The 276067-nt window shown below is 33.1% G+C and overlaps 4 protein-coding genes and 1 long non-coding RNA gene across 8 annotated transcripts; 2 read left to right on the forward strand and 3 right to left on the reverse strand.

Moving 5' to 3' along the window:
* The first annotated feature begins 14974 nt into the window (after positions 1–14974).
* LOC118186892 (lewis-type alpha-(1,3)-fucosyltransferase-like) lies at positions 14975–32401 on the forward strand. Of its 2 annotated transcripts, none has more exons than XM_035357059.2 (2): positions 14975–15125; positions 23674–32401. In XM_035357059.2, exon 2 carries the CDS (start codon positions 23722–23724, stop codon positions 24868–24870), a length of 1149 nt encoding a protein of 382 aa, XP_035212950.1. In that variant the 5' UTR covers positions 14975–15125; positions 23674–23721; the 3' UTR covers positions 24871–32401. The 2 variants fall into 2 exon arrangements, with proteins under 2 accessions (XP_035212950.1, XP_035212949.1); XM_035357058.2 differs by lacking the exon at positions 14975–15125 and adding an exon at positions 19598–21584.
* Positions 32402–42117: 9716 nt separating this feature from the next.
* Positions 42118–178543, reverse strand: LOC118186893 (WD repeat-containing protein 47-like). 2 transcript variants are annotated; one of them, XM_035357060.2, is made up of 9 exons: positions 178367–178543; positions 97163–98932; positions 77904–78063; positions 74175–74368; positions 67820–67989; positions 64512–64682; positions 55670–55810; positions 52141–52359; positions 42118–45708 (listed from the first exon to the last, which is right to left on the reverse strand). In XM_035357060.2, exons 2-9 carry the CDS (start codon positions 98905–98907, stop codon positions 45563–45565), a joined length of 2946 nt encoding a protein of 981 aa, XP_035212951.2. In that variant the 5' UTR covers positions 98908–98932; positions 178367–178543; the 3' UTR covers positions 42118–45562. The 2 variants fall into 2 exon arrangements, with proteins under 2 accessions (XP_035212951.2, XP_035212952.2); XM_035357061.2 differs by lacking the exon at positions 178367–178543 and adding an exon at positions 109603–109742.
* Positions 178544–237940: 59397 nt separating this feature from the next.
* On the reverse strand, positions 237941–238447 carry LOC118186888 (histone-lysine N-methyltransferase SETMAR-like). The gene has a single exon (XM_035357052.2). The coding sequence runs from the start codon at positions 238445–238447 to the stop codon at positions 237941–237943; it is 507 nt and encodes a 168-aa protein (XP_035212943.2).
* A 2185-nt stretch (positions 238448–240632) lies between these two features.
* LOC118186890 (alpha-tocopherol transfer protein-like) lies at positions 240633–259548 on the reverse strand. 2 transcript variants are annotated; one of them, XM_035357054.2, is made up of 5 exons: positions 259351–259528; positions 253340–253582; positions 248458–248654; positions 242361–242471; positions 240633–241028 (listed from the first exon to the last, which is right to left on the reverse strand). In XM_035357054.2, the coding sequence occupies exons 1-5, from the start codon at positions 259505–259507 to the stop codon at positions 240831–240833; spliced, it is 906 nt and encodes a 301-aa protein (XP_035212945.1). In that variant the 5' UTR covers positions 259508–259528; the 3' UTR covers positions 240633–240830. The 2 variants fall into 2 exon arrangements, with proteins under 2 accessions (XP_035212945.1, XP_035212947.1); XM_035357056.2 differs by lacking the exon at positions 242361–242471 and having other exon boundaries at positions 259351–259548.
* LOC146998962 (uncharacterized) lies at positions 252811–253761 on the forward strand. Its single transcript, XR_015039369.1, has 2 exons — positions 252811–253111; positions 253224–253761. It is a non-coding gene; the product is annotated as an uncharacterized LOC146998962 (long non-coding RNA).
* Positions 259549–276067: the final 16519 nt, after the last annotated feature.

Consider the following 276067-nt stretch of genomic DNA (forward strand, 5'->3'; position numbering starts at 1 on the left):
CAGTTCAGGAGCAATATCGTAAAATAATTTTAAAATGAGCATATCTTTAGAATTTCCGATATACACAGTCTCGCGAGCTGGAGATAAAAGTATTTTTTTTCTATATAACGTTGCCATTTCTCGCTTTTAAAGCATTGAGTTTGTAAATCAAAAATTCGTTAAAGTTTTACAAAATATAAAATCTATAATAAAACAAATTCCAAATTTGGGATTTCAGATGCCCATATTCGCAGTAGGATTTCGTCATTCAAAATTCGATGGCTCTATGTACCATTGTTTTATCACAATGCGAGAAATAGACAATCATTTATGCAGATTTTTCATTATTTAATTTCTTCAAATATAATGCAGGACTCTAACATTTTGTGGCAACAGTTTGAAAAGTGAACCGACGTTTATGAGTCCGACGCAAAATGCCAAAACGAAAGCAATAGTTCTTCGGGACTGAAATCCCTTTGGACTAAAAAAATTTGAAAGTTTTCAGATTTTAAATTACGTCTGAAGAGGCGTTTTTTTAACGTTTTGTATGTTACCTTTATTTATTTATTATCATGCTCTTTGCACTTAAACCATAAAATGCAGTTCAACAGCAATGTCGCAAAATAATTTTAAAATGAATCTTTAGAATTTCCCATACACAGTTCCTCGCGCTAGAGATAAAAAGTTTTTTTTTCTCCGTAGAGTGTTGCCATTGCTCGCTTTTAAATTGTTGAGTTTGTTAATCAAAAATTCGTTAAAGTTTTACAAAATTTGAAATCGATAATAAAACAAATTTCAAATTCTAAATTTGGGCTTCCAGATGCCCATATTCGGATCTAGACGTACGTTATTCAAAACCGGATGGCTCTAGGTACCGTTGTTTTATCACATTGCGAGAAACATGCTTACATTTATGCACATTCTTCATTATTTAATTTCTTCAAATATAATGCAGGACTGTAACATTTGGTGGCAACAGTTTGAAATGTGAACCGACATTTATAGTGAACCAAAGCAAAATGCCAGAACGAAATTAATAGCCCTTTTATGCTAACGTCCCTTCGGGCTAAAAATTAATTTTGAGCAGATAATGTAGTCCAACTTTCAATGTAGTCTCCCGGTTTCTATACCTTTGCACCCGTTATGAAAAAATAAAACTTTAAGAAGTTTAATTTCCGAATCTCAAAAATGGACCGGGATATTTAATTCCAAAATTTGTTATTTCTGATGTCATTTTCAACATGTTTTGAGGGATCGATTGATTTAAAAAGAATAAGTTTAAATAAATTTAAATAAAGTGCAGCAAAAAATGTGTATAATTTAATAGGCCGTACAAGGAAGTCATGTGATGTCCACACCAGAATTTCTGTTGCTTTAACCGGCCGTTTAAATATTCTCGATAAAGAGTTACCAGGAAAAGCTTTTTAAGTAAAATTTTAGGAAACACATCTTTTGTCCAAAAATTTCGAATATTTCCTGCATCTTAAATGAAACTTTTCATTTGAAAAATTATTTCAAACGTAAAATCTCAAAATTATGCAAGAAAAAGAGCACTAAATTACGCCTGAAACGGCAAAAATTCCTGAATCATCTTGACTTTTTACTTAAATGTAAATGTAAAAAATTGATCCCCAATTTTATTCAAATCAAATCTAATCAAAAACCTTCGAGTCGCGTTTCAAGAATTCTGTTAAATTGCAAACTTGCCTTACTTCGGTCCGTGATAAGGGATACACGTCAACAATTGTCCAAAATTGAACATGAACTCTATAAGCTTCATCTGGAACTCGCTAAAACATATCCAAAATTCACTGCCCTTGAACAAAACTCTTGGTCTAGAACGGAGAATGCAGTTAACCGTCATAAAAACACCCTTGCAGTTAAATTCGAAAAACTTCTTTTACAGTCTTCCAGTTCAAGTAGTTCAAAAAATCTTCCCATTGTAAACATCAAGCCAATAGTTAATATTTCTAATGTTAGTCTTTCAGAAGAACAAGAGAGAATTCTAAAATATAATTTTAACTTCTCACAAACCTGTAAACCCTCGATTCCAAAGATTTTGGCTCCTATCGAAAAAGCTTTCAAGTTCAGTAAAGTTTCAGATTCACAGAAAGAAATGATTAGGCATCTTATCGCTCATAATGTGAAATTCAATAATAGACCTTTGAAACCAAATCTAACTGCGAGAGAAAGAGCTACAATGCGCGAGATTCATTCTAACCCGGATATTGTCATTTCAAAGGCCGACAAAGGTGGCCAGATAGTCGTCATGGATAAGAACTCTTACATCGATGGTGTCACTAAACTCTTAAACGAAGGACCATATAATCCGATCCCTAAAGATCCTTCACCTTCGGACTTATCCAAAATAAAAACTGCGATCAAATCTTCGCAAATCATTTCAAGCAACTTAAAACATTCGCTTATCCCATCTGTTGCGAATTGTGCCAGATTATATGCTCTTCCCAAAATTCATAAAAGTGGTATTCCTTTCCGCCCTATTGTATCAAATTTAGGTACTGCCTCGTATCCATTAGCTAAATATTTAGTTTCTAGATTTTCCAATCTATTAGACAATAACATTTACACCATAAAAAATTCAATAGAGTTTGTAAAAAAGGTTAAAAACATTTCTCCTCGTAATTTACTCATGGTTTCTTTTGATGTAAAATCATTATTCACCAATGTCCCAGTGGAGGGTGCATTAAGATGTCTAGAAACCAGACTTCGCGAATTTCATTTCTCTTGCATCGAAATTGATGAGCTAATTTCTCTCACTCAACTCTGTTTGAAACAAACACATTTTGTTTTCCAAAATAAATATTACAAGCAAACTGAGGGATTAGCCATGGGAAGCCCCCTCAGTCCCATCCTGGCTGATATCTACATGCATTATTATGAATCAAAATTGTTTGAAACTTTAAACTTCCCGGCATGGTTCCGTTACGTAGACGATACTTTTACCCTGTTTGAAGGTAATAAAGATGATTTAAATAGAGTTCTTTCAACAATGAATTCTATTGATCCTGCTATTCAGTTCACTTTTGAACTTGAGACTTGCAATTCTCTTCCTTTTCTCGACATTCTGGTCACACGTAACACATCCAACTTCAGTACTACAGTTTACTGTAAACCTTCATCGGTTTGCCTTCCACCACACTTTAAATCATGTCATCCGACTAAACAAAAGTTAGCTTCATTTTATTCCTATGTTTTCCGTGCTCTTCAAGTTTGCTCCTCCAAACTAGCCCTTGATGAAGAACTAAATTATTTAAAATCAATAGCTATTGACAGGGGCTTTTCACCCAACATTATTAATCAAGCAGTTAAAAAATTCTCATCTCAACACACTAAAAGCCACACTCTTATTTTAGGAGATTATAAAAATTCTGTTGTCATTCCCTTCTTTCCATCAATTAGCTATAAAGTTGCACATATTTTGCAGAAATTTAACTTTCGGGTTGTTTACTCTCCCATCAATAAAATTCCAACTTCTATACTCAAGGACCCCATTCCGGATATGAATTCCTGGGGTATTTATAGGATTCCTTGCCAGTGCGGTTTAATTTACATTGGCCAAACTAAGAGAGCCTTAAAATTTCGCGTCAAAGAACATGAGGCATATGTTAGAAAAAAGGAAACACAGAAGTCTTCTGTTGCTCAACATTGTTGGTCCGAAAATCACACTTTCAATTTTTCTGCTGCCAAAATTATTCAAAAAACATCTTCCATTGGAGAACTGGATTTTCTAGAGGCATTTCACATTCATAAAAATCTTTCTGTTCTAGTTAACGATCCTAATTCCAATCCAAATTTGCCTTCGGCTTTTAGAGAAATTATGTTTTAGTTCTGGTTTCGCCAACAGATGGCGCCACTTGCTTATTCTTGTCCAGGCTTTCTTATCTTATCTAAACATCATTTCCTATCTTGTTCATTTGCGGTTTTGCAGCTGAAGATGATGGTTCGGTAAAACCATCGAAACTAGTCCTGTGAAAATTTGTAAATTAACGCTGATTTTTGTTGTTTGACTTCTGAATTAGTATTTATTCGGCGTGTTATTGTGTCTTAAAAAGAGCATTATTACGAAAAGAATTCGAAGAAGTACTTAAAGATTTTAATTGGTCTGGAATCTTATTTTGTATTATTTCCATTGGCATTATAAATGAACTGACATGAAAAACGAACCAAAAAATTTACATAAAATCTACGAATGGAGCCATTTATTTACTGTGTGATATAAATCTTACTGAAGACTTTAAAGGTATGGGGTTGATTAACTTATATTCGTACTGCTTGTAAGAATTGCTCCTTCATTCAGGAATTTTTCGAAAGCTTCATTCAGGACCGAAGAACAGCTACAGTTTGTGATGAAGATAGTTTCTTGTGACTTTTCTGCAATGCTACAATCTTATGAGAACTGAAACATCATCAAGTCTCTCAAGTTGTAATAAGAAATAAAGAAGTTTATAATTATTTATATTCAAATATCTGTATTTTTCGGTATGTATCAAACAAAAAATTAAGAAATAAAAAAGAAAGAATATGTTTTCATTATTATTCTCAATTTTTGTTTCACTTGCAATGTTTTCTCTGAAATCTTCGAAAGATTTTTTTACTTTTTTTTTTTTTTAACTTTAAGTTAAAATAATTTATTTAGTGGCAGTCTGAATATTCATACTTACTGTAACCAGGGCTTAATTTTTAAAATTAGAATTGCTGGAGCCCTATGGAAGACCTTCAGCAAAGAGGAACAAGAGCAAATAAATAAATAAAATAACTATTAAACTCAGCAATAATTTTAAAATTAAATAGTTAATTTTTGCCAAATTAATTAATAGCTATTTAGTTGATGTTTATAAATTGTTATTTAATCGATAATTATTATATAATTAATTAACTATAATTTAATTGATGATTATTAGATAATTGATTATTATTTATTGAAATAATTAAAGATTAAATTAATTAAATAATTAAATTAAATGTTAAGAGATAAATTAAAATTTAATGAGCGATTTTTAATATAATTTTATTGCTAAAAATAAAATTTTCGAGATAAAATTTCTACTTAAATTGTTATTCAGTGCCGCAGCCTTCTAATTTAAGGCTCCGGTGTGCTCCGGCTAGAATATGATTTATTACACAGAATTATATTATAATACAGAATTAGGATTTATTACAAAAACTAAGAAGCCTCGGAGCCGGGATCCGGTGAGCTCCGGCCCAGTTTAATCTCTGATCATCACAAAAATTAAATATACTTAAAGTATAGCTGATGAAAATTAAGATAATGCTAAAAAAGGGGGAGCAACAGATTGAGGGCGGGAAGGTGTGAGTGGGTGGAAACAAAAAGGGAGGGGAATTTTGGTGAGATAGAACGTTCTCTTTGACCGCGGCTCTGTGTTGATATAATTATAGCCATAAACTTTGTCTGTCTGTCTGTCAAGCGGACATGTGTTAGAGGTAAAATGAGTCCTGAATCTAACTTCTAAGGATGAATGTAAAGTTGCTGGTTACACTTTTCGCCCCCTGTATTTGGTTACATTAGTGGATGCTGAGAGAAAGACGATGTATAGAACGTGCTTGAGCAGTTTATCTCATATTTCACTCTTATTGTACTCGCTGTCACTTAACGAACATTTAAGACCACAAGTTTTCCTTCCTGCGAGGCTAACTAACCATCGATAACAATACACTAGATACGATGGCATGGCGAGAAATTTACGCGTTCCTAAACAAACTCCCCCAAATTTATTGCCCTTCTTAAAGGGAAAGGTTTCTGCATGTGAGTGAGGGGTCTTTACTTGAACGTCCCATTTTCTCATGAGTTGGTATTTCTAGGGAAATAGAGCATTGCAACTTCTGCTTATTGTTAATCTAAAACGTTAGGAGTTCTAAATTTTTTTCCCTTGAAATTGGGGTTCAGTTTTATAAAAAGAAATACCGGAGCTCATCTTATTTAGGGCTCCGGTGCGTTTCGGCTAGAATTGTAATTTATCTTAAAAATTGAGAAGCACCCGTAATTTAAGCACTGGCTGTAACCGTTCTTCTATAAATACAAATGTCGGCTAGATCTAAAAGTATTTATACAGCACAGGAACAGTTACAAAGAAAATATGCACCAGAGCAGAACATACACTAAAACGAAACACTTAACATCTAGAATTAAGATTTAAAATTAACGTTAGAATTACGGAGAGGTAATAATGGATAACCTATCCTCATCGCAGCTGAGGTCGACTGACTGTAAGCAGTCTCGTTGCCATTCGATAAATTATTTCGGTTACATCTAAATACTTCTGTTACATCTTCCTCCTCTGACTTCGTGGACGTCTCGGCAAAAGTCAGAAACTGATATTTTACTTCTACTGTATGCAGTAAGTGGAGAACAAAGTTGTCGGGCTCTAGTTTGTTGAGTAGTGGGTTTAGATTCGGGAACGTCTTTTGAAATGGATACAGACTCGGTTATTACACATTTTGGGCGTCCCATTTACTTCAAGGGAGCTATTGGAGTTACACAAAGTCTGAAACTTACTTTGCTATTGATATGGTTTCAAAACTGAAACATGTATTTGCCGAGCATTTTGACTGTTTCGCTGGGGTCGGCAGTATCAAAAGTCATTGGAGATCTTGTAGTCACTATTACATAGGAACTATTTCGCTTAGGCATGAACTTACTAGTTTTCTTTAATGGGCTTTTGCTGACAGGGAGATGATTACCCTCGACTTTACCTCCAGGGGTAAATTTCAGATTTTCTTGTCGTTTCTTTTCAGCTTACCACTCGTGTTTATCTTATTGCAACTGGACTCGTTCTCGTAATTCTACAGAACTGACAAAACATTTCAAATATAGAGCGGTTTCCGGAAAATATTTATCGTTCTCTATTACGGCTTTTATATAGATGTATGTCTTACATCATCTAAAGTTCGCAATTCTCTTGAAAATTGGAGAGATGCCGCAGATTGTCCAGTTGAGTCACATTTGGCTGTGTTTAAAGCAAATTTTCTTAATGGCAGAAATTCTTCCATCTTTGATGGTCATTATCCACAAGCATTTCTAAACGAAGTTAAAATCTCTGTTCTTTCTTTCAGCTGGGTTAGATTGTGCGCGGTAGACAGGAGTAGGAATTTAATTGCTGTTAAGATGTAGCATAGTTGTTGAATGACAGCATTCGTAAACTGAGCTCGATTTCGCTTGTCATTTTTCTGGGTAATCCAAATCGAAAGGTGACTTCTTCCAAAAGAGTCGCTATAAATTCTCTGGCCGTTGTTTCCTTTAGAGCAAATAATTCTGCCACAAAAAGTCCATTTTTCACCAAATAGTATTTCAGGAAGGGGACCGAAAAGGTCTCCTTCTAGTATGCTGCACTTCTAGTATCCTTCCTAGCTCATAAATTATAATCAACAATATCAGTGAATGTATAAATCTGATTTCAGTAAGGAATTTGTATTTCTTTTAAGATGCAGTTTATAAACAAATAATCATTTTAAGAAAAATTTTAAACTCAGATTTAAAAAAAAAATTAAAAGAAACTTTACTTTGTGGCCCTTTGAGAGTTGTGGACTTTGCTTTCTATGTGCTAGCAGCATGATACCTTTTTTTTTTTTTTTTTTGTCAACATTTGGTTTCGAAAATTATTGTGACCATCTGTTTACACATGAAAGGAGATTGAACCGATCTCAGCAATCGAAACTTAAATTCGGTATTTGCAGCTTTTTCAAAGCGAAACTGAAATCCTCAACATTTAGTTTTACGCCATTTTGTAAACAGAAATTCTCAATATTTCGATGGCCGTAATTTTGTAATTCTTCTATAAACACAAACGCAGGCTAGCTCTGAAAGTAATTACTAACAGATCACATAAACAGTTACAAAGAAAATATACATCAGAACAAAACGTACACTAAAACGAAACACCTAATACTTAGGATTAACATTTAAAATTAACGTTAGAATTAAGGAAACAATAGTGGATAACCTATCATCATCGCAACTGGAGGTCGATTGACTGTGAGTGTTCTCGTTGCCATTTGATGTCGTTCGATAAACTAGTACAGTTAGATACAAATAATTCTGATATATATTAATTGTTTGAATTGCGAACTGTAAGAAATAGAAATTTCTTGCAGGTAAAAACTTTAGATTGCAGATAAATAAATATAATTTAAATATCTTCATTTTCTTTGTTATTATTATTGATTGTGTATGTTTTGATAAATAATAATTAAGTGACGTTTAAAATTCAATTTAACTTTTTCTTATACTAAAAGTTAAAGTCTTGTATTTCTTATGTCCGACAATTTAGTTATTATGCATTTGTCCGGCCTTCCGATGCAGTCTGAATTTGAAACCACTTATCTATTGAAGTAAAAATCAGAGTATGCGCTTATATATTCCTTAGCGTAAAATATGTTCTTTGAATTGTTTACTACAAGTTTAAAAAAGACAAAATGCCTTTGGAACTCCATAGAGAAACTTCGTCTGATCTCTTCAGGATTAAATAGACCTTTCAAACTCTTTTAATCATACAGATGCATTTACCAGAAGTTTTATTCTATGTACTGCCGATTTGTTTCGATAGTATATGAATATTAAATGTACGAAAATCAACGCAAACTGTGCGATTTATAAATTCCGAACAGCTATCTGGTACCGATAATTCAGCCCACTTTTGTTCTTACGTGTGCTGTATCTTCTATTTTCTTTAATATATTGTTCAGCCTACTTTCGAAAAGTCTTACGATCAAGCGGAAAAATCATTAAACATTGGTAGTTCGACCCGAGTTTCTAATGATCCCAGTGATCCCCCAGCTCTTTCTTTTTTTGTACTTATTTACTGTGTAAAAATGTAGCGCAAAAATTTCCGTTCATGAAGTAAAAATACTTTTTTAATTTATTCTTTAAAAATATTGCAAAAAACTGTCACCTTTACCTTAGCATATCTTTTTACAAATCTCTCTATTAAAAAAAAATAAGGAAAGAAATTAACTCGGTTTCGGTGATTGATACCTCGGTGCAAATTATATGTAACATTTTTCCAAAAGCATGGAGTTTATATGGGTATCAATAAATTAAGGATTATTTCTCCATCTAATTTTCTTAACATGTTTATTCCAGAATTTTCTTTTCACACTGTAGCGCTTAACTTTATGAGTTTTCTATAACCATTCAATTTGTCTAGCCATGGCAACTTTGCATACCTTCTGACAAGTAGTTATATTTTTAACCACTGTATTTTAATTCTTGTTGACTATCAGTACATTACTCACTTGTTTCACAAGTGCAACTTTTATTTATACGCAAATCTACATAAAATAGTATTAAAACTTCAGTTATGCGGAGCTCCTGATCGATTGCTTGTTTTACATTGAATGAAATTAAGCTTAATGTTACTGTTAATTAGCTTGTTATTAATTTAATTATACATTTCTAATTAATTATATGTTCAGATACTTCCAAATATATTACTCAAACGTTTGCATCCCAATTTTTAATTTTTGGTTAAAAAAATAAACTTTTATTTATTGAGAGGCCTGATTAATTATATTAATTTGCAGTATTGTTTATCTAATTCCTTTCTTCTAGATAAATTTTAGGAAAAACTTCTTAGCATAATAGTTTAAATTTATTTACAATTTATACGTCAGTGTTCCAAACGCATAGTAATGTTGTTGTAATAGATTTCATGCTAAGCTTTTTTTAAATTTAACTAAATTTAATTTCTACAAACATTTACGTGATTACTTTAATTAAAAAAAATATTTTAGCACACTTTAACACACTTTGATATGGAATAATTTTTTGCACGGTAGTGAACTCTATTAAATTTTCCAGTCTAGTTCAGACATCTTAACTATTATTGATGTAATTTATAAAAAATATAATTTATATGCTTTATAATTATTTAATTTATGATATTATTATAATAAATGAGAGATGTTTGTAATGCTAGTATGTATGTTTACCAATACCTTTTATTTTCTTTGTTAGCTCTCGCATTTATTACTGTTATTCAAGCCTGTTATTCACAAAATTTTTAAAAGCTGAATACCAGCATATGTTTAGAATTCTAGCGCAGTTATTTAGAATTCTAGTGTTAGCATACGCACATTTTTATATTCTTTTTAGTTTTTTTTTTTCCCAGTTCGTTCAGTATCCAGTTTTCTTAGTAGGATAGCTAACAATTTTTTTTTCATAATTAAGTTTTTATGTGTTAAGTTTATTTATTAAGTATTACGTTCATCTAACTTACGCCATACAAAACTCAGTTCAACAGCAAAATCACAATATACTTAAAAACAGCATATTTATATTCGCTGTATTATTTTTTTAAAACTAGCTGTTCGCACGGCAAGCCGCATAACATAGTTATCATAAAAAAGAAAAAGTGCGTAATGATTTTAATGAGTCCGCTAATATAATTTCATGAAAATATTGAATACTTCTAATTAAACATGTCATGATTTTAAACATGTTTACTTAAATTAATCACATCAGGAGGTAGTAAAACAATTTTCTCAAGAATTGTGCTTGTTGCTTTTAGAACGCTTAGTTTATTTTTCAGTAACCTTCCTGATTACGTAAGAAAGTATCTTTTAGGCTTTACTGAAAAGCAACACGCTAACGTGAGAAAAATAAAAGAACTTTACTTCTAGCATTGCTTTCATAGAGACGACTTAATTAAAATTAAAATTAATAATTAATAATTAATTAAGATAATAAAAAGATTAATTAAAATTAAAAGATAAAAAAAATCTGAAATGTTTCAGATTTTAAATTACGTCCAAAGGGGCGTTTTTTAACATTTTGTGTGTTACCTTTCTTTATTAAATATCATGTTCCTCGCACTTAAACCATAAGATCCAGTGCAACAGCAATATCGCAAAATACTCGTAGTTTTAAAACGAGCATATCTTTAGAATTTCCGATACAGAGACTCACGCGCTGGAGATAAAAATGTTTTTTCTGCACAACGTTGCCATTGCTCGCTTTGAAATCCTTGAGTTTGTTAATCAAAAATTCGTCAAAGTTTTAAAAAATAGGAAATCGATCATAAAACAAATTTCAAATTTCAAATTTGGTCTTCCACATGCTCATATTCGTTGGAGGATTACGTTATTTAAAATTCGATGACTCTATGTACCGTTGTTTTATCACAGTACGAGAAATATACATACATTTATGCAGATTTTTCATTATTTAATTTCTTCAAATATAATGCAGGACTCTAACATTTTGTGGCAACAGTTTGAAAAGTGAACCGACATTTATGAGTCCGACGCAAAATGCCAAAACGAAACTAATAGTCCTTCGGGATTCAAATCCCTTTGGACTAATAAATATGTTACGCCTTTTACGATTGGCAGCAGTCTCATGCGCTGAGATAAAAGTGTTCTGTTTCGAACAGTATTGCCACTGCTCCCTTTCAAATTCATTACAGTTTTACAAAATATGAAATAAATAATAAAACAAATTTTAAATTCAAAATTCGGGCTTCCAGGTGCACATGTTTGGGTGAAAGACAATGTTATTCAAAATTTAATGGCTCTAGGTACCTTCGTTTTTTAAAAATGCGAGAAATATACATTCATATAATCAGAATCTTCATTATTTAATTTTTTTAAAAATAATACAGGGCGATAAAATTTGACGGCAACAATTTGATGAGGGATACGCCGTTTATAGTGAACCAAAGCAATGCATATTATATTAAACTGTAAGAATCACTCATATTGATGATGTTAATTTTAAGTTTATTACTAAGGCTGATTTTTTGGAATTGGTTAATGGAAATACCAGTAACAGATTAAATATTTGAACAAAATTAAACGTTCCAAATGATACGTTTTGAATATTGAGAACTGCAAATAATATACCAAGATTTTCTCTTTTAATTTGCAAAGTTCATTCCAAATTAAGTACCAGAATCATGCCTAGTTACTTCTTTGATTTATACTTCAAAAATAAATCTATTGATTATTCGATCTTAATATCAAAATATGCATCATATGAATCATATCGAATAAGATTTTATTAGGAGTTTAAAAAATAATTAAGCAAAGAGGCTTTGATATTTTTCTCTCAAATTATATATAATAGGGGCCCTGAAAGTAATGTCGTTTCTGCGCATGTCGACAACAACATGCTAAGGGCAGAAGTGGAAGCAAATCCATGTCAAACACTCTTAACCAACCTTGGTCGACCATCCAAGAACATTTAGTCCCCCATAATCTATCCGAAAAGAACAAAGCCAACCTATCCATCACATGCAACGTATTGCTTCAACGGCACCATACAGAACTGTTTTTTGATCGTTTGATTAGTGGAGACAAAAAAAAAAGTCCTATATGATAATCCAAAATTCAGTGGCGTAGCTAGGGTGGGGCAAGAGGGGACATCTGTCCCCAGGCGCAGCATTCAGGGGGCGCCAAATTGATGTTATGAAATTTTAGAATGAAATGTTTAGCATTTTTGGCACACAGAAAGGGGCGCAAATTCTTCAGTTGTCCCTGGGCGCTGAAAACCCTAGCTACGCCTCTGCCAAAATTCAAAAGGCAGTTTTAATAGGGGTTACAAAGGGTTTACATCCCGAAAAGGCGCTTCTGGGTGTTTGATGGAGTATTTGCGGAATTGTTCTTTTTGACTTGCCCAAACCTGGACAAACTGTTAATGCAGACCTTTATTGTGAACAATTGGATGGAGTGAACCAATCTTTAATCGAAAAATATCAATTGTCAACAGCAAAGGCGTCATTCTGCAACACGACAATGCAAGACCGCACTATGCAAGACGAACACTGGAAAAAATTAATCAATTGGGGTACCCACCATACTCGGCCGATGTCACAGCATTAGATTTCCATTTATTCGGATCCCTACAACATTTTCTTAGTGGCAAAAAATTTGAAAATTTAGACGATGTCCAAAATGTCCTCTCGAGATATTTTACTCAAAAACCAATTGATTTTTATCGATCCGGAATTGAAAATCTGCACATTAGATGGCAAAAGGTTGTTGATAAGGAGGGTGATTATATTATTGATTAAAAATAAAATCTTGTTAAAAATGTATTCGTTTGATTTAAATGTAAGAAAGCGACATTACTTTCCGGTATCCCCATTATATACACAAAAACTATTGAGAGATTTTTATCTTTTTTTTTTTTTTTTTTAAATTTTCTTCCGGAATGAACCATTATCATGAGACATATGTAAATAAATTAATTGCATAACCAAGTTTTAAAACAAGAACTGGTGTGATGTCTACAATGACCTAGAAAATGTACTCATTTTTACCTGGGCCAACTGACTCTTTTCTTATACAACAAAATTTATCATGGGTCTGCAGTATAAAATCACTTCCTGAAACTGGAATTACTGAGAATTCTAATGAATTTCAGGGGGGCCTGACTTTCTGTATCTTAATTTTTGCAGCCATTGTCACGTACTCGCCTCGACGAATTCAGAACTACTACTGAGAACAAACATATAGTGAATTTGAATTTCAGAAAGAAGCGCCTCCTTTTACTCGTGTTCTAACAATAAACACAAACAACAGTCTGGCCTCGGTTATAGCTAATGACTTGAAAGGGGAATCAAAATTAAAGCATACAGCCATTTTTTTTTTTTTTTTTTTTTACATGGAATCCTGCTGTTATATCTGCTTACAAGGACCCCCTATTTGCAACATATAAATGCCGATCTGCAGGATATTCAAGGGCCCCTTAAGCCTTCGGGCCCCTATGCCACGGCATGCCTTGCATACTCTTATTCATACTCTTATTTACGCCACTGTCTGGTAGATACTATTTATTGTAAATGAACGCAGCTTCCTTCCGTTTTGACTACACTCGTGGATTCAATCGAATTTTAGGAAGTTTCTTTTCTTTCTATAGCCCTCCTTTTTGTCCTTTTTATTACTTTTAGGCTATTCATTTTAATTTTATTTTGTCCTATCTTTTCTTCCCGGCCTTTTGAATTCGTAAAATGTACAAAGTTCCTTTTTATTTTCTTTACTCTTCTCTGAAACACGAAATTATCCCTTTCTATATACCTAACTTTCCTTCGCACCTAAACTTGATTTTTTGCCCATAAGACAGAAAGACTTAACGGGTGCAAAACAAGACATTTGTCTACTTTTTCTGTCAGAAAGTACTAGAAATATCTCGGCGGCTCGCTGAAAATTATATAAGTTCGAAGAGAGACCACCTCAGCAGATTGTTTTCCTGCAATTTTCATCTCGTGTTTTGATAACACGCCACCCAGACAGTATAGTGGTTAAGGAAGCCAACTGCGATACTAAAGGGCCTGGGTTCGAATCCCAGAGAAGGCATGGTTGTAACTGTCTGTCCCTTCACAGGAGGCAAAGGTGGCCCACCTATTAGGTGTCTCCATAAAAAAATGACACATCACTTCTGGCCTCAGTGGTGCGAAGTCGGCTAAAGGCCCGCCATTGGTAAAAAAAAGTGTTTTAATAAGACATATTATTTTCGTATAAAAAATTAATTTTTATATGGCGCTTTGCGAGTATTTCTCCATTGGCCATGGAGCAAACCCAAATGTCGAAGCTCATTGTAGTTACATGCCTAAGCACCGACCAAAGGTGCACGATTCATATCTGCTGTCAGTTATTTGTTTAAAGGAGGTTAGAATAGCCTTAGGATGGAATAGAATTCTAACCTCCTTGGTTAGTTCAACGTGAAATCGGTGATATTTCCGGATAAGCTTTCGCTTTAGATTCACTTTGCATTGCGTTGTGTTTAACATGCTTAGTTGTTTGAAGCGTAACTACTGACTGTACTTTGTTTAACTGTAAAGACATGTACGAGTATTTCTGTGAAAAATTCCATAATTTTGATTTGTTTTTATTGATAAAATAAATTGTATTGATTAATCATCGGATTCATGTGCGAAGCCATAGGAGCGGAATAAGCAAGATCGTGATTGGCTTAATTCTTCTGTTTATTTTTTCCTCCTTCGGGCCAATGGACTTGGCTTTAAGATGCACTAGCGGTGTATTTTGTCTGCCGCAAATGCGGCGTTGCAATGTTTTTTCTAGAGTTGCAAGTGTTTGCAACGAAGAATCTGCCAAAGTTCTTTGCGCCAAGTGTGCTGCTGCTGTTTTTTTTGCGCATACATATCAAAATAGTAAGTGCGAATTTTTGTGGCTTAGTATTTAAATTAATTAATGAAACTCCCAAAATATCTTCAGAATCTAGCGTTTCTTTTGATTAATTGATCAGTTTATAATCAGAATCAGTTACATGCATTAAAACCAATAAATGCAGTGGCTCACAAAAGTGTTCGGACACTTGCAAGTTTCAGTGAAATAATACTTTATTCATTAACAAAAATTAGTATTTTAGAATGAAAATTTTTTAATAAATTCTAGAAATTTCTCTTAGCAAAATTACAGAACATATTAAAACATTTTTGGGGAAAATCAGTAATAATAAAGTAATAGAAAAGTTACCTCACAAAAGTCCTCCTACATTTTAAAGAAATCTGCACATATTAGTAAATATTGGAGTATTTCTATCAGTTAGTATTTTGTAGTATATCCTGCAGTATTTATGACAGCTTTCAAACATCTGGGCATAGAATTAAAACATCTTTTTTGTAATATCTGCCTCAATGATCTTCCATTCTTTGATCATTATTGTTTCGATCGTTATAGTTCTTTCTTTTAATGTTGTGTCTTTGTACTCTAACCTCTAATTTTCTTAAAGTGCAGAATCGCCTACTTATTTGATTGGCTTTTCTTTTGCACTTTTTACAAGAGTAAGAAGAATTGGATTTTTGTCAATTTTCGTTGACTTTTTAAGTGAAAATAGGTCAATGTGTACATGGATAAAGGGAGTGAGCAATGCCGTTTTTGTGCAATCATGGGATGTTTTTTTAAGCGAAAATAGATAGATGTGTACATGGATACGAATATGTGCAATTCTTAAAAACGCGCCAAGCAGTGGACGATTCTTCACTTTCTCCCAAATGTGTTCTGTTGGGTTTAAATCTAATTACTGAGGTGACATTTTCAGAATTTGTGGACAATTATAGACACCCAAAAGGAGGCAGTGTGCTTAGGAATGTTACCCTGATAAAAAGTAAAGATGATTCTAGTATCCAAATTTTGGGTAAAGAATTTTAAATTATGTTTTAAAATATTTAAATAAACAGCATGGTTCATTGTGCCATCAATAAATACTAAATTATTTAATCCTTATGCTGATATGCACCTTTTATCTAGCACATCTCCACTGCCATGCTTTACTGTTCCAACCATTCTTGAAATTAAGCTCTTCATTTTTTCTCCCTGCAATTATACACCTAGAGGAACCACAAATGTTAAATTTGCATTCATCTGCAAATAAGACAGGATTCCAATATGGTTAGGGCTTATTTACCATTGATTTTGAGAAGAAAAGCCTGAGCTCTATTTTTTGCATTTCCAAAACATTTTCTTTAAACTGAGCACCCATGTAATTCAGCTGATCTGAACATTCGTCGAACAGTTTTAAGTGAAATAAATATAAGTGGAAAAATTTTCAATAAATTCTGTAGAAATCTTTACAACTCTCAAACGTGGATTTTTCACAGATTTTCTAACAATTAATCTCTGATCATGCCGAGTCACATCGAATCCTCTTTGCCAGACAATCTTTTCCTTAATTTGGTTCCGATTTTCTTAAAGAAGATCATTTTATTTATGAAATTTTACGAAAATGTTTCAGTATACGATCACTTTTCTGGCGTGTTTTATCTATGCCTCCTTACATTTTCAATTTTAGAAAAAGATAATAAGTCACTGTTGAAGATTAAAAAGCTTGGTTTTATTCAAAATTACGTGGAGATAATATGAAAAAATATTGGATTTTATATTCAAATTCACTTCTGGGTTACAGTGCTTTTTCTGCAAATTCTTAAAGTGTCCAAACACTTTTGTGAGACACTGTATATTCTCAGTACATGAAAAATCCTCGACCTGAAGTGTAGAATATGGTGTATAATATATAACCTTATATACATCCTTAAAACTTTTGATTATATTCAATATATCCAGAGTTCTGATTATGTGTGGTGATTTTGAAAGAGAATCTTCCTTTGATGATTTCATCCTTTGATGTATTTTGTTGGTGTTTTTGAACAATATATTTATTGAACAATTTGGATTTTTACATAAAGGGAAAAAAAATCTTGCTAGCTAAATTGAAATTGTATTTAATTCCAGTATATAAAAAATTTTCGTTTAACATGTTTAATTAATCTATGTGAAATGACATATTAAATTAAATCATGTTAATTAATTATATATATAATACTGTAATTCATCCACTTGTTTCTTACAATTTCCTTTTATATTCTCTTTTAACTGCTTTTACAGAACTAAAAGGAAGTAAAAGTAAAACATGAAAAAATACATAATTAATAATGGTCTTTTTTGGGGGGGAGTGGAGGTGGGATAAAAATGTATCTAAATTGGTTAGCAGCTAAGTGCTTAGCTGGTCGTATGGTGAACTTTTTTCCAAATTTGGAATTAGTATAAACCCATGTGCATACAAGTGTTTATAATTTCTCAGTAGAGCCAATATATATATATATATATATATATGTGTAGTTCCTTTCATTTCTAGAATTTCATTCATCAGCAAATTTAAATACATGCTGTTTATCAATGTTATGCTGTCAGTGATTTATTTGATGAAGATGTGCAAAGATCAAACATACAAATCAGATGTCTGCTGTTCAATTGTAATTTAAACTTCTATAAAAACAACATATGCTTTGGTTTCAGTAAACAGTATTAATTTAAAAACATGCTAATGAGAACCATATTAAATTATCTGTATATTATTTATTTTTTTGATTTTATAGCAAGGAACTCCTTGCTATCTATTTTTCAATAAATGGTAAATGTTTCCAAATACTTTTCAGTTTTTAAATTTCCAGTCTCCATTCTTCCTTTGCAAAGTAAAGAATTTATACCCAGCATGTGGCTTCCTGTAATGTTCATGATTAATTCTGCAGCATTTTTAAGTTCAAGATGCAATACAGTGCTGTGTGTTCAGTTGTAACGAATATATACTCTTACTTTTTTAGCTTCAGAATTTATTTAAAGTTTTTCAACTTTAATAGTTTTCTATAAATGTATTCCAGAAATATTTTCTAGAAGAGGTAACTTATTTAAATTTCTTTATTTCTGGAATTATGAATTTTATATAACAGATTATTACTAGGAAAAAATAACCTAATCCAATTAATTTAATTTAAAATTTAAGTGATTAAATTTTTGAAACCTTCTAGTTCTCTAACACTTTTGGGGAGGGGAGGAGCTTGTGAGAAAAAAAAGTAAATTTTTTTATGTGCAGCTATTATTATCCTATCAACTTAAATATATATATATATATATATATACTTACTAACTCATCAACAATAATGGCACTTTTTTAGATGAATAGTGAAATCTGACGACATGTAAACTAGAGACAGGTTTTCCAGACATCTGAAACTATTTTTTTTTTTTCCTTGGTAAATTCACTTTCAGATTGTCTTAGAAGTGTTTTGTGCTATCTGATCATACTCAACAAACATAATGAATTGCAATTCCCCATTATATTTTGTCACATAGTCATTTTTTTCTCAAGAGCTTCGTTTTTTTGTTCTGGAGCAGATTAATTCTTCAATTGTTGTAACGAATATATATTTATTGTCATTTGTTAATTGTATATGACTAAAATAGATGAATTATTATTGTTTCTTGTTGTTTTATCAAATTGTCCTTGGTCTTTTACATAATCAGGCTACTTACTGACTATACCTTTCAGTATAATAAAAAAAATGATCCCAGTTCAGGAGGCTATTATGCTGACACAATACTTAATTTCACATTCATTATGGTATGCCACATTTTTCAGGTATATCAAGACTCTCTAAAGATATAATAAACTTTCAGAAAATTCATGATGCTCTTGAATTAGCTTTGAAACATTGCATATACTGCCACCACTTGCATTCTTTGTGAAGTATCATACTATGACATTTAAACAGGAATTTTAGGGTACACCATTTTCAATCTAAAGAACATCCTCTAAAAAAATGAAGCACATTTTCGTGTTTTGTATATAGGAAAGAAAAATATTTTTTCTGAAGTTATTGTCATTGCTAAACTATTAAAGTATTGATTTCATAAAATAGAGAAAGAGAGGGGGGAAGAAAATTATAATATGTACGGAAAAAATAGATAGTATACCAATTAAATAACAGAATAATATTGGAATAAAATCACAAATAGATTAAGAATAATGAATAATGTAATAATATCAATGTTATTTAAAATAACAAGTTATATTAAAAAATAATGTTAATTAAAAAAAAAACAATCACGAAGCAAATAGTAATAAAAAAAGTATTAAGGCAATTAATGAAAGGGAAGTCGAATCGAAAGCAAATTCTGCATTCGAGGCATCCAGCCGTTGTTTGCTAGAATAATCGGTCCGTTCACTATAAATGGTATGCTATCTGCCATTTGGCGAGAAAATAGAGCTAAGTCTTTTTTTTTTTTTTTTTTTTTTACCGGAATAAGCGAATCTTCTGCACAGGTAGGAGATATATTTCTTTCTAAAAGGTGAAAAGCGAAATTGAAATATATGTGCGGATTATTTGCATACGCTAGTTCGGTTCTGATAGATTTTCCTTTCGACTACTACCTGCTTCACAATCACTTTCCGGTAACATATTCTAAGAATGCTTTCATAAATTGTAACGTAAATATCAGCTGATTTTTTTGCCGTATTTTCGGTTGCTAACCGGATATGTGCCGTTAATTTGACGTGCTGTACTACTGTTTCTTCAATTGAACTAAAATATTAAAATCATGTATGTCCGATACCTATGTCGATATGTGTCCTATTATTTTCCTTAATTCCTAGTTAATGCTTTTGGAACTGAGAACTTGCTTCAGAATTGCTTTTTTTTTTGGCTGATGTCGCCGAATTACCTCTTGGCGAGCAAAAATTGAATTCCGCCAACGTGTTCTGTGTGGAAGTCAACCGTATTGTGCAATGTTTCATGTGTATGTAACTGCTTGAAGTACTTGTAATCATTCACAGATAATAAGTTCATTAAAAGATTGATTATGAACTACATTATTTGACTATGCATAATAATGTATCTTGATGACGTATTTATTGCCCACGCCATTTTCTTTGGATCTGGATTTAGGTTTATATCGTAATGTCATAGGTGTATTGTTGGAGCAAATGCACATGGAATGTACAAATGCATTGAAATGTTGCATATTTTAGAGATACATATGAGAGTTCTGACTTATTTTGTTATTGATATTAATGCAGACGAAATATAAAAATGATGTATGTGTTAGAAAAATATATGATAATTCTCTTTTCTTATTTGGTTACATGTGAAACAAAAAATGCTGAATATTGTGAAAATGTTTATAGTTCGTTGTGCTAATTATGTGACCTTATTATTTATTGGCAGTTTTCGGATAACTTGCTCTTATTATCTGTAGTGTATAAATATATTTACTGTTCAGCTGTGCTTGAACATAAAGTAAAAGAACAGCAATCACATTTCAGCCGTATTAATAAATGTTACTGAGTGAATTTTAGTTTTTTTCATGATTTTGAATTTGAATGAGAAAACACATTCCTATGTAGTTTTTCTTCTCAACAATACCAATTTGAAATGGATCTAGATAAAGTAACTAGTCATTTTCTCCATTCGTTGGAATCCCAGGGTAAGAAATATGTATTTGATTGGTGTGTGGATCAAGGTTTAATTACAAATAAGTATAAATGCCCAAAGTGTAAGAAAGCTATGAAATTGTCTGAAAGGAAAAACACTACAGATGGTTTTGAATGGCGTTGTCGTCTAGGGGGTCATAGTATTAGGCGGGGTATTAGGAAAGGCTCATGGTTTGCTGAGAGTCGTCTAAGTATAGTAAGAGTGCTACTCATTTCGTATTATTGGGTTCACAAAGTGTCAAATAGTTTTATTGAACATGAATTAAGTATGAGTAGTCAGACTGTTTCAGACTGGAAGCGCTTTTGTAGGGAGTTATGTCTGGAATTTTGTCACAGCAAAATGAATCAAGTTGGTGGTGATGGTATTATTATTGAAATTTTTGGGAATAAGTTGGAAAAGAGAAAGTATAGCAAGAGAAAAATATCAGATGGTAAATGGATTTTTGGAGGTGTTGAAAAAGGAAGCAATAAATATTTTTTAAAAGTAGTCAAAGATGGGAGTAAAGAAAGCTTTCTAGATTTTATTAAGTCTTATATTTTGCCAGGAACAACAATAGTCTCTGATTGTTTTAAAACATATTCCTGTTTGGAGGATAAAAGTTTTCAGGATCTTGCTGTTAGCAGTAATCTTTGTTTTAAATTTCAAAGTTCAAACTCTGATTTGAACAACACAAGAATGGACTTTGCAGTGAATGCATCTTCTGCGAGGAAAGAAGAACAACAAGCATTTTTTTTTGCTGAATATATTTGGAGAAAAAATGCAAAAAAGTCATTTGCATGCTTTTTAGAAAGCATAAAACAAGTTTATCCTGCCCAAGAGGAAGATTCTTCAGAAGAAGATTAAGTAAGTTTACTTCATTCACTTTATCTTCTTTACCACATGTTATAAGATTATTGTATGGTGGCTTGGTGATATTTTTTGCTGAATTTTGTGAAATTTGTCAACATATGATAAGTGACATCTTGTTACATATCAGAATGATTACTCAATTTACTCAAGTATTTTCTATCCTTTGTTTAGTGTTCAATCAGTGTGGTAAATTGCCGATTTCATAGCAATTGATCATATCTATCAAGGTCTTATCTATTATTAGAAATTGATGCAATTAATAAACAGTATTAAAAAGTTGCAAATAACTTTGAAAATCAGTAATATTATAAAATTGCAATATTTTTTAGAACTGGTTACTATTTTATCGAAATATCCATCAAGCTGATCGAAATATCGATCAGCTTGATGGATATAGTTTCATAATGACATTTAAAAAATTTCATCACAGCATGCTTTGTAATTTAATTTCTGTGTTTTGAGCTTTTGATTAAGCAATGTTGATAATAGTTTTAACTTAATACATTTGCACTAATGCATTTTAAGTTTTGATATTAAGGCAATCTGAATTATTAGATTTCTTTAAATGTTTAAAAAATGTCCTTTTATGACCTATGTATTTTTTAAGTTTCATTTAGTAAATAAATTCTGTGTAAGTATTAAAAATAAAAACTCATGAATATAAATAATTGCTCATTAATGCTACTAATTACTGGGTGAAAATTCACTCGGAAATCCTCAGAAGCACAGTTAAAACAAGTTACGATACTGGTAAACAAAAGGATTGACCTCATTCAAGAATATTATGGCTTTAGTAGGTACTGTCATGTAGTGGATATAAATTGGTCAAAAATTAATTAAGATAGCAGAATAGAATTAAAAATTGCCCGTGTTTAGTAATTGTTGCTTAAACATGTTTTTACTTGAACATTAAATTACCTGATTTGAATACTAACTAAATATAATTATTGCAATGACACAAGAGGAATTTTAGTGATATGTAGTGCCAGTGATCAGTAAGGGATTAAGAAAGACAGTGCACTTTACCTTTTGTAAATGGTATTTGAGAATTACAAGGGCACAATTACATGTGCAAATCTTTATGCCTTCTCAGAATTAATATTTCAGATCAAATGATTTTTATTTGACCTGTGTATTGAAAATTTTTTTGCTTTATGATTAGGAATAAGAAACAATCATGCATATGCAAGACTTTTTTTAAAGTAATCCATCATCAATAAAGCAGTTACACAAAATTTAAAGTCTGATACATTTAATAATAACTATCTGGGAAAGATTTTAATTATTGAAATAGTATACAAGGTAAAAATATAATTATGGGTGCCCCTTGGTGAAAATTGGCGATTTTTGGCGATACATGGATACCAACTTTGTGCAATTCTTTGATTTGTTATTTTGGCTTTTACACACCAGTTAATTAATGCACTTTTCCCCTTTTGTTCCAAATCATACAGAAACTTCAAATTAATTTTACCACATTCAACCATCTAAAATTCCAACAAAATAAGCAATGTACTTTCTAACCAACACGCACCACAAGCCTTTACAAATCTTTTTCCCGTCATACAAAAGTTACAGGAATTGTGCAACCGATTGCGTCATAATAGGGTTTCCATAATATTCAACTACTCAGGTCACCATAACTCAAACAACAACTTGGCGATAAATGAAATAACAACTTTGCGATAATACAAGGGGCAATCCTTCAGTCTACTCTAACCGTATACAACTGTAAAAATAATTTTCTATGCGAAAAGTAAAACGGTGCAGTATCGCCATATTTTTTACAAAGGATGTTTAGATTTAGTAATACAGTAAGAGATTGTTAGTGTATATTTGATAGCAATTCAAAAATATGTAAAATTTTTTATTTCTTTTGTGTTAAATATGACCAATTTATTTACACTTCTTTGTTGTGTACAAGTATTGAAGCTATCATATTCTGAAATCTAAAAATTTTGAAATATGTTTTTTTAAAGACTTAATGACAAATGAGCTCTAAAAATATATATTGTATTTTGTACAATTTTCGTTAAAATTCTTTGTTAAAAATATATTTATGATTTTCTTAATTTTCTTTCAGCTACAGTATTGAAGTTTGATCCATATTTGTAAAGCCTCCAAAATGTAAATGTTGATTTTGCCCATGAAAATTATGAGGCAGCTGAAAAAGTGTCTTCTTCTTCTCACAGTTTTTATTCTTTTGATCCTTGCCTCTCAAATAGCTTCCTTATGGAGAGAATATACCTGGTTTAAAGAAACAGAAGCTGTTACTGATGATCCTTGGCAGAAAAAACATTGGAAACATGTCAAAATTTTGACTGATAGTTTAATTCAAATGCGAGGATCTAAAACAATTCTGTTATGGACAAAATTTTTTGGTGCTCCCGATTTTATACCAAAATTATCTAGTCTTGGTTGTCCATTACCAAAGTGTTCCATTACTTCAGATCGCTCATTCTTAAATAAAACTGATGCAGTGATATTTCATTTGCGGGATATGGATTTGCATGATATGCCTGCTTTCCGAATGCCAAAACAGATATGGATACTCGTTCACCACGAGTCTCCTCCTCATACTCCTGACATACTTAAGAATCTTGATGGTGTTTTCAACTGGACTGCTACTTACAGATTTGATTCAGAAATTTTACTTACACCATTGGTCAAAAAACGAAGTCATCCAATAACAGATATGACAAATTACGCACGAAATAAAAAACGAATGGTAGTGTGGCTTGTTAGTAATTGTAAAACTCCAAGCAGGCGAGAGGAATATGTGGCAGAATTACAGAAATATATACCAGTACATATTTATGGAAGTTGTGGGCAGTATTCTTGTTTGCCAAAAATGTCTGATGAATGTTATCAAAAATTAGGTAAAGTGTACAGATATTACCTTTCATTTGAAAATTCTATTTGTAAAGATTATGTAACAGAGAAACTTTATCATGTCTTGAACACAAATATGGTACCAGTTGTTTTAGGAGGAGCTAATTATTCTGTTGTAGCACCACCACATTCTTTTATCGATGCATTATCCTTCAAAACTCCCAGAGATTTAGCTCAATATTTACTTGAGATCGCAAAAGATGACAAAAGATACAATCAGTTTTTTGCATGGAAACAAACTCATGAACTAAGTTCTGAGCATTACGCTTGTAAAATTTGTCGTATGTTAAATGAAGCCAAAATGAAAAGTTCAACTTATATAAATGTAAGTAAATGGTGGTTTCAAGAGGCCAATTGCAAATCCTGGTCGCCTCTATCAGTATCATAATAAAAGTTACCACTTGGTTTACTTTAATGTGATATTAATGTTCATAATTGAGATTATTTAATGTTATGAGCTAGATCAAAATGTCTACATATCACACTGGTATTGAAGTTCCAGTTCAAAAAAATGCTTTGATATAAATCTGTATAGCTACCCAAAAATTTTAATTGTATTGTGCTCATTTTCAAATTTTGCTATATGCTGTCCCAGAAGAAAAGAAAATTCAAGGTAATATTTAAAGTTTAATTTAAGCAATGCGTTGCATAAAGATGACTATAAATATATTTCTACAATAAAAAATGTAAAAAAAAAAAATCAATTAAAATTTATTAGATATAAATTTAGCAAATCAATAAAAATAATTTGTCTTCCACTTCATGCCAAATCCATTACCTGGAGATTATTTTACTCACAATTAGTTTGTAAATCTGCCTAAAGAGGGCAGTACATATTCAGTGACATATATAACTAGACTAGTTTATCCATGAATATGTATTTGTCTCTTAGTTTTTCAGGCAAGAAATATGAGCCTACTTATTACTACAAGGGCCAGCACAAAGCATTTCACTACCCAGTGCAGTCTTTGTGGGTCTTAAATTCTGCTGCCATGATCTTCCCTAAATTGTAAAAATTTTGTTACCTAGTGTCTGTTTTAAATTTTAAGAATTTTCTTATTCCTAAATTTTGCTGATTGTTACTTCCCTTATTTCTAAAAATGTTGCTGCCCCTAAATCCTACTGCATGATGCGACTGCACTGGTTCTGACATCAGCCCTGCCCACTTCTATCCTGCTTTACTGCTCTTAGCCAACTTATGAGTAATAACTAAAATAAAATTTTTGAAGTTCTATTTATGAATATAATTAAAGTGTCTTAAGTTTATTAAGTATTGAAGTTTTGTAACAAATACTCAAAAAAAAAAAAAAAAAAAAAAGTACAATTTGTGATATGTAGACAATAGGTAAAGATTTGCTTCTGTATTTACTGTTTTAGCAGCCAATTAAATGACTAACACGTTTTATGATTTCACCTGTAGCTGCATTAGGCAAAAAAAAAAAAAAAAGTCTTATATGTATGTGCCAAATTGTGTTATGTGGCCATCATGGAATTTTATATGCACTGTGCTTTTTACATTTTTTGCGCTAAGAATTAGGTATTGTATATGTAAGTGAAATTATGTCAAATTTATTATGTAACAGAGATTAGTTTAACTGGAGGCTTAATTAACATTTTGAAAGTTTTATTTTGAGTGTTTTAAATTTTATGAAACTCCTGTTTGGCATTCTAGGAAGTTTAACTTTTATGTGAAATATGAAACAATATTTCAAGGGTTAGCTGATTAAATAATTTCAAAGAATTTGTAGCTTTTAAGATGAGAAACAGTTCCACATTTTTACATGTATTGTTTTATATTAGCCATACATGTATGTGCTCAAAATATACAATTTGTAAGACAGTTGCAGTATCTAAGAACTTTTTTTCGTACCAAAACACATATCTCAAGATTTCAAATCTGAATGAGAAAGAAAAAGAGAACTTAAAGAAAATATAGGATTTCAGAAATTTAGATTTATGTATAAATGTGAAAGTTCTATTATGTCGAAGTCAAGTGGAATTATATTCAGTGTATTACAGATAAAGAGTATGATATGAGGTATTTTTCAGTATGTTTCCAGTCTGTGATAGGAAAGTACTCTTTATGAAAAGAGATTTAATGCTTCCAGTCCATTATAAGAAAAGTGCTTTATATGTAAGAAAAAAGGTTATGTGAATTTATGACATTTGGTCCACTGAGTATTATATACATTACAGCTTATGTAATAAAGTCAACAGTTTAGTTGAATTGCTTATTGGCAGTGACATTCAAAATTTTCTCTATTATGTATTTTTCTAAAAACGCATTTTTGGTTTGTCATTTTATATTTTTTTTCATTTATTAATGCCCCATTTAATTTATTAGATGGTTTATTTGTATCTATCACTTTGGTTTAATTTATTTCCATGTGTGTATTTTTTTACTATATTTTTACATTTTTAGATCTTAATTTGTGCTTATTAAGTGCCTGAAATTTTAAATGTTTATGGAATTGAAATATTTTTGTAAGAATAATAAAATGATAATTATTTAATATTTGATTATGTAAACTTTATTTCATATAACAAAATTATAAATTATATATGTAAAATATTATTAATTGAAGTTTTGAAAATTATAAATAAGTTGTCAATGTATTAAAAGCTAACATATGTTGCCATTCAGTAAATATGTATAATTTGAATAATCTCTTATAATATAAAAATTAGTGTGAAAGTAAGTCACCAGGGCAGAGAGGTCTTATTTTTGTATTATGATTGCTTAAGTCAAGCATTTTGTTTTATGAGATCATTTCAGAGCTATAATGTAGATTTGTAAAGTGTGGTAGGATTAAAATACATTAGGCAAAAAAATTGTAAAAATAAAAAGGAAAGTCATTTGAAATAATGTGATGCTATTTTGATTTTTTTATATTGAGCCAAAGGCATCATAATACATAGTTAATTTTATCAATGTAAATTCTCATGCAGTGAGTTAAACTAATAGAATATTAGATTTAATTGCACAGATACTCAGTTATAAGTGCTTTGCAACGATACTGTAGTTTCATGCTTTTGAATGAAATAGTAAAAGTATGGACATTCGAAATATTTTTTCATAAAGAAACCAAATATCAGTGATTAACCTGCGAGCACACGCACCGATCCGACGAACACGAGACCACGCGTTGGGTATGTCATACCCGAATAAAAAAATTGTAAATAAAAATTTGCCGAAAAAATTATTCAGTTTTTTAAAAGAAATTAAAATGTAAAACCAAGTTAATACTTCATTTTGGATAAAATAGGAAACAATAAGGAGAGGAAAAATTATTTACTTACAATTTTTTTAACATTGTTTACAAAATGGAGTCATATGTTCCATATATATACTTTTGCTACAATTTTCACAAATGAATCTAGTCTTTCTATCGTTTTTCTTGGAGCACTCTGTACACCTCTTGTAAGTCATTTCAGGTTTTTTGGAGGGCGGTCCATTGTTAACATGTTCATCGGTGGTCAGTGTTCGTCCAGAATCAGAAACCACAGATGCTCGTCGTCGTTCATTTTGAACATTTTCTATTAGCTGCATCCCTAAGGGTTTGAGAAACGTACTCATCCCGATCATGAGTGAAATTTTCTCATATTGAATCAATATAAATATTTGTATTATCAACTTCATCGATAAGCAATGACAAGGACTCTAGAGGTGTTGAGACGTCTTTAGAATACTTTGTATTTCCAGGGAGTTTAGTTATGATATTTTTGGCCTCAATTCTAACATTAGTCCGGAATTTATTTTTGTTCCATTTTACTCCCTTTTTTCCAACATAAAACTCATTGCTAAATTCCAGAGTTTCATTTTCTGTTTCTGTATTTGAATCACTACTCTATATGGATGAATCATGATTACTAATTATATTCTTCGTCATCAACATTTTCCTCTTCTTCACTAAATGAATCCTCATCAAAAGAAACTGTTTCAAGGAGATTTCTCAATCTTTTCATCTCTTCATCGTAAGGAATATACGGCCCCATGCTTACAACTCAAGAAAAACTTATACTAAAAGCTTGAAAACGAGAAGTGTGAAGTGACTCACTGAGAAACACCAGTACATGAGCAGGTGTGACATGCCCGAACAATGCTGGTCCTAAAAAACCGTTGCACTTGCTACCTCAGGAATTTCCCCCATTTAAGTATGTGACCTTGAACTCAGGTACACCAAGTTTCGTCCTTTTATGAAAGAATGGGCGAGAAATATACAAAAAGAAAAATGCACATGGGTATGACATACCCACCGCGTGTGCTCGCGGGTTAATATTGACATTCTAGATGATTCATATAAATGGAGCTGAAAAGTTTAAAACCTCTACTTTACTAAAATATATGTGCTGTATATGTATAAAACTTATTTAATATTATATAGGGTGTTCCAAACGTTGCATGTTTCAATGGTCTCAAACTCAAATTGCATGTGAGCCATAGGCATGATCTGACAGACCAGGATTTTTTTTAGCAAAATGAAAATTCTTTATCAACAAATTGAAAAATATTTTAACTAAATTTTGCTAATAAATTTATTTTAAAACATACGGAAACAACAATAATAACGCAGGTGGGAAAATTCAAATTTATGTTTATATCCATAATTCAAATTTATGTTTATATATTCAAATTTTTTATATCAAATTTATGTTTTTATGTTAGGTATCTGCAGTATTTTAGGTATATTTTTATTGCTTGAATTTCGTAATTCAAGTATACTAATATTGGGTATCTGCAGTACATTTGTATTGCTTACATTTTGTAATTTAAGAATGCTAATAGATAAATATTAATATTCAAACAATTCTAATATCTTTAATTAATCATTAAATAACTAAGTACTTTAAACTGTAAACGAGCAAATTATGAAAACTTTCTAAGTTTTCAGAAAAACTTTTGTAGTGGCACAAAACTTGGGGATAAATAGTAACTTACACAAAACTTGAGGATAAATAATAACTTAGTTCCTTTCTCTTATTTATTAGATTTTTCTTTAACACACAAATTAAAATATATGAATCTATGCAAATAATTATAAACTTCGTTGTTTCTTACTACAACTTGATGCTTAATGGCATTTTGATTCTGATATACTTTGTAGCCTTAAAGAAAATTTGACTTGATATTGTCTTCATCATGGATCGTAAATGCTCATTAATTAATTGGTACTTTTCATATTGATTTTCATCAGCGAAAATAGCTGTTCAGATATATATGTATTCCAAAAGAAAGTGATTATTCTTAGTGCAAAAATTCGTTACTCAATCTATTTTTTTAAAAGCATGAATAAAAGTTAACCAAATCTCTTAAAATCTTTGAATAAGATTTTTATATCACATTGTAAATGAGTTAATGCAATTTATAGAGTTCTTGCGCATTATTATTGTTCATTTTTAATAACAATGAAATGGATTTTTAATGATAATGATAATGAAATGTAAAATCGGACTTTAAATAATTGAATTCTTAAAATCTCTGCAGCGCACAATTGCAACAAATACATAATCGAAATGGCTGCATAAAATTGCTTTGGGCGCCAGTTTGAGACATTTGCATATTTAATATCAGCAGTTTAAAAATCTTTTAAGTTTTATAATTTTTACTATTCATATAAATAGTTTTATGCAAAGTTAAAAACTCAAACATTAGAAATAAATTTAATTTAATTAGAAAAATTGTAATGAAATAGCCCTCCATTTTTTGGCTTCACATAATTTTTTCATAGCATTCATTCTTCACAGCTGTAATAACTACCTGTAGTCCTTGAATATTTGTCACAGATGTTATTTTTGAACTACTGAATTTTCTGTGATTTATCAATCCTCAAGGTTTTTCTAAAGCAAAAAAAAAAAAAAAAGGGGGGGGGGTTGTCAAATCAAGAAAATGTCAGCAAGAGAAGTATTGATGATAAGTTGCTTGCAGTAGAAATAGCAAAAGTTACCATTTATCTTTTACTTTGGGTACATAAATCACCTTCGTATGAGATTTAAGGACATTCTAGACAGCCTCAAATATTCAAAACATTTGTGAACCTATGTTCAAGGATCAACATTGCCTCACATATATTTATGATTAATCCACAATAGGTTCTATATGCTTTCTAAACGTATTACCTAAAGCAGTTTTAAATTATTAAATTTTGCTATTTATTCAGTTGTGAACATTGTTATATGTAGTTTCTTTATATTAATGGTAATTCCAATATAGAAAAATCTGATGTATGACATTTTCGAAACTCAACTTTTGACACATCCTGTATGGCAAAACTTGTTTAAATATTATACAACACAATTTCTATTATAAAAATATAGAGTTCATTTTTGTGTTGTATGAATTTTTTTGTAATAGTTAGCTTTTTATCCTGAATTAAGTTGTCATCTTGTGTATGATGAAGCCTACCAAGTAGTGCAATGGGTAAAGATGACAGTTCTGGCAATCAGCAAAATGTTATCATTGTTGGGGGTTCGGTCTCGTAAACAAGATCCTAATTTTTAACAGTTTGGCAAGGATGGCTGGACAGTAAAACTTATGTGCAGTTTTCAGTTCTATGTTCAGACAGTTTAGGTTTTCCTAATTTTCAATCCGGTACAATGGATAGTTCTAAGCCTGACTGTGATTTTAGTTATAAGTGGATCTCCATGGATGTTTTGGAGCTGGCGTTTTATTGGAATTGAATGTTCCTTTCAATCTGTATTTGGCTACTGCATTTTTATCTTGAGAGGATGACATTATCACTATTATTTTTGAGATTTCAGGCCTCTTTTGACAGTTTATCTGTATTCTTATTACATGTGATGTTGATATGCACTGGCAACCATTGAAGATTGCAGACCTTGTGTATTGTTGGATCCCATTGGTGATCAGGGAGCTTTTATCCAAGATTGTCTGTAGAGGTGCCTTTGAGTCACAGAAGACAGCGTGTCCTTTTACTTGTTCAGAAATGGGAGCTTTACATGTCAAGTGCCTCAGCTATTGCCAGAAGCTCACAAGTGAAGTTAGATATTATGGCTCTAGTGCCGATTATGTGTTGATAAGAAGTATTACCTGGGGTATTTAGAAATATTGCTGAACAATCGTTAGTGATTGTCTCATCAGAAGAACCTTCTTATGGCTCTAGCAGGTTGAGTACTATTTTAAAAAGTTCATAGAAAGCTTGGAAGGGAACATTGGCTCTTTGAAGATGGAAAAATAATTGTAATTGAGACTGAGAATTTTCAAATATCTTTGTCAAATTACATAAAAGATGACTTTTTCTATCTAGTGCTGCCATTATAGTTTGCTAGTGATGTGATTTGGTGCATAACTTCCTACCTTATATTAAATTTTATTATATTATACTGTCTTCTTTTCTAGAGGCTTTCAAGGCCACATTCCTGAATTACTCTTAAATTATTGGTAGAAGACGCTGCACCAGTAATGATTTTGCGGCCTTTTCCTGGAGACTTTCCAATTTCTCCAAGAAAATCGTGAAAGCTTGAGTTCAAATGGGAGAAGCATACTCTATGACCAGTTTAATTAGTGAGAACTGTATTGTTCTAAGTGTCCCGGGAAAACTCCCCCAGTTTGTTCCACAAAAAATTTTAATGATTCTAAATCTTTTCAAAGTGTTGACAGCATAAGTTTCGATATGCTCAGTGAATATTAATTCTCGATCTAAGGTGATTCCCAAGTATTTTGAGCATGTCTTCATTATGAATCAGTCTTTTCAGCATTAATCTTGAGTTCTAAGCTATAACGATCCCATTCACTGTTCCAGATTCTTGAATGTCTCTTCTGGAGTGCCATAATACAATGTCATCTGTGTTGCAATCCATTTGAATATTTTTTTCAAGGTTAGGATAAATGTCGCTCACATATAACAGCAAGAGAAAGGGACTCAAAAGACAACCTTGCAGGATTTTTTTTTTTTTTTTTTTGCTTTTGGATAAACATCCACTCTAACATACTTTAATTTTCCTGCACCTCAAGAAGTCATGTATTCAGATAAGAGCATTTTCTCCAATACCATAATGATGTATATGTTTTATGAGTTTCTGTCTCCACTTTTCTATCAGATGTGGAAGACATACTAAGAAAAACAGCAATGGTCTTTTGGTAATCGTTCTTGGAAACCATTGATGATAAAAGGACTGAGATAGAATAATTGGTCTTCGGTGGAATGTTGTTTTCTGTAGGCTGTCTGAAGTTTATCTTCTTATTTTAATGAGGACCTCCACAATTCTGGAGTGGCTGATTCATTCCATCACCTTGCAAAGGATGCTGGTGAGGACAATAGGCCTATAATTCTTGCATTCCTTAGCTGATTTATTTGGTTGAGTAAAGTTACAATGATAGAAATTTTCCATGCCTTAGGCAGTGTGTCAAATTTCCATAATGTGTTAAATATGGTTGTTTTTCTTTTTCACCAAGGTTTTTAATTTTTTCTCCAAAAATAAGATCATTTATTTCCTTTAACAGTGCTGATTTTTTATTTTCTGATCTTTCTGATGCAACACTAGAGAAGTGCATTGATTACTTTTTTATTAGTATGTACTTTTGTTCCAGCTGTATGAAGGATGTTTGAAAATTGGGCAGCATCTGGAGTGAATTTGTTCAGTGATTTAGCTATTTTGTAACACACAGTATCTTTCCTTCGATTTAGGGTTTTATAAATCTCAGCCCGTTTTTGTTGTTTGTTGGGAACTATTCTTTCTTCTTATGCCTCTTACAGCAATCTTATATTTTCTTCCATGTTGTTTGCTTTAAATTGATTCAACAAGTTTCTCTCTTTAACTAAAAATTGTATTTTCTGTTTTTTCCAGTAAGGAGTCCAATTTCGTGTCCTTTTTCCACTTGGAAGGAATCTCTTAACTGCAGTGTAGAATCTGTCCAACTGTTTATGTGTGAATCTCTCCAACTGTTTCTCAAGTGTGTCCTGCTGGGAAATCAGTACTGTGGCAAAGGCTGTTGAGATAGTGTGTGAAACCTGTCCAGTCTGCCTTTCTAAAATTCCAGGATCTTTTTTCTGGGCAGGGATTTCAACTTTAAAATTGAGCTTTGTAACAATTGGTCAATGATCTTCCATGTACAGGTATTGATTATAACTCACCACAGTGAAATCAAGAGCTGATTGTGTACCTGTTGTTCTTGAAAGATAAGCGTTTTCTCCATTGTTTAGGTAGCCAGATTTAGGTCTACCAATAGATCCTTCATCTGCTTTCCCTTCTCATCCAAAGAAGCCCCAAGTGGAACTTTTAGCATTAAAATTACCACCATGACAATGAAGTCAGATTGGGAGTGTGGTATTGATACTTGAATTGTCTAGGTGATAGAATGGATGAGGGTGATAGAATGTCTAGGATGAGGATTTCCATTGGCGTGAATTTGTGTCTTCCACTTGAGCAGTCTGCCTTTCTAAAATTTCCAGTTTTGATCTCTTTGTATTTGACAATGTTATTTCTAGTAAGGGAAGCAAGTCCTCTCATTCTGTCAGTGCTACCTTTTCGTAGGATAGTATAGTTCTTAACATTAAGAATTTTAATTAGCTTACTCTCCTGAAGACAAGCAATATGAATGTCATTATTCTCTAGGAGAACCTGATGTTCTTCTTTCTTTGTATTCTGCTGTTGAAGATTGATTGCCACTTCACATCACATTCAGAGCTTGATGTGTTGGCTGCCACGTACATGGTAGCAGAATTCACAGATACTGAATCTAGACTCATCATAGAAAGGAGTGTCATTACCTGAATTAAGTACACTAAACTTAAATTTAATATTTCAAAATATGTAAAAATATGAGACATGTGTTCAGTGCAGAATGTTTGCAATAGTTATGTATTTAAATTATTTTTTGATAAATATAAGCTTGTGCAATAACTTATGGTAAACTGGTAATATAGTTTGTTTAAAAGGTTTAATGATTAGTGTTAATGAAGTGCAAATCAATTTCAAAATAGTTATATAAATAGTAATAATTATGTAGAGATTATGTGGTATCCTGTATACTGCTTGTACAGAAAAAGTATTGGCACAATTTTATATGAGATAAATTCTAAACAAATTAATGAAATTGAATGTTATTGAAATCATTCATACTTGTGTCTTGTAAAAGCAATTTTATTATGCTTTAATTAATTATATTATTAATAATTGCTAATTTAATTAAAATCTCTGTAAATATATTATTAATATATTTAATCACTAAGCATATACCTTTAATCTAAATCCTGCAATACATCTGCTATATAAAATATATCTGATGCAACTTTTTCAAAAGTTTACCTTTAACAATTATATAAATGTACATATTCTGTATATCCATGAAGTTCTTCTGTATTCAGATATTACAAAATACACTGTGAAGACAAATTCATGAAAAGAGACATGGACATACTTTAATACAGAATAATCAATAGAATTGATATGAGGGGTAAAAAAAAACAGCATTTCATGTTTTTAAGTTTTTTGATATTTATGTGAAAAAAACCATTGTAAATGCTCGTTCAGAAAATTATGTACCAAGATAAATTCTGTATTTGCAATTTTATGAAATAATAATATTAATTCAGTGTTATGTTATTAAAAAAAAGCACTAGTTTTATTGACAGAAGTGGCCTACACAAAATATAGTTTCCAATGGAAATTTATTTTTCTTCATTGTTGTAAAATATTATGGATACGTACAGGAAATAGAGTGGTTAAAACAACATTTTGGCCTAGATAGAAATTTGCTGTTCTAATTCTGGAAGGAAAAGTTTCTTAGTATTTTTTCATGTCTTAAGTCTAATAAGGACATTAGAATCATGCAATTTTCTAATGTGTATTTTTTATTTCTATATTTTTCTGTGTGAGCATTTATTTATGTCAACATTTATAAAAGAATAGATTTTTCAGTGCATATTGCTTCTAATTTTCAGACTGTTTTACAAATTCTGATTGCCAAATTTTTCATTTTTTCACAAATATAAAAATTGTACTTGCATTGTATATCTTGACAAGGCAAAAATTATCATAAACAATTTTATGTATTTCTATATTAATTATAAAATACATTCTAAAGCAATATTTTGCTTGCTTTTGATACAGTTGCTTTGTAATTTTAATTTACAGATAACACTTTTTTTAAAAAAAAAATTAGAGGAAAAAAATCAATCTTAGTTTAGAAGAGATTTTGAATAAAACTGTTAGGGGTGAGCAGACATAGGTCCTTCTTCAAAATGGGACAATTTCTCCCATTCTGAAGCCACCAGAAAGAAATTTCCCTTCCTCACAGAAAAGATAGGATAGGAGCATTTATATCAAAAGCAATGGGAGGAACAAAGTTAATAGGACCATAGTGCTGATCTGTCAAGAGCAATAATAATGAAATGTGAAAAGCTAAGAATTTTGAAGGAAGGATCATTAGGAAAGATCAAATTGAAATAAATATTAACTAAAGAAAATAAACTTTTGTGAATGTGAAAAGGAAATCCATTTCACCAACTTGAAGAAGTTTTATGGGTAATTTTTGCAGAACCATAGTCAAAATTGTGATTAAGTATTCAATTACAATTAACATTCAAAGGTTTTTTATTTTTCTTTTCCAACCATGAACCGTGTTCCTCGTTATCAAAGTTTAGTTTGGCTGATGTATGACAAACCACATTGACAAAATATGCTCTGCTACAAATTCCCCAAGAATTAAAATCAGACATGGGATTTTTAATGAATTTTACCGATAGATGAGAAAATGATTTGAAAGTGTAACTTTTGGAGAATCCAAGTGATTTTGTAACTGACAGAAGGACAAAAGTAAGTAAAAGAAGTAAAAATAAGCCAATTTTTGTTTAGCAGGATGACCTGATTTCACAAAAAGCAAACAGAAAATTATTTACTGTAAAGTAGAGATGTTTTTGTTCATGAACAGATTAAAAGAACAAATTCACATTCTGAGTGAGTGAACAGTTTGGTTTGTCAAAACAGAGCAGTAGCTCTTATAGAGTTCACTCAACCAAGAGCTCTTGTTGGAAGTGTGCTAGGAATGTTCAATTCCCATTTCAGGGAAGAAAAAATGTATCCTTCCGTGTTAAAAGAGAGTTTCATTTTATGTCCCAACTTTTCGAATTTTTTTTTTTTTACTTTTATCTCTAGAATGTTATTGGTAGTTTTATTTAGAAAGGACATCTCAAAAGTACATTTGAAAGAAATCAGGAATTCTAGGGAATTAGTGATTCAAAGGAATCAATTCATTCAATCTTTGCTCCAATTTTGCACATTGATTTTGATTAATTTCTCATCTTATTCATCAAGGTTACTATTAGCGGGCTGAGAGTCTCCCCACACCCTCAAAAAATTATTCAGTTCAGTGAATTGTCAACTTCTTCAGCAAACAGTAGCACTATAATCAAATTCATCGTGAACAATTAGAACAGCAAGGAAGAGACCTTTTTGTTCTTATTTTTAAGAATACACATTATTTAATAACTAAGTTATTGTTTTTGCTAATGTGATTTAATTTGTATTTATTACATTAAAAGAAAATGAAAATCCATGCAGGTTTTGCATTAGAAAAGGGTGCACACCATTAAGTGGCTTAACAGCTTCGTATACCACACGGAAAGAGAATTAAAAAAGTGGATGATAATCACTTAAATGCGAATTAAAGTGTTTAGAAAAATAAGATTCAAAACATCATATCTCATATGAAATTTTCTAATCTTCATTTCTCACAAAAGCTATCACTTACAATAGTTTCTTCTGCACTTCTCTGTGATTTGTGTTTATTTCAGTTAACATTAATGAAAATTTCCAACTTCGAAAATTTTCTTATGAAATACAGATAACAGAGTAATCATGGTTCATTAGAAAAGTTCCAGCTATCATATAAAGGATATACTTATGCAGTACTTGCAAATTGGACTCAGGAAAATTCCCTGAGTGGGTTGCAGGGTTGTAACCTTGTCAGGGTTACCATAATCTGGCATACATGCACTCTTCCAAGATGTCAACAAATCACCAAGGGCCGGTTACCTGAAAACTGCCTTAAATTCAATGAAAAAGGGAAAGAACTGCTAGGCTGAAAGGTTAAAAAGGTATGAATACTTCAGGACATGGAGTCTTGGATTATGGCTAGCTAAATGTTTCTTGCCAGTGGTAGCTGTAAGGCTTGGAGTGTTGCCATGAAGTTCTTTATTTTTTCATTCATGGTGTTTGTGACTATGGAACTACTTTTAAATAAGCTGCGGATTTAAATTTTGTATATGCTTTGTTTATAGATAAGAATGCAATGTGGTGAAGTGACTTTTTTAAAGTTTAATGTTCAGTTTTTACTCGTATCTGTATTTAATGAATAAACTATATATCTCATAAATTTACTATTTGCACCATCATATACAGTAAGAAAAGAATTTTGTAAATGAAATTTTTATCAAATGTTTACCGTCAGAAATGATGTTTTGCCAGTTTTTGAAAATTGCTTGAATTTTTCGTCTGTTTGACATTTATGATTTTAAAATTTCAACATCTAAAAATGCATTGATTGCAAAATTTTGAATTTTTCACAGCTTATAAAATGAACAGTTCACACTCTCCTAAGACAAGAATGATAAAGAAGTACTGATTGTGTGATTTTCTATATTAAAAAAGAATATGCTATGTGACACAAAATCATTTCTTCCTTCACCGTTGCTGTGAAATGTTCCAAGATTAGGTGCTATTGTATTATAGTGAAATCTATCATGTCGTATATAACTTTTCCATTACATAAATTTATATACATTTTTTTCAGCATTTCAGTTTTTTCTTGATTGCATTGGGACACATGCATTACATTCGTTTATTTAAAATACCCAAAGGTTATGAAAGTAGCTCTTCTAGGCATGGATATTGTTGATTTTGAACAATATCTTTATTTAGACAGAATTTTTAGGGCAAATATAATGAAACAATCTATGCACCACAACAGACGTGTTTGCTGTTCAATAAGTATATGTTTTATATATTTACATTATTATTGATGATAAAGAGAGGTGGTAAGACAAAATATGTTAACTGGACAGAGAGTAGATAAAAGAAGAGCAAGATTATGCTTACTGGTATTAGATTAATAACCGTGAAATTACTTTAAAATTCTCAACAGTCATTTTATAATTATTGGTTTAATAAAAGAATTTACTTTCATTTTTGCTGTTATGTAAATACATGCATCATTTGTATTATATAATGGAATAATTTTGAAAAGCCACATTATAAACATTTATTACAATTTTTCAGAACAGTGAAGGAGAATATCTGTATAAAAAGGGAAATTTAGGAGCTATTACATACAGGGTTTAGCACATTGAAACTAAGGACTTTTAAATACCATTAATGAGAAAAATTAAGGAATTGAATAAACTAAAGCAATTACCATATCCAAATTTCACTTATGTAATACCATTCTAAGAATAAAATAAATCTAAGTAGCACACATTATTTATTATTAAACTTAATCTAATGCTTAATATAAAACATATGTTTCATAGCAACAATACACATCAAAATATTTATGAGCCTTTTTAATTTGAAAATTTTTAAGATATTTAAGATTTAGTTATTAAGATATAGATTTTTAAGATGTAGCTAATTTATATCAATTTTCTTCTCTTTAATATCTTTTTGTTTTGATAAACTAATCAATGTTTCTACTAGTATCTGTTTCATCTCCTAAATTGTAATATACCTTTGAAGAATAATTTCTTTCTCAATAAGTTTTCTCTACATTTTAGAATTTCAGATTTAACTGAAGATTTCCTTATTCTAAGGAACTGCATGTATTTAGAAGGTATAAAAGATGCTTATTTCTTTAATAATATGGGTACTAAGAATAAATCTGAAATGATACATGATCAGGACTGGAACCGCAGCCAGTGTGGTAAAATTTTTAGATGTTAATGAAGCAATCAGCGGCAAAATTTAGGGATAGTAAAACTTAAAAAATTTAGGGCAGACACTTGGCAGCACAACTTAGGAACCATAGAAACTGCATCAGATGGTAAAATACCTTATGCTAACCCTGTGTATAGTGCAGTGAAACGTATAAAATGAATCTTTAAAATTGTCTGTTTTCAATTTCTTTATTAACAGAAAAATTCCTTTATACTGATGCCTGTCCATGTGATCAGATTAGAACTAATTTTGCTATTTTACATGCTTGTGTCTAGTGTGAAAAGATGAGAAAATAAAGACCAAAAGCAGAAAATTCAAATAACTTTGTTCCCACCGTTCTTCCAAAAGTTAAAGAAAAAATAAATTAAGAAATTCACCAGAAATTTCCTATAAAATGCATTTACGTGTTAATTAATACTATGGAAACATCTTTCATTTGATCAAATCTTTCTGGACGTATAATCATGCTTTAAAATCCTTCTAAACCTTCTCAGGTGCAAGGTCTAAAAATTATTCCAACTCAGAAACAGCAAAAAGTCACAAGATTTTTTTAATGAAATATTCAGGAAAAAATGTGTAAAGTGAATTTTTAAGATAAACATATATACATTGGAATATTCTAAAACTACGAACTCTAATGGAAAAAATATGTGGTTTAACAAAAGTTTTCCACTGAAAAATGTTCTTAATAAAGTTAGGGGGGGGAATGAAAGCAATACCTTTGTTGTGGGTAGTAATCACCACCCGAATCTATAATTTTCTGCTAATGTTTTGGTAATTTTTCGCAGCCCGAAACACGGTGGCCATGAGTCCATAAACAAATCAACCTCATTTTGGACGTCTTGTGTAGAATGGAAGATAGCACCATCAAGATGTAACTGCAGATGTGAAAAAAGTCCAAAGGAGTCATGTTGGGGCTATATGGTGGGCGTGGCAAAAGATCCCATTCAAGTCCGTACAGAGTCCAGCCAGTGAATGCAGACACATGTGGTCTTCCATTATCTTGATGGAACATTACCTTTTTGTGCCAGAATTCAGTTCAACGTTGTGTACACCTTACTGTTGACGGTTTTACTTTTTCGAGATACTCTTTGTGGATACTACATTGTGTCTGGCATTCCCACCAGATACAAAGCATGATCTTTTTGTTAGTCAAATTGCATTTTGTGACGCTGCTGACTGGCTAGCCGGGCAAAGACAAAACCCCTTTCCAGCCTGTGTTGTTGAAGTAAATCCACTTTTCATCACAAGTGATGATCCAGTCCATATCCTTGCATTGATATTCGAGCAGAATAGTGCAAGCCCGAACATGTCTGTCTTTATCTGATTGAATCAGCTCATGCAACACCCATCAATTGAAATTGTACATCAAGTTAATGCAATGCATAGTGTAACTAACGGACATAACACTAACTTCTAATTCGTTAGCAAGCTCTCAAGTGATTGCATACCGATCTTCTTTCACAAGTTCTTAGAGGCTGGCCAGAGTGCTCTACTTCTTCAATGCGATAGTCCTTATTTTTGAATTTTCTATATGAAACCTTTAGTGTCATATGATAAAACATTAGTACCTAAAGCTGTACACATGATTTGGTGACATTCTTTAGCTGACTTTTTGTAACAGTATTGGAAGTAAATGATAGTTCTAATCTGGTAGCATTGTAGTTCCATTTCAGATACCTTAATGATAACGATGGGTTTTTTTTTTTTTTATATAAATTTCATAAACAGTGTTATAAAGCAAGTCTCTTTCAAATGCCAAAATGTTTTTGACAAAATATGATTAAACACGGCAATGCGAACTGTTTGCACAGGCGATATTTGTGGTGGCGGAAAACTTTTGTTAAAACCTGATATAAAAGAAGAAAAATGAAATTAATTTAAAAATAACTACAGTAGCTTTTTTTCCTTTGCTAAGAAATACTTCAGAAACTGTGTTTCATATTATTATCTCATTTATTTTTCAGAATCAAAATATTACTAGATCACCAGAATGGAAAAGTAATGCTATTTTAAAATACGACACGAGAAAATAACAATGTTTTATTTTAATGCTATCTATTAACTACAGTTTTAACAATGTTTTATTTTAATGCTATCTATTAATTACAGTTTTAATATATTATCATTATTTTAATGATATTTATCAATTTCATTATGTTCGTTGAAAAATTCACGAATATCCCAAAAGTTTTATATACAAATTATCCTGAAGTTGCCAAATTTAGTATCGCATAATAAAAGAAATCAAATTTCAAAAAGACAAAGGACGTTTTTGATATAACATTTTATGAACTCTTCATTCTCAAAAAAGGATGAAATGTTACTGTTTCAATTGAGGCAGGGCTTTGTCCCCATTATGTCCTAAGAAGTAGGAAAGAATTTAAATGATAACCCACGAAATGCATATTGAATCGAAAAATATCCCTCCAACATGTTAATTCAAACTCAAAATGGCGGTCGAGAAAGGGAGGGGAAAAAAAAAAAAAAAAAAAAAAAAAAAAAAAAAAAGCGGGATGATTAAAATTAAGGACCTTGTGCTAATTTTGGCTGAAATTGAGAACTTTTAAGAAGCAAAAATCATTTCTAAAATGCCGAAGGGAAGGACTTTAATTACCGTATGAACCAAGTACAAATATGCAGAAGTAGTCACATACATGAAAAGTTTATAATGTAATATAAATTATTAACTCATTGTTTATTTCTTAGGCGTATAATTGATGTGTTCAGAAATTTAGAATCGAGGTAAACTTCATAATATATTTTATTTTTTTTAAACATAAAAGGGAAAATATATTAATACAAAATACTTAAAAATTGGTACAATACAATGCAGCATATAAATCTACTCATTTGAGCTGTAATGGGTACATAAATTCTGTTGCTTTTTAGAGAATAGCCCATTTTATACATATTTTTAATAAACATTGTATTGAAAAGAAATTGGCCCTCATGCAAAATTTGACAGTATTTACAAATCCACTTCATAAAAAATTTAAATATATGTAATTGCTTTTACAGAATATATGTCATGTTCAATTAAAAATATTTTAAAATATTTAAATTTAACAATACTTCATTCAAAGCTGACATAAATACCTTAAAAAGTATGTCACATTTACTGTAAACATACATATCAGAAATAATTACAATACATTGAGCAAAAGCATTATTTGTCTTTCATTTTTTGAATCAACAATGCAAAATTTCTTGAGAATTCTCCTTAAACATAAGCAGCAATGAAAGCATATCTTAAATTAAAACTTCTAAATAAATATTAAAATAGCTTAAAGCAAGCCTCTGTTTGTGACAGCTACTATGTAACATATGATGCTGGCCCCCTTTTTAAAACAAGCTAACTGATTACACTAAGTTGTACTATTTTCCATACCTCTAAACTTATTTTAACACTAGAACTACTAAATGTTAATGTCTGCTTATTTTTCCCAAGGCAGGAAAGTCATTTTGAAGGATTAGTAGTTCTAGTATTAAAATTTGAGTCATTTATTATTTGTTGAATAGCACTAACCGTTCAAGATATTAGATGAACAATATTTTTTTTTTTTTTTTTTTTCCCACAAGTAATGCAAATACATTACTGTTTTCTTATGAAATCGTCAACAATGGTAACTTTTATAACCTTTAAGGGAAGATGCCCTTCTAAGAACAGCCCAAAATAAGCTGACTATTAAATGGATCAGATACTGACAAATTTCTTAGCATTATCAAAATACTTGATAATTATGCAGAAGCGTGCTTTTAAAATGCAATTCAAATTACGAAAAGATTTCCTTTGGACAATTTCTTGTGTACAGCCAAGCAGCAGCTATTTTTAAAACCATAAATCTAAAGTTTTGCATTTCCAAGTGATTGAAAGAGACTGGCTATATGGGAGTTTGGTGTTTTCCCATTCATATTATAAAAAAGGCTAAAATTTTTAAAGAATTTTCATTTGAAAATTATGTACAAAGGCAACCTTCCTTTTGCTTAGCACAAATGCTAACAGGCTGGCTGTATGGGGTTTTCATCGTTTTTTTTCCTTCATATGGTAATGTAAATGTGGACTACTTTCCCTTAGAAAGTGCTCCACTGAGAAATTTCTCTCTTTAAGCATATAACCTTCATGTGCTTTGTTTTAATCAATTAACCAACTCTTTATGTAGGTAGATCAAATATGCTTCATCAAAATTAAACACTCCATTCTAAGAGCTAAATTTTCCATATAGATAAACTAATAATAATGACATTTTATAGGCAAATAAACAAAATGTTTTATTCTAATTACCAACATGCTTGCAATTCAATCATCACAGAAGTAAGGGAAAAAAAATCATTCACAAAATTAGTAACTTTACTTATTGTCCTTTAAAGTAATCAGGCAAAAAAATAAAATGATCATGTAATGCCAAAAATGGAACCTGCATGTGAGAATATGCTTTTTGGATTTATCATCCATTTGCATCAATATCTATTGTTTTAACATACAACTGATGCTGGATTATTTTTCAATACATTTTAAATGCTATTACTAAGATTTCATACGATTAAAACATTCACACATAATCACATATGCTAGAAATTTCGTAACATTATGATAAAGCATCTTTATGATTTGTGATTAATTTATTAATGTTTTCAAATATGTTCACAAAAATGCCTGTGACATGAGACTCTTCTTCAAGAAGCAAAATTATCTAGTAAATGTTAATTATTTCATTCAGTCGTATGCAGTGGAAATGATCACTTGAAATAAATTCATATTATAATTTAGAAAATTTCACTCATGGTGCAAGCCCCCCCTCCCCCAAGGGAAAAAAATAGCTGCCAAGAAAACTAAATTCATTAAATTACCTGGTTTTAAATGTACAGACTACTGAAAGATCACACAATTCTTTCTTTGACATATTTATTTCTTGACCATTTATAAAAATATATAATATATATAAAAGAAATCCATTCAACTTTGAAAATATTTACATTACCATAAAAATTTGCCTCCAAAAAGAAATTATTGTACCATAAAGAAATTTTGGCATGAAGATATGTGTCAAGCAGATATCATTTGATTAGAAATGCACATACTGCAACCAGAGGGCACTGAAATTCATTCTCCCTCGTGCATAAAAAAGGTATATAGAGGAATCTTGTCTGCATTTAATTTGTTGCAGAAGGATATTTTTTCATTACGGACATTGTTACACCACCATTAAAGACAATAAGATCAGCTCTCAGAATTCAAGAAGGGAAGAATGATTGATTGGGATAATGGAAGAGGATTATCAGCTCAGCAAGTTGCCTGCCACCATAGTTGCCAACCTTGAAATCTGAAAAACTAGGGATTTTTGTGAGATAACTGGGAGGTTTTTCATGCTATATGGTAACTCCCATTTCATGGGAATTCCAAGCTGACTTAAATTCACTTTATATGATTTGGGTTTTATGGAACTCTTTGTAATTAAGATTCTAAATATTATAACATTTTCTTTATGAGGGAGGGTGTTTTATTTTATTTATTTATTTATTTTTTTGAATTTAGCATATTATTTCAGAGCTGCCAACCTTGAAATAGGTAAAACCAGGAGTTTCCAGTAGGTTTTTGTGCTATAATTAAAATATGATCCTGATAAAATATATATTAATATTTAACTACATATTCAACTACATATTCATAAGTTTCATTAATTCAGTAAATTTTATTTGTAGCTAAAAAAATACTTTCCTTATTAAAGACTAAAAATTAAAAACTGGGAGTGAGGGATAGTTGGTAACTATGTTGTTTAAAAAATTTAAATGTAAAATATAAAATTATTTTAAAACATGAAGAGTTTCACTGCACAATTGTGTAGTCATTGATTATGTTACAGAGAAGAGTATATTCCATACAACTGTATAAGACTTTAGCAAACTTTTAAATGCTGACTTGACAATTATATTTCACAATTTGATGAACTGTCAGAGTGAACTTAATCAAGCATTGCTAAGATTCAGAAATGAGAATTCTCAAGAAAGAAGTTAATTATCAATCAATTTCTGGATCTAAAATGCCAGAGAAATATTTTCATTGCAACATATACATTTTAAAAAAGGTTCTTACAATAATGAGTACTTTAAGTACATTTACTTGCAATCAAACATGTAAATAACTATTTTCAGAATAGCATGAAACTCTTAAAAACAAATTAAAACAAAACTTAATGAAGAGGAAGAGCCCATAGTGTAGCAGTCTTGTCAGCACTAGTTGTGAGAAATGCAAATTCTCGAGGGTGCCATCTACCTTGGATTACTTTATCGCTATGCTCTGCAACTACAATCATGGGTAATGGTTGTGTTAAATCACCTGTAAACAAACAAATCATTTAAAAGATATAGCAAAACATAAACAAAAATTTTGGATAAATGCTGACTAAAAATTTTTAATGGTCAAGAAATTGCATTTTACATTGTTTGTATCATTACTACTAGATTCAATTGTAATGTACATTACAGCCAAAACTATATTGTTTCTACAAGATTTGGCAACAAAATGTGAGGATTGCTGCTGTTATTCTGTTAATATTAAATACAAAAGTACGTTATATGTATCAAATTATATATAGAACATATAAAAGTATGGGAATAGGAGATCTGTTGAATTCTGAAGACTAAAAAGAGAATGAAACTCTTAAATAAGACCTCCTTACTTCTATTGTGATGTACAAAACATCAAATTCTGCTTCATAAAACCATTCAGTGGAAAATCAGTAATGCAGACTTTGATCAGAATCTTAAAGTTTTCTGCAGTAATGCCCTTTTATTCCACAATCATGTATTTGGAAGATATAGTTAGTTTCAAGAATAAAAGGAAAGTGGTGGAGATGACAAGGAAAGTGTAAGAGTACCCATCAGCCATTCAAATAAAATTGTGAAATGTTTTCACTGTGCTTTCAGATTGTAAAATTCCCTATCAGCTAATGATAGATAATGATTCACTCACAGTGCGAAGCCAAACTTCCAAAAAATGTGGCATCTGGCTCCTCCTGGATGACAACAAACTGATATGTACAGCACTGACTGTATATAGTTTTCAGCCACAGGGTTCTCAGGCTCAAATAAGATATCCTGCTTCTTACTTTTCACTACCAATATTTTCTATCTGCTTCCCAGACCGAAAGAGGCATTGAAAGAGAAAGCTTCATAACATTAAGGAAACTTATATCTCCAAACCTGACAGCAATCCAATAAAAATCAAATTGACTTCAAAATCAGTTTTGAACATCTGCTGGAGAAATCAAATTCATGCATTAAGAAGAGGTGAGATTACTCTGAATAATCATGACTGTAACATTTTAATACAAGGCCTTTAATTTTTCTTTAATTTTACTTGTATTAGGTTGTCCAGAAAATAATGCAGGTTTTTAACCTATATCTTTAAAGTATCATAACTGAACTCAAAAACAATTTTATTAATCAAAATAAGCACCAGCCAAATCAATGCATTTTTGCCAAAGAGATATAAGTTTATTTATGCCAATAGAATAAAATTCTGGAGTTCTGGACACTATAAAGTTCTCAAAGGCGTTTTTGACATTGTCTTGGTTTCTGAAGTATTTCTTCTGCAGAATGTTATTTAGATGTTTGAAAACGTGGTAATCGGTCGGCGAGAGGTCAGGTCAATATGGGGGAAGAGGGAGAGTCATATCTCAATTCGTTCAATTTCTGTAGGGTCAGTTGCACAACGTGTGACCGAGCATCGTCATGGAGAAGAACTGCCCGCTTTCTGTTGACCAATGCCAAGCATATGCATTGCAATTTTTGGTGCATTTCGTTGATTTTGACAGTACTTATCTGCTGTAATCATTTTGCCCAGATTTAGGAAGCTGTGGTGGATGAGACTGGCTGCAGACCACCAAACAGTCACTATAATTTTCTTTTGGTGCAAATTTGGCTTTGGAAAGTGTTGTGGTGTCTGACCTCGGTCCAACCACTGAGCCGAATGTCGTCAGTTGTTGGAGATACTCCACTTTTCATTACACGTAACAATTCGATCAAGAAAAGGATTGTTTCTGTTACGGAAAAAGCAGATGACACTTCAAAATGGCAATTTTTAAAATTTTTGCTTCAGTTCGTAAGGCACCCACTTATCGAGCTTCTTGGACTTTCCTATACGATTAAAGTGATCAAAAATTGTTGTTTTGCTTCCTCCAAGCTCCTCTGTAAGCTCTTGAACAGTTATGCAAGGATTTGTTTCAACTTAAGTCTTCAAATCATCGTCATCAACAGCTGAAGATCAAAGCAACGTACAGGAAAGATAAACAATTGGAAAAACCTGCATTATTTTCCGGACAACCGATACCAACAACAATCCTAGATCTTTTTTGTCAAACTTTGTAAAAATTCTAAAATAAAGACAAATTATCAATCAATCAGCATTAGGATATGGAGATAAATAACAAAAAGGTACTTTAAAAATTAAACTTACAAAGTGTTTAAAAATTACTTCAAATTAAAATAGATCAAATCTTTAATTGTGCATTATCATCATAAATAAGTGCAAATTAAATATAACATGGTTAAATCTAAACTTGTCAGAAAATAATTTAAGAATAATGGAATTAAATGAAAGGTTTAGATTTAAAATCATGTTCAATGAAAGTAGAACCACTAAATAAATAAGGACTTGGAGATTTATGGATTTCTTAGTTTTGTTTATTATTTTACAATCATACTGTTACGTTTTTCTTAAGTACATACAGGGTCGTGGATTTGGAGTGAATAACGACAACACTTGATGAAGTATTGAAACACAATTTATTAGCTAGTATTATTCAAGACTGCTCCAAAAAACATTTTTACAGTCATCGGAGAACTACTATAAACATGCTGAAACAATCAGTGACACAGCCTTCAGGCTATAATGGTGAAGACAGCTTCACGGCAAAGCACCAGAGTACAGCTCCCAACTCTGCTCGGAACTCAACGTACTCTCAAGACTCTCCATGCTACAATATTGCGATGCACTCGATGATACACCATAATACAGCTCTCGACTCTATTCGCCCATTCTCGGAGCTCTTAGAAAATACTCAACGATGTACTATAAGATTCTCTCGATGCACTCGAAGACCAACATAGCACTAGACTACGAGACATTCGTTCACTGACTCTTAACTGACTTGACTAGGCACTCACTGACTCGCAATCAACTCGTTAGACGAGACATTGACTGACTATTAACTCGATGGGCTCTCTGGGACTCGATGGTTTATATAGCTTTTAGCTTGTGTTTGAGAACATTCTTTGCTAAACCGATAACCGAATTCGTTCCAGAAAGTTCTCCATCCGTTTATGGCATATTGGCAATTTTGTCGCCATATGGGCTATTTCTCGCCAAATATGGCAACCCTGCCTTCTTTTGCCATTTTCTGACAACCGGGAAGCTATCTTACCCCGGAAATTTTGTAACAATGCCTTACACATTATAAACAGTGGATAATTTTAAATAACTTGGAAAAGCAACATTTTAAGTAGAATTTTAATTTGTCATGAATTGAATGGAGAATTATGACTATTACGACAGTGAAAAAAGACAAATTAAATTTCTGGTTACAGAGTGATATACTTTTACATTCGCTTCAAAAATCACCTAAAAAATATACGCTTAGCTAAAAATTAAAATTAAAATTAAATAGGTATAGAAATCAATTTTCTACCTTTCATTTTCTTTATGAAGTGGTAGTGATAATTTATTATAAATTACTAAATTCAGGCCTTTATGAATCATTTGGTTTGGAATATTGAGATCATGACAAAGCATACTATAGCTATCTGACCGAGAAGAGGGGGCTTTATGGAGGTCTTTCTAAGGAAAACTGGCTTGTACAGTCAAAAGTCTTTAATCCAGATGTCCATAATCTGGAATGATCTAAAATCTGGACCTCAAAGCTACAAACTTTCTGCGCATGCATACGGTATGCATGACGGTATAAGCTAAGCTAAAATTATCTAATTATCTATTTCAGTCGCGTTATTTCAGATTGCGTTGTTCCTTAATCTTCGAATTGGACCTGGCTTATTATTTTTTGCAGACTGTTAGAGCAATTTTATAAAAGTAAGTTTGAACTTTCAATTATGTCAAATAGAATTTCCAATTCTGGAGCTGCCAAAGGATCTACAAAGTGAAAGCATGTTTCGATGTCTATTAAACAAAAAGTGGAATTGCTGCAAAAAATGGATAAAGGCATGAAGAAAGTGACAGAGAGGTGATTTGTTTCTCTAACCATTCCGAAATTTTTTTTTTAATTTCGCGTCGCGCAATGAACTGGAAGTTGATCTGTCAGCACTATCCTCAACTTCAGGGCTGATGTTTTTATTTTATTTGGCTTATAATTCCTTACTAAATATAGTGTTTCATCTCAATATACTCTGATATGATTTATATCAATTTCCTCGTCATTATAAATATCACAAATACGCATAAAAGAGTTTTCTGGTTGCAATTTTCTAATTTCGACTACGCGTGCATGCGTTTCTGGTTGCAATTTTCTAATTTCAACAACGCGTACATGCGTAATGTATGCTTTACGCATGCACGCGTTGAAAGAAATGTTTAATAAAGTAAACAAATAAATATTAAGCTTTTTTTGTGTAAATTTTGATACCCTTTAGATCACAATTGCTCTTTATTTCATAAATTAAGATTTTATATTTTTAATTGTATAATTTCTGCATGCCATCTTACCAGATTTAAACTGATGATTTATAATCCGGAATCGCCGAGTCCCGATGAGTCCGGATTAAAGACTTTTGACTGTATACATGTTATACACGGGGAACACAATGAAAACGTCCATGCAGCCAGCCCATTCACCTGGAATCGGACCTAGGTTAGAACTACCAGTGTTCAGCGATTTTAATACTCAGCCGCTGCTGGGCTGGCTTTTGTGAATATTATACAATACCATGTTTGAGTCATATACAAATTTTTATATTTACAGATTTGAGCCTAAAACAGTGAATCACTCAAGAATGCAGAGGCAGATTTACGAGATGTGCAAGCTGCAATTACAAATTCTACATTGTAAAAGGCCCTCAAATCACTCTCCTTATACAAAGAAAAAACAGTGTAAAGGAGATAACAATACTAAATATGTGTTATGTCTTAGATAAATGCTTCCCCAAAGTTTAGGTGATATAGATACCTACTTTATAAATCTGCCATAGCAGAAATGCAAACAAATGAAGAAAGAATATTATGAAATTATTGAACACATATCTTGTCTTGCTAAGTTTTCTTGTAATATGCTTAATTTGAAGAGATTTATGCATTAAAATAATGTATTCAATTATCCTCAGAGATATCATTTACTTTTAATTTTTGTTTACAAAAAATGTAATTCAATCAAAACAACATACATACATAATAATAGCCGATTCTTTCTTATAACCAATTATATCCATACCTCAGACTACTAAAGTAGATAGCTCTCAAATACTTTGCCATAATACATTATCTGCACAGATTTTTTGATTGAAAAATTTACTTCATTACCAAGATGTATATCAAGCCTAATAAAAAGGAATATTCATTATACAGTCAAAAGTTGTTAATTCGGACACCCATAATCCGGAATGATCTATAATCCGGACCTCAAAGCTACAAACTTTCTGCACATGCGTCACTTTGACGCATGCGCGTAAGACCTTTACCGCTGCGAATTTGCGTGTGCGCGTGCGCAAAATACGTTTACGAATGAGCATTTAATGTATAACGGACGGGATAAGCTAAGCTAAAATTATCTAATTATCTATTTCAGTTAATGTTGCAGATTGCGTTGTTCCTTAATCTTCGAATTGGATCCGGATTATTATTTTTTGCAGACTGTTAGAGCAATTTTATAAAAGTAAGCTTGAACTTTCGATTATGTCAAATAGAATTTCCGATATATATTTACTAATATGTAAAGGATATACAAAGCGAAAGTATCTTTCAGAGTCCATTAAACAAAAAGTAGAATTGCTGCAAAAAATGGATAAAGGCATATCCTTTGTTTATGTAAACTTTAACGTTTGTTTATCTAAACATTGTTTATCTTTAACACCGGGTGGCATGCAATGAATTGGAAGTTGATCCAGCACTATCCTTATCTTAAGAGCAGATGTTTTTATTTTATTTGGCTTATAATTGCTTACTCAATGTAATATTTCATCTCTATGTGTCTTTGATATGATTTAAATCAAATGCCTCGTCATTATAATTCGCTTCGGATAGCGAAGAATGTGATAGAGGTTATTGAAAACGAAAAAATTTCGATTGACAAATTAGTCGGTATTCTCGACACAGCAATTATAGGACTTGAACAGCGGAACCTTGTAACTGAACACGAAATTATGTCTGTTTATAGAATTAAAGAGAATGTATTATCACATAAAAAACGAAGCAACTTAAACAACTTACATTGAAAGAAATGTTTAATAAAGTAAACAAATAAATATTAAGCTTTTTTTTTTGTAAATTTTGATACCCTTTAGATCATAATTGTTCTTTATTTCGTAAATTACGGTTTCATATTTTTAATTTTATAATTTCTGCATGCCATCTTACCAGATTTAAACTGATGATCTATAATCCGGAAAAATCGATAATCCGGAATTGCCGAAGTCCCGACGAGTCCGGATTAACGACTTTTGACTGTATTACTTTTTAGGTAGAAAATTTTGAGTCATGTAGCATTTTCTGGTTCTCATAAGCCCCACTTCCCAACACATCTAAAATTTAAAAATATTGACTGACCTTGTAAATCTGTAAGCACCACTTTGTGATCATATGAACCTGTGAGCAGATAATATGCTTTAGGAGAAAACCTTGTTGTCCGTATGTCTGATGTATGAGGTTTAAAATACTGAATATGCCTTCCACCTCTTATGTCATAAAGCATGCATGTGGCATCTTCTTGACCTGATACAAGTAACCTTCCAGATGGATCGACACAAATAGTAGCAACAGGACTACCTGTTGATGAAAAATGAAAAATGCAACATAGATTGCCTTTAATAAATACCTTAATATCAGCCAGTATTGATGAAATTTTTAAAAACAAATATTTTATAATAATTTGATATATCACAAGAATATATAAATATATATTATGAAGATTTCGGAAATAGTTTCAAATGATAATAATAATAGATAAAATTATGCATTTGTTTATTTTTCCCCTTTTTATTTTATTCTTATCATTATTTGTCTATACACAAGGGGGGGAACTAATTTGTTACATGAGAATCATAGCATTTATAAACTTGAGCAGATAAGAAATTATACATTTATATGTGAAATGAAGCTTTAGAAAAGCATTTTTTAAGTATGCACATTATTTCATTAATTTTATATTTATAAGAACCATAATTTTTTATTACAAAATAATGCCTTTTAGTAATAAATCTAGCATTGCATATGGACTATAATTGACTATAATATTTGAAACTTGAACTTATAATTAAAATAAATATTGAATATGAAATTTACATATTTTAAAAACATGCCAGCATACGCAGGTCTATTATAGTTTTTATAAATGAAACACTGGCAAAAACTGATAGAACTGCTTAAGCTAATTTGGTTTTAATTGTTGAATTTAGTTTCCAACATTTAATAGAATAGGTAAACTATATACACAAATCAGTAGGCCTCAAAGATGCATATAACTGAAATTTACAATTGTAAGCTATAGAATGCAATCCTACAAGCTCAGTACTAATAATGACACTCGGAAAACTTATGCAGCAACAATAAACAGTCCGAAACCCAGACATCCAATATCCAGACTTTATGAAAATTAGCCCTTATCTTTAAACAAAGTCATGGTAATGGTAATATCATTGGGAGGGGGAGGGGAAGAAAGAAAAGAAAAACAGGTCTACAGTAAAAGCAATTTTCCTTCCAATGAATTGAGATTCCTATACATTACTTTAATAAAGATACATTAACCAACAAACATTTGGATATTTATATTAAAACTGGCATTCTGCTGCTAATTTTTAACAGCTCTTTCCAGCTATTTCAGTTGATTCTATGAAGAGGCTTAATGAGCTGAAAATTCCTCAGATAGTCTCCTAAGGGAATATGAAAAGGAAAAAAAAGCAGACACTTTTGTTTCTCACATACTGCATTGTGAAAAGATGATTTGGTTGATAAGAAAAGTAACTTTAGTTGGAGACAGGTGTAGACATCTGGGTTTGGAGGGCAAGGCTTCTGGAAAGTGGGCTGGGCACATAATTTCAAGAAGCAACCAGGAACCTTGTTGCTTTATAAAGCTGTAGAGACATTAGGTATTTTTTGGAAGCAGGAAAGATGAAAAATTAGCAACACTTTCGCCAGGAATCGAACCGCGAACCTCTCAATTTTACACACTGAGTGTGCAGACCACTACACCATGAAGGCTTGCTAAGAAGGTGGGAGAAATACCTTATAAAGCAGCAACACAAAATTGAGGAAAATACATAAGGCAATAAGGTGGCGAGTCCAACTTTGTAAGTGAAGTTTGGTACTAAAATAATTACACATTTACTTCCAGCACATTGAAGGTCATCAGATTTCACGGCTTATTTAGTAGCTTTGCATTTTGCTTTCCCTTCCTAAGGAATTACAATATGATTGACATTAGTGTCCACTACACTTCTGCCTTTAGGTGGTTGTGGAGGAGGCAAGGAACATATTTTTTTTTTTTTTTTTTTTTAAATCTGATCTAAACAATATGTGAAGGACCAAGATATACTTGTTTGATGAAATGGTGTTTTGCTCATACCAGATTTCTTTTCTCAGCAGCGTGGTGGTTTTAAGCGAATATTATTTCAAGATTAAGTAAACTTTACTTTGACATCGATTTTAAACACTAAAGAAAAGCTAAATTTTCCAATAAATGGAATTTGAGAAAAATTGCGGAGAAGTGATAATAAATGAAGATGATATAACAGAAGTTTTCGATTGCGACAGTGCTCAAATTAGTTATCGACTAATGGACAGCGAAATCTGTCACATGGTTTTAAATCCAGAGAATATCGCTATTGCTAGTGAAAGTGACTAAGAGGTTTTTGAAAATAAAAAGGCTTCGATTGACAGTTTAGTGGGAATTCTCGAAATGACAGTTTCAGGACTTTGTAAATGAACAAGAAATTTTGTCTATCTTTAAAATTAAAGAGAAAGTATTAATTCCCCTCCAAAAAAAGCTTAAAACACTTAAGTAAATATTCAGTTTTTTTTGCTAAATTTTGATTCACTTGAAGTCATAAATGCTTCATTATTTCATAAATAACTATTTAATATTTTTGATTTTATAACTTCTACATGTGATCTTTTAAGATTTAAACTGATGATCTGGAATCTGAAAAATTCCAAAATCTGCAATCACTGAAGTCCTGACAAGTCTGGATCTCGGATTTTGTACTGTATAGTACATTAAAAAAAGGAAATAGCCTTAATTAATAGCCTTTCATTAAACAACATTTTAAGTGCAAGACACATTCCATTTCATAACCAGTTTTATTAAATTATATAAAAAAATTATTATAAGTACTTTTTTTCCAAGTCACAAAAATTTTGTTTTTATTCATTTAAAATCACATCTCTGCTAGAATTACTTAAAATTTAAATTGAAAATCTGGACACTATTCAAAAGCTTTTTGATAAATATTTTATGTATCTCATTAAAATTTCCTGATAAATTGTATTTTTGTACTTAAAGTATAAATAAAAATTCCAATACCAAATTAAATATGAAAAGTACACTGAAACCTTTTTAGGTACAAGAGCTTCAAATATTAAATAACTTCATATAATTAAACAAAATTTATTGCAACTTTTGAAAATATTTAAAGATACATTTTAATTCTTCATATCTTATTTGGTTAAAAATTACTAATTTACAACTTTAGATTTTAATGTTTAAATTCATATACCATATAATTAATAGTTAGCTGAAAGACTACAAAAAGTTCATAACCACTTACAGAGAAACTATACATACACACAAATATTGTACTTCTTATGTCCTGGTAATTTAATTAATAAATGAAAATAAATTAAATCCAATTATAAATAGGACAATTATAGAGCTTTTATTAAAAATAATACACAGTTATATGAGAAAGCATTTCAGAAATTTTGTAGACTAACCAAATTTTCACAAGTAGTAACACAGTATAAAATTAAAAATTTAAAGTCTTAAAACAATTTTTATAAAAATTAAGTTTTTGTTTATTATTTTATAAAACATTTTTACTGTTAACTATAATGAATCTTGCAAAAATAAATATTTAATTACCTGGTCCTGAGCCAGATAAAGGAGGAGGTGTGACTAAATGGACACATCCTTTTGTTCTTAAGTCCCAAAATCTGATTGTTCGATCCTGAGACCCACTTACAAACATTGCACCACCCCATGTATACAAAGAAAGAATATGACCTGAAAAAATATGAGACATTATATCTATACTGAGATGAACTGACATAATAAAATCTTGTCATATACATTATTAAGAATAGTTTTAAATTATATATACTGTATTATAACAGTGCTTATTTTCAATGATATGGCAACAGAAGCTACTTTTCAGCCTCAAATTAGGGAGTTGCAAATTTTAGGAATCGCAGTAGTTTGCAGTACTGTATTTAAAAAATTACACCACTTTCAAGCAACTTATTTAAAAAATAATAATTGTTAGGAATTAAAATTGAAGATGTTCAAATAAGCATATTTGAAAAAATGAATTCAAAAATAAAAATTTTCAGCACAAAAATTCAGCAGTTTGGACCATAAAAAATATTTAAGATTATTTAGTAGCAAAAGCAAATATTTTTAGTTTATAAAATATTAATCTTGCTAACATAAGACCCGATTCAAAATTTATTATGCAGAATAAATTTCAAACTAAAAAGGGGAGGAAGTGAAATACAATAAAATCTGAAAGAGTTCAGATTTTATTAATTGCCCAAAAGGGCTCTTTTAAAGTTTAATATGATTTACCACTAGAGATTATCAATAGACATGGCTCAGGTGGTATAGCGAAACATTTTATATGATATTAGATGAATATGCATTTAGACTAACTAACATGGAAGTGCTACATATCTTCTGTATATTCAAAAAGTGTCAAAATATGTAATATGGTTCAATAAAAATATTTTTAATTATATAGTATATCATTAATTAAATACATATTTATTTCAATCAGTTAGATTAAAAAGTAAAAAAAAAAAAAAAAGATATGCATCTATTGCTTTTAAATAGTTTAGTTTGCTAAATAATAACAGACAAATTAAACATGAGAGAATAATACGTGTTTCCAAACGCAACAAAACGCGAATGAAAAGTGAAACCACACAAAATCTTTGAAGCTAATAGACTTTTTAAGCCAATAACAAGAATAAAAAAATTTCTTAGGCAACATAAACAGTATAAAACAATTTTAACACGGAAAAGGGAACAGTTAAAAAGTTTATTCTTACTTGAATTTAATTAAAATTCTTTTGCTAAAGAATTATATATACAGCTGCTGTTTAAACAGTTATAGATGTTCCAATTTCATTACCTACTAAAGTATTTAAAATATTATTTAGCTTATATTTTCCATGTATTATTATAGCATTGTGTGCTTAAACTTAAATTTCTAACAATTTTCAAATCCTATTTCTCACTTAGTTAGAAAATAAGAACAACATTCCCTCTCCCTAAATTCGACTTAAAATATCACAAACATTTAAAAATTTGCCTTTGAACTATCTGATGTAAAATCTCCCTCCTTATAATAAATGAGCAATACATTTTCTATCAATTTTGTGTCAAACCTATATTTTGATTTTTCATCTGGGTGCAAAACGAATTTTATTCCATCTTTAGTAATTTATTTTTTTTAATTGCCCTTTCAGACAGTATTTATTCCTCAGGTCATTTAGGAGTAAATAATACAGCAATTAAATTACTCCATTTCAAAATAACTTGTGCTAAACTATAGCTAACAACTCTTTGAAAATGTATATCACATTTGTAAATTAATTAATTCCATTTATAGATCTTCTAGTGCATTACTGCAGATAATTTTCAATAGAAATGAAAATGATGCAAATTTGGATTTCAAATAACTAAAATCTTGAAATCTTTGAAATTGACAACCTGTTTGTGACAAATACATGATTGAAATGTCTTTGCAAGTTAAATAAAACTGCTTTAGTGCTACATGTGGCCCATGGTGAGCCAAATTGAGAGGACACATATACATCATAGGAATTACAAAGAATCTGCAGATCCCTCCCAAAAGAACATTTTTATATGTTAATCTCTATTATAAAGTTAAAAAAATAGCACATATGCTTAGCAGTCATTTTACAATGATGAGTGAAAACATTATGACCATCCACACATTCTTCAATGAACTCGTCTGGATGATGTGCAGCACACATGATTAAGTGGAAATGGTATTTAGTTGCTGTAAGGAATCATTCTTGAACTTATTTTGTGAGTGATGAGAAAGGCTGCTGATCTAAGCAAATTTGATAAAAGGCAGACTGTAATGGCCCCAAGTCTCGTGATGAGAAAGGCTGCTGATCTAAGCAAATTTGATAAAAGGCAGACTGTAATGGCCCCAAGTCTCGGAATGAGTATCTGAAACTGCAAGACTGGTAGGTTGTTCACAATCTGCTGTTATTAATATTTATGGAAAGTGGATAAATGATGATAAAACCAGCAGTAGATGCCAAGGTGTTGGACGTCTACACATCATCAAAGAAAAAGGATTTTATAGACTGTCCCACTTGGTACAGCAAAATCAGAACACACAGTTTAGCTTACATTGCTCGATATGGGACTGTGCAGCAGATGTCTCACTTGCGTGCCTCTGTTGACAAAGCATCATTTTAACTATGCCTACAGTAAGCCTGGGAATATCAAGACTGGACCATGAATAAGTGGAAGACAGTTGCCTGGTCAGATGAATCACTATTTCTCATTCATCTCATCAATGGTAGAAAAAAATGCTTGGCAAAATCATGTCAGGGTACACCATCTTCCAAATGATGATGGATAGTTGCTCCCTCCTGTGTAGAAGGTCATACACAGGCTGGTGGTGGTATTATGCTTTGGAAGACGTTCGTATGGGCAGTTCTGGCAGCGTTAGTTGTGGAAATGGAATCTTCCAGCAGGACAATGTCTCATGTCATAAGGCTCGAATTGTGTTGGACTGGTTTCAGGAACATAAGGATGAATTCCACTTAATTCCTGGCCACCTAACTCATCAGATCTTAACTGAATAGAGCACATTTGGAATGTCATGCAGCTTAGAGCTCAGACATCACTAGGTCAGAATATCTCAACTTTGCGTGACTGCTGCTTAGACATTTGATATAACCTGTCTCCAGTCATCTACCAAAAACTTGTGGCATCCATGCCAAGTTCAGTTGCAATGTTTTCAGGCCAAAGGTCGTGCAATGCATTTATTGAGTAGATGGTCAAAATGTTTTGGCTCTTTAGCATATTAAGCACTCAAACCTAACAAACATATTGTTTCTCTCTGCCTACCATAATTGCTCTAATTTGTTGAGGTGACACATGTAGTATTCACAAGATTTTGGTATTGTTAATATGATCCAATTTAATATCAACATATAACTGCTATATATGGACAGCGTTTTATACAGCTATTATGTATTCAGGGAAGACAAAATTTTTAGAATCTGGAGAAGAACCAAGCGGCAAGATTAAGGCATGACAGAATTTGTATAATTTAGAGAAGCCACTGGGATCCAAAGTTTAGGGGTTACAAAAATTTAGAACTTCGTAGTAAAATTTAGGACCTGCAGAGACTGCATCATGTGGTATCTAATGCCGGTTCTAGATAAGCCTTAAGTGTACGTGGAAGTTTATTTATTCAGAACTCAGATTAGTCTTATGCATATGCAAAAAATAGACGTAGGTATAATAAATAACTACACTAATACAATTCAAGCTTAATTCAATATGTGATAGAAGCAAGACAAAGTTTAGCTGCAATCCTATGATACATAGCAAATAATGTATAGCGGACACTATTAAGCTAGGCTAAAATTATCTTTACTGATTCTAAGGAATTTCAGTTAATGTAGCAGACTGCGCTTCCTTAAACTTCTAATTTAATCCAGCATATTATTTTTTGCAGACTGTTATTATTACAACAATTTTATAAAAATTAAAGCTGGACTTTCGATTATGTCAAAAAGAGTTTCTAATTCTGGAGCTGGAAAATGATCTACAAATCGAAAGCATGTTTCGATGTCAATTAAACAAAAAGTGGAACTGTTGCAAAAAATGGATTAAGGCATATCCATCTAAAAATTATGCGAGGAGTATGTCAACTGTATATGGCATAAGAAAAAAAGAAAAAGAACCTTTTGAATTTTTTGTGGATTCCGACAGCCCACTTGCAATGAATAGCAGAAAAATTGTTCGTTTTGACAAGTGACAATCATGACAAAGTGATGACTGAACGGGTCAGACAGCATCTTAGCAAGGACGTGCAATTAAGAGGTCCAATGCTAATGGCTCAAGCCAAAATATTTCACGAAAAAATAAAATTAAAAACTGAGTGCACATATTCGACAGGTTGTTAACCAAATTTAAAAAATCGCCATAGTATAAGGCAATTAAAAATGTCAGGTGAAAGAGCTTCAGCTGATACCGAAGCTGCTGACTTATTTGCAAATTAATTCATTGAACTTATAAATAATAAAAAATTATCTCCAGAACAAATTTACAACACTGATGACACTGGTCTTTTCTGGGAATATGTACCATGAAATACCTTGGCAACTTCTACAGAAAAGACTCCAAATGGTATCAAAGATTCCAAAGCGAGACTAACAACTTTAGCATGTGCAAATGCTACAGGAATGCACAAGTGCAAATTTTTCGTAATTGGAAAATATACACGGCTTTGAGCATTTAAAGGAATGATGATTTTCCCCGTAATATATGTTGCAAATAAAACAGTGTGGATGACACAAGCATTAATGAATGATTGGTTTGAAAATCATTTTATACTCGAGGCTTGGCAACATTTGAATTCAGTTGGTTTACCTGATGATGCAAAAAAAGGTCTGATTGTAAACAACTGTTCAGCTCATACTTCTTAAAGTTTTAGTGAAAAATAATGTATCCATATTATTCTTTCCTTCAAATTGTACATTCGTCATTCAGCCCATGGATATGAGAATAGTGTGCACACTGAAATGCAAATATAAAGTAGCATTTTTTAAATCCATGTTAAATTTCTTGAATAATGGTGAGACTATTCAAGAATTTTTGAAATATTTTACCATAAAATCTGCTGTGTTTAGCATTGCAGAATCGTTGGAGGAGGTGTCTCCAGATACATTAAAAAATGCTTGGCATAAATTTATGGCCAGTTACCATATTTCATGGTAAGGATGATGAAGATGATAGCTGCGAATTTGAAGGTTTTCAGATATAGCAAACTAAAGGTAAAATTTTCCAGTTAATGGATTTTGTAAAGAAATACGGAGAAGCAGTAATAAATGAAGATAATATAACAGAAGTTTCACATTGCAATGACAATGCCCCAAGCATCAAGCAACAGACGGCAAAATTTGTAATATGGTTTCTAGATCCAGAAAATACCACTAACGATAATGAAGAAAGTGACAGAGAGGTTATTGAAAACCAAAAATTTTCTATTAACAAGTTAGTTGGAATTCTGGACACAGCAATTACAGGACTTGACCGTGGAATTGTAACTGAAAAAGAAATTATGGCTGTTTATAGAATTAAAGGGAAAATATTAGCACAAAAAGACAAAGCAACTCAAAAACTTACATTAGAAAGAAATGTTTAGTAAAGTAAACAAATAAATATTAAGCTTTTTTTTTTTTTGTAAATTTTGATATCCTTTAGATCATAAATGATTTCATAAATCACGATTTCATATTTTCAATTGTATAATTTCTGCATGCCATCTCACTAGATTTAAATTGATGATCTAATATCCAAAAAAATAACAAATCCGGAATCGACAAAGTCCTGACGAGTCTGGATCTCGGATTTTTTAAATTTAAATTTTGTATACATAAAGTTTTTCTAAAAAATAGTTACAGATGGTTTCTTAATTTATAGACACATAGTTCCCACTACAGTAAAATTATGATAAACTGTATATCTCGGGCCTAAGAGTTATGCAGATTAGGGAATTTTCCAGTGGGAGACCCTCAGACTTGTCCCCCTGGGGTGCCTTTTATCAAAATTGGGGGCAGAACTGAGCTAAACTGCAATGTCACCTGTAAGGTGCTCAAGACTGTTGCCAACAACAGGCGTAAACTTGCGTTCTTCGCCACGAGGAATTTCGTGAGCTTGGGCTGAATACAGGTCAGACAAGTGAACAATAGCAACATATAGGAAGAAGATAAAGACACAGCATGGCAAGAATGCAGTGGAGAAAAAAAGGGATAAATGAGAGAGAAATATTTTGAGAAAGTAACAAACTTTAGTAAAAATATATCAAAGCATTTTATGTTTTTTAAAAAAAGCATATTTATAAGGGAAATTACTTTCAAAGTGCCTTTTATGCTCTTAAACGAAAGAAAATTAAATACATAAATAAATATATTGCTTACTAAAATCCCTGCACTAAGTTTTCCTTAAATTTAACTCCTATGCTGATTCTGCTATTACAATCCATGATGCATAGGAAGTTAAATTACAAACACAACTAAATAGATTAAAAAAAAAAAAAAAAAAAAAAAAAAAAAAAACTGTTAGAATTGAAATTTTGGATTTATTAATGTTCTCAACCCACTTTCCTTTATCAAGCTTTCTATTTTTGACAACAGAAAAACTTCTATTAGTGCTATTTTTAAAAATCTGTTTGCATTTGAATAAATAATTCTGTACAAATTGCAGTTTTGTGTCTAAAAAAGTTGTATAGAAATAAATATTTTACATATGCTAATCACATAAATATCTATTTTAAAAGAAAGCAAAATCCAAAAAGAAAGGTGTAAAATGAAAGATTCACAGAGAATCGTGAACTCGGTTTACTGTAAAACGAGTAATGTGAGTAATGTACGTATAAAATGAGCTTTGATGCAAGCATAAAAAATGCTACACAACTTCAGTAATAAAATAAATTCAGATGATCAAGAAAAGCATGCTGGAAATACAATGTATTTTTGTTAAAAAATTTATTTGCATATTTGTATAAGAAAAAATTGTTTAATTTAGCAAGCTGAATTTTCTAAATACCAAAATTTAATTTACACCCAAAAATGACTATGAATTACAGACATTTGCAAATTATGGGAATTCAAATGCATAGAATAAAAACAATTTCAGCATTACAGATATAAGCATGCAATAAATACAAAATTTAATTCTTTTTATTATTCTCCCCAAAAGCAAAATATCCAATGAATAAAACATTAATAATGAATAAAGCTCCATATATGAAAGGGATATGCAAAGTTTATGCAACAATTTAATTATTATTCTGGTACTTACATATTATCAACTTTTATTGCGGCTTTCTAAAACGTCACAGTCGTCTATAATTGGCACTAAATTGCGCTACTTGGCTGGTCGACGGAATAATATCTAAGTAGCATTATTTACATATAATAGTTTTATGGAGCCAGATAAAAAGTTAATAACAAGCACTATTTTACCTAACATAGGACCTTTAACATAAATATTAAATATTAACATAAATTAAATAACATTATTAAATATTAACATTATTAAATATTAACATAAATATTAAATATTAAGTATTAACAAAATATTACAGAAATCACATAATAGATACTAAAAGATCATAGGATCATACAGTGATCCAAGTTAGTATATTTATTCTCAAATATATTCTCGGTTTTTGCATACAAGAAACATTTTGTATTTAATGCATTAAAGCACGATGGATATTTTTACTAACTGGACTTCTTTATCTATGTGAATTGCCTACAATGCTACCTTTATACATATCTATCTATATGTGTGTGTGTGTGCGTGCACACATGTAAATATAAATATGTGATGGAAATTTATTAACAAATTAAACATAACAAACTGACAACATATCTTTAAATTACTAATTTTCAATTAAAGTACAACCCCTTAAAGGCATCTACATTTTCCCTGCAGAAACCACATTGCAAAAATGCTTTCCTAATCACTATGTAAGATTAAAACTAAGTACTCTGAGATTATAAATATTACTGCAACTATTACAACTGTCTTTTTTTATGCTTATGCTTGCTAGATAAAGGACTCCTGCTTGACTGCATCTATTTATTAGTAAGAATGTAATGCATTACAATTAAAATTCTTGAGTGCAGATTGACCCTATTGTGCTGTGCCATGACACAGAATAATTATCAAGTAATAAAGACATGTTTGGATTATCAAGTGATTTTGTAATTTTTCAAAAGTTCCCATCATCTTTTAATATGTGATCCGATATTTCAGTGATCTTCAACTTCAACCCACTCACAACCACAAAATAGTTGGTGTTTTCTCTCGCCAAGCACTCATATCAAATTATCTTCTATGAACTAAATTTCATGACATTAAATACACACACATATATATATGACACTTTCCATTACACAAGTTAAAATTAATTTTATAAAATTCTTTACCTTATTTTGAAAAACTGTGAAACTGAAAACAAATAACCCAGAATTAATACTAAACGAAATAAAAGCCTGAGTAACAGCAAATAATGCTAATAAAACTCCATTTTGGAAATATGAAATTAAATTTGACCAGAAAAAGTACAGGAAGCAATAATTTATTAATAAAATGAAGTTTCCCTAAGATAACTTTTCACAGTTTCAGATCATATTGATGTTTTGCAGATGAAGTCACTTCAGAGAATATGGCTATTAGTGATGATCGGTGATGTTAAATTATGTTTTCAGAAGTAATGCTAATTTTCAGAGGTGATTATCTAAGGAAAGTGATAGCTGTGAGAAGTTTCACTCTAATATGAAACATAATTCTGCTGAATATATAGTTTACTCTAACCCACAGGAAGAGGATAAAAAATCTAAATACAGATAACTGAATAAAATTTCAACAGATATATTTCTAAAAACACTTTTTTCATTTAAATCACATAATATATTACCTGAATGTCCAGAAAGGGCTTGAAAGGGAGTAGCAGTTTCACAATCTGTTACATAAATTTTACAATCTCCTGCACCACCACTAATTAATAAACTTGCTCTGTTTGAAGTGTCTTCAATAAAACACATATCTCGGACAGTCCCATCATGCATTGTTAATTCTGCTTCACTGGCTATAAAAAAAGATTACAATAATAACATATACATAATTATTATTGGATATATTGAGCATTATTAATGCATATAAAGCACACACATTATACAAAATGCATGATGCCAATCAGTTGATTGGTCTCAATTAACTGACTGCTTGATTTCAAAATAATTTTTGATCAACTATGCCCGAGACGTGATATTTTTATAGGTCAGGATAAGAATGTTATCACAATGGCATTTAATTATTAATGTGAATTAATGTTTTTCAAACTCCAATTTTTATGTCTTTTTTATGTTAAAAAATATCATAAAAATAAACAATTACTCCGGTTTTCTAGTTTTAACCTCTTCGTCATCCATAATGCATCTAGTGCATTCAAGTGAAACTTCTGCAGGGTGGCCGTAACATGCTTCAAGTGTTCTTCTACATTTTAAAACTTTTAAATGTTTAAAACGCTTTCTAAATGTTTATTTGTTTGAGTTTTTATTTTTGTTTGTTCTAATACCTCCTAGAGGGCAGCAATAATCAGGCATTCTATTTCTAATTGAATTTCCCCTGGGTTTTAGGAATATTTGCGCCATTTTACATAAGATACAAGACAGTGAGAGATGGCTTCAACATCTACTCAGCAGAAAAAGAGAAAAAAATGAGGTTGTGAATTGGAAAGACAAGAAGGATATACATTTAATGAGTATAGTCCATAATAACTTGATGATTGATGTTGGAACATGGGAAATGTTGGGAAAATTGCATTTCCTTTGCATCTGCAGACGGCTGAAGAAGTGAAAATTCCATAGCTATATAACATTGCAACAGACTCCAACACTGTGTATCATATTAATGTACACTGCACAACAACAACAACAACAACAACAACAAAAAAGTGGAGGGGGGGGACAGTTCTGTATCTCCCCCATTCTACTGGGCAAATGACGAAATTCAAATTGCGTTTTTCATGTCTTAAAAGCACGACTTAGGATATATATTAGATTTATATATAGCAACTGTTCTAATACAGGTATTTTGACACAAAACTAGACTTTTCTGAAATGACATGCGAATTTTTTTCCATATTTTGATTCTACAACTCAAATTACACTTAAATTTAAAATTTTGTAAAATTTGGTGTGAAATTTACAGAGAAATTAAAAAATTTATCTTGCTGTATTTTTTTAAGTTTGCACCACAAATAATTCACTTGGCAAACTTCTTAATTTATAGCAACCTATTTTCCTTTCCTTTTTTTTTCATTGTCCATGATTTGGAAAAAACATCACGTTCATCACTTTCAAATATGTTTAACAAAGTGCGTAAACCTCATTTGACATTATTATCGCTTGTAATGAATATGCCAAATTTCAAAATGTGCCAATATGTAAATTCAAGTATATCCTAGCATATTTTCAATAAAAAACTCTTAATTTTTTTTCAGGTATGTTTAGAAATACATCTACTTTAAGACGATGGCAAAAATTTCATAGGTTACGATTCAAAATTTTTCGAAAAATTCAAAAAAATTATTTAAAAATACAAATTTAAAAAATAAATCAATAAATGGGCGAATTTATTTAAAATGAACATAAATTTCAAATTCTGGAAGAAGGAATTGAGTAAGTTTACTAAAAAAAAAAAAAAAAAAAGATTAATAAATATATATCATATTCAATTAACACTGAGGAGCTAAAATTTTGAGAGCTAATGTTTCAAAAACTACTCGTGCGATTTTTACAAAACTTGACAGTTTGATATAATATGAGTTGCAGAATTGTAATATTGAAAAATGGCATGTCATTTAAGAGAAAGTTGAATTTTGTGCCAAAATACCTATATTTGAACAATATAAGCTATATATAAATCTAATATATATCCTAAGTTGCGCTTTTAAGACATGAAAAATGCAAATTGAATTTCATCAATCGGTTTAGTGAATGGGAGATATTTCTACCATGTACCTATTCTGGGTGTGTGTAGCACTGGTTATCGACATGGCCAGCAGCTGTGATTTTCTGAAGCATGGTGCGGCAATTTGATTGATTCATGGAAACGTGTCATGCAATATAACTGTCAAAGAGTAGAAATAAGTGTCAAAGAGTAGAAATTCATCAGAGTGTCCCGGACTGCATTTACTATGAAGCAATGCGTGGAATTGTAGCCAAGCACCAGCAGACCTTATGTAATGTTAAAGTAGACTCTATTCATACAACACAGCAGTTATCATTGCAAAATTTATACTAGCCATAGCTTGTTATATATTTTATGTTTTTTCTCCAATGTCATAGGCTGACACACCCTGCTCATCTATTTCGTTAAGTTCAAGAGAAGCACTATTACACACCATTAAACTATTAACTTAATCAAATATTTCCTTAGGTGGGCTACCACACTTTCTACTAGTGGTAGCCTACCTAACCTACATACTACTTACTCTCAACAATACCAAAAAAACAAACAACACAGTGCAATTATGCTACGCTATTTTTCTCATACATCAGGAGATATCAATAGTATTGACTGTTTAGCAACTTAAGAAAAAAAATTAAATCCTGTATCCTACTAGTTTAAAAATGATGAAACATTTAATTTTTTTCATGTTGATATGCAGATAATTTAAAATTTTAAAATTAAAAAAAAATTCTAACCAAACAAAAATGTTTTCTCTTTATCACATACATAATTTTTATTTAGTTTGTTTTCACTTTATCACATGATTTTTATTCAATGTTCAAAGTTTACAAAACACAAGTTTGTCACACAGGAATATTGTAAAGCTAGACAGCTGAAAATCACCTACCTGATTTTATTCATTTTAAAACTCATTTGTCAATATTTACAATAAATGATACTGTAAACAGCATAAGTCAATAGATTACATCATATTTCAAATAATATACCACACAATTTACACAGTAAATAGTTTAAAGTCTTTTAACATTTGGCCCAAAACTTTAAAAATACTCCAACAAGCAATATAAAATTTTTGAGCCATTTTGATGAGTTTCAAATATTGCTACAAATCATACAAGATTGTTATATAATACAAATTAAGAAGATCTGATTTTGCTGTAGTTTTCTTAAAGTGTAAGGCATAGCTTAACACTGCAACAATTATAGTTTACTATGAAGGTAATAATGAACACAAAAATTTATTCTTACAATCCACATTGCATGTTTCAATGTTGAATTTCATCAGCTTCACTGTTTTATCATTAGATCCAGTAGCAAGAAGTTCTCCTGTTGGGTTCCAAGCTAAACAGTAGATGGAGCCTTTGTGATGCTTGACTTTTTTGTATAAAACTGTAGGTTGATGGGCAACATGGTCTTCTCTGAAATGATATGATGATTTCCAACAAAAATGCCACTTTGTTTGTACAATCATAGTTATTTTAGTCAAATTACACCATTTTCTTATTGTCTATCTATCTAAATCAATTATATGTAGTCAAATTCATACATTTTATTATTGTTTGTCTAAACCTATATATGCTGATCAAGTTCATACATTTTATTATCACTTGTATAAATCTATATATGCTAATCAAGCTCATACATTTTATTATTGTCTGTCTAAATATACATATGCTGATCAAGTTCATACATTTTATTACTGTTTGTTTGAATCTATATATGCTACTCAGCATGATCATCAGTCACTGCATAAAACTATCTTAGCAATTAAAACAAAATTTCTTCAGCTTAATAGCTACTAAATAGCTTAAAAGATTTAAATGTAATATCTGTTACATTCTAGAAGAAATGAACAACCACAAAATTTTTTAGAAATTCCTATATGAAATTAAAAATAGTATTGCACAAAAAATCTTCAGTTAAAAGAACAAATAATTTTTATTGAAAAATATGCATTTTCATAAAATATCAAAAATACCTTTTTTTTGGCACAAAACATACTTCCTTTTAAGAACTTATAAATATAAATTAAAATTCTATTTAAAAAGCATAAGCAAAAAATAGATGTTTGATTTCTCAGAAAAATGAGATAAATAATACACATCTTTCATTTCTTTTATTAACATTTTTCAAGCAATAATACTGAATTTAAAGCTAAATCTTAGTTTACTTAATTCATGAAAATAATTTTTGTTAATAGCACTAGTCTATAATGTGACTGCAATTCAATAATATAAATTTTTTTGCAATGTCTGTACATTTCATTCTTTCAATCTGTGGCTAGGAAGGGAAATTTGGAAACAGAAAAAGCTGAGAAATGGTAAAAAGTTTTTTTGCAGGGATTAAAATAAACAAACATTTAATAAGATAATATTTAAGGTTTACTCAAATGTGCATATATATGTGATATTCAGGATCAAACAGAAATGAAAAAAAATAATCCATTAAAAGTGTGCTGTATACTGCAAAAATAATATAAATAGTTTTTAATATTTCTGTAGCATTTATATTTAAATTACACTAATGAAATATTATTATACAGTCAAAAGTCATTAATTCGGACACCCATAATGCGGAATGATCTGTAATCTGGACCTCAAAGCTACAAACTTTCTGCGTATGCGTCGCGTTGACGCATGCACGTAAGACCTTTATGGCTGCGAATATGCGTGAGCGCATGTGCATAATATGTTTACGCATGCACATTTAATGTATAACGGATGGTATACGCTAACCTAAAATTATCTAATTCTGTTAATGTTGCAGATTGCATTGTTCCTTAATCTTCGAATTGGATCTGGCTTATTATTTTTTGCAGACTGTTAGAGCAATTTTATAAAAGTAAGCTTGAACTTTCGATAATGTCAAATAGAATTTCCAATATATATTTTCTAATATGTAAAGGATCTACAAAGCGAAAGTATGTTTCGAAGTCCATTAAACAAAAAGTGGAATTGCTGCAAAAAATGGATAAAGGCATATCCTTCGTTTCTCTAACATTTCTAATATTCCAAAATCTGTTTATCAATTCCATGCTGCTCTGGGGGGGGGAGGGGGGATGCCGCGGTGGGCTATGAATTGGAAGTTGATCGGTCAGCACTATCCTTATCTTCAGGGCAGATGTTTTTATTTTATTTGGCTTATAATTCCTTACTAAATGTAGTATTTCATCTCGATGTATTCGGCCTTTGATATGATTTAAATCAAATTCCTCGTCATTATAATTCGCTTCTGATAGGGAAGAAAGTGACGCAGAGGTTATTAAAAACGAAAATATTTCGATTGACAAATTAATTGGTATTCTCGACACAGCACTTATAGGACTTGAACAGCGGAACTTTGTAACTGAACAAGAAATTATGTCTGTTTATAGAATTAAACAGAAAGTATTAGCACATAAAACGAAGCAACTTAAACAACTTACATTGAAAGAAATAATATTTGAATACATTGAAAGAAAGAAATTTAATAAAGTAAACAAATAAATATTAAGCTTTTTTTTTTTTTTTTTTTTTTTTGTTTGTGTAAATTTTGATACACTTTAGATCATAATTGTTCTTTATTTCATAAATTACGGTTTCATATTTTTAATTTTATAATTTCTGCATGCCATCTTACCAGATTTAAACTGATGATCTATAATCCCGACGAGTCCGTATTAACGACTTTTGACTGTATTTGTATTTTTCCTATCTCCCTCATTCACCACAAGTTCTGCTCATTTCAGAATTAATGCAGATTCGAGTGGCAAGCACATTTACTATAAAGTTAGAAGAGTTTTGCATAGCTAAATGCAAGAGTTTTGGCCTTCCTGCTGATTTTGTGCTGTCATATAACATTTCACTCACTATTTACAATTATTTCAGACATGACTTTTTTGGGATGAAGAGGATTCATTACTTATTGATCCTATAATGCATAGTATATTCAAAGCAAGTGTTTATTATCTAATTTATTGGCTCAAATCCATCAAGCCATAAATATAAGATGCCATGAGATGCTCAACAAGAAATATTGGTCCTGCATGATAATAATGCTCCACAGCAGACAATGCCGATTCTTCAGATTGCTAATTAGCAATGTAAATTTAGATCCTACCCAGAGTGAACTCAAGTAATTTCTTAAAAAAAAAAAAAAAAAAAAAAAAAAAAAAAAATTGGAAAAAAAAAAAAATTGTTTTATAGTTCAACAAAGTTGCTGATTTGAAGGATAATGTTTCAGAATGGTTCAAAAACAGCATAAAATATTTTTTCCTGCTGAAATATGAAGGGTGATAGATGCTATGCATTGAAATCATGAAGAGCTATGTAGAAAACCAAGAAAATAATTTTAGACATTTACTTTATAGTACAACAACAGCACCATATTCAAAACATAATGAACATTCTTTATACATTTTATGCACTAATTATTTAAAAAAATAAATGGTGGTGGAAGACATATTATTATATAATACTGAGCTATCAAATAAAGCACTGCCATAAAAAAACACAAGCAAATTCTTGACAATAAACTGAAATGTGAATCTCATTTATCATCCTCAAATTTTCTTGTACACATACTGAGGAACCACAAATTTAACTTGAATGCAAGTTTATTATTATTACTTTTTTTTTTTTTTTTTTTTTTTTTTGTTATGCTGTTCGCAGGATGGTTTGAGACATATAAATTACACAAACAATTGTTTTACATAAAATTAAATTGCAGGATATTATGTAAATAAGGTTACATTATTTTTGGTTATTGCATAATTAGATATTATTAATTCTGATTTTAATATATAACTAAATTTCAAAGTTTTATTCTTTAAATAAAAATTAATAATGCAAAAACATTACCATTTATTTTAATAACCTGAAATTCAATAAATGAATTTTAATTTGAAATAACTACTAAAATATTAAAAAAAAATACAGATTAGGGATCACAAAATTTGTTATGATTTATTCTGTCACATTGTTGTTGAATCAAATGGACTGGATTAAAAAAAAAAACAACCAAAGGACTATCAAAATAAAAAAAAAAAGTTTCAGTCACTTTGAAAAACAAAGTAGACACCATATCCACAAACGTTCTTATGCGGCCTTTACTTTTACAACCATCGATTCTATACATACACAGTTACAAAGTATGAAATCTAGATGTCCAGTACCCGGAATGATCTAATATCCAGAACTCCAGAGTATAAACAAAAAATAAATAAATAAAACAATATAAAAAATTCCAACTCCTCTACTTATAGTCTGAGAATTCTTAAAATCATAGATACTCAATAAAAGGAAGCAGATGCACTATAAATGCTATTTTTTCCTTAACTAACTGAAATTTCTGCATGTCAATTTCAAACACCTGCTGGTTAAGGAGCTGTACCATGGCCAGTGCCAAAACATTAATTGTGTTGTATTGGTGTTGGTCAGGATCACAATTTTGGCCCTTAAGTGGTTATTGATGGGTAGCATTTTTCTATCTGGCCTAAACAATAATGAAGCCCAAGTGTTGCCATATCTACATGTCATTTTACTAAATTTAAACCGAAAATCTAAATTCCAGAAATTTCCTAAATCTGGAATCTTTGAAATCCTGATGATTCTCAGACTTTGTACTGTACTTCCAATTATAAAAACTATGAAATCTAACATTTTACATGCTTTCCCAGTTCCTATAATTATATTTAAGAGAATTTAATACTCGTTACAAACAATCTAACACAAAAAGCTTGACTTCCATATAAAGCAAGATATTTAATTTCAAAATGCAAAGTTTTCAAAATGCGAGGCCAGTTAATAAATAAATTAGAATAATTTAAAGTTTATTTTTTTTTTCTTTGCTCCTGATGATGACTGAACAAAGTTCTCCCATGTGCCTTTAAACATTTTAGTGCTAACATCACTATAAGCCCAATGGCATTTTACAGTTAAGCCTAACATGCAAAAATAAATTCGACAAAACCTGCTTTCTGTTTAAATACTTGGATTCTTGCATATGTTACTTAAACAGTATTTCTTATAATATAAACATAAAACACTAATATTCTAAAATTAAAATAAAAATTCAGGAAAAGTTAAAATGCAATATTAGTAACACTGATTACTTTCCCATATTTAAATTATTTCCGCATAGTAATGAAGTAAAAGCCTCATGACTTATTAAATAGTAGCACTAATATATCCTACTGTCATATTTGCCTATAAAAATTATACTCCGTTTGCAATGCATAAAGCATTTTAAAATTAAGAACATGTGTTGTTAATGTCACACATTTTACTTTTGTAAAATAAAATAAATAATATTCATGACAACAATCCTAACACTTTAGAGACTTTGTTTAGTAAGTTTTTGCAGCATTTTGATATAGTCTACGCACTTTTAAAATTTGGAAAAAGGGGGGTTCGATTTTAATGTATCAAATATGATACAGTGGGCCGTCGGTGACAATTTGCTCCCATGTCACATTTGATATGGTGGGAGCATGGAGAGAAGCTAAGTTGTATCATATATCATACACTGAGAGCAAGGAGGTTAAACACTAGTCAATGACCTTTTTTTTTTTTTTTGATTTAGTGGTATTTAAAAATCTTTAATTTATAACTGAGATACAACTTTAAGTTAATTAAAAAAAAAGTACTTTTTAAGCTTTCACATGTTAAAAGTACATTATTAATACTCTCATGAAGTTTCATTACTTTAAAATGTCACACAAAATAAATAAATAAATAAAAATTTTAACTCAAAATATTTAAAATTTTTAATTTAAGCAAATAATATTACGAGTTGGCTATGTACCAATACCAGACAAAGTTTTTCGAGGACTATTTCTATAAAATTTCTGCAAACAAGAACTTTTTATGAAAGCATTTATTAACATAATGTGAACATTAATGTCATGTGTGAACATTAACTTGCAGTAACATTAATGTCACGTGCGAACATTAATTGCTCGCACAGCAACATTAATAGCTTAATTTATTAACATCAAAAATACTTTTCTAAATTGGTACTTTATTTTTTAGTTATGTACAAATGTAAACATTTTGCTCTTGAATTTATGTATGAGCTGAGAATATGATCACAAACTTCAAATAGGAATTCTTCAAATATAATATGATCACAAACTTTAAATTCGTTATACAGGAGTCATACCTTTATTATATAATTATATACGGAAGTTAAATTTTGTAAATTTTACAAGATTAGTTGTTTTAAATTTTAAAATGCCTAAATATAAATATTCATGTCATTTAAAACACTACTGTAATTGGAAGTATATGTTTATGAGCAACAGTTGTGAAAATAAAGGCCAACTGAGGACTTGAGTAGGTGTTGGTGTATTTAATTATGGCAAAGCACACGAGGGCTATCTGCCTAAAGGGAGGGATGCCTTTCGTGGAGGACTTTCTAAGGGAAACTGGCTCGTATACACGTTACACATGGGGAAAACCACGAAAACGCCCATGCAGCCAGCCCGTTCGCGGGATTCGAACCTCGGACCGAACTACCAGTGTTCAGCGTCTTTACCGCTCGGCCGCTGGTGGGCCGAGGACTTGAGTAGACATTGTTAATTAAAACCTTCATGCACACAATAAAATAAAGGAAGGGTACAAACCTAAGCTCTGTAATTTTAGGATAAGCACAAATCCGCAAGGTTTTAGAGTTCGAGCCAATGGCATACAATTGTCCAGATGGATGAAACTCTGCTGCACGTATCGCTTGAGCATCTTCAAGCCGTGTTACTGTTATGAAACGTGGTTTCTTGTCACAATTCTCAGAGCTTCCTCTCACTGTCAGCAAAGTATTTTGCTATAAAAGTAATTATATATATGTAATAAACACATAATGATTGAATAAGCTAAATTTTTCATAGACAGAAAATATCCAATAATAAAATTATCATAATCCAGAAATTTTATAAAGTTGTCACTAAAATAGCCATTTTTAGCAACAATTTTAATGAAACGAAGAATTAATTCAATATTAAAAGGAAACTATTTTTATATTAAATAAGAAATTACTTTCATGAGTAGACTAATTACTTTTATAAACAACTTCATAAAATGATTTTAAAATCAAGTTTGGCTAATGATTAATTGAAGTTTTTAATTATAGTTTCCAAAAGATAAGACACATAGTTTTTAACAAAATTGATTTAAAAAGAACAAGAGGGATTTTAAAAGTACACAAAATTCAATTTTTGGTTATTATTAGTTTTATAAAAGTTTTATGCATTTTAAAAGAAACAATTTTTTTTTTTTTAATTTTCTTCAAAATAAAATTATTTTACTGTATATTAGCCATATCATGGGTGCAATTACCAGATCTGAATGAAGATGGTATTTATTAAGATGATGGCGTAGTATTAAGAAAGTACAAAGCTGTAGGTCTTCAACAGAAGTTCTTTTACTGCTAAGAGTTACACAAACAGCATAATGAAATCTCTCTCTGCCCCTAAGTTTTCCCGGCCCACCAGCGGCCGAGCGGTAAAGTCGCTGAACACTGGTAGTTTGGTCCGAGGTTCGAATCCCGCGAACGGGCTGGCTGCATGGGTATTTTTGTGGTTTTCCCCATGTGTAACGTGTATACGAGCCAGTTTCCCTTAGAAAGTCCTCCATGAAAGGCATCCCTCCTCTTAGGCAGATAGCCCTAGTGTGCTTTGCCATAATTAAATACACCAACACCTAAGTTTTCTCCCTTATTTTCATCGATAAATTATGAATATGTTTAGTGACCTCAACTAGTAAATTTTCTTCTTAAAAATAAATATATCAACACTTCTGATATGAATTCCAATGAAAATCCATAAGGTAGACTAGGCAGGAGACATAATCCCACGACACCCCACAAAATACTGAAAGCAGCTCTAATTCAAGAATAGGACTCACTGTGCTTACAACTCATGTACAACTTAAAAGAAAACAAATGAGACACGAATCACTACACATACAGAGAATATGATAAGTCACCTGTGAAAAAATCAAGTACATAAGAAAAATAATTTTCAGACTTGCTACAAGTGCTGACTACATTTTTTATATATACTTAGTTTTTTTTAATATTAAAAAAAAAAAAAAAAAAAAAAAAAAAATACTGTTTTGAACACCCTTTTTAAAAAGTAACAAAATTTCCGTTTAAAATTCTCTTCATTTTTACTTTTTTTCTTCTTGTATCTGCAGTAATTTATTACTTAACTACTGAAATTCCTTTCCATTCTAACTCCCGAGTTTCATTATTGAAATATGTTGTATGCATAATATATCTCATTTGATGCATAAAAATGCATCATATAACATGCATTACGAAAACAAGGAAAAGATGATGTTTCCGTGCTAGTTATACTCAAAGCGTTACCTGACTATAACTGTTCCACATAGCTAGATCAGATGAAACATGTAAAATGACTTCACGTTGTGAACCTGGCCTTCCAATCCAGATCCATGACTGATACATGTTTTCTCCAAGATATTGCGATTTCTCAAAGATTTACTACAGATAGCAAATGTTACGAACTTCAAAATTCTGTTCCTTTTTATAAATGGCAACACAAGTTTAATTTACTCTCCTTTCTTGCAGAAGTCTTATTTCCACCTATTTTTTTGCAGTAGTAATGAATTACAATACAGAAGATTAAAAAAGGTAATTCCTCATTTTCCTTACATTTCAAAGTCCTTATTTTCCTTACATTCCCCCATGCACATTTCTACCTTAGTTTTAATATCGAGCGGGGTTACCCTTACCCATCACAAAACGAGAACTTTGACAAAGATTATTGCAGTGCATCACACTCAGGCAACTAGAATGCACCTGATGGGAATCATTACAGCACTGATATTCATTTCGATGTATGCTAGCTAATGGTGCATGTTTAGAAAGCCTGACATAAAAAAAAAAAAAAAAAAAAAAAAAAAAAAAAAAAAAAAAAAACTTTTATTTATTCCTTATTAGGTGATGTACAATATACAATCATGTGCAAAATTAAGAAAATTTAGAAATTATATTTATTCTTGCGAAATATATTGAATCAAAGTTAGACACTAATCATGCTGCCAATTTAGAGAAATATGCATAAATGTACATGTGCATGTCTGTGCAGCTATGATTGTGGAGGGGATATAAACACATGAGGGGTTTTCAGCAATTTGTGTGATTGCACACCTTCATGGCATTTGTCAGGTTTCTCACAAAAGTGCGATAAATTTTTCAATGTATCAGGTAAAATAAGTAGCCAACATATGGTTGGAAAACATATAGCTGGAGAAATGAGATGCAAAATTGTTGGTAGATTACACTTGGAAACTAGAAATCAAAAATGGAACAAAAAGACTAACTAGAAGTTCTAACTAAACATTAGAAATGGAAGTTAAAACAGGAAATGAAGTTATTTACAACAGTACTGCTATATGCAAGATAGAAAATACTGGTTCAATATTTTTGTCACAGAAAAAATCAATATCTGTTGACGCCATGGTAATGATATCATCCAAGACATAACAACTGTAGCGTTACACATGTTCTGTTAATTGTAGTCCAGAACATTAACAAATGTGAAGTGAATTATCACTATGTCTGAAAAATTGAGAAGGTTAAAAACCTTTTTATTTAAACAGAATCTAGATCCCAAAGGCACTATCTTGGGCTTACAAAAATAAGTCACAGCTCATGGTGATGAAGCTAAGTAGAACAGTCGGATTTAAATCAAACCTTAAACAGTAGTCAAAGACTACAAAATTAAATATTACTAAAAGCTGGCTCACTACTTTACCAGAGGATCAAAATCAAAGTGTTGAGAGCGACAGATGCAAGCTGAATACCGTATTTGACGGCATATAAGACACACTTTTTTTCCTAAATTTGGTCTCAAAAAAGTTACCTGCGTCTTATACGTGAAGGTAATTGCATTCAATAATTGTATATTTGGCTTTTATGAAATGTGAGAACTAAAAGAAACCCCGCTATTGAAACTTTTTTTCCTTGTGTGTGACCGTCTAAATAAGGGTGCGTCTTATATGCCGTCAAATACGATAATTACAACTATCAGAGCTGGCAGGAAACTCACTCTTCCTTAAAATATGAAAACCTCAATGCAAATACTTGCTACTCATTTGCATTCTGGGGAGGAATACGGAAAGGAGAAGTTATAGTAAAGATTGAAATTATAATAACCTTACACAATAAAAAAAATAATTCAATAAATCATTAAGTAGAACTTGAATTTTACATATCACAGATAAATGTATTTTTGGAGGTTTTAATGTGCACTATCAGTTTAAAAAGATCACATACTAATATTAAATGTGAAATGCATTTAACTAATTAAGTGACATAACATTCATCTCCATACTTTTGCTGAAGGTGGCATCTGCATCGAAGGCACAGGCGAATGACGATACTGAGTATTGTCAGGTTCCATTGGTGATGCTGTTCTCTGTATAGGCGAATAACTAGAACCTCTACCAATAGAGCCTCCAGGACTGCTTTTCTGTGAACTTCCATGCAATGCACTGAAAATGAAAAATAAAAAAGCTAAAATAAAATGGCAGAACTTTTTTCTTGTACAGACATATAAAATCATGATGATTGCAAAAAAATAATTGCATAAACTGCAAAAAATAATTACATTTTTCCATTTAAGGTATGCAATAAGACAATATATAGTTTATTTTATGGATATTTATCATAAATATATACAGCACAATGTTCTGTGTAGTTAATATTTTCAAATCAATGGTTTGGATTCTGAGTCACCACTCTCAGTTGATTTATATTATGAGCAGGTTAGTAATTTTATCAAGCCGTGGATTTTCCCCAAAACTTGACAAGTCACCACTCTCAGTTGATTTATATTATGAGTAGGTTAGTAATTTTATCAAGCCATGGATTTTCCCCAAAACTTGACAAGTCACCAATCTCAGTTGATTTATATTATGAGTAGGTTAGTAATTTTATCAAGCCGTGGATTTTCCCCAAAACTTGACAAGTTACCACTCTCAGTTGATTTTTATTATGAGTAGGTTAGTAATTTTAACAAGCTGTAGATTTTTCCAAAAACTTTACGAGTCATCACTCTCAGTTGATTTATATTGCAAGTAGTTTAGTTATTTTATTAAGCCCTTGATTTTCCCAAAAACTTGACATGTCACCACTTTCAGTAATTTATATTATGACTAAGTAATTTTATCAAGTCGTGGATTTTTCCAAAAACTTTACGGATCACCACTCTCAGTTGTTTTATATTATAAGCCGTGGATTTTCTGAAAAACTTTACAAAATTTCTTAGGATTTCATGAATGTTGACAAATTTATGGGTTTCAAAATTTTTCAAATTACTTTTTGGTACTTATGTGTTATCCTATAAACCAAGAAAATTGATCATCAAACGATCAATGATTCTGAAAAATTTGCACCAATTATTCCTTCAGAATTCTGAGTTGCATTTCTATCTGCAGCTCTCAAATTAAGACATTACCCCTCAGTAGCCGAGTGGCTGAACATTGGTTGTTCAGGTAGAAGTCCAAATCCTGATAAATATGTTGGCTGCATTTGCTTCCCCATATATAACATGTATACAAGTCAGTTTTCCTTAAAAAGTCCTCCACAAAGACATCTCTTCCCTTAAGTAAGTGGTCCTCGAGTGCTGTGCCATAATCAAATAACAGAAAACTGCAATAAAATTCATCTTTATGCACACTCCACTATCTACTTTTGCAGAAGCTGCATCTGCATCATTCTCTCACTTCCTAAAAAAGCTTTAGTTGATTTCTGCCTAATTTTAGAAGTTTATACTCATAGTGTGCAGGTGATTGTTAAAATCTATTTCTGTTTCAGTGGTCATATTCAGCTGTTAACAGATGTTATTTCTTTCAATCAGCTTTAAATGAAGCAAGTGTAGTTACAGCCCACGAACTACTATACTTAAAACTGTAATAACAATTAATCTATATTTATATATATATATATATAACAATTAATCTATATTATTAATCTATATACATTAAAAAAAAGACAGCTTATGAAGAATCAATTGGGGTTACATCAAACAAAAACATATATGTTATGTGTATATTGTATGTCATGCTTATCTAAAACTCGCACTAAATTGTGCTACTTGGCCAAGTCGATGGAATAATACGCAAATACTCTTTTTTTTTTTTTTTTTTTTTTAATTTGGATATTTTCTTTTTTTTTTTTCTCCTAAAATTACTAACTATCTATAACATATCAATATGAACAGTATCATTTCAAAATTAGTCTGCATCATATCACCTTACATAATGCTGCAGTTTGGTACTTCTTAAACCAGTCACATTAAAGGTGTCTATTGAGAACCAAAACTTTTTGATTCTCTTTTCCACTTTTTCTTCTGAATGCATAATGCATCACTTTTCACTTCTAACCAATTCACTTCTTAGTCATGGCCAAAGTAAGTTTGCAGAAAATAGCTGTAATGGAATGGCAGACTTGCAGACAGGCTGGATTTTAATACTGGATTTAATTTTAATAACTTTAATTTAATACTAAGATAATTTTTTTAAATAATAATAATTTTAACTTTAATTTTAATACTAAGATAATTTTATTACTGGATAAAGCAGTTATGGACACACAATATCTGTTTTACACATGATCGTGGGTGCAATAGGCACCCCACAATTTTGTATACGCAGCTAGTATTTTAGATAGTAGAAAAAGAAGTATGGTGAAGTTAGAGATGTGGCTTATTCTGGCAGCAGCAGGCGGAAAAGTATTGCATATTATGCAGTTGGAGTTATTTACAATCTTGGTTACTTCGTCCGAGTCCTGGACAACGATCGGGCAAAAGTTTACAGCAATACAGAGAAATTGCAGGGAAAGAATAGCATCAACGGTGCAGTATATATGCACTGTTAGGGGGTTGGTTGCCTTAGGATTAAAACAAGACTTTGGAAGAATATTGCAATTTGTTCCAATTAAATTTCTTTGTCAGTATATTTACATTTCTTTCTGTTTTTTTTTGTTGACAATTTAGTTTTCGTAGCAATAAATGTACTCTACAAAGCATTTAAACTCATGTTTCCTTCATTTAGGCAGTTCATCTCTAGTTTTGATAACTCGGAATGGAAAATCTGCCTTAAAGTCAGTTTTCTGCATAATACTGACGATTAGTTTTAACTCTACAGCTAAATACATGAGATTATTTTTAAAGCAAACCACTTTTCCAATCTTGCTACCTTTAAGGAACGCAGGATCATTTTACATGTGAATACTTATTAATAGTGTTACGTTATTTTCTTCCTTCACGTTCGTATGGGGTTCATAGATTTGGAGTAAATAACGACGACACTTGATGAAGTATCGAAACACACTTTATTTATCAATATTAATCAGATAGCTCTGAAATCACTTTTACAGTCGTCGAACTGTTATGAACACGCTGACACGTTCAGCGACACAGCCTTCACACTGTCAGGCAATAACGGTGGAGACAGCTTCACTGCAAAGTACCAGAGTTCAGCTTCCAACATTTCGGTTCAGTCGTTCTCAGAACTCCACGTACTCTCGACACACTCCACGCGATGCACTCGATGATACACAAGAGTATAGCTTTCAATTCAATACAGTCTAAGATAAAAACTTGACGATGCACTAAAAGACTCTCGATGCACTCGAAGACCAACTCGGCGCTAGACTTCGAGACACTTGCTCAATGACTGACTATCAACTCGCTAGACGAGGCACACACACCAACTGACTGTGGACCAGCAGGGTTTATATAGCTTTTGGCTTGTGTTCGAGAACATTTCTGGGCTAAACCGGTAAGAATTCGTTCCAGAAGGTTCTCCATCTGTCCATGGTACATCGCCAATTTTGTCGCCAAATGAGCGATTTCTCGCCAAATGTGGCAACCATGCATTCCCTTGCCATTTTATGGTAGCCCTAAAACTGCTTTGGCGTAATCAAATAAACCAAACCAAAATACGAAAATTATTTACCGGGAGTTTGGTTTATTTGATTATGAAAAAGCTCACTAGGGCCCTCTGCTTAAGAGGAAGCTTTTCTAAAAGAAGCTGGCTTGTATCCACGTTATTCATGGGGAAAACCATGAAAATGCTCATGCACAATCAGTCCGCTCGCCTGGAATCGAACCCATGTCGAATTACCAATGTTTAGTAACTTTACTGCTCGACCGTTGGACGCCTGATCCAACGGGTAGATTGGCAACTGTGAAAAGCGTTCGAAACTGGTAGGAAATCATTTGCAAAGAGGAAAGCCATGGTACATGCCATTTGGAAATTTCACGAAGTCAAAGGATAGTTTCAAAGCCATTTGGAGAATCATTGTACTAATTCCCTCCTTTGCCTACAACTGCTGGAAATATGTCTGTCTAAGCAAAGTGTGAAATTCGGAAGGCAGAAATCTGAGCCATCATAAAGTTCCTGTTTTTGTGCAGAAGAAAATAATGTGATGCTGTATAGGTGCACCAGATAATAAATGACCGTCCTACTCGACTGTGAAGAAGTGGTGTGCCAACTTTCAGCGTGGAGATTTTGTGACGAAAAATGACGCAAAATCTGGCAGGACTTCGATTGTGTCAACTAGCATGAAATTGTAGATCAAGTTCACGACCTGGTTTTCAATGATCGCCGAATTCTCAGCCAAAGTCATTCATTCCTAAGAGACCACAGATATCCACGGAAAGCGTTTTACATCAAAATTCGAGCAGATGGATTATGCAATAATCCTGCGCTTAATAGCCAATAAAATGTCTCAGTAACGACGGGATATGACTAATTTCACTTTGTAGCATTTTGAACGATTTAGGTAATAAAAGGTTTTTGACTATCCATCAATACCTATCTATCTTTTGTTCCTCTTTCAGGTTAGAAAGTGGAACAAAAGCGTTCGCACATTTTTTAGACAATTTTGCTTTGCTTTGGACTAAAAAAAATTTTTGAATGACTATTGTTTTCGTTTTGCGATTTTGCGTTGAAGCACTATAAATGTCCGTTTTACTTTTCAAATTGTTGCCATCAAATGTTTTTAGTTCTGCATTACGTTTGAAGAAATTAAATAATGAAAAATCTGCATAAATGTATGTCTATTTCTCGCATTGTGATCAAACAACGGTACGTAGAGCCATCCAATTTTGAAAGACGTAATCCTCTTACGAATACGGGCATGTGGAAGATTTGAAATTTGGAATTTGTTTTATAATCCATTTCATATTTTGTAAAACATTAACAAATTTATGGGTAACAAACTCAACGATTTAAAAGCGAGCAATGGCAACAATTTACGACGGGGGGGGGGGAAACGTTTTTATCTCCAGCGGGTAAAATCACTCCAGAAATCACAAAAAAATTAGTCGAATCCATCCCAAGAAGATTAAATCACGTTTTAAATGTAAAAGGAAATCCAACAAAATATTAAAACATTTTAAGAAGTAAAATTTTTGGATAAATATTTGATGGAAAAGTAAGTGTCCCATCACTTATGTGAGACATTTTTTGCTCCGTTCTGAACAATTGTATTTTTTTTATTAAATTACTATTTTAATATTTTGAGAAAATGTATGTTAGGTAATAATTGTTACTAAATTTAAGTATGAAACACACCCACAAAAAATTGTTACATGTTTTTTTAATTTATTTTACTACAGTTTCCTTTCGTAAAGCACAAGTGTCCCATCACTTTTGTACACTATATGTAGAACCGAACATACTATATGTAGAACCGAAAAGGGAAAGAACAGCAAACGCAAGCTTTTTCAGCTGATCGTAAGAGTCAGGAATACTATTCCAAGCGTTAAAATGATCATGTCTTCCTTCTCCAGGTCATTCAAAGCAGAGCACTAAGTTGTGAACTATGATTACATTTTTTCTTCTCCAATATTTCCAATTCAACACATAGTTGTTCGAATTTAGAGCGCCATATCTCCTTGTTTTTTAAATCCAGCAATTCTATTTCAAAGTCATTCAATGTCAATTTCAAAAGGAGAAAATTTCAACTCGGTTATCGTAGCATTAAGAGGATTTCTGACAAAAGCTAAAGTTCTGCTGTTTTTAAATTTCTGAAACCTGCTGCCCTCATATTTAAAATTATTGTTTTAAAATGGTGTTTATCAATAGAGGAATTATTTTCTTGGCGATGCTTCAGCAGGCTCGGAAAGTGAAACAATGTTTCCCTTTCAAAATCCTGTGCAAAAATGGATAATTTGTTTTCGAATGTTATTACTTCTTCTAAAATTGAAAAAAAAATTAAGTTTCCTTTCCCTTGTAGTTTACGATTAAACCGATTTAGATGAGACGTAACGTCTACCATTTTAATAAAATTTTTGGATCCACTGATCGTCTGTTAGTTCTGGATAGTGAACGCCCTTCTCAAGGAGAAATGCTTTAATTTCCGAAAAAAGGGACGCGAAACGTTTTAAAACGTTCCCTCTTGATAGCCAACGTACCTTGTTATGAAGCAGAAGATCAGCGTACTCACTCTCCATTTCAAATAAGAATTCTTTGAATTGGCGATGATTAAGAGCTTTAGCTAAAATGGAGTTGATAATAGTAATCACTAATTCCATAACTTTACAAATTTCTTCCGGAAATGTTTGTGCACAAAGCGCTTCTTGGTGAATGATACAATGGTAAACAAGTATCTCGTGATTAATTTTTCTTTCAAAATAGCAACAACCTCTTTTCTTACCTCAGTCATACTTTTGGCCCCATCTGTTGAAATCGACACTTTTATCGAGGGGAATATGATGTTTATCCATACACTCAATTATACAATATTTTCTCCACGTGTCTGACCTTTGAGTGGCAATAATCCTAAAAGTTCTTCTTTAGGGCCTGAATGAAACACAAATCTTACAAAAAGTGAAACTTGCGCTGTATCATTTATGTCACAAGACTTGTCAACTGCTATTGATAAAGCCGAAACCAATTTCAGATTTCGATATGCTGCGTGGTTATATTCGAAAACATTTTAATTGTTCTATCTTTAATGGTTTTGGCAGACAATGGTAACTCTTTAATTCTTTTCAGAATATCTGCTTGTTCTTAAAATCCTGAAATAGCTCTTCGGATGTATTTATAAAACAATTTTTTATGTATTTGCCATCTGTGTACGGTTTTCCTCTCTTAGCTATCTCTTGGCTACAAACAAAACTTGTCATATTAATATTGAGGGAAGATTGCATCCAGTTATTAAACACAGAAGTTGACGGACTCTTCTGAAGTTCCTCAACTGCTTTCTTCCTTGCATCACCGGCAGGATATTTAGTGCTAAGTGACGCGTGCTTTCTTGTAAAGTGTCTCTCTAAATTTGACTTCTTGTTATGCGCTAATTTCTCCTTACAAATAAGACATGTCGGAAGTCCAAGTTTTGAAAAAACGCAAAATTCTCGGTCCTCTCAAATTTAAATTCGCGGTTTTCATCTTCCGTTTTTCTTTGCTTTTTTTTTTTTTTTTTTTTTGGTAGCCATGTTAATGTTAATTGGGGTGCCTATAAAAATATTCCAAATATATTTTTTTCTAAAGCCAGCAGTCCAAAATTATCATTATTAAATTGATGAAAATAAAAATTTTTAAAAATCTTTTTAAAAAATACAATTTTATTAATATATGTAACTGCACTAAAAAGAAAAAAAAATTTTTCCCCCATCATTAGAATAACAAAACTTTTAATATGGCCAAAAATGGAAGAAAACTTCCAACATTTAGACAAATAGAAGTTATCGAAAAATCGATTACAAATTTTGTACCGGAACCACAAACATACATTGCAGGTGTAATAAAATCGTATAAAAATACCTGTAAGATGTGCAGCTAGATTAAAAAAATACAACAACTTTTTAATAAGACAGCACAACGGCAGACACGGTAGATAAGGCAAAACTGTTCACACTGCAATTGCTGCTCTGTGATGCCAATTTGTACCTTCATTACTTTATAAAAAGCATGAACGCGCATGCCGGTAGCTTGTACATGGTTTATGTTTACCTTTATGAAAATTAATAAAATTAAACTCGATGTTAGTTGCGTATTTTTACAACAATATAATTTAAATTTATCAAAATAAGATGTAATTTTTTTCTTACCAAGTTTATATATATATATAAATGAAAATATTATTGAGCCTTCCGTGGATATTTGTACCAGAGCCGCACTTTGCTGACCAATGCACTAGGGGATTTTCTTTTAACATTAAACAACGTACCATTGCAATAGTCGAAGATGTCCGTTTTATCCTTGGATACTTGTTTGGAATTTTTGTCCCACTTGAGGTTCCAATTTGACGTTTTTTTCCTTTCTTGTTGATGATATTACCTATCGACGCTTTAGATATCATAAAGCCATGACTCTCACATCGTTTTTGGATAACGGAGTATGCATATTTCTCTTCGGAAAGAGCGTAAATGTAGCCTTCGAACCACTGCTTTGTTAACTTCGCCATTTTGAATAAAAACAAAACTTTCAAGCCACAGACGATAATTTTGACTATTAAAAACGTAGTACAATTTCAATTACTTGTTTTGCAACATACGAATTTTTATTACCGCTTACCAAAATCGTCTAAAAAATGTGCGAACAGCTTCTGTATATATATATATATATATTATCCGGCTGGGTGAGCTAGGTTTTCTATTCTTATATGGCGGTAAACTGTGCATATTTTGCTTTAAAAGAAATTAAATCATATTGTTCTTATGCTCCAGTTAAGGCTTTTGTGTCCTTAGTTAATCTACATGCAATAGTTGTAGAATTAATCAACAATTAAAAAGTTTACATGGTGCTAACCCTAACGAGGCCGCCATTTGTTTACATTTGAAACTCTTAGTTGAATAATGATAATCATTAGTGGAATAATGGATTAACAATTTTGTGCACCAACTTCAGTGTGTTTTTGACCATAAGTTAGCTTTCAATTTTGTGAACCGAAAAAGTTGTCTTCCTGCCGCTGGACCCATTGCTTGCCGCAATGTGAAAACTAAATTGATTGAATGAGAAATACAGTGGATGGACAAAAATATGGAAACACCTTGTGAAATGCATGTTTGAAAAGAAAGATTGATTTTAATGAAATATGTAGGTGGCGCTGGCGTTTTTGACTACTGACCCCACCTATACAACTTCGTAAATGTGCTAAACAGTTCAGTTGTTGTCGGAGTGCTGTTATGTGAGGTTGTTATTGCATTATGTCAGAGTTAACAGACTTCGAACGTGGGCAAATTGTTGGAGCACATGTGGTAGGTGCTTCCGTAAGCAAGGTAGCCGAGGTGTTTAGTGTTTCAAGAGGTACTGTATCGAAGATTTATTCCGCATATTTGAAAAGCGGAAAAACATCATCTGCTAAATTACAGCGCGGACGAAAGTGTGTCCTGAGTGATCGTGACAGATGATCATTAAGGGCAATTGTGACGAAAAATAAGAAGACCACAGCTTCAAAAATTACTGCTGAAATGAATGTTGTGTTACCGAACCCTGTGAGTACCAAAACAATTATAAGGGAGCTTCATAAACAGGGAATTGCTGGCCGTGCTGCAATTGAGAAGCCACTCATCAGTGATGCTAATGCCCATAACAGGAAAAGGTGGTGTTTAAGTCATAAAGCCTGGACTATAGAGCAGTGGAAGCGAGTAATATGGTCTGACGAGTCTTCTTTCATATTGTTTCCCTCTTCTGGCCGAGTTTACGTCTGGAGAATGCCATCTCAATCCTATAATACAGACTGCTTGTTGCCAAGAGTGAAACATGGCGGGGGTTCTGTTATGGTTTGGGCAGCCATATCGTGATTCTCTGCTAGCCCCATGATAACTGTGTCAGGGCACATGACTGCCAAGACTTATGTGAACATTTTGGCCGATCAAGTTCATCCCATGGTACAAACGTTGTTCCCCGATGGTGATGGTGTCTTCCAAGACGACAAAGCCCCTTTTCACACAGATCACATTGTCCAGGACTGGTTTTCTGAGCACGAGGATGAGTTGTCCCATCTCCCCTGGCCACCACAGTCACCAGACCTGAATATTATCGAACCTTTGTGGTGTACATTGGAACGGAAAGTGCGTTCTCGTTATCCACCGCCAACATCGTTATCTGAACTTGCCACCGTTTTGCAGGAAGAATGGTATAATATTCCCTTGGCAATCATACAGGAACTGTATTTATCCATTCCGAGAAGACTTCAAGCTGTTTTGGATGCCAACGGGTTTCCTACACCATATTAAGCAAAGAAACATGTTTTTTTTAAAGGTGTTTCCATATTTTTGTCCAACCCCTGTATATCTCTAATGACATTCGAGGAAATAAGTTTTAATGAAATGCAGCGCAAAATGTATTTAATAGGCCGTATAAGGAAGTCATGAGAAGGTCCACATCAGATATCTTTTTTTTGGGGGGGGGTGTTGCTGTTGCTGGTGTATTCCAAATGCCCGCGGTTAAGGAAAAATCATGATTATTTTTTTTTATCTTAAATTCCGCTTTAAAATATGTGCTTGTGGGATTAGCCTGCACTGGACAAAAGTCGGTTAAAATTTCTACAGGGATGCAATATTTTGCTGCAAAATAGCCAGAGGACTAATGTTTCGTATTTTTTCTCAAAGCGATTGTAATGAAATTTCCACCCGAACAAAAGCAATAAAAGTCGTCTTATAAAAAAAAATAATGATTGTTTTTTGGAATAAATACACAATTGCAAAATATGTATGTAATAAATATTTTATTACAACACAAAGTCGTTGTTTTTTCCCTCCGTAGAAGTCACCTAACTGCGTCAAGGTGGTTGCGCTAATACGTAAGTACCTATCAAACATGTTTCACACCGTCCAGTGATTGAGTTCTTTATAACTAGGCATAACATCGATAAAAGATTCATCTTCGCAGGATTACAGTGTATAGTGGTGACAATATATTCCTAAGCCACCGTTAAAAGGTCGGATAACATGTTTAGGTAGAACGGAACATCACTCGCAGATGATCCCAGATCAAGTCATAGTATTCGTGACTACTAAAGGAATCATTGAGCCAAATCGCACTATCACCTGTTAGGTGCTCAAAGCTGTTGCCAAAGACAGACGTAATCTAGCGCTCCTTGCCACGAAGATCTTCGGGGGCTTGGGCTGACTATGTCAGCAGACAAGTGAACATAAGCAACAACAACAAAGGAATCTTTCCCAGCAGTTGTTTATTGTGCTGGCAGGGATGTTTACTCGGCACCAGTCATGAGAAAGTCATAAATATCACCAGTCATAAAAAACACGAACTTAGCGGTTTCACATAACCTGTGGGTGTAGTGGAGTGTCTTCGTCTTCGGTTTTTGGAGGGCTCAACAGGATAAGTTGGCGTAAGGGCCGTGTAAGACAACTAGTTTGCTTCAGGTAGCCTGTGTCATACTGGAAGGAGCAAGACAGCTAGTCAAGCATTCAGGTATATAGTCCCAACCCCACTGTGGTCTCTGGTCACCAGTAGTGGTGACTCCGACTAAGTTCAGCGGTGAGAGGAGAATTTTAAGATTTGTTGAGCCGAGAAGTGTTGGGCCAAGGACGTCAGCAAATGGGAATTTTTCATCTCCAAGGTGGTTTTTGCTTGTATTCCGCCTATCACCTAATATGGAGGCTCACTACTGGGATATGGGCAGTGTAGTGTCTTACTTAACTTACAAATTGTTATCACTGAGAGAATATCTGTTAAAAGTGAAGAATACGCAATAGAAAAGAGACGAGTGACAGTTTCTAAGATGGGTGTTATGTTAAAAATGAGTGGACAAAATCCTACATGCAAAGCTAGAGATGTAATAAGGTACCCAGAATGTTGATAACAGAAATGCAGAAACATGGGGTCAAATATTTTCAAGAAATGCTCTCAATCAGAAATGACGATAAAATGTCTTATTCACCGCTGATGAGAGAGATGAAACATGACTTCGAACCTGTTACCCAGAAACGAAACAAGAGAGGAGATATAGAAACAAAATGGATGTCCGTTATCTCACAAGGTCAGAGCCCAGAAATCTGTTGGGTAGAGTTTGAGCACCTTTTTTTAAAATGAAGACAACTTCTTATTGTTTAAATAAGACATAAAACCACTATAACAGGTGTTTATTACTTCAACCTGTTGACTAAAACTTCGGCAAACCATAAAGATAAAACATCGTGCCAAACTCAGTAGAAGAGTGCTGCTTTTGCATAATGCTCCAGCACATAACGCTCAGAGCCATAAAGATAAAACATCGTGCCAAACTCAGTAGAAGAGTGCTGCTTTTGCATAATGCTCCAGCACATAACGCTCAGAGCCATAAAGATAAAACATCGTGCCAAACTCAGTAGAAGAGTGCTGCTTTTGCATAATGCTCCAGCACATAACGCTCAGAGCCATAAAGATAAAACATCGTGCCAAACTCAGTAGAAGAGTGCTGCTTTTGCATAATGCTCCAGCACATAACGCTCAGAGCCATAAAGATAAAACATCGTGCCAAACTCAGTAGAAGAGTGCTGCTTTTGCATAATGCTCCAGCACATAACGCTCAGAGCCATAAAGATAAAACATCGTGCCAAACTCAGTAGAAGAGTGCTGCTTTTGCATAATGCTCCAGCACATAACGCTCAGAGCCATAAAGATAAAACATCGTGCCAAACTCAGTAGAAGAGTGCTGCTTTTGCATAATGCTCCAGCACATAACGCTCAGAGCCATAAAGATAAAACATCGTGCCAAACTCAGTAGAAGAGTGCTGCTTTTGCATAATGCTCCAGCACATAACGCTCAGAGCCGCCCAGACAGTTTAGTGGTTAGATGAGCCTACTGCAGTACCGAAGGGCCCGGGTTCGAATCCCGGAGAAAGCATGGATGTTTGTAAAGTCTGTGCGGCATGGGGGCACTCTAAATATATGTCGAGCCGAAAGCAGGAGAGAGAAGTGGAAGATCCTCGGACCTCCCCCTCGGGGTGCTATCCCTCAAAATTGGGGTGGCAGTAGATATCCAACCTCCGTGAGGCTCTGGTGTCCATTCTTCTATGAAATACATGGACAACAACAACATAACGCTCAGATTTCCCACCATATGTCACCTTATCCAGCATATCTATCAGACCCGAATTTTTGTTTCAAAAACTGAAGCAGTATTTGCATAGTTAGTTCACTTCATAGCGACAATAATGATGTTAAAGATGCCGTTCAGGAATGATCTGAAGGGTGGGACAAAACATTTTTTCCTGCTCGAATCCGACGCGTGCTTCTGCTAAGTGCACTGAAGTCAAAAGAAAGATGTACAAAACTCAAAAAGGAAATTTAGATTTTTATCTCGTGCAAGAGTATTATCCTCAAAACGTAATTATCCTCTCGTCTTCTTGTATATTCTGTCAGTATTCCACTCACCTTCTCATGCAGTAAAAATGTCTCAAAGACAAAAGTATTAATTATATATGTTACAGCCACTATTTTTTCTTCATTCTACCATTTTCAATTATTTCCCGCGGGGTTACCGTAAATTTTTTTTTCTAAACGCTAAAAAGATAGAGGTCAAGAAATTACCCCAGGCCAGTGGTAAGTTCTAACAGGTTTATACCGCTTCGACAGGAAGTAGCTTCCTAAAATATTTTTAGTTCAGCGAACCGGCTTCTAAAGTCAAATAGAGGGTTTATTTAGGGAATATGTCACACGATTTTTGCATAAAAATGCCATATTTTGTCAACTTAACGTGGAGTTGAATGGAATGATAGAGAAAGTAAGTGCAATAGTGCCCCGCTTACAATGAAAGGTTTTACTTATTTTTCCTATTACAGTTAATCTTCATTATGAGGTCACCTCTAAGGACTTTTGATTTTATCCGCGGGATGATAAAAGTTATATAATAATACGAAGAAGAAAAGCAAATACTTGATAATAAATACTGATATTAAAGCTATAATTTTAAATATTCAATATACAATTACGGGAATTAAAATTTAAATAAATAGTGATATTCCGTTTCAAACGTATTTATATATTTTTACTGATGTGCATTGAGGCACAAATTTAAATTAAATCAAAAGCTATCTAAAATTATTATTATATGACAGTTTACCTTTCGATTTGAAAAACCGAATGACTCTTATGTATAGTACTGGAGTTCTGAAATAGTCTTCAGTAGCATAAAATGTTTAAAATCCTTGTTTACAACGACTATAACACCTGTAAAGTCAATTCTAAAATACCTTTCCTTTCCTTATTAAGATTATTACCTTCACACTCAAGATCAAAATCCTCATTACCATTCCTAATCTATGAATATATTTACGAAATATATTTATAAAGCCGTCAGAAAAGCCGGGTTGCTAAATCAAAGCATCATTATAGCTAACATATTCTAGTTGAGTCTTCTTGTCACAGCCTTACTTCCAAATATATTGCTCTAATTCAACTCAAGAGCCAAAACATTATGACCACCTGTCAATAACGAGTTGGGCTACCTTTGGCGTCCAACACAGCTTCAACCCGCCTTGGCATGGATGCCACAAGTCCTTGATAGATGGCCGGAGACAGATTGTACCAGATGTTGAAGCAACGGTCACGCAAATCCGAGATATTGCGAATTGGTGGTCTTTGACCTCTGACCTGCCGTCCCATGACATCCCAAATGTGTTCTATCGGATTGAGATCCGGTGAGTTAGGCAGCCAGGACATTAACTAGAAATCAGCATCATGTTCCTGGAACCATTCCAACACAATTGTAGTCTTGTGACACGGGGCGTTGTCCTGTTGGAACATTCCATTTCCAGCTGGAAAAACAGAAACAGAGGCCATGTAAGGGTGCAACTGGTCCGCAATGATGTTCAGATACCCTGTAGCATTCATGGTCTGCTCTACCACAACCAAGGGTTCCAGAGACGCCCAAGAGAACGTCCCCCAGAGCATAATACTGCCACCACCAGCCTGTTTATGACCTACTGTGCATTGAGGGAGCAACTGTTCGCCTGGAAGACGGCGTATCCTGACACGGCCATCGGCGTGATGAATGACAAACCGTGATTCATCTGACCAGGCAACTCTTTCCTACTGATCCATGGACCAATCGCGATGTTCCCGGGCACAGCGCAGGCGTAGTTGGCGATGACGCTTGGTCAGCAAAGGCACACGAGTAGGACGTTTGCTGCGTAGCCCCATATCCAACAGTGTTCCCATATCCAACTGAACAGTGTGCTCCGATACTTTTCTACTTGGCCCTGCATTGTATTCGGCTGTCAGCTGAGTCACTGTCTGGCTCCGGTTTTGCTTCACCATGCGAGACAGTCTCCGACGACCTTTTTCTTTGATAGCGTGTGGACGTCCAACACCATGTCGTCTACTGCTGGTTTCACCGTCATTCATCCACTTTTCATACGCACTAACAACTGTAGATCGCGAACAACCCACGTTCAGTTTCGGAAATACTTTTTCCGAGCCTTCGAGCCATTACAACCTGCCCTCTATCAAAGTCGCTTAGATCCGCAGCCTTTCCCATCACACACAGAAGTAAGTGAAAGAATGATTCTTCAGACTCTCCAGCAGCAGTTAAATACCACTTCCACCTGATCACGTGCCTTCCACGTTATCCAGGTGCGTTCATCGCAAAATGTAGGGCTGGTCATAATGTTTTGGCTCTTGAGTGTATCATGCAGTTTTCCTCCTCATCTAAACAGTCGATAACTAAAGCATTTGAACGGAAGTTCACATCAATTGGTATACGATACGCAATTATTTGCCAGCTAGTTGCAAAATCCAGATTCCAAGATAGCTTTTATAATCACGATCTATCATCACCCTTCTTTCAACGTACTCTTCTGTGAACAATGGGCCAAGCTTATGTTACAACCAAAGAGAACAATGAGTTTGAAAACATAGTAACAGTTTTAACAAAATGATAGAAATGGTTTCGTTAAGTACAATTTTTAAACGTGGTACTGAAACTCTTCACATAAATGCTTTGGATTTGCCCAAGTGAGAGCATCACATAAAAGATGCTAATATTTCCATATTCAATACTGTTTACAAGAAATTAAAAAAAATCCCCCCCCCCCCGCCAGGATTTTTACAGAATAGGCCTATGCAAAAGAAAGAAGACAAACATGAGAACCGCATGGCCAGTATACCCACTCGAGTTGTATAACCTGGAGATGATGAAGTGACGTTATCGTACAATCTGGAGGCGTTGACGTCACGTTCATGATACGAATGTCTCGAGAAGCAACATGGCCGCCCAGACGGTATAGAGGTTAGGGAAGCCGAATGCGATACCAAAAAGCCTGGGCTCGAATCCCGGAGAATGCCTCGTTGTATTTGTCCGTCCTCTCATAGGAGGCAAAGGTGGCCCACCTATTAGGTACTTCCATAACAAGACGACCACCACTTCTGGCCTTAATAGTGGCGAACGTCTGTGGACGGTTTGGACTCGCCATTGGGGGGGGGGAGAAGCAACATGGATGATGTGTTTTCACAAATGGAAGTGTTATAAATGCCTCAGATTTGGTGCACATGCTTGAAAACTATTTCAGCGGAAGCCGAAAACGTTGGACACATGTCTTGGGTAGGTTTCTCGCCCTCTAGATGTTTCTCGGAAAAGCACAACCTGCGCGATGTACCATGGTCTACATGGCATATCGCAGTACATATGCTATGGAATACACGAAATGCAGAATGTTGTTAGTTTTTTTTTAGTTTTTTTAACACGAATGTTCTTATGTTAAAAAATACGATGGCGTTGCTCTACGCGAACAGGCAACCTCTAATTAACTTTCGCAATTTCAGAATCTCCCCCTAGACCAGTACCTTCGAGAACATTCTGGCATGTTACGTAACCGCTGCTATATAAATGAAGAGTTCGCGCCATTTTTCACGAGACTGCTCCCTGCCATCGCGGCAATAAGACCTTTGCGTTGCTCTGTCGCTTCTTCTTTCCTTTGTTAAAATAATTATGGCGTCGAAAACTTAACCTTATTTTAATTTAAATCATTATTGGATATGTAGTTTTTGGAGAATCTGAAAGAATAATGATCTGTCATTTCAAGTGAAAGCTATGGAGTTTTAAAAAATGAAATTTTTCGGTGTCATCATCTTTGCTGTCAGCCACTCAGCCACTCAGCCATGTCCGGGTTTTCATGCCAAACTTCAATGATCTGCCCGACTGCCAAAGTATCACATTAAAAAATAGTCAACAGGATTCGAATTTTTAATACTGCAATAAAATACTAGAGTCCCCCACAAAAGCATTAAATGTGTGTGGAAACATATGCTGTAAATTATATATTACCTTCTGGTAATGTATTGATTTCGGAAGACCAAATAGTGTGCTTTCCCTTAATAACCATCCACCTTCACAGCAGCTAATGAAGAGACAATGAACTATTCGTATGATGGCTCAGTTCCATTAAAATTCCTCAAACAAAAGTAACAGAAGTTAAATAGGATGAACTCACGAACCGTTAAAAAGCTCAGGAATAATGGCTGTGATTCGTCAACAGGTTGGCAATAACTTTGAAACTAAAAGGACTTAAGCTGTTAGACGCAGTATTACCAAATGCAATGACAAATTCCTGTTTAAAAACCGAGGAAACAACCGTTTCATGAAATCCTACAAAAAGTTTCGCAGGATTAAATGTTTACTGACACGTGAAGTCATCAAGTTCTAACAGCTGTTTGGACTCATGCTTCTGCCATTACTGGACGAAGAAGAAAGATATATTGGAAAAATTCAGTGTAGCATTTTAAATTGTGTTTAAAATGTTTACACATTTGTTTCCAAAAATGTCGAGATAATTATATAATGGATTTAAAGTATATCATCTCCGAGATGATGGCGACGTAGAGATAAAAGTTTTTAAGAAGCTAAGTTTTAAGGAGATATTCTTATAGTATTTTACATTAAGTACTACACTCTTTATTTACAATAGATTCATCCAATTTTTTCTTGCAAAAAGACACTTTATGTTTGCCGTGAAAAAGTAATTACGTCACTGTTTTCCTCTATTTTCTTTCCTCCTTTACATACATAAACAGCTCATAACAGCTTACAGATATTCATAATAACTAGCGTAACGCATATTTCAGTCATGTAAACAATTTTCAAGAATGTAAAAAGAACACTGCAAAATATAGAAAACTAACATAACACACTGAGAAAGATTATGGTGCTACTTTGGTAGACGGTTGCACGGATTTTTGGCGATTTACATTGGCGCGGTTTTTACAGTCGTCAGCCATCTTGAAAAATGCTGTTTTTACGTATTTCACGCATAGTAAAGTATTCGAAACTTAAAAAAAATAAATATCGTTAAAAATAATGGATTAATTTTTTGTTGAAAACGTTGTTTTCATTAAGATGGCTGACAAATGTAAATAAATACATTTACTAAGAGTATAAAATGCTAAAGTAAGGTTAAATTATTACTTTCATATAATAGAATAAAAACATTGCGCCAACATTTAATTGAAATAAAATATTACTTAAATTGAATATTGAATTGAAAACATCATACCAACGTTTAAAAGAATTAAAATCTTTCAATTACTTAAATTCAAATCCTTTAAAATAAGTTTTATAGGATATAATTATTTAACATTAAAACATGTGACAATAAATATCTCAGGAAATTTTAAAAAATATGTATTAAATTTTTAATAAAAATTGAAGTATACAATAATAAAAGAAAAATATGTACTTACATTTTTTTAAGCATTTTACTATACGCATATTGATAAGCACCAGGAAAAAAAAAATCTTCATCTGTTATCCACATTTCTCGCACTTCATTGAAGAAGCAATTAGCGAGGTTTCCTTCAAATATTTTAAATAAATTTCCTCTGACCCTTGTAACAATAAATAAATCTTTGATTAGGAAATCCAGGTTGGCCAAAATAAGGTCTCAAACGGCAATTTTTTTATGCCGATACCAATAATTCTTGGTAATTACCACTAACAACATTCATCTTCGAAACAGAGATATTTGAAATCTGACGAATTCGAAGAGATGAAAAGTAAAATTTTTAAATGGCGCGGTAATGCACAAATATTCAGTAACCAATCAGGGAGCTGATTACATCACGCCTAGAATTAAAATTATTTAAATAATCATTCATAATAAAATCATATTTAAAAAATGCAAAATTAAATTGTGTTTTAATATTTAACAGCCATAAAAAATGTTTAAAACATTAGATTAAATTTATAGATATTAAAACCAATTACTTTTAAAATAATGTGACGTCATTCATTACATCACTCACAACATAAAATTCCATAAAATATCATAAACAATAAAATTTTTATTTCAAATAAAAATGCAAAATTAAATTCATTTTTATTATTTAGAAGTCATAAATAATATTTAAAACACGGAACTTATGCATAATAAAACGCATTATTTCTTAAATAAAATGACAACAAAGTATCGGTTACCATAAATAACTTGTCTAGCAATGGGTTTACCATAAGTCGTATCGCTCGCCAAAAAGAAATCGCCAAAATCCGTGCAACCGTCTACCAAAGTAGCACCAAGATTATACATATAGAGTTATTATACGTGCTTAAGTAGAGAAAATGTAGCACAAAAATCTAAATAAAAAATTATTAAAATAAAAACAAACAAACAACAACAAAAAAAAGTATTTTTTTTTTTACCTCGGTGCCATTTCATATGAAGCATTGACATTCGTCGCTTGCACCAGTTCACAAGTATTATTCATTGCCGGGCTCATATTCCTGGCTAATGAAGGTACTGACCTCAGCGAAGACCCATCCAGAGAACTGTCATCATTCCTTGACAAGATGGGTGAACCATGATTCATATTTCGATTCACTGGAGGCTTAGGCGTACTGGTGGGAAACTTGTCAACATTATGGACTTTAGCTTGATTGGAAAGAGGGCTGGGTAAAGGTGAAGCGTTAGCTGGGGGCAACTTTGCTGCAGGTGTAGATGAAATCGGATAGTCCGGAGCAATGATTGATGGTTCGATATACGATGTGTCATTCTGTGCATTTTTTGATATTAGCTGCTTCCGCTGAAATTCTTTCCACAAATCTGAAACACTATGACCATCTGATAAATACACAGATTTTCCAGGCAAGTCTTTTGGTATGTTGGTTGAATCATTCAAGACAGCCGGTTTTAAAGAATCTTCTTCTAAAGTTGTGGAATCGGGCAAATGTTTTTTGTTGACAGTATTATCGTCCGCTTTGGGACTAACATGTTCCATTATTTTGGGGGGAACTGTAAATTTATTTTTTGACGATAAATGAGTTGAATCCAGAACGGATTGGAGATCAGCACAACTTGTGCTGAAGACGTCACCACCTTCGAAAAGGCGATCCACTGAAGTGTTCATGGCTTTCTTGCCCGTGAGATGAAAGCCGGCATATGAACGCGACATATTGGAAAGATCTCCAACAGAAAAAGCCATCGAATTTCGTCCATGGCCAAGAGCATCGAGATTGGGTGTTAGGGATTTCGACATGAAATCAGATGTCCGGAGTCGGGTGAAGGGCATAGCTGAGTGAGGAAATATTTTTGGTTTGATGGGAGTGACTAGTATTTGTTCTGACCATGAAGCTTCAAGAGAAGGTTTATCTAATTGCTCAACATCTACACTCAGTGTCTTTTGTTCAAAAGGATACGAAAATGTTTCTGGTGGAATGCACTGAAGCCATGACAGCAAGCTCAGATCAGAGTCACTGAAACCGGTACCATTAAGTATGTGAGAAAAACCCATTTCTTGCATTTCAGAAGATGACGACGTAGCTCTTTGTTGACAGTATTCCACACAAGATTCGTATAAAACCCCTTTTATAATTAGTTGAATTAACCTATCACCTTTAGCTGTCTGAGATTCGACACCTTTTTTATCCAAAGGTAAAAACTTCTCTACTAGAGGGAAAACAGCTTTGAAGCAGTTGACCCTCGCATTGCTTGGGTTCCAGTTACGATAATCGAAATGATCAGATAGCCTAGGCAAAGTCACCAACAGACACAGATTATTATAGTCTTCCTTCGAAGGGCAGTATTTCTCGAGATCGGCTAGACTCTTCACCACCTCTTCGACTGCAACATCTACATTCTGGAATATACCAGTTTCTGAACGTATGCATAGCAGTTCTATATACTTGTGTTTAATCACAATGTAGTGGAACTGCTTAGAATCGAAACTCTCAATTCCTTCCAGCGGTTGCACGAATTCCAGAACATCATCCCACTGGCCATCTAGGATGAGTTGCCGGAGAAATAAAATATCATCAGAGAATGTTCCATTGATGACTCCAGTTTCCCTTTCAACAGACAATTGGGATATGCTTAGTTCTCGATTGGACAAGAATTCCAATAAAAGTTTTATCACTTCTTCTTCTTTTAGAGTCAAATGAGCTGAAGGCATTATTGGATGCCGTCGAGCTGCAAACCTGAAAGAATATGTAAAAATGGTTTCAGAGACTATTTGAAATATAAAACTATAATTTTTAAAATTTGGAACATTCTTTTTGAATATTTAATACTTAATACAGTTTTGGGTTCATTTTTATTCAATTAAGTTTCCTTCAAAGAAAATTAACTTCTGGAAATAAATCTCTTTAAACAAACAAATATTTTTTACAAATTGAAAGCAGAAGAGAAACATTAGTTTTTATAGTAAGTATAGCACCATTTTGCTTTTTAATTAAGGAACTTCTAACCACGCTTTTACATATGAAACGTGAGAAGAGATGTAATAATTAAAAAAAGTAAATGTATATACTTATGAATTCTTAGAAGAATTACATACATGTAACATTCAATCATATACATAATAGTATGACAGTATATAGTTTGATTAATATTAGCATCTGACATGCAGGTACAGTCTTAAATACGTAATTTAATTTAAGTGCATATAGAAACACATAAATAATGAGAAAAAAAAAAAAAAAGCATGAAAGAAGAGGAATCCAATCAACTCGACATAACGTCGTCAGGAGGAGGATATATCGAAATTAATAACAATTCCTCGTCCATAAGAAAATCCTTGCTTTTCTATACCTAGAATTAGTTGATGAATCATTCCAATAATATATTTTTTTGATCTTAACAGTTCACCCGAAAACTCTGGTTCTGCTCGAAGCAAGGAATAAATGGCAAAGTAAAACCATTAATAAAGATTTCCCTAGATCCCTTTCTTGATTACGATTTTTAGTTTCGCCAAAGAGCCAAACTGGCAACCCTGGCCGTCTCAACTTCTAAACGTTATCTTCATTGTTTCAAACTAGTGTCTGAAAGAAGGTTCTCGCAAAGTTATGTGTAAAAATGTTTGCTACATTGTAGTTTATTCTCAATTTTTTTTATTTATATAAGTTTATTTTCCATTTTAAGAATTTGTTCACTAAAGGTATTTTATTTTTTTTTTACGTATAATGGGTAAGTTTCCAATTTTTGGAATGGTTCATTTTAATTAGGGAAATCTTCATTAATTGTTTTACTTTAATTTTGCCATTTCCAGTTCACTTTGTTTTTGAGATGGTGACGGTGGTGTTAACCTTTTTCTGTCTGATCTAAACAATAAATGACGCCCAAATGTTGCCATGCCTATATCACATCTTGCTAGATTTAAAGATCGAAAATAAAGATATTTTAAAACACCGGAATCGCCGAAGTTCCGATGATTCCGGATCTCTGACTTTTTACCGTATATATTTAGCAAACTAAAAAATATGAAGACCAAATCTTTAACTGTGCTAAAATTTGCTACATACAAAGAGTTAAAATAATTACATTAAGATTTTTAGTAACTAATTAATTTACGAGACTCTTTCAGGGAGAACTGAAACATAGAATACCATTTGATATTTTTAATAACCGAATACATATATATGTCTGAATAAAAACAATTAGAATTTTTCTCGCAAGTGTGTTTTGTTTGTATCCCGTTTTAAAAAGTATCTGAGTTTACATTTAATATAAACTAATAAAATAATGGTGAATCTTTACATTATGGTAACTTGGCGATTTTTTGGCGAAACTTTGGCGACCAACCCTGCTACAGCAACCTGCTAGATTATTTTTTGAACGCCATTTTGTTTTCACGATGTAAAGGCATGTTCTTTCTTTCTTTCTTTTTTTTTTTTTTTTTTTTTTTTTTTCTTTTTCTTTCCAACAATCTGCTAGCCGAATTACGCTTATACTAAAACTTTTATGGAACAAAAGTGCTTAATCATGACGAAGATTAGGTACGAAATTGGGAGAAAGTGTAGAATCGCCCACTGCTTGCCGCGTTTTTAAGAATTGCACATACACGGTATCCATGTACACGTCGACCTATTTTCACTTAAAAAAACATCCCAGAATTGCAGAAAAATGGCATTGCGCACACTCTTCACTTTATCCATGTACCCATCGACCTATTTTCACTTAAAAGGTCAAAGAAAATTGACAAAAATCCAATTCTTCTTACTCTTGTAAAAAGCGCAAACAAATAAGTGGGCGATTCTGCACTTTAACTGCGAAATTGTTTCTAAGTGCTTATTAGCTAAAATCCCCATTAGAATTTTCCGGAAAATGTCACATGACATGTCTCATGATCTCTCATTTCTCTCAGACAAAATAATCTCTGATTCGAACTGTGTACTTCTCAGATTATTGCTAAAGTCCTACCTAGTAACCTTTATCGCCTTACCAAAATGTCGCCAAACTACCTGTTACCATATTCTAAAGATTAGCCAAAATAATTAATAAAAAAAGACACACACAACAAAATTTCATTCTTGCATTGTACAGGTATTATGCCATACATAAAGCACTCAAAAAATAAATTTTTCTGTGTTCAGAAGAAGTTCTAGAATAATAAAATCTCTCATCCTAATCGCTTATTAGAGTACAATTTTTTTAACTGAAAATTATTAATACAATCAAAACACTTTTCAAATGATTAATTATATTAATAATTCTTAAATAATTTTGTTCGAGAATTTTAGTCTTAAGCACGCTAATTCAAAAAACCATCAAAAAGTTTAAAACAGGAACATATTTTTAACTTGCACAATGAAATTCATATCTTTGAATCATTTAGTAGGTATTTATATTATTTAAAATATCATTTATATTTTATTTTAAATATAAATATAATAAATAAAAATAAAAATAATATATAAAAATTATCAGTTATATTTAAAATAAGGTAAGGTAAGTTAACTAAAGCATTACTGCATAATTTAATATTAAAATTCAGGCCATCATAGTTAATACACTCATAAGACAGACATGATTCTACAATACTTAATCCCTTATTAAAATTATATATTTTTTAGAAACAGCAAAAGACTACCATAGTTACCTTTATAAGGCTTAATGATTAACGTAAGAAAAATAAAAATAAAAGCCAAGACATACGTATTTCACAGGAAACATCAATTGTCAAATCTGTTTTGGTTAAGATTATTCACACTTGTTGTTGAATACTAGATTTGATGTTTTGAAAAATTACCAGATTAATAAGTAAAATTGCGGAACTACTAGTAATGAAAGTGAAGTTTCTTTAACGTACAACTTGTTTCAGCTTCGTGCTTCCAAATAAAATCGCGCGTAATTATACAAGACAGCGGTCTCAAACTGCACGCGGGCCAAATGCACAATATGAAAGTAGCTGACGGGCTTCAATTAAAAAAAAATTTTTTTTCTTTTGGTTAATGAAGCAAAATTTGTTAATTAAATAATTAAAAAAAAACTGAAAGCTTTCAGATTTTACATTGCGCCCAAAGGGGCGTTTTTTTAACGTTTTGTGTGCTACCTTTATTCCTTAAATATCATGTTCTTCCCATTTAAACCATAAAATTCAATTTCCCAGCAACATCACAAAATCATTTAAAAAGAGCATATCTTTAGTATTTCCGATATACAGTCTCTAGCACAAAGAGATAAAAATGTGTCCCCCCCGGTACAATATTGCCATTGCTCGCTTTGCAATCATTGAGTTAGTTTCTTAATCAAAAATTCGTTGAAGTGTTACAAAATATGAAAACGATAATAAAACAAATTCCAAATTCGGGGCCCACCAGCGGCCGAGCGGTAAAATCGCTGAACACTGGTAGTTCGGTCCGAGGTTCGAATCTCGCGAACGGGCTGGCTGCATGGGCGTTTTCATGGTTTTTCCCATGTGTAACGTGTATACGAGCCAGTTTCCCTTAGAAAGTCCTCCACGAAGGCATCCCTCCTCTTAGGCAGATAGCCCTAGTGTGCTTTGCCATAATTAAATACACCAAACACCAAATTCGGGCTTCCAGATGCTCATAATCAGAGAAGGATTGCGTTATTCAAAATTTGATGGCTCTAGGTACCCTTCTTTCACCACAATGCGAGAAACATACTACATTTAAGCATATTCTTCAGTATTTGATTTCTTTACCTTTAACGTTTTGTATGTTGCCTTTATTTATTAAATATCTTGTTCTTTGCACTTAAACCATTAAATTCAATTCAACAGCAATATCTCAAAATAATTTTAAACTGCGCATATCTTTAGAATTTCCGATACACAGTCTCGCGCGCTAGAGATAAAAATATTCTCCCCTCCGTATAGTGTAGCCATTGCTCGCTTTGAAATCGTTGAGTTAGTTAAAAATTCGTTAAAAGTGTTACAAAATATGAAAAAGAATAAAATAAATTCCAAATTCGGGCTTCCAAGACGTCCATATACTGTGGAAGATAACGTTATACAGAATTTGATGGCTCTAGGTAGCGTTGTTTTATTACAATGCGAGAAACACATATACATTTATGCATTCTTCATCACTTAATTTCTTTAAATATAATACAGGGCGATAATATTTGGTGGCAACAATTTGAAAAGTGAAACGGAAATTTAAAGCCTTCGACGCAAAACGAAATTAATAACTCCTCTGGGCTAACGACCCTTGGGCTAAAAATTTACTATACATTTTTCAAAACATACATGCAAATGAAGCAAAGAAAAAATTCAAATTTGTACTTATTTTCTGCCTGAAATCTAAAAGTTGGTATCCGCAAGAAATTTCTGTTGGTCACAATTTGCAATTCAAATGCACTGATTGCTAAATATTAAAATTTTTAGTCTGACATTTATTGAAATATACTGAAGTAACTGTTAAATAGCTTACTTAAACTAAAAAGAAATATGCGAAAACTTGAGAATAAATAATGACAGTCAATATGTAGTTCTTTTATTTATTAGGTTTTCCTATGACGCACACGAAAAAATACATTATTTGTGGGTAAATAATTATTAACTTCTTACTCCACCTTTCAGCTATAATATCTCTTGGCATTTCCGTTTACAGAAGGTCTGTAATCTTGGAAGAAAATTACCAGACAATATCTTTTATCACAAACTGTAGATACTCATCGGCAGTCTGGTTCAGACTTACGGAAAAAAACCGTTCACATGTGTAAATGTGCTTGCTCACAAACAACGCGATTATTATTATTTCAAAAAATTGAAACTGAAGATATTTATCTTTTGCCAAGTACTAAGAAAATTCAACCAGATTTGAATCTTCTAATCTTTGAATAAGATTCACACCACAGTTTAAATTAATTAGCTCCATTTCTAGATCTTCCGATGGGTTATTCACGTTCGAATTTGGTAATAAAACTAATGTAAAACTGGACTCCAAACTATTAAAATCTCGTCGTATTAATGCTAATTCACGGGTTATATTCAGGAGGGGGGCATGAATTTGCTTCGGGGCCAGCCAGTTTCAGACCACTGGTGCATATTAATATTTTTTTTTTTCCCAATGGCAGATTGTGAACAATTACAAATGTAACCCAGTCCATTAACCTATACAAGGCCGGATGTGGTGGTCTCTTTATTATGGAGGCACCTAATAGGTGGGCCACCATCGCCTTTCCTATGAAGGGACGGACAGTTACAACCATGCCTTCTCCGGGATTCGAACCTAGGCCCTTCGGCATCGCAGTCAGCTTCCCTGACCACTATACCGACTGGGCGGCGGTGCATACTAATATATAGAGGGTGTGGTGTATTGAGAACACGGCAAAGCACACTAGGGCTGCCTAAGGGGAGGGATGCCTTCGTGGAGGACTTTGTAAGCGGAACTGGCTCGTATACACGTTACACATGGGGAAAATCATGAAAACGTCCATGCAGTCAGCCCGTTCGCGGGATTCGAACCTCGGACCGAACTACCAGTGTTCAGAGATTTTACCGCTCGGGCGCTGGTGGGCCTTTAATATATAGAGGGAGAATCAAGTATCTGAACCAGGGGCACAGTCAACAGAGGATTTATGAAGCGACAAGTTCACTTCATACGAATTTTAAGGGTTCATAATCTTAAGATATAGATCATGATTATTACTTTTTACAAATCAATTAAGGAATCATTTTGGGGCTGCTTGCACCGTAAGGCCTCTCGCGATTGAGATTTGCGCTATTTTATAAATCCTTCTCTGATCGTAAGGCTTTGCTAGTAAGATGTTGCTAGTAAGATGTAGGCTGTCTTCTGGACAACACCGACACTGCAGAACTCTTCTTGCAAGTGACGAATGCAAGTCTCTGTATAATCATTAAATTAGTTTTAGTTGTTCATGATGCAAAACAATAGCTAGTTCACTTTGTGATGCTGGCGGAGGAAAATTAACTTTTGCCTCTGGCTTATTCCAGAGTGGCTTAGTGATGATGAGATCAAGGATTCTGCACGCTGTGGAAGATATTCAAAACCTTTTTTCATACCTTTATATTATCCCTCTGTTACCAGTTTTACAGTGAATTCGTGCGCTCTCAGCCTAAACTCTTGAAATACAGTGTTTGAACCAACAGGTACATATTATTGTCCTCTAGAATAAGTTAAATAATCCCAGGCAGCGATGTCTCTGCAAGAACAATTAGAAGTCCAACAGACTTCCTCGGTATTAGCTCTCAAACCAGAAGTCCGACAGACTTCTTCGACATTAGCTCTCAAACCGTTCCCGAAAGGACAGGCTTGGAAGAAATACTTAACTTCCAAGTGAGTATTACGCTCCAACTTTACTTGATAAGCGTGGTTTTTATATTTTTGGACACGATTCTTTTAAACATTTCAACATTCTTTTCTCTCACGTTCTCTTGAAACTGGCTATCACTCTAATATGGTATAATTCTTCTAAAGACGAACAGCGTATTTATGAAATGATAGGATCACTTCACCCGAATTTGACAATAACATTTGTATAAAGAACTAGAAATTTAACTATCTGTTTCGAAAACTTTTAAGCAATCAGATTGTCAATTCTTGCTCACTTGCTTCTCAGTGCCTCTTCATTAGCCCCACGGACAAGTAACGCTCCCTACAGCTCCTCAGCGTTCACCAGTTTGCGAGAAAACGCCCACGTTGTGAAACTATGATCTGTTTGGGACATGTTCAATATAAAAACTACTATCCCTCTTTTTAAAACGGTCGCGGAAAAATCATGTTATGTATGTGAAACCATGTAATAATTGAATTTGGCTGTTGAAGGGCACTAGTGACGTATACATGGAATAAATGCAGAAAGTTATAGTTCTGGCACTGCATAGTATCCTGTTACAGTGCAAACGAAATTACACCCGTTTTTTGATTGTTCAGCATGATGTCTCAACCTTGCTGTTATCTTAGGAACCGTACAAGGCAGGGGTTCTCAACTGGTGGTACGCAAGAGAAAAACAGGTGGTACGCGAAGAAGCAAAATATTTTTAACTATTACATTCAAAAATTGAAACCCCAACATCTTGATTGAGATTTTTCTCTAACATTCGTAAATTTATGCGATCTGAGCTTTGTTCAAGAGTGGTGGTGGTGGTAGTGGTAGTACTTTGTAGTGGTGGTACTAAAGGTTTTCCATTTTTGTTTAGGTGGTACGCGTTATTCAAAAGGTTGAGAACCGCTGGTATGACTTATTTCTGCTTTTGAAACGACGTTAAACTTCTTTCAAGCATGTAAAAATAGGTTCAACGGAAGAACTTCCGAAATAAGTTTTTAACAAGTACTTAATGATTTTTTAACTTTTGATAACATTTTACAAGGCACATTTACCCATTTGACTACTCACTTCTTTTTATCAAAATTTCTTAAAACTGCATATTTTTAATTACATATTTCAAATCGATTTTTATTACATATTTGAGTGTGAAAATATGAAGCATAGCACATTCTTGTAACCAAGACTTTAGAATACAGATTTCGTGCATAAGAACAGGCTTCATAAAAATGAAATTTAAGAGTAATCCATGTACAGACATTTTGAAAATAAATCTTGATTAAATTACGATTTACATTATAGAATACAAATTCAAAATATGTATATTAATGAAAATATCCAATACTAAAAATTACATTAGAAATTCAGTTTAGTGCGGTAAATTTCAATACAAGGATCCGGGAAAAGCTCTACATCACAATCTTTGTACCAAATTCGTATTTTTTGCAAAATTTTTCCCGCTTTTTTTTTTTTTTCCAAAATATAAATTTCCCCAGAAAGGCTATTAATTTCGTTTTGGCATTTTGCATTGGTTCACTATAAACGGAGCTTCATTTTTCAAATTGTTGCCACCAAATGTCAGAACCCTGTATAATATTTAAGAAAATTAAATAATGAAGAATCTGCTGATAAAATAACGGTACCTAGAGCCATCAAAATTCGAATAACGTAATCTTTTATAGAGTATGGGCGTGTGGAAGCCCTAATTTGAATTTGAAATTTGTTTCATTATCGATTTCAGATTTTGTAACACTTCAACGAATTTTTGATTAAAAAACTAAACAATTTCAAAATGAGCAACGGTAACACTCTACGGGAAAAAAAAAAAAAAAAAAAAATCTCCAGCGCGCGAGACTCTGTATCGGAAATTCTAAAGATATGTTCATTTTAAAATTAATTTGCGATATTGCTGTTGAACTGAATTTTTCAGTTTGAGTACGTAGAACATGATATTTAATAAATGAAGGTAACACACAAAACATAATAATAAATAAATAAAAAAAAAAACCGCTTTGGACATAATTTAAAATCTGAAAGCTTTCGAATTTATTTACTTTTTAAATAGGATTAGGGTTATATGGCTCGCAAAATGACAAGCAGTCAATTTCAAAGGATTGAGAGTAGAAGTACGTTCTTCTACATGTATCTCCATTTGAATACTTTTGGATACTTTGCAAAATTATTTGCATACGAAATTCCAAAAGCTTTAATTTTTGCAATAGGTTATTCTTTTGTAAAATACGTACACATTCCGTAGAGACTATGGAGAGCGGAACATTTTGGATGGTTACTGAATCTTTTTCAGATTCATCACATCCTGCAGATAAGTCCGTTTCGCTATTGCTGTCTTGAAAATAACTAAAATAAATCACTTTCAGTTTCAGAAATATTATCAGGAATACACGGTCTATCTCTTGCTGAACGTTTTCTGCAAGTCGTACTTTGAATGTAAAAAATTAAAACAGCCAGAGTTTGCTTGTAAACTCTTACGAAAGTCCGGACATTTAGGCGACATAATGCCATCTGTTGACCAAAACATGATACAAAGAATATTATAGAAAATACATTATTCGACGATTAAACAAGGAAAAGCAAAATGCACTTTTAAATAAAGGGGGGGAAATTACAAATTTTGCAATAAAAATAATAAACAATAAAAAATAAGCGAATTTGTTACTTCGATACAGCCTTTGGATAAGGAGATATATGATTAATCTTTTAAAATGATCTTCAGTGTCTTAGCCATAAGATGCAATTTAATAGTTAAAATTATTTCGAAACGTGGAATTTAATTTTTAGCCTAAAGGAGCAATTTGCCCAGAAGAGCTATTAATTTCGTTTTGGCATTATACGTTGATTCACTATAAACGGCGAATCACTTTTTAAATTGTTGCCACCCAATATAAGAGCCCCATATTATATTTAAAGAAATTAAATAACAAAGAATCTGCATGAATGTATGTATGTTTTTCGCACTGTGATAAAACAACGACACCTAGAGCGATCCAATTTTGAATAACGTACGTCTCCACCCAAATATAAGCATCTGGAAGCCGAAATTTGGAATTTGTTTTATTATCTGTTTCCTATTTTACGAGTTCATTTACGAATTTTTGATTAAGAAACTTAATGATTTCAAAGGAAGCAACGGCAACACTGAACAGGAAAAAAAAAAAAAAAAAAAAAAATATCTTTAGCGCGCGAGACTGTGTATCGGAAATTCTAAAGATACGCTCATTTTAAAATTATTTTGCGATATTGCTATTAAATTGAATTTTTTGGTTTAAAAGCGGTATCAGAAACCCCTATACCGATAATGTTAAATTGGCCATTTTCGATGTACCTTTTGTCAAAATCTGCTGTAGATACAAGCTTGAAATTTTTTCTGTAATTAAAGTATACCTATCTGATTATACTGAAATGAGCTTTTGAAACATTTTAAATTTTAGAGTAAATTACAGGATATTTTGTTAGGTATAATAAAATTTAGCACTTTTCTCACACAAAAAAAATTTAAAAAAAAAATTTTTTTTTCTAAGTTTATTACAAAAATCTCATTTCAGTAAATATTAGGGAACCTAATAAATAAGCCATAAAAAGTTTAGATACCTGTGAGCAGTAGTTTCTGAGAAAAGGTACATCGAGTATAAAAAAATCACGTTTGGAGAAAAACGCGTTTTTATGTAAAAATCCTCATTGATCAAAGCAATAGATGAAAAATTAAAACTAGATTTTTTTACAGTTCTAATTTTCATAGAGATTAAAGAATGGTATTTTTAGAAAGATAAAAGAGTAGAGAATTTGAACATGCAAAAATCCGAAATCACAATTTTTTAAGGATTTTGGGGTTCCAACTCCCCTGAAGTACGAAGAACCTATTTAATAAATAGAGGTAACACATAAAAAGTTAAAAAACGCCCCTTTGGCTGTAATATAAAATCTGAAGGCTTTCAGATTTAAGCCATTTTTTTAAATATTTTCTTCAATTTATAAAATATGTGAAGCATTCTTTCGACATAATTAACTAAACATTTTACAGAAAATACCTATACCGAATCAAGCAAGAATTTAAGTCGGGGAAACAAGCGAATACAAAATTCCAATTTTCACTTACCTTCATCCTCTAAGACGCAAAACGGTAACACTGTTTAAGAACTCAAGCGCAGGCAGAGAAAGCTTCAGCAACTGAGAAAATGAAACTAAATAATCGAAAGAAAAAAAAAAAAAAAAAAAAAAAAAGAGTTCGAAGACTATTGCAGCGCGTTCGAAGACTATTGCAGCGTCGTGCGCGCAGACGATCCCTCTCAAAAGGTGGGGTCATTGGCACACCCTGCGGCACGGTTGCCGCTTCCTCGTTGTAAGCATAACGGCAGAAGCTCAAGGCCGGGCATACGTCGTGCATTCGGTTTTTGCTGTCGTCGAGTTACGCAAAACACGAGGGATTTTGTTCTCCTTCTGAGGTGAAAGGGGTCACGAAACCATCGAACTTTGACTCCGTTCGTTGAAAGTGAGTTCCAGTCAAACGAAACAATGTGTTCTTGATACGGGCGACAATAATGAGAATGATAAAAATCAGCAACTGTCTAAACGGCTTGCCGGAGTCTTGCTCAAGTTTACATAAACAGGGAAAAGAATGCATGATGGACTACAACGTCTTTTTACTGGGCCAAGAGGGAAAAAGAAAAAGGTCGCAATAACTAAAATTGAAAAGCACAAAAATGATGGCGCCACCAATGGGATACCTAATTTTTCCCTCAACACACACACACAAAAAAAAAAAAAAAAAAAAAAAAAAAAAAAAAAAAATCGCTCAACTTCTTAAGGTCTTTTCTTTTCGCCATAAGACTCAAGTTTTGAATGAAACATATCACGAATTCAAACAGCATCTGAGACGACGCGCCATAACTGCCCTGATTTATTGTATTATCGACGAGAACGCTGCCTAAAAACTGTAAAATAACGCTACCTAAAAACTGTAAAATAACGCTACCTAAAAATTGCAAAATAACAATGCCTTGGATGTCTTTTATTTTTATTTGACTTGCTTTGTTAAATGATGCGTAGCTCAGATGTGTTTCAGGATAAAGCAAAAATGTTAAATGCGCCATTGCAATATAAATTTTGAAGTTAAAAAAAAAAAACGTTAACGCACACATTCGAGCAGAACAACCGTTTCGAGAGCATTTGGGATAACGCCACTTTGGACAATAAATATTTAAAAATAGCATAGCTTTAGAATTTTCCATAGACAGACAGTCTCACGCACTGAAAATATTTTTTTTTTTTTTTTTTTTTTTTTTTTTTTTTCCGTATAGTGTTGCCATTGCTCGCTTTCAAATCAAGGAGTTTGCTAATCAAAAGTTTAAGTTTTACAAAATATGAAATAGATAATAAAACAAATTCGAAATTCTAGGTGCAAATATTCGAGTGGAGAAGTATACGTTATTCAGAATGTGATGGCTCTAGGTACCGTTGTTTTGCCACGATGCGAGAAACATGCGTACATTCATGCAGACTCTTCATTATTTAATTTCTTTAAATACGACCGAGAACGATAACATTTCGTAGCAACAATTTGAAAAATTATTCAACGCTGATTCGACGGAAAATGCGGTTTCGAAAGTAATAGCCCTTCTGGGCTAAAAAAATGGGGCGAAAGAAAATCTCAAGAGGATTCAGATTTGAGCATCGCATCAGAGGATTTGTTAAGGTTTATTATGCTCTCGTTGAGGTCACAGTTTAATAAGGACTCAGCCCTACTGATACATTTCTTTTGTGTCTTTTATTATTAAGCATAGCTTTTATTGCCCTTACATCACTAAGGTTCAACAGCATTAGAGATATTTAGAGAATCTCTTATGCTCTAATTAAAAGTACACATTAAAAAAAAAAAGATAATTTTTGCATGGAAACCAAAAAATAAAAGGTTAGTTAAGGACTTAAACCAAAAACTTTTAACCATTTTTGCACCAGCGGCGCGGCTGAAAGACAAACGAAACTTCGAATCCATTTCCAAATGTATTCAGAACGACAAAAATAAAATGAATGTATTAAAAAGGATATCTGAAGCTTACACATCTGGGTTAATTAGCATACAAAAAAAGTATCAAATAATCAATTTAGCATCTGAAATAATTCAACACGAAGGCTCTTCCTGTTTTAAGTCAAAAATTAATTCAACAAATAGGCTGAATTGTGGTGTGACAAAGGAACTTCATGTATGATGCAATCGTACATCTATAAAGAACTCTACGGCGAATATAGTGTTACAAATTTTGGATAATAAACATAACATGAAATTCTGGAAAAAAGTCAAGCGCTGCCGGAAAAATATGATTACAAAGGCGAGTCTACTTAACATTGAGGTAAACCTCTATCTCGCTAAATTGGAGAGATATCGCTAAGATGGCGATTGTTTCGGCGACTAATTTTTGCTGTCGAATTTAGCAAAAGTCGCAAAACTTGGCGACCTTTTGGTCTAGTTCTTGCATAACTGTAATTAGCACGGTAATCGATTCCTATATATGACTGTAAGCGTATCCGGCCCTTATACAGTACAACTCCAATTATCCGAACTCCGACTATCCGAATCGCTTTCAGAATTTTAGAATTTTTCACAATCAACTGAAGATGAGAAGGGAAAAGAAACTCGAGAACAGGAACGGGAAGAGACAGGAGAAGATGAGAATGACGTGCTACTTGAGGAATTAAGAAACATTCTTTTGAAAATTCCTGGATGTTCAGAAGTTAGTACTGAGGATACAGCAGAATGGATGGTTTGTCATTCGTCAGACCCTGCGTTTCAAATTCTAAATGATGATGAACGTATTGAAAGTGTGAGAGAAGATAACCAACCTTAATGTCGAAGTTGAAGCAGACACGGGATGCGTAATGGCAGACCGCACATTGAGTTGAACAGTGTTAAACGAATGTCGCATACTGCGCATGCCCAGAAAACAATTTGGCGTAATTACTATGTTGGCGCGATTTGAAAAGAAGATAAACACGGTATATGGTAGATGTACCGCCATCTGATTGTAAACAAATCTGGCGTTTAAATCTTCGTAGAGTATAATGTAATAATAAATTAATTACTGTGTTAAAATACTATTTTTTGCTGTACTGCTCAAACAACTAGAAAGCTGAAATTATTGCGAAGTAATGTGAAGCAGTGTTTGCATTCAAAATGTAAAATATAATACCTATGAAATTCTGCACATTCCTTTGGAACTGTACAAATTTTCGTTCAGAAAAAGACTGAAATTTAGGATATATTAGTTGAAAATTTATTCATTATACTTTTAAGCAATAAAAACAATTCAGGATTTACCATACATTCCATTCGTACATAAATAAAGAAACACTGAGGAATATAACAAGTGCTTGCAAATAACACTGAAGAAATTTTACACTTCCTTAATGCTAGTTATTAAATTCTTTGAAATGAGAAAATAAAAGCGCGAATATACGCTAACAAACTAAGCGAGATACTCCAGTTTACAATTACTGAATTATAACATGTAAACAAATTACATTTAAATAAAAAATTATTACGAACATATGTTAACAAATATTAAATGCACTGTTATTGATAAATTACAATGAAATATATATTAGAAAAATAAGCAAGTGCAATCGGTATGGACGTTAAAATAACTAATAAGCAAAGTTCCATAACATTACAGTTGTAAACATCATTCGAACACACTCGACAGCCATGATGATCACGAATAAGCTAGCGTAGGGTTGCTTAGTCGCCAATATTTCTCCCCGCGCCAAAGGTACACCATCAAGCATGCGCAGTAAGCGAAATTTGCTTAACATTGTTCAACTCAATGTACGGTCTGCCATTACGCACACGGGACCATCAGCTAGTGAAGAGTTTGTCGGCTTTGAAACTGCGATGTGGATGGAGCGTCAGCCCGGGTGTGACCACATGCAACATCTCGTTGTCAAGGAATGCGCGACTTTGCTGCCCAAAAACAGATGAAGCCAGTCAAACAGCTCACTTTGACTGAGATGTTCAGCAAGCAGTGACTTTCAGCATTTGTAAGTACTGTACAGTACGCTATATAACATGTACGTAAAAGTGTTGCCTTTTCATTTTAATTAACTAAAACCTCTTTTATTTAAAAATAGTTTTTTCCCCTCCCATTTTCAACATATAGTATATACAGTAATTAATTAAAGTATACGCAGACTCTTTCTTCAGAAAAAAATCCGATTATCCGAATGGTGTCCGGACCCAATAGATTCGCATAATTGGAGTTCCACTGCATTTAACTTTACAATCCTCCCAGTAATTTTCAGAAATGGAAGGTACTAGAGATTTCTCAGCGAAGGGAAATACCGGAGAGAGCATCAGTTCTCAGTTTTTAGTGACTGAGTTTACTGAGTGACTTGAGCTCTTTACATTTGGTTTGCTTTGTGTTCTGTTTAACGATCTTTGTAAAGTGGAAACTACTGAACATGTTCCGTCACACTGAGAAGAGCTGTATGAATACTTTTGTGGAAAGTTCTAGAACTGTTATAAGGTATTTTCTCCTTTATTTCTGCATGCCCTCGTGGTGTAAAGGTAGCACACTCGGCGCGTATTCGAGAGGTCCAGGTTCGAGTCCCAGCAAGGGCATTGCTTATTTTTCACGTCTCCTGCTAAAAATAACCTAATGACTCTACACTGTAAAGTGTTTCTTTTCTAAAAATAAATTTTAACTGTGTGCATCCAATCCATTACGAACCCGTATTGCACGCAACAATATTTTAAGCCTCCTTGATCATTCCAATTTTCTTTCCCCTGCAAGCGCAAATACAAAACTCCAAATAGCATCCGTCTTAGTAACTATATATACTATACCTATATCGTACATCTATACGATCTGCAGATATCGTTGAATCCACTTTACAAACGGTCAATAAATGTTTATAAAGCCTTTCTCCCGTTTCTTTTTGCTACCACATATATATGTAAGATAAAAAATATATATATAAAAATTCTAATTCAAAAAGAAGAAAAAAAAAAAAAATCTGATGTGTACACCACGACTTCGTTGTACAGAATATTAAATTACACGCATTTTTTCTTGCATTGCATTTAAACTTATTGGATTGAATTAAATCTACTTCGCCGACAGCGCATAAACCAATATAGAATAAATGCACTCTTTAAAATTCACTATATTTGTTTACCATAGCGACACTCTGGCGCTAGGTTCACTTAGCAGCGTTACATTTCATTCATATTATAACACAGAATGCACAAAATTTATATCATTTGAAGAATTATCTAATCGTTGCCACATGTTCTATTCAAATACTATGATAAATCTAAAACAATGCATAAAAGAAATTAAACAAAACTAAAAATAAACAGTTTTTTCCAGACGATTCACTATTTCTCATTCAATTAATTCAGTTCTCACTTCCCGCCAAGGCAATAATACATAAAAACTCAAAATATCTATATTAAAAATTACGAAGTAAATCTTACACACTTTTTTCTCGAATAAATTCCAGAATGGATTAAGCACGATTTAATTCGCAGTAATAAAAAAAGGCATTATCTTTGTTGTTGTGAAGCTTAGTCTCTCTAGATTGGCAACAAATCTACTATTCTGCTGTTTCAAATGTAAACAAATATGTCCGCCATGTGATTTAAAAATTAGGCTTAATTCCACTTAAACAGCTTTTAAATTGTTGATAATTGTACATATTATTGTACAAATACAATTGTACAAATATTGTACAAATTGATAATTGTACAAATATTGCTTGCAGATTTACTAAAGGCACAAAACCTCAACTGGAAGACAAGAAGAACATAATTCAATCATTTTTAAAGCAAAAAAATGCACAATTTACAAACATATAAGAGTAAAGAAAACGAAATCACTTTTTTTTTTTTTTTTTGTATTTTATAATTTTTAATAAAGATGTTTTGCGTTTTTGTTTCGTCGCGAAGTGAGAATTAAATTTAAAAATGAGAAAGTTATCTCTAATGAAATTCGAGGACATAGGTTTATATGAAATGTAGCAAAAAATGTGAAGAATTTGCCGTACTAGGAACACATGTAGTGTCCATATCAGATATTTGTAATATATTGTATGCGTTTATTAATATGTTAAGCCAACAACTGCCATCATGGCAACAGAGTAGCAAACTTTGGAAACAATAATTTTATTAAAATTCTGAGTGTTTCTAAGTTATATAGTTATCAATGTAATATAAGTATAATGTCATAATCTAGGTTGAATTTTTCCAAACAACAAATTTAAATTGGCATCCCAATCCATACATTAATTATCTTTCCATACATTAAGCATCTTTCCATACATTAAGCGTTCAGTTATTCCCGCAGAGGTTCCAAAGAGCGGAAGAGTTGTTAAAATCTATATATATATATATATTTTTTAAAGGGAACGAAAAAATATGTACACCCTCCTTGCCTTGTGCTTCAAATATTCTAATTAACCTTACCATACTTTAACTACTTGGAGCTCACATGGCACAACGTGCATAAATTTCTTAATGAAAACGTGTATTCTACGACGTCTTACAAATGTTAATAAATATTAAAAGTCAGCACTTGGTAAGAAAGCACATACCTTGAAAATATAATCCTAGTGCAAAATAAAACGCACAACGCATGAAAAAGTACATGACAATAAGAGTCACATTTTTGACTGTCTGAAGTGAAGATTAAAAACCAGACGATTTTTCAACTGTATCAGACAAATACCTCCAGTGCGTCATACATTTCCAAACTTGCTGGAAACAATCGTTCGAGCAAAACGAATAAAAGGCAGTTTAACTCCGTAGAATAAAATAGACAGCTGCATTTTTAATCGGCATTTTCTGACGATCAGACAGAACAAAAAACTGCCGAAAACACTGAAATACTGTGGTATTTTTTAGATGTTTAATTATTTAAAGTTTTCAGAAACAGGACTTTATTTCGTTAAATTATTTACATCATGGAAAGAGGACAACCGATAACAAATACTGTGTAAAATATAATAAGTTTTAATTAACCTGTAGAATATTAACGGAATTAAATGAAGCTTTGGTAAACATGACGTATAGTTAAACAAAATTTGCATTACATAAAAAAGCCTGAAAAAAAAAAAAAAAAAAACTAAATAATATGCGCAATACTTATAATATTAATACTTTGTGCAGTAAATTAGTGTTAAAGTTTACTGAAGTTTTGGAGACAATGAAGTTAAAAGAATCAGCGTTAGTTGCATAAATCTGCAGGATTTCGAAGATTTAAAGAGATTCCTCTTCAGCTGCAGGAGTGAAAATGACGATTTATACAATAACATACAATAACAGTAAACCAGAAAAAACGAAGTTAAGAGCGCTATCTATTAACAACTGAAAACAACTATTATACAAATTTATTAGCTTTAATAGAGGCGTTTCACATTCAGGAAAATCCTTTAGTTCTAGTTAATGATTCCAATACAGCTTTTAACGAATATTTTTCATAGTTTTTTCCACTTTTTGTTGATAGATAGCGCCCTGCTTTTACTTCCTTGTACGAAATAAAAAGGAAGTATTGTAATCGCGAAAAGTTTCAGGCAGTATATTTCAACGAAAATATCCATTTTGGCCGCTATCGAATGCAATTTAGCGAAGTTTTTGCGTGACATCTGTACGTAAGAACAGAATAAAAGACTCTTTTCCTCCAAAAAAATTATAAAACTGCTTTAAAATGAATTCTGAAGAGAATTTTTCGTGGTGTCTGTACGTGTGTATCTCGCATAACTCAAAAATGAGCAGCCTCAGAACGTTGAAATTTTGTACATAGGGCCGCTACAACATGTAGATGTGCACCTCGTATTTTGGTTGCCATCGGGTGCACCAAACGTCTATAAATATATATATATATTCATTGTGTTACCCTGCTCAGTGAGCTCAGTTTCTTTACTTTTATATGTTTGTAAATTGTGCATTTTTTGCTTTAAAAAATGATTGAATTATGTTGTTCTTATCTTCCAGTTATGCTTTTAGGAAATCTGCAGGCAATATTTTTGCCTTGTCGTGAAGTGAGGACTAAATTAATTGAATGAGAAATACTGAATCGTCTGTGAAAAACTGTTTCTTTTTTGTTTTGTTTCCTTAATTTCTTTTGTACATCGTTCTAGATTTATTATAGTATTTGAGTAGAACATGTAGCAACGATTAGATAATTCTTCAAATGATATAAATTTTGTGCATTCTGAGTTGCAATATGAATGAAATGTAACGCTGTTAAGTGAACCTAGCGCCAGAGTGTGGCTATGGTAAACAAATATAGTGAATTTTAAAGAGTGCATTTATTCTATTGTCATTTATTCGCTATCGGTGAACTAGATTTAATTTAATCCAATAAGTTTAAATGAAATGCAAGAAAAAAATGCGCATAATTTAATATTCCGTACAAGGAAGTCATGTGGTGTACACATCAGATATATTCTTTTTATCGTTATCGCTTGAGCACAGGATTATCCTTTGTTATTTCTCTCGTAAAACTGAAGACGGAGGTTGTTTTCAAATCGTCGAAACTAATTTTGCAAATTAATGCAACTTATTCCTTCCAGTGTGTCCAAAATTTGTTCTTCGGTGTGTTATTTAGTTAATACACAAGGGCTTCTTTTCCAAGCGCAAAAAGTCATACTGATATACTAGAGTTCTCAATTCATCTAGCACACTACAGTTATCTACCCTAAAAGAAGAATAATAATAAATTTCAAAAAGCAGACTAGATCGTATTTATATTATATATGAAAAAATACAATCCTCCTCCGGATAACCAAGACATTCAAAAACTGGGAATCGATCTATAAATCTTACAGCTAGCGTACTGCGGCTTTAGCCATGCTGTCACTGCCATAGCCAAAACACTGGTAGTATGCATGTAGCAGCCCGGGGCGTTTAATGGCAAACCGCACATTGAGTTGATCAATGTTAACGAATTTCGCGTACTGCGCATGCTCAATGGGGTACGCTGGCGTGGGAGAAAATACTGGTGACTAAACATAAGCAACCCTGCACGAGCCTGTTTGTCATGTAGGTCTTAGCGACTGTTTACGATTGCAACAGTCTATTTCATTTACTTACAATAAGTTATTTAACCTTTAATTCAGTAATTTAAACTAGATTGAAACCTTAATTGTTAAAGTATATGTGAATGGAACGTATGGAAAATACTCGATTGTTTTTATTCCTCAGAAGTATAATCAGCTAATATATCTTGTGATGTTTCCTGTTTTGTAATCCTTTTTAAAAGAAAATTTGGGTAGTTTACAATCGACATTTACATTCCAAGTAATGAAGCAGCTTATAACCTGACATGTTTTAAAACCTCGAACTGTTAACGCCCAAGATAACACAATATCAACCATATACCGTATTTATCTTCTTTTAAAAGTGCGCCAAATTCTCTTTTGGGCATGCGCAGTAAGCGAAATTCGTTTAACATTGTTCAACTCAATGTGCGGTTTGCCATTACGCGCCCGGGGCAAACTTCGCAAGTCCTGTTCTATTATTCTCCAGTACCTTCCCAAAATTCTATAAATTATGACGCCTTTAAATTCTGCTGTCCAATGATACAGTAACAGTTGCGCCGATCCTGAGTAGATTCCGTTAACATTTAAAAATACTAAACCAAAATCATCACTAGAACTTCATAATCGCAGCCTACAAGAAATACTGCCGCCCAGACATACTGGATAGGGGAACCTACCCGATTTCGAATCTCGGAGAAGGCTTGGATGTTTATAAATGTATAGTGTCCTTGTAGCATGGAGGCACTCTAAATGTATATGGCAAGCCGAAAGTCGTCTCGTGTAGTTTCGTGGTAGAGAAGAGTGTTCGGAGAATTCTCTGAACATCCTCCAGGGTGCTCTCCCTCAAAATTGGTGTGGAAGTAGAAGTCCAACCTCCTTGAGGTTCTGGCTCCTTCAGCCTTTACTTTCATGTCAGCAAAGAACGTCTCCATTCGGACTTAAAAACTGACTTTATCAGTAATTACCTAACCAAGACCAATGACCGTTCCTTCAACAGTGCTAAATCGTGCGACTTTCTCTCATACTTTGGGTCGTTCCATTATGAATTACTTAATGAGGATCGTTACCAGCGACCACTGGCTGCTCACTGGTTCACGAAACTTTAAAATTTCCCGACTTAAAAGTCTCTTAAAGTCCTAAACGAGGACTTTCTACACGATTATTTTCAATTTTTCTCTGTTCTTTACAAGATAATATGATTACTTCCCCACGCAGCAATCTGACGCCTGTATTCCGTTACGGAATCCATTACTGTGACTCTGAACAAACCTTTTCCTCCAAGTGTTCACACGAGCCTTTTATGTGTATCAGCTTATTGTGGATATTTTTATGAGTATTTTTATAGCTCATATACCATATCTGTATGGAATTTCAATGCTCTGTAGCGAGTTTTGCGACTTTCACCATCTCACAACTCCTATGACATTGTGACGTCTACTGCTCGACCAATCAGAAATAAGCTGACTGCTGGATATCCCAAATTTATTTTGTTTTCACTGCATTTTACGCTCCACAGTGTCGGTTAGGCGCCTTCTGATCAGCACCTTACGAACATTTTAAGTGGTTAGTTGCCATATCCTGAACTTTTGGGCATCAGGTACACCTAACTCAAGTTTTATGCATCGGTCTCTACCTGTAAATGCGATGACGTCACGCTCTATAAGTGTACTCACTATTACCTGTATGTACTGCTGTAAATATTTTTTTATGGATTTTACACCCTTGTTATTATTTCGATAGACGACCTTTATACCTTACCTGGCCTGTAATTATCTGCGACCCTCCTTCTTCCCCTCACTACTACTCTTCGGAGATCCACGCTCACGAACACAGCACTGTTAAGTGCCCTTTGAGCCTAACTTCATGAAGCCAGAAAAACGTCACACCAACTGTGCGATATCTCCAGCATAAAGTGGAATTTGGAACTTCGCTACGCGTACAATGTTTCAAAATGGAGTTGTTTCCCGTGACATCACAATTTTGCGGCCACCGCGATTTCCCGACCTGAAAATCTAAAGTGTACACATCAGAACCACGAGATTTGAAAGAACTGAAAGATGCCATAACATGTAAAGTTATACATATTCCTGCGATGTTACATTCGTCATTATTGTCAACTGTCTCTCGTACGCAATACGATAGGTGGGCACGTTGAAAACTTGCAATTCCAATAAATACCAATAATTCAGAAGTAAAAAAAAAAAAAAAATCAGCGTTATGTTTACAAACTTTTCACAGGACTAGTTTCGATGGTTTTACCGAACCACCATCCTCAGCTGCAAAACCGCAAATGAACAAAATAGGAAATAATGATTAGATAAGATAAGAAAGCCTGGACAAGAATAAGCAAGTGGCGCCATCTGTTGGTGAAACCAGAACTAAAACATAATTTCTTTAAGGCCGAAGGCAAATTTGGATTGGAATTAGGATCTTTAAGTAGAACAGAAAGATTTTTATGAATGTGAAATGCCTCTAGAAAATCCAGTTCTCCAATGGAAGTTTTTTTTTTTTTTTTTTTTTTTTCCTGCGTTATATTTTGTAAATATAACGCTGATTTTTGTTGTTTGACTTCTGAATTAGTATTTATTCGGCGTGTTATTGTGTCTTAATTCCAATACAGTTTTTAAAGTTTCTTTCCTTCTCATTTGTGTTATCACTGGTCCTTTACAAAAAGTGGGTGTTGCCTTTAGAAAATTTCAAAATATTTTCACTGTAACCGTAGCTGTGAGAGGCCTACTGTTTTAAATAATCACAATCTTGAGCTCGTACCTTCAAATAACAATATCTGATATATTGATATCTGATATTTTATTTCGGCTGACTGAGTGGATAATTAATTCACTGGAAAAGAATGATAATTTATTACATAATCTAAAAGGAATAATAGATTAAATAATTCTATTTATAGAATTTATATACAATTTTATACTGTGAATAATAAATAACGAAATCTATTAATTTAATTGCATTCTTAAATGTATAAGGCATTATCATTTTTAATTTATCATGGGCCTCCCCCGCTTTTATTCTACGCGACATAAAATTGTAGATTAATTCTGTAAATACTCCATTCAGTGCGTCAGTTAGCATATACATTTTAAATAAAAGCTTACCGTACAGATTTTTTTTTCCTACTTTTTACTCTCAGTTACACGTTATCAATGATGACAGAATGATTTTCAGCCATTATTAAAATGCAAGAAAGAAATTATAAGGAATTAAATTACGAGGGGGGGGGAGAAGAAGCGAATGCCATTCAAAGAATGAAGAAATCGCTTTGAATATTCAGCTTCGGAAATTGGATGTAATAAGAATATTACGAACAGTATTGTTTTAATTAAAGTTAAAACAAAAAATGAATATTGCCAATTCGCCATTAATTGCGCCAAGATGGCATACTCAAAACGCCTTTTAATTCCGCCTGTTTCAGACTGGGATACATTTTTTAAGAAAATGCAGAAAACCGCTCAATTAATATTTTTTTACAAGAGAGTGAAATGTTTGCTGGCTAATCTTTGGAATATGGTAACAGGTAGTTTGGCGACATTTTGGTAAGGCGATAAAGGTTACTAGCTAGGACTTTAGCAATAATCTGAGAAGTACACAGTTCGAATCACAGATTATTTTGTCTCAGAGAAATGAGAGATCATGAGACATGTCATTGACATTTTCCGGAAAATTCCGATTGTGATTTTAGCTAATAAGCACTTAGAAAAAATTTCGCTGCTAAAGTGCTGAATCGCCCACTTATTTGTATGGCGCTTTTTACAACAGTAAAAAGAATTGGATATTTGTCAATTTTCTTTTGACTTTTTAAGTGAAAATAGGTCGATGTGTACATAGACAAAGTCAAGAGTGTGCGCAATGCCATTTTCGCGCAATTCTGGGAAGTTTAAGTGAAAATAGATCGACGTGTACATGGATACCGTGTATGTGCAATTCTTAAAAACGCGGCAAGCAGTTTGCGATTCTGCACTTTCTCCCAATTACGCACCTAATCTTCGTCATGATTAAGCATTTTTTTTCCATAAAAGTTCTAGTATAAGCGTAATTCGGCTAGCAGGTTGTTGGAAAAAATGTTGAGTAAAAAAAAAAAAAAAAAAAAAAAACATGCAAAACATAACAAAAAAACTTCGTGAAAACAAAATGGCATCCAAAACAAAACTAGCAGGTTGCTGTAGCAGGGTTGGTCGCCAAATTTTCGCCAAAAAACCGCCAAGTTACCAAAATCCGAGGATTCACCTGTTTGTTTTATAATATGTGAAATTTTAAGAATTTATATCCATTTTTAGCTGTTGAAATTTTTAAATAACATCAAATAGTCTAAATCCAGCGATTTTTAAAAATTCACCAAAAACTCCGAAATCAAGTTAGAATTTTCACACAAGTTTCGTTGAAAATATTTTTTCCCTCACGTATTCAATGATGCAAACGGAACAATTCTGAAATGTTTATTTATTTTGTAAACGAAGCTACGTGAGAAAAATCGTTTAAATATTAAATTAAAAAATCTAAACCGAATTTTGAAAAAAAAAAAAAAAAAAAAAAATCACTTCACGGCATTGCATTGTCATCAAGGAACAGTGTATGTATAAAATTTGAACTCTATAGCTCATTAGGAAATAGGTTAAAAAGCGCTGAAAAAATTTCACCCACACTGAAACATCATGAACAAAGCAAATAAAAGCTTCTAATAAAAGTGAGCAATCTAATGAAACATGCTACATGAAGTGCTCGTTTTGCTTCAGTCGCGTAGCCCGAAGCATAAGCTATAGATAGGTGCAACGCCTTCCCATAGTTGGTGTTTTGCATGCTTAGGAAATTACGTGAATTTCTGATCAGAGTGGAAAACAAACTAACATCAGTTTTTTTTCCGCTCGGCTCGTATCTCGGCTTAGCAATCGTAAATACAGTAGGTACGTCATGAATATGCGAAAGGGATACTCATGAACAACATCATTAGAAAACGAAGGACTGTGCTCTAGAAGTTGACATTACCGCGGAATTTTATCAATACTTTCTAAAGGAAAGGAATTTTCTTTCTTTGCTCCTAAAAAAGGTGGTACTACGGAGAATTTAGAACAGAAACTTGAAATTGCCTTTATTCATATATATGATGCTCGAAAATGTAGCTGAAAATTCCTTTATCTGAAATACTGAATCTATTCTCGATGCATTTCGAACTGTATTTTTTAGACTAAAGTGGGTTAAATCCAAAGGGCTCTTAGTCTCAAAACGGCATTTTGCGTCGTTTCGCTTTCTGGCTTGATTCACGTTTCAAACTGTTGCCACCAAATATGATCGCCATGTAATTATATTTAAAGAAACTAAATGATGAAGAATCTGCATGAACGATTCTCGGACTGTCAAAAAATAACGGTACCTAGAGCCACCAAATTTTGAATAATGTAGTCCTCCATCGGAACATGGGCATTTGGAAGCCCGAATTTTGAATTTCAAATTTCTTTTATTATCTACTTCATATTTTGTAAAACTTAAACGAATTTTTGATTACGAAATTCAACGATTTCAAAGCGAGGAATGGCAACACTTTACGAAAAAAAAAAAAAAAAAAAAAAAAAAAAAAAACTAATGTTTCCACAAGGTATTTCTTCCTCCTTCCAGAATGCCTTCGTGGTGTAACGATAGCACATTCGGCGTGTATCGGGAAGTCCAGGAGAAGGCATTGCACATTTTTCAAGTCTCCAGCATGAAAAACCCTAATGACTATAAAAATATGTATAATTTATTATTATCGCACTTAAAAGGGAAAACTCAAATAAATGTTATTTGGAAGGATTTCTTTATCTACTTACTAAGGAGGTACAAGATACAATTATTATTATTATTATTTTAATCGCTGGTGATTTTGCTTGGGTTAAATCGGAACGTTTACCTGTTGTAAGTATGTTAAAATAGTTCCTATTTCCGAAAAATAAAATAATTTACTAGGCATATTAAATCCGACGCTTTTTTTGCACATCCTATAGTACTTCAAACCAGCCCATCTCAAGTAAGCAAAAAGATAAGAATACACAAAACACTCAGCGAGTGGCCAAACGACTATTTTTATAGAGCTTTCAAAACGTTAACAAAGCTGAACGAGGGAAACTGCGCCAACAAAGAAACGTCTTACCATTCATTCTCAGTATAAAATATTCCATGAACAAGGTCGCAAGTAGGCAGAAATACATTTTTCCAAATTGAATAAGCGCAAAAATGATGCAAGTGGGAGACGCATGCATGCCTAGCATTAAATGAGAAAAAAATGAGAAAATTAAACATAGTTATATTTAAGGAAGATAACGACCAGCAACACGTTTGAAAGAAGAGGCGAAAGAGATGGTATTTCAAAAGAAGAGCGTAACAAACTACGCCTAAATTATTTAAATACACTCTTCCCTATTGTAGATAACAAGCTAACTCAAGGCTACCGAAAAGCTGCACACGTTAATATCCAATAAATTTACTTCTTCAGTCCAAAAGGAATACCACAGAAACGATTAAAATACGGCTCAAGAGTTCTATTATTCATTAATTATTTGTAGCACGAATATACTTCCCAAAATTTTTAAGCTATCGCATTTCACTGAAATTTTTTTAAATACTTTTTTAATATATGTAACCGGCGCTAATTTTTACTTCCTTGTACGAAGTAAAAGAAGTATTGTTATCGTGAACAATTTTGGTGTAATACACTCATGTCCATAAATTAAGGATAATACAGAATCAGGCAAAGGAAGAGTTAGAAGCAAAACAAATTTAACTTATTTGTAAATCTTAATTATTAAACAAAAGGTAAAGAGCAAAAAAAGATGCCATATGTTCGATATTATTAAAAAAAAATTAGCGATTTTTTCTCCCTGGAGCAAATTACACACACACACACACACACACACACACACACACACACACAAAAAAAAAAAAAAAAAAAAAAAAACTATTTACAAAAAACCAATATTACATGGTTGGTATGATTGTTAATACATTGTATGACTCCCAGACGATGCAATACAGTCCGTACAACGCCTAGGCATGCTGAGTATCAAATTATCGATCTGATCTTGGGGGATTTTACATCACTCAAAAAGGCAATGCTTTCCGAAGTTCCGGTAGACATGTAGGAGGAGGTTGACGGGCTGCGACTCGTCGGCCAAGCATGTCCCACACGTGCTCTACTGGATTCAAGTCCGGTGAGAATGCTGGCCAGTCCATACGGGTGATATCCTCCGATTGAAGGCATTCGCTTACGATGTGCACGGTGAGGACGGGCGTTGTCATCCATACACACAAATTGTGCGCCCATGGCGTCCCGAAACAAACGTACATGTTGTTTCAGAATGACGTCCCGATAGATTTGGCTTGTCATGGTTCCAATTGGAACATGCAGGTCAGTTCTGGGACCCAGAATAATTCCACCCCTAACGAGCACTCCTGCACCACCGTAACGGTGTCGTTCAATGATGTTTTCTTGGTGGTAACGGGTACCTGGAGCTCTCCATATGAAAGTCCGGCGAGAATCAGTATGCAAGCTAAACCTGGACTCGTCGGAAAACATCACACAAGCCCACTGTTGCGGTGTCTACAATGCATGCTCTCTACTCCAGGCTAACCGCAGGCGACAGTGAGTTGCAGTAAGTGGAACGCATCTGACAGGTCTACGAGCATATAGACCAATCTGCCCTAAGCGTGTGTACACGGTCTGCCTTGAAATTGTACCAGTGGCTGAAGAGAGCTGACGAGACAGGTCTGAGGCTGTGCTCCGCCTGTTTCTTTTGGCAGTAACTGCCAAATACTAGTCCTCATTCGGCGTTGTAACTCTGGGGCGACCTGTGCTGTAACGTCTACTCACATTACCATCATCTTGGAATCGTTGCAAAAGCCTGGAGATGACACTCTGGGCAATTCCAAGTTCGTCTGATAGTTCCAGTTGGGTACGCCCACATTCCAGACGGCCGATAATTCTACCACGTAAAAAATCATCCAAATGCGTCCTTTCTGTCATAACTATTCGGTTATTGCACTGAAATGCTTATAAAGCGCCTGCGAACACTTTTACTTCTTTGCCTGTATTCCTTGTATATCACTCTCTTACACTCTCGTCATTGTGACGTACCATCGGTGTCATCTGGTTACTTCCTGAAATTTGTATATGATTCTTGAAGATGTGTATAGTGATGTTACAGGTGATATATTTATTTTAGAGTTCGATTTCCGTGTGACTCTGAATTATCCTTAATTTATGGACATGAGTATATTTCAGCGGAAATATACATATTGACCGTTCCCAAATCTTTTTCGACTGCTATATATATATATATATATATATATGTTCCCTGCAGGTATGTATCTTGCTTAACTCAAAAACAATTCCCAGTCTAATTGTTATTTTTAACTTATTTATGTTCCATTATTTGCACCACGATTATTTTGAAATTAAATGTTGAAATTTTATATATGGAACTGCTATAACATCTAGTTGTGCACCTCCCACTTTTATTGCAACCCGCAGTACTAAAAATATGTGTATGTAAGATAAAAAAATATTAAAGTAAATTTAATTGGCTATAACCTCTTTTATTTTTTTTATTTAATTTGGGAACTTCCTTTCTCCATCTTTAAAAATAACGCTTAAATCTAAACTGTGTCATTCAAATTAATCACGCAATCCTACGTAACGTTTAAAGCAGATTCCTCTTGACCAGCTACTAAATTGTAAACTAAAACTTTTTAACTTGAACTGAAAATTTTGACTTGAAACGCCATCAGTATTTCTGCGTCTAAGTGTTCCTACATTAGTACTTTGAATTATATTGTTCTTATATTCTAGTTAAGGTTTTCATGCCTTTAGTTAATCTGCATACGATAATCGTATAATTATCAACAATTTAAAAGTGATGCTAGGCCTAACGAGGCCGCCATTTGTTTACATTTGAAACTCTTAGTAGAATAATGAATCATTTTGTGCACCAACTTCAGTGTGTTTTTGCCCGGTGGGACCAAAAGTTAGCTTTCAATTTTGTGAACCGAAAAAGTTGTCTTCCTGTTCGTTGGCCGAATTGCTTCTTTCGGCGTAGAAATACTAATTTTAACTGTAAAAATTGTTTAACTGTTTTTAACTGTATTTGGCAGTTTAGAATTTTTTATATTTTAGAATTTTTAATGAAGATGTTTTCAGTTTTTATGTATTTCGGTCTTGCCTAGAAATGAGAACTGAATTGAGAGAATGAGAAATATATCTCTAATGAAATTCGAAGAAATAAGTTTAAATCATAGAGCTGTAATGTACTAGAGAGAGAAACGGCAACCCTGAAGGGGAACAGGAATGCGAACCACGTGACCTTTGGAACATTTCCCACATCTTATTTCCCGCGAATCTTCCTTACCATTACAGTTCTATGGAGAATTTGTGAGAGCAAGTGTTTTGCGTGTAAGCGTATTGTTTCGGACTTCAAAAATGATACTTTCGTGCTCCGCATATGGATGTAATTCCAGATATGTGAAAGATGGAGGAGTAACATTTCACAACTGAGCTTTTTCTAATGTTTTAAAACCTAATTTTATAAAATATAGAGATTTTTTTATCCACCCTACTTGCCTTTTTCTAATAAAAAATAGATTTTCTAATTTTATATAATATATGCATACTTGAAATAACATTTAAATAAAAGTATCTTAATATATATGTATGTTTCTAATAACTGTTTTCTGAAAAAATGTTAAAATTTTAGTAATACAATATAATTTTAATTAGTCTAGTATTCTGCTTTGGCGATATTTTTTATACGCCAACAGACTGCTTTGAATACGTTTGTTTATATATTCTTTGTATGCGTTTGCTCATGCGGACATGTGCGAAGTAGTAATGTATGTATTTACTACTTGGTAATGTTGATGTAACACTGTGTAAGAACTGCATAAAATTATGTTTTTTGGGGGGGATATGAATGACTTTATTTTATCCCCTTTTCTTGCATCCAAATATAACAAATTTGTTTACCTCCAATCACGTATTTTCTTTCTTATATCATGTTTATGGCATTTATTCAAATATTAAGAATTTGTTAAGTATTAAGAAAATAGCAATTATATAGCAGTTAAATTTCAAAACTTTAATAGTTTTAAGTTTCTTTTTAAAAATAATGAACATTATTTAAATTTTACCTTCTAAAATTATTTAAAATAAGTATGACTATATTGTGCAACGTGCATAATATATATATATTTTTAACTTATATCTGCTATATTGACATTCATTTTTAGTTCATTTTATTTAATATCTTTCTCACTTTGATTTGCCTACTCTGTAGTTCTCTGTAATACACCGTATTAAATTTCCTTTTCGTATTAACATTAAATTTCCTTTTCGTATTAATATTAAATTTCCTTTTTGTACTATTTTCTGTTTTCACTCATTCTTTTTATGTTATCTATTTTTTTATTTTTTATTCTGTCCTAAGTACTAAAAACCTTCTTTTTTATTTATTTATTTTACTTATTTATTTTTTAGTTTGCTGTTAGTATATTATTTATTATTTAGTTTGTTCTCTCCAGTTTTTTTTTATTTTATTTTAAATTTTGTAGACGCCGATGGACATATTGCAAAATATTATTCTACAGCATGAAAATTATTTAAATTTTAAAAATTAAAATTTAAAATAAAGTGTCCAATTTTAGGGAAATTATTAATTTTGGCTGGTGTTTATCGATCTAACCTCTTCTGCAAATTCAACGGCAGCCTCTGCGAAATGACGTCTTTCCAAGTTCGCATTTCGAACTGATAGAAAAGAGAGGAAAAAATCGCCAGCCATGGCGATAGTACGCCAAAGTCTAGATTCAGTTCCATTTCATGCCCAAACTCCTGCAGCTCATTCCTGTGCCACTTTTTCACCCGATTTTGAATGGTGATGCTTCGTCTAGTATATAACAGGTCTATGGTTTAAATAAAGTGCAGCAAAAAATATGTACAATTTAACAGGTCGTACAAAGAAGTCATATAGTGTCCACATCAAATATTTTTTTTTTTTTTTTTTTTTTACAATAAAACAACAGCTATAATGCAAAAACATTTATAGAACAACGGCTGAAACTCGAAGTTCTCAGAATCAAGTAGAACTATGAAAAATGTGTTGTACGCTGTATTAGAAAAATGAAGAAAACCACTCTTTCAAAGGAAGTCAATGCCAGAGAAGGATTGGAAATCCCTGATTAATAGACGATAATGATATTACATGGATAGAAGAACCTTGAATTTTTAAAAAATCCTCCCTCGGATTTAAAACACAAACAAAATTAATGTATAAAAGAATTAAGCTTAAAAATGTGAAAAAAGGTCACACTTATTCAAGAAAAATTTCAAAGAAGAATGAATTTTACCTCTAAATAAAAATCAGTATATTTTGTGAGCATTTTATTTGGCAATTAAACGTTGTTTTACTTAAATCAGGGATTCCGAACATTTTCTTGCATCGAATAAATTTCTTACATTAAAAGAAGGGTTCCTTCATCGAGCCCCTTACGTTTTCTCTATAATATAGAGCAGCGTTTCTCAAACTTTTGACGAATACGTGTACCATCTAAACAAAAATTGAAAAACTTTAGTACCATCACTACATTTTACAATGATTATTTTCCAATTTTTCAATAGAAATATTAAAAATATATATATGTATATTGGCATTTGCACAACTATATTGCACTATTTGTATTAAATATGCACACATAAAAATATTAGATTAAAAATTGGTTACCATTTTAATTATCACAATTTAGGTCATATTACTTTAAGATTTAGTGTTAAAATTGGGCCTGCTTAAGTGAGAACAATTTCTTTATCCCTGGTCTTATTACTTCCTTGTACGAAGTAAAAAGCATGCAGTTTGTTTCTTGTTTTTCGTTCCAGTTTTGGGAAGATAGTACTTTTTTAATACGTTTTCTTGTGTTTTACTTTTTTTTTCATTACACTTAATAGGAATTAACGCAACATGAATCAGCGTAATATTCACAAATTTGCAGGACTAATTTCGAAGGTTCAAATATAGAACCTGCTTCTATCAGCTGCAGACGTGCAAATGAGAAAGAGAAGTCAGTGATAAAAATGAAAGGAAGTCAAGCTACTGGCGCCCTCTATTGCTGAAAAATGAAAACAACTACGAAATTATTTCCTTAAAAGCTGAAGGTAAAAACGGATTGCAATTGGGATCATAAACTAAAACTGAAGGAGTCTTTATGAATGTGAAACGGCTCTAGAAAATCTGATTCGCTAACGGAAGATGTTTTTCGAATAATTTTGGCCGCAGAAAAATGGAAAATGTGAATTTAGTAACCAAATCCAACAGTGTTCGGCAACGGAGGATTTATGCGTTTCATTTTTCCTAACATATGCCTCACGTTCTGCAGAGCGAAGTTTTACACTTACTGCCCCCCCCCTTAAAAAATACATAGTTCGAAAAAATATTAATTAAAAAAGTATATTAAATAATTGTCATGTATTTTGTCCTTTACACTCTATTTTATAATATTTCTTTTTTACTACATGATATAGCTTTAGATGAATAAACAATAATTTATGCATTGTATTAATAATTGTTTTTGTAATCAATGGGATCTTAATTATGTCGATAAGCTGCTGGTGTATTTTCGGCTGACGACTCTTTGATTATATTGAGCCTGTTTAAAATTTTATTGGCCCTCATAAAATACCGACCTCGGTTGGGACGCCTGTTTTAAATGAACAGTTAAATATAAATTGATTTTTTGCATCTGAGAAAAAAATGTTAACACATCTAAAAAATTTTACTGTACCCAATGCTTCACTTTGTGTGTTTTGACAACACGATGATATTTACATATGAGAAAACGCACAAAAACTTCGAAGTAATCCGTAGCATCCGTAGCACCGAAACGAAACTGTCAAAGTTCAGCAGTTTCAATAACTTACGTAATATGTTATAAAAATATAGAAGTAGGCAATAAATAAACTTTACAGTTGCATAAATTTTATATAAAACCTCTTTCGCATATTTTTTTTAAAGAAGTAAAAGATGAGGCAGAACTGTTTGTAAATAGACTTATATCAGGGCCTCTCAAAATTCAGTTTCATAAAAAAATCTACGCTGATTCAAAATTGTTTTTTGCTTACTTTTATATTTTACATTGACGAATATCTTCTTATACATCCTAGATCAGTTTTGGTTAATAGAGATATCACTTTACAGTATATCAGAGCTTCCTACCTACCTACGATACATTTTCAAGATCAAAAATATTATTAATTTGGATGACCGACCATGCATGCAGTTGAAATGAAAATTTTCGTTTTCTCTATTTAAAAAAAAAAAAAAAAAAAAAAAAAAGCCATAAGGGCAGTAGATGAAGCATAACTACTATGAATCATGCTTTTATAACAAAGGTGAGTTATATTTACACTAAGATTAATGCTGCCAATGTTTTGGTCAAAACAAGTAATATTAAGTTACGCTTGATTTCAAAGCGTTGGGTTCTTAAAAGAGAAAAAGTTGACGCTAAATCGTAGTTAAAGTCATAGTGAATAAAACAATCAAATTCTTTTCTTGCAGCCAGTTCTGATTAATTTAAAGTAATCGTCATTTACAAACTATTCATGTTTCACTTATAAAACAAATCATCTTGTATTAGAAAAGGCGAAGAGAAAAAAATACGTGTGCCGTGGCTGCAGTCAGTTGAGCTATAAAAAAAGTTGAAAACTTTTGGCTCTTTTGGTATGTTTATTTATGTCTTTCATACGAACTGTTATTAATGCATAAAAATACTAAATGAGAAATTAAAAGAGCTAGAAAATATAAAAGTGCTGAATTCAAATATTCTTTGTTTTTAAGATGAGAATGGCAACAATTAATAAAACAATTTAAAACGGAATCCCTAGTTTACAGAATTTTATTTTGAAAAAAGAGTAAGATTTTATTTTTATACAGTGTCTCACAAAAGTGATGGGACACTTGTGCTTTACGAAAGGAAACTGGATACTTTTCCGTTTCGCCGGCGCAAATCTCGCCAAGCAGACTTTATTAGCGACAATATACAGTATATGCATAAAAAATGTTAACAAATGTTAGTTCTAAAATTTTTTTTATTTTGAAGGCATAAACCTTTTATATCGTTTCAAATTTTGTAAAAAGCCAATAAATTTGTAAAAAGACATTAATTTAAGAGTTTACTATACTTTCATGGTTCAACATCCTGATTTGCCGGTTCATATCACGTGACCCCAAGTAATCTCATCTCACGTAAACTACGCTGCAAAATTCTAATTCTCTCAGTAATTATGTACGTGAATTTCAAATTAAATCTTAATTTGTAATCAAATTTAAATGCAAGAATTATTTCAATTCGCACGTTTAGCTTACAGAGTCAGAGATTATGTAAAACCGCAGTGCTTTACTTCGCTAGTGCCATTCTCATTAGAACGGATGAATTTAACCCTTGACTTTGCCTTTTCTATATTTTCTCCCTAGCGTTGTGATTGCATCCTAATTGACTTAATTACCGTGAATGGCCTTATGGCATGAAACTAAACTGTCTGGTAAAAATTCTAAGTAATTAATTGTATGCCAGTATTGAAAGAAACAATCAATCTGATTAGAAATGGCTGCGACTTGTTTTGAAAATGAGGCGTAAAAGGTTACCAGCGAGGATATTCCGTTTGGCATCAGTTGTACCATTGTTGGAGACTTTATCGCCTGCGCCGGCAAAACGGAAAAGTACCGGAAAGGGTAGTAAAATAAATTAAAAAAGCATGTAAAAATTTTTTGTGGGTGTGTTTCATACTTAAATTTAGTAACAATTATTACATAACATACATTTTTTCAAAATATTAAAATAGTAATTTAATAAAAATACAATTGTTTAGAACGGAGAATTCACTTACGAAGAATTTTTTCCTGTCTGCTCACCGTGATATCCAGCAGATCGAATTACTCTTCTAATAGTCTCAGGATTAACAATTATTCCATATAATGCTTGTAAATCAGCAGCAACTTTAGGAGTACTCATTCTTCGATTTTTTTTAATATTTTGAACAATAATTCGCTTTATTCCACTGGATAGCTTTGATGGTCGGCCAGGTCTTTTATCCTGAATCATATGATTCTTTTTATATCGTTTAATGATATCGAAAACTGTTGAATGATTCATGTTAACTGTTTCAGCAGTTTCTCTAATAGATTTTTCACGTTCAATATGCAAATTAATTAACTAATAATAATAATAAATTAATTAACTAATTTTCGAATTTCAGGCAAAGTTTCTTTTCGTTTAGCATTCATGGCTGCACAGAGCTAAAAAACACAAAAATTCCAAAACAAACTGGAGAGAAAGACTGCAGACGATTTTATAAACTATTGCCAATTGCTTTTGAGTAAAAATAAAAGCCCAAAAAATATTTTTATTGTAGTACGTAGTAGTATCTAATGGTATCCCATCACTTATGTGAGCCATTTTTTGCTCCGTTCTAAACAATTGTATTTTTATTAAATTATTATTTTAATATTTTGAGAAAATGTATGTTATGTAATAATTGTTACTAAATTTAAGTATGAAACACACCCACAAAAAATTTTTACATGTTTATTTAATTTATTTTATTACAGTTTCCTTTTCTAAAGCACAAGTGTCCCATCACTTTTGTGAGACACTGTATGTTTAAGATTGTGAATTTTAAGCTTCCAATAAAATGTCAATAGAATGCTACACGTTTTATTAGTATGATCTAATTTTATGATTTGCAGTCTACGAACTGCTCCGATGTTACTGTTATGATATTCTGAAATAAATCAGATTTAAGATATGAATTGCCGGTACTTTTCCGTTTTGCAAACGATAAAGTCGCTTTTAATGGTACAACTGATGCCAAACGGAATATCTTCGCTGGTAACCTTTTACGCCTCATTTTCAAACCATTTCGCAACCATTTTTTAACAGATTGATTGTTTCTTTCAATACTGGCATACAATTACATAGAATTTTGGCAAGATAGTTAAATGTTATGCCCTAAGACGGTTCGCGGTAATTAAGTCAATTAGAATGCAATCACACCGTTCACACGAAAGCGAAAATATAGAAAAGGCAAACTCAAGGGTTATATTCATCAATTCTAATGAGAATACACTAGCGAAGTAAAGCACTCCTCTTTTACATGATTTCTGAGTAAGCTATTCGTACGAAATGAAATAATTCTTGCATTTAAACTTGTATTCCAAATTAAAATTTAACTTGAAATCAATGTAGATAATTACTGCGAGAATTAAGCTTTTTGTAGCGTAATTAACGTCAGATAAGATCACTTGGGGTCATGTGATACGAACCGGCGAATCAGGATGTTGAACCATGAAAGCATAGTAAATTCTTAAATTAATGTCTTTTTACAAATTTATTGTCGTTATTTATTGGCATTTTACAAAATTTTTAACCATATTAAAATTTTTATGCCTTCAAAATAAAAAGTTCTTTCCAGATGCCCATATGCCCATATTCGAGTGGAGGACTACGGTATTTAAAATTTGATGTCTCTAACTACCATTGTTTCTTCACAGTGCGAGAAACATACATATATTCATGCAGATTCTTCATTATTTATATTTCTTTAAACATAAAGCATGCCTCTAATATTTGGTGGCAACAATTTGAAAAGCAAAATGCCCTTTTATAATGGACGACACAAAATGCCAAAGGAAAATTAATAGATAGCCCTTCTGGACAAACTGCCCCTTTGGCTAAAAAAAAAAGAATAACAAAAATTAAAATAACATTGTTAAATGAATGAATAATAATAAATTCAAGTATATTTTAACTGAAAATCCTGGCAAATTTTCAGCAAGCTATACCATTACTTACTAGATGTAAAATTAGCCTTAGCGAGTCTTTCCTTTTGCGCACAATCTTCGGAACTATCAATTCGTAAGAACAGAATATTGCATATTCTTACGCAGTATTTCCTAGATTAGTGCATTTTTACAGAAGTTAATTGACTTATTAATCATAAGAAAATAACAGACTATCTTAAGCTAATGGCAATTAAAACGCAGACGATGCTTAAACAAGTGAAAATATCACTCACTTCATTAAAACAATGTAGAACATTTTACTTCCCACATTTCCTTCATTGATTGATTTTCCATTCGTGAGGTACACTACCCATTGATGAAGAAACTTGCAATCTTTCAAACTGGTGTGAATGAACCTCCAAGCGATTTCCCCATTTGTTAATTCTATTCCATCACTTAAAAGATTCTGGTCATGACCTTACAACAGGACTCTATAGGAATTTTGAAAAGGAAGGAAAAAAAAATACCACACAAACAACACAGCACGATTCTAATCCTTACTTTGTTAATTACCGAAAAAGGGAAAAGCGCGGTATCGTTCTTAATCACATCAACAAGATCGACAAAATTAAAATTCGCAATGCGAGATTTCGAGATTTCGCAAGCTTTTCACATCTCTTTCATCCAAAAAAACTGGTTTATTTCAATTGAATTCCTTTCAACAAGAGTAGAACGGTGTCCGACAGAGCGGAACCCTCATTAACTGGGCTCCAATCGAGCCTCTAAACATTCCAGCTGTGCAAAAAATAAACATAAACGAAGCGTTCACCTCTCAGCCCTAACACCCAGTGGCACTTAGCAGGCTAATGAGAGCTATCTACGCACTTATTTAACATTTCATTCACTTTTGAATAATTTTTGCATACGTAAGATGAAAAGAATTCTTGGATAATGGTACATATTAGGCCTGATATATCGTAACAATGCGTACAAAGCGGTTGCACAGAATGTATCCCGAGGATACTTCTAATACATTCAATGTATAGTTATATGCATTTTCAAAATGGCTCAAGATTTTTCAAACCAGATTGTTTTAGTTAATCGGTTCTAAAACACATCACTGGTATTTTATTTTTTAATAGAATAGCGCGCAATCAAATCAATGAACTATTCAAATAAATTCCAGCATCAATGACCAAAATATAGCAAATATTTCCAACAAATAATACAGAATCAAATGACACAGAACATAAAGCAATGATAGCTTCCTAGCAGCTAGGGACTACAGGATAATGCGAGTTGCCTGATGAAAATTAATAGGCATTATTTGGACAAAAAAACCAACAGCAAAAATTAGCTTTGCTGCATTTACGTAGCTCTTTCAGAGTACACAGTTACGAGGGTCCAGTTCAAATCCGGGTGGCCACAAGTTCCATCGCCAGGTGCCTTTTACATAGCACACATCTAGCAGTTGAGGATATTCTACAACTCACTTTCGTACGCTAAAATCATCCTCAGACAAGCAGTCCGTATCCGCAGTCCATCAAGAATAATTAAATATCAGTTGGCAGAGATAAAGCGGCAATGTTAGCGTCCATGTTGACTTCAGCAAGCCGAACTGCAGGAATTTCCATAGAATTTTCCAGATGGTAATCTAAAATGCATCTATGACTTGATATACTCCACAGACTCGAAGAACAAAAGCTGTTATCTACATTCTGCTCCGTAATGGTAACAGCAATTTCATTCCTTCAAACAACCGCCACTGGTATTTAGTGGACCTTGTCGACATTTGTTGAAGTAATAAAATATACGGAGTGTAAAATAATGTTGTAAATACTGTATACGAAATACAGCTAGAGCAAAGCTCGATGCATTAAAGTTAATGCAACGAGCACTGTAGGAGATAAATTAGCAACCAGCACTAAGGGGAACCTTCTAAACATATTTTTTAAGCCCACTTAGCAGTTACGCAAAACTAAACGTCGCTAAGTTACGTAAAAACCTTACAGTTAGTATTTATGTAGCAGCCTAAAGATGAATTTACGAACTAATTCTTCCTCTGACAGATATCATTTTCGTAGAACTCATAAGTCATTCTGTCACAGACATTTAAAAAAGAATTAAATACGGATACTCATTACGACTACTGTGTCTGCATGCCTACTATACACAATACATCAAAATAAAAATTTTATTAAATGAAGTTAAACATACTATACATAACGATCCATTGATCCAAATGATTTTGTTCCTCTGTGAAAGCGTACCACAGTTTTAGTATCACTGCTTCTGAGAAATATTAGGCATCTCCAAAAGTGATCACCATAAAGAAGTACTCAGGAACTTTTTAACGGCTGGTCTCATAGCAATGATCCAGGTTTAAAAAATAAATCGGAAAAAGTAAGCTTCCGTGTTAGAATAATGTCTGCCACTTGGTGGCTTTTTACAAAAAATCTAATGTGGACACTACACGACTTCCTTCTACATCTTATTTAATTATACACCATTTTTTGCTCCACTTCATTTAAATTTATTTCCTCCAGTTACTCTAATTTAATTAAACGATCCCTCGATGCTAGTTGAAAATGACATAAAAAATTCCAAATTTTTTAAATTAAATTATCCCGATCAATTTTTGTCGAAGTCAAACTTTCCTAACGAGTATAAAATTTTCCCAAATATAAGTGCAGGAGACAAGAGACTGCATTAAAAGTTAAATTTCGTTATTTGTCTGAAATTAATTTTTTTTTAAATTTGAAATTACCAAAAGATGAATAAATACTTATGTCATTTAAACCACTCCTGTAACTAGAAGTACATGACTACAACCAGCGATTTCGACAATAAAGGCCGGGTAAGAATAACTTTTAAGAGAATGAGTAAGGAAGTTTAGCGGAAGTACCCAGTGCCAGTTAAGTTAGATTTAGAGTAAAGTATCTAACAAAAGAGAGAACGATACTTACTCCTTTTCTAATAACGATGCAAAAAATACGATTCATAGTCACACATTCTTCAGTATGATGTGGTATGAACTCATATAAAAAACTTCCATAGAAACTTAAACTAATTCTCTTTCATTATATCAGTAACAATGGCACGTAGTTTTTAATGATTTTCGTATTTCTAATCAAATGGCCGTAAACGCTCAAGTTCCATCCAATATTTCCCCTATATTCAATTTTAGTCGATTAAATGTGACAAAAAAAAATTGATCAAAAATCAATAGAGCGAACAAACAAACAGACATTCTTCTTTATAGATTTTGTGAAACTTACAAATTTTTGATTAACAAACTCTACGATTTGAAAGCGAGCGGTAGCAACACTTTTCGAAATAAAGCATTTTCATCTCCAACGCGAGAGACTGTTGCCACTCGGAAAAACGAGTGCGAAAATTAGTGTTTTCAGAGTTTTTAATTAATATCTCGGCTGATTAAAGTCGTACGAAGATGGGAATGGTCGAAATGGCTTCCCATGAATTTTTGGAATCGGAAATAATGTATTTAATGTTTGGCAATGCTATTTTTATTTCATTGTAAAACTTAGAAATTTTTAATTAACAAACTTTGCGATTTGAAAGCGAGCAGTGGCAACACTTCGCGAAAATACAGCAGATTTTTATCTCTAGCGTGCGAGACTGTTGCCACTCGGAAACATGATGGCGAAAATTAGCGTTTTAAGCGCTTTTAATTAATATGTCTGATTTTAGCTTTTTTTTTGGGGGGGGGAGTGGACGTCGACCTTTTCCAGAATCCAGTAAAGAATTGTAGAAAGTTTGGTGACGATAGCTATGGTAGTGATTGAGTTATTAGCGAATAAACAAACACACAGACTTTCTTTCTTTATATATATAGATAGATACATATACGTATATGCAAAATAAAAGAATACGTTTAAAATTCATCACATATTCGATTCGGAATAAATGACAGGCGAAAACCAAAATACCACAAGCACAGTGGCAAAATATGTCTAAACCAAAAATGAAATATGAAATTTACATCTTTCACCGTATCGTCATCAGGGGGTTGGGACCACGAAAGAAGTAAAATAAAGCCCCCTATTTCTGAAATGTCAGACACAAATTAAGATTGAAAATTTACAAATAATCTTAGAAAAACAATAAAAGTAATCTGTCTTTAACAGTTTGGTTAAACTGAGTTAAACTATACAGCTTTTCGCTTCACCGTCACTCCCTCGACGTAAACAATGTAAAAAAACATTTCGATACCATCACGAAAGGATAAACTACTGTTGACGTCCAACATTATTTATACATGCACGATGGGAATTCGGATCACTACTCTGGGACCAAGAGCATTGTTACAGCACCGGTGATGACCTAAAAACGATCCTAACTGGAGTGGTAACAAACTCATCCGGTGGCTATTAAAAAAGCAAGAACTCAACTGACTACGGTTGCCATTTTAACAATCCAGAATAAAACAGATCGACCGATAAATTACGTCACTTTTTCATTTATTTGGATAATAAGCAATTAATTTTGACTAGCAGTTAAATTTTTGTTGCAAAATGTAACGCTCTCGTAGATTTCTGCATACTAAAAATTTGGGAAGATTTCTAAGTCATTTAATTTAATTAGAATTTTGAATCAAGATTCTATATGCAAGGTAATGATTTTTCACTAAATGGAAGTAAAAGTGGTAAGAAATTCCCTAATAGTTTTTCTTTCTGAACATAAATTAAAACATGAAAAAACGGGAGGATCTTAAAATTAGATAAAAACTACAATCATTAAAAAGAGAACAAAGATGCAATGTTAAATAATAGCAAAATTTGAAGTTTCATATTTTGTTGAAATTTGGGGATTTTACGTTTCGTTGGATTAACTGAATTTATTTCAGGTCTGTTTTCGAATAAATCGGGCAGAAATAAAATTTCCCAAACGCCACAAAATATGATCTTTCCAATATCGATTTGATGAGTCATGGATAAATCTATTTTTAAAAGTTAAGCTATTTTTTCCTCTTGACGCACTTTCATAACTTCTGTTTTGCATGTACGTTTGATGAAAGTTTCTTGAAATACTAAAAGGTATTTTTAGATATCGTTTTGATGCATTTGTTCATTATACCAGAAAAAAAATTAAGCTCCCGTTACAAAAATGTGAAAAACACTTTCCTCCTGTGAATTTTGTTTCGGCAGACTCGGCAATGCCGTCAAAAGTATGCTTTTATGAATTAACTAGCAGCTTCACTGCCAGCCTTAGTCTGGCTTTTAAATGTACCGGAAAAATGGCTGAAGGGAACAACACCAAACGTTAAATTTAAAAACTGCGTAGAATTTTACTCTGCAGAACAACTTCATAAAAAAAGTTATTACGTATAACAAAATTACAATGAAATAAGCAATATTCCTTAATACAAATATTAATTATCCTAATAAATAAATTAACCAACTTCCCTTTGCAAAACCTTAAGAACTCAAATAGTATGAAGAAGGTTAAGAACTTTGTTTCCTAAAAAAATCACTCAAAATTTTTCAATATCTTAAAAACAGTAAAATGAGCAATAAATAACATAAAAGAATAAAAAAAAATTCTGAAAAGCAAAGTATAATTAATGATATTACATCTTATATTTTCAAGAGCAAAAAATTAAAATGAAATAAGCTATATCCCTTAATACAAATATTAATTATCCTAATAAAAAAATTACTCAACTTTCGGTTGAAGAAAAAAAATCATGCCAAACTTTTCAATATCTTACAAACACTGAAATAAGCAAAAAATAGCACGAAAGCAACTCAAAAAACATAAAATTCCGCGTAGAATTTTACTCTGCAGAACAACTTTATAAAAAAAAAATCAATAAAAATGTATTATTTATATATAAAAATGACAATGAAATATGCCAATCTCTTAAAAATAGTGTCATAAAAAATACGATGAAAAATTGTTGCCAAACCCATATTTCTAAAAGAATGAAACTATTCAAAATATGCGATTTCATCAAAAATCTATCAATAACAATACGACAGGAAAATTATTGTCAGAATCACATTTTTAAATATGAGAGATGTGAGAACTGTACTCGGAAGCTTCATTTAAAAAAAATTTTTTTAAATACAAAATATTATCATTTTTCCAAAATTCTTTTTGTAAAAGCAGTCGCAAGGATGAAAGTTTAACGTGTCCAAAAATCAAAGAAAAAGAAACTGTACATTTATAAAAATAAAATCTTTTAGAAAAAACATCGTTGAAAAGGTGTTAAGCTCCCTTTGTTAAATAAATTCGTATTGAATCGATTTATTCAAACACGAAATTTATTTTAAGTTCGTAAAATAGCTAAGTGCCTACGTTTCATGACGATGTGAAAATGGAGTGTGTAGAGTAAAATTTCGCTTTCCCATGGCCCATTATGTCTCAAAATGGCGGGATTTCGTCACAAAATATAAAATTAAAAAAAAATTCGAATTCGAATTTCGAAAAAATCGCTTCGAAGTGTACTGACTCTTGTCTAGATGCACCTATGTACCAAATTTCGTAGGCGTGGTCTATCAGCTTACGCGCAAGCGCGAACGAAAGACACACCTACAGACAGACTCTTTCTTTTATTGTATGTATAAAACAATGTGAATATAAATAAATACCATTAAAGACAGAAAAAAATTCGAAAGGTTTCAGATTTTAACGGTCGCTCGAAAGGGTTTTAACTGTCAAGTTACTTTGATGATTTGAGTGCATAAATTGTCAATTTTTTTATTTAAAAAAAAAAAAAAAAAAAAAGAAGTTTGCTTCGCAATCAAAAAAATTTAAATTTAAATTAAAAAAAAAATGATGGGCACTTTGAACTTTAATCTGTACGTTTTGAAACCTTTAGTTTAAAACAGTTAAAAATTTTACCAGTCTGCTCTTGCACTTACTCCTGTTCACCCCCCTTTTTTAAGCTTTAATATTAAGCATCGTTTTCTCCGCCACATACAGTTCAACATACATAGGAATAGGACTTTAAATATTTTAATCTTTTATTTATTTATTTCATTATTATTATTATTATTTTGTTGTTGTTGTTGTTGTTTGTCTGCGTCGAATGTGCTGCGTTAACCATGAGGCCTATTATTGTCGGCCAGGAGGGTTGCAGCATACTCGTAAACTAAACTAAACTAAACAGTTCAACAAAATCACAAAATTTTAAAAGTTGCACAGAAGTCTAACTTTACAATTCGCGATGCACTGTTATGTGTTGGCATATATTTTTATATTTTTTTCAGTCTTTTCTCAGTTTATCATATCGAGGTTCAATTTTGTTAGTAAGATGGCTAACAAGACACTTTTTTATTCCAAAGGGGCTTTGTCCCAGAAGGACTATTGTTTTCGTTTCGCGATTTTGCGTCGGAACCCTATAAACGGCGTATCACTTTTCAAATCGTTGCCACCAAATACTCTCGCCCTGTATTATATTTGAAGAAATTAAATAATGAAGAATCTGCATCAATGTATGTATGTTTCTCGCAATATGATAAAATAACGGTACCAAAAGCCATCCAATTTTCAATGACGTAATCCTACTGCGAATATGGGCATCTGAAAGACCAAATTTGAAACTTGGAATTTGTTTTATTATCGATTTCATATTTTGTAAAACTTTAACAAATTTTTGAGTAACAAACTCAACGATTTCAAAGCGAGCAATGGCAACACTCTACGGGGGATAAAAAAACTTTTTTTCTCCAGCGCGGGGAACTGTGTATCGGAAATAATTTAATTTCCGATTTTAATTTTTCTCATTTTAAAATTATTTTGCGACACTGCTGTTGAACTAAATTTTATGGTTTAAGTGCAAACAACCTGATATTTAAAAAACAAAGGTAACACACAAGACGTTAAAAAAAAAAAAAAAAAAAAAAAAAAACTGAAAACTTTCAGATTTTAAATTACGTTCAAATGGTTTTTTTTTTTTTTTTTTTTTTTTTTGTTTGTTTGTTATTAACTTTTCATGTGTTAACTTTAGTGTTTAAATATCACGTTCTTCGCACTAGCGGCATTTAAAATTCAATTCAATAGCAAAATAACATAATATTTAAAAACAGGGTATCTTTAGAAATCTCAATAGGTGTTACAGCCATACATATTTTTATATTCGTTATATTATTTCTTTAAAAACTAACCGCAAAATAGTTATCATAAAAAAAGAAAAAGTATACTATGATTTTAATAAATGCAGCTAGTGTCATTTCACAGAAATACTGGATATTTAAATCAATCTGATTAAAAATAGAAAAGAAATAGTTTTAAGAACAGTGTTTTTGCTTTTAAATCGCTTAGCTTATTGCTCAATAACCTTCCAGATTAAATTTGAAAGTATCTTGCGCTTTACTGAAAGCCTATAGCTCGTGGAAGATAAAAGTATTTCAATTCCGGCAGCGACAACAGATTTCTTTCATACAGCCGAGTTTGTTGATTAAAACTGAAAGATATATATCACATATTTTTCCAAATGGCAACAGTCTTGCGGGTTGGAGATAGAAATGTTTTATTTCGAACAGGTTGCCACTGCTCTCTTTCAGATCGTTGAATTTGCTAATCAAAAATCCGCTTAAGTTTTACAAAATAGGAAATAGAAAATAATAAAATTGATTCAAATTCAAAATTCGGGGTTGTAGGTGTGTATGTTTGGATGGTGGAGTATGTTATTCAAAATTTAATAGCTCTAGGTACCGTCTTTTTTCGCAACGTGAGGAACATATAATGCAGATTTTTCATTATTTAATTTCCTTAAAAATAATACAGGGGGAAAATATTTGGTGGCAACAACTTAAAAAGTAATACACCATTTATAGTAAACACGTTTCCAGACTAATAGCCCCTTCGGGGCTAAAATTCTCACTTAATGGGAAAAGAAGAAACTAACCGTTAAATGATAGAAACGTGAAAAGTAATTATATACCCTTTTTTTAAATAATTTTTTTTTGTACTTTCACTCATTAGAGCTCACTACATAGTATTACTAAAAGAGGGACAAACTAGGAACAGTGCAGGAAAGAAGGAGAAGAACTATACCGTAAGACCCCGCTTAACGCGGGGGATACGTTCCATCGAAGTAGAGCGTAATGCGAAACAGCGCTAAGCGAGGCTATCTTAACATGTAAATAATGGGGTTAGGGGAAGACGGATAAAAAATGGTTAGGCATTAAATTTAATAATGTTTTTTTTAATAAAAATAAAATCAAACATTTATTTCTTACAAAAATAAAAACAATATAAACGCATATACTTTTAAAAACAAATAAAATTCTCAGTCAGATCATTCAGTCTATTCTGGGTTTCCAATTTTCTGCCTTTTTGTCAAGAAGGCATTATGATAGATTGGCTTAATGGCATATTGCGTTCAATTTCGTCGTCAATCCATATAGACAGTCGTTTTTCCATTTCCTCTATAATGTTATTTCTAGAACGGGTAATTCTAGTTGCAGAGCTTGACGTAGTTGCAGTTGCCGATGACAGTATTTTTTTTTTTTATTCTTAAGAATTGTCCTTATTGTTGAAGTTGCCAAAATCAATGCAGCGCTAATTTGAGATTGACGTTCACCGGAATCCGATCTTCTAATCACTTGCATTTGAGTTTCCAGCGAAATGCCTTTTTCTGGTTGCTTTCTTTTCTTGTGTTTTACTCGTATTATCACCCATGATAAAAACTAAAGATCATACATAATATTTGTCACTGTATACACTTAATCTTTATAGTATTATATATCAAATTTAAACTTACAATAATGTCAACAAATGTTGTTTCAAATGATTAAAATGCAAGAAACACAACTACACTGTTTTGGATATGTTATTTGGAAACCTAGCGCTGCGCACAATTTCGGAGAATCCCCGGGTTGAAATAAAAGAGCGCTAAACCGAAACAGCGTTAAGCGGGGTCTTACTGTACCATTTTCTACTGCTCAAGAGCTACTTTCACTGCTCACCTAAGTTTCCTCAACACCTCGACAAACAAAACTTTTTGAGGAATCCATATATTCAGAAATTCGATTACGTGCATGTTTACCTGAATATGGTAAAACACATAAAAGCTATCTGCTTAAGAGGATGGCTGCCTTTGTGGAAGACTTTCCTTGCATTTACGTTACACACAGGAAAAACCTTGAAAACTAACTATGCAACCAAACCGTTCGTCTAAATTCGAATCCAAAACGAAATACCAGTACTCAGAAATCTTTACTCCTCGGTTATTGGTAGGGCCGGTTACGAAGACTGATCCCATAATCCTTCTTTCCTTTTGATTGGTTTGCTTATGCGAAACAACACCGAAAGGAATTTTTTCATTGTCGTCATAAAATATTACGTCTAAGAGCTTGCCATTTAAACTAATTCTGGGAGAGCACGTTTGTTGGAAGAGTTTCCCATTGTGTTTTAGATGTGAATCTTACGCAAAAGCACTTAGAATGATCAGCTTTAAGTAGAACAATTATACAGGATGATTCTAAATTGTTTTGACAAATTAAGAGGGGTGATGCTATTCATCCAGATGAGCAATAATTATCATAGAACGTAGAGTCGCATTCCACTTTGATAGGCAGAAAAGAAGAATATTAGAATTCCAACCTGAACATACAACAATGTTGGGAGAGCAAACGAACGAGACCAAAAGTTACGCAGTCAGTTCAGCGAAAACACGCAGAGAATGCGCAAAACGGATAAAACCGAAAACTTGGCGTTCGAGTGTTACTTCGAGCTCAGACTTTGATGGCAAACACTCATACGCACATCTTTGGTTCGCAAGGTGTCAACCTGGCAAACAATTGCAACAAGTTAATTATCTAATCAAGGGGTGAATATTAGCAATTAACTCCAACTCAAGGTAGGTTTGATACTATCCAATGTAGCAGGTTTTTTTCCCTTTTCGCCATCTTCTATCCTGTTCTCCTGGACTTACTGTACTACGCTCATCCTACTTGAAGCGACCTTCTATGCGACACGAGGTTCTGAGAGCCGGAACACAGCATGAACTTTTCATTCTAATTTCGGCATACAGAGGAAGTTGGAGTTAGTTGATAATATTCAGCTTTTGATAATTGCAGTCGTTTGCGAGGTTGAGACCTTGTAAGGATCTTAAGTTTTACTAACGTTTATTTTATTTTAAATCTTTACTATCACTTCTTATTTTCTACTTCCGGCCAGAATTATAAGCGTTAAGGTTTTTATGCAAAGTTTGTCTGGCGAACGCCAAGTATTTAAGTTGTGGTTTTTTGCCAAGCGAGAGAGAGGAAGCAGTTGAGTCAAAGCAGGCCGCTTACCTTAGAAGTTACGCAGTTGCTGTTTGCCTTCCAGGCCAGAGGTTTTAATCCTCTTGATAAATTTAAACGTATTGTAGTGTTCACAGTCTCTGTACTACATACGCTTCCTGTTAATATAAGGCCAATCTTCCACGTTTATTAGTTTAAAGTTAAATTAGAGTTTAGTTTTATTTTTATACTTTTACGTTAGACCCCAAGTAGCGGGTCAGTGTATTCCGAAGTACGGAAGTTATTGTATATAGAGAAAAATAAAGGGTTTTGTATACCCTTCATGTGTATCCTGTCTACTTACCACAATTAGTGAACATAGCTTTAGTAAGCTCTCTGTTCCGAGTCAGGTCCTTGTATGTTCCCGAAGAAGGTAAGAAGGAACATTGACCCTGATAACCTTACGAACCAAAGATATGCATTTGAGTGTTTACCATCGATGTCTGGGCTCGAATTAACACTCGAACGCCAAGTTTTCGGTTTTATCCGTTTTGTACACTCTCTGTGAGATTATCACTAAACTGATTCCAACCGGAACTTGCAACTTTTGGTCTCGCTCATTCGCTTTCCCAACACAGTTGCAAGTTTAGGTTGGAATTCTAAAAATCCTCTTTTCTGTCTCCCAGAGTGGAATGCGAGTGTTTTTCTTAAATTTACCATCTGGTAGTCTTTTTCCTGGAGTATAAGTCTGCATCCTGATTTGTATGCTATAAACCGTAAGCATCTTTTTCGGGTATTCGTTTGGAGTCTTCTTTCCATGTAGAATTAATGATTGACGGACTTTCCCTTTCCGATTAATATGTTGCTTATTTTGAATTTAGAAATTTTAATACCATGCATTTCAAAACATTTTAAATTTCGGAATCGAAATACTTCTCTTTGGAGAAGGCAGAAATCCTTCAATTCACAGCTTGTTTACATCCGACATCTTGAAAAAATAATAAATTAAATAAATAAATAAATAAATAAATAAAAATTAAAATAAAAAAAAATCTGAAATGTTTCAGATTTTAAATTACGTCCAAAGGGGCGTTTTTTAACATTTTGTGCGTTATCTTTATTTGTTGAACATCATGTTCTTCGTATTTGAACCATAAAATTCAATTCAACAGGAATATCGCAAAATAGTTTTAAAATGAGCATATCTTTAGAATTTCCGATACAAAAACTCACGCGCCGGAGATAAAAATGTTTTTTTCTGCACAACGTTGCCATTGCTCGCTTTGAAATCCTTGAGTTTGTTAATCAAAAATTCGTCAAAGTTTTAAAAAATAGGAAATCGATCATAAAACAAATTTCAAATTTCAAATTTGGTCTTCCACATGCTCATATTCGTTGGAGGATTACGTTATTCAAAATTCGATGACTCTATGTACCGTTGTTTTATCACAATACGAGAAATATACATACATTTATGCAGATTTTTCATTATTTAATTTCTTCAAATATAATGCAGGACTCTAACATTTTGTGGCAACAGTTTGAAAAGTGAACCGACATTTATGAGTCCGACGCAAAATGCCAAAACGAAACTAATAGAGTCCTTCGGGATTCAAATCCCTTTGGACTAAAAAGACGATATTTTTCATTTCAAATAATAAGCTGTCGCCAGAAATAAAAAACTCTTTATCGAAATCGTTCTAAAAATGTGTAAATACTCCCTGTATTAAACAACATAACATGTATGTTTAATTTTACCTTTAGTTGTCGAAAATATCGGATAGCGTTTTTCAAGCAAAATCCGAAATAAATCTGCTCCAACTGTTTCGGATAAATGAAGTTTTACTTCCACTGTTAGAAACAGTTTTTAAAATCATAAATCATGTCGAAAATTATATTACTTGTTACTGTTATTATGCTCGCAGAAACATGAACGGAAAATGGCACGCTTACAGGAACAGCATCATTCAAATCTAAGCTATAATACAACTGTTTTCATCGTTCTCTCACAGCTACGAATAATTATACATACAACTCTAAATCTCATCGATAGTCTTGCGAAACGAATAAAATGATACAGACTAATTAACACAAGACACCTGCAACGAACGTTATTTGACTATTAATGAGTATTGGTACTGACTTCCCACTTTTTCGCATTATTCATTCACCTACGCATCACATCACTCCCGCGGCTCAAAGATCGTTAGAACATCTATGAAGCTTATATTAAAAATTTACATATTTTGTTTATTTCATAACACGATAAGTACATTTCTGTAAATTCAACGATGACGTGATAAGAACACAATACAAGCCGACATTTTCAGAACAATGGAGACCTAGATTTAGAACAATTCCCAATGGAATATGCAATGGAATGGAAAAAGAACAAAATGGAGTGCCCTCCTCTTCTTTCTTCGTAGACAATGCGTTTCTCAATTTCTGACAAATTACATTTTAAAAATACACCGCAGAAATTTTTCACTTTCTCACACACTGTCCGTCGAATCTTATGATTGCTAATAGTCGTGCTAGATGAAAAATAATTATAAGGGATGAAAACGTAACATTTATTGAACACTATCATATTGTATGGAAGATATTGCTCAGGATAATGCTTAAGAGCTTAACTCCTTTACCGGTTAGCCAAAAAATTCTCGACAAGCTACAGTCGAATCCAAATGCGGCATTATTGTTCCAGATGCCGCATTACTGTGCGAGGTGAGGCAGTTTGTGAGGCATTTATTTATTCATAACACAAGACCATATATAAACGCTCGTTGTAACGACGTCACGCACCCTAAAGAAAAATGTTATAAGTAGTATTCATAATAATGGAAATGGATGGACTTAATAAAATTTCTGCACCAGTCGTTAAAACAAGCGTCAACAACAATAGCTTCATGCTCTCAATCACAAAAGGCTAAAATACTAATTAACATATATAGACAATAGAATTTTTTGGAAGCAGGTGAGATGAAAAATGAGCAACGCCTTCGCCGGGAAAGGAACCACGGGCCTCCGAAATACGCGCCCAGCGTGCAGACCACTACACTACGAAGGCATGCTAGGAAGGCGGGAGAAATACCTTATATACTCCCCTTTTAAAGGGCGACTGGGGAATTTAGGGAACCTAATTCCCAAATCCTGGGTGTGGAGAATCATCATCCACCACTTTTTTTTAGTTCGAGCGATACTTGTAGAGACATTAGGATTTTTGGAAGCAGGTGAGATGAAAAATGAGCAACGCCTTCGCCGGGAATCGAACCACGGGCCTTCGGAATACGTGCCCAGCGTGCAGACCACTACACTACGAAGGCACGCTAGGAAGGCGGGAGAAATGCCTTATAAATACATAATCTTTTTTTTTTAATCTCAATTTAATTTTTTTTTAAAGTTGTCACATTTTATTACGTAAATTGTCTGTCCCTTCATAGGGGGCAACGGTGGCCGTTTAGTGACACTGACTGCCATACCGAAAGACCGAGGCTCAAATCCCGGACAAGGCATGGATGTAAATTGTCTGTCCCTTCACAGGAGGCAACGGTGGCCGTTTAGTGACAGTGACTGCCATATCGAAAGACCGAGGTTCAAATCCCGGAAAAGGCATGGATGTAAATTGCCTGCCCCCTACACAGAGAAAAACGGTGGCCGTTTAGTGACTCTGACTGCCATAACGAAAGGCCGAGGTTCAAAGACCGGAGAAGGCATGGATGTAAATTGTCTGTCCCTTCACAGAGCACAACGGTGGCCGTTTAGTGACTCTGACTGCCATACCGAAAGACCGAGGTTCAAATCCCGGAGGAGGCACGGATGTAAATTGTCTGTCCCTTCACAGAGCACAACGGTGGCCGTTTAGTGACTCTGACTGCCATACCGAAAGACCGAGGTTCAAATCCCGGAGGAGGCACGGATGTAAATTGTCTGTCCCTTCACAGAGCACGACGGTGGCCGTTTAGTGACTCTGACTGCCATACCGAAAGGCCGAGGTTCAAAGCCCGGAGAAAGCATGGATGTAAATTGTCTGTCCCTTCATAGGGCGCAATTGTGGCCATTTAGTGACTCTGACTGCCATACCGAAATGCCGAGGGTCGATTCCCACAGAAGGCATGAATGTAAATCGTCTGTCCCTTTACAGGAGGCAACGGTGTCCGCCTAGTTACTCTGACTGGTGAACCGGGTTCAAATATCGGAGAGGGCGTGGATGTAAATTGTCTGTGCCTTTAAAGGAGGCAACGGTGGCCGCCTAGTGGCTCTGTCTGCCTTACTGAAGGGCACGGGTTCGAATCCTGGAGAAGGCATGGATGTAAATTGTCTGTCCCTTTAAAGGAGGCAACGGTGGCCGCCTAGTGGCTCTGTCTACCTTACTGAAGGGCACGGGTTCGAATCCTGGAGAAGGCATGGATGTAAATTGTCTGTCCCTTCACAGAAGGCAACGGTGAACCACTTAGTGGCTATCTCCATAATAAAGTGACCTCCGCTTCCGGCCTAATGGCCAAAGCCTATAATGGCTAGCGCCCGCAACTCAGGGGAGGGGTGGAACTAACCATGCACTTTTAAATCTACAATTTAATTGATCGTAGTAAAGCATTAAAAGTGTAGTAAACTCTTATGTTAAAAAAAATCATGGATAAGGCTTGTACAGCAGATCTGTGTGAAACGTAAAAATTTATTCTCTAGCGATCTTCGAAACAGCATTTACTACCCTGAAGACACTTGCTCCAGCACTCTTGGAAGCATCTGTAAAATACCTTTATTTGTATCTATCATACACTGGTCGTCGCGTCGTTTTGGATAACTAAAAACACTGATACCTCAGAATTCTCTTCGTCTGAAACGATAACGCGGTTAGACAGAAAGAATTTCGCAAATAAGGTAAAGACATACGAGAAATTCTTTTCTGATCAAAGCAACCCAAGCACAATTGCTGAAACTATCTTTGCTTAAACTGCGACATCACGTCGAACAATCAAAAGAAGCATGTAACTTCGTTTGCACTACAGCAGGAAACTATGCAATCCCGGAAACACAACTTCGTACATTTATTCCATACAAACGTCGCTAGTACCTTCAGAAGTCCGATTCAATTATCACAAGTTTCACGTACGTAACATGACATTTCCGCGACCGTTTTGAAAACAGGGATAATAATTTTTATATTAAACATTTCCTGACAGACGAAAATTAATTAACACACGAGAATTCCGCCAATATTAGAAAATAATCAACCTTAGCTTCAAGTTTGAAGGTTGATTATTTGCTTTTCGACTTTTGGGTACGACTTGAAGAAAAGCTGTGATACGTTCGGAGTGAATGTGACCATCTCTCTTTTTTTCAAAGCATACAAATTGTTCTGCGGTATTCTCCCAAATTTTATCGCTTAAATGCCCGAAATAAAAGTCTACAGACCTGTCTTATAGTCTTCCGAAATGCGAATAATTTTTACTTCCTTCTACGCAGTAAAGTAAGTACTGCCATATCGAAAAATTTCGGGTATCATAGTTCAACGGAAATATCCATTTTAATTGTTCCTGAATCCATTTTGACTATTTTCCCCCGTAACATCTGTACGTATGGACAGAATAAATGACTTTTTTTCGCGACGTCTATACGTACACAAGCACATATATATCTCCCATAACTCACAAACGATCAGCTGTAGAATGATGAAATTTTGAAAATGGATCTGCTATAATATCTACTTGTGCCCCCCCCCCTTTTTAAATTTTTTATTGCAATCGGCAGAACTAAAGAGATCAGTATTTCATATTTAATTTCTTTTTTATTTTTTCCTGCTTTAAATATTATTTAAATACTTGTAATTTTTACCTGTATTACTTTTGGGTACGACTTTCTTCGAGATACAGAATGACAGGAGGACATGTTACGACCTTCACAGGAAAGAAATTGTAAACTTGCATTTAAGCACCAAATATTTGCTTTTCTTTTAAAAACTTATATATATATATAGAAAGAAAGAGACCCAACCTCCTTACCCCAGTTAAAAGTCCTTATCCGGCCTTTACTTTCGCAATCGTCGATTGTAGTCATATACTTCCAATAGCAGAGGTGTTTTAAATTGCGAAAGTATTCATGATTTGACATATTAAAATTTTTAAAAAAATTACAAAAAAAAAAAAAAAAAAAAATCTGAAATGTTTCAGATTTTAAATTACGTCCAAATTAAATTTCGTTTTTTTTAACGTTTTGTGCGTTATCTTTATTTGTTGAACATCATGTTGTTCGTATTTGAACCATAAAATTCAATTCAACAGGAATATCGCAAAATAGTTTTAAAATGAGCATATCTTTAGAATTTCCGATACAAAAACTCACGCGCCGGAGATAAAAATGTTTTTTTCTGCAGAACGTTGCCATTGCTCGCTTTGAAATCCTTGAGTTTGTTAATCGAAAATTCGTCAAAGTTTTAAAAAATAGGAAATCGATCATAAAACAAATTTCAAATTTCAAATTTGGTCTTCCACATGCTCATATTCGTTGGAGGATTACGTTATTCAAAATTCGATGACTCTATGTACCGTTGTTTTATCACAATACGAGAAATATACATACACTTATGCAGATTTTTCATTATTTAATTTCTTCAAATATAATGCAGGACTCTAACATTTTGTGGCAACAGTTTGAAAAGTGAACCGACATTTATGAGTCCGACGCAAAATGCCAAAACGAAACTAATAGTCCTTCGGGATTCAAATCCCTTTGGACTAATAACGAAATCTAATTTTTAATGCGGTGTTCCTGTTCCTATACTTTGATTTGGGAAAGTTTAACGCTCATTGAATGTAAATTGCCTGTCCCTTTATATGAGGCAACGGTGGATCACCAATTACGCGGCCCTATAATAAAATGACCACTGCATCCAACCTTAGCAGTGGTCAACGCCTACACTGGGTAACATCCGCCATTGGGGGGAGGGGGACGTCATCCATCGCCTTGCCTCGATAAATGGCTAATTTTTAACTTGCTAAGTTAGAATGGTGTCTTCCTTTTTCCGCGATTCCTGTTTCGGCGGTTGTCAAAAACGTTCCTGTTTCCGCGAAATCATCAGACTTCATTACTCCCTTTCCCAAAGGGGTTACATATTGGGGGGGGGGCGCGTAGACCTTGGCCTCTTCCGAAATGTAGAAAGGCAAAAAATTTTTTGATTTAAAAAGAATTTTTAAAAGAAATAATCGAAAAATTTTTACGATCTCAGATCTTTGCATGAATAAAACTAATACTGTATTTAAAAGGAGAGAGGAGAGAGGTGTGGTGTGGTGTATTTAATTATGGCAAAGCACACTAGGGCTATCTGTCTAAGGGGAGGGATGCCTTTCGTGGAGGACTTTCTAAGGGAAACTGGGTCGTATACACGTTACATATGGGGAAAACCACGAAAACACCCATGCAGCCAGCCCGTTCGCGGGATTCGAACCTCGGACCGAACTACCAGTGTTCAGCGGAGAGAAGAGAGAGAGAGAGAGAGATGTTCAAACTCTGCGATGATTTTAGGAATGAACTAAAAGATTGTTTATTAAAGTAAAAAACAATATTCTCCCAAATTCTGCATAAATGTGAGTTATAATAAAATCTTTCAGAATAAATATTCGTTCTAAAACTAAGTTCTTTCTTCTAAAACGACGACTTCTTTGGTCTTAGTTTCGGTTTTGTCAGCGTTTAATTCTTTCATTTATGCAAATCTAATAAACTACATTTTCCTTATTTTTATTCTGAATTCGATTCTGATAACCTTTATAAAGGGCTAAAAGTTTTTTTTTTTTTTTCCTTTAGTTCCAATAATGTCTAAAACATCCATATTGATTAACATAAGATGTGAAAATAACAGCTAATATTGTAGCAAAATTACAAATGGAATGAAACTAAAGATTTCGAGAGGAGCCTAAACTAATACGTGTCTTCAATCTAAACTTATTCACAAAGATACTACCCAGCTCTTCTTAATGAAACATCATGACATCTCCTGAGGAGCTGTGGGAAGGGTACTGTACTTTCCGATTTCGCGCGAATGGGAAGAATTTCGAAAAACGCGGAAACAGAACTAATTCGTTAGAATAATTCGGAGAAATAAATTTAAATAAAGTGCAGCAAAAAAACGTGTATCCCGCACAAGGTAACCATGCGGTTTCGGCATCAGATTTTTTAGTAAGGGTTCTGCCAGTATAAATACATTGAGAAACACTGATAACGGAGGCAAAAGAGAACTCGTTCTATTGAACATACTGGTGGCAAATCATCATACATCCTACGCAAAAAATATTTCATAAAAGGGCCTCGAGCTACAATAAGCAACATTTAGCTAGTTGCCTAATATTTGGTTATCAACACGAAAGTGAAAGGTAGGCATCACTGCAATTCAGAGTTGTAGGTAGAAAGCTATTGACCACGCGTCAATTGCATCATTTATTCAGAATACGTATAGTCAATAGCATACATACTAGGAGGAAAGCAAGAGGCCATAAGTACCCGGACGCAGCATCCAGGGGGACGCCAAACTGATATTAAGAAATTTTAGAATGAAATGTTTTCCACTCTTGGCAAACAGGAAGGGGAGCGAAATTCAATTGTTCCCTGGCGTTGAAACTACGGTTCTGCATACGGCCGAAAGCATACCACCGCTCAATTCTGACAGTTTAACTCGGGTTCGAATCCCAGTGAATGGACTAGCTGTGAAGGTATTTATGTGCTGTACGCATATGTAATGTTAATACTAGCCATTTTATTCGACTCCGTCATCTACGAAGTTATCCTTCGCAACAGTCCGACAGTTCTTACATATTGTTACGTTACTTTCTTCCTTCACGTTCGTACGGGGTTCGTAGATTTGGAGTGACTAACGAAGACACTTGATGAAGTATCAAAACACACTTTATTTAGACAATATTAATCAGGTCAGCTCCAAAGTCACGTTTTACAGTCGTCGAAGATCTGCTATACACTCGCTGGAACAATCAGCGACACAGCCTTCAGGTTATCAGGCTATAACGGTGGAGACAGCTTCACTGCAAAGCACAGCTCCCGAAGCTGCTTGGTCGTTCTCGGAACTCCACGTACTTTCGAGACTCTCCACACTACAACTCGCGATGCACTCGACGACACACAGAGCACAACTCCCGACTCTTCGGTTCAGTCGTTTCCGGAGCTCAACACACTCTCTCGACGATACACTAGCCGCGGTACACTAAGAGACTGTTTCGATGCACTCGACAATCCACTCGGCACTTGCTGCCCGGCTGTCAATTCGATCGACTCCGCACGGACTGACTAATTATCTCGCACTCCCAGCAAGGTTTATATAGCTTTCGGCTTGTGTTCGAGAACATTGTGGGCTAAACCGGTAAGAATTCGTTCCAGAAGGTTCTCCATCCGTCCATGGGATATCGTCGATTTTGTCGCCAAATGGGTGATTTCTCGCCAAATGTGGCAACTCTGCCTTCCCTTGTCATTTTATGGCAACCCTAAACCTGCTTTGCGAGGAAGCTATCTTACCGTACCTGTACATTTCATAACAATACTTTGCCGCAACTGGTTAGTTAAATTAATGGTCATTTAGCAGATACTTGAATTTTTTTTTTTTTTTTTTTTTTTTTTTTTCTTCCTTGTACGGCGAACCCTAGGTGTGCCCAGACCGAGCTCACCGATAATCTAGGACAACCGAGAGTCTGTATTCTTTGTTTCTTCGCATCTCATCGATCAGTTCATTGACAACAATGCTCGTTTCAGCACTCTTTTCGAAGCTCTATTCCAATCAGTGTGCCCACTTTGGGCACACCCACAGAATTAAAACGATAAGTGCTATCTTCACAAAATTTTACTTGTGTACTCCTCTAGGCCTAATTAGACTGCCTACCTTTTTTTAATCAAAACTCCGACTTTAAAAGGTAGCGTGCCGGAAAGGGTTAAAGAGAATTGACGTGAAATGCTGATTTATCTACAGAGTTTACATTCTTCATGAGAATTCGATTGTCGTTGCCAAAGAATAAGTAATAAAGAAATCTGGATTTAAGAAGCTTGATTAACCTTGTTATAGCCCATTAGCTCTAAGTATAATTATATGTTCTTTAAACGTAAAATTGACCTCTGTGGAAAAAGATTTAGCGATAATGATGCGGAAAAAAGAGCAGTAATGGAACATTTTGAGAATAAAAACCTTCGGATTACTTTTTCAAGGACACAGAACTACTCATTAAACGGTGTGAAAAGTTTATCAATGCAAAAAATAAAGCATTAAAATTCTGCAGCTTTTTTTTTTTTTTTTTTTTCCCCCTAAATCTCGTGACTTTTTTCTACCGCCTATTAAATTACACACATTTTTTCGCTGCACTTCACGTAAATTTATCTGCAAACTTTCATGTAACATCTCGGTCAATTTTCTCGTACGGGCGTCAAACTTCTTATAATTTCATTTTTTCGTAACGAGTATAAAATTTTCTAAATAAAAGAATAGGAACCGGGAGACCGCATTAAAAGTTAGATTTCGTTGTTTGACCAATTTTTTTTTTTTTTTTTTTTTTTTTTTAATTTGACATTGCCAAAATATGAATTATTTCGTGATTTAAAACCCTTCTTAACTGGAAGATCTACGACCAACGACTGCGAAAATAAAAGCCGGATAAGGGGGGGTTGATATGTATGTTTACAGAAGAACTTCAATTATCCGAATCAAATTGGGGACCCGACCTTATTCGGATAATCAAAAATTCGGATAATTGGATTTTTTCCGAAGAAATGGTCTACGTATACTTTAATTAATTACTGTATGCGTGCTGTATGTTGAAAATGGGAGACAGAAATTAATTTTCAAGAAAAAGAGGATATAGCGTATTGTATAGTACTTACAAGCGCTGAAAGTCATTGCTTGCTGAACATCTCAGTCAAAGATTGCTTGTCAGTCAAAGTCATTGCTTGCTGAACATCTCAGTCCAAGCTGTTTGACGAACACCACGCCTGCACTTAAAATTTCTTAGTTATTTGCTTTAAAGGATGAACAACCAAGCTTTTGAGCTAAGATCTTAGCGTTTTCACAAAGAATCGAACCCGAAATTTGGTTTCCCATAGAACTTTGCTGCAAAAATCCCTTGAAAACGACAAACGACATCTTCTAAATTTTTGTTTGTTGCTACCTTCATAGATTTTCTTGAAGAACTTCTAGCTTCATTTTCCAAGCAGTGACGTGAAGTTTAAAAGTGTAGGTTTGCTTCTTTTAATGTCTGAAATCGTTGATTGTCCAACACTACGTTTCCGTCTTATTTTTTTTCTTCAACTTCAACTCTGAAAGCGATTCGGATAGTCAGAGTTCGGATAATTGGAGCTGTACTGTATGTTGTACTTTTGATACTACCGATCGGAATAAAAAGGGAAGTGCAGAACTAGATGTAACAGCTGTTCCATTCACAAAATCTGAACATTTTACGGCAGTGGTTTTCAAACTTCATCGACTCACGGGAACCTTAGAACAAGTTTTTTTTTCGGGGAACCCCACCCCACAATTAGAAAAATAAATTATAAAATTAAAACCAAAAATTTAGGAGCTACTCTTGCTTAAATTTAGATTTTAATGTGGAATCTTTTGATATGAAGATAAGTTGTTCTATTACCATACCCGAAAGAACTTTTTTATTAAGTTGTACTTAGTTTTTGCTTTTGGAAAACATTCTTCCACAGTTTTCTTAAATTGAGAAAGGTGCTCCATTGTAAAATTTTTAAAACTGTCGTCTAAATTCAACTAATTTTTCATTAGCAAACTGTTTAATTTTGCAGAGCATTGACATATGGCGACCACATATCAAATTTTAAAACTAATCTACAACTAAATTAATATTTTTTTAATTAATAAATGCTAGTCAACTAGTAGAGTGGTTTATAATTCCCCCCCCAGACTTTTATTCTGACTCGTGGAATTTTGGGAATTGGACTCGTGGCCCCATGGAACAGAATTTGAAGACCACTGTTCCACGATAATCGTTTTTGGGTTATACGAGACACATACGTTACGTATAGATGTCACAAAAAATTAATTTTGAATCTACTTTAAATCCATTTTACAATCCACAGTCTTTTATTCTGTCGGTACATACAGACGTCAAGAAAAAAGGTAGTAAAAATGCATTCGGAAACAGTCAAAATAGATATTTCAATTGAAATACCACACTCGAAACTTTTTCATGATTACAACACTTCCTTTACTTCGTACAAGAAACAAAAATATACAGAAAACATTTCGATCTAGCTACGTGTAACGCAATATATAAAAACCAGATCCCAAACCATAATATTCAATAAGAGTTTGCGGGGGGGATCTCAAATGAAAAACTTACGAACAGGAACAAACGGATTATATAAAATGAAGTCTTGAAGCAAAGAAAGCCTGGGAATTTCTCATACTACGACTACCTTTTCAACTACATCTTGGGGTTAAAAATAACAAAAATGATCATCCATTAAGAACTTTTATAAAACATACTTTGCCACAAAGGAGCAAAACACCACTTATTCCGCATGAAGAAAGCGGCTAGAATCGATAAAGCTTAATGACGAATTCGCTTTCAGAATCTGAACAAGCAAGAAGTAAAGAAACAAATAACTTGTTGGATTTTCGCTGACGTTTAGACTGATGCAGCTGTTATCCCCTTCCCCTCATTTATGATTTCGCTGAACTTATTTGTCATATTTTCAATTTTGTTTCCTTGTCTTTCTTACGAAATTCGGGAAAACATCCAAAATTTTTAATTTAACTTCTCTGGTTCTGGTAAGGCAAACTAACCTTCATTTATTAACCTAAATAACCTAATAATTAACCTAAATAATTAGAAATAACCTTCATTTAATTATATTCCAATCAAACTGTGAAACAAGAAAATATTAATAACAATAAATATATTCTATTCGTCGCTGTTTCTAGGGCTTTGTTTGTTATTCAAAACGGCATATTTGACTATTTAGTTAGCAGATCAGAGTTAACATTAAACACCCGTTTAACATAATTAAGAACTGAAATACATGTGGAAAATGCACAAGCTGTTTCAAAAGATTCTATGACGAAATAGCTCTTGAACGATACGTCGTAGGACCACGACTCCAAATTAAAAAAAAAAAAAAAAAAAAAAAAAAAAAAACCGCTTTTTGGACCAAGACAGTTTTGATCATACGATACCTTTGAGTTAAAAATAATGCTCAATTTAAATATTTACACGCGGCTTCTACAAAGAAAATTCCAGTTAGTAAGTACGTATTAAAAAATCTTTAAAAAATGCGATGAGGCCGTCATATGACTTCTTAGCACAGCCTGTTAAATTATACACATTTTTTGCTACACTTCATTCAAACTTATTTCCTCGAATTATTCTAACTTAATCAACCTTATCCATTAAAAACATTTGAAAATGACATCAAAAATTGCTAATTTTGAAATTATACACTTTCTGGTCATGACGGTAGTTATATTTCTTGTATTTTTATTTTTTTTATAACGAGTATAAAACTTCGCCAAATATAAATACAGCACAAAGTCTTTAATCCGGACTCGTCGGAACTTCGGCGATTCCGGATTAGGGGTTTTTCCGGATTATAGATCATCAATTTAAATCTGGTAAGATGGCATATAGAAATTATAAAATTAAAAATATAAAACCGTAATTTATGAAATAAAGAGCAATTATGATTTAAAGGGTATCAAAATTTACAAAAAAAAAAAAAAGCTTAATATTTATTTGTTTACTTTATTAAACATTTCTTTCAATGTAAGTTGTTTAAGTTGCTTCGTTTTTTTGTGCAATACTTTCTCTTTAATTCTATAAACAGACATAATTTCTTGTTCACTTCCACTGTTCAAGTCCTGTAATTGCTGTGTCGAGAATACCGACTAGCTTGTCAATTGAAATTTTTTCGTTTTCAATAACCTCTCTGTCACTTTCTTCACTATCGGAAGCGGTACATCGAAACATGCTTTCGCTTTGTAGATCCTTTGGCAGCTCCAGAATGGGAAACTCTTTTTGACATAATCGAAAGTTCAAGCGTACTTTTTAAAAAATTGCTCTAACAGTCCGCAAAAAATAATAAGCCGGATCCAATTAGAAGATTAAGGAACAACACAATCTGTAACATTAACTGAAATAGATAATTAGATAATTTTAGCTTAGCTTATACCGTCCGCTTTACATTAAACGCGCATGCGTAAACGTATTATGCGCATGCGCAGAAAGTTCGTAGCTTTCAGGTCCGGTTTATAGATTATTCCGGGTTATGCACGTCCGGATTAAAGACTTTGTACTGTATACGAACAGGAAGAACGCGTTAAAAGTTAAATTTCGTTATGTGTCAAAATAAATAAATAAATAAATAAATAAAAATAAAAAAATAATAATAATAAAAACTCCCCAAATTTGATTTTTTTTTTTTTTTTTTTTTTCAAATTTGAAACCAATTTAAAATCTGCTTTGGAATAAAGAGTCTTTTATTTTGTCCGTACGTAAAGCAGTGAAGGAATAAAACAGTTAAAATGGATATTTCCGTTGAAATCCGATAACCAAATTTTTCGCGATTACAATATTTTCATTGCGTCATTTCAAAAGCATAATAGGAAATAAGAATTTGGTTTTATGTTAAAGTGACTCTCCAAAAAGCTGTCAAAATTATACAATTTAAACAACATTTTCGAATGGGAAGAAAGGAGCAAATGTCAATTTTAGATGCTGCACACATAAAAATATTGATAATATTTTAAATAAGAATTCGAAAGCCATACTCACATAATTTTATTTATTTAATGACAAAATAATTTTAGAAATTTGTATTCAAAAACCGAACTTGAGAGAAACTTGTATACATTGCGCACATTTTCCTTCTAGGTGAACCATAGTAGACTCATCTTCCTATGAAACACACTTCTCTCCTACATGGAAACATCTCACACAGATCTGGGCACATTAAAAAAAAAAAAAAAAAAAAAAAAAAAAAAAAAAAACCCTCATGTAAAAACAACAAATTCTTATCATCTGATGCAATTTCAACCTAATGAACTCAGTAATAATAATAACCCGTTTCGAAAAGATGAATTTGTTCCTATTTGTAATTATTACTTGCTTTAAAATTTCATTTATCAACATAAAGTTGGATATGCTCTCAATTTTTGGAATATAGTATACAGACAGTAGAACTCCAATTATTCGAACCAACTGGGACCGGACTCCATTTGCATAATTGGATTTTTTACAAAGAAAGGGTCTACGTACACTTTAATTAATTACTGCATGTACTGTATGTTGAAAATAGGAGAAAAAAACTATTTTAAAAGAAAACGTGGTTTTAATTAATTAAAATGAAAACACAGCACATCTCGGACATAAGCTGTTTGACTGTCTTCAACCGTTTTCGGGCTGCCAAGTCGTGCACCCACTTGACAATGAAAAGTTGCATGTGGCCACCACACTCGTAATTTTCTTAGTCTTCATTTTTCCCCTAACTTCTGAAAGCGATTCGGATAGTCGAAGTTCGGATAATTGGAATTGTACTGCATTTCACTTTCTCTCCCTGCACAGACTCGTAGTACATATCAGTTTACAACAGTTTTAAGGTGTCAAATCTGGATCTGAAGAGCGGGGTAAGAAAAGGTGCTCTTTCCTTTTCACAGAGCCTACTAGTAACCGATGGCTAAAGCAGATGAACACCAGTAGTTCGGTTCGGGGTTCGTATTCCGACGAACGGGCTGGCTGGAGGGGCGTTTTCGTGGTTTTTCGCATGTGTAACGTGTATACCAACCAGTTTCAGTTAGATAATCCTTTCCAAAGGCATGCCTACCCTTAAGCAGACAGCCGTGGAGTACTTTGCTATAAATAAATAAACCAAACTCCAACCAAACGTTCTCAAAATCCAGGTAAAAACTTTAAAGCCAACTAAGAATTACTGAAGCGCAGATATCTCCGACTTGCTGCTATTGCATAAGCTTCTTATTTCACCACAAGGCTAAAAACCTTGCGTCATTTCTAAATCAATGAAAGTGCTTTAACCGTTCAACGTAACGATAATCGAAGGAAGGAAGCCCGCAGCTCCGCTGCTCGAAGTTCGAAGCAGAAACCTGTTTCGCTTTCTGTTTCGGCTTCAGTGGTGCGGTGCAGGGCAGAGCTTCCTTTTTCCAAAAATATGTTAATCTAGCAGTTTTCCAAAGGTCACGGTTAACGTTTCGTTTAATTTGGCTCCTGTTCTGCTTTGCATTCGTAAGAGGCATGCGGAGAAACTGGATGGTGGGAAGATTACTAGTTTCTTAAACGTCGCGTTATGGGAGCACGCTTTCCGATACCTTCTAGCGATTTCCTCAAGTCTACAGAACTGGATACGTTCTAAGCTAGTCTCCGAAAACTAAATACTTTTTACTGACATTTCCTGCAGCAGATCGCCGATGCTTCTATTACTATTATCACAAATTACAATCAGGTGACTTGGAATATTATAAATAAATTGTACCCCTCAATATCTTTATGCCTTCTCTACATAACTAATTATTATAAGTCCTACATATTCCTGAAAAATACAAAAATAATCTGAAGTGGGTACTACATGACTTCTTTGTACGGCCTATTAAATTACATACCCCGTCTTTTTTCCCCTGCACTTCATTTCCTCAATTCCCCCCCCCCATCACCAATGGCTGGCTCTCCGTTTGTAAACTTTCACTGAAATTAACACATTACCGATAGGTAGCCTATTAATCGGCTTTTTATCGCCAACGCCTACCGACCAATAGCATATTAATCGGCTTTTCATCACCAACGTCTACCGCCTATTAATCGGCTTTTTTAGGTAACGCCTGCCGACCGATAGCCTATTAATCGACTTTTTTTCGCCAACGCCTATCGACCGATAGCCTATTAATCGGCTTTTTTCGCCAACGCCTATCGACCGATAGCCTACTAATCGGCTTTTCATCACCAACGTCTACCGACCGATCGCCTATTAATCGGCTTTTTTTAGGCAACGCCTGCCGACCGATAGCCTATTAATTGGCTTTTTTTTCGCCAACGCCTATCGACCGATAACCTATTAATCGCTTTTTTATCGGTGCTACCTAAAAATAGCCTATCAATCGGTAGCCATGGCGATAAACAATTGATATTTGCTATATCATCTGCATTTTATTGTTAGTATTGAGGTACATTGCTCACTTGGGTTAAGTGCGTCGCTTCGTAAACTTCCACATTTTCACACCGTTTTTTAAAAAAATTACGGTTTACGACAGGGATAAATAGAAGGGCTAGCTCATTTCTTTGTTCGACTCCTCGCCGACGCGAGCCTAATGGGGGGACGTAGCAGGCTATAATCTGACGTCACTGTGATGCCACCTGTCCTGATTTCACGCGTTTAAAACAGTAGTTTCATTGAGCTGCAAGACGATTTTCTAGAGGTTACATGTTCCAAATTAATTTTAATAATATATATATATCTGTTTTCTAATAATGTATATATTTAAAATAATTTATATATATATGTAATTTTAATCAGTTTTTATTTTAAATTCTATATTGTAAAGTATCGTACGTGCCGTAGCACTTACAGAAGTATGAAAGGATGAGATATTTTATTTCATGGGACCAAAGGATCCAAATGAGAGTTTGCTTTTGACGAAAGAATGGATACACAAATGTCAAAGAGAAGATTCTATTAATGTGAAGAGCGGAAAAATCTGCAGCGAACATTTTCTATGCAGTGTTTATGAAGATGATATAAAAAATCGCTTGTTTGGATAGCCACAAAAAGAAACTGTTGAAATAGAATGCTGTGCCGAAAATAAATTATGATGACAATAATAAATCGAAATTGATGATGACAATAATAAATCAAATTTTAATGATTTCGAAATAAAACTCACAAATGAAAATGTAGATCATCCTGAATGTTTAAGGATAAACAAGAATGCATTGATAATTTGAAGAACAAAATAATATCCTTAGAAAATTGTATTAAATTGTATTAAAGTATTGAAAAATAGAGAAAAGAAAAATTTTAGAATGTTTGTTCAGCGACAAAGAAGGTGGACGACATCTAAACAGAAATTGGTATCAGAAATTAAAATCTCAAATAGCGAAATTTGGGGGTGGGAGCACAAATCGGAGAATTTGGAAAAATGTCTAAAGCCTATTTTTATAAAGACGCAGATTAATGCATTACTGAAAAAGAAAAAAAAAAAAAAAAAAAAAATCAGGTGGACTAGTGAAAATATTTCACGTTGCATTGTCATAAGAGCTCTGTCATCTTAAAGCTATGATTTTTGGAAAGAAAAAAAAATTAAGAAAAAATTGGAATATCTTTACCTAGTATTATCAAATTAAAGAAATGGTGTTTATTTTATTTTTTAGTGTTTTCTAAATTTTAGTGTAGTCCAAGAATTCAAAGTAATGTTCTTACTCTAAAGAAGGAAAGAGGCGAATATTTGTATTCTGTAGAAAAAATATGCGTTCTCAGTTTCGACGAAATGCATATAGATTGAAAACTCTGCTATGACTCTAAACTGGACTAAGTTGGTTCTTTTCAAAATGTGCAGTTTGTTTGAATCAGAGGTCTCATTTCGCGCTCTGCCTCAAATTACTGAGAAACCGCGTTTTAGATAGAGGATTTGTTTTAGAAGATGGATCTGTTTTAAATTTTGATATTATTAAAGAGGTTTTAAATAGAGATTGAGAAGAAATCAAATTGTGTCACAAACTAAAACCAAATTATTTAATGGTCAAGGGAAACGAGAGACAAAAAATCGCTCCAGAGAAAACATTATTTTCAAAAAGTACCGCAAAAGGTTTACTCTACCACACAGGAAATCAGAAAGCATCTGACTTCTATGAGTTAATCGATAATATCTTCGGTATTATGAATAGTACCAAAATAGCACCAACAAGAATAACAAGTATTTAACAAACTAATTTTGTTGATAACTAATTAACAGAAATGTTGCCATATATGTCATATATGTTTAAACCTACGTCAATGTAAAGTTGTTTTTTGAGTAAATTTAAATAGCTGCTATTATAGTTATCTTAGAAGCAGTATAAAAATTCTCTCAGTTAGCATGCAAATAAAGAAATGATTAGAAATAAACGTGCATTAAATAAAAAACCTGCAAATAAAAAAAACCACGGAACTTTATGTTAAAAGAGTAGCACATTTTATCTATTATTTTAAAATTGAGTAAGCATTATTAAATTTTTTAATGGTTCAGTCTAAAATGCATAAAGCAGTAACATTTCCTCTTCCAAATTATAGCTATCTTTCACACACAGCTCATTTTAAACGCTGGTTCAAAAACGCTAATTTCCAAGCTGTGAATTATATTGGCGCGCTAAGTGTCATCATGGCTACGTCATCACTTCTCACTTTCTGCTTCAGGGGGAAAAGCTCTATGAGCTAGCCCTTCTCTTCTAAGTCCTGGTTCACGATGAGCGAAAAAAATGGTACTGGAGAGTTTTATTTAGACGATTTATCAGATTGTCCTGACAGTTATTTAGAACATGTAGAATCTGCGGCCGGTCGGACGTGCGTATGCTGTTGAACCGCTAGCGGTCTGTAAAGTGTTAAGGACATTTAAAAACCAAACATCATTTCCGAAAAACTTAAGAACTCGTAAGGATCGAATCAATCCTGAAGGAAGATGTTACATATTTGTTAACTGTATCCATTTATTTAAAAAATCAAGTTGCCTTGGCAACAGAGCATTGTAACTAACAGACTGCAGTTAAATTCTTATCAGAGCTTAAACTACGCCGGAGCCCGTCTAGGGTACTTCTCATTTTTTTTAGCTAGATCATAATTCTAGCCGGAACTTTAAATAAGAATGCTCTGGCACTTGAAACCACAATGTCAGCAAAAAATTCTTTAGATCTCGAAAATTAAATTTTAATAATTAGTAAGTCTTATAAAATCGAATCTAACTTATCACTGCATGTCTGTTTTTTTTTTCCTAAGAAACAATACCTTTAACAGATACTGAGACTTTTAAGGAAAGAAAAGATCCACTCACACAGCAAATGCTTATCTCTTCGGGATACAATTAATTCATGACAATACATAAATTTCTCCTTGCTCAAAAGCACTAGAAGTGATCAACCTTGCCCCCGTCCGAAGCTAAGAATTTCCCACGGCAAAGTACACTTGAAGAGTTTTTGGAACGATGTAACCAAATACTCAGGACGAAAATTGCCAGCTATTTACGTTTGTTCCAGGGGCGTAGCTAGAGGGGGGACATCTGTCCCTGGGCGCAGCATACAAGTGGTGCCAAGCTAATGTTACGACATTTTAGAATTAAATGTTTTCCAACCTTGGCAAGCAGTAGGAGGCGCGAAATCTTCAGTTGTCCCTGGGCGCTGAAAACCCTAGCTACGACTCTGGGTTTGTTTCTCAGTTTGCAGATCAATCCTCGTATTCGGGAGAAATTTTTTCCTTCTGTCATACTCTGCTTGACTGCTAGAATTATATCGGCAGGGCATACCAGTCAGAAAGTGCTGGACACTTCTTTGTTTTCATGCCTACACATCTCCGTTAAAATTTCCTTTCACACTCTCCTACTGTTTCTACCATTCTTTCTGTTCTCATTAGTGATGCTTTTACCGTTTTACATTTTTCTCTGGCGTGCTGGGGGAAAGTGATCTTTGTTTTATCATTCCTTGAAATTGTACATTATGCTGTAAATTCACCCAAAAACCTGGCTGAACTATTTCTTAGTTTTTGAGAGAAACTCTAATTCCAGCCACAACCCCAAAAAGACAAGGTCCGCCATTTTATAATTTAAAAATTAATTTAATTTTTATACTTATCGCTTTACATTTTATTAAATTTTTAATAATTTAATGATTAACTATTTTATTTATTTACTTTTCTCTCTCTTTTCAGATGGCCTTCCCTGGGGCTCCAACACTTCTAATTTTCAAAGTTAAGCCCCTATAAGCTATAGTTCTGTCGTAATAAGAATTAAGAGATTATTAATGTTGATAAATATATAAACTTCTTAATAATTGTTTCAATATTTTAGTTATAAAGGAAATATACTACTTCAAAATAATGGTACATAGGTTCATCTAGACAACTTTATTAAAAAAAAAAAAAAAGACAACACAAATTTTAATAAAAATGTATCACATATAAAAAAATTACATTGAAATAAGAAACATCCCTTAATATAAATATTAATTATCCTAATAAATAAACTAACCAACTACCCGTTGCCTTCTTTCAACAAAATACCCAGTATCGAAGAGAAATATTAAATTTAAAAACTGCACAGAATTATCGCCCTCATTTTCCAAAGTGGCAACAGTGCCGATTTTCAACAGTCAGCAGTCCAGTATACAAAACATTGAATGAAAAACTGTTGCATTTCTTAAAAGAATAAAACTATTCAAAATGATACAATTTCATCAAAAAAGATAAAATTTAAAAAAAAATCTGATTCAAATTTTGAAAAAAAAAAAAAAAAAATCGCTTCACTGGCTTTTGTCTAGATGAATCTATGTACCAAATTTCGCAGCCCTGGGTCTATTAGCTTACGCGCAGCACGAACGAAAGCACATACAGACAGACCCTTTCTTTTATTTTATGTAGAGATTAAATTACAAACACATATCAAACTCAGAATTAATTTTTAGCATTTATTATCATAACATTTTTGCAAATAACATTATGACATTGAGCAATACCTCTGGATAGCTCCCAAAATTCCTAATCTTGTATATTTTTAAATAACATATTTCCTTACAAAAATTAACTTTCTTTTAAAACTGAACAAAACATACAAATGAACGTAAAATGTTTCTTTCCTAATTGTTCTTGCCTTGAACATACAAATAAAATTATTCATGAAAGTAATGAATGATACTCTGATTCAAAATACATACATTATTCTAAAACAGAGTACACAAGAGTAATATAGAGTTATAGAAACAAGCCCTAGAAATATGCATTTAATACTTTTCAAAATTAAAATCAATGAAAAATTATTCCTCTATAGAAAATACAAAATATTTTAATAAATATTTTAAGCATTTTTACTTTGACAAAGTAATATAATTCTAAAAATTCAGTTGTAAATCAGAATAATTAGGCTGTAAATCTGGTGTGCTGCTGAATTAATAATATTTTTATATAAAAGTATCTTTTTTAATCTTATTTAGAAAAATTTTTAATTCTTAATTTTTTTAAATATTAGCCTTGTCTGAAAATATTAAAAATGCAGCTTTATATTATTCGCACAATCAATTACATGATAAGCAAAAATTTCAATAGTAATTGCAATTTAAATTGCATAAAACATTTTTTACTTTTCATGCCAGCAACATTCATTATGTAGGTATTATGATAATTGAATAAGTCATGAATATTTTAAAACAAAAATTATTTATTACTCATATTTTAAAACAAAACTTTTATTTAGACTAACGTAACACATAGGGAAAATCATACTCATGATAAAATGAGATATTTATTTTTTGTAAAAAAAAAACAAAATATTCTTTAATTTTGAATATTTTTATAAAAGCAATTTGATGTAGTACAAAAGCTCCTGCACTTTCAATGCACATAGGATGGATGATTTAAATATGAAATAAATTTATCTTGTAATGATTTGAAACATGCACATATATACAATATGAAGTCTTACATATTCACAAATTTATTACATCAGTCTACAAATGATTTCATTGTTTTCATAATCATCATATCATGAAAATGTTTTACAGATCTTTTTATAAAAATCAATTAATAATAATAAAAAAAAAAGGAAAGAAAAGAAAATCTGAAAGTTTTCAGACTTTATATTACAACCACAATAGTGACTTTTTTAATGTTTTGCGTACTGTCTTTATTGATTAAATATCATACTCTTCACACTTAAACCACATAAAATTCAATTCAACATCAGTATCACAAAATATTTAAAAAAAGCATATATTTAGAATTTCCAATACACACTCTCGCCCACTAGAGATAATTTTTTTTCTGTACAGTGTTGCCATTGTTCACTTTGAAATCGTTGAGTTTGCGAATCAAAAATTCTTTAATGTTTTACAAAATATGAAATATATACAATAAAACAAATTCCAAATCTGGGCTTCCAGGTGCCCTTACTTGAATGCAGGACTACATTATTCAAAATCTGATGTCTCTAGGTACCGTTGTTTCCTCACAGTGCGAGAAAAATATGTACATTCATGTAGATTCTTCATTATTTAATTTCTTTAATATAATGCAAGGTTCTAATATTTGGTGGCAACAATTTGAAAAGTGAAAAGCCATTTATAGTGAAACGCTAAAAAATGCCAAAACAAAATTAATGGCCCTCTTGGAATAATGCCCTTTGGGCTAATAATAATGAAAAAAGAGCCATCCCTTAAATTTTTTGCCAATTGGCAACTATAAACTGCTGTTTTCGAAAGTTCATAATTATGGAAATTACTCAGAGAATTATTAGTTCATTAAGGCTTTCATAAAAAAACTATTGTCCTGTTTATAATTCCATTTTATTAAAATTCTAGTAGAACAGATGCTGGTAGTCAATAAATATAATTTTGTTATGAAAATTATGATTACATAATATGGAATAAAACTGAATATTTAGATTTGTTATAAAATGCCTTTTTTGGTACTTCTTTGTTTTAGTTGCCCGTGAGATTGAATCGCAAATCAACCGAAATAGCTTGCCAAAATCTTGCTGCATGTTCTCATACCATACCACATGATTATATATTAACACCAGTCGCATGTTCTTGTACATCATCATATATTAGTACCATGTTACATTTTTGCTGTTTCTGTCAAAGTTAATGATCATAATTAACAATTTTGTAGCACGGAAAATGCACATGGTATAATGGAACATAAACATGATTCTCCAAAAGTGAATGTTTTCTGCACTATGTCCAACAGTTGTATGTTTGGTAATTTTTCCTTTACGGAAAAATCAATAAATGGGTGCATTAACCAAGATATACTATCAGAGTGGTTGTTCCCTCAATTGAAAGAAGCAAGTTCCAACTTCATTCTGCAGCAAGGCATTGGAATGTCCAGAGAATGCTGGTGTTTATTCCGTTGCAGTATTTTTTATTTTTGGTATTTTGTTTTAGAATCAAAGCAGAAATCATGGGTACAGTAATATAAACAAACAGGGTGATTATTAACTGCGCCATTTAATATAAACATACAGGATGTTCTTGATACATTTGAATAATTTTGCTTTATTTTTTGCAATATGGGCATATATTTTTTTATAGTATTAGAGATTTTATTCATTCCTTTTAGTGTTTGGCTAACGTTGAGGAGAATATTTTGAAACATTTTTTATACTTAAAAATATAAAGTTTTCAAATTAATTCTGATAATTACCTAAATGTTTCTCTCATAATGTGCAATAAATTGGAATAATTGGACAACAAATTTAATTGGTGTACTTTTTTTTTTCAAAGTTAGGCTTAGCAACACCAAATTTCCATCCCAACACCTTTCATCCTGCCGCACATCATCCTAAGAGATTAGTTCAGTGACTGAGGCGCCCACCACAAAAGGATTAATGAATAATATTTGTATTTTAAATTGCTCATGTTCTTTTTTTAATATGCTGACAAAATTTGCCAACTTGCAATAAATATCAATAATTTGTCAATCTTTTCAAAACTCACTAGAATCGCCAACTTATACCCAAAAAGTAACTTTTAAAGTTGTTACTTTGTGTATTCAATTGTTTGTTTATCCATTCAAACTGTTCACGTTACCTATTAAAAAGTGAACTCGGACAACTCTTCGTCATAAGAAAAATCTCAAAAATAAGAATTGAGAGCTTTTCTTTTAAACAGCAAAATATATGTCCAAAATTATAATCTAGCAACAAAGTAGTGTTATTAATGAGAAACTACATATATCTCTGCAAGACAATACACAGAAAGAGAAAAGTAGAAAATGCTCACATTAAAGCTAAATCATAAACTCTCTAACACCTAAAGTTTCACTTACACAATAATTAATTTTATTATTTACCTCTTTATTATTTACTTTACTTCAGATTAACCCTTTCAGGACGGGTGTCCTTATACACATTCCCTAAGAACATCTCTTACAGCCGGGCATCCCATCCACACATCACCAGAGATTGCATTCAGAGGACGGGACGTATTTTAAAAGCTGGAACGTTTTTCTGAAGACCACAAGATGGCATCCTATCTCCATTACTTTTGAAATGAACACAGTTTTAGGTTTCTGACCTTGAGTTTGATATATTCTGCCTGACTTTAATATTTTAGTCATTAACTGTTGCGAGGGTTGGGGGTCATGTAAACAGAGGTGGGCTCTTTAAATCGCCGGGTGTTAATTCGCGTGTCTGATTTATATCAGCAAAATACATGTCCAAAATTATAATCTAGCAACAAAGTAGTGTTATTAATGAGAAACTACATATATCTCTGCAAGACAATACACAGAAAGAGAAAAGCAGAAAATGCTCACATTAAAGCTAAATCATAAACTCTCTAACACCTAAAGTTTCACTTACACAATAATTAATTTTATTATTTACCTCTTTATTATTTACTTTACTTCAGATTAACCCTTTCAGGACGGGTGTCCTTATACACATTCCCTAAGAACATCTCTTACAGCCGGGCATCCCATCCACACATCACCAGAGATTGCATTCAGAGGACGGGACGTATTTTAAAAGCTGGAACGTTTTTCTGAAGACCACTAGATGGCATCTTATCTCCATTACTTTTGAAATGAACACAGTTTTAGGTTTCTGACCTTGAGTTTGATATATTCTGCCTGACTTTGGTATTTTAGTCATCAACTGTTGCGAGGGTTGGGGGTCATGTAAACAGAGGTAGGGTCTTTAAATCGCTGGGTGCTAATTCGTGTGTCTGATTTATATCCAATTCCTTTTTTATTCTATTCTTCCCCTCTACTATGTAGGTCTTTTAGGGTTACTATATGGAGTTCTGTTTTATTTTATATTGCTTCAGATACATTTCCATTTTTTCTCTTTTTATTTCGGAAAGCTTCACCTCCTATTATGGCAGGAAGGCACTATTTGTCAGAGGAAGATTACCCTCGTATGGTTAATGAACCATTTACTAACACAGATGAGAATGATGATTAATTTTCTAAAGAAGGAAAATTTCTAATTCTTAGAAAGTGATACATTTTCTAAGAATTAGAAAGTGATACTTCTCAATGCTTCAAGATTTACCACACTCCGTCTTCATTTTAAATTTTGTTACTTCTTACTGTAACTAGTCTTTATTGTGTTGTTTTATTAATTTCAAACTTTATTGATGGATTTTATCAATTAAAACTTTGGAATAATTTGAATAGTGCTTCCAAAAATTATTTTACAAGATAAAAAAAAAATTAAGTATATTTTCATGTAAAATAAAGAAAAAAAAGGTTATTAAGTGCTAATTTTAACATATATAAGAGCTCAAATAATAATCTAAAAATTACGATGCTAGAAGTGAAACTTTTTTTGTGATTTTTTTTTTTTTTTTTATATATATATATATAAAATTAGGCTTAACTATGCAAAACCTCCGTACTGTACAGTGACTGCTTTCGATTCCCTTCCGTCCCGCACGAGTGTCTTAAACAAAGGTGTGCTGTCGCAAAAGGGTTAAGAAATTGTTTACGATATCATTGAAGTACAGTAATACAGTAAAAAGTCGTTAATCCGGACTCGTCGGGACTTCGGCGATTCCGGATTATCGATTTTTCCGGATTATAGATCATCAGTTTAAATCTCGTAATATGGCATGCAGAAATTCTAAAATTAAAAATATGAAACCGTAATTTATGAAATAAAGAACAATTATGATCTAAAGAGTATCAAAATTTAAAAAAAAAAAAAAAGCTTAATATTTATTTGTTTACTTTATTAAACATTTCTTTCAATGTAAGTTATTTAAGTTGCTTCATTTTATGTGATAATACTTTCTCTTTAATTCTATAAACAGACATAATTTCTTGTTCAGTAACAAAGTTCCGCTGTTCAAGTCTTGTTAATTGCTGTGCCGAGAATACCGACTAACTTGTCAATCGAAATTTTTTCGTTTTCACTAACCTCTCTGTCACATTCTTCATGTCTTTATCCATTTTTTGCAGCAATTCCACTTTTTGTTTGATGGACATCGAAACATACTTTCGTTTTGTACGATCCTTTGGGAGCTCCAGAATCGGAAATTCTTTTTGACATAATCGAAAGTTCAAGTTTACTTTTATAGTATTGCTCTTACAGTCTGCAAAAAATAATAAGCCGGATCCAATTTGAAAATTAAGGAACAACGCAATCATCAACATTAACTGAAATAGATAATTAGATAATTTTAGCTTATACCGTCCATTATACATAAAACGCGCATGCGAAAACGTATTCTGCACTTGCGCACACGCATATGCGCAGACGTAAAAGGTCTTACGCGCACACGTAAATGCCTATGCGCATGTGTCAACGCGGCGCATGCACAGAAAGTTTTTAGCTTTGAGGTCCGAATTAACGACTTTTGACTGTACTATTACATTTTTTCATAGTCGCCAAACAGTGCAATTTAACATCAGTAATGGATAAGCATGACATCTCAACACAATTGCAAGAACTCCATTTTGGTTTAACTCTTTTGCATCGGTAGAGGCTAAAAATCTGTTTCACTCAAACATCTGAAATACCCATATATATAAATTGTTGGAAAGGATTTCCTTTTCCCATGCCAAGTAGAATGCTACTGTGTGCTAATAATAACCTACTTTAGAGAAGAAAGATCTTTTCTCTTGGGATCTTCATATGCTTTCATCACTGTGCGCAGTTTCCCCTTATGATAGATTGGCATCAACAGGTAAACGTTGATGCTAAACAAAGGAGAAGGTGCATTCAAATAACAGAACTACTTTTAGTCACTTCAAAAGAATGATTCGCACGTCGCTTAACAATTCCCGACTGCAATGAGATGTGCACTAACGTGTTGGGGGGAAAGCACCAGGTAGGAAATGAGGCTACTTTTTGGAGTATGGTAACAGGTAGTTTGGCGACATTTTGGTAAAGCGATAAAGGTTACTAGCTAGGATTTGCAGTGTACATGGATAAAGTCAAGAGTGTGCGCAATGCCATTTTTGTGCAATTCTGGGATTTTTTTTAAGTGAAAATATGTCGACGTGTACATGGATACCGTGTATGTGCAATTTTTAAAAACGCAGCAAGCAGTGGGCGATTCTGCACTTTCTCCCAATTTTGCACCTAATCTTCGTAATGATTAAGCACTTTTGTTCCATAAAAGTTCTAGCATAAGCGTAATTCGGCTAGCAGATTGTTGGAAAAAAATGTCGAGTTAAAACAAATATATATGCCTTTACTTCATGAAAGCAAAAACTAGCAGCTTGCTGTAGCAAGCTGTAGGGTTGGTCGCCAAATTTTCGCCAAAAAATCGCTAAGTTACCATAATCCAAAGATTAACCGAAAATGATTCAAACATTCAGGCAACTAGCCAATGTCTGGATGATCAGGCATTTTGGATAACTTTGATATGAAAGAGTTAAACGTAAATTCAATTAACTCGCAATAAGCCAGTTTAATTTTTTTGTTAAGAAATAAGTTCTGCTTTTTTCTCAAATCCTGAAAACATGATTAATATTTGGGACTGCATGAAGTGAAATATTTAAAATTTACAGGATCCAGGCATAAAAAAAAAAAAGACCATGGTATGTGACTTTGATAACGAAGATGTAATGTGGAAAATTATGATAAGTGATTTAAAATTTTATATGCTACATCAGTAATTTGTATCTATTTATTATCTAACTAAATAGTTCTTAAAAATCTTTAAATGTAAATTTAATATTTTTAAATAAAATTCAAAAGCAATATAATAAATAAAATATGGTACTATTCGGTTTTGAGGGTTGAAAAAAATCGCCAAACTATTGTCGATGCCAGTGCTGCCAAAAATAATTGCGGCAACTCTAACGCAAGTAAGGAAGTGTAATAATAAATAACTATCTAAGATTAGATTAATTTTTAATTTAGATGAAAGGTTAATTTCATATAATATTTTTTTATTATTATAATTTATACAAAAAAAGCTAAATGGTAAAAGTATAATTTAGGGCACTCCTTGGCAAAACTTGGCGATTTTGGGCGGTACATGGATATCGATTTTGTGCAATTCTTTGACTCATTATGGCTTGTGAAGCAGCGATTTTTGTGCCAAAAATCGTCGCTACACAAAGCCAAAATAACAAGACAAACAATCGCACAAACTCGGTATCCATGTGCACATCGACTTATTTTCACTTAAAAAAAAATCCCCGAATTGCACAAAAATGGCACTGCGCACTCCTTTGACTTTATCCATGTACACGTCGACCTATTTTCACTTTAAAAAAAAATCCCCGAATCACACAAAATGACATTGTGCATTCTTTTAACTTTATCCATGCACATGACGACCTATCTTTACTTTAAAAAAAAAAAAAAAAATCCCAGAATTGCACAAACTTGCATTGCACACTCCCTTTACTTTGTCCATGTACACATCGATATATTTTCACTTAAAAAGTCAAAGGAGCACCAAATTCTACAATATAGGCAAACAAAAAATACATAATCTCAATAAAATACATTTTAAACCAAATAATAAAATAACATTAAAAAGGAAAACATGTTATACATTTAAGCACTACCAAAAGCAAATATTCACTTACCGTGATATTCGAGTTTGCTTCGTACACCCAGAGCCACGTAAAAATCAAAATATCAATCATACTCAAATGACTTTTTTCAAACCAGGTACTCTTTCTGATCGAACGCTTCACATAGTGACCATCTGAACCTTTCTTCCTAAAAACCCATTCAAATCCATCTAAACGGTTTTTACGTTCAACTAGATGCATATCCTTCCTACATACAGGACACTTATAATGGCTACTAAGTAAACCTTCATTTACACACCAGTCAATTAAAGCTCTTTTCCCCTTTCGCTCCAAATTGTACAGAAACTTCAAATTAATCTTACTACATTTGGCCATTCTACCGTCTAAAGAATCAAACCAACAAACACCACAAAAATGCTTACAAAACATCCCATGATTCAAAATTTCCCAGAATCATGCACCCGATTACGTCACAATAGGGTTTCCATAACATTCAACTGCTCAGGCTACCATAAATGAAACAACAACTTGGCGATAAATCAAACAACAACTTTGCCATAATACAAGGGGTACCTTAAAGTCTACTCTACCCAAGCTAAACATGACTGAATGGAAGCATAAGATTAAATAAGTATTTCAGATCATTATTATAATTTCTATAAAAATTGCTAAATATAACTGAATGAATGCCTGCATTGCTATTTCGCTACCGAGTTATAGTGATAAAGCATAATTTCATCTTTAGTGATAAAGCATAATTTCATTTCACTGGTTATTCAAACATAATTTTCTATAATGAACGACGCCTTTTCTTTGAAAAAATTCTCGGTAAAGTGCAGAATCGCCCACTTATTTGTTTGCCTCTTAAGGGTAAAAACAATTTGATTTTTGTCAATTTTCTTCTACTTTTTAAGTGAAAATAGATTGATGTGTACATAGATAAAGTCAAGGGTGTGCACAGTGCCATTTTTGTGCAATTCTGGGATTTTTGTTTTTCAGTGAAAATAGGTCGCTGTGTGTGGATACCGAGTATGTGCAATTCTTAAAAATGCATCAAGCAGTGGGCGATTTTGCACTTTATCCAAAATTCTATTGCTCACTTTTCCTCATGTGCAATTCCCAATTTGTTAAATTCATAGAATATAAAAAAAGGATTTAAAAATTAAACTAGTATTTCAATGGCGTCTTAAGAAATATCGAACTATATAAACTTACGCAATCTGAAATCAGCGTGTACGCTAGATTTGATGCGTTGTTAAATGGCCGCGTTTACTAGATTTGGCGCATACATTTTTGCTGCAATTTTTTTACGGTCCTCAAAACGGAATAATACCTAAAATGCAAATAAAAAAGAAGCTATTTAAATCTAAATGCAATCGATACAAGGCAAAGGGTTGCTTGTTAAGACAAGAAACAATGCCACTGTTGTTAAAGAGAAGCTAAAATTTGAATTTAAATAAAAAGAAAATCGCAATATCAGCGAACATTATATTTAATTAAACATGGTACAGCACACAAGAACTATTTGCCTAAAACAAGGTACATTTTTACAGAGCACTTTTTAAGGAATACTAGCTCCTGTTCACATTAACACTAGCAAAACTATGAAAACACGAAAGCAGCTAATTTATTCCCTCGCACCAAAATACAAGTGTTCAGAATTTTATTCTACATAGCAGCTGGTAAGATGTCACACAGAAAAAGAAACTTAGGAATCTACATCTATCACAGAATTTTACACGTTCCCCATTTTTACATTACAGAAATACAATTAAATTATACCTGAAAATGGTTTTTTGATATGACCACAGGTATATCTTTCTATTAAACTTACAGAAAATATATACATAAGTAATCGGAAACATTACATACTCTTTCTTTAAATCATTTTTCAAAAAAATTGTGAAACGTACGGAACGACTCTTCTACCGATTACCTGAATAGCTATTACAAACTTTACAGAAAACTTTCGGAATCTAATTTCCTTATAATTAATAAAACACTTATTTTTTCTTAGTCAGCCAACAAACATTAATCTACATATCCCTTTTCATTTAATAGGTAACTGTAATTTGTATTTTAAGTACACTCATACGGAAACGGCTTCAAAACTGTAATTAAGGATGACTCATTAAACATGTAACTTAAGTATACTTACTCCTTTTCAGAAATTAGATGAGCATTACAAGTTCTTCCTAAAGATTCGCAGAACACAATATATCCTTATCGCATGCTAAACACCTAACAGCAATTTGGTTCAGCTGACAGCATTCACTACGAGTACAACTCGTTACACATCTTATGCACTTTAACAGAAGAGAAGGGGGGGACAGTAGACAGTTGTGTTTTGGTGCATATTAATCTTAGTCTTTTTATCGAAAGACAGGAAATCACAACGTACTGGTATATACTGGCTCCTTAATACTGGTAGATTGAAGTTATAAGCAAAATAACTACTTTCATCGTCAACTAATTTTCACTGTGGAGAAATTTTTCTAAACATAGGAAATGTATTTTTCAGGCTATTTTTTATATAAATAATGAATACAATAGAGTGACCTATTTTAAAAACGTGTTATTACTAATATTTACTTAGGATGGTACTTAAAAATTAGGTTATTACTAATATTTACTTACTTACTACATACTGCTTGGAGCAACACTACTTTTATACTATTATTCATAGCATATAATCTTAGCTATTTTCTGAACTTGAAATTATGCAAAATATCTTTAATCACTGTAAACTGTTCTAAAGTGTTTAAGAGTAGAATTTGAAATTCGAAACTTAAAAAAACTTAATTCTTACTTTTATGATTTTCACATTATAAATTTTCATTTAAATCATTGCTTATATTAATTTAAGGATTAATTCAAATTTCTGCAGATAAAACAACCAAAAAACCTAATACATATGTGTGTGTATTAATAATATTTAAGAGATGAATGAGCTATAAAGATTTATACTTCAGTCCACACAAATATGCATGTTATTTACTTGAAAAACACATCCACACACATATATGATAATTTAGAGGTTCACAGTTGTGATACATTGATAGGATTTAGCAGAGAGCTGACTGGAGAAGATGAAACCAATCACTTTTTAGACATGGTGAAGAGGAACTGTTATGTAGATCTGATTAGAGCGAAAATCACAACTGTCTTGATCATTAAAACATCATTTTTATTTTGACCAGTAAAAACTCTTTAAATACTTTTTGATTAAATTGTTACAACATTTGGGGGTGCTAAGTGGGCCCCACAGCTTCTATACGCACAGTTTACAATTTAGGTAATGGAAAGAAGAGTTAGCAAAAAGACGTGACTTTCCTTGGCTGAGCAAGCAAGCGAAAAAGTGATACATAATAACTGAAGTCGTATTTATGAGCTGAGGAAGTCTTTGTTTAAATCCTGAATATAGATTATACTGGGAATATTTTTTATATTTCACAGGGAAAAGAACTGCAGAAAAAGAGAAGCCTAAGCTGCAGAGCGTCGGAAAATTTTGCAAAGCATACCCTTGAAGCAGGGATGTGTTTAATTAAAAAATTATGAACTTAAAAGGCTATTGTTAGTTGGCTTCAGTTAAGTTTAATAACTTTATTTCATATTTTATATTTTGCATTCATATACCATATACGCTCGTGTTACGTCCGTACACCAACTTTACAGATAAAATTTATGTAAAAAAAAGGTGACCCGCCTAAGCTAAAGAATTTCTTACTTTAAAATATATTTTTCTTAACATCGTATTTTTCCCTTCAGTCAAATAACATTAGTCAATAAACATCTTTAAAGAAAGAATATACATTTGTTTTGCCTTCTCGTGTATTTTTATGCTACTGTTTGCAGTAGAAAGATTTTATATTTGCACAAGCAGACATAACAACCAAAATTTTCACACTGCGTCAGAACAGTTTTTTCAAAAGATAATGTGTGTAAGACTTTAAAGAACCAACATTTATTTAATTTGTGTAAAAGTAAATATTAAAATTGCAAGTGTTGTTTAATTCGTGCCTCTATATTGTGCTCCTGTGCGAACTAATATGCACCGAGTGCTGATAACGTAAACGGGGTAATTTATATTATATATGTCGATGGGAGAAAGTGAGTTTATAAATTTTAGGTAGCTATTAGACAACTTTAAATTTGATGCTTTTATTACTCATGCAATTTTCTTCCACTTAGAACTTAATTTGACTGCTTGGAATGAAATTTAAACCCAAAATTACTCACGAGAAAAAGCGCGACATTTGAACGACCCGTGTAATGTCCGCACCTGCATTTTAGTGATGTAATTTTAGTAAAAGAAGTGCGGGCATTACTTGAACGTGTACGGTATTCGAGAAAAGAATTTAGCAAATAATGAACAAAATATTTCTTACAAAGAAAAATGAAGTCAGTTATTTTGGAAATGCTTAGAATACACTCTTTCATAACGTCGAACTTCCTTTCCAATTCGCAATACAAGAATCCACTCCTTTTTTCGCCTTACATATTTTGCTTCGTATTTTTCGAATAAGGAATATGATATGAACATAACTCAGGTTCATAACAGGGACTTGTTCTGAAGTTATTGCCAGACAAATGAGATAAATCACAACACAACAAACAAGACATCTGTCTACTTTGTCTGTTTGTCCACTGGTACTGGAGTGCAAACGCATGTATTCTTGTAATTTGTTTTTGTTAAACACATATGAAAGTTGTTTCATTCTGAAGATGACGAGTGATTTAATTATTTAAGCGAATTAGTTCTTCCGGCATAACGATTTATGTAGTGATCTTTTACACTCCAGGCGGTTTATCTGATATAGCACGAGTCTAGTATTTCTGCTAATTTTCAGGGCTTCTCCTGAATCTGCTCTTACTTAGCATTCCTCTAAAAAAAATAAAAAATTCCCGAATTTTTTCCTAACCTCGTTTTAATTTAACTGCACTGCTATTTCTTTTTTCAACCATTTTTCAAATTTTTAAGAAACAGAATTTAATTATTTCCTTTCCGAGGAAGAGGAAGAACCTTTCACATAAAGTTTTTTTTTAATCAATACAAATTTTGCAATTTTAAGTGATTTTTTTTATCAATACAAATGCAATTTTATGTGATGCTTTAATAGAGTTTAGTGTTCTTTGGTAACATACAGTAATTTCAAACTCCTAGCAGACGTGCACCGATTTATGGCTTCATCTGAAAAGAACTACAAAGTCTTAAGTAGGTTTTAAAATAAATCTTTTTTTGGTAAATCAGAACTGGAACATAAATGCACGTCTCCTGCTTGACGAATCAGCCAACCACTTGTGGCAATGAAACAAGTGACTTATTGAGAGCGGGTCTGGGCACCCGACTCACTTACATTTAGTAACTGTAAATGAGCCGGGTATCGTCCGGATCCTGCAAGTATACTAAGCAAAAACTCCCTGGCGATCCAGAAGCGTGGCGTCGGGAGTTCAATAGGAACATTTTGTTTGTACATGGCCATACAGGGGCGAAATACAAGACAATAGTTTCACACGAGATGCAAGATGCTTTTACACTGATAATGCTGTTACACTGAAAAAGCTGTTATACTGATACAGTACACTGATATTTGAAAATGTAGCACTGAAATTGAAATATTTTACTTCGATATGTTTTAACTGTTAGTTACATATTCCATATTGATTTTACTCTGAGCCATATAAATTCCTCACTGTTACGCATTTACGAATATAAATTGCCCTGGTGCTTTTTATGCGCACATGGGTGTAGATAATACTGAGAATACACTAGTACAAAACATATGTTTTAGACTGATGCATGAGTTGTTGCACATCCATAACCATATTACACAGATTTTTAAGATGACTTTTAAAAGTTCAATACTGAACTTATTATGATACATATAAAAATTCTGCACTTTTGTATATATTTAAAATACATTACCTTAGGTAATTTTATCGGCACTTAGGTTTAGACACTGAGGATATACTTATACACAAAAGTCTGTTTGATACTGATAAAAGCGTTTACACTGATATTTTACATCGACATTTAAACATTTTTTTTAATTATAAAATATTCTCAAACATTCTATTCGATAGACTCTCTGCATACATGGAAAAAACATATTGCAGACTAGCAAAGCGTCTTTAGAAAGAAAAGATCTACTACAGAGCAAATATTCAACGTTCGACAGATTATGGAGAAGACAAAAGAATTTTGAATCGATACTTACCACCTGTTTATTGATTTTAAAACTACCTATGATAATATAAATAAAAAAGCTCTCATCACAGTCTTAAGGGAGTTTAAAATGTCCCACAAATTATTAATGCTAATCACCCTGACACTAGATGACACTAAAATCATGGTAAAAATACAGTGTAAACTATCAGAGCCAATTGAAATTAAACATGGTATTCGAGAGGTGAGGTGTTGGCATGCCTTCTCTTCGATCTGGCACTAGGAAAAGTAATAAGAGATTCAAAACATCAGTAACAGAGGAAATCTTTAATTAACTGTCATAGTTACTGGGTTTTGCGGATGACATTGACATTATCGCTAGAACATTAGTAGCACTAAAACAGGCTTTTATAGCTTTAGAAAAGGAGGCTTTCAGGATGGGCCTGAAAATTAAGGAAAATAAAACAAAACTTATGCCATGCATTACAACAGACTTCAAGGACACTCACTTAGAAATTGGAAAATATAAATTTGAAGCTGTCGACTGCTAACAACAAGATAAATATTAGTACAGAACTGCAAAAGAAATCACTGCAGTCAATAGATGCTTCAGTGGAATACGAGAATATATTAAATCAAGTTAATTCAAAGAAAAACAATGGTTTTACTGTATAAGAGCCTTATAAGTTTTAACATAGAGCACATGTAACTTGGACCATGACGCCCACGAATGAGGACATGTTGGGCATTTTTGAAAGGAAGTTTTGAAGAAGTATTTTGAGGAAATACAAAAAGATGGTATGTGGCTTAGAAGATCCAATTTGGAGCTAAATCGCTCATATAATGAACCTGACATAATTAATTTCATTAAAGGCCAAAGAATAAAATGGACAAACCACGTTATCAGAATAGATGCTTCAGTGGAATATGAAAATATATTAAATCAAGTTAATTCAAAGAGAAAAAATGGTTTTACTGTATAAGAGCCTTATAAGTTTTGACATAGAGCACATGAAATTTGGACCATGACGCCCACGAACGAGGACATGTTGGGCATTTTTGAAAGGAAGTTTTGAAGAAGTATTTTGAGGAAATACAAAAAGATGGTATGTGGCTTAGAAGATCCAATTTGGAGCTAAATCGCTCATATAATGAACCTGACATAATTAATTTCATTAAAGGCCAAAGAATAAAATGGACAAACCACGTTATCAGAATAGATGCTTCAGTGGAATACGAAAATATATTAAATCAAGTTAATTCAAAGAGAAAAAATGGTTTTACTGTATAAGAGCCTTATAAGTTTTGACATAGAGCACATGAAATTTGGACCATGACGCCCACGAACGAGGACATGTTGGGCATTTTTGAAAGGAAGTTTTGAAGAAGTATTTTGGGGAAATACAAAAAGATGGTATGTGGCTCAGAAAATCCAATTTGGAGCTAAATCGCTCATATAATGAACCTGACATAATTAATTTCATTAAAAGCCAAAAAATAAAATGGGCAAACCACGCTATCAGAATGGATGAAGACAGTGCAACATATCTTCAGCGCCAGGCACACCAAATCTAAGACGATTAGACTGCCTAGAAAATAACTTACCAGTCTTAAAAACCTAAAATTGCAAAAAGCTAGCAGAAAAGAAGATTGGCCTGGAAAAGGCTTCTTGAAAAGGCCACGGCCCATCCTAGGTTGTCGGGCCGTTGAGGAAGGAAGAATTTAAACATTTTATACTGATTTTGAGTTGGGATTCCCACAAATTCTTCACTGATGTGCATAAACAAAAATTGCCCTCGCGCATTTTTGTGCACATGGGTTTAGACACTGCAACTTAAGTAACAGTCAAATTCGATATTAAAAGCATAGTAGCATTAATTTAATGCGAAGTTGGTTCAAAACTTTTCATTGGCGTAACAATCTAAATGATGGCAGTTATAACGCATAGCCGAAGACTAAAATCTTGCCTGAGCTAGCGAAGCCTAGTAAAGTGGTCTCAAGAAGCAGAAACACGCTCTGACTTGCAATCCAAAAATCTCAGTCTAAATACTCCGAAAACTAAATTTGCATTCTGATAGGGAAACGGAGAGGAGAAGTTACTAATCTTACAGCTTCCAACAATGCTACATTTTCAAAACTTCATTTTACAAATATGTTTAATCGCTTTTTCATTTCTTCCTTTCTCTCAGTCACTTATTCAATCATAATGAAATCCGATACATTTCTATGATTCAATCATAATGAAATATGATAAATTGCTATTTACATTATTTCTTAAATTTAAGACTCAGGCACTTTAGACGGGGAAGCAAAGCGAGGAGACAAAGTGGGAGCTAGCAGAAGAAGTGACGTAATTAGCTGTCAGGCGTTTTTATACCAGCGTAGATGCGATTCTAGAAATAAGCTATGATTGGCTAGTTATTAGTTTTGGTTACGTTTTTCAAGCAGCGTTATGTAACATCGAAAGATCTCGAATTTGAGAGAACAGATGAATTTAGGGGGAGATCAACAAATCTGGAATGTTAATTTTGAAGTCGCCAATTATATTTTCTATAGCAGCTATCGTATTTTGTTATATCTCACATTTATATAAGATATAACAAAATACGATTGACGACCTCAAAATCAACTTTTCTAGACATTTTACTCTCCTAAATTCATCTGTTCTCCCAAATTCGAGAGCTTTCCATGTTATATAACGCTGCTTTAAAAAGGTAACTAAAACTAAAATTAACCAATCATAGCTTAGAGTACTTTCTGCATCTACTAGGTATGAATACTCTTTGCAAAATAACTACGTCATCTTCCTTTCCATAACTTCTGCTCTGCCAACACCGCGCTGCTTGCTGCTTTGCTCTGCTAAAATACCTACATCATACCTTTTGAAAAACCAATGGGCGTAGAAATGATCGTATTTCATTATGATAGGATAAATGTTTACGAAGATGGTTTGATATACGTGGAAATAAAGACTGTGATACTTCAAGCTCAGTTGTGTTCACTGCGTCATCATAGCTTTTACCTTCAGCCATGACGAATATCGAAAGATTCTAAAAAGTAACGGATTCCTCCCACGGACGTATAATACAAAATGTACAAAATTGCAACGTTCTAAGGTTACTCGTTTTTGAGTTATGCGAAATACACACATACGTACATATGTACAGACGTCAAGAAAAAAATCTCTTAGTCAGATCAAATCAAATCGTTCAAATGGATTCGAGAGTGGTCAAAATTGATATTTTCGTTGAAAGATGATGCCCGAAATTTTTCGCGTATACAATACTTCATTTACTTCGTGCAAAGAAATAAAAATACACATTTAGAATTGAAGAGGGAAGAAAAAAATTTAGAGTAGTTATAAAACTATGGATAAGTATACTAGCAAATTCTGCTAAAACATTAGAGTATTGTAAGTCCTTAAACAAGTTCTGACTCTTCTTCTGCGAAATGAAAAGATCTGCGATTTAATTCTGCTAAACATGTTGCTTCTCACATAAAAGCCGAATAAAATTTGCTCAACAAAAAAAAAAAAAAAAAAAAAAAAAAAAAAAAAAAAAAAAAAAACATGAATAAGTCTTTCCTTTTCATGCCATATTCTGTCTTTTTCAGATTCACTGACTTCAGTTAGTGAATGCGAAAAAGGATAGAATAGAGGTAAATAAATTAATTAAGAAGGAAGAGACTTCATAGGAGATTATTTGTGAAACTCTGAATTGAACTAAGGTGGCAGTATTTCGAAATCTTTGATCCATCCAATTGAAGGAATAAAGTGAACTGAGAGGTTGGAGAGAGAAAAAATTGTAATTATATTATTTTTTTATCAAAAAGGGGGATAAATTAAAAAGAATAATTGGAATAATAATGAGGAATGATAAAGCGGGGAGAAGGAAGAGAAAGAAAAATTTACTGTTTCAGGTATAATAAGGTTTTTATTGAAAAGTTTAATTTGACTTCATATATTTCTCCCGCCTTCTTGACATGCCTTCCTGGTGTAATGGTCAGCAAGCTCGGATGCTCGGCGCGTATTCAGCAGTTCCAGGTTCGAGTCCTGGGGAGAGCATTGCACATTATTCACATCTCCTGCTTAAAAAATATCTAATGTCTCTATAGTTGCTTCCGAATTAAAATAGGTGGTGGATGATGATTCTCCACCCCCAGGATTTCGCGATCGGGTCCCCTAATTCCCAGTCGCCTTTTAAAAGGGTGAGTATATTAAAAGGGAGTTTCTCCCGCCTTTTTAGCATGCCTTCGTGGTGTAATGGCCAGCACACTCGGCACGTATTCGAGAGGTCTGAGGTTCGAATCTCGGCGAGGGCATTGTTCATTTTTTAAATCTCCGGCTTCCAAATATACTAATGTTTCTACAGTTTGAATGGTTATTTGATTGAATGGTGGCATCACTGAATGACTGGAGAACCTTTAAAACCCAAATTATTAGATCATTTTCGAATTTGAGTATTACTTGAAAATTACGTTAGCATAAAAGACCACTCTAATTAAGATTCTAAGGACAGAAATTAATTACTTTAATTAAGGTAATAGGAATATTACCTTATACATAAATAAATTTCATTATGAGAGTAGAATTTTGAAAGTAATGCGAAATGACATGGATGCCATTTCAGTATTCCCACTTGCAACAAAATATTCTTTTGCTTCGTATACTGCTGCCATCAAATCTGGAATAACCATTGAGTAATATAAGCACGCATCAAGGAAAGGGGGCACCACAAAAAGGTCTTTAGATATTACGGAAAGGGGGCATAAAAAATTTCCCATTTTCGACTTTACCAAGGAATGCAGCTAAATCAATGCTGAGAGACAGAAGGCATAAAGTATCATTTAAGTATCTAACCAGTTATTTTATGTTAATGTACTTTTCTGTCAAGCCTCGTTTTCATTTCTGTGACAGAATGCAAATTTCCAGCGCGCTATATTCAAATTAGGTAGAAAGAAGGAAGTATTTAAGGGAAGGTTTTCGAGGGTGAAAATCAGAGCATGTTCTTCCTGCTTGAAGGCCACGTTGCTAACTTTGATTCTTTAGTGATGAGTATGCTGCAGGGTTGAGTTATTCTTGCCATTAAACTTGTTTACATCATCTTCGGTCAGAGCTAGTTTGGCACTAGTTATACTGGCAAAAGTTTACAATTGGGTGCTTCCCCCCCCCCTTTTTTTTTTTTTTTTTTTTTTTCAATTCTCTTTTGACGCCAAGATCGGCGCTAGAAATGCACAATTTCAAGATGGCCGCTACACAAAACTAAAATAAGAAGTCAAAGAATTGCGCAAACTCTGTGTACATGTACACATCGATCTGTTTTCACTTAAAAAAACATCCTAGAATTGCACACTGCCTTAAATTTGTCCATGTAGACATCAATCTATTTTCATTTAAATAAAATCAGGAATCTTATCATGGTAACCAGAAGTGAGGGTTCATCGCCAAAATTTTTTAAAAAATGTCACTAATCGAAGGGACACCCAATTCTACACTAGAGCCGTTATACTGTGAAGCCGTTAGGTTATATTTACATTTCATTAGTTTTTAGTTCGTCCATTATCTTTGATTTAAGCTGAAACTGTTGGTTTCTGTAAGCAGCAGTTGGCGCCGTCTGTTAAACTTCATCTGGATTAATAAGAGGGTCTTTTACACCCTTTTCCTGTCTCTGTGGTGTTTATAAGACACAATGAAAACTCACAAGTTGCCTTTTAGAATTCTGGTCTAACCGTAGGCTACCTAAGAAGGCCAGATCTTATAAAATAAAGAAGGAAGAAAAGGGTAAGCATATGTGTGGGGGGGATATTAAAATCGTTTAAGTGTTTAGGGCCTCTAAAAATTTTAGTCCGGCCCTGCGTGGTGTACAACTATGTGTGGAATTTGACACCTAAATGTTACATTAAGTTAACGAATTGCTATTGTTGTCTTGTCCATGCGTTTCACAGAAGAATGATTGGTGAATCTTTACATTATGGTAAATTGGCGATTTTTTGGCGACCAATCCTGCTACAGCAACCTGCTAGTTTTGTTTTGGACGCCATTTTGTTTTCACGAAGTAAAGGCATGTTTTTTTGTTTTTTTTTAATCATCATTTTTTCCAACAATCTGTTAGCCGAATTACGCTTATGCTAGAACTTTTATGGAACAAAAATGCTTAATCATGACGAAAATTAGATGCGAAATTGGGAGAAAGTGCAGAATCGCAAACTGCTTGCCGCGTTTTTAAGAATTGCACATACACGGTATCCATGCACACGTCGACCTATTTTCACTTAAAATAAAATCCCAGAATTGCACAAAAATGGCATTGCGCACACTCTTGACTTTATCTATTTACACATCGGCCTATTTTCACTAAAAAAGTCAAAGAAAATTCACAAAAATCCAATTCTTCTTACTCTTGTAAAAAGCGTCAAACAAATAAGTGGGCGATTCTGTACTTTAGCAGCGAAATTGTTTCTGAGTGCTTATTAGCTAAAATTACGATCGGAATTTTCCGGAAAATGTCACATGACATGTCTCATGATCTCTCATTTCTCTGAGACAAAATAATCTCTGATTCGAACTGTGTACTTCTCAGATTATTGCTAAAGTCATACCTAGTAACCTTTATCGTCTTACCAAAATGTCGCCAAACTACCTGTTACCATATTCTAAAGATTAGCCGAATGATTGCCAGAGCCTGAAGGAGATAACGTTGTGGGTATAATTAAATATTTTTTTAACAAAGAAAACATCGATTGTTTATGAATTTAACGGTTTTCTAAAAATGCATATTGCTTTCTTGTCAACAATGCAAATTGTTTTGAAACTGTTCCTGTTGCAACAATGTTTTTATTTTCACCTTATTTGCGAAACTATGAAGAAGAAAACGCGTATTTAAAAAGAAAACGCTCTTACTTTTATGTATCTCCTTTATTCAAAAGACTTCATTATAAGGTACGTTATTTTTGTAGTAATATTTCGCTCCAACAAATTATAAAAAATCAAAAGGAAGCAATTAATTTAAGCATGCGTTTCAGATGATTAAATTGCCTATGACTGGAGCTGTCGTAAACATGGCTTTGGGAGTCGTGTAAAACTAATTTTGCTCTTTTATCTCGAAATAGCTTTTTTTTTTTTAAAAAAAAAAGAAAAAGTTTATATTAAACGAATTCCATAACTTGATTTAATGTAAGTCTTCTAAATTCGAAATACTTATATATGAAATAAAAATATAGTTTAGGTTTAAAAAATAGGTATTACATAATATTTCAGATTCTTTACTGATATAAAGATGCATATTGTTATTAAGATTTAAGAAATTGCGAATTTTGCATTTAACATGAATCACCTGATCTAACTCCTACGTCACTGGACCTTGCCGCTTATGAACTGTATATCACGATATATCGTTGATATATGAGGTTTTTAAGAAAGGTCTTTTCCTATTAAATTTCCCCACGATTAAAATTAAATACTTAAATTCTACTGTCAGCAACTATTTGTTATTACTAAAGATGCTTTTGGTCTTTCTTTTGATCTGCTTTCAATTAGTTATTATTCAACTCTTTACTTTTGAGACATACTATTCACTTTTAAAGAAGCTTACACATACATCATATACCTAATAAACCTGCTAATTTAGCTTTTTACTTCCTTGTACGCAGTGGAGTAGCGAGCATAACTGGTGCCCCGGGCAAAATACCTTTTTGGCGCCCCCTTCCCCGAGAAAAAAACACAGTGATATGATGAAAATCTTGTTTGGAGACGATTTGGCGCCCCTCTGCGAGCGGCGGCCGGGGCATCATACACCCCCTTCCCCTCCCCCTCGCTACGCCACTGCTTGTACGAAGTAAAAAGGAAGTATTGTGATCGCGAAAAGTTTCAGGCAGCATATTTCAACGAAAATATCCATTTTGACTTCTATCGAATGCAATTTAACGATGTTTTTGCGTGATATCTGTACGTAAGGACAGAATAAAAGACTCATTTCCTCCAAAAAAATTATAAAACTGCTTTAAAATTAATTCTGAAGAGAATTTTTCGTGGCGTCTGTACGAACGTATGTACGTACGTGCGTGCTTACGTACGTACGTACGTATCTCGCATAACTCAAAAACGTGTAGCCTCAGAAAGTTGAAATTTTGTATATAGGACTGCTATAACATGTAGATGTGCACCTCGTATTTTGGTTGCAATCGGCCGCACCAAACGTATATAAATACTATATTTATATATATATCCACTCTGTTACTCGGCACAGTGATCTTAGTTTCTTTACTCTTATACGTTTGTAAATTGTACATTTTTTGCTTTAAAAATGATTGAATTATCTTTCGGTTAAGGTTTTTATGCCTTTCGTAATTCTGGAAGCAATATTTGTACAATTATCAACAATTTAAAAGCTGTTTAAGTGCGGTTAAGTTTTAAATAACATGGCGGACATATTTGTTTACATTTGAAACAGCAGAATTGTAGATTTGTTGCCCATCTAGAGAGACTAAGCTTCGCAACAACAAAAATAACGCCTTCATTTATTATTGCGAATTAAATCATGCTTAACCCTTTCTGGAATTTTTTCGAGGAAATAAGTGTTTAAGATTTACTTAATTTTTAATAATTAGTAATTTTTAATACAGATATTTTGAGCTTTATTTTGAACACACAAAACGTAAAAAAAAAAAAAAAAAAAAAAAAAAAAAAAAAATGCTTTTTAGGACGTAATTTAAAATCTGAAACATTTCAGATTTTTTTCTTTCTTCCTTTTCTTCCCCCCTTTTTTTTACGTCCTTTAAGAAAGTAAAAGAAGTATTATAATAGCGAAAAATTTCAGGTATTATATTTCAATGAAAATATCCATTTTGACTGCTCTCGAATTCATTTCAACGATGTTTTTTCATGACATGTGTACGTACGAACAGAATAGAGAACTTTTTCCAAAATTGATTGTAAAATAGATTCAGAAGAGAATCATTCGTGACTTCTGTACGTACGTCTGTACGTGCGTATGTATGTATCTCGCGTAACTCAAAAAACGAGTAGCCTTAGAACGTTGAAATTTTGTATATGGGACATGCAGCTGTGCACCTCCCATTTTAATTAAAACATAATTTTAAGAATACTTTTTTTGACTTTCTTAAGAGTTTTATATATATATGTAAAACCTGTCTGTTACCGGTCTCCGTGAGCTCACATTTGTTTCCCGATATGTTAATAAATTTTGTATTTTTTGCTTTATATATGACTAAATTATATTGTTCTTATGTTCAGGTTAAGGTCTTTAGTTAATCTACATGCAGTAGTTGTAAAATTATCAACAATTTAAAGGGTTAATTGTGCTAAGCCTAACATTTGTTTACATTTGAACTCTTCGTCAATTAAGTAAGTTTGTGAGACTAAAAGTAAACTATCAGTTTTGTGCAGCGAAAAATCTGTTTTCTAGCCCTCTTGCCAAAATGTCTGTTTTGGGGTAGAAATTTTAATTTTAATTGTAAAAATTTTTTCTTAACTGTTTTTAACTGTATTTGTGTGTTTTATGTTTTTCTGTATTTTACAATTTTTAATGAAGATGCTTTGATTTTTGATGTATTTTTGCCTTGCTGCAAAGTGAGAACTGAATTAATTGGATGAGAAATATATCTCTAATGAAATTCGAGGAAATAAGTTTAAATGAAATGAAAAAACGTGTAAAATTTAATAGGCTGTATAATTAATAAATCAAAAGAACTTATAAAAGTGATAATTATTTTATTGTTTTGATATTATAAGATTTTTCAAAATTCTTAAGGAGACATTAACTTCTATATTGGGTTTTGATATAAAAACAATCATAAAATATTGATTACATTTTTTATCCGAGTCTTGCTTTATAAATCGAGTATCTAGTTGAGAGTAAGGTTATATTTTGCTTTCAGAACATATTCCAATGGTGCCTTGGGTGGGATCACTAATTACTGCCTTGGGTGGGATCATGCCATGGGTGATGTGGTTATTGATTTATGTGACTTTAGACCTTTATATTTAAAGTCTCAAATTAAGAAATTGAATATGTCAGCATAAAAAATTGGTCAATTAAAACATTATAATTAAGCTTATTTATTTTTATACTTTTCAATGGTTGCAAGATTATTAACAAAGCATTTGATATTTGAAATGCGGCTGCCTTGAACTATCTTAATTATTACTTCTAAAACGAAAGTCAGTGTATCATTTTTTTATTAAGATTAGTTCTTTTATAAACATTTGTTTAATTTAGTATACATATATTAGACAACGATTTAAATCTAGATTCGGTTAATCTTTGGATTATGGTAACTTGGCGATTTTTTGGCGAAAATTTGGCAACCAACCCTGCTACAGCAACCTGCTAGTTTTGTTTTGGACGCCATTTTGTTTTCACAAAGTAAAGGCATGTTTTTTTTTTTTTTTTTCTTTTACTTAACATTTTTTCCAACAATCTGCTAGCCAAATTACGCTTTTATGGAACAAAAATGCTTAATCATGACGAAGATTAGGTGCGAAATTGGGACAAAGTGCAGAATCGTAAATTGCTTGCCGCGTTTTTAAGAATTGCACATACACGGTATCGTCCATGTACACATCAACCTATTTTCACTTAAAAAAAATCCCAGAATTGCACAAAAATGGCATTGCACACACTCTTGATTTTATCCATGTACACTACTAAAGTCCTAGATAGTAACGTTTTCGCCTTACCAAAATGTCGCCAAACTACCAGTTACCATATTCCAAAGGTTAGCCCTAGATTCAGTAAATAAATTCAGTTCAAGCAGCTCCTTAATTTAATGTCAGTACTGAAAATGGTAACTTTAAAGAAATTTTCTTAATATTTCTGGAAGGTTCTTAATCCATACGATATTTTTTTTTTTTTTTTTTTTTTCTTGATACTTTAAATGAGGACGATGTTTCTAAGTAGTAAAATATATATTAGATACGTTTTGATGAAAGTATATGGCTGAATACTTTTTGGAGATACAAATATAATTTCTTATTTAAATCATATTTTTCTTGCAATATTTCTGTATTGTATTTTACTAGGGAACTAGAACGTAAAAAATATAAAATATTTAAATGGTTGAGGTTTAATAAAATGTATTTCAATTACAGAAATATTCACAAGGCAAAAGTTCAAGCGCGGAAGGAATTAGGTAAGTATTTCTGAGGTTTTTATATGTAGCTTATGCTACGAACAAACAAAACTTGAATAAGTGGGAGATGTATAAGTTCTTGAACTATTCAAAGGTCAACAGTCATACTCTGAGAACACAAAATTTATTTTTTAAAAACCCAAAATGTGAATTTAGACTTACGTTTTATATTATACAGTCAAAAGTCGTTAATTCGGACACCCATAATCCGGAATGATCTATAATCTGGACCTCAAAGCTACATAGTTTCTGCTCAGAATACGCGTTTAATATATAACGGTATAAGCTAAGCTATGAACGGTATAAGCTAAGCTAAAATTACCTGATTCAGTTAATGTTGCAGATTGCGTTGTTCCTTAATCTTCGAATAGGATTCGGCTTATTATTTTTTGCAGACTGTTAGAGCAATTTTATAAAAGTAAGCTTGAACTTTCGATTATGTCAAATAGAATTTCTGATATATATTTACTAATATGTAAAGGATCTACAAAGCGAAAATATATTTCGAAGTCCATTAAACAAAAAGTGGAATTGCTGCAAAAAATGGATAAAGGCATATCCTTTGTTTATCTAAACTTTGTTTATCTTTAACGCCGCGGCGCTCAATGAATTGGAAGTTCTATCTGTCAGCACTATCCTTTTCTTCAGGGCAGATGTTTTTATTTTATTTGGCTTATAATTCCTTACTAAATGTAGTATTTCATCTCGATGTACTCCGTCTTTGATATGATTAAAATCAAATTCCTCGTCATTATAATTCGCTTCCGATAGCGAAGAAAGTGACAGAGGTTATTGAAAACGAAAAAATTTCGATTGACAAATTAGTCGGTATTCTCGACACAGCAATTATAGGACTTAAACAGCGGAACTTTGTAACTGAACAAGAAATTATGTCTGTTTATAGAATTAAAGAGAATGCATTATCACATAAAAAACGAAACAACTTAAACAACTTACATTAAAAGAAATGTTTAATAAAGTAAACAAAGCTTTTTTTTTTTTTTTTTTTTTGTAAATTTTGATACCCTTTAGATCATAATTGTTCTTTATTTCATAAATTACGGTTTCATATTTTTAATTTTATAATTTCTTCATGCCATCTTACCAAATTTAAATTGATGATCTATAATCCGGAAAACCGATAATCCGGAATCACCGAAGTCTCGACGAATCCGGATTAAAGACTTTTGATTGTATAACTTCTATTCATTACAAAATCAAGCATCCGATATATGCTTTCACGAGGGCACACAGTTTTCAATAATTTTTGTCTTTCTAATCAAAAATGGTCGTAAAAGCTCAAGTTCCTTCTAATATTTCACCTATATTCAATTTTAGTCGATTAAATGCAGCAAAAAATTGATCATAATTGATTACAAATCAATCGCGAAAAACCAATTTTAGTTCCTTCGTTATCTTTTATTAAAAGCCAGAGGTATTGGCTTCTGTAAGCACGCGTTGTAAAATCTCACCTTGTTTAGAGGCGTTAACTAACTTGAGACTTTGTAAGACGTAAGCGAACTATCGCTATGTCTTGGAAATTATAAACAAAGACGTACTAAGGGTGTAAAAGACCCTTTTATTAAACTCGGTAAATTAACAGAGGGCACTGCTTGTGCTTGCAGAATCAGCCAGAATTTATGACGTAACTCAAAAAATTGAATTCAGAATTAAAACTGCTAAGTCGCAAATTAGCCAAAGGCTACACAGAAAGAATACCGGCAGGCTGGCTCAAATCATCATAAGCCTAATGGCGAGAACAATGCAACGCCGCAGACAGACTGAAATCAAGAGATTCAACTAATAATGTGGCTTCCAGCAGGAGGAACACGCTCTTATTCAACAATTTAAAACCATCTTTTAGATATGATCTCTTTCTACCTCACTTGAATACGCGTGAACTAAAATTAGCATTCTGGCGGAAAAACAAGAAAGGAGAAACAAAGTAGAGCTACTTAACGTACTATAAGTGGTTAATAAAAATAAATAAAAGTTCAAGATCTTTACTCTGTTTTCAATAAAGAATATGATACCATTTTATATAGCATGTGTTATTTTGTTCTTTGAAATATTTTATCACAATTTTTTAAAGATGTAATAATTATTTTTGTGATGTATCGGCTAAGATAATAAACTGAAACAATTTAGTATGGAAGTCAAATTAATAAAAGTTAGGTAATTATAATAAGATTTTCAAAACGTTTTCTCTGAATGAAAAATATCTAACTTTAATACCCATCATTCTAAAATGTATGAATTTTATGATGTAGGTCATACGTAATAGCTGCCAGCATGTCGTCGTATGTAAGCTTTCTCATTTTATTGGAATTTACATTTAACGGAGAATGTTTTCCCATTCCGAATAACGAGATAACTGAAGAATGGTACTCTGAGGCAGCCATGCAGTATCCCTTGAATTCTTGGAAAACTTTGCAAGTGCAAATTGTAGCGCCGAGTAAGATTATTTTAGGTTTTTTTTTAATATTAAATAATGAAGAATAAAATCTAATTTCAAAAAATTTATTTTTCATCTTTAATTTTGAAACGAATAAGGAAGAGTAGATTTTGAATTTGTGCATTCTTAATCAAATATTTTTGGTTTAGATACTGAAGCTGCAGAAAAGACGACCCAGTCTCCTATTGTCCAATCTCCAGGCGTTGCATATCCATTAGATACCGGCGAAATATTACAACTACGGATCCTGTCGCCAAGTAAGAGAGAGTTATTAAGTGAGAACGAAAATTTGTAACATTATATGTATTAATACTATGAAAATTGCAAAAGAATAATTTTACGTGCGTACGGGTTCGTTATGGAATGAACGCACACATAATCGATGATATTTTGATGAAAATTAATTTTCCAAAAACACTTTTACAGTTCTGGAACTTTTTATATAGAAGTACTCGTATGAGCTCCTCTTTGAGATGTAGTATTCCTTGCAACGTATTAACCAGTTCCTTTTCAACTTGTTAACCCTTGCAACATATTAACCTTGCAACCTGTTAACCATTGCAACATAAAGTTCTCTTGCTACATATTAACAAGTTCCTATTTGTAGTATTCCTTGCACTATATTAACAAGTTCCTACTCGAGTTGAAGTATTCCTTGCAATATATTAAGTTCCTATTTAAATAGTAGAATTCCTTGCAACATATTAACAAGTTCCTATTAGAGTTGTAGTATTACTTGCAACATATTAACAAGTTCCTATTGAGTTGTAGTATTCCTTGCAACATATTAACAAGTTAATAATTGAGTAATAGTATTCCTTGCAGCGTATTAAGCAGTTCCCTTTCAACTTGTTAACCCTTGTAATATATTAACCTTGCAACCTGTTAAATATTGCAACATGAAGTTTCCTTGCACTATATTAACAAGTTCCTATTTGTAGTATTCCTTGCACTATATTAACAAGTTCCTACTCGAGTTGAAGTATTCCTTGCAACATACAAACCAGATCCCTTGCACCATGTTAACAAGAATTCCTTTGCAACATATCAGCTAGTTCCTCTTTGAGTTGCAGTATTCCTTGCAACATATTAAGCTCCTATTTAAATTGCAGAATTCCTTGCATCATATTAACAAGTTCCTATTATAGTATTACGTGCAACATATTAACAAGTTCCTATTAGAGCTGTAGTATTCCTTGCAACATATTAACAAGTTCTTATTTGAGTAGTAGTATTTCTTGCAGCGTATTAACCAGTTCCCTTTCAACTTGTGAACCCTTGCAACATCTTGCAAAATATTAACCTTGCATCCTGTTAAACATTGCAACATAAAGTTCTCTTGCTACATATTAACAAGTTCCTATTTGTAGTATTATTTGCACTATATTAACAAGTTCCTACTCGAGTTGAAGTATTCCTTACAACATACAAACCAGATCCCTTGCACCATGTTAACTAGAATTCCTTTGCGACATATCAGCTAGTTCCTCTTTGAGTTGTAGTATTCCTTGCACCATATTAAGTTCCTATTTAAATTTTAGAATTCTTTGCAACATATTAACAAGTTCCTATTAGAGTTGTAGTATTACTTGCAACATATTAACAAGTTCCTATTAGAACTGTAGTATTCCTTGCAACATATTAACAAGTTCCTATTTGAGTAGTAGTATTCCTTGCAACATATAAATAAGTTCCTTTGGAACATATTGACAAGTTCCTTCTTGAGTTGTAGAAACTAGGATGTTGCAACAATTGCCACCGCCAGGTTTCAAAGTAAAAATTCAGAAAGCTATAAACATAGATTAAAATACTACTAATTTTTATTATACATGGAGTTTTTTAAACCAACTTTTATATTTTTTTAAACAAAGTTGTAGAGACATTAAGTATTTTTGGAATCAGGCAAGACGAAAAATGAGCAACGCCTTCGCCGGGAATCGCACCGCGGACCTCTGGAATACGCGCCCAGCGTGCAGACCACTACACTACGAAAGCATGCTAGGAAGGCGGAAGAAATACCTTATAGATACATATTTTTTTTAAATCTGAAAGTTATCAGATTTTATTACGTATAAACTGGCTTTTTTTTAACGTTTTGTGCGTTACCTTTGTTTATTAAATATCATGTTCGTCACATTTAAACCACAAAATTCAATTCAACAGCAATATCACAAAATATTTATAAAGAGCATATCTTTAAAATTTCCGATGCATAGTCTCGCGCGCTGGAGACAAATTTCTTTTTCAGGGGGCGGGGGAGTACAGTGTTGCCACTGCTCGCTTTGAAATCTTTGAGTTTGTTAATCAAAAATTCATTAAAGATGTACAAAATAAGAAACACCACGACACCACGATGGCACCACGAAGAAATACCACTACACCACGAAGGCACGCTAAGAAGGATGGAGAAATACCTTATAAAGCGACACATAACATTTTTCACCCTGGACTCCGGAATTTCATTCACAAGTTTCAGTTGGTCTTGTGGTCAGAAGAGCTGACTGTGATGCCGAAGGGCCTGGGTTCGAATCGAGAAGCATGTTTGTAACTATCCGTCCATTCATAGGAAAGGCGATGGCAGCCCACCTATTAAGTGCATCCATAATAAAGAGACCACCACACCAGGCCTTGCATACATTAATGGACTAGGTTACATTTGTAATTGTTCACAATCTGCCACTTGAAAAAAAAAAAAAAAAAAAAAAAAAAAAAAAAAAAAAAAAAATTTCCAGTTTACAACGCTGTTCGCTTCCATCTTTAAATTTTGAATGCTGTCACATCTTACGTCATGTAAAGGAACTACTTGGAGCTTCTGAAGATTTGCTGGAAGTATTTGTCCTTTCACGTGCACAGCATATTGATCCATAAATGAAATAAACCAAGAAAGATTCAATAAATAAAAGAAAAAATAATTAAAAATGTTACATATTTTGAGTCACAAAGGAAACTTTACTAAAAGATTTAATAAGCAAAAATTTTTTATTAGACCAAAAAGGACGGAAAGGAATATTAGTTCGAATCACTGGCGTATCACTTTTCAAATTGTTGCCACCGAATATTATCTCCCTGTATTATATATAAAGAAATTAAATAATGAAGAATCAACACGAATGCATGCATGTTTCTCGAATTATGAAAAAACAACTGTACCTATAGCCATCAAACTTTGAATAACGTAGTCCTCCACCCGAATATGGGCACTCGAAAGCCAAAATTTTGAATTTCGAATTAGTTTTATTATATGTTTTATATTTTGTAAATCTTTTAAGAACAGTGTTGCTGGCAGTGTTTTAAGCGTTGCTGGCATTGGAGGCATATAAACATTCTCTTAAACATAACTCCCAAGAAAAAAGACCGAAGATCTTGATGACCATCTGAACAATGCTAAGTTGTCTTCCTCATGTCGATCAAGCATGAGAGCTCATTATTCAGATAATGACGTAGTTCACTAAGCGAATGAGGTGCCGCCTAGGTGATATAGTGGTTGGTGATGCTGATTGCCGCACTTATGTTCCGGATGACTGCCATACCGATGACGTAGAAAACTAAAATTTTTTTGACTGCTCAGTCATCTTTTTCAAATTGTTTTTGACTACTCTCATTTTCGAAAACATTACTTACAAACGTGAAATGATCAGCTGAGTTCACTTGTAGTGGTTTAAAATCGAAATGTCTATTTATTTTTATTTTCCTACATACGGAATATATAATACGTATACATACGTATTATATATTACGTATACATGTGTATACTAATACTCCTAATACGTTGTAGAGTTGCGCGCCTCCAACTTGCACGCAACCAAGAGGTGACTGTTGAAACTGGATAAATGACAGAGTCTTGCTAAGGGTTTAAGTCCCTTCTTATTCAACGTAATAAATTACAAGTGCGTGCTCTTGACGCTCACAAACTACGCCAACTCGGCGGTAAAATAAAAATAAGAACCTGAAAAGAAACTAATAACAAGACTCTAATTACGAGGCTCTCTAAAAGTAACTAACCTCACCGCGTTTTACAATACCGCTGCTAATTCAGCAAACTTGAAGATCACGTTGAACGATTAACAATTCTTCAAGGCAAGCACACAGGCCGAAACGCGGGGTTCTTCAATTTCTGGCTAACTACCTCCGCGCTCGTGAAGTAAGAACAGCACACCTCGAACTCGTTTCCTTTCTATTTAACTCAGAATACTTCCGCTGATAATTTGAATCCTTGCGCGTTCTACTAAAATTTACATACTCTGGCATTGGCAGTTCTAGGGGAAAGTAAGGCTTGACAGGAAAGATAGTTTAAACTTAAAATAAATGTTAGTTAAAATAAATATAAACCCTACAACGTATACATACGTATACGTAATTTTTTTATGGTGGTAATAGCTTTTGTAATCTCAGCTGACGATTACAATAATTTTAATTCTTCAAAAAAATGAAATGAAACATATTAATAAAGTCCTTTTTTCGAGTGTTTTAAGAAAGTACGTGATTACATTTTAGGAATAACACTAGCTGCAGCTACACGTTCACACTACACACTTTTTTCCCCTTGGCCCTTCTTTTTTCTTCAGCGGCTGCCAGGATGCTCATGGCAAAGTGATGGAGGATATTGAATCATGCATCGAAAGGGCCATTCAACCGGTTAGTGATGCCGACTGCCTTACCCTTGATGATCCTGGGTTCGAATTCTGAAAAAGCCGTAAATGCTTGAAATAAACGGCTAGAGGAAAGCCCTCTCCAGTGGTTGTGGTAGGAGAAGAGAGATGGGAGACCCCCCAAGACCTTTATCTCTGTATTCTCCGTCAAAATTGAGGCGGAGTTGAACAGTAACAAGGCCCGGAGACACCTAACGTACTTTCAGGAAAGTTTTCACTTTTTTAAAATTTCAAATGGCAAGGCAAAATACAACAAGAACTTCAAAGACAGAACATAACAGAAGTGACCGGAAGTCTTTGTCTTGAACAGTCTTTGCCTTAAACAGTCTTTGACATGCCGGTATCGGGTGTTTCAGAGTCATTATCAAGAAGTACCTCAAAACGACGAAGGTGGGCTCTGCTCATGGGTTCCATAACATCAAAGCGTGGGCAAAATTGGTTGAACAAATGTACCACTTCCGTAAAGATGTTCGCCCAGGCAATCAAGGTCTGTAAGTAGCCGACAAGAAGTCAGACCATTACGTCGTGGTTGTTCTGGCAGGTAAACTAGATATTCAGCCTTTCACTGTTTCGTCTTAATACTATCCAACAATTTCAGCAGATGCCTTTGCTCAAAGACTATTTTACGTTTAGCTTTCGTGATAGTGATGCACCTTTTCGTGCGAGGAAATCTGCTTATTCATTTCCAGAGATGCTGCTATATACAGAAATAAACTGTATTCTAATTATTTATTTTTCTGCAATGGGCTTCAGATTAATTCTCGGCACTGAAGAACTTCTGTTCATATAGGGTTTTGTAAAGAGCCAATGGCTTGAATTGCTGCTCTTGTATACTGATAGCAGGACAGCATTCTCGAATTTATAATGCAATGCCAATAATTGTTTCATGGCAATTCTAAGAGCCTCCACCTCAATAACCACCACCATAAAATGCATTTCTGTTACAAAGTCTGCACTTACAGTAAAGTACAGGCTTTGTTTCAACGTGTATATCCGCCAATGAAGTTAAATTCTGTCCTTCTGGTATGTCAAGTTTTCTGAATCAATTTTTATTTGAGGCAATAATCACAACCGCAATGTACCAATATTTAAAATAACCGTCACAGTGTTCTTGGGAGAAGCATATACTTGTGTCAAATGGCGCAGAAGGTATTTAATTTTGGCGAATTCCATTTCTGTTCAATTAGAGCGTGATCGGTAATTTTACATGCCTCATGTCTGGATATCGTGATGATTTACTATTCCACGCAGATGAAATGTCACTGAATATTAAGTAAAAAAATGACAATTTTGTCGTATTGCAACATTTCTTACGCACGATTACAAAATTCGTATTACTTCATGCTAGCATCTGGCTTTAAATTTTGTGGCATCTATCAACAGTATGGTTTCAGTTACAATTGACATCCAATCATGGCTTACACGATTTGCTGATTTTTGTCACTTTAGAATAATGCCCTGGTGAATCTTTATTGCTCTGTTTCCGAAACGCAAGTTCCTCAGTAACAATTAGTAACCAGTTTGCATAATCTAAAACACAAAATGTCGTCAATTCCAAACTTCGTTGTTATGAGAATGGAACCTTAGTGACAAAAGAAAGTTTACATATTTGAATTTAAAAGTTTAGGTTTGGTTTGGTTTGGTTGATGTGAATATGGTAGAGCACTCGAGGGCTACGTGCCTAAGGGAAAGGGATGGAGAATTTTCTGAGGGAAACTGGATCGTAGGGTTTTTCGTGTCTCGAAAGCGCGACTTAGGATATAGATTAAATTTATATATAACATTGTTCTAACACAGCTTTTTTGACACAAAATCGGACTTTTTCTGAAAGGATACACCTGTTTTTCCCCCATATTTCGATTCTATGATTCAGGGCTCACCAGCGGTCGAGCGTTAAAGTCGCTGAACACTGGTAGTTCGGTCCGAGGTTCGAATCCCGCGAACGGGCTGGGTGTTTTCGTGGTTTTCCCCATGTGTAACGTGTATACGAGCCAGTTTCCCTTAGGAAGTCCTCCACGAAGGCATCCTTCCCCTTAGGCAGATAGCCCTCGAGGCTTTGCCGTAGTTAAATAACCTAACCTATGACTCAAATTATTCCAAAGTGCCAAACTGCTATTGAACCTGTTAATCGCAGAAGTAGTTTTTAAAAATTTAACTCTCAAAATTTTAGCTCTTCAATATTAATTGAATTTGGCAGATATTTATTAATATATTATTTTTTTTATTTTAATTACAGGTTTTCATTACAGTTTTCTAAAATCTATAATTTAAAAATTAAATTGTTAATCTTTAAGCTTGCAGGCCCAGCCCGTATGTTTTTGTATTTTTAGGAATAATAGCTCATCGCTATTTATTTTCGTTCTTATTTTGATTTTAAATTTGATTTTAGTCTAGATTTAGGAAGTTTAGGTATTGTTTAACATATTTTAACACCTTTATGTGTCATTCTGTGCGGACGCGTCGGGAAATTGGAACAGAGAATTGAGACTATTAAAATTTCCAAGACACTTTGTCTTAATTTTAAAAAAAATTTTAGCGAAAAAGTTTCAATTGTCTGTTTCGGCGAAACGCGTAATGGGGTTAGCTTGATTCGACGTTCAAATAAATGAAATTTCCCTTGAAAAGCTGTTTGGAAGTCGAATTGGGCTAATTTACCATTTTCCGCTTACTTTTTATCTTTTTCTGTTTTTTAATGTTTTACATGTCTAATGGTTTGATTTTCATATGTATTAATTTTTTAAAACGTGTTGAACCTTTTGGAGCAGCAGCTCTTGGTAACTTTTAGGCGAGCTTACTACAATTTTTATATTTTACTTATTTTGCAGCATATTGCGCAAGATGTTTTCTAGACCAAAATTGTTTTTTTTTAAATTATAATTACTACTTTGCTTGATAAATTATATATATATATATATATGTATATATATATATTATTAAATTCGCTTGATTCCTTTTTTCACAGTTCAAAATTTAGGTTCAATGCAAATAAAATTCGCGGATGTTTTCTAATTTGTGTTTTTAATAAATTTTTACAAATTTTTCTAAAAAATTTTGAATTATAGCCTATAAAATTTTTACCATCGCCTTCAAGTAGATGTATTTCTAGGCATACATACAAAAACTTGGAGCTTTTTTATTCAAAATGTCCCAAGATATGCGTGAATTTATGAAATTTCTTTTTGAAATTTGGCATATTTGTTAGAAACTGTAATAACGGAAAATTTCCTTTGTGCACTTTGTTAAAATTATCTGAAAGAATGAAAGACGCACCTTTTTTTCTCTAAGTGCGCAGTGGAAAAAGGGTAAGTAAAACAGGTTGCCATAAATTAAGAATTTCGCCAAGTGAATTATTCTTTGGCGCAAACTGAAAAAATGCGCCATGAATAATTTTTAAATTTTTCGATAAATATCTCACCGAGTTTTACAAAATTTTATATTTTGGCATAATTTAAGGCATAGAATCGAAATATTGAAAAACCTAAGTATATCTTTTCAGAAAAAGTCCGTTTTTGTGTCCAAATATGTATGTCAGAAGAACGCTATCGATAAATCTTATATATATTTTAAGACGCGCTTTCGAGACACGTAAATCGGAAAATGAATTTCGTCAATCAGCCCAGTAGAATGGAAGATATAGAACTGTCTCATTCTTTTTTATGTGCAGAGTATACATGCTAACTATAATTTCGTAATTATAGAATTTCATAGCCATTTAAATTTTTCTCTATGATCCTGTACAATAAATATATTGTATAGGAGTATTAACTGATAATCCTTTTTGTGCAATATCTGAAATAAAACTCCGCAAAATATTATTTCTTGGCTCAAGCTATTATCAAATCTTAATGTTGTTCTTTAAAATGAAATTTTTCGTGTATAGATAACAAGGAACAAGTTGATCTAACTGATACTGACGCGGAAAATAAAACGAATGAAACAACTTCCACTGAACCCATAGAAAAGGCAATAAAGAAAAAATATATCATCATTAAGGTTTTGGATAATAACGCCCCGATGGATTTGGAATCTAAATACGATAAAGCTCTCAATATCTTTTCAAGAATCTTGAATATGGAGAGAGAATTACATGCAGAATTATTTAACGAACATCAAAATCTACTAAGCTCTCAGCCGAAAAGGTAAACGAAATTTGCTTATTAACTTTAATTAAATTGGTCATTATACTGAAAAGAAATGTATTTTAAAATTCTGAATAATAATCATTAGTGAATAACGTAAAATATTTGGTTTATTAATATAATAATTATTTGAGGATATGGAATATTCTCGAATCTTATTTGAGTTTCGAAAACTTGAATCTTCGCACTTATATTCTTCATTCGAATCGTTTGAATTCTAACCTAGAAAACCGTTAAATGTTTTAACCGAAAAAGCTCCGTAATTATAGCTAGGATTTGATTTCGGGAGGGGGCTGCAGCCCGTTCGCCTGCCGCCTAAATAGGGACAAGTCAACGAGTAAGCTTCGTTAAAAAAAAAAAAAAAAAAAAAAAAAAAAAAGATTTTTCAGTTTCAGTAACCTTTTGATCAACAATATCGGTTTTTGAAATGGAATTTTATGTTTCTTTTTAATCCCTCAACAAATGAGCTCTTTAGTTCAATCTTCTTTAAAAAAAATCTCTTAATTTTCTGCACAGCATTATTAACATATTTAGTGTTCGTCTACTTTAACCCCCTTGAAATACAGGTCATCCTTTCCCCTTTGTACTAGCTTTTATTCTGAAAGAATATTCAAAAGTGAAAAACTTTAACTATTTGACAAATGTCTTTTTTTTTTTTTTTTTTTTTTTTTAGATGGTGTTCAGAAAATAAAATTAAAATTTTATTTTAAGATTTTAACTTAAAATTAAAATTTTATTAAACTTAAAATTTTATTTATGCTCTCATTTACTAATTTGATTTTATATGTTCGTATTAAAAATAAATGTATTTTTATAATTTTTTTTAACTTGTTTCTCATGAAATGGATTCCAAATTTTACTTTAATTAAAGATTTTTAATTGTTAAGTAATTTTCCACCTTTCAAATTCGAGAAAATGTGTAATTCCACGTTCGTTAAATCGTAAATCGTAAAATTACATTTTTAGTGCTGCCATCTGTTAATAGATGAGGGAACATACTATTTCGGAAAAATCCTGTGGTCGGTACAAAGCTTTCTTTCTGCAAGGGGAGATCGGCTATTAATTCCGATTCTTCCCTTTTTTTAGGAAATGGGCAAGTATAAGCTCTAAATCTTCCTTCATTATTTGAAATGCCTCATATATTTTTTGGGTTCTAAGTTTTATAAAAATAGAAATGGTGAGGTTAATTTTTTTATAGTTACTTTTCTACTTATCTTCTAAAATCCAGCTTTAGACATATAATCCCTTGTGTACTTTGTTTTACATAATTAACTTAACATAACTTTCTGAAATAAAGCTGGCTGTAGTTTATAATGCATTTATAAAGTATTTAGGTATTTCCTACTCTAATGAGAGAGTGAAATTTCGGATCAATACAGTATTCGATAAACGTTTCGATGGTAATTGGTTCGTCAAAAATGAAGCAACTGCAAATGATGTATTTTTGAAAGTAGTCACTGTAAAAATAAGAGACTTTTTTAGATGGTTCTCCAACTATGGACATACGGTTGAAGTTCACGTTGGTCCGGCGTGATCTACAACCGTATGTGTATAACATTGGTTACAACCATATGTCCAGTGGTAACGTTGGTCCAACGTGAACATAACAATATGGTTGCAGACCACGTTGGAGAGACGATGGACACCTCTCCAACGTCTGTATATGCTTATTACAAAGCACATTGCCCAGCGTCAAGGGCAGCATTTAAGGTCCTTGCAAGTTTACCGTCTCTTTAGACATGGTAGCAGAAAGCTAGACTACCATTGCAAATATCATCAGGCTTGACAGGGTATGTGATTCTTGGGGCTGCATTATTTACACAATATGAAAGATGTAAGGCCGCTTTTCATTGTCAATCTGCGCAACAAGCTCTGAAGCGGAATGTATATATTGGTGTATCCGCAGTGCACTGCTTTGTAAAAACCAGCTTTGAGCACGGATCTAAAGCAGAAAATGGTACAGTCAGTGGCTTTTGTTGTCTCCAGAATAACATCATTCAGTTAAAAGTGGACACGCTTGACTTAAACAACTCCGTTTTCCAGGAAACTTAAGGATCTGCATGCTGTAATCTGTTCCGTACTCGTCCCATCGGTGGTCTAGCAGTTGAAGAGTGCTAAATCCTGATAGTTCATCCTCAGTTTGAGCTCAGGAAAAAGGGATGGCTTCATATTTAGTTTCCGTGTTTTTCCGCATGTGTAACATGAAAGCGAGCCAAATTCCTTTAAAGATCTTCCATGAAAGTATTTCTCGTCTTAGGCAGATAGATCTTGTGTGCTTTAACATATTCACATAATCTAACCTAGACTGAGCTTTCAACCATTCACAGATTACCAAGATTCATAGTGCTTCGATGTCTAGTTTCCAGGTTATATGGGGTTGTATGCAGCAGAAGTCCACTTGTACATGTCAATCTTAGTGGAATTTTGCTATCTCCTACTCCTAAACTCCTAACCTCAATAGTCTATGCTGAGTTCAAACCAGGAATTACTGAAAATGGATTGGACATTACTGGAAATTATGGAGCATAATGAAAAAAGGAATTATTAAGAAGGGAGGAAGGAAATTACTGAAAATGAAATGGCTCAAGTGCTGAAGATAAAGGAAATAAGCAAAGTAAATCATCAACTGATTAATCTTGAAGAAATCTCAACTACTAATTGAAGAAATCTCAACTGTTCTTCCCGCATCACATTTTAAGTGATTACAGGGAGCACGTGTTCAAAACGAGGCAAAAGAAATGGCTCACAGCTTTCACATGTCTCAGGAAGTTTCTATTTTTCCAAAGTTGGGAGCAGAGCTACTTTGATCGAAACTGCTTTAGACACCTGTGTGCCTGGTTTTCAAGCCGTATCCCAAATTGTACCCAAATAAAAATTTCTATCTAATAACTAAGGTATTTTTCTATCTAATAACTAAGGTATAGAGAAAGGAAAAACGTCAGCGAGGATTGCAAATTCCTTGAAAAGAAAGCCATCGAAATGGCAAGGGAACAAAGCTACTCGTCCATGACTCAGTATCTTTGCCGATACGGTCCATTATCCACTTTACTGCACCGCCTTCAGTGTAGCGACACGGATCCTTGTATACTCGGTAATGTGCTTCAGGCACTGACTTGCTCTTGATAAGTTCCCCAAGCTTATAAAGGATAAGGGTCCACCAGCGACCGAGTGATAAAGTAACATAATGGTACTCTTTCGACCTGAGTTAGATCCCAGGCGAACGGCTTGGCTGCATGAGCCCTTTCGTGGTTTTCTTCATCTGTAATGTCTATGCGATCCTTTAGAAAGCCCTTCACCAAGGATTCCTTCTTTTAGTCAGATAAGTCATCGTGTGTTTTGCGATAATCAAAATAAACCAAACCCACAGTTACAGCAGTACTATGGCACACTCCTATGTTCAGTGCTTTTGAACCATATCACCTGATTCATATTCAACTACAGTGTCTCAAAAAAGTGATGGGACACTTGTGCTTTACAAAAGGAAACTGCAATAAAATAAATTTAAAAAACATGTAAAATTTTTTGTGGGTGTGTTTCATACTTAAATTTAGTAACAAATATTACATAACATACATTTTCTCAAAATATTAAAATATTAATTTAATAAAAATACAATTGTTTAGAATGGAGCAGAAAATGGCTCACTTAAGTGATGAGACACTACGTACTATGCAACAAAAATCGTCTGAAGTAAGCAATAAAAATATCTTTTGGGGTATTTATTTTTACTCAAAAGCAATTGCCAATAATTTATAAAATCGTCTGCATTATTTCTCTCCAGTTTGTTTTGCAATTTTTGTGTTTTTTAGCTCTGTGCAGCCATGAATGCTAAACGAAAAGAAACTTTGCCTGGAATTCGAAAATTAGTTATTAATTTGCATATTGAACGTGGAAAATCTATTAGAGAAACTACTGAAACAGTTAACTTCAGTCATTCAACAGTTTTCAATATCATTAAACGATATAAAAAGAATCATCTGATTCAGGATAAAAGAAAACCTGGACGACCATCAAAGCTATGCAATGGAATAAAGCGAATTATCGTTCGAAATATTTAAAAAAAATCCAAGAATGAGTGCTCCTATAGTTGCTGCTGATTTACAAGCATTATATGAAGTAATTGTTAATTCTGTGACTATTAGAAGAGTAATTCGATCTCCTGGATATCACGGTAGAGCAGCTAGGAAAAAATTCTTCGTCAGTGAAAAGAATAGAAAACTCAGACTGATGGCTTTCGCAAAATCCAACATAAATAAGAATTCTGATTACTGGAATGAAGTTATATTTGCTGATGAGAGTAAATTTAATATATTTGGTTCTGACGGTAGAATCTTGGTGTGGAGAAAACCCAGGGAAGAATTTCGCAAACAGAACCTGGTGCCAACAGTAAAACATGGTGGAGGAGGAGTTATGGTATGGAGGTGTATGTCGTCCGCTGGAGTTGGTAATCTTGTTTTTATTGACAGTATAATGGATCAGTACAAGTATATTGACATTTTAAATCAAAATTTGAAATCTTCAGCACGAAAATTGAACCTTCGTAACGATTTTAAATTCTACCAGGACAATGACCCCAAGGACAGTGCTTTGAACGTTAGACTCTGGCTGCTGTATAACTGTCCTGAAATAATAAAAACACCCCCACAATCTCCACAATTAAATCCCATAGAGAATATTTGGCAAGAATTGGAATCAAGAATTCGCAAACACACCATTTCTTCAAAACAACAATTAAAATCGGTGCTTCAAGAAGAATGAGGTAAAATCACTCCAGAAATCACAAAAAAATTAGTCGAAACCATCCCAAGAAGATTAAATCATGTTTTAAAAGTAAAAGGAAATCCAACAAAATATTAAAACCTTTTAAAAAGTAAAATTTTTGAATAAATATTTGATGGAAAAGTAAGTGTCCCATCACTTAAGTGAGCCATTTTCTGCTCCGTTCTAAACAGTTGTATTTTTATTAAATTAATATTTTAATATTTTGAGAAAATGTATGTTATGTAATAATTGTTACTAAATTTAAGTATGAAACACATCCACAAAAAATTTTACATGTTTTTTAAATTTATTTTATTGCAGTTTCCTTTTGTAAAGCACAAGTGTCCCATCACTTTTTTGAGACACTGTATGTACATATAGATCCGTGTATGTATATTTCATTATTGTATCATGCACACACATGTCTGTAAATTTTCCTCTTACATCTCGTCTCTTGTATATTATCACAGTGTTACTATTATCCATGTTTTATATTGTTACGAAATGTCTAGGCGCGGTAAGATAGCTTCCCCGCAAAGCAATTTTAGGGTTTCCTTAAAATGGCAAGGGAAGGCAGGATTGCCACATTTGGCGAGAAATCACGCATTTGACGATATTTGCCGACAAAATTGGCTATATAGCATGGACGGTTGGAGAACCTTCTGGAAGGAATTCTTACCGGGTTAGTCCAGAATGTTCTTGAACACAAGCCGAAAGCTACATAAAACCTGCTGGCCCGCAGTTAGTGAGTGTCCATTGTCGAATGAGAGTGCGAGTCAGTGTGTCTCGTCTACCGAGCGGATAGTCAATCATTGAGCGAGTGTCTCATCTAGTTAGTCCGCGCGGAGACGATCGAGTTGACAGCCGGCCAGCGAGTGCCGTTCTTTTGATTTCGACTTTTCTAATCCTTCAGTGCGATGCATGTGTTTAAGAAGGCCTTTGTTCTACCATCGCATGCTCTCATTATGAAGACGAGCATCTTGCCGTGCTATATGTCGTTATATCTTCAGAATTCTAATCCTAGGACTTCGTAGCCCAAGAATCCCCTGACGATTTGGTAACTAAACTTCGTACGACTAACTGGAGGACAGCTCAAGTATAGGTCGCATCTTAATTTTGACCGAAACTTTAGGGTAAAAAGTTGGGCCTATATATGCACAAACATGGTAAGCCTGCAAATTTTTACAATCAGAGCTATTAGTTTAACTTACGGCGTAGAAGATGGCAGGAGAGCTAAATCTAAATCATTATCACTAGAACACGAGCAACTCAACTAAGCAAAAGCGAACTATTAATATTGTTACGTTTGTACTGGTCCATGATGAACTGAATGCAAACAGCTGAAGCTTGATGGAATGTATTTTCCTAAAAGAAACGCTTTATAGTTCTGGAAATTTTCACGGATGTATTCGTACACCTGTTCCCAGTAGCTTAGAGCTCAGCAGTAGTTAAGTATTTCAAACTACTAAGAGAGTTAAACACAACGCAGTATAACAAGACTCAAATGGGTAAAGTGATCTCAATTTTCGGAGTTAAACTCTGTAGCTAATAAGTAATAAAATAAATTGAATAGTAATTGAAAATTTAAAAAAAAATTATCTGAATAAATAAATCGGTGTACATGTTTATTGTTCAAAAGTTGCCTAAATTAATTCAATCAAAACAAGTTTCTTTCATTCATTACTATTTTATTATCTGTCAACAAAATCACTTCGATCACTATCTCAGGAAAAACTAGTTTAATTTAATTAAAATTTTTGCTTTGTGAATAGTGATTTGAATGCTGATGTAACTAAGCATGATGATCCATGGAATGAATTAGCTAACATCTTTCATAAAATTGGCTCTGATTTGGAACAGAAACAGGACGCCAACTTACAGAATCGAATTGATGGATACCATACACCTAATGAGAAAAGGTAAATTTTAACCAATAATAAACGATTTTTATTTTCTAGCATTGAGAAAGGAACAAGAAAAATTCATAATCCCCTCTGAGATTTTAAAATTTATAGTGAATTAAACATGGAAAATACAGCGTAATAAATAGAAATAAGTTTCCTTAAGTACCTTAAATGTGCTTGATATGTGTAATCTTGGAAATTTTGGATTCAGTCGCCGATCCCGATCAGCATGGTGAGTTTGCATCGAATAGGCATTTAGCCACTTTGACCTTGCTATATCTAGCCCCAATCTTCTTGTCTTTGGGTTTGAGTAACGCGTACCTACAAAAGTATAGATAACCTTACCTAGAAAAATAGCAATCTTAATTGAGATAGGCATTTAACATTAAGAATGAGATTTAATAAGGAGAAGTAATATAAAAACATAATAATGGCTTAAGGAAGCGTACAGTCCCAGATCGAAGTTACATATCACGTGGAAGGCACAAGAGTTGTTTCACAGACGCACACACACAGACTGAAGTCGTTACCCAGAACTGCCGAGGAAAAATCTTCTCTTCCCGTCAGCCCGTAGGGTTGTCAAGCAGGTTTACTGTTTCGCCAATTGGCGCTTTTCTCCAGCGTTTTTGAGTCTGTACCGCCTGTTTGGCGCTGCCGCTACAGGTTCGTCTGTTTGACATTTAGCATGAAAATTTCTATTATATTGTCACAACCGATGCGCACTTAGCAAAATCTAGCAAACATGCAGTAAACCTTATGTTTATCTTGAATGTCATGTGTGTGCTGTTCTGCTTCCTACGATTATAACTGCGCCCTATAGCAGCTAAATGTACAATTAAAAGGCGATAAAGGGCGAACTTAGAAATGTTGCCATGCCTTTTTGTTTGCCTGTACTTGCTAATGCAAGCAGACCTGGAGCTGCCCTCCATAGCATGTAAGTGCGAAAGGCATCAACTGTAAAAATATCAATGTATATTTAAGGGAAAAAGAAAGGCAATGCTCGCGGTCTGGTAAAATACAAAGCATTGCAAGCAACGCCTGGCAGGATCCTGTGGGGTGTAAATTCATCTGGATATCTAGTGTGACTGGACAATACCCACATTGCCAATGGTTAAACAATGGGTGTCCACCACATTTCTCCATATCCATATCCATATAGTTATTTTATTATAAATTGGTCAAACCTCAGATGGAAATAAGATATATATATAATAAATGCAATTAAAGCTTTATTCTTTCTTTTCCAAGCTAATGATTATTATAAAATATTATAGAAAGTTTTCTATGAAGGTAGAACTTATTGTCACTAACTTGTACAAAGTAAAGGAAGTATTGTCTTAGCGAAAAATTACGAGTATCGTATTTCGATAGAAATATCCATTCTGAATATTATTTTTTGCGTGATGTCTGTACGTACGGACAGAATAAAGGACTCTTTTCCAAAACAGGCTGTAAAATGGATCTAAAATAGATTAAAAATGATTTTTTCTTCGGGACGTCTGTGCATCTGCATAACTGAAGAACGATTAGCCGTAGAACGCTGAACTTTTGTATATGGGACTACTATGGTCGCCTTTTTCTTTTGCAATTTGTAGCACCAAAGATATATTCACCTCCCTTACCCGGCTAAAAGTCCTTAATCGGCCTTTATTTTTGCAATCGTTTGTCGTAGTAAGAATCGGAGGCTCCCTTCAGCCCACCTGGACACGAGTGTCCCCATAGCTCAAAAGAAGGGGCCCCGTATCTCCACAAACGAGGGCAGCCAGTAACTTAGCCACCCCCAAATCGTTTGTCGCAGTATAGAGGCTTTCTCTTTTGTTTCACATACACTAGAACAGACCCTATAATGACCTGGCGAATTCTCGCATAGGCGTGAATAAAACTACTGACTCAGACGAAAGGTAAAAATAACCCTTTATTAATTCAAAATAGTTAACAGAAAGGCACGGTCTTCGTGCGTTACAAAAGCCCCCGTCAGCTTGCGGTGAAAACTGAAACGTAGAATATAGTTAAGTCAAAATAAATAGAGCAAGATAGTACTTAAGTTACGCCTAAGAGGTGGACTCACAAAGAGCCTAACCGGCGTGATGCTAAATCTAATAAGGCTAAAAGGCTTATTAGCGCAACAGCGAAATAACAACGAAACCGTGCCCTTGGCTAGCGAAACACGCTCTGAATAAGCTCCGTTCCGTTTGCCGTTGCCGCCGCCTCTAGCTTGCAAAGCTGCAAGCTGTACTCCGGCTGTCTTCGTTTGGTTGCTTCCTGTAGCGATCCAGGGACAGAAATGCAGTCCTGGAGACAAGATATAATGCATAAAATACAAATTTTTCGTCTAAACTGGAAGATTATATACACAATATTTATAACCCCTTGCTTTGCATTAAATTAATGATGAGAATGAAGTCAAAATTACGCTATAAACATATATTCAGCTGAGATGTTGGACAGAGCAGATGCGAAAGCACATTTAAGCTTTATATAGGAAAATTTTGGTTATCGCTAAGCATGAAAGCCGCAAAAGGGCGGGCGAAGATGGCGGTCCTCATGAAGAATCTCGTAGCTGAAAAGTTCAGAGTGGTTCATTATATTCTTGTGCTTCCTGATAGAAACGTTCATTGAGTTTTCTGAGAAACTTCGCCATCTGTTTGATCTTAAGGTCGTTGTGAAGACATTTGTTACGCACTTGTAATAATGCGAAGATATCTGCTTTGCACCACTTGAAGCCTCTTAAGTTCCTTATCGGAGATAGTTGTCCATGCCGGCGAAGGGTAAGTCATGACTGGTCTGATAACCCTTTGCAGCGCAGTGTGTCCGGTCTGGACACACAGAAAAATTGAATGAAAAAGGATTTATAGGTTACGATAGGTTATACTGAACCTTCTTTATTTATAGTAGATGGCAGCTCAACACAAACCAGTCCATATATTTTAGCCATGTTTAGTTTTTTAAGACCCTCATTTTTCAAAGAAATCTTCCAGATTTTTTTTAGGGTATAAAAGAAATTTCTATGTTATTTTTTTTTTTTGGCTGTATGCTAATCTTCTTATTTTATATTAGTTTTAAATTTTTACCTTGAAATCTTGCCTAAAATCAAACGGCGAAACCTAGGTGTACCCAGACCGGCTCACCGATAATCTAGGACAACTGAGAGTCTGTATTCTTTGTGTCTCCGCATTTCTTCGGTTAGTTCGTTGACAACATTGCTCGTTTCAGTACTCTTTTCGAAGGTCTTTTCAATCAGTGTGCCCACTTTGGGCACACCCTCAGAATTAAACGATAAGTGGTATCTTCGCAAAATTTTACTTGTGTACTCCTCTAGGCCTAATGAGACTGCCTATCCTTCTTTTTTTTTTTTTTTTTTTTTTAAATCAAAACTCCAGCTTTGAAAGGTAGCGTGCCGGAAAGGGTTAACGGAGAGGTAAATAAGTTTCTTTTTGTTCATGTCCAGTGAAGAGTATTTCGCAATAATTGGGTATAAGCATTTGATGATTTTAAGTGCCTTGTCACGCACATTATTAACATGATGTGTCCAAGTAAGACGATCATTAAATAAAACACCAAAATATTTGGCCACCGGAACCTGGTAAACCACCGGAACAATTTCATTGAATAAAGAAAGTTGTTTTTTTATTGGAGGGTTTCTTTTGCGTTTCCGAATGATCAAGAGCTGTGACTTTGACCATTCGGAATTTTCCATTGTGCGCACAGCTGTTCAATCGAAGAAATAAGATCTTGAAGTTTTTTGACTGCGTGATTTACATTGGCAGATTTTACAGTGTCATCTGCAAAGCAGCTGAATAATCTGAGAGATTCACTCATTTAAAAGCACTTCACTTAACTTTAAATTTACATTCTGGCGAGAGAATGTGAGGGGAAGTTGAGAAGTCTAGTACAGGTATCAAACTTAAAATAAATTTCTTATGCAAAATAAGGAAAACCCTACAGTAACTACTACAATTACAGAAGTGTGTTTAAAAGTATAATGTATTTCTCCCGCCTTCTTGGCGTGTCTTCGTGGTGTAACGATTAGCACACTGGACCAGTATTCCAGAGGTCCGTGGTTCGATTCCCGACGAAGGCGATTGCTCATTTTTCATCTTGCCTGCTTCCAAAAATATCTAATGTGGCTACAAAATGGTGTGTTAATTTTAATGTTACACGTATCAAACTTAAAATAAATTTGCTATGCAAAATAAGGAAACCCTACAGTAGTTATATACTACAATTACAGAAGTGGGATGAAAATATTCATGTTTTGTCAAATTCAAACCCCCCCCCCCCCAATAAATAGCAAAATCTAACTTACTTTTAACGCGGTGTCACAGATCCTCTATTTATATTTGTGAAAGTTGCATACTTGTTATGAAGAAATAAAATTATGAGAAGTTTGACTACTACTGAAATTGACTGAAATATTTAATTTTAAAGCCCGCAGTTTTCAATATCATGTTCAACTTGTATTGAGAGATTGGTTAATTTAATTAGATTAATTCGAAGCAATAAGTTTAAATGAAGTGCAGCCAAAAAAAAATGTGTTTAAATAGGAAGTCTGGTGTCAATATCAGGGTTTTTTTTTTTTTTATATTCATAAAGAAAATAAAGAAGAAAAAATTGGTTACAAAATAATTGTTACCTATTTAGGCCCCCATGATGCTTTTTTGTGATTCAATGGTTTATAGATGCTGCCTTATTTATCTCTCAGAACAGGTTGTTTTGCACTAGAATATGCAGACGAAACATTATTAAGCCCCTAAAATATCTAAAAACGGAATATATGCGGTTAAAGAATTAGGATTTTAAACCTTAAATTTCAAGCATGTGTAATAAAAATGTTTGCCATTTTTTTTATTTAACTAATTATTAAACACTTGTTCACAGATTTCGATAATGTCTCATTTGATATAAAATGTGTAATGTTAAAGAAAGCTGATAGTGAATCAGCCATTTTAGAGGGAAGCCAATGTTTTTGCAATCTATACTGATTTTCTGGACTCTCTACATGTGATATCACACTGTTCAGTGATTTGGAATATAAACATTTAATTATATATTTCCTATCTCATTATATGTATACCCATGTATTTCTTTAATTTTAGGAGCAGATCTCTAAGTTCCTTAGCCAATGCGATGATTTAGGTAACACACTTAACCAAACGGTCACATCCTTTCTGTACCTTCTAGCCTACCCTGCACGGGACGCGTAATGGCAAACCGCACATTGAGTTGATCAATGTTAAACGAATTTCGCTAACTGCGCATGCCCAGAATAGAATTTGGCGCAATTACAACTTTGGCGCAATTTCAAAAGACGATAAACACGGTATATGGTTGATATTGTGTTATCTACGCGTAAACAGTTCGGTGTTTTAAAATTTGTTAGTTTGTAAGTTGCTCCATTACTTTGATTATAATTATCGATTGTAAACTACGCACATTTTCGTTTAAGAAGGATTACAAAACAGGAAACATTACAAGATATATTAGCTGAAAGCTTATTGATTATACGTCTGAGGAATAAAAGCAACTGAGCATTTACTATACGTTCCTTTCATATATACTGTCAAAAATTAATGAATAAATCCAGTTTAAATTACTGAATTAAAGACAAATAACTGATGTTAAATTAAATGTTTATGAACAAAACAAAACAGAAAGAAATGAAACAGAAGCACACGCAATACGCGCACATAAATTTCCGTAGTACTGACAATTATAAAACAGTAAAACCAACATGACTAACAGGCTTGTGTAGGGTTGCTCCCCTTAGTCGCCAGTATTTCCTCCCACGCCAACGGTACACCACTGAGCATGCGCATTCGTTAACATTGATCAACTCAATGTGCGGTTTGCCATTACGTGCACGGAACTCTGATCCAGACTTATTTATTGTCAGGCGCCCTTAGAGGCATTATCTTCATGCGTCGGAATACGTCGAGTAAAAGACTCGATAATCTAGGGAAATAGTGGTAGTCGGCATATAGTTGCTATTATTTAATCCTTTTTAAACGTTGAAGTCTTGTGCGCTGAAGAATTTAGCATGAATGTTGGCTGCATGACATGTCTAGCGACTTTTCCCTTTGCCGATTCGGTGCAAAAGTTTTCATTAGCAAGTCCTCTTGCTTTTGTGGAGCAATTCATAATGACAGCGATGAAGCTGTACACTCCGACGTTAATTCACCCCCCTCACCCCGCTAACTATGATTGGACTTGATCAAAAAAAAAAAAAAAAAAAAAAAAAGAGAAACATTCTCTCCTTGTATGACTTACTTCTCGCGTTATGCAATGGACAGTAAACAACGCTTGTAATCATCGCTCGCTATATTTTTTTTCTTCATATACCTAATAAATATGTTATTTTGTGTTTGCTAATATAATGATCGTGTTCCTTACCTCCGCAGCTTGGATTACACTTTATTAAGGTAAGAACTTTAATTCTGTTTTATTCATCTGCTCGTTTCGATTTAGCGAAGTTGTAACTGTAAACAAAAAGGAACCACGAATACCTTCAACAGCTTTCATCGTGTAATCATTTATTTTCTCATCTGTGAGCCTCTTCCATATTTGCAAATCCAGGTGATATTTCTTTCTCGTGGATTACCCTGATAGGATGAAGAATAATTTGTGAATTTAGAATTAAATCCAGAGGCAAGTTCTTTGCGCTACTTTTGCTTCGAGTCATGATGTCGACCAAGCAGTGTTCTCAGATAAAAAAAATAGTTGGACATTTTTCCTTTTCTACCAACTCCGATAAAATTTCACAACCATTACGGCTAAAAATACTTAATGACTGACATGATGATTCTAGATGTTACTTCCTGCTGCGTTCTGTTCTTCAACGACAAATTCGTGAGTGTCATAATGTAATTGGTGTTTACCCGTGTTCCTTTGTCACTGAATATGTATCTAAGTTCCTACTACCACATTGATGTTCTGAATAAATGATTCACAGGTGAAGATATTATGTTTTTCTTTTTGGAGCTATTACATGAGTAAGTCAAACTTTACCTTTCATCCAATTTTAAGTTATCAAGGCATACCAAAATCAAATGTTAATATTCTATCTTTTTAGGATTATTGTGGCAGCAGTTAAAAAAAAATTAAATACCTATCTCTATATAACTTTTCTAACAGCAACTAGAATTAGCGATATTTGCGTTCTCATGGCGTAATCTCACCTCTATAAAACTCTCTTCCCCCCTTTGCCGTTGACTCCCAAAAAAACGTATAGCATAACCCCAAAAGAATGTGCATCTTACTTTGAAAGCTGTTTCGACGGAAAAGTTTCTTCCTTTCTTTTTATTTTTCTTAATCCAGTTACATAAATCCAGGAATGAATGAGCAGGAGGAAAATCTGAAGAAATTGCTTGAAACTCACTTATCGCCTGCCATCGGAGACTTGGTTTACAAGAAGATAGGTAAAATGGAAGACCAAATTACAGGACAAACTGATGCATCTGAAAACAGGTAAATCTTGATTGAAATACAGTAAGACCCCGCTTAACGCTGTTTCGTTTAGCGCTGTTTCAGTTTAGCGCTCTTTTTTTTTCAACCCGGGGATTCTCCGAAATTGTGCGCAGCGCTAGGTTTCCAAATAACATATCCGAAACAGTGTAGTTGTGTTTCTTGCTTGGTGGACGCATTTTTATCATTTGAAACATTTGTTGACATTATTGTAAGTTTAAATTTGTATAATACTATAACGATTAATACAGTGACAAATATTATGATCTTTAGTTTTTATCATGGGTTATAATAAAAAACAAGAAAAGAAAGCAACCAGAAAAAGCATTTCAATGGGAACTAAAACGCAAGTGATTAGAAGATTAGATTCTGGTGAACGTCAATCTTAAATTAGTGCTGCATTGAATTTGGCAACTTCAACAATAAGGGCAATTCTTAAGAATAAAGAAAAAATACTGTCATCGGCAACTGCAGCTACGTCGAGCTCTGCAACTAGAATTAACTGTTCTAGAAATAACATTATAGAGGAAATGGGAAAACGACTGTCTGTATGGATTGACGACGAAATTGAGCGCAATATGCCATTAAGCTAAACTATCATAATGCCTTCTTGACAAAAAATCAGAAAATTGGAAACACAGAATAGACTGAATGATCTGACTGACTTAGAATTTTATTTGTTTTTATAAGTATATCCGTTTATATTGTTTTATTTTTGTAAGAAATGAATGTTTGGTTTTATTTTTATTAAAAAACATTATTAAATTTAATAATTAACCAATTTTCTACCTATCTTCCCCTAACCCCATTATTTACATGTTAAGATAGCCTCATTTAGCGCTGTTTCGCATTACGCTCTACTTTGATGGAACGTATCCCCCGCGTTAAGCGGGGTCTTAGTGTATTGGAATCGGGAGAAAACCGTTACTTATTGGTATTATTTTAATGTAAACAGTCGTATATAAATGCAAGACTTTCCTCACATTTTAATGCTTTCCTTTATTCAAGATCAAGTTACGCCATGTTTTAAATCCACATCATGTAAGAAGAAACACATCCATTCAAACTAATTATAAATTTTTTGTTATGAACTATGTTGGGTCATGTAACTAACTCAAAAGAGATGTCAGAGGTTATGCTGCAGGGTTTTACTTGTGTACAAACTTAAATCAATATCTTTTAGATCCTACTAGATTGTCAAGCAAGTTTCCACCCTAGTATGAATCAAAACGAAGAAGAAGTTGAAGAGGTAGTAAAATAACATTTTTACCAACTCTTTAAATTTAACAGAAGGCGCCACTTGTGCTACAAAACAAAGTTGAAATTCAAAGTTAAGCAACGTACTGGAAGATTACGTAAAATGGCTTACTTAACTGGTTCAATTACTTAAATAACGCGTGTTAAACGTCGGCTAGCAAAATTACTAAAGCCGGAATAAATTTTTACGGAGATGGCGAATTTTGAATTCTTTGAATTTCTCGCCATAAACTGGCGGATTTGTAAACACTAGGAGTGCCTTTTCATCTTGTTTAGTGGTAATAACGGATATTTTACACTCTTCTCAAGTTTCTGCTGTTACTTTAGCAATAATTCGCTGTTAGTGTATCTAAAGTTTCATCACAGTCCAACCCTGAAGGATTTTATTCATTAAAGCTAGGAGTTTTTTATTACTCTTTCTATCTTTCTGCTGTTTCCAAATAGCACATAGTGTAGTAATTTATCAAATATTCTATTGAATACCGTAAGCTAGAGTCACTTTCACAAATTAGTGAATCCTTTTGAAGAGATTTATTTACGTAAATGTAACTATTTTAAGTTAATCAAGACACTGTTGCTCTGAATATGATATATTGCATGAATTTCATCTAATCATAAATTCCTGACATATATATAAGCAACGAACAAATGAGCTTCAATAAGAATTTTCTGATATTCAGTTGATTTCGAGTAAAATAAAAAATCAAAATCTGTAGAACATAAAAGAAAAGACTTAAAATGAATACTTAGTTTAAATCGTTTGCCTGTAAAACGCGTTATTTCTGCTAGGAAGAGGGGACTGATACCTTTTTTTTTAATTTGAAGAGCTTTTTTACGAATTCTTTTGGCACGCATCTGTCTTTAGCTTTATTTATAAATACAGTAAGATTCCGCTTAACGCTGTTTCGTTTAGCGCTGTTTCGGTTTAGCGCTCTTTTATTTCAACCCGGGGATTCCACGAAATCGTTCGCAGCATACGGGGATTCCACGAAATATTATGCAGCGATAGGTTTCAAATACATATCCGAAAGAGTGTACTTGTATTTCTTGTTTGGTGCGGTATTGTACAGACATATTTTGAAGGGGTAAATGTGGAAGATGTCGAAGAAATAATTCAAGAAGCAGCGGCTAGTCTTTCTAATGATGAGCTCAAGGAATTAACTGAACAAGAAGAAAACAAAAATGTTGACAGCAGTGATTCAGAAGAAGAGCAAAAAGAACTTTCGATGGCGTTTGTAAAAAGGAGTTGTTTGTCTACCATAACTGAAATAATGGATCAATTCATTGAAAATGATCCGAATTTTGACAGGAGCTCAAAAGTAAGGCGTGGTGTTAGAGATGCTCTATCCGTTTATGAAGAACTTTTAAGAGAACAACATTAGATGCTTTTGTCACAAAAAGGCAGAACACTGAAAACGAGGAAGGCTAACTAAATATGACTGGCTTAGAATTTTATTTGTTTTTTTTTAAGAATATTCGTTTTGTTATTTATATTTTGTTTTTATTTTTGCAAGAAATAATGATGTGGTATTAATTTGGGCTTTAAGAAATAAATGTTTGGTTTTATTTTTATTAAAAAAACATACTTTTTAAATTTAATACCTAACCAATTTCCTAGCCATCTTCCCCTAACCCCAATATTTACATGTAAAGATAGCCTCGTTTAGCGCTGTTTTCGCATTACGCTCTACTTTGATGGAACGTATCCCCCGCGTTAAGCGGGGTCTTACTGTATATAGCTTTATTATATACACATAGGAAATACAGCTGTATTTTAAATTCATACAAAGTTGATTGGCAAACTCTAAAAATTAAGGAGACATTGGATAAGACATTTATGCTTAAAAAGTACCTTTTTTTTTTGCTAGTATAAATAAATACAATGTGTCCTGTATGTTATTTTTCAGATTATCTAGTTAGAGATTTAGCTTCACTCATGAAATATTAAGCCCACCAGCGGCCGAGCGGTAAAGTCGCTGAACACTGGTAGTTCGGCCCGAGGTTCGAATCCCGCGAACGGGCTGGCTGCATGGGCGTTTTCGTGGTTTTCCCCATGTGTAACGTGTATACGAGCCAGTTTCCCTTAGAAAGTCCTCCATGAAGGCATCCCTCCCCTTAGGCAGATAGCCCTCGTGTGCTTTGCCATAATTAAATACACCAACACCACCACATGAAATATTAAACTCTAAACTCTTTTAAAAGAATATATAAGTATGGGGGAAAATGTTTGAAGAAGGATTAGGAAGAAACCCGAAAGAGAACATTTTATAACATATTTATTACTTACTGAGAGAATAAGCTTCAAACATATGGTAATAGCAAAAAAAAAAAAAAAAAAAAAAAAAAAAAAAAATTAAAATTAAATGGAGGACCTTTTTAAAAGAATTTAGTTTGCACAACCTAGTGCCTCTTTATATTAAGTATCCACACATAAAACATTAGATTTAAAAATTGGTTACCTTTTAAATTATCAAAATTTCAGTTATAATACTTTATAAAGTTTATTGTGAAATTTGGGCCTGTTTAAGAGCGATAAATTTCTTTACGTCTGGTCTTATTTCACTTAATTTTAATCGTAAATCAGGATCCACTTTTAACTTTATTCTGTATTTATTTTTCAAATATAATATGGAAGAAAATCCTCGCTCACATAAATAGGTTGTGCAAAAAGGTAATAAAAATTTAATAGCTTTATTTGAAATGTCTTTAAATTCTTTTTTTGTCGATTCAGAGTTAAAAAGTGGGCTATTTTTGAAATCTTCAGTTAGAGCTCGATCACAGGAAGTTCCAACTTAGTTCGTTCCAACTTTCCAATACCGGCGAAATTACATTAGGAACTCTTATACACACGAACAATGAATAGCGGGCTTCAGCCCGCTCAGCTGGCGGGCTTGCCCGCTAGTTAACATAATAAATTATTATGGACCGTTTCTCACCGCAAAGGAAAAATTGATTGAAAACTTTTGAACGGGAGTTAATGAAAACGGGCAGAGGAACAAGAAGAAAATTTCATCACTAACCCATAATAAACCACTTTCGCTTTCTTTACCACATAGGTATTTGAACACGGAAGTGAATAAAGAAGAGGATAATCTTAAAGATCTATTGGAGAAACACTTATCACTTGGAATCTCAGCTCTTGGCCATAAGGAGAATAGTGAAACACAGAGTGAACAGGTCACTAAACAAAGTGACGTAATTCAAAGCAGGTAATAATTTAAGTTCAAATTAACATTCTTATTATATTTTAACGTAACAAAATGTATTTTGGTTATGTACACTCTGCATTAAAAAGAACTGTGACAATTCTTTATCTATTATATCTGTTCTATTAGGCCGATTGATGAAATTTAATTTGCCTTTTTCATGTCTCGAAAGCGTGACTTAGGATTATATTAGAATTATGCATCATTGTTTATACATAATTTTTATTTATCCATCATTTATTTTTATCACATCATTTATATACATCATTTACATACTGAGTTTATATATCATTGTTTTAACATCAGTATATTGACACAAAATCGGAATTTTTCTCAAATAACATACTAATTTTTTTTCATGTTTCTATTCTACGACTCAAATTATGTTTAAATACTAAATTTTGTAAGATTTCTAAAATTTGGTGTGAAATTTACCGAGAAATTTTTAAATTTATCTTGGCGCACCTTTTTCAATTTGCCACAAGAATGTTTGATTTAACAAAATTCTTAGTTTATATTAACATATTTTCCTTTCTCTTTCAGTGTATACGAGCGTGAGCAAAATGTGCATCGTTTATTCTTCAAATAATTTTAACAAAGTGCGTAAACCACGTTTGGCGTTATTATCGCTTATAAGAAACATGACAAATTTCAAAACTCGCCAATATATCTTTGGAAATTTTGAATGAAAGCTCTAAATTTTTGCAGGTATGCCTAGAAATGTATAAATACATGTACTTTCAGGTGATAGCAATTTTGTAGGTCATAATTCAAAACTTTTTTCAAAAAATTTATGAAAATTACTGAAAAATACAGCCTTTAAAAATAAATCAGAAAATGTCTGCGAATTAATTGTATATGATTGAACCTAAATATCGAACTGCGAAAGAAGGAATCGATTAAGTTTAATAAAAAAAGAGATATTAAGAAATACGCATCAGCGATTCAATTAACATTGAGGAGCTATAATTTTGAGAGCTAATTTCTTGAAAACTATTCGGACGATTTTTACAGAACGGGGTACTCTGGCACGAATTGTGTCACAGGATCGAAATATAGAAAAAAAAAATCATTTCCGAAAAAGTCCGATTTTTTGTTAAAATACCTAGGTTAGAAAAATGCTATATATAAAAATAATACGAAAGTTTAAAGATAACATGAATTAGAGAGACCTTAGTGGTCAAGAATTTTGCGCATTGAGCTGCAAAAATTTTTAAAATTTTTTAAGGAAGAGGAATATTTAAAAGCTCATGCTAAAAAATACATTTGACACTGTCGTTCCTGAGCAAAAATGTAAAGTCATACAACAACAACAAACAAAACTAAAGTAGTAAAAGCTATCACGTGAAAACTAAATGTAAAAATTACAAATCCAGATAACTTCAAAATCAAAAAGGATGAGAAAAAATTAATAAATGTTAACACACAAAATATTTTGTAATTATTATAATATTTAGATACTAAGTCGTTTTTTCGAGACATGTAAAACGCAAGTTAAATTTTGTCAACTGGACCAGTAGAACGGGGGTATAGAACTGTCTCCCTCCCGCGCTTTGTGTGTGTGTTTGTGTAGAGTGTACATGAAGGAGCGTGGAAAAGACGTAGTTAATTAGTCTTGGTTTAGGTCTAAATGCCTAAGATTTTTAGACATTTCAAGCGCGAAATGCAATTCGCGCTGACGTTATTCAGAGAAATGCAATTCTTTCCAAAATTACCGAGATAACTAATGAAATTAATTTAAGTACTCGAGCCCTATGAATCTGAAATACTGATCAGATGTATAATTTCTTTTCAGTACTTCATTTATGAATCGTTACAATAAGCTATTGGAACAACTTTTAGAAACCCAATTAGCTCATGGAATATTTTCTGCTTTGAATCACAAGGAAGAAAATGAGAAGTTTAGCCCCGGAAGTATTACTGAAAGCAGGTAATAAATACCACAGAACTATCTATCTATCTATCTATATATACACAGTAAAAAGTAGTAAAAGGAATTAAAAATCGGATGACCAAGTTAGTCAAAAATAGCGCTTTTTACTGCTGATATTTAAAAATGAATACAAATAAGAAAGGAAGTTTGAAACCTGGTAAAAGTCGTTAAAAATATTTGTGGTATTTTATCAAATTCCTGAACACAAAGTGAGTAATAAATATTTAAAAATATTAAAAAAAACCTACCCTATCTACAAAAAAATTGAAAAACGTGCACAAAAAAATATTATTATTAATCTTCCCTGTTCAAAGCTTCAAACAGAACTTGTCAAAGGAAAAGTGCTTGATGCCTACAACAAAGTTCATTTACTAAGATCATGCAAACACATTTCGTCCGGCAAAACCATTGAGACTCCAAACGGTATTAATCGAAATCAAATTTCCTTTCAAATTAAATCTAACTAAAGTCTCATTAGATTTGCCCTTTTTCCTGACGTGTTTGTGTGTCTTAAAGCATTCAAAGTTAAGAAACTGGTAAAAACATTCAAAGTAGTACAATAATACTTAAAAGCTAAAGACAAATAAAAGAAAATTCAAATACAAGGCGGCCTAGTAAGGCTAATGTACAAATAAAAATATTCAGTAATTTTCAGATATGAATATTAAACCTGTCCTTTGTAAAAATAAAATTAAGGGTAGGCTCGGTTGCGAAAAATTAAAACTTTTTGCTAAGAAAAACCTACACACTGAGAAAGAAGTCTTGTTTAGACTAAAAGGAGGAGCTTTTTGCTCAAAACGTAAATGAGAAAACATACATACCTGTGTCCGACGCGGAGCTCTGGCTAAAATTCAGAGCAAACGAGCTGAGCAAAATTCATACCAGAAAATGTTGCCAAAATGCGAAGAAAACTTAAGGAGAGCTACCAGCAAATGGAAAAAGTCAATTTCCACCTATAGCAGGACTTACCTAAACAGAAGCAAATCTTCGTAATCTTCTCGCTAGGTCCTGCGCTATAGGTGCAGGACTAAAATACAATAAACTTAAACTCAAAGCAAAGTTAAAAATAAATTGGTATCAAAGAAAGTTTTTCCTTTTTTTGGGGGGGGGGATTAAATTCGCGCGGTTTCCAAATGTTCCGAAGGCATGTAGGGAAAATCTTGGTAAACTTGAGATTCGATTTCTCGGTTTTATATGAATTTTCAAGTCTTAAATGAAAATTTAATTGATTCTTTTTTCGGTTTTTGGTTTCAAATGAACCAGGAAAACGAAACATGTTTTCGAGACATATTAATCGACTTTTATGAAACTTAAGTTCATTTTTCCCTGATGAGTTCGGAACTGGATTTTCAGTAAAAGGAGATTAATTTTTAAATTGTATTATCTCGCATATTTTTTCCCTTATGCATTTTTATTTATCGAATCTGTACTTCTATGAATTCTTACTTTAATTTTGATTTGTTTAGGTATTGTGTTAAACCTCTTATACGCGGTTGCAATTATTAATATTTTTGGGGAATTGCCTTGCTTTGACACCAAATTACTTTAAACTTTAAATGCTTTAAGTTTATTGTACAGTGCGCCCGTAAAGTCATGGTACACTTTTGATCGGTCACAGGCAAGGAACAAAACAAGATAGATATGTAGATCTTCACCAAACAAAGGGAAAACTCTCCAAGTTTTCGTAGGAGGATGTACAAGCATGTGCGTATATAGATGATGACGCAACACTGCAAACTGCGCAGCAGCAGATCAGCCCATCCACGCCCACGCCAGTCGAGATGTAGACCGTACAAAGAAAAGTTCAATGTGTTCTGTGGCTCGCGAAATTCGAATCCGTGACCAAAGTGCAACGTGAATATCGTCGCGTGTACAACGAACCGCCACCGTATAGGAATAACATTAATCGGTGGGATAAGCAGTTGAAGGATACCGGCAGTTTGTTGAACAAACCCGTTTTGGCCGGCCATCGCTCAGTGACGAGTCTGTAGAGGCTATATGGAAGAGTTAGCTAAGAAGCCCTAACAAACTGAAGCTGTTGCACGCTATCAAACCGACGGATAGACCCAAACGATTGGCGTTTGCTACAGATACTCTCATGAGATTTCATAACAGATTTCTGCAGAAGACTGTGTTTAGCGATTCTATGTTAGTGGGCATGTTCATCGCCATAACAACCGAATATGGGCTGCTGAAAATCCTCATGCCTACGTAGGAGTACGAATGTAACAGCCCTAAAGTGAACATGAGGTGTGGCTTGATGCATGATAAAGAGATAGGACCCTTTTTATTTGCGGAGTAGACTGCGACGACATGGATGGAGCCCACATCAAACTGCACTGAATTAGATATGAAACTTTGAAAGGTTTTCTTTTGTTTGGTGAAGATTTCACATTTGTATCTCGTTTTGTTGCTTTCTTGTGGCCGATGGAAAGTGCACCAGGACTTTACGGATGCACTGTATATATACATATATATGTTTATGAATAAATACAAAGTAAAAAGCAGCTAAAAGCCTAATCCAGAAGAGCGCCTAAAGCAGAACAGCTGGTGGTGATAATGCAAAATAAATTTAAATAAATAATACGTTTAAAATCCATGTTATCCTGTATTTAACTAGGAATATTATCCTGTATTTAACTAGGAATAAAGCAAATGCAAAAATCCCGAAAACAGAAGCACAGTGCAAACCGCATGAAAAGACCAAAACATGACAAAATCAAAAAGAAAATTTACATCTTTCGCTGCATCGCCATCAAGGTAGGGTAACGAAAAGGTTAGGTGCAACGAAAGAAGTAAATAAATCAGCGTGTTTCAGAATTAACAAAGACACAGATTAAAGTTTAATACTTAAAATAATCTCATAAAACAATCAAAGTCAGAAGTAAGTAATGTAGAAAAATGTAAAAGTACAGCATGAAAAACATAAACAAATTAAAAAAAAAAAGCTTAAAAGTATTTTGAATAGCCAGAATCCGAATAACAAAACATGTAAATACGAGCAATCCAATACATGAAACATAGAAATGTATAAAAATTCTGAAACTTTTTTAAAACTATAGCATTGAAATTATAAACACGACGAGTTGCTTGAAAATATAAGAATAATTATTTTCAGTTTTAGTGGACTGAGTCTAAAAATCATAGACGTGGAAAGCAGAAGCAATCCAACATGTGAAAAAATAATAAAAAAAAATTTCATCTAAAAAGCATTAAAAAAAAAAAAAAAAAAAAAGAGGAGGAGTTGGTAAAATCTGTAACATAGCAACAAAAGTTTTTAACTCAAAAAATATTTTCGACGTGCTCAGTAACAAAATACCCTTGCTAAGCCTAAAATATTGTTACGAATTTTGTACATAGATAGGTAATTTTAGAACAATTATATACGAAATTGTATTTTTCTGTGTAATATGTAACATGAAAAGTCAAGGGAGAGAATCTGTTCTGGAAAAGTTAGAATACAGGACAAGTCCGTTTAACATTGAGTAAATGAATCTCTCGGTAATTTGGCGAGATATCGCCAAGCTGGCAACGGTTTTAAAAAACACTTTTATCGCCAAATTTGGCAAGAATTCGCTAAACGTTGTCAAACTTAGAAGGCAATATGAGGATCGAATTACGGTTACAGCTAATACAGTGATCAATTACATTTATTTAATTACAATACCTATTACGGTGATAGAGAGACCGGATGAAAAAGTCACCAATCTTGGCTACTGCTTGGCGACATTTTGGTCCTATCCTTGTGTCACTATATTCGGTAATTTCGAGAAGCAGAAAATATTAGAAATATCTCGGCTCCCGAATAAAAACTATATAAAGCCAGAGAGAGCATTTGCTCTCAGTAGTTGTTGTTAGCTGTTAGTTCAAGGTGAGTTCCGAGTACTGTATCCGGTTTAGCTTTGCTCTTTAGCTGCACTTTGCATTGCTTTGTGTTTAACTTCATAGTTGTTTAAAGTCTAACTACTGATTGTGAGACTGTGACGAGTTGTGCGACTATTCTTGTGGAAAGTTCCGGGTCTCTGAAGTGTTTATTTTGATAAAAATAAATTTTTATCAACCTATCATCGGAGTTGTGTGCCTTCAATCTATTACGAACCCGTACGCACGCGACAATATGCTAAATGCTGAAATTAGATACACATTTTAAACTGATTAATAATAATAAAAATATTTAGAAAAAACTTCTATTGTAACATTAAATATGCCATAGTAAAAATTAACAATTTGTAAGCGGAATAAAAGGCGAATTACCTGGATTATAAATCCTAAAACAAATCCAATATTTAACTATGTATATATAGTATATGGATAACCATTTCGAAAAGTAGCATTGCTTTGTCTATTCCCTTTTACTTTTTCTGAATGCAGTACGGTTTAGATCATGTTTCTACATAAAATTATGAAGGAGATACTTTATTTCCTCTTAGTTATTATTGATAAAATATTTTTTCAAAATTTTAAATTTAATTTTGGAAAATACATTTTCCTTGTAGTTCTCTGAAGACAGATGGCCATCAACTACTGCATGATCATGATGTGAATATTCGAATAGAGGCTCCACCACCCCTGAAGATTAGCACGGATACCGAACATCGACTGAATCTCATTGGGAATGCTCAGATTTCACACGTGGCCGTCAGGTACGTTTTCAATGAATTTGCAATAGAACGGCGGACAGTTTTTGAAGAATAAAATGACATCTTCCATATACATGACCATTTATTTAAGCTATGAAGATGTTGAATAACAGAGTAGAAACATGATATTACACAGCGCTTAGCACTTCTCGCTTAAATGCGATACTCACCGTTGACGTTAGCTAACTACATAAAAAAATATTATGCAGCAGAAAACTTGCTTATGATGCGCACGCACTAGGGGAATCAACGGCGGTTGCCAACATACTCTCTTTCGACGTTGATTCTCCTATTCCTAAAAAGGGCCCACCAGCGGCCGAGCGGTAAAGTCGCTAAACACTGGTAGTTCGGTCCGAGGTTCGAATCCCGCGAACGGGCTGGCTGCATGGGTGTTTTCGTGGTTTTCCCCATGTGTAACGTGTATACGAGCCAGTTTCCCTTAGAAAGTCCTCCACGAAGGCATCCCTCCCGTTTGGCAGATAGCCCTAGTGTGCTTTGCCATAATTAAATGCACCACACCACCACCACACACCACACCACCTATTCCTAAAAAGTAAAACAAAATACATATTAAACAGTATTCAATCCTATAATTGCACAACAGTTTTGATGTTTAACAGAAGTCAGGGGTTTGGTTAATACATTAGCTCCCATTTCACTGGTAGGTATGTACTGCACATCCAATGCACCAAGTTCATATACTTCACGCGCAAAATGATGGCGAATGTCTATGTGTTTTGCACGGGAGTAAAACATCGAGTTCTTCGTAATTTTCTGAGCTCCTTGAGTATATTGTTGTTGGTTTTTCTGTGCTGTAATCCAGCTCTTTCAGGAAACGACGTTGGTAGACGGTTTCTTTGGCGGTCTACAGAGCCATATATTCCGCCTCCGTTGAAGATAGAGCTACACTGCGTTGTTTTCGTGAATCCCAAGTTATGGCTGAACCACTTAATATATACACAATACCTGTGTAGGATTTTCGATCATCGACATTCGATGCTCAATCTGCATCCACAAAGGGGATGAGTGGTTTTTCCTGTTTTCGTATAAATTAGTCCTTGATCTTTGGTTTCCTTTAGATATCGGAGTAATCTTTTCGCAGCATGCCAACGTTCTTTTCCGGGATTGTTGTTAAATTGACTTAAGAAATTCACGGCGTATGTGATATCTGGCCTAGTAGCTACTGAAAGGTACATTAGTGATCCGATCAGATTTTTAAATGGAACATTTTTCATGTCAGCGATTTCGTTTTCGTTTTTAGGACTTATCTCTTTTGATAATTTTTTGCGATTATCTATAGGTGAAGACACGGATTTAGCATTTTGCATATTTTACGGATTTAAAATATCATCAACGTATTTCTTTTGAGAAATTTTAATTGAATTCTCATTTTGGCAAAATTCTATGCCTAAGCAATAATGCAATTTCCCCAAATCTTTCATTTTTAAATCAGAAGCTAAACTATCGCGAATTGTTTCATTCGTTTGCTTAGAATCGGTAAAAACGATAATATAAGCAATTATAATCGTTTCACTGTTAGATTTGTAATATAAACACAATTATCTGAATTAAGAGATTTAAATTTCATAGATTTTTAATTTTTCATCCAACTTTTTGTACCACTGACGTCCTGACTGTTTAAGACCGTATAATGATCTCTTTAAAAGACACACTTTATCTGAATTAGTTTCATCGCGAAAACCTTCGGGAATTTCCATGTAGATTTCTTCAGCTAAATTTCCATTTACATAGGTCATTACAAAATCTAATTGGTAACCGTTGAGACTACAGCGGAGGCTAAACCTTATAGAACTTAATCTGGCAACAGGGGAAAAGTTTTCAGTGAAATTGAGACTAGGGATTTGAGCACACCCTTTAGCGACTAGCCTAGCTTTGTATTTTTCGTCGTATTTTTTCGTATATTGCCGTCGTGATTATATTTTAATTTAAGAACCCATTTACTACCAATAACTTTCTTGTTTTCAGATCTTTTTACTAATTTCCAAGCCTTTTCCTGAACAAGCGAGTTATATTCTGACAGCATGGCCTTATACCAATTTTCAGCCATATGGTCCATTTAATGCTTGTTGCACCGTAGGATTAATGCTTTCCTCAACTACATTTTGAGTTTGTTCATTTTTATTTACAACTGTATAGAGATATTCCTTTTTAGGCCTTCTTGGCAAACCTGTTTTTATTTTCTTGAGTCGACCAGGCCCCCCTTGTAATCAGGATAGGGGGCATTGATTCGCTATCTAAATCACTTGCGTTTTCCTTTTCAGATTCAGAGTCAAGTGGCGACTCGCTGCCGTCCAGAGGTGATGATTTATCACAACATGCTTTATTTATAATTCCTCCGAAGCGAAAGGCAGATATATTTCTTGCTCTGAGTCATAACTACAGCAGTCTCTGCTTATTATCATTTTAGGTGCAGGATCCCAAAGTCTATACGCTTTTGATTCATCAGAATAGCCAATAAAAATACATTCTTTAGATCTAACATCAAATTTGCCTATTCCTGGCCTTTTATTTAGTGGAAATGCTTTTTCGCCAAAGGTTCTGAAGTGAGAGACAATTGGTACTCTGCCAAACATCACTTCGTAAGGCGTTTTTGTTTCGCCTTTTAAACCTCGCGTTGGGCAGTGATTTCGAAGAATTTCTGAGGCAGATTGAATTGCAATAACAAACATCACGCCATTAAAACTAAAGTGCGATTTAATCTTTTGGCGACGCCATTGTGGGCTGGCGTGTAAGGAATGCTCATTTCGTGTTTTATTCCCGCGTCGTAAGAAATTTATTAAAGTATTTCCCTAAATATTTTAGCCCGTTATCGGTTCACAGAATTCTGATTTTTAGAATTAAGTTTATTTTCAAAAGATGCTTTAAAATTTCTGAAAGCTTCTTTAACCTCATCCTTAGATTTCAGAAAATAAACACGAACATATCGAGATTTATCTTCAATAAATGTTGCGAAATAAAATGATCCACCTATTGATTCAGTTCTCATGGGACCACACAAATCAGTATGGATTAGATTTAACAATTCAGTACTTCTATTTATATTCAGATTCTTTGGGAAAGGGGGTTGCGGTTTGTTACCATGAATGCATACCTTACAAGTAGAAAGAGAGTCATTTTGAGAAAAAGAAAGACCTCTAACCATGTTATTTAAGTTTTTTAAGATCATTTTCATTTAAATGGCCAAATCTTCTATGCCACGGATCTATTTCTTTAACAATTGATACAAATTCAAATATTGGCATGACATAATAAAGATCATTTTCGCTTTTAGCTAAAATTACTGTTTCGTTATTAGAATTAATTATTTTTAAAAATTACTGAAAGATTGCAGTTACTTTAGACGCTGAGATTAAATTGTTTTTCAAATCAGGTACACACAATACATTTTTGAGTTTGATATTTGCAGTTTTAGAACCTACTATACGATTTTTAACCCTTTAACTGTCATGCCCGAGATAATCTCGGGCACAGCACTGGTGTTCGAAAATGTCACGCCCGAGTATTACTCAGGGTATTTTTTTTTTTTTTTTTTTTTTTGTGTGTGTGCATTGTATTGTTATACCCGAATATATATCAGGAGACGTTTATTTCGGCTTCATCTCTTTGTCAAACCCGACTGTATCTCGGGAAAAGTTATTGTGCGCTCAATTCAATAGATGACAGCACTTTAACTGAAGATTTCAAAGGTTAGAGGTTATAAATTCTTTGGTTCAAAGTGCACGGGATCTTTTTGTTGTAAAATGGCGTCCAGTTCTTTGATACGTTATATAGATGATTTAGATTCTTCTACCGAAGAGGAAGGATGTGTGTTTGATGAGCAGTGTTCGTGATACTTCCATGGTCAGCCTCAAAAATAAAAAAAATTGAAGATATACTCAAGCTGAAGATTGTTTCTGACTACAATCTAACTATGGGTGGGGTAGATCGCTGTGATCAGGAAATATCCTTTCATCCAATAATCCGAAAACGTCAGAAAAAATATTATAAAAAGATATTTTTACATTTACTAGACAAGGTACTTTGCAACTCATATTTGCTCTATAAAAATGTAGTTGGGAAAACTATTACATTTTTAGAATTTCGAACCAATTTGTAGAAGAGCTTTTACATAAATATGATGATGCAGCTTCTGGAAAAAAGAATGTTGGCAGACCACCTACAATAGATAACCCTGCCCGTCTTACTGAACGACATTTTATTTCCCATAGTCCTCCTACTCCTGTGAAACGTGAGCCTACAAGACAGTGCAAAGTGTGTTTTTCGAAAAAGGATAAAAATGGGAAAAAGATAAGGAAGGAAATACGATTCTGGTGTAGTGATTGTGGAGTTGGTTTGTGCTTGGAAAAGTGTTTCCAGTTGTACCACACAAGACTGAATTACTGAACTACAATAGGTATTCACTTTTATTTATTTATTTTTTTCATTTATTTATTTTTTAAAAAATAATCTTTTTTTTTTTTTTTTTTTTTTTTCATTTTTAGAAATTAATGCTCCACTAGAAGCGAACTTTGTACAACTGCCATGTTGAGTGGCAGCCGCCTCAAGCAAATATGCAGTGGCTACAAAACTTTAAAAAATTTACCCATGTACTTCAAAATATCAATTTTTAACTACTTAAGTACATTTTATTTTGTACTAAACATTTGATTTTTCCAATAAAAAAATTTGACAATTGTGTACCCAAATCATCAAAATAACTTGACAGTTAAAGGGTTAACAGTTCCGTTTCCGATAGATTTAACTATTTGATCAGCAGCTGATTTAACATAAGTATCACCCATCTTGTGGATTTCTAAGAACAGTTCCTTGCTGTTACACATATCTGATGTTGCACCACTATCCAGACAAAACTTTTCTTTAGAATTACTATTTGTGCATGATACGATTTTTTCTTGCTCCAAGGAATTCTGCTTTTCTTCAGACATCGCAGTTTCACTATGGCGTTTGCTTTTAGTTTCTTTACTTTTCTTCCTACATTCCGATGCTCTATGCCCATAGATATGGCAGAAGTCGCATCGTAGTTAACTGGATACTGTCTTCGGCTTGCAGACTTATCTGGTTTCGGTTTAGGAACCGGTCGTTGAGTATATATCTGATCTTTTTGAATAGAACGCATGTTGTGGTTCAGAAAACGATGAATCTTTATTTTTGCGAGATTCTTCCAATAGTTTAATTTTCAGCATTTCTGGAGGAGGCAGTTCATCAGGAGATTCGATTAGGTCTGGGCACACCTAGAGTTCGCCGTTTGATTTTAAGCAAGATTTCATAGTAAAAATTTAAAACTAATATAGAATAAGGAGATTAGCATACAGCCAAAAAATAGCATAGAAATTTCTTTTCAAACAATTCCTTTTATACCCTAAAAAAAATCTGGAAGATTTCTTTGAAATTTGAGGGGCCTTAAAAAACTAAACATGGTTAAAATATATGGGCTGGTTTGTGTTGAGCTGCCATCTACTATAAATAAAGAAGGTTCAGAGTAACCTATAAATCCTTTTTCATTCAATTTTTCTGTGCGTACAGAAGGAAATTTTTAGGTGTGTCCAGATCGGACACACAGTGCCGCAAACTCAGCATAAAAATTAAAAGAATAAAAAATTAAAAAAATATTAGATAAATTTTAAAACATAATGGCAAGAACCAATGAAAATATTAATAAACAAATGATAATGAACTAATAATGAAAATACTAATAACTTGATCATCGTTCAATTTATCTTAATAGAATAAAATATGCTTTTAGCTGATAATTTCAAAGAAAGAGCGAGAAAAAATGATATTTCAGAATTTTAAACCTTCCTCGTTAAACCTTTAGATGTATTATTTTTTACTTTTCACGTAATTAATATTTCACAAATGATTTTTTAGAAATGCTAAAGCTCTCAACTCAGAAAACAGCACTGAGAGATCCACAGTAGTAACAGCTGAGTCTTTAGCAGAATTAGAGAAGTACCATCGCTTCGTGAAGAAAGGAGCAGACTTTCTATTATACATGTGGAACAAACTTTACCCTAAGACGCCAAAAATTTCTTTGGAGAAACCCTCTTGGGAATCTGAAAAATTTCGTCGATTTACAAAGAGAGGAGGTGATCTTCTGATCTACATGTGGTCGAAACTCCCAACTAAAGGCAGAGCTGCACTTGAAATACATTAATAAACTCTGTACAACCACTTAAATTTTTACTACTACGTTTTAGAGAATGCGCTTTATGACCATCTACATTGTATTAATTTATTTAATGAAGAATTAGTTATATATATTTGTAAACACCAACATTTTTAAGAATAAAATATTTTATTAAAACTGTTTTAAATCTTCTGCATAATTTAAAAGAGAGAAAAGGGATCATATGTATAAAATTCACAAGTGTGGTCTAATATGTCAGGCTAACTAAGAAAACTCGTATGGCTTTCCTTTGTTTCTTATTCATCAAAAACGGCCCACGAAAATCTTAAACACCTATTTCATTCTTCATAATAATAATAATTATTGGCTTCAGTTTCACGTTCCCAACGAGACACAATCTTATAAATGACGTTTTTGAAATAATCCTTTTTTTTTTCTGGAATCCAAATTGTGATACAACCTTTGTGATCTCGTCGCGTTATCGGAACTGCTCTTCCCGCAGGTGGTTATCTATGGCCAAAAATACAAGGGGTGATCAAATGAAAAGGTACGAAACGACGTAAAAACGTAACAGTTAAATATTTGCATATTCTGCCATAGGAGAACGTAACGAGACATCTCGGGATGCGATTAGAGTCTCTGACTGGGATCTGAGCATGCGCGTGCGCCCGCATGCGCAGGAGAGAGCAGAGCCTCTTATCAAAAGCGGCGTCCAAATGATGCGGCAGTCCGTGTGAGGACAGGATGGCGTTTGTGTTGCAAAATTCGAAGACTGAGGAGCAGCGAGGTGTTATCCGATTTCTGACAGAGGAAGGCGAGAAACCGGCAACTATTCATCGCCGGATGGTGACAGTTTACAGGTAGAAATGTGTCTTTGACAAGTCTGTCAGAAAAGCGAGTGCCCATTTTCGTGCAGGCGGTGAGAGTGTGCGTGATGATCCGAGACCAGGCCAGGCAAACACTGTCATCACGAGCGATCACATCGACAAGGTGGACGACCTAGTGAGAAGTGATCTGCGTGACACATTGCGAATGTTGGCGGTGAAGGTGGATGTCAAATATGGAGACGCGTGGACAATTGTTCACGACAGGTTGCGATATCGGAAGGTGTGTGCCGCTTGGGTTCGGAAGCAGCTCACCGACCAGCAAAAGGAACTGCGTATGGGGCTAGGACTGCAACACCTGTTTCGGTATCAGGAAGACCCCGCTTTGATGGAGCGGATCGTCACAGGTGATGAGACCTGGTGCCATCACTACGAGTCAGAGACAAAGTGGGACAGCATGCAGTGGAAGCATGCTTCGTCACCTCCCCTAAAACGTTCAAAGCCGTGCCGTCAGCAGGCAAGGTGTTGCTCACCGTCTTTTTCGACGTTCAAGATCCGCTACTTGTGGAGTTCCTCGAGCACAGAAAAACCATTAACTCCGATGTGTACTGTGAGACACTCCGACGCCTACGCAGGTCCATCAAGAACAAAAGACCGGGGCTGCTCACGGAGGGTGTGGTTCTGCTCCATGGTAACGCGCGTCCACATGTCTCTAGAGTCACACACATGGAACTGGCCAAGTTCAAGTGGGAGACGTTGAACCATCCGCCCTATAGTCCGGACATGTCGCCCTGTGAATTCCATGTGTTTGGTCCACTGAAGAAACACCTGAAAGGGAAGCGCTTCAACTCGGAAGACGTACTCGGACGCTGTGAAGGACCGAGTCTCGTCACGGCGACAGGAATTCTGGGAACAAGGAATCCTGGGGCTTGTTCATCAGTGGGATCGTTGTGCTCAGGCCTATGGTGTATATTTTGAATGAAGTCTACATTTGTACCCACCGTGTCGTATCGTACCTTTTCATTTGATCACCCCTTGTAGTTAACAGTCCAATAGGGCGATATCCATGGAATAGGGTGGCTGAGACAGAGCTTCCCAGCCCAGTGCTTTAATCACCTCTTTCGTCGCTTTTGCAATATGAGGTCTGGCATTATCGTGGAGGCGAACTCTTCTGTTCACCAGTGCTGCCTGCTTCTTGCGCGATGCAGCTGAAACTCTACAGTTTTGACGAGTAGACCTTCGCTGTTGTGGTTTTCCGCTTTCTAAATGTTCACAGTGGAATATGCTAGTCTGGTCTACCAACAACACAACACTGCTTCCTTTTAATAAATGTCCGTTTAGTGGCCAATGAGACCGAACAAGAAGTTTACCAATGATGTTTCTCTTCCGGTTATCATATATGATACATTTTTGGTCACATGTCAAGATTTGGTACAGGAATGAGGCTTTATCATGGCGCAACAGCAAAGACAAACAGATGCTCAACCGATGGAGTTTGTTGTCCTCGGACAAGACATAAGCAACCCATTTGCTTAGTTTTCGTGACATCCCAAGGTTATGAAGATATCATGGAATGGTTTCATCAGATACTTCAAACCTGTATACAAGTTTCTGGCAGGTTTAATGAGGATTCTAATTAATTTCCTCCTCCAGCTGCACTTTGTTGAGGGTGAATGGACGACCAGCACAAGACTTTTATTCAGGGCTCTCGTCTCCGGAAGAAAATCGGTTGAACCACTTCTGAGTAGATCCTTTCCTCACTACGTCTCCTCCAAGCGCGGAGCATTTCTTTTAATGACGCCTGTAGCTCTGTTCCCTAATTTGTACTCCTAAAGCAAAATAACCCTCAAAATCTCCTTTTCGAACGACATGTTCTTTGAAGATTGCGCTTCTTACAAAACGAACTGCGAAACGTGAGATACACTGAACAACTCTGTATTGCATAAGGTATGAAAGGAGTTTAAACACATGATGTCATCAGAATCAATTTGACCATACTAACGCGCCAAAAGTAATTGTTCTCAAAAACCGCACGTACTTTCTTAGTTATCTGGTAATGGGCAGCTTTCTTTATACTTTTTAAAACAGTGAAATCTACCTGAAACTTTCAGTTAGAATTAATCCTTGAATAAGCGTTATTAATTGCTATCTCATGTAATTTCTCAATTTTCAAATATAAAAAAATTTAGTCATTATTAAAACACAAGCGATAATTATAAGAAAGTTATGGAATAAAGAAAAAATAACTGAACGTCATTCAGGGGATGAAGAAATCGCTTTTATTATCAAGTTTTGGCAACTGGATGTAATCTACCTATAACTGTATTTTTGACTCCCTCCCTCTTCGTTGGAGAACCCTGTGGGGAGATAATTTTTAAATGAACCCCGTGTCGAAATTGCCGAAACAATTGGCTGGCAGTCCTCTCAGTATATGCAGTCGTAAGGCTGAGGGACAAAAAAATTACTACGCTCGATTTAGAAATTTGTGAAATTCGATCTAGAAAAAGTGCTCAAGATTCTTGCTAACAACAGGCGCGTTTGTCTCATTTTACCTATGAATGTCGTGGACTTGTGTTGACCATTGTCGGCTAAGGCAAACTTATAGTTCGCTAGAATGGGATCCCGTCTTTTATCGCTATCCCGGGGTAACAAGTTACAGATTTTCGAACATTTACAAGTTTCTAAAGGTAGTTCATGTCGAAATATCACTTGAAGTACAGATAGGTAATGTATCGCAAGATAGAATGAACACAAGACAGTGTTCTTTGAAAAATCTTATTCTTTGAAAAATCTGAAGTGCACTATCGGAGCTAGTCGACACATGGAAGTGACTACGTTAGCTCAGATAACGACCCGATAGACTAATAGCTTCTTTTGGGCTAAAAACCACGAAACTATTTTTTTTTTTTTCGTGTTTTTACCCTCATTACTCTGGTAGACTGCCATATATTTAAATTTTTTCTGCATTTTCATTTTCAAAAACGGTGGCTACTGTAAATTAAATCTCTACATTTAAACATAATTTAGGAATCATGGGCCCAAATAATCTAGTAATGACTCTTTTATTAATCTGCAAAACCAGATGAAAGAAATTATTTTTTAATTATTCTTTTATCTATTAATTAATTTAATATTTATTATTCTATTATCTATTAATTTACCGCATACATTTAAACATAATTTAGAAATCGTGTGCCCAAACGATTTAGTAATTGACTCTTTTATTATTCTATAAAACCAGATGAACGAAATCATTTTTTAATTATTCTGTTATCTATTAATTAATTAAACATTTATTATTTTATTTAATTATTCTATTACTTTTATTTTTAGTTATTATATTACTTTTAGTTATTCTATTATCTATTAATTTACTCTACATTTAAACGTAATTTAGGAATTGTGTTCCCAAATAATGTAATAATGTCTCTTTTATTCATCTGTAAAACCAGATGAAAGAAATTGCTTTTTAATTATTCGACTATAAAACTGATCCGTAATAATCTAATACTCTTGTTAAAACATTTATTTCTCTACGTATTTTTTATGAAATGAAATTAACGTTTTATTCTTGACTGATTTTATATTACATCATACATCACTTCACAAGACTTTCACAAGTTTTATATTACATCATACATCACGAACTGTAAGAAATATTTCAAATGAAAATATTTACACAGGGAAAGCAAATACCGTTTAAAATTTGCGTTCAAATAAAATAGAAGAGAGATCCAAATAGCTGAAGTTCTTTATTACCTAAATCGAAAAGGAAAAGAAAATTTTACTGCTACTATCTTTCCCAGAAGGTTGTCGTGCAAGGACCATTTTTACTATTTTAAAGCGGAATATTTTCGTAAGTTCGACAAAATGCGATAATTTGATAATCAAATTTGTCTCTGGTTGTTCATTCTCGTTGAAGTTTAAGAAATTACAATGACTTCGATGTGGTATTTTGTTCCTCGTAGCCGTATCGGTTAAGCTTTTCCATATAAGATTCTCCTGATAAAATGTGAATGCGATATTCTGTCGTATCCATTGGTCCCAGTTTGCCGCCGAGTTCTTCTGGAAGATTCTCTGGTGGTATGTATTTATGGAAGTTCTTCAGGTTCTTTCCGTGAACATGAAACTGAAAAGAAAAAGGAAACAAAAATACTTATTCTTTTGAGAAGCGGACAAATAAAATTAAAAAAAAAAACTTTTCATTTCATGCCAAATATTCTGACACGAATTTAATACAATAATTTATGAGCAACAGATTTTGTTCTATATGGCTATCGCCCATACTTAAGGTAGTATCACACATTCAAAACATTTCGAAAGAACAACTCTTTTGAACAATTTACTGATTTATCACATGACATGAAACAGCCAATCACCGCGGATAGTTTTGGGGTTACCATATAATGGGAAAATTAGTTTCCCAACTTAAATTATGATTGATGACGGTGGATGCGATACTGATAGCTGACTGGTTTAAAAACCAAGAACTTACAATTTTTTTCCAACGAAAGGGGAAAAAAAAAATTCCCTTTTCTTACTTAAAGGAAGCATTGTAATCGCGAAAAATTTCGGCTCTCATATTTCAACGAAAATATCCATTTTGACCTCTCTCGACTCCATATGAACGATGTTTTGAGAGGACATTTGTACGTAAGGACAGAATAAAGGACTTTTTTTTTCAAAACGGACTAGAAATTGGATTTAAAATGGATTGAGAAGAGTTTTTTTTCATGACGCCTGTACGTATGTACATATGTACATACATACGTACATACATGTACATATTAATCATGCGATCCTGCGTAAAGACAAATTAAACGACTTTTTTTTTTTTTTTTTTTTTTTTCAAAACGGACTAGAAATTGGATTTAAATGGATTCAGAAAAGATTTTTTTCATGACGCCTGTTCGTATGTACATATGTACATATATACGTACATACATGTACATATTAATCATGCGATCCTACGTAACGCTTAATGCAGATACCTTTTGACCAATCACCAAATTGTAAACCAAACTTTTCTAACTCGAACTGAAATTTTTGACTCCCTCCCTTCTTCCTTTGAATTGCTGCGACGCTTTCGCTTACGCGTTCCTCCTGGAAAGACGTTCCTGCAAACATCTATGCGCTAGTATGCTTTGTATAAAGATTATTGTAATTGCTTATAAAAGTGATTGAATTCTGTTGTTCTTATTTTCCGGATAAGGTTTTAATGTTTTTATGCCTTTAGTTAATCTGCATGCAATAGTTGTAAAATTATCAACCGTTTAAAATTTTAAGTGTATAAGCCTAACGAGGCCGCCATTTGCTTGCATTTGAAACTTTTAATAAAATAGTAAATTAAGTCAGTTTGTACAACAACTTCAGTGTCTTTTTGTCTAGTGAGATCAAAAATTAATTTTTAAGTGAAGAGTATATCAATATTTAATATTGGAAAGAAATTAAGTGTACTCACTCGCTCTCTCATTTTATTTGAAAGTAATGGTTTTAAGATCCTGAAGAGAATACTGAAGTATGAAGGGTCGTTTACTACATGAAAACCATTTATCCGGAAGGGCCAACAGTTCTGCAAAAAATAACAAAATTTGTTAATAAATTAAAAGCAGATAAAAGTTAACGTTTTCCATGCAAATTCATTGAAAAATTTTATTTGAAATATCCCTTTCTAAGTTTTTACGCACAAATTAAATTTACAGGAAAAAATGTTAAACGAAATCTAACGTCGCATCAATATACATATTAGTTAATAATTTATGTTACATGTTATCTACTTATTCCTTTAATTATTACTGTTCAATGCTTTAATTAATTATCCTCGAGGAGTCCTAGTTGTAGTATTAAACTATGAATAATTAAAATTCATTCTCATTTTAACATAATTCAAAAATATTAAATTAAGGGTGAGTCAGGTTTTTATTGCTGTAAAATTAATTTGCTTTAATTAATAAATTTTCTCTTTTGCAGCTATTTCTCACGTTCCGGGATAGTTTAATATTTTTTTTATTATTAAAAAATTTTGGTTGGGTCGAAATACTTAATGCATTTTTGGGTTAGCATTTTGCGTCAAAACACTTAATGCATTGTATTACTTTTCAGATGAGCCAGTTTTCCTCAGAAAGTCCTCCACGAAGGCATCCCTCCCCTTAGGCAGATAGCCCTAGTGTGCTTTGCCATAATTAAATACACCACCCTCACTACTACACCATTTCTTTTCAGATTGTTGCCACCAAACATTATCGCCCTGTATTACATTTTAAAAAATTAAATAATTAAGATTCTGAATGAATGCATGTATGTTTCTCGCATTGTGAAAAAAACAACGCTACCTAGAGTCATCAGTTTTCAATAACGTGGTTCTCCACCCCGAACATGGGTACATGGAAACCCCAATTTTGAATTTCGAATTTGTTTTATTACCTATTTCATATTTTGTAAAACTCTAACGAATTTTTTATTAACAAACGATTTCAAAGCGAGCAGTGACGGGATTTTACGGAATGAAACATTTTTATCTCCAGCGCGAGGCTGTCTATCGGAAATTCTAAAAAGATATGCTGTTTTTAAACATTTTGTGATTTTCTAGTTGAATCGAGTTTTATGTAGCATAAGTGCCAAGAATCTCATTTTTAATGAACAAAATAAACACACAAAACATTATTAAAAGACGAAAAAGATTTTGTAAAGTCATCTTAGTAAAAAAACTGAAGCTCATATGATGCACTGAGAAAAGACTGGGGGGGGGAGAAAAAAAACCAGAAAATAAATGCCAACACTTTAATGTTGCATCGGGAGTCCTAAACGTGTACTGATTTGAAATTTTTTGTAATTTTGATGTTGAACTGCATATGTCGTAAGTGCGAAGAATATGATGCCTAGTAATAAAGCCAAAATGACAAAAAGAAATGGATTAGCGGGAGTGAGTTTAACGGCAGACTGGTAGACTGCGAGTTAAACGAAGGTAAAAAAAAAGAAACCTTAAAAAACCTCTTTGCATGACCATTAAAGTCTGAATCTTTCAGATGTTTAGTGCATTCAAATCAAGTCAATATGAATTTTCATAAACCTCACGTATTTTAAGATGTCTTTCTACTCTTCTAGGCAGTATTTAAATCTTAAAATTTTAACAAATACAGTACAAAGTCTGTAATCCGGAAGTCCATTATCCGGAATGATCTATAATCCGGACCTCAAAGCCACAAACATCACGCAAGAGCGTAGAGAATGCGCATACATTACGCATGCGCGTAAAGAATGCGCATACATTACGCAAGCGCGCGTTGAAAGAAATGTTTAATAATGTAAACAAATAAATATTAAGCTTTTTTTTTGTAAAATTTGATACCCTTTAGATCATAATTGCTCTTTATTTCATAAATTACTGTTTCATATTTTTAATTGTATAAATTCTGCATGCCATCTTACCAGATTTAAATTGATGATCTATAGTCCGGAAAAAACCCTAATCCGGAATCGCCGAAGTCCCGAAGTCCGGATTACGGACTTTGTACTGTACTATTAAAATTAAAAGTTTGAGTACAAAACAATTGAAAAATATGATTGTAAATTAAATGCTTTAATATTTTGAAATATAGACATAATAAGTCTAACATACAAAGCAGTAAAGTATTAAATAATTTTTTAACTAGCAGTGAGTTCTGAAAGCTCTTTACTCGCCTTAGCTATAAATTAAAAGTAGAAATCGTTAATTATTGACAATTTGTCTTAATAGTAGGATTTTAGCAGTTTCATATTAATCGCATAGTAATGGTGTATTGAAAGGTTTCTTGAGATTATAAGAAAGCCACATTAAGAAGAAAGCGTTCAGTATTGTAAGAAAGCGTTCATTACATGTTTAGTATGAAACCAGAAAAAAAAAAAAAAAAGAGTTATTTAAAGGTAAGAAGTAACCGTTTTTTTGTCGCTAGTCGCTAAATTATGCAAATCGCAAATATTTGACTTTCAATGTAAGAACTCAATGGGTATGAAAAAAATGTTTAATACATTTCATAACATAAAAGCTTAATTTTAGAATTTTTTTTTTTTTTCATATTTTATTAGCCCAAACGCTATTTCACATGGTTGCTATTTCGTTCGTCGCTATTTAATTTATACGCTATTTCACATGGTCTATTGTAAATGCATCGTTTTAATTTTCAATGATGCCATTCGGAAAAATGTAAAATATTATTCTTTCTTACACGTATTTAATTTGTCTATTACTGATAAACAAGCTAAATTATTTAAAAACAGTAGATGCAGTTCTTAAAAACATTATTTATTTTTATTTCTTAATCTGATTGATTTAAATAAAAGGGCATTTAATTCCTGATGTATCTAATTAAAAACATTAAATGTTTTTACATTTTTTAACTTTTTAATATGATTGATTGAAATAAAAACGCATTTAACTCATGACATATCTAAATAAGCACATTAAATATGCTTATATTTATTTTACTTTTTAATATGATTGATTTAAATAAGAATGCATTTAATTCATGATATATCTAAGTAAACACATTAAATATGCTTATATTTTTTTATGACTGGTTTAAATAAAAATTCATTTAATTCACGGCATATGTAAGAAAACAATGTAGGCTATTTTCTCCCTCCTTTCCGCATGCCTTCGTGGTGTAATGGTTCGAGCATTCTGCACGTATTCGAGAGGTTCAAGTTCGAGTCCCGGCAAGGGCATTGCTCATTTTTAGTGCTTCCCACTTTAAAACTCCTAATGACTGTGCAGTGGCGCCCGAATTAAAAGGTACTGGATGATGATTCTTCATCCCAAGTAGCATATGACGTAGCAAAGCCGGGTTAGAGAAGACTTTAAGGTACGCCTTGTATTATGGCGAAGTTGTTGTTTCATTTATCGCCAAGTTGTTGTTTCATTTATGGTAGCCTGAGTAGTTGAATGTTATGGAAACCCTATTGGGACGTAATCGGGTGCATGATTCTGGGAAATTTTGAATTATGGGATGTTTTATAAGCGCTTTTGTGGTGTGTGCTTTTTTTTTTTTTTTTTTTTGTTTTTGTTTGTTTAAATGGTAGAATGGCTGAATGTAGTAAGATTAATTTGAAGTTTCTGTACGATTTGGAACGAAAGGAGAAAACAGTGTTAATTGACTGATGTGGTAAATGAAGTTGGTGCTACTTTGGTAGACGGTTGCAAGGATTTTGGCGATTTTTTGGCAATTTTTCTTTTGGTGAGTAATACAACTTATGGTAAACCCATTGCTGGATAAGTTATTTATGGTAACCGATACTTTGTTGCCATTTTATTAAAAAAATATTGCGTTTTATTATGCATAACTTCCGTGTTTTAAATATTATTTATGGCTTCTAAATATTAAAAATCAATTTAATTTTACATTTTTATTTGAAATAAAAATTTTATTGTTTATCATATTTTATGAAATTTTATGTTGTGGATGATGTAATCAATGACGTCACCTTACTTAAAAAGTAATTGGTTTTATTAATATCTATAAATTTAATCTAATGTTTTAAACATTATTTATGGCTGTTAAATATTAAAATACAATTTAATTTTGCATTTGTTTTAAAAATGATTTTATTATGAATGATTATTTAAATAATTTTAATTCTACGCGTGATGTAATCAGCTCCCTGATTGGTTACTGAATATTTGTGCATTACCGCGCCATTTAAAAATTTTACTTTTCATCTCTTCGAATTCGTCAGATTTCAAATATCTCTGTTTCGAAGATGAATGTTGTTATTGGTAATTACCAAGAATTATTGGTATTGGAATAAAAAAATTGCCCTTTGAGACCTTATTTTGGCCAACCTGTCTTTCCTAATCAAAGATTTATTTATAAATTGTTAATATCGTGAGAGGAAACTTATTTAAAATTTTTGGAGGAAACCTCGCTAACTGCTTCTTCAATGAAGTGCGAGATATGTGGATAACAGATGAAGATGATTAAAAGAGCCGATTCAATTATGATTTCGATTTTTTTGTGCTACTTATCAATAAACAAGAGGTTAAATTACTCAAAAAAATGTAAGTACATATTTTTCTTTTATTTTATAATTGTATACTTCAATTTTTGTTAAAAAAAATTAATACAATATTTTCAAAAATTGCTGAGATAATTATTGTCACATAAGTTTTAATGTTAATTATATTTTATATAACGTATTTTAAAGTATTTGAATTTAATAATATTCTAATTCTTTTAAATTTTGGTAGGATGGTTTTTAATTCGATATTCAGTTTCAGTAATATTTTAATCTAATTAAACGTTGGCACAATGTTTTTATAGCGGTGTATTTATTCTCTTTTTTTCTATATGAAAGTAATAATAGCCTTACTTTAGTATTTTATACTCATAGTAAATGTATTTATTTACACTTGCCTGCCATCTTAAAAAACGACATTTTCAACAAAAAATTAATCCATTACTTTTAACGATATTTATTTTTTTTTTAAGTTTCGAATACTTTACTATACTTTACTATTACATCTTGAAAAACAGCGTTTTTCAAGATGGCTGACGATTGTAAAAATCGCGCCAACAATTGCGCCAACGTAAATCGCCAAAAATCCGTGCAACCGTCTACCAAAGTAGCACCATGAAGTTTTACTTAATAGCCATTATAAGGGTCCTGTATGTAGGAAGGATATGCGTTTAATCGAACGTAAAAACCGTTTAGATGGATTTGAATGGGTTTGAAGGAAGAAAGGTTCAGATATGGCGACGCCGATATACGGATTTGAGTTCAAATAATTTTAGGAAGTTTTTGGATGCTGTTAAGGAATTTTGTGTGCCACAGACTCAAGACGAACAACTTCTAAATAGGGTAAGTGGATATTTGCCTTTTGTAGTGCTTAAATGTATAACACGTTTTTCCTTTTTTATGTTATTTTATTGTTTGGTTTAAAATGTAGTTTATTGAGATTATCTATTTTTTGTTTGCCTGTATTGTATATAGAATTGGGTGCTCCTTTGACTTTTTAAGTGAAAATATATCGATGTGTACATGGACAAAATGAAGGGAGTGCGTAATGCAAGTTTGTGCTATTCTTGGATTTTTTTAAGGGAAAATAGGTCAATGTGTACATGGATACCGAGTTTGTACAATTCTTTGTATTGTTATTTGGGCTTTGTGTAGAGGTGATGTTTGGCGCAAAATCGCCATTATGCAAATCAAAATAATAAGTCAAAGAATTGCACAAATCGGTATCCATGTACCGCCAAAAATCGCCAAGGGGTACCTAAAATATACTTTTACCGCAAAGCCGTTACTACGACCACTTTGCAACTTTTCGGACCAGTTTGCAACGTCTTTGCTACGTCATGTGCTGCTTGGGATCATCAGGATTTTGACGACTGGGGCTCCTAATACCCAGTCGCTCTTTAAAAGGGGCAGTATAGAGGGTATTTTCTCCCTTCTTTCTGCATGTGTTCGTGATATAACGGTAGCACCCTCGGAGTGTATTCGGGAGTCCAGGTTCGAATCCCGGTGAAGCCATTGCTTATTTTTCGTATAATAAATTTGAGACCAAGAATAATTTTAATATTTACCTGCAATCCTGTGAATGCAAAAGACAGGAGCTGGAATGAAGCAAAATGAAGCAACTTCCTCATAGAGCTACCTTGGAAATCGAAAATAACTGTTGAACCACACAGCTGTATCGTTTCGTCGCAGATCGCCACTTCAGAGCACACCATAATGGCAGCCATCAGTTCTTTCATAGGAACCAGATCAGCATCAAAAGAACCTGATAAATGGAATAGTTCAATCTCTAAGAACATCAGCCATCTACAAAAAAGTCTTGCACATAGCCTTGTTCATAGTTTGGCTTTTTATTTTCTAAACGAGATACTTTCTCACCATAAAAGTCTACCCTTTTCTCGTTTTAATAAGCATTTTTATTATCATTAATTAAATAAATAGTCATAAGAAAAAGTAATAAAAGTCTGAAAGCTTTCAGATTTTAGATTACACCCACAATTGTGTTTTTTTTTACGGGGGATTCAAAACGGGATTTGAAAGTGATACAGATATTCAAAATCATTGGACGCAAAATACCGTTAGACATTGTAACGTCTTTGCGTTGATACTTTGTTACGTGTTAAGTTTATGACTATGTATCCTCCGATTGCCAATAGATGGCGGTAGTGTTTGTAAAAAGAACATGGACCTTGTAAGAAATAGACTAACCGAAACGGGTTTTCTCCCTTGTCTGAGGCGTTGCCGGCTGTCACCTTGATCACATCCGGAGGAGTAGGGACGACTTGCAGAAATTTAACATTGGTTGCCTATTGCAGCGTGTATAATTGTCAAGAAAAAGCTGGTTGTAGCGCCTCATTTCACAAATTAGAATTTCTGCATATTTTTATTTTTGAAAGTGAGATTGATTTTTAAAAATTTAGCATATTTATTAAGCATAATTAACATTCCAAATAATTATAAAGCTATTGCATGCTTTCAGGACTGGATATTTTTTTAGCTTTTCCTATGCTATAAGGAAATTTGTAACTACTTCTTTTAGAAAATAATATTTTAAATCTGAACTCATAAAAAATTTCAAACAAGCAATTTTCTCTTGCAATTTTTATGCTTTTTATTGGTGTAAATAAGTAAAAAATACTAAAATATTTAAAAACGAATTTTTGAAAGTTTTGTTTAAAATTCTAAATTGTGCTGCTTTTTTAAAATTATGGATGAGTATTATAGCGCAATTTCTATAAAGGAATTTTATTTCAATTATATTTCATAATACATCAAAGTGATAAACACTTTTGACTCCTTAAAAATTTTATACATTTAATTCTAATATTAAAATTGTATATAACCGTAATAATTAATTTTGCTTGTATTTTATAGTGATTATTTTTTTAATTTATTTTAGTTCTGCATAAGATTTTTTTTTATTCGCTGTAAATTTAATTTACGAGTATTAGCCCAAAGGGGCGGTAGCCTAGAAAGGCTATTAGTTTCGAAGCAGCATTTTACTATAAATGTCCGTGTCTCCTTGCAAATTGTTGTTACCAAATATTATCGACCTGTATTATATGTAAAAAAAAATAAATAATGAAGAATCTGCATGAATACATGTATGTTTCTCGCACTGTGACAAAAACGACAGTATCTAGAGCCATCAAATTTTGAATAATGTAATCCTCCACCCGAACATGGGCATCTGGACGGCCGAATTTAAAATTTGTTTTAATCTATTTCATATTTTGTAAAACTTTAACGAATTTTTGATTAACAAACTCAACGAGTTCAGAGCGAGCACTGTGCGAGAAATAACAGTTTCATCTCCAGTGCGGAAATTCTAAAGACATGCTGTTTTCAAATGTAATGTGGTTTACGGGCGAAGAACATGATATTCAATAAATATAGGTAACACACAAAACTTTAAAAAAAGAGTGATGCTAGATTTTAATTGATCTTTTTTTTTTTCCTTCATTACGTTCAGAAAATTTTATGCTCCGAATTTTATGAATTATTAAAATAACAAATCCACTTTAATGTTAATAATTTAATGATCATATAATCAAATAAATATGATCGTTTTGTAATGTTATTATAGTTTGGAAATCCACTGCCTGAAAATGTTCATTAAATTAAAATAAATTATCAGATCATGTTTAATTTTACCTTATATATTTCAAAGCATCGCGTACTATCAATCTTATTTAATTTTACTTTATTTTTTATGAAAAATTAAGTTCGTAAATTTTGTGCCTAGAGTTTTTACCGTTTTACCAAAGTAAAGATGTTTGTACAAGAATAACGCGTGAATAAAATGCGCGAAATGCTGTAAAAAGTGCTTTAATGAGCTATATTAAATCCTATTTGGAAAAAACTGTGACTTTCATAATCTCATCACTATACAACGTATCACATTTAATAATTAAAAAGAGTTATGTGATACATACGCCATAGGTTTCAGTGTTAAAGTAAACCAGATCGTCCCTACTCTTTCTTGCCGACATGTCGGTGACGCGCGCCCCGCCCACTGGGTTAGTCTATGTCTTATAAGGTCCATGAAAAAGAAACCGTGATGTCATAATTATGTATATGTATCTAACGCTATCTGTTTATTACTTTACATTCGATCCAGTCTGATTATTAGAGACTTTATATTTTGTTTACTACGCTACCGATATTATAGCAGTGAGAAATGTAAAGAAACCTCGCGCAACAAATATCCGTGCTTGTTAATGTTAACGGAACGCTTTGAAATCGTTGAGTTTGTTAATCAAAAATTCGTTAAAGTTTCACAAAACATGATTTATATAATAAAACAAACTCTAAATTCTAAATGTGGGCTTCCAGATGCCCATATTATAGTGGAGGACTGTTATTCAAAACTGGATGTCTCTATAGCCACTATAGCGCTATAGCTATAGCTACCGTTCTTTTTTTCACAGTGCGAGAAACCTACATACATTCATTCATGCAGATTCTTCATTATTTAATTACTTTAAATGTAATACAGGGCTCTAATATTTTGTAGCAACAAGTTGAAAAGTTATTCAATGCAAATGCCAAAACAAGTGAATCAATGCAAATGCCAAAACGAAATTAATAGCCCTTTTGGGATAAAGCCCATTTTGGGACCAAAACAAGTCACTAAGTGTTATGCTCCATTTCTTCAAAGTAATTTGTTTATCCAAGTATAATTTTAGAAAACGATCAGTGAACATAAGATTAGAACGATTATTAAATTTTAAACTCAATTTAGAAATAGCTTAGAAATAGCTCATTTTTGTCGACAGCTTAATTTATGATTTCAGTGTAAGAACTTCCAGCAAATTTGAACCTTTAAAGTTTTTTTTTTATTTTTATTTTTTTTATAATTTAAAGTAATTTACTAAGTAATTTACTTTAATGCGATAAATAAAAATTTTATTCAAAGTAATTTACTTTAATGCGATAAATAAAAACTTTGTTCAATGAATTTAGAAAAACGAAACTCTTTCTTTTTTAAAACGGAGATAAAACTTGCGCTTTTAATTCGGAAATTCAGTAAATAAGGCAATAAATATTTGGAAGTCTGTGCTATTGAATAATGAAGAATATGTTTGTGCACACGTTTTACACCCAAACATGTGAATCTAAAGGGTCTTCGAATTCGTTTTTAATGTATGCGTATTTAATGAATTTTTGATTTATAAACTGAGCAATTTTAAAGCTAGCAGTCTCAGCACTTTCCGGAATAAAACATTTTAATCTGCAACACGCAAGACTATCGTAGAAATTGCTCTTGGATCAGAAATAACGTGAATCAGCTGAAAGTAAGTAATTTTGATGGTCAAACGATTTCTTATAAATACCAAAGACAGAAGATATGAATGAAATTCTGAATTAATTCTAAAAAATGCTATTGTAAAAATATAAGGGTAGGTGCTTCTCAATGTTACGAAAATTCTTTATTTATTTCACTTTCTGTTTGAGTTTACCGCAGCCAAAAAGCTTGAAGCAGACTCAGCAAATATTTCTCCTTTCAATATTCAGCAAAAATTCAAACTATTTTAGTACTAGGCAGTAGTTATGCAAATTTAAAGAGTAACAAATATTCAGATGTAATATTAAGAACTAACTGTAAGTGATGAACAACGTTACAGTTTGAAACTGCTTGAAAGAAACTGTCCAGCTCTTTGAAGAACATCCAGGTAATGATGAATCTTAACAAAGATGTTTAAACTTTAACTGTAATTACATTAACAGCACTGTAGATATTCAGTTTTAAAAATGTTTGTGCCTTATTTTATCTTTTTCTATAGATGGCGCTGCCCTCGCGAAAGATGTTTAATTCGTAATGCATTTTTTAATTTTGCCGTTTGTTTGTGGCAACAGATTAAATAAAACCAAACGACTAGTATTCGATGCTAAGAAAGAATGAACTCATTGTAAACAATTCTAACAGCTGATTTCTAGTAGTTTGAATGTGAAGTCAAAATCTTATTCAATTCTTTGAGTCTTTTTACTGTGTCAAATTCAAGTATTTCCAGGTAACTATAAATCGATGAAAATTCAAGGTAAGCTATTTAATAATTATTAATTATTGAACTTACCAACAAACAGTAGATATTAATGAAACTTACAGACAATTTGAAAATGGCACTTTACTGCTCTATTTCTAAAGACTGATTAAAGTGTGAGATTAATGGACTCTGGCTATAGTTGGTGCATATATTTAAAACTGGAAATCTCACCTTAGTACGTATTTTTGTTTCCAAATTTATAAGTTATTTAAGAGTAGGTTCTCTACATACAAACTCACGTTAAATGCATTTTTTTTTTTTTTTTTTTTGTTTTTTTTTTTGCATAGTAATACGTATTGGGAGACGACTGAACTTGATTGCTGTTTGTCATTACGTAAAGATTTGAAATAAATTATAAAGAAGAAATATAAAAGCAAGAAAATGGCAAAGACAGAATGCTCACCTAAAGCTAATATGAAGATGCTGCCTCCATGAGGATCCCTGTAAGGTGACACAAGTATATGGTTCTTTTCGAGAATGTGTTTCACTTCGGAGGGCTTGAAATTCGTGTATTGTCCTGCGAATTTTGCTTTGAATGTGTAGTAGTTTCGGATGGTCTTGAAAGCTTTCTGTACATCGTATTTAGCGAAACGGAGAAACCTCACCAAGAAACTGTCATCCATCCAACAGACGAAGTCAGCATTTTCTGAAAAATATATTCAAGAAATTCAATACAGATTTAAACAAACGTCATGGAAGTGATCAAACTAAATCACAAGGAAAGACAGAAGGAATTTTTATTGCATTTTGCACTGTAAATCTTTTGAAATAGTCTTGATATGTAATAAGACAGTGGTAAATAAAGGAATATAAAGTTCTCTTTTTCTAGCAGCGCAGTGCTGGGCCCACCCGCGGGCGAGTGGTAAAGTTGCTTAACACTGATAGTTCGATCTGAGGTTCGAATCCCGCGAACGGGCTGGCCACATGGGTGTTTTCGTGGTTTTCCCCATGTGTAACGTGTATACGAGCCAGTTTCCCTTAGAAAGTCCTCCACGAAGGCATCCCTCCTCTTAGGCAGATAGCCCTAGTGTGCTTTGCCATAATTAAATACACCAATACACCATCGCAGTGCTCTGACATCTCTCAAAGAATTTGAAAGGCTTTATGAAAACTTAGACACTCCACTTTTGGATTAATTTGTATGAATGTATGGTGAAGAAGTATTATGAAATTTTGTCAGATAGATTTTGTGTGTGTGTGTGTGGAATAATATAACAAAAGAAAATCTACAAAACACCACATTTCTTACTATGTTGCACATTTAATGCCTCCTTTCTCGTAAAACAACTGCGATAGCAAAAATTAGAAGAAATTCGAAATTGTAATTTTGATACCTTTAACTAATAAATGCAAAAGCAAACTTTAAACTGTTAGTTCTTAGAATTAATATTATTGATTATGTTTGTGCTTAGTGCCTTATTTGAAATCAAAATGTTTTCGAGTTCTTTTGACGTGTTAATACATATATTAGATTGTAAGGAGCGTAATTGGAAACACGTCCGGCGAGCAAAAGTCTTAAATGCACATCGGTTCAATAACCAAGAAGGGACTTCGAGTGCGAAGAAATGCGCTTCTGCTTTTTTAACGTTGAATCCTTGAAAGTTTTTGTTTACATTTCATTTCCCATTTGCTTCACAGTTTCCAGCAGATACTTGCATTCTTTTCAGCCAGATAGTGAAATCGTGACAATTACTTGTATTTGATCTAATTTCGCTCTGAAAATTTTTTCAAGAAATCCACGATGTTTTAATTATATTGCGAGGCAATTGTGCAGCAAAATGGTTTAAACCATCTTGCTTTAAGCGCAGCAACAGTTCCCTGACACAATAGAAATTACTACTGAAAGTCAATTGGTCAATTGTAGAAGCCTTTCGCTCGGTTGCGGTACCAAGGACATTGGTAAATGCATTACTAGAGTAGCTGGCCCCCAAGCATGCCAGACGTAACTAATGGCTTCCAGCGGCAACCGAGAGGTCCGGAATTCGAATCCAGGAAGAGTATAGCTATTTTTACGTATATTTCCCGGCTTAGAAAAGGCCTGTAGGCTCTACAGGTTTAAATAATAATTAAAAAATTTTAAGAAAAATCTCTTAAGTTCTGTTAAACACTTTTAGCATGAACGAGTTTAAAGGCGAGTTTACATTTCTCCGAGGGACTTTCGGCGAGCCTCTCGTAACGGTGTCTCGAACCGAATGAATGGACCTGTAATCTGATAGATTGTTTACACCAATCAGAGCCGGAGTGACAACTCACCTCCATTTGTTTGCAAAATGGACACCGATGTGGTATTTGAAGCGCTTGAAGTTTGCGAAACGGTTTTCAGCGAATTAATTTCTGTTCTGGGAAGAAAAAAAAGAAGAAGAAAAAGGAAATTAATATGTGACTGGGTAGCTCGCCGTGATGAATTGGGAGCATTAAATCAACTTTTAAATAAACTTCGGGCAAGGATATCCAAAGTTACCAAAACTTCATCAGAATGGGTGGAGGATAGTTTGAAACTTTATTGGAAATGGTCACGCCACTTATTTTAAAAAAAAAAAAAAAAAAAAAAAAAAATCTTTTGAGATTCTCTGCCAACAAAATTAAAATACTGCTAGCGCTTCGGTTTCTGGGGACGGAGGACTCCTTGTTCTCTGCAATATTTATTTCGAGTGCCAAAATGCATAATCAGCTTATTTATTCCAGAAGCGTTTGAGGCCACGTTCTATGTATGAGGTTGAGCAAAAATTATTAAGCTTTTGCTTGAACTCTCTAACACCCTCAAATTTTAACATGTTAATAATATCCTCATACGCCTTCTGTCGGCGATTTTTATTTTAATACTTCCGACTGATCGTTTGTAAATAAAATCTAGCTTGTTGTCCTTATATAAAGGAAAGACCATAAACAAAATTTCAAATTATATTTTATTAGGTGTAATTAGTTAGCCATGAGTAAAAACTAGTTTTTCGAAATTTATATCAACAAAATCAAACGTTTGCCCTTTCATTTATCTTTTTCAATTTTAAAGGTGTATTTTATTGGGTAGTTGAATAATATATATAATTTAATTGTTTCTTGATTTAAGAAAATTCAGAAATAAATGTGTTTAATATAAATATTTTGAATCCGATACCCTAATTTAATTTTCTTCTATGTTTTTCTATAATATCAAAAACCTAAATTCATTCTGATCGATAGTTATATTCACGTTATATTTAGGTATTAGTAAGCAATGGTCGTAACATTCAGGTAGTGAAGTATACATATAATACTTGACAAGATGCATATGCATTAAAAATGCCATGGTTAGATTATTGCTCCATCTCAGTATTTTCGACATGACGGAAAAATTTGACACGACGTCTTTTGCAAACACTGCTCGAGTTACTGCCCGGATAGATTTTCAACTCGTTCGAAGTAGAAACGGAATGGCTGACTCATCACCCCTACTTTTGTATTCGGACGAAGTTAACGTTTACATTGTCAAAGAAGTCGTAGCGAGAGGTTCTCTGCGGGTCGCTCGGAGAAGTGTAAACTGGCCTTTAGTATAATAGTCATATTAATATTTTATCGGAAGCACCTTTGCACCAATCTGAGTTTGAATTGAGACTTATAATTAAAAATTAAGCAATATAAGAAATTATAAGAAATATATAATAATTATAAGAATTATAAGAAATTAAGCAAACAAAAACAAACAAAAAAAAAAAAAAAAAAAAAAAAGAAAAGAAACAATTTTTCGGTATTTCTCGTTCAAATAATTCAGTTCTCATTTCGAGACAAAGATAAACTACATAAAAACTCTAAAAATTACGAAGTACATCTCAAACACTTATTTCCTCCAATAAATTGTAGAATGGATTAAGCATGATTTAATTTTGCAATAATAAATGAAGGCGTTATCTTTGTTGTTGCGAAGCTTAATTTTTCTAGATAGGCAACAAATCCAGTATTCTGCTAAGTTTTAAATCTAATGCAACATGGCCGCCATGGTAATTAAAAAGTAGGCTTAACCGCACTTAAAATAACTTTTCTATTGTTGATTTTTCCACAATTATTGCATTCGAGTTAACCAAAGGCATAAAACTCTTAACCAGAACAAAATAATTCAATCATTTTTAAAGCAAAAAAATACACAATTTACAAACATATAAGGATAAAGAAACTGAGCTCACTGAGCCTAGTAACAGATATATATATATATATACACAGACGCCGTAAAAATTTTCTTCAGAATTCATTTTACATCAGTTTTATTAATTTTTCTGGGGAAAAGAGACCTTTATTCTACATTCGATAGCCGTCAAAATGGATATTTTCGTTGAAATATGAGACCCGAAATTTTCACGATTACTTCCTTTTTACTTCGTACAAGGAAGTAAAAAGGCATTACATAGAAAATTCTAGAATTTTATAATTGGCTATTTCCGTGAAAATCTTTTTCTGGAAAACAAAAATTTCACAAAATATAATGTAATACTATACTTTCTACATTTTATGGATTATTTATTATATTTCTGTTAAGGTTCTATAATGTCTTCTTATTTTTTTATTAATTTATGTATTAGTATTTAGTTTAACGTTATGCTATCTGTTAATTTGATTTTAATATTAACTGATTATCTCTGAAATGCCACACTTTATCGAGTATTCACGTCTAGCACATTATGACAGCTACATATTGATTCCTAAAATAACTAAGCAGTTTATGAAATTAACTGTGACTGATTCTGTGGAGGACCGTTTATTAAAACAAACGTTAAAGCAGCGGTTTCAGATTCAAAAGACGTGCGGGGGGGTATGCACGGAATGAAAGCGGTTGAGGGGTCCAATAGTTTTTGACTTCCTTCTACAAAATAAAGAACTGTGATCGCGAAAAATTTCGGGTATCAATATTTCACCGGAAACATCTCTTTTGACCATTCCGAAATCTATTTTGACTATAGCTTAAGAGACGTCTCTACGTGTTGACAGAAAAAGGACTCTTTCTCCAAAACCGGATTGTAAAATGGACTTTTTTGTGATGTCTGTGCACATGTACGTATGTATCTCGCATAACTATATGCATATATAATTCATTTAATTTGTCCAATGCTAAAATTTCATTCGCACGCAATTCAACACTCATTCATCAATACTGATTGGTTTGAGTTATTTAGTTATGACAAAGCACGCTAGGGTGATCTGCCTAAAGGGAGGGATGCCTTCATGGAGGACTTTCTAATAAAAACTGGCTTGTATACACGTTTTACAAGGGAAAACCACGAAAACGTCCACGCTGCCAGCCCATTCGCAGGGATTCAACCCCAAACCGAACTACGAGTGTTCAGCGACGTACCGCTTGGCCTCTGGTGGGCATTATAAATACTAATTAATTGCTTTGGCATCATATCTGCCTAGAAATTATCACCAGTTTTAAAAGATCTCCAAAGCTTGAAAATGAAACCAAAAGGACCAAAAGGACCAAAGGAAACCAAAGAAACATTAAAAAATTAATCGAGAAATGAAGAATGAAGAACTATAACACCAGCAAAAGTGAAGACAGTCATGGGAAAAAAAAAAATACCCGTTTTAATTTACAAGAAAATTTGCGAACTGTTAAAAAAAAAAAAACTGAAAGGTTTCAAATTTTAAACTACGTCCAAAGGGGCGTTTTTTTAACGCTTTGTGTGTTACCTTTAGTATTAAATATCATGTTCTTTGCACTTAAACCGTAAAATTCAGTTCAATAGCAATATCGCAAAATAATTTTAAAATGAGCATATCTTTAGAATTTTCGATACACAATTCCGCGCGCTGGAGATAAAAAGGTTTTTCTTTCCCCGTAGAGTGTTGCCATTGCTCGCTTTTAAATCGTTGAGTTTGTTAATCAAAAACTAGTTAAAGTTTTACAAAATACGAAATCTATAATGAAACAAATTCCAAATTTCAAATTTGGGCTTCCAGATGCCCATATTCGCAGTAGGATTATGTCATTCAAAATTCGGTAGCTCTAGGTACCGTTGTTTTATCCCAATGCGAGAAACATACATATATTTATGCAGATTTTTCATTATTTAATGTCTTCAAATATATATTAGGCGATAATATCTGGTGGTAACAGTTTGAAACGTGAAACGGACATTCAGAGTGATTCGATGCAAAATCCGAAAACGAAAACAATACTTCCTCAGGAACAAAGCCCCTTTGGACTAAAAATGTAGAGCCAATTTATTTTTTTAAAAATATAAATTTTGGAATTATTTGTAAATCTTTCTTATTTTCGATTATTAAATATATAAGTACTATGTAAATTAAGATCAAGATATTTTTTCCCCGAAAACTAGTACTTTTTAACACTTTCAACAATGTGTGATGGAGATTTAGATGTAGTTTTAAAATTCTATCAATCTCAATTCCTTCGAGTTAAAGTAATTAAAAAAATTCTCTTACCTTTAATTAACCTTTTTAATTGTTCGATGGATTTCGCTTTCACTTCTGGCGTCTCGCCAACTTCTTCCTGCGCTTGTCGAAGCAACTCAGGGGTCAATCCCTTGAGTACAAGCGGATGGAGTGTCATCGTCTGCGCTGAATTTTCCGAAGTGAGCATCGATGTCCCTTCATGCGCTAAGAACCATGCTTACTTTAACCTTGGCCTTAAAACCGGTCTCGTGACAAAAATAATAATAAATATAAAAATAATAGTTAAACATGCTTTAAGGTCGTTCAGACATCAACAAAGAAACGTTGACCATAAGAGAAAGAGAAGACAACAAACGTATTAAGCGCAATCACCACGAGATATTATTCATAGATATATGGAATATATTTTATTCTTTTTTCCTTTCTTTTGTGTGAAGTATGTAACCTCGTCCTCAATGCGATCTGCATTTTGGTTCTTTCTATTCTAAAATGAAATGTGGTAAGCGCGTAACAGTTAGACTTTCTTTACTTTTACCTTCTTACTTAATCGGTTATTCGATCATGAAATAGAACAACTTTTATTATTTTTAAAATGTCTCTTTTCTAAAGTAGCTAGACTATTAAATAGTGTGAAAAATCGTACAGTTATAAAATTAGTTATTACTGTCACACACTTAAGATACTCCAGTTTCTAATGATGAATGTAAATCAAAATTTGCTATTTGACATTTGATTTAAGATTTGAATCTTTACAAAATCTTCCAATTTTTATAATACTGACGATGCAAATATGGTCTTGTAGTATTAAAATATGTAGCTAATTAATTAAGTTTAATTAATATTTAACTGCTTTTTAGTGAATATTTCGAAGAGGTATTTATTGTTTTAAGCAGTAAGAATATTTCGAATCCTAGCAAAATAAAGTTATTGTCACTTAAGTAAATATTACGGGCACGTAACTGGTTCAGTTAAATAAATACCAGGTTAGGTATTGAATATTTAAATCTTTTCTGCACTATTATTATTATTATTATGTATTAACATTTAGTTATTTTTAGCTGAAAGGGCGTCAGCCCAGAAGGAGTATTCATTTCGTTTTGGCATTTTGCGTTGGTTCACTATAAATGTCGGTTTCACTTTTCAAATTGTTGCCACCAAATATTAGAGCTCCGCATGAAAAAAAAATTAAATAATGAAAACTTTGCATGAATATATGTATGTTTGTCGCACTGCGAAAAAACAACGCTACCTAGAGATTTTAAATTTTCAATAAGTTGTCCTCCACTAGAATGTGGGGATCTGGAAGCCAGAAATTGGAATTTAGAATTGGCTTGTAGTCCAAAGGGGCTTTGTCCCAGAGGGACTATTGTTTCCGTTTTGGGATTTTGCGTCTAATCACTCTGAATGTCCGTTTTAGTTTTCAAACTGTTGCCACTCAATATTATCGCACTGTATTACATTTGAAGGAATTAAATAAAGAAGAATCTGTATAGATGTATGAATGTTCCTCGCATTGCGTTAAAAGAACGGTACCTAGAGCCATCGAATTTTGAATGACGTAATCCTACTGCAAATATGGGCATTAGGAAGCCCAAATTTGAACGATTTTAAAGCATGCAATGGCAACGTTGTACAGAAAAAAAAAAAAAAAAAAACATTTTTATCTCCAGCACGTGAGACTGTGTATCCGAAATTCTAAAGATATGCTCATTTTAAAATTATTTTGAGATATTGCTCTTGAATTGAAGTTTGTGGTTTAAGTGCGAAGAACATGATATTTAATAAATAAAGGTAACACACAAAACGTTAGAAAAACGCGCCTTTGGACGTAATTTAAAATCTGAAACCTTTCAGACTTTTTTTTTAATTGTATTTTATTTATTGCTACATGCCAATGTTTTTCGTAAGTTCAATCTGTTTTTAGTTTAATAATCGAGGGCTACGTGATTTTTAGTTCCTGTATCACTTATTACAAATCATGTATTTTTAATTTTGACCATATTTTGAGTTATTAGAATTTAAATTGCCGTTAACTGACATTTGGTTTTTGTTAGCTGGCTGGTTCTAATTAATCATTGTCCCTGTTACAGCTTACAAGAAAAATATCACTCACTTTTCTAGCTTTCAATACTTAAAAGTATAAATCACCCTTTAGCACGAAGTAGCCTTTAATTGATTCGCATCATCGTTTTAAAACAGTCAGTATCCTTAGAAAACTATACCTGCATTACACAAAACGTTAAAAAAAAAAAAAAAAAAAAAAAAAAAAAAAAAAAAAAAGCGCCTTTGGGAGTAATGTAAAATCTAAAGGCTTTCAAATTTTTTTTTTATTTTCCTTATCATTTATTTATTTATTTATAAGTATGGTTATAAGGTATTTCTCCCGCTTTGTTGGTATGTCTTTGTGGTGTGGTGGTCTGCACGCTGGGCGCGTATTTCAGTGGTCCGCGGTTCGAATCTTAGCGAAGGCGGTTGCTCATTTTTCATGTCTACTGCTCCAAAAAAAAAAAAAAAAAAAACCTAATGTCTCTACAAAATGGCTTATTTATTTATTTATTTATGTGTAACTCGGGTGATCTAGCATTAATATAAAATAAAATCTGATGTGAGTACCATATGACTTCCTTGTATACATATCAAATTATACGTATTTTTCGCTGCGCTTCATTTCAACGTATGTCCCCAAATTATTCTAATTTAGTTTACCGATCGCTCAAAGGAAGTTGAAGAGGAATATACGAGGTGTTTCAGCAATTCGGTTACAAACTTTCACGAGAGATATAGTACACCTGGACGATGGCAAAACACAAAGAAATGCATACTCATAAATGCTTTCCTGGCACGCTAGTGATGACACAAAACACGAGAAAGGAAGAACACGAACATATAGAGTGAAGAATATATATTTATTATGCTTGCTTAGGTTGCTGCCTCCAATTCGGGATTTTGTTGAATTACGAAACTCGAATACTCGTTAGCGGGCCCACCAGCGGCCGAGCGGTAAAACCGCTGAACGCTGGTAGCTCGGTCCGAGGTTTGAATCCCGCGAACTGGCTGTCTGCATGGATGTTTTCGTGGTTTTCCCTATGTGTGACGTGTGTATGAGTAATTTTCTCTTAGAAAATCCTCCACGAAGGCATGCCTTCCCTTAAGCAGATAGCCCTAGTGTGCTTTGCCGTATTCTCAATACACCATTAGTACTCTGTAGCAGTTATTCAAGTTCGCGAAAGTGTCAATAAACACGCGCACAGCGGAATATACGAGGTGAGATCGAACGGATATTTTCATAGATTTCTAGCGGAAGGAAGCCGAAAGTTTGACGGAAGTAGACTTTTACTCCAGAAGAAATTTTCACCCGCTAATGGCAATCCCCAAAATAAATCTCAAAAGAGGAAACTGGTGGAAAATTTAAACTAGTAAAGGGGTACCAAAAACACAAGGAGTACTATCACCCTGGAAAGGAAAATTATCACTGGAGCCCCTACTGCCTCGCCCTGATGCTAAGACTTTCCCATTTCGCCTGATGTCGCCCTTGATGTAGCAGCTACTTTCTACGCCAAGATATGCCATGATATGCTATTTAATTGCAAAATCTTAATTAGTGAGTTTACTCATGTATTGATCTCGCCCTTGGGCGCGGTGTATTTAGAAACATACACCTTTTATTTTAAAAACCTTATTGACGTCTAGTATAATGTTAATTTACTGGTTATAGCTTCTAGTAGCTGATGCCAGAAGTAAAGATAGGATGCAAGAACAGTGGAGCCCTAATAAAGCAGGCTTTTGACTTTACTTTTATGAATTGTGTATCATGTGACAGTCTACTCCCTTATGAGTGCTACGCTACTGGTGCATTCGCCTCAGACGAAAGCTCAAAAATTTCTGGAACTTGTATATATTATTTTCATTATTTACTTTGCGATATTGTGTAAAATTACGACAGTGTGCAAAAGATATGCCATAGCTAAAAGATGTGCTAAAGTTATGCCTTACCATGGCGGCCATGTTGGTTTACATTTAAAACTTAGCAGAATAGTGGATTTGTTGCCAATCTAGAAAAACGAAGTTTCGCAACAACAAAGATAACGCCTTCATTTATTATTGCAAAATTAAATCATGCTTAATCCATTCTACAATTTATTGGAGGAAATAAGTGCTTAAGATTTACTTCGTAATTTTTAATATAGATATTTTGAGTTTTTATGTAGTTTATCTTTGTCTCGAAATGAGAACTGAATTATTTGAACGAGAAATACTGAATCGTCTGTAAAAAACTGTTTCTTTTCTTTCTTTTTTTTTTTTTTTAGTCCAAAGGGATTTGAATCCCGAAGGACTATTAGTTTCGTTTTGGCATTTTGCGTCGGACTCATAAATGTCGGTTCACTTTTCAAACTGTTGCCACAAAATGTTAGAGTCCTGCATTATATTTGAAGAAATTAAATAATGAAAAATCTGCATAAATGTATGTATATTTCTCGTATTGTGATAAAACAACGGTACATAGAGTCATCGAATTTTGAATAACGTAATCCTCCAACGAATATGAGCATGTGGAAGACCAAATTTGAAATTTGAAATTTGTTTTATGATCGATTTCCTATTTTTTAAAACTTTGACGAATTTTTGATTAACAAACTCGAGGATTTCAAAGCGAGCAATGGCAACGTTGTGCAGAAAAACATTTTTATCTCCAGCGCGTGAGTCTCTGTATCGGAAATTCTAAAGATCTGCTCGTTTTAAAACTATTTTGCGATATTGCTGTTGCACTGGATCTTAAGGTTTAAGTGCGAGGAACATGATATTTAATAAAGAAAGGTAACACACAAAATGTTAAAAACGCCCCTTTGGACGTAATTTAAAATCTGAAACATTTCAGAGTTTTTTTTTTGTTTGCTTAATTTCTTTGATACATCGTTTTAGATTTATTATAGTATGTGAATAGAATAGGTAGCAACGATTAGATAATTCTTAAGATGATATAAATTTTGTGCATTCTGAGTTAAAAAATGAATGAAATTTAACACCAGTCTGCTGTTACACTCACTTCTAATAACTCTTTTTGTCTTAGCTTTATTATTAAACATCTTTTCTTCGCACTTACGCTATATGCAATGCAACAGCAAAATGACAAAAATTTTAAAAGCAGCATAGCAGTATACGTTTAGAATTTCCGAAGCAACGTTAAGTGTTGGTACATATTTTTTTTAATCGTTTCTCAGTCCATGAGATCATTCTTGCTAACATGGCTTTACAAAACTTTTTTTTCTGTTTTCCTATTATTAATATTTTGTATGTTTATTTTATTTATTAAATATCGCGTTCTTGGCGCTTAAACCACATAACATTTAATTCGACAGTAAAATCACCAAATATTTAAAAACAGCTATCTTAAAAGCTTCCGATAGACAGTGTCGGGTGCTGGAGATAATAATGTTTTAATCCGTAAGTGTAGCCACTACTCTTTTACAAATCATTGATTTGTTAAAAACTCGTTAAAATTGTTTTAAATATGCAATAGATAATTAAACAATTTCGAAATTTAAAATTCGGGCTGCCAGGTGTCCATGTTCGAGCGGAGAACTAGGTTATTCAAAGTTTGATGGCTCTAGATACCGTTGCTTTTTCACAGTGCGAGGAAAAGACACAGATTCATGCAGATACTTCATTATGTAATTTTTTAAATAAAATACAGGGCGATAATATTTGGAGGCAACAATTTGAAAAGTGATACAACGCATTTAAGTTTTCCTATGAAAAATGCTATTTCGAGACTAATGTACCATTCGGGATTAACTTCCCTTTTGGGCTAAAAATATCCAAATGTAAATTTTATCCATTGTGGTTAGGCTACTTGGAATAAAGTATCGGGTATAATGCAGGTTTTTGCAATTGTTTATCTTTCCTGTACATTTTTAGCAACAAAAATATTTTGAATTACATTAGTTTATATATCATTTTGAAGCTCTATGTTCGCTCTATATTTCTATAATAATCATTTTGTTCCAAAATTATTTTCAAAAATATTTACTAGGTGCTTTTGTTTAGATGTCAAAACGGGATTTTATGCAAATTTACTTTTATGAGTAGAAGCTAGGCCACAGCGCAGCACAAATGGCTGGAAATGTCAACGAAGTATAGGGTGAGAAAAGTGTTAACGAATCTACAGTTCAACAGTAATATCAAAAGTTTCGTCGTGGAGAATTTGACCTGGAAGATCAAGAGCATCGCGGACGCTCTTCAGCTGTTGATGATGATGATTTGAAGACTTTAGTTGAAACAAACCCGTGCATAACTGTTCGAGAGTTGGCATAAGCAAAACAACGATTTCTGATCGCTTGAATCGTATAGAAAAGTCAAAGAAGCTCGATAAGTGGGTGCCTCACGAATTGAGCGAAAATTAAAAAAATCGCCGTTTTGAAGTGTCGTCTGCTGTTCTTCTCCGCAACAAAAACGACCGTTTTCTTGATAGAATTGTTACGTGCGATGAAAAGTGGATTCTCTCCAATGACTGGCGACATTCAGGTCAGTGGTTGGACCACGGTCAGACACCACAACACTTTCCAAAGCCAAATTTTTCACTAAAAGAAAATTATGGTGACTGTTTGGTGGTCTGAGGCCGGTCTCGTCTAGCACAGCTTCTTAAATCTGGGCGAAAGGATTACAGCAGATAAGTACTGCCAGCAAATCAACGAAATGCATCAGTTTTTATCTAGATTTGCGCCGTGAAATGAGAACTGAATGGATTAAATATATCTCTAATGCAATTCTAGGATATAAGTTTAAATGAAGTGCTGCAAAAAGTGTGTATAATGTAATAGGCCCTATGAGGAAGTCATTTGATGTCCATATCAGATAGGCCCACCAGCGGCTGAGCGGTTAAGTCGCTGAACACTGGTAGTTCGGTTCGAATTCCGCGAACGGGCTGGCTGCATGGACGTTTTCGTGGTTTTCCCCATGTGTAACGTGTATACGAGTCAGTTTCCCTTAGAAAGCCCTCCACGAAGGCATCCCTCCCCTTAGGCAGATAGCCCTAGTGTGCTTTGCTATAATTAAACAGATATTTTGTATATGAATTTTAGTTCTATTTAAACATGGATGAAAGTGAGCGAGTCTATCAAATATTCTATTTAATATTTCTATAATTAGAAACTTCAACTGTTACTTGTTTTTTATATTCCTGAACACCATCTTATATTCTTTCTTATGCAATAGCACTATCTCTTCTCAAAAGTGCTAAGAAACGACCTGTTAAAGTAATTGTATAAGATCATATCAGATGACACAAAATAGGAGAAGGAGGGTTTTTACTAAGCTTATTAAAACGCATATTAGTATTTTGTACTTTTTAACACTACAAGTAATAAAGTATATAATACCATCCTTATAAATTAGAAAGATTTAAACTTAGCTTCTAATATACGCACATACAGATCAATTGTGTTTATGTACATGACCTAAAGAATGATAAAATTGTAGTCGAATTTTCTCTGGAAACATTAAAATTTTAATGCATTTTGATCCAGAATCATAAAACTTTCTGCCCTAAAATGAATCCACTTCTTTTATATTATATTAAGAGCACTTCATAAGTTCCGTTGTGCTTAGTGTTCAGAATATAAAGGGTGAGTAAATAAATTTAAGAAACACCAACAGAGACAACAAGTTATTACAACATTTTTATCGTTATTGTTGCACTTTATGTTTGATGCAAGTGATACATTCGGAAGAGAAGTTGTGATTGTTTGTATTTACGTAACGCTAACGTGCTTGTATTAAAATAAATAAATTATTTAACCTGCAGACGATAACAGTAGCAAAGCTTTTCGGTAAAAACTGTTTTATACGTTTATATGTCAAATGTTTTATTCAGTTTTCGATAAACAAACAAAAGAGCTAGCATTTGAAAACTCAGATCAAGATTTTATTCGCTATTTTTTTATTCAGGAAAATTATTCAGGGAAAAATAAAGTTTTTCATACACTTAAAGATCAATCAAAATTTTAAAGCTTTCTTTTTGCTGAGCAGATTTTTATGCACGTGAGATTAGTGAATGTAATATATAAGGTCAGGTGAAGGCTATTTAAATTTCCACCGGGAAAGACTGCCTGTGTCCTACTTTGTAACTCATGTGAATCCCTTCCTCTTAGCGCAGAAGACAATTCACTTTTCAATACAAATACAGATTAGAACGCACCGAAGGTAAGAGTATTTTAAGAAAATGGGTTAAGGTGATAAAACGTAGAAGAATAATCTAAGGCAGAAATAAAAGTTATTGTTATATTATAAACAAATTTTTTGATGGAGATATAGTTAGAAATTGACTGAGTTTAATTGGTTATTAATTTTCTATGACTGCAATTCATACAATGATGTTAGAAAAAACTTAGGTAATGCAAACGTACATATTTATCTATACCATTAGAATTTTTGCGAGTCTATTTGTTTTTTTGTAACATCATCTCTTCCAAAACGGCGGAATTTGAGTTTCGGATTCCGAAAATTCGTGGAAAGCCATTTCGACCATTCTCATCTTCATACGACTTTAATCAGCCGAGATATTAATTAAAAACTCTGAAAACGCTAATTTTCACACTCATTCTTCCGAGTGGCAACAATCTCGCGCGCTAGAGATAGAAGTGCAGTCTTCTATCTTCAGCGCACGAGATTCTGTTCGCTTTTAAATCGTACAGTTTGTTATTCAAAATCTGTAAGTGTTACAGAATATGAAATAAAAATAGCATTTCAAATCATTAAACATATTATTAAAGGTCATTTTCTGACGTTGAAGTACGCATGCAACTGCATGTTACGTCATTGTATGTCAAAAATATTCCGTTAATGCCAGCATTTTAAAGAAATAGCTGCTGTTGGCAACTTTCTTGTTTCAGATGTAACTAAAACGGTATGTTATTGCTACGTTAACTCTTTTATTGATATTGAGAAATATTGCATAAATTTAAATCATGATGTCATACGTACACGTATTAATCTGAAGTGTTCAAAGTTTTTGTTTTCTGGTTTGGCAATAAAAAAATTATTACGAATTGGTTGTTGCTTGGAAAGAATGAACAGATTTCATTCATACAGAAATGTTTTTAAGCACTTTCTATTCAGGTGTACATAGAACTCATAAATTTTTGCTTTGGTCGCAGCTAGAAACTTTACATACAATACATTAAATCAATAGTTCATTTTATTTTCAGAGTTTCAGTACATAGAACTTATAAATATTGGATTGGCCGCAGCCCGCTAGTATTTACGAGTATTACGATGGGTATCCAACAAGGTTACAGTACGCGACAAAAATATACCTACGGCGGCATACATGATTAACATTTATAAATGGCCAAAATATACTCTATGTCGTTAACTGCATCTGATTAAATAATGCTTACCTTAGTCCAGATGACGTGTATCTGTTTTTTTAAGTAATATAGAATTTATATGTTTTTTCCTTCCACTAAAAAAAGTGAAAGAGGAATGAAAATCCATACAGCTGGAGATTTATGAGCTCTTCTATCATGTAAAGTCCAGGAAAAAGGTTATCAAATATAACGTTAAAAAAATACACTTTAGATTTTAAATATTAATTAAACGGCCCCGAAATCGTTCTAAAAACGTGTAAATACCCTCTGCAGAATCGTTCGAATGATTGATTAGTGTAATAGTGTAATAAAACAATTAATTTTTTTTCATTTATAAAAATTATTAAATATTTTTTATGAAATTATACTAATCAGACTCACATTACAACCATCAGATTTATATATATATATATGTATATAATAACTATTTTAGGCGGTGGAACTCGCAAGTGGATAGTTATGAGACGGAATTTGTACATAACATTTTTAACGAAACATTCATGCTTTGTTTTCGAAAATCATTGCATCCGTATCCAGTCAGATAAACGTGTCAGCTACAGCAAAGAGCGCAGGAAGCTCAATTTAAAACGAACTGCACATTCAAAAGTACATAATTTTGTGCACATTTTGTTTGCAGTTTTTCTCCGTTTCTCTACACCGTTTTATTTTGCCTAAGAGATCAATAAAGCAAACTCGTTGGAGGCGGAATAGTAAATTCTTCGGTAGCAGAAGTAGATTTGATCAAGCATTTGCAGAAAAGCAAATGAGCATCGTCCTTCTTTGTTTCGGCCCACCAGCGGCCGAGCGGTAAAATCGCTGAACACTGGTAGTTCGGTCCGAGGTTCGAATCCCGCGAACGGGCTGGCTGCATGGGCGTTTCCGTGGTTTTCCCCATGTGCAACGTGTATACGAGCCAGTTTCCCTCAGAAAGTCCTCCACGAAAGGCATCCCTCCCCTTAGGCAGATAGCCCTAGTGTGCTTTGCCGTATTCTCAATACACCAACACACCTTCTTTGTTTCGCGTCTTTTGTGGTTGTCTGTTGAGGATTAACCATGCGGATCAGTAAAAAAGATACATTTTTCTAGTAGAATAATCTTAATTTTTGCACTATAGCAACTGAGCGGTAAAAGCCGCTGAACACTGGTAGTTCGGTCGGAGGTTCGAATTCAGGTGAACGGGTGGATGCACGAGTGTTTTCATGTTTTTTTTTATGTGCAACGTGAGTATGAGCCAATTTCCCTTAAAAAATCCTTCACGGGGCATCCCTCCCTTTCCGTTCATTGCCAAAGGGCGAAGCTCAAAATAAATTAATAAATAAAATAAAAATAATCAGAAAAAACTCATAGGGTAGTTCTTTTGCTCCAAATGCCAAAAATTATTGCTTAGTCACATTACATAACCTGCAGCAAAGCACTTGTATTTTCTCTGCTGCTCCCGACATTCCAGCAAGCATTAGTCCGGATAATCGAGAAGACTGAAATTAATAGCTGAATAATAAAAACCTGGATTTGGCATTTTAAAAGAAAATTGTTCAAGTCTAATAGATTTCTTTTGCCGAAAGGAATAAAGTGTTTCTTCCTTTATAACATTGTAATAAGGATGACAGAAATAGTTTAAAGGAAAGATAATAATATATGTTAAGGGAAAATAATCTTTTAAATATAAGTTTCTACTTGTACTTTCAAAACAATAGGTACTTATTTTAAAGGAATAAAGTTCTCGTAATTATCATTCAAGGGTCCCCCATAAATTTAAGTTTTAATTTTCTTGACTTTCCATGATCATATGGAAGAAGTTCTCTGATCAAACATAATGAAACAGTTATTAAATTAAGTATGAGTAACAGAGTAACTGAATATTACAAAACACAGTACAATAACTATGTAAAGCAAATGAACAAAATAAAATTGATGAGTTATTAATAACGGCGGATAGAAAAAATTGGTCAATAGATATAATTATTGATTATAATATGCAACGACTTCTTAGCTAAGTTATTTATTTTTAAATGCAGTTACATTTCTAAAGAAAAGGGTAATAGAAAAGTTTCGCATCTATAAGAAGAGCGAACAAAAACAGCTGGATAAAAAGTTATGGGTTGGTAAAATTGCATCAGATATGAGGTGGCTACACTTTCTACAAGAAAAAAAACCCAAAAATTCCAGTTATAGAGACTGACCCTCTTTAATTAATTATTTTTTTTAACGTTTTTAAGGAAGTTTACATTTTTCCTGATTATTTTTCGTTTCTTGCCCTTCCATGAATTTCTAGGTGAGTGGTAATCCTGCATCATAGAAAGGACATTCTGACTTTATACCTACAATATTGTACATGACATCTCGGGGATACCATTAGTGAAATTTTCCGAGATGGCCAACACCTGGTTAGCTGAAAATTGATACACAAAATGGCTATATAGTTACGGTGTTGTCCTGTTTCGGAATGTTTTCCTACTAAACTACAGATTCAAAAAGATCAGCATTGTATTTCCACAGGTAACAACATCATTCTGAAGATCACTTATTATGTTCTTGCCCCTCCCCCTACAAAAATATATAGTACATTTGAGTCAAAAAGGGAGGCATAGTTCTATACTCTCATTCCAGTTGATCGATCGACAAATTTCAAATTACATTTTTCATGTCTCAAACGTTCGATTTAGATCTGTATGGAACGTCTGAGAAAGATTCACTGTTTTCTTTATTTTCTTTTCAGGTATCCAATGTGTGGTCAGAGGTGTAAGTTATACTGATTACTATTAGATACACCAAGTTTTGATTGAAATACCCGCTGTTTCCAAGAGCATATTTTTTTTTTTAAATCGGACCCACCAAACAACAGGTGTTTTGTGCAAAGAGTCTGTTTCACAGTTGAACGCAACTTTCGGCGACAGTTTGGGGTCAATCCACATGACAGGTTCTCCATTAGGAGTGGGCACAACTTATGGAGACAGATTGCTTTTGCAAAGGCAAAAGAACAGGCCGTCCTTTGCGTACAGAAAAGACAATGGATAGAGTTTGGCAATCCTTCCAACACAGTGCTAGGAAGTTAGTTCAGAAAGCAAGCCGTGAGTTAGCATTGTCCCAAAAATAAGGTTATGAATTAAAAAGAATATCCCAGTCAACAGTCTGGGATATTCTTTTTAAGCATTTGATATTCAAGGCTTACAAGGTGACACTTGTGCAAGTACTCACTGAAGGTGACAAACAGGATTCCTAGAAAATGGTGAGATTAGGGATAGAATAGTCTTCTAAGATGAGGTGACCTTCCATATTAACGGAAAAGTAAACAGACATAATATCGAATATGGAGTTTAGAACACCCTCGGCGAATCGCTGAACACGAAAAAGATTCTCCAAAGTTGAGCTCTTTGCTGCCATATGCAGAAGGTAGCTTTATGGGCCACTTTTCCTTGCTGAAAGATTACATTTTCCAACAGATGAAGCTTCCCCACCCCCATTTCCATAATGATCAGAGAGGGTATCGGAATGAGCATCTTCAAAGCGCTGGATAACATGCATGGGTCTTGATGATGAAGCATTGTTGAGACGGCCTTCAATCTCTCCAGGCATGATACCACGAGACTTCTTTTTGTGGAGCTTTATCAAAAACAGTACTTGTCCTGTGATACTGTTAATTAGGCTGGTCTCAGCGCGAACTTCATTGCGCTCTTACCAGCACCTCAGGTGCAGATAAGAGCGTACGAGAGCGTTCCACGCGTACGTGTGTGTGTGTGATTATGGCAAAGCCTCGAGGGCTATCTGCCTAAGAGGAGGGATGCCTTCGTGGAGGACTTTCTAAGGGAAACTGGCTCGTATACACGTTACACATGGGGAAAACCACGAAAACGCCCATGCAGCCAGCCCGTTCACGGGATTCGAACCTCGGACCGAACTACCAGTGTTCAGCGACTTTACCGCTCGGCCGCTGGTGGGCTCCACGCGTACGAGACCTTATTTGGATTGCCACTAATGGGTAAACTAGGTCTTTTTAGTTTTCATTGGCTACAAGATCTCACAAGAAAGTTAAAACTTCTTTGAGTTTTGTTTTGTTTTTCCATTTTATACTGAACATTAATTAGCAAATAAAATAGGTTTTCAGTTCATAATTCAATTTACTAAAAGTAAGGAAGTATTTGTTTGCATATTCTAATGCATAACATTTAGGTGCATAGTGTTTAAGTGATGAATAATTATTTTTGTTGTGTGTGGGTTCATTTTAAAAGACAACCACAGATTTTTATTCAAAAATGGGCTTGGAATCAAGGAGAGCTGTGAGTGCCTTAATTCTTGTACATAACACTATAATTGAAGTTCATTAAATTTAACATGTTAATAGAAAGAAATTTTTAATGTAGCTGAAAACTCTTGGAAAAAAATTCAAACAAATTTTCTATCTGAATTCATACAAAATATCAGCATTTTAACATTCTACCAAAGTAATCTTTCATAAGTCATGTATAACTTCTAAATATCATTAGCAAATACAAATTTAGTGAAATACTTCAGCTTTAAAATTGTCTAAAATCCTCTCTTAGATTGGCATTCATTTTAAAGAAATTTTCTAAAAATTTTGAAAGAATCTGACAAGTACTACTTTTATCAGAAACTAACCTTTTTTTGGTAACATGCACATCAAACTTAAGTTCATCCATAAATAAATTATATTAAATATAAATATATAAAATATTATTTTTGTTAATTACAATCACAAATTAGCATTAATTTTGAAAAATGATGCAAACTGATGGGATCAGACTTCCCTCTTTTAGGCTGACCTGTAGTTGAATAGCTAAAGCCAGAAAACAATGGTAGTTTGTCTCCAATTACACATGAAGTTATATGTTAATTAAAAATTTCTGTTACTGATGAATTAGAGATATGTTTATCAATTGTGGTAGTTCAGAATACTCTTCTATTAATTAAGTTACTGCAATTAAGATGGAAACAAAATCTTTGCATTTTTTACTTTGTAATAATTTATTCTTTCCTAAGCATTGGATCATTATTCAAAAGAATCTGCCAGAATTGCACTTATAGAAAATTAGAGATAACCTTCTTAGTTCTCTATGCATAAATTTCTGAGATCTAGCCCTCACTAGTTTGATCTAGTCCAGTTACTTGACTTGTTTATTCTACGTGAGAATGATTCCATTATAAATTAATTGTTCCTTTTCTGATATCAGGTGATTTTATTTTCTTTATAGCAAAAGAAAGAAAATGATAAAAATTTATGCATGTTTTCCAATTTAAGTGATCTTTAATTGTTAGCAATAATATAATAGTTATAAAATAATAAATCTCAAGTTATTTGGTAGTGATAGCTGAGGTGCAGTTGTCCTGGATGATGTTAATGATGTAAAAATCAATGGCTTTTTTGCATGCATTCCTTCCATTAAAATAAATTATCCAACTTTTCTATTCTAAAATTCTTAGCATCTTTAAAGCTCAGAAGAGACTGCTATGAGTTTTGCTTCTTTTCAGAATTAAATACCTATATGAATTCATGTAGGTATACACTTTTGTTTGACATTCTTTTAATATTTTCTGTACTGAGAAATTGATCTCATACTGCTATAATTCTTTAATGATTATATGAACCATTTCTGATAAAAAAGGATCAAATTTCAATTCACCTCTAACATTTTTTCAGAAAATAATTATATATTATGCTGATCATAATCTAGTATATCTTACTCGATACTATTTTTTTAATGAACATGATTAGTTTAGATGTGAAACATGATTGTAACAGCAACAGATGAATTTGTACTATCATTTACATTATGTTGCATCTATTGCTGCATAATATACTTAATGTAGAGTACTTTATAGTTTTCAAACTTATAAAATTCAATAATTTCTAATGGTATACTTGAAATTTTACTTCAACTTTCAATGCTTTCCACTGAAAAGTGTAAATAACCTGTAATAAAACCTGAATACCATAACTTCACATCAGGAAGAAAAGGATCCTAATTTTAAATTATTGAAACATAGTAGATGCAGTTACAGCTATTACACACTACTACTTCTCATATTTCTGTTGCACATTATAAAGCTATTTAAAAAAGTTATAAATATCTGAAAAATTAAAACTGCTGAAAATATGAAATAATTCATATATTTACTCTCAGCAAACTGATATAAAACTATAAGCCAACCGATATAGTAAAAAAATAAAAGATAAAATAAAAGTAATACATAATTAATAATGTTAATTTTATTCATCATTCCTTCATTTAGAAATATAATAATCAAAACTTAACTCTTTGCACCATAATAAAAATTCTACGGCAGGCTTTTAGAGAGAAATAAAAATTCTGTATGTGTTTAAATAAGAGAGCTTAATAGTATGATGCATACGTTATTGGCTATATCAAACACTAGCATTCTATAGAATACTTATATATTTTAAAGAAAGCCCACTGTTTTTAGGCAAAGTCTGGAATATAGGACTTATTATATCTTTTCCCTAGGCATGTATATAACATACCTAGGCATTCCATACATTGACAAATGCTATTTAGGCAAAGTTTGAATAAAGGTCATGATTAGACTATTATTTAAAAGACTTGCATAACTCAAAAATACAAATGTTATTTGAAAAAATAATGAAAGAGTGCTATTAAAAAATTTTTATTCAAAATATATAAAAAATTAAACATATAAAAAACAAAATTTATGTCTTTCTTACGAAAGAAAACAGTGTATAAAAATGTATAGATTATAGATGGACATATGAATGTATTAAATGTATGGATATTTGAAAAGAACTGCAGATGTATATCCTACTTTGCCAGTTTATCATTTGGCATTCTATAAAGTACATAGGTATTCTATAAAATCCCAGTTTTCATATATTGCCAGTAACATATAAAAACTTATTATTTTAGGTCATAAGCTAAAATAACAAGTTTAAAATTTCTAAGATTTACAGTTTTTGAACATATTTGAGTTTCTATCAATATGTTTTTAATTAAACATTTAATTTCTAAATATTCTTATGGTATTTAGTGCTAATAAAATTGTTTGCATAAACAATATTCACATATGCAGATATTGTTATTTATAGCTATGCACTCAAGATTGAGATGATTTAAAACAACAGATCAACACAGCAAAAGTTCAAAATTTTTAAATGGCAACACTCACCTTTTTCCAGTACAAACTAATCAGTGCATTGAAAAACCATGGATAAATTTCTCTAGTGATGTTAAGTTCTTTGTCATTGCTGTCAACAGTCTCCCACATGCAGTGCATTGTTGTCTTCAAAAGGAGGCACAACAAAATCTTTGTCATTGGTGCTTTATAATTCTCTTCTTTGCAAACATTTTACACCAGCAATTTTCATCATATATGTATCGTTTGAATGCCATTTA

Source organism: Stegodyphus dumicola, chromosome 2 (genome assembly GCF_044657685.1).
Source record: "Stegodyphus dumicola isolate Sdum_Otavi_A_Nest chromosome 2, ASM4465768v1".
Classification (NCBI taxonomy): domain Eukaryota; kingdom Metazoa; phylum Arthropoda; class Arachnida; order Araneae; family Eresidae; genus Stegodyphus; species Stegodyphus dumicola.

Excerpts from the sequence above, each read along its gene's own strand:
- LOC118186890 (XM_035357054.2), bottom strand. The coding sequence starts at position 259,507 with ATGCTCACTTCGGAAAATTCAGCGCAGACGATGACACTCCATCCGCTT. Across the intron at positions 253,583-259,350 it reads ATTAAAAAGGTTAATTAAAG|AAAATGCTGACTTCGTCTGT; the intron begins GTAAGAGAATTT and ends TATATTTTTCAG. Across the intron at positions 248,655-253,339 it reads CATCTTCATATTAGCTTTAG|GTTCTTTTGATGCTGATCTG; the intron begins GTGAGCATTCTG and ends TCCATTTATCAG.
- LOC118186892 (XM_035357059.2), top strand. The coding sequence starts at position 23,722 with ATGTTGATTTTGCCCATGAAAATTATGAGGCAGCTGAAAAAGTGTCTT.
- LOC118186893 (XM_035357060.2), bottom strand. The coding sequence starts at position 98,907 with ATGCCTTCAGCTCATTTGACTCTAAAAGAAGAAGAAGTGATAAAACTT. Across the intron at positions 78,064-97,162 it reads TCATATGAAATGGCACCGAG|TGCATTGCATGGAAGTTCAC; the intron begins GTAAAAAAAAAA and ends TTTCATTTTCAG. Across the intron at positions 67,990-74,174 it reads CCTAAAATTACAGAGCTTAG|AGAAGACCATGTTGCCCATC; the intron begins GTTTGTACCCTT and ends ATATCATTTCAG.
- LOC118186888 (XM_035357052.2), bottom strand. The coding sequence starts at position 238,447 with ATGTCACGAAAACTAAGCAAATGGGTTGCTTATGTCTTGTCCGAGGAC.